Source organism: Delphinapterus leucas, chromosome 2 (genome assembly GCF_059928025.1).
Source record: "Delphinapterus leucas isolate spDelLeu-1000000601 "Yukka" chromosome 2, BTC_Dleu_Yukka2, whole genome shotgun sequence".
In the NCBI taxonomy this organism is placed as follows: domain Eukaryota; kingdom Metazoa; phylum Chordata; class Mammalia; order Artiodactyla; family Monodontidae; genus Delphinapterus; species Delphinapterus leucas.
The window spans coordinates 81,466,579-81,689,996 of record NC_143130.1 but is presented as its reverse complement, the minus strand read 5'-3'; the positions used below and the strand labels follow the sequence as shown (position 1 = coordinate 81,689,996).

The 223,418-nt window shown below is 39.0% G+C and overlaps 1 protein-coding gene across 2 annotated transcripts; it reads right to left on the bottom strand.

The window, feature by feature from the left end:
* Positions 1 to 56,861: 56,861 nt before the first annotated feature.
* On the bottom strand, positions 56,862 to 217,391 carry NEDD4 (NEDD4 E3 ubiquitin protein ligase). 2 transcript variants are annotated; one of them, XM_022579560.3, is made up of 29 exons: positions 217,072 to 217,391; positions 203,311 to 203,384; positions 195,694 to 195,772; positions 195,553 to 195,591; positions 171,420 to 171,473; positions 109,438 to 109,488; positions 107,695 to 107,756; positions 105,180 to 105,279; positions 100,104 to 100,270; positions 98,081 to 98,198; positions 97,822 to 97,989; positions 94,277 to 94,342; positions 91,296 to 91,415; positions 89,866 to 90,069; positions 88,592 to 88,672; positions 88,311 to 88,365; positions 88,156 to 88,214; positions 87,056 to 87,121; positions 82,852 to 83,081; positions 81,988 to 82,109; positions 81,826 to 81,896; positions 74,134 to 74,229; positions 73,699 to 73,772; positions 73,356 to 73,416; positions 71,126 to 71,185; positions 70,933 to 71,040; positions 70,181 to 70,277; positions 62,318 to 62,390; positions 56,862 to 61,635 (listed from the first exon to the last, which is right to left on the bottom strand). In XM_022579560.3, exons 1-29 carry the CDS (start codon positions 217,297 to 217,299, stop codon positions 61,533 to 61,535), a joined length of 2,886 nt encoding a protein of 961 aa, XP_022435268.2. In that variant the 5' UTR covers positions 217,300 to 217,391; the 3' UTR covers positions 56,862 to 61,532. The 2 variants fall into 2 exon arrangements, with proteins under 2 accessions (XP_022435268.2, XP_022435271.2); XM_022579563.3 differs by lacking the exons at positions 171,420 to 171,473; positions 195,553 to 195,591; positions 195,694 to 195,772; positions 203,311 to 203,384; positions 217,072 to 217,391 and adding an exon at positions 158,302 to 163,535.
* Positions 217,392 to 223,418: the final 6,027 nt, after the last annotated feature.

Here is a 223,418-nt window from a genome sequence, read left to right as displayed (position 1 = left end):
ACGCTGGGAGGGGGCCCAGTGGCGGCCGGGTCGCGGCCCCGGGGGGAGGGGGCGGGCCCCGCCGGACAATGCACCTGGGGGTCAAGCCCCGGCTGAGGGTCTCCGGCCCGCTTCCCCACCCCCTCTGGCTCCCCTCCCCCCCCCCCGCCGTCGAGGACAGAGCCACAAAGGCCGAGCCTCCTGGCCCGGCCTGGCCTGCCCCCGGACCCCTCTTCCCCCCCCCCACCCCGCCCCAGACCACTCCCCTCCACCCCCGGGCCTGTTTAGGATTCGGGGAAGGAGGAGGCGGGGTGAGGGAGGGATAGTGTTGAGAGACGTGAAAAGGCCGGAGACTTCTCCCCTGATGGCCCCTGCCCATCCCCCTCCTTCGCTCACACGCCGAGGCCCTGTGGAGGGAAAACTATTTCCCACTTCGGAGATTTGTCAGCTACACTGGAGGCATCTCCGGGAGATAAGCCCCGACATTTGGAGACGGTTTCTGTCCTCCCTGCCCCCGTGAGATGCAGCCCTGGCTTAAAAACATCTCTGAAGAGTGCCCTGAAATGAACAATTACCGTTTGGGGAGACGTTTTGTTATCTCTTTCTCAACCTAAAGTTCTTTAATTCGTGAGAGCTGTGCACATAAAAGGCCCTGTGCTGAGAGTTGAGGCCAGATGAGATTTCTAGGTTCTCCGAGCTGGGTCTAGGGGACTAGGCGTTGATACTACCTGGTTAGAAGTTAAACTGACTAGGAAAGACACAAATGTGAATTTGTTCACATCTCTTAAAATTAATTAAGGATAACAAGAGGAGTTAAAAGGTACATTAAAAATGTAATCAGACTGCTAAACATGTGTGGATCATGGAGAACATTTACATGTGGATTAGCGTTTCCTAACCCAAAACTAAATCTATGGCCATGATGAGGGCACAGGCTAAAAGCTAACCTTCATGAAAGCAGCTGACAGAAATCTAGCTTTTGTCACTAGGACATCAACACACTCGCTGCCTTTAGCATGTTCCAAAAATCCTACTTATGAGAAAAAAAAAAAAAAAAAGGAGGAGGAATCAACAGTTTTAGTACATCTGCTGGGAGTAACCTTCCCCGGAAGCTTACTATAATAGGGATCAGTCTACTTAACAATTTCAACTTAACTGCATGTAATACCCTGGGCTCTATTGCTTCCAAAAGCTGACTTATAATTAACATGAATTTCAAGTATTTCTAAGCAGCGGAGTAAAGGTTCATGGAAAGGAGAAATGTTTAGAGGTAATAAAACATTTGCAGGGATGTTTTAAAAATCTGATAAATCAGAAATACACAAAGTGATATTCTTAACTGTGTGCCTACTAAACTAGATTTTTTTTATTGTATGACAGTCTTCTCCCTCTTAACTCCCCCTTCTCCCAGTTCCCTTTCAATTGATCCTAAGTGCTTATATTTCCTGGATAAGAATTGCTAATAAGATGCTTTTATGCTCTCCTTTTTGAGTAAATCAGAAGAATAAAGGCTGGGGGGGGGAGAGATAAGCTAAAAAGCAAGGGAAGAACTTCTTTTAAACTGCCACTTTGCCTTTTCTTTAACATTTCAATTAATCATAGGAGCCTTTGATTCTTTTAAGATGGCTTTGGACCTTGACTTGTATTGGGGAAGAACATAGCATTGCATCTAATGTGAAAATAATATAATATATATGATATATATGATACATATATATAGTGTGATGAGATTAAACTTTTCTGATATATTTACTGTCCCATGTTGGGCAGCAATAAACTTCCCCTGATGATGTAGTTATACCATATTATATAAAATTTACAGTATACCCTAGGTCACTTATTAGTAAGTAGTAACTAGAAACCAGAATCCATGGCTTCTGATTTGTTGCCCTTTCCACTGTATAATACTTTATGTCTTTAAATTTAAACTTCTTTATTTCTTTCCTTTTTTCCTTCTTTCTCCTTCCTTCCTTCTTTCCATCCTTCCTCTCTTCCTCTCCCCCTCCATCCCTCCCTCCCTTCCCTCCTATTCCTGTCGGCTTCAGAATTTATAGCATACTTCTTTAAATAACACAGTACATGTCTTCTTGGACAGTTACACTTTCTTTCATGTATAATACTTGTCTTATGTCAGGTAGTAGGCTGCATAAGCTACCTAAGGACTTGTTACCTAGTTCTCCAATGCCCCACAGATTCCACTGCAGTGCCTTGCGTATAGTAAGTAACACTGCAATGGCTAAGAGCACAGTTTTTTTGTTGTTGTTGTTGTTTTTTAAACTTGTACCTTTTAAGTCTCTTTTATTTATTTTTGCTGTGTTGGGTCTCTGTTTCTGTGTGAGGGCTTTCTCTAGTTGCGGCAAGCGGGGGCCACTCTTCATCGCGGTGCGCAGGCCTCTCACTGTCGCGGCCTCTCGTTGCAGAGCACAAGCTCCAGACGCGCAGGCTCAGTAGTTGTGGCTCACAGGCCTAGTTGCTCCGCGGCACGTGGGATCTTCCCGGACCAGGGCTCGAACCCGTGTCCCCTGCATTGGCAGGCCGATTCTCAACCACTGCACCACCAGGGAAGCCCAAGAGCATAGTTTTGAGTGTCTGACAGACTAGAGTTCCAATTTCAGTCTTATGTAGACAAGTTAGTTATGCTCTCAAACCTCATCTGTTTAATGGGAATAGGTATAATACCAATGGGGCACTGTGATAGAATGCATGGAAAGTACCTGGTGCATAGCTCTATAAATAATTGCTATTATTATTTTGTGAGTAAATATTCCCGCTAGTGCCAAATCTGTGTCCTTTTAGAGTGGGTTTAATTTTGCAATACTCAGGTTTTTAAGAGTCAAATCTGATTAATTTTTTTGGTGATTACACTGATGGTGACAATAATGACTTACTGGAATAGTTCCTAAGCTGGTCCTGAAAGAGGTAAGAAAAGTCTAGGTGTTTAACCTCCCAAAGTTACCCCCTTGAAGGAAAAAATCTCATTGATATAAACAACTACCTAAGCCCTATTTTGCTTAGGGCTATTCTATATTCTAAAACAAGGACAATTATGTTCAAGCCAAAAAGGGTAGAGCCTATATAGTTAAAAGAGAACTGAAATCTGATGATGGTAGGTTAAAAAAAGAAAAAAAAAAGGAATCAGTTTTCTCTAAATAAATTCAAGACTCCTAGCCTTCGGAGGGAAAAATGACATAACTTCTCCCACCAAATTATGGAGCTGTACAAAATGATCTTACAGCCCTCTGGCCTCTAAACATTATCTGGTTCTATGGAATCATAGGACCATTTGTATATGCTTATGAAGCATAGAGAATGAGAACACGCAGCAAAAGTCTGAGTTGTTCAATTTTATTTTTCTGGAGTTGAGCTCCTACTATGTTGGTTAGGTGGCCAGGCCCTGGATGAGGATCACATGCTATGATCTTCATGTGATTTAAGAAATCACTCACTAGGGACTTCCCTGGTGGTGGGCTCAGTGGTTAAGAATCCACCTGCCAATGTAGGGGACAAGGGTTCGAGCCCTGGTCCAGGAAGATCCCACATGCTGTGGAGCAGCTAGGCCCGTGTGCCACAACTACTGAAGTCCACGCACCTAGAGCCCGTGCTCCGCAACAAGAGAAACCACCGCAATGAGAAGCCCGCACACCGCAACAAAGAGTAGCCCCTGCTCACCGCAACTAGAGAAAGCCCGCAAGCAGCAACAAAGACCCGATGCAGCCAAAAATAAATAAAATAATTAATTAATTAAAACAAGAAAAGAAATCACTCACTGATGAGCTTAATATTTGCCATCAGAAACATTCTGAAATGGATTATTTTAAAAGTGGTGGTAACTCTTCATGGGACTGAAAAATGGTGTGGCTGCTATGGAAAACAGTGTGGCGGTTCCTCAAAAAATTAAAACAGAACTACAATACGATCCAGCAATCCCACTCTAGGTATACATCTAAAATAATTGAAAATAGGATCTTGAAGAGATATTTGCACACCCATGTTCATTGCAACATTATTCATATAGCCAAGATGTGGAAGCAATCTAAATGTTCATCAATGGATGAATGGATAAAGGAAAAAATATATATGTATCACAACACGTATGATGAAATATTATTCAGCCCTAAAAAAGAATGAAGTCCTGTCATATTCCAGAACATGGATGAACCTGGAGGGAGTTATGCTAAGTGAAGTTAATTCAATTGCTAAAAGATAAATAATGCATGATTCCACTAATATGAGGTATCTAAGGTAATCAAATTCATAGAAACAGAAAATAGAATGGTGGTTGCCAGGGGCTGGAGGGAGGAGAAAATGGGGAGTTGAGGTTCCATGATTATGGAGTTTGTTACACAATGTGAAAAAGTTCTAGAAATCTGTTGTACAATAATGTGCATATAGTTAATACTGTATTGCACACTTAAAACTGTCAAGTAAATTCACATTGTGTGTTCTCTTTTTTTTTAACCACAGTTTTTAAAAAGCAGGTTGTAAATGTATAGTAAAGGCAGTGATGATAACAACAAAGCAGAAGCCCATGTTTGCTAAGAATATATAGAGCATATATATATTCTACATTTATTACTATTGGCTTGGTTAAAAAATGCAGTGGACACATTTATCTTAATTTGCATGTAACACGATGCATAACTAATATGTTGCATGATAGAATTTTTTTCCAGTCCTGGTAGTTGTTCTGGAAGGTGGAAATTCAGAAGAGAGGTCCTGGGGGACTCTTCAAGTGAGGATTTGTTACTAGTACACAATTTACAAGGAAACTGAAGAGAGTCGGGAAAGGGGAGCCAGAAGTAACTCATCGGCCACCAGAACTGAATGGGCCATTCCAGGGCAGGAAGAAGGAGGTGATCAAGTGTTTGCAGCAGAAGCGAACACAGGACATTTAGAACTGAGGCCATGAGCACTGGGCAACCCCTTGGATACACACCAACAATGGGAAGAGTCCTGAGGAACTGCTGAGAGCTAGCCAAGCCACATTCATTCACTCAGCAAAGTACTGAGCATCCAGTGTGTTATAGACAGTGATAGATATTGCAGATACAGTTATCAGAAAATGACACAGATACTGAATTTTGTGATAAGTCTGCAATGTTCATGATAATTTGAGAATGGAATTTAAGGAGCAATTCACACTCCTACAGAGGAATGAAATGGGAAGGGAGGGAGCATGCTACCAAGAAGTATGAAGGGTCTCAGATTTTACCCTGCTTGCAAGCTAACAAATTTTCCTGCCACCATTTCGTGGATGCTGGTGGAAGACACAACACTCCTGTGTCAGAGATGAAGGGCAGTATATTACACATAGCAATAACAGTAGCCAGAATACCAGCAATTTTGCATCAGTTCCCTAAGCCTCAAATTCCACAGAGCAGCACAAAGAGGACCAGATGTCACCTGCCCAGTGGGTTGTATTACAGGAGAGGAGCCCTAAGCTTTAGGAACCCAAAGCTTTTATAATGGGTAGTAGGCATGCCTGTCCTTTGCTCCAGAGGGAGACACTATCTCTGTCTTCCATGGCTATTTGCTATACAAACATCCTTGAAGAGATAGTCCAGCACAAAGTACAGCTTGTGTCTCTCTTTCAAGATGTGCAGAAATGCAAGAGAACCATGAAGAACTGTCTCCTAATACATGCTTGACTGTGGAGCTGATATCTGCAGTGAATCTTGAGGGTGAGTGGAAGTTTTCTAGTTCGACTGGGTTGGGGCGAGCCTTCCAGATAGAACGGTATGAATATGGCACTGAAGTACAAAAGATCAAGGTATATTCAGGATACTGACCTGTAGCTCTAGGTCAGTACAGCTGGAGTACAGGCCACATTGGAGAGTGGAGGGAAAAGAGGCAGGACCATGTCAAAAGAGGCCTCATGCCATGCTAAGGAGCTTGAACTTTGTCCAGGGGGCCATAATTTCCCAAAAAGCTGCCCTTTGGACAAGTGGCCTGTGGTGCACTGTCTTCTGTGTGCCCTGTGCCAGGTGCTCTAGCAATTTTATCTCACTCAATCCTCACAACCAGATAGGCTAGGTATAATATTACTGTCCTCATTTTACAGATGAGCAGAGGCTCAGAGAGGCTAAGTAGCTTAGTGGGCTTCACACAGCAGATACATGACAAAAGCATGATTCTCCTCCAAGTCTACTTGACTCAGAGTCCTTGTTCTTAGAGCTCGGAGTGTCCTGTGAAAAGTAGAAGGGAGAGAGGAGTAATAGCTGGAGGTTGATGGTTAGAACTACAGACAGATCTAACAAGGTCCTTTTTACTAGCCAAGATTTCTGTCCATATTTCTTAAGCTCTGAAATAACACAACTCACTGGTTCTTGCTGGCACACTCCCTTCACCTATCGCAGTCTACCTGAGACCACCTTTTTTTTCTGCTTTACTTGGACCAGTAAACCTTAGACAACTGGTACAGCTGGACTGTGTGATAGGCGAGAAACATCTCCCTTGTTTATCAAATAGCATGGAATTTAACTGAGATAAACATAAACTCGTACTTTTTGGTTAATTTAATTGCACATGATGGACAGGAGTCAGGGCTGCTCATGGGAAAACTGACTTATCTGCAGTTTGTGAGAAAATGACCTGCAGATATTAATCACAACTGAGACGATGATGTGTGTGTTTGCAGTCGTGCTCATGCAAACCTGTGTTGTGTTCGTAGATGCGTACTGTCCAGGACAAGGAAGGTTTAGTCTCATTATATGTCACTTTGGTCCTACTAGGTCTAGCATATTATAATCATCTTTGAATTCCACATTTTAAGAGTCAAGACCTAGAAGGCAGGCAGTGAATAACCAAGAGGGTAAATGTTTGGAGGCCAAAGTAATAGCCATAGCAATAGCTAATCCGTTCTACAGAGGTTAAAAAACTTGGCTTGGAGAGATTAAAAAACTTACTCAGGGTCTCACAACAAGTCAGTGACAATGCAAAATTCAAAGATGGGCTTGTCTCATCCATGCTTTATTGCTTTGTGTGTGTCTGTTTCCTTAGCCATACCAAGAGTGGCTTTATCATTGGATTCATATTTGTCTTTGATCATATTCAAAAATCTATAGTAGACAAGATTTAATGTCAACTGAACTTTTATTTCAGGGGTTTTACTGCAATGCGTCTAAGAAATAACAAGCAAAATATGCACGTGCATGAACACATGGCAGTGGGATGCCTAGTATAACTTCTGGCACCTGAAAGTTAATCATTCCCTCCTCTTCAGCAAGGAGCTTATCTTCATGTAAGAGTTCTATGTCCAGCTCTGCTTGATACAACTTCAGGGGAAGAAAGAAAAACAATCAGAAAATGAAAGGTTTGAGGATGCTGAAAGGAAGTGTAGTGAAGATCTGTGAAGTGAGATCTGTAAAGGAAGAGGTGAAAAAAAGGTTTAGACCAAAGAAGTAAAAGTTGGGGAATAAATTCGCAGCATAATTGTGGGATTTAGAAATTCCACATCTTCCAGCCAGGCCTGCTGCAGGTCTCCTAAACCACTAAAGAGGTGCGTGTTCTTACTCATGCTCTGTTTGGTGGATGAGAAAGAGAGAAAAGTGGTGCTGGTGGGAAGGAACACTGTGTACTAAGATATTGGCCCCAACACCTTCATGCTTCATTAGAGGCACGCCAGGGGTCTAAAGGGACTTCAGCACTCCATTTCTAGACACACCCATGCTAAGCTTTTATTTAGTACATTCATAAATCTTTTATGACTGTCCTCAAATAGTGCACCATGCCTCAACACCTTTACATAGCACCTAGCAAAGTGCTTTGCACACAGTGGACCAGGGGGTCCCCAAATTTTCCAAGTGAGGAATAAACTGCTTTTCACTTTGTCTCCTGATAAGTGGAATGGTGCTGATAGTCTCTAGTCAGCGGCTGGTATGTTCGTGGTGGGGCTGATGTGGAAGTAGGGAAAGGAATGTAGTTCACAATTAAAAGCTTCTGAATTGTGTCCACCCCACCCTAACTCACCTGGCCAGTGTTTCAAGCCTCAAGCTTCGAGAAACACCAAGCTCTCTCTACTCCCTGACAGGGGAAATGTTGATGACCCACATAAAGAGAGAGATATAGTGGCAACTTCTAGCCCATCATTTAATGAGTTACACTTTATGAACCAAAAATTTTCTTGAGCACCCCCTCAAAGACCTCTATCAATTGGTAAGTATTTAATGTCACATTGAAAACGCATTTTGTATCAATGGGAAATTTCAAGCCCATCACTCTATACTGGTTTGCTGTTACTCCTTCTCCTATCTACCATAAATAATAGTACTAGCGGTATTTAGTAATTTCTGTTTACTGTCTGCTGTGTGGCTGTATCTAAATGGTTCACCAGCTCTATCTAGGAGCTCATAAACCTGTAGACCCTTGACACTAAGCACACATTCTTTCAGCTAACAAAGGTGCAGATATATTTCTCTAGTTTGCAGATTGTATGGCTATCACTGGCAAGGGATAGATGCTATGTGAAGGTGACTGGGGAGAATAGTTTTAATAATTGTAATTGTAGACATAGAATCTTTAAAGTTAGTATAAGATTTTTAAAGATTTTTGAATCCCTGCAAGGTGTTTTCTAGACCTCTTGTCTATAAGAGTTAGAGAAGAAAAGGTAGATAAATGCAGGAACATATATAACCATACAAATAGATTATAATTTGTTTGCTTTGGCTAGCATTTTTCAGAAAATTTATATTCTGCAAGTTCAAATTTCTTATTAAAATAACTATGACTGATGACTTAACAGGTTAGCAGTTGCCTTATATTTATTTATTTTTAAAATAGTCTACCAATAAAGATTAACTTAATCATGTAGAGCAACTTTCTCTTGTAGCATTTTTTTTTTTTTTTGCGGTATGCGGGCCTCTCACTGCTGTGGCCTCTCCCGTTGTGGAGCACAGGCTCCGGACGCGCAGGCTCAGCGGCCATGGCTCACGGGCCCAGCTGCTCCGCGGCATGTGGGATCTTCCCAGACCGGGACACGAACCCATGTCCCCTGCATCAGCAGGCAGGCTCCCAACCGTTGCGCCACCAGGGAAGCTCTCTTGTAGCATTTTTAGTGATAACATAACTGTGAACGAAGACTGAAAAGTCTGATATGTTTTCATTTTCCAAAATGAATATGTATGATTATATATTTTGGGAGTGGTAGGTATGACTTACTACAAGCACTGACAAAAATTGATTCCCCTTAATTATGAATGTTTCAGGAATTAGAAGAGATTTTAATTTTAAAGCTTGACTCCTAAAGTTTCACTTAGGCTTGATGCCCGCTAAGCAATCATATTCCCATTTATACCAGTCAAATCCCACTTATCACTGAATGGCAGCAGCCAATGTGGAGTGGTACCCTGGCTACCTGCTTTCAGTTCAAAGCTCTCGTACTAGTGGAGTGTTAAATTTTTAAAAGATTTCGCAGTGGCCTCTTCACAGCCTTTGAGGGTGCAAGAAATCCTTTTCTGAGTCCCATAAAGGTTGTTTTGTTTTATCACCTTAAATGGAGGGAAGGGGAGAGGAGCTGCCCTCTTTTTGTCCATCTCTACTTGAAGAATCTGACTCAGCTCAGGGGAGTCCTGATTAAAATCTCACTGTGTGTTTTCTAACGCTGCCCCATTTTCTAATAGGGTGGAGGGAAGCAGAGGAAGGAAGAACAGGGGAAAAAGGAGGACTTCCCTGGCTACCCCATGTAAGGGAAAACCCCATTCTCCCCCACTGTCATTCTCTGTTCCTAGCACAGCATTAATGCATGTATTTTTTTCGTGCTGTATTTATTTCCTCTCTCTCCCACTAGAGGACTTTATCTCGCTTACAGCAAGCTGAAGATTTTCTGGCATAAAGTGGACACGATATCTATTCGGTGAATGGATTAGTGCATTTTGTAGACATAATCATTTCATCTGTTGATAGTTTAATATTAATGTCAGGAGAATGTTAATTGTTTGAAATAGACTTTTCTCTGATTTGAAATCCTATCATGTCAATATAAAAGAAATGCTCTTTTTGAGGAATTTCTTACAGGCAACTATCTTAATCAGTATTTGGTTTAATTGGGCAAACACATACTCAGGCACTCTGTTGGAGGCTGAGAAAATCAAGATGAAATGACACAGCCCCAACCCTCATTGAACTCACATCATAACTGTGGAGACAGACGTATAAACAAATGATAAGGCTCCGTGATATGTGCTGTAACGGTGCTGGGGGGACTGGGCTGGGGAGGAATGTGCTTAAGTGGCGGAGAGGATAATCCAAGACAGGATAAAAGTTAAAAGTTATCAAACTAACACATGAACATAAAGAATCATGATGAGAACAAGCAGTTCTGTGTACCCCTCCCCATCCCCCAGTCAGAGCCTCCATCTCCCTCCTCCAGTCTGGGCTCATGACTCTATCAGCTGCTGTATAGCTCTTGTCCTGGGACTTTCCTATCTAATTCTCCAGAGTTGGAGTTGTGTTTCCTGGATCCCATGTCTTCTTTCTTGCTTATTCCTTTATTTTGCTAAAGTATATCCTGTAGTAGATCTCCACGAAAGGGTGCTTGGGAGGTATTATTTGAGTCCTTGAATACCTGAAAATGCTTTGTTTCACTCTCATGCTTGATTGACAGTGTGGCAAGATACAGAATTCTCAACTGAAAATCATCATTCTTCAAAATTTTAAAGACAGTCACTGTCTTCTGGCATTATTTTGTGTTGAAGAGTCCTTTAAATTATTGTGATTCCTAATTCTTTGAATATGGCTTGATTTTTCCCTCTGGATGTTTTTAGGATTATCTCTTTATCCAAGGTGCTCTGAAATTTCATCATGGGACTTGGTGTGGATTTTTTTTTTAATTGAAGTATAGTTGATTTACAATATTGTATTAGTTTCAGGTGTACAACAAAGTGATTCAGTTACATATATATACATATATATTCTTTTTCAGATTCTCTTCCATTATAGGTTATTACAAGATATTGAATATAATTAGTTCCTGGTGCTATACAGTAAATCCTTGTTGTCTATTTTATATGTAGTAGTGTGTATCTGTTAATCCCATAGTCCTAATTTATTCCCCCTTTCCCCTTTGGTAACTGTAAGTTTGTTTTCTATGTCTGTGAGCCTGCTTCTGTTTTATAAATAAGTTCATTTGTATTATTTTTTCAGATTCCACAAATAAGTGATGTCGTATAATATTTGTCTTTCTCTCACTGGTTTATTTCATTTAGTATGATAATCTCTAGGTCCATCATGTTGCTGCAAATGGCAATAGTTCATTCTTTTTTATGGCTGAGTAATATTCCATTGTTTATATATACCACATCTTCTTTATCCATTCACCTATCAATGGACATTTAGGTTACTTCCATGTCTTGGCTATTGTAAATAGTGCAGCTATGAACAGTGGGGTGCATGTATCTTTTTGAATTAGAGTTTTTGTCTTTTCCAAATATATACTCAGGAGTAGAATTTCTAGGTCATATGATAACTCTATTTTTAGTTTCTTAAGGAAACTCCATACTGTTTTCCATAGTGGCTATACCAGTTTACATTCGGTGTGCGTTATTTTTCATCTGTCGTTCCAAAAACTAGTGGGGTCTTTCTGTGTTGCAAATCTCTCAAGAGAAAAAAACAATTTTACTAACTTTTATCAGCTTGTAAGATTCTCTGATTGTGACTAAAAAAATTAGAGAGAAAACTGTGTTTTGAACAGTTATTTTCAGTTTTGACTAACTTAAAATTTTTGTAATATGAAAGAAATTTCAAGAGTGTTTTTTCTAAAAAGTAAAACAAATACCATATAATAATGCCTTCCATTTATATAATTTCTATAGTTTACCAAATGTTTTCACAAACTTGATCTCATACAATATTTACCAGCTATTCTGTAGTATTTTTTAAAAGCTTCATCACAAAACAGTGAATAAAAACTTATTTGACATTTTCTTTTTCCTATTTCTTAAAGAAATGATGGGTAGAAGTCTGATTTTCTTCAATCAGGGATCAGTTTAGCATTTTCTTTGCTCTAGATAAATTAAAAGAACAGGTTAATGAAAAATGTCTGTCTGTTGAAGAATGTAAAAAGTGAGATAAATAAATTAGATGTGGAAATGGAAAATCCAAAGAGAGAAAAAAGACAAAGAATGAGTAATCTTTGAGAGGAAACAGGATAATGTTTTAGAAGACATAGAAATTAAAACAAAATGTTATACTTTATGTTCTAAGGTGATAAACAGGTCTAACTTCATGGGTTTGTAAGGTCCCAACTTGCTGAGAGAGGATTAAGCAATGAATTCTCCACTTTCGATGCCAGTCTCTGATTTCACCACCAAATAAATACCTTTTTGTCTCCCATCCACTCTGAGAATAGAAATATATTTCTTGCCTCACTCTTAGGTTTAAGACTACCATCCATGGTTTTCTAAGTTATTATGTGAACACTCATAAGAGCAAAACAAAAATTCAAACTTTTATTAGACTTATGTCTCTTTCACGAAATTGTTTTTGCCTAATGGTTGTTTTTGTGTTTGTTCATTTTAGTTCAACAGAAATCCAAGTCTTAGACTACACTGGCCAAAAAAAAAAAAAAATGTTCATGTTAACTACTAAACTTCATCTGATTTGAAATGAAATTAACTATATACGTGAAGTTCTTTTCAAATTTTCATTTTTATTTTTATAGTCATTGTAGTTATCAAGAGTGAATTCTCTAATCTTGAATCTGACCACTTGATTTCAAATTTTTTTCCTTCAGATATTGAGCAAGTTGTTTAATCCCCTGAACTACAGTTTCCCTGCTTGTGATAGGTGGATAATAATTAGTACCTATATCACAGAGTTGTTACAAAGACTAAATGAGATAATACATATAAACAGCTTGGCAGAGTGCCTGGCACACAGCAAATAAATGCTCAATAAATGTTAACCATATTATATTTGCATACATAATGTGCAACTGAGCTCCACGTTCAGTCAGGCATTTAATACTCCAAAAGAGCTCAGATTTTGTTCTCAATGAACATAATGAGGATTCTTGTCTTATAAAGAGTCAGAAAAATATCTGATGCAAGCCTTCCTCCCTGTGAACTATTGGAATCAACGCACAGGTATACAATTCCATGTCTATAATGACCAGGAAGCTTCAAATCCACCTGGCCTAACAAATAGGGTTACTCACTGATTTGTAGGGTATACTTATATATGCATCTCTTCTAGATACTGATGTTGCATATAACAGTCACCTTAGGTTATAAGAATTTGACTCTAAAATAATTTGTTAGATATTTGTAGCAACTGCTACCAGACAGGAAGGTGCTTCATATAAGGAAGGTGTTGAGCAATTTATGATATGAATTGATCAAGTTTTGTTTCTGCATACCATTTTGGTAGGCCCATGTTTTATGTATAATAAAGAACAACAGCTGCTGTAAAACTCCACAGTTTAACACAATAAAAGTTTATTTCACGCTAAGCTATGTCCAGTGTAAATATTCCTGGTTAGTGGATGAAGATCCACGTGGTCATTCAGGGACCCAGGATCCTTTCATCCTGTGGACCCACCATCAGATAGGGCTTCAAAATCCTCTGCTGAGGACTCTACATCTGGACAGCAGACTGAGAAGGAGAGAGAGTAGAGGACTGTGCAGAAGGTATTTATGGGCCAGTTTTGGAAGTATGGTACATCATTGCAGCCCATTTTTCCATTGGCCAGAACTCAACCCCATGACCAAATCTTTCTAACTGGGGGTGGGTGGGGAGATGTAGTGTAGATGGTTTCCCAGTAGTAAATGAAATGGGTTTTAATGAACATATAGTCTCTGCCATAGCCCAGTTCAGAAAGAAAGCCAACAAATACCCTGGGAAGCTATCAGAGAGTAAGAAGTCAACAAGACATCATGGTCTGGTCAGAGAAAAAGTTTTGGTATCTGCAAACAGGAAAAATGGTTATCAGGGGCAGTATGCTTACCTGCCGGGTGACATGGTTACGTTCCTTAACCTTTCTGAACCTGAGCTGTCTTGGTCAGTAAAATAGGGATAGTAGTAGTATTTATCTTTTAGGGTTGCAAGGATTAGTAAGAGAATGTATGTACAATTCCTGGAACATAATAAACACTCAACAAATGTTAGCTATCATTATTATAAAAATGTTAGCTATCATTATTACTACTATTAGGACATTTTTAAGTACCAGGAAAAAAATTGCTACATAGTTAAAATGTATTTTTGTTCTCTTTCCTTTGCTCCTTTTGCAGCCAGAACCTAGTGCCATCCAATCTCTTTCCCTTCTGCTTATCAAATAACAATTGCCTCATGTCTATTAGTTTTATTTACTTTTTTTTTTTTTTTGCGGTACGCGGGCCTCTCACTGCTGTGGTCTCTCCCGTTGCGGAGCACAGGCTCCGTATTTACTTTTTGATTTAACAACAGAATGATCCAAGAGAACAAGGCAAAAGTGACCATGTCTTTAATGACCCAGCTAAAGAAGTCACACACCATTACTTCTGCCATATTGTATTTGGCATGTAGACTAACCCTGACATACTGTAAGATGGTACTACACAAAGACTTGAATATACAGAAACAAGAATAATTGGGAGTTCATCTTGCAAGGTGGCTATCCATCGCCTGACTTCCTGGCCTCCAGGGTTTCCTTTCTCTCTCACATGCATAATACGTTCACCACCATCCAAGGCCCCCCAAAGTCTCATCCCATTGGTAAAGGGCAGCACCCTTAAGTTTCTTAGGAGCCCATTTTTTTTAAACTGAAAGGTTCTCTGAGGCACCATCCTGAATTTTTATGAGGTCTTAACAAAGGATTCTACAGCGAACTTCATCTTTGTATATACCATATTTTCCTGCAAATGCCTTGGATTTTATTTTCCTCTGGAAACTCGTTTTCTTAATTTTAGTATCATGTGCCATCATCTGGAAAGGCTGGGCATTTTCAAACCCAATAATTCCTGGGATCTTTCTGGTGAACAGTCCTTTCTTTGCCTTCTCTCTTCTCTCACATTTTACCTGAAGTAGCAAAGGGAAACCAGAGGCACCTGCATCCCTTAGTCTGGAAACCTCTTTAGCTAGAGCACCTAGTTCCTAGATACATTTATTACTTTCCTGTTACCGCAGGCAACAGCATTGCTAAAATTTCTGCCGCTGCATAACAAGGATCACCTTTCCTCCAGCTTCTAATAACAATTTCCTAACTTGCCTGTAAGACCTCAGTGTCAGCTTTCTCAAAGGCCACCAGGCTTCAACAGACAGTCTCTTCAGAGCCCTTTAGTCTTTTACTAACGCTCTCCTTAAAGTCCTTAAAAGTTCTTCCCATTGTCTGGCTCCAAATTTCTCTCACATTTTAAGTTTTTTATTTTGTCAGCAGCCCACTTTGAGGCATCAACATCTGTATTGGTTATCTATTGGTGCGTAACAAATTACCCGCCCCCCCAATTTAGTGTCTGAAAATAACAGTAAACATTTTTTGTCCTTAGATTTTTGTCAATGTATTATTTTTGGATGGCTGTTGTAACAAATTCCCACAAACACAGTGGCTTAAAACAACAGATTTATTATCTTACAGCTCTGTGGGTCAGAAGTCTGACACAGGTCTCCCTGGGCTAACATCAGGGTGTCAGCTGGGTTGCCTTCCTTTCTGGAGGCTCTAGCAGGAATCTTGTTTCTTGCTCTTTCCAGCTTCTAGAGATGGCCATGTTCCTGTTCTCATGCCCCTTTCTGAATTTGGAAGGCACCTTACATGAATTGGAAGACTAGCCAGAGAGAATCTTGCGATGGTAAATCCCTTGAGTAATAAGATATCTTTACAGTAACTATAGGGAACTTGAAGGCTGGGGACTAGTTATAACTTTTGATTGCTCTCCTGCCTTGAATAAAATTGAAACTTGAGTAAAACTGAAACCGTGTTGCATACAGTACCTGCAGTCTTTTAAACTGTCTAATTGCACATGGAGACCCCTCACTCTAAACAAGCTGTCCTTGATCTTTCAACATTTGATAATGTGATGAGAATAATTGATGATTGTTTACTTAGGCCCCCATTCTTTTTCTCTAAGCATCTCTATGCATCAGAGAGACTGTTGACAATTCCTCCAAAGACAAGATTTATTTGGACCCCTAAAATTTAAGTTTTCAGCGCTCTCTCCATCTTGAATAGCAGCATGAACATACATAGAAACATACACTATGTTTGTTCTCTGAGTATCGCTATGAAATGTACTCAACTTTCCAAACTGTGTATTAATGTAGACTCTCTAGAGAATTCTGTGTTAGTGACAATTACTGCAGCATCCTGTGTTAGCGAAAAAGGTTTCAAATTAGACAGCCTGAATTTCCTGATAGAAACCAAAGAGACTTTGGGGGTAATATGTGAATTGAAAGGAAAGAATCTGCCAGTTTCTGGCCAAGATGTGACCCCTGTAAAGACATATTTGTTAGTTGTGAGTGACAGAGGTTACAGAGCCAGCCAGGACCATTTCTAAAGTGTTAAGCTGACCTTGGGTAACAAGGTCACGAGGTCAGTTGGGGTCAGAATTGGTCAAGGAGAACTCTTTGCCTTTTGTGGAGAGCTTTTAAAAGGCTTCACCTTTCTGTCCCTCCCTCCGTTCTTTCTAGTCTCTCCCTGCTTGGCCATTTTCTAAAAACCAGCATGATTTGGAAACTGACTCACTGGCTGACCTCCCCAGCCTAGGGGCACATGGACAACCAGATGCTGGCATTCAAATCTCTTCCCGTTTAGCAGGGTAGCCAAAGCCATGGAGACTGGACAGGGGTGATCTCCCATCCCTCATGCTATTGATATAAAAATCATTTTATATCTTGGCATTATTTCCCTTTGGCTTCTCTGAGTTGATGAGTTTAAATCTGTCTTTGATGGTCTTGAGCAAGTCATTCAACCATTTGGGGACTCATTTTTTTCTCATCAACAATATGAGAAGGCTGGACTGTAAGATATATTCTTTTTTTTTTAATATTTATTTTTTGGCTGCTTCGGGTCTTAGTTGAGGCACGTGGGATCTTTCATTGCAGCGCGTGGGCTCTTCGTTGCAGTGCGCAGGCTCCTCTCTAGAGCGTGCAGGCTCATTAGTTGTGGTACCCATGCTCTCTAGTTGTGGCACACGGTCTCCAGACAGCGTGGGCTCTGTAGTTTGCAGCACGCAGGCTCTCTAGTTGAGGCTCACGGGCTCAGTAGTTGTGGCGTGTGGGATCCTAATTCCCCGACAAGGGATCATTCCCTGCATTGCAAGATGAATTCTTAATCACTGGACCACCAAGGAAGTCCCTGCATGATATATTCTTGCTTTTTGTTTGTTATTCTTGCTTTTATTTTGTTAGTCAGGATAGTTAAAATGCCTATGCTTTTTTTGTTCCTGATAAATAAAGAATTAAAGACAGGCCACATTCTGTTTTCCATAATCTCTCTCTAGGAATGAAGACATTGGATTACTCTTGTTCTTGCAAACTATTCTTTATGTATAATTGTTTGTATTCTAGAAGGTGGAGTAAGACATTTTGAGCACCTTTCCCAAGTGCTAACCTTTTGTCTTCAGCCCCAAACTACTTAAGGACTTTAATATAAGCTTCTAAGACTTTGCACACAAGATACGCTCAGCATATGGTTGTATTCGGTTTCTCTGGCATCTAACTCGTCCATTGCTTATGTTGTACTTTGGACAACGATTTCTTACTAAAAGAACTTTGTCTTTTCCCCTGGTGAACATTTTAAAGCACATTTGGACAGACATCTTTCAAAGAGAAATTCATGGACTTGCTCACTACAACTTAACTGACACAGGGACGTTTCCTGCTCATTAACCTCTCTCCATCAATTTCAAAAGGAAATCAGCAAGACCTCACCACGAGTCCTCTCTACCTCTGCACTTCTTTTCCTTTCTTTCAAAAATCTTCTGGAATTTAGGTCCGACTTTTGGGCATTTTCCAGGCTTCCAGTCGCAGTGATCTCAGCTCCCTGAAACCACAGTTGCCCCAGCATCAGGGTCCCCCCAGAGAAGGCGGTTCCAAAGGTTAGAAGTCCAGAGCCTCCCCCTCACCCAACACGCACACCCCCTGGTGTTTGCCTGTTGAGGACTCGGGCAGGACCAGGGCAGTTCTGGCTGCCAGATGTTCATCTAGTTCCTTCCGCCTCCATTTTTGGAGAAAATGACCAGGGGAAGAGGAAATGATTGTGTTAATGATCATGGCCTCACAAAAATCTAGTGTATATGCTGGAGGAACAGAATACAGGAAGGGAAGGCCTGGAACACCTGATGGAGAAACTTGGGTTTGTTTCTCTCCGATTCAATTCAAAAAAATATTTATTTATATGATTAAAAATCTGTAATGTGAACAACGGGGATGCGTAGGACACACACGTAATATAAGACATGGGCCCACAATCTAGTGAAAGTGGAAGAAAAATATGTGCATGTAGAACTTAAATACAACCACATAAAGACACAGAAGCAATGCTCACGGGGATAGCAAAGAGAAAGGGAGTCATTCTGACGGGAAGACTTCCTGAAGGCTTCATGTAGGAGGCAGCGTGTTAGCCTGGTCTTGAAGAATGGGTATGATTTAATGCACAGGTGTGGCTAGGGTGACCAAGGTCAGGGTGGATATTCCAGGGGAGGAAAGAGAAAACAGCTTGAATGAAATCCTAGAGGAGGAAGGAAATGGTGAGAGGCATACAGGTAGGAATGAGTCAGTTGGTTCCTGAACCATTAAATATTAGTGTGAAATTGTATTGAGGAAAAGAAATATGAAATTATAATAGCTGGATGAAGATCAGGAAGAAAATTTAAAGACAAGATCACTTCAGAGGCTTGGTTTAAAATTATTTTTGTTAAAAAAAAGAAATAAAATTGTTTTCATTAAGAAAACAATATGTACATGACCAAAAAAACCCCACCTTGGATGATACAGAACATCTTGGAAAAAAATCCTAGTTATTTAGACACTATTAGGATTAGAGTAGAAGTGGGAAGACAATACTCCCATATGGGATAATAATTTTTATATTTAGGATTATTGTAAGGATAAAGAAGAGAATTTAGGTTAAAAGCTTAGTATTATGCCAAATCCCTAAATGGGGATTTGTCCCCTGTGGACCCTTACTCCAGCCTTGTGCTCTAAGCTCTGCCAACTTCTTCAACAGTAGGAAACCACTGCTGTTTCCCTATCAATTTCCTACCCCTGTCTCTAGGCCCCAGGCCAATGCCAGCCGCTTCCTCAAGGCTTTGCCCTCCCGCCAGCCAGAACGCAGGAGTGTTTCCTCCGTGCACTCACAGTATGTTGCTTGTACTTTGAGTCTGCACATGTTTGGATGTCTGTCCCCACCACTGGACTCCTTTGGGTGCCTTGCAATCAGTGGCTGCCCAAGAAGCATTTATTGAAATAAATTATACAGAGTGAGTTTAAAATTTACTTTAAATTTTTTAGGTGGGTGTTGGGGATATCCCCCAAACCCCAGGTGTGTAAAAAAAAAAAAGTAAATTTACTTTTCTATGAGTCCTGTTCCCTCAGGGTGACAGAAATTTAGGGGGACTCTCCCACTTTCCCTTAGGTCTGGGTATAAGCCCTGGAGGGCTCATACACAGCCATCTTGTACTCAGTCTCCCTTCTATACAACTCAGAGCTGAGTTGTCTCTTGTTCCTGACTCTTCTCTGCCTCTGACGCTCAAGGGAACTCGTTCTACCACCCTGGTGCCAGCTGCTCAGATACTCACACAACCATATACACTCTGAGCTGTGCTGCCTCTGGGGTCTTCCAAGGACAAGGGGACGGGTGTCCTCTGCTTTCAGCCTGCCCAAACCCATCTGCGCTTTTCCTCTGCATTTCCCACCGACACACCCCAGGCCAAGTTAGAAGAGGCAGGCAGGGCACAGGCCTCCTTTCTCAGGGAGCTACTTGCTAATGATTTTTTTTTGGAGAGGTGGCAGCCTGAGCTTTATTTATTTATTTATATTTTAGCATCTTTTTTGGAGTATAATTGCTTTACAATGGTGTGTTAGTTTCTGCTGTATAACAAAGTGAATCAGCTCTATGTACACATATATCCCCACAGCCCCTCCCTCTTGCGTCTCCCTCCCACCCTCCCTATCCCACCCCTCTAGGTGGTCACGAAAGCACTGAGCTGATCTCCCTGGGCTATGCAGCTGCTTCCCACTCCTGCTAATGATTTTTATCACTGTCTGTCTTCCAAGCCAGCTCTGGTGCATGCATCAGGACTTCTGTTGCTGTTGTTGTTTTCTGTGTTCTGAGGGTCCGTCCAAGGCCTGAACTTTTAAGTGTCAAAAGCTTTTCCTCCACAGACTGAGGCACTGAATATCCTCTGGTCTAGCTGCCTGATTAAGGGAAGAGTAAGGGCGTAATGGGAAATAGTGGGGTGTAGGAATATTAAACATTTCAACTACAAAGCCATCTGGCCATGTGGGGCTCCTGGCAGAGAAAAGAGAAGTGGAAATGCAGATTTGGGAATCAAAAATGTAGAGTGGTGATAACAGAAGCTGAGAATGAATCCATTTTCTCCATATGTGTCTAAGGGAGAAAGAGAAATCAGTCAAGTCATTTTTTGAATTAAGCACTGTGCTAACTACCCCAAGGGATAGACCCGGAAGCTTGCAATTTACCTATAAGAACCTTCCACATTGTGGCCCCAGGCTCCCTCTGCAGCCTCCTTTCTTACCACTGCCTCCCTTGCTTCTCAGCTCTACGCCTCTGCCAGGATATCCCTGAGGCTGCAATGCCTGTGAGGCTCTCTTCCTCCTCTTCCCCAGGCTGCAGACTTATTCTTTAAGGAGATCAAATGCCTTCTCTTGAAAGCTTTCCTGCTGTCTGCAGCACTCTTCTCCTGGAGCTCTCTCTCCGGACCTGCTTTGTACCAGCAACCAGTGACCTGTAAAATAGCTGAGGGCAGGCTCTGACTCTATCCTCAGCACCTAGCATAGTGCTTGGCACGTGGTGGATACTCAGTAAATAGGTGCTGACTGAATGGGGGAATTACTTATACGTTCAAAGCTGTAAGTGACACAGCAATAATGATGTCTGAGCAGCCAACAGTAGTAATAGCCCCCATCTGTTGTATATTCCAGATACTGCTTTCAGCACTTTACCTTTACAGCCTTATTTCATTCGAGCCACAACCCTGTGAAATAAGCACCACTTTTATTTCCATTTACAGATGAAGATGCTCAGAACCAGAGAGGTCACGTTACCTGCTTGGGGTTCCTTGCCCAACCCTAAGAACAGTTAGTTGCTAGTCTCGGGCAGGCTTCTTAATTCCTCTGCACTCCAGTCTCCTCAGACGTGAATGAGAGCATTAGATGCTGTGATCTGCAAGATCACCTACAGTTTGGAAAATCTGTGACTTAATAGGGATAGGATTAAAATGCAAGGCATGTAAATGGTGGAACAGTGACAGATGCCTTGCCCTTGATGCGGACTTGTGCCAGTGAGGTTCTGCTAAGGATGCACCCCCTAAGATGGTCTCAGGGCCCACATCTTCCTGTACACAGGCCAGGCCAGCCATGGTGGCTCAGAGAAGAGGTGGGGCCCTCTGAGATGGCAAAGCGCAGAAGCTCGCCAGGTCTAGGCAGGGTAAGGGGTGAAGAAACGAATCAGCGGAGGTAGACTCCATCTCTGTCTCCTTTTGTCCCCTTAATGTACATACATCCAGTTAGTGAGTCTCATCCATCCTACCTGCCATACGGCTTGTGTCTCTCTCCTCCTTCCCACTACCTCCATCTAGTCTGGGTTTTAAGAACTTCTTTGATTTGCTTCAGTGACCTCCCTGTCTCTCTTCTTTCTAGTTCATCTTACACCAAGCTGTCAAATTTATTATATTCATCACAGTCTGGTCCCACAACTGCAGGCCATCCCCCACCCCTTTCGGTCCCTTCCCATTCTTTATCCTTCACGTTCTGGTCCCAAACTCTCCACATTCTCATTTCCATCCATGGAAAAAGAATGTACAGGACCACCCCTCACCCCACCTGTGTCTGTTGAAACCCTCTTAGACCCAGTTCACTGTCATTTGCTTTCCTAAAGCTTTCCTGAATACTCACAAGCTGAATTTCCCATAGCACTTGCTGATGCCTCTGCTTTAGCGGAAGATCTCAACCAAATTTGTATTTAACATTATTTTTGTAAATCTGCTTTCAACTGGTCGTGAGTCCCAGGAAAGGAGGAATCCCCTGTTTTCACATTTCTCACCGAGGCTGGCACCCACTTTTCACCTAGTGGGCACTTGGTAGCTATTGATCATGTGAAAGAATGTAGAAATGTCTAGGCTGTGTTCATCGGCGTTGAACAACAGGAGCCAACACTGTGTATGTTAAACTAAGAACAAGAATGGAGAGGGTCTGTTTTGCTGAAAGCCAGACGTGCTGGGTAAAAGGAAACTGGCCGTTGTTCCTGCAGAATTTTATGCTCCTGGGCTTCTACTCCAATTACTTGTGTTTCTATGTATCCTCCTGTCTATCTCTTCAACTTTGGGGGCAAGGGTTTGCCCTGTGACCTCAGTTCTCTGACGGATTTAAGAAGAGTTATTGATTTTCAGTTTGTTCAGCATTCTTTTTTGTGTGGACGGGAAAGATGACTCCTTACACGTGGGACAGGAGACCGGGAAGGCTCTGTGGGGTCTATTTTGCAATAGGAAAGAATCGGAAGATAGGTTCATTTGTGTCATATTTTAGATTCTACATGTAAGTGATATCATATGGTATTTGCCTTTCTCTTTCTGACTTACTTCACTTGGTATTATAATCTCTAGTTGCATCCATGTTGCTGCAAATGGCATTATTTCGTTCTTTTTTATGGCTGAGTAGTATTCCATTGTATATATGTACCACACAAATGAACCTATATACGAAACAGACTCACAGACATAGAGAACAAACTTGTGGTTGCCAAGGGGATGGGGGTTGGGGGAGGGATGGAGTGGGAGTCTGGGGTTAGCAGATGTAAGCTCTAATATATATAGAATGGATAAACGACAAGATCCTACTCTATATCACAGGAAACTATATTCAATATCCTGTGATAAACCATAATGGAAAAGAATATTTAAAAAAAGAATGTATATATATATATATGTATAACTGAATCACTTTGCTGCACAGCAGAAATTAACAGAGCATTGTAAATCAACTATACTTCAATAAAAAAATGAAAAAAAAAAAGACTAAGATGAAAGGAAGGAAAGGATTCAGGACATCTCTGGGTGCTTGTGCAGTGGAGTCCTGCTACTGACGTGACTTAGCCTCAACAAGGCCGAGGATCCCTTGCCTCTCTCTTCCATACCTCCAGTTCTAGGGAGGGACCCAAGGGGGGATGAGCATCCCTGGATTAATCAGCTATGGCCAAGGTCACTGGGTCACACGGTATGGATGTGGCCTCTGGGGCCCGCCCTGTGGGGCGGGGCCACTCCTCAGAGAAGGAGGAATCTTTGTGAGCTATGCAGAATCATAAGTAGCATCCACCTCACAGCCAGAGGGCCCTGCAGAAAGGGGAAAGAATAAATTAACCTCTAGAGTAGGCAAATGTTGCGTAAGAGAAGAGCTATTACTGACCAATCTCCAAAAGTTGGAGAATGAAAACGAGTCTTTGTTTTAAAAAAAAAAAAGAAAAATGTTGCTCTCATTCTTAGTAACTCAGCCTACCGTGTTTTGTAGGCTGGAGAGGTAAAGGCTGGAGGGAGCAAAAGTATACACAACAGAGAAGTTGATCTTAAACCCACTGCTGATTTGGACGATATAACTGAAGAATCAGTTGTAATGGAAAGAGAAAATAGGGTGACTGTTGGAAGGAGGCTGTAATTTCCAGGGATTGTTCTCTTTTCATGTTGGTGGAAACGTGAGGGTGTGATTGAAGTTAAGTCAGTCACTAGGATGGGAGGCGGAAGGAGGGGGGTCAAGTAAGAAGGGGTGGGGGATGGCATGGAGGGGCACATGCCTGGGGCTGGGGCATGGCTCTGGCCATCAATGGTAGCTTCTGAAAGCAGATCCACAGCTGGCGGGATTTCATGGCGTAAAGAAAGAATCAGGGCTAGAGCTGGGGTGGTGGTTATCATGTGTTCAAGCAGAGGAAAGACATTGCCCTCCCTTTGGGACCACAGGGAAGATAGAGTTTGACTGCAAAGGCAGGCAGCATGGAGCCCAGAAGGCTGGGGCAGGGCTGATCCCATACTAGCAGCCTAACACTTTAATCTGTTCTCTCTTCCCTGATGAGTATTGTGCCTGTATTAGTTTCCCAGGGTTGCTGTAAGGAAGTATCACAAACAACAGAAATTCATTGCCTCACAATTCTGGAGGCTAGAAACCTGAAATCAAGGTGTTGGCAGGGTCGGTTCCTTCTAATGGCTCTGAGGGAGAGTCTGTTCCACGTCTCTCTCCTGGCTTCTGGTGGTTTGCTGACAGTCTTTGGTGTTCCTGGCTTGTAGGTGCATCACACCACTCTCTGCTTTCACCTTCACATGGTGTTTTCCCTCTGCCTTCACATGGCTGTCTTCTTATAAGGACACTAATAATGGATTAGGGGTCCTTCCTACTCTAGTATGACAGCATCCTAATTGCTTACATTTGCAACTACTCTATTTCCATATAAGGTCATATCCTGAGTTATCGGGTTACATTCTGAGTCATGTATTTGCTTTGGGCGGGGGGGACACCATTCAACCAATTACAGTTTCCTCCTTATAAACCAGCAGGCTGGGGCTCAGAGAAGCTAAATGCATTGCCGTGGTCATCCAGCTTACGAGAGTCAGTCAGAATTGAAACCCAGGTCTAACTCCAAGACTGAGATGCTCTCATCTTCTCTGTGAACTGAGGGTTGATGAAGAGAAAATGGAAAGTTCAGCTGAGAGAAGGTTAGCAGCAGTCAGTGTGGGCATTGAGCTTCAGAAGTTGTGGGAGGGCTATTGGCAAGTGGCCAGGGCTCAGTCGAGCTGGGGGACATAAAATTCTTGTGGCGGGTCTGCACAGTTAAATGTCACTTGGTACATTTTAATATCTCACCATATTTATACACCTTGGGATGGGAATGGCAGTTTTGGGAGTTGAGAAGTCCTGCTCCAACTTCTGGGGAAAAGCTATTTTTAGAGCAGAAGGTGAGAAAAGAAAGATAATGACAATCACAATAACTAGTATCTCCACAGTGCTTTACAGTTTATATAGGATGATCCTGTGCAGTACCTATGGCCATTCTTAATTTACTGATGAGGAAAGTGAGGCACAGGAAAGTAATTACATGGCTTCCCGAAGACCTCCTAGACGGTGTGGGAGGAGTGGCCAGTGTTCTATCCTGTTCTCTTTCGACAGAATCCCCTCAGATGTCTTTTTCACAGATGATAGCTGAAGCAGAGACATCACCAAGAGAGCACAGGGTGGAGAAAAAAGAGAAGAGGGAGAAAGCCTGGTCCACCAAGACCGTGTTTTGACATCACGGAAGAGACAAAGGCAGAAGTGGATTCGCCCAGGACAGAATCACAGAATCAAGGGAGAAAAAAAATGTGATAAACAGCATCAGAGACTGGGGGAAGGTCAAGAGAATGAAGACAGAGCAAATGTCGTAGGATTTGGAAATGAGTAGTTCACTGGTGACCTCTTCAAGGTTTCAGGAGAGCAGTGGGAGGAAGCTGGAGTGCAGGGGCTGGGGGTGAGGAAGGAGGATGCTGAGTGGCTCCATTTTTCATTCAGAAAGTTTGGCAGGGCAAGGGAGGAGAGAACAGGCTCGTAGCTGGAGGGCCCAGCAGGGCCCAGCAAAGGTTTTTCCAGGGGGGAGGCAGGGGGACCTGTACATGTCTGGAATACATCTGATTTCAAGGCTGGCCTCTGTTTCCAGATGTGCCGCAGTCCATGAGGAATACAATAATGTCTCCATCTGTTAGCCGAGCCATAGTCCTTCTGCTCCTACAAAGGCTTCCATGTTTACTAACATATGTTATTCATTTCATTGCATTGTAGTGGACAGTATATTGCCTAACGCTTGTCAGAGGAGTCCCTGCCCTGGATTTATATCTACATCACCATTCAGTACCATTTATTGCAGACTGACCAAGGGCTGTGGTGAAAGACAAAAATGGCGGAGGCCTCGGCGGCCGGGGCCAGCGCGGCCAACGCGGTTGCTGTGCACTGGTTTTTCTGACACTTTTGCAAGGGCGAGGTCAGCCCCAAACTACCGGAATACATGTGTCCCAGTTGTGAATCAGGCTTTATTGAAGAAGTGACAGATGATTCCAGGTTTTTAGGTGGTGGCAGAAGCACATCAACACATTTTTCAGAGGGGACACGGGTTCGATCCCTGGTCCGGGAAGATCCCACATGCCGAGGGGCAACTAAGCCTGTGCGCCACAACTACTGAGCCTGCGCTCTATAGAGCCCGTGTGCCACAATTACTGAAGCCCAGGCGTCTAGAGCCCATGCTCTGCAACACCATTCAGCACCATTTATTGCAGAGTGACAAAGGTTTGAAGTGAGACAGACCTGGGTGTGAACACTGGCTCTGCCAGCCAGGCAGCCTTGGACCAGTTCCTGTCCCTTAACCTCAGTTTCCCCATCTGGAAGTCAGGGGTCGAATCTATTACGGAGTGTTGTCAGTAGCATGAAATGAGCCACTTCGTGCACAGTACTGAACACAATGCCTGGAACATAAACACTCAGGCCATGGCAAGTATCAGGACACCTGGGTGAAGCAGTAAAAGCAACACTACTACTGTCTGGTCTGGGGGCATTTGTTTTTACTTTTTGCACCTCCAAGCTGTCCAGCAATCATACACAGTCCCCTTTTACCAGGGTCGTCTTTTTAATTTTATTTTTTATAAATTTATTTATGTTTTTATTTTTGGCTGTGTTGGGTCTTCGTTGCTGCACAGTCTTTCTCTAGTTGCGGCAAGCGGGGGCTACTCCTCGCTGCGGTGCGCGGGCTCCTCACTGCGGTGGCTTCTCCCGTAGCGGAGCACGGGCTCTAGGCGCGCGGGCTTCAGCAGTTGCGGCACGAGGGCTCAGCAGTTGTGGCCCGCGGGCTCTAGAGCGCAGGCTCAGTAGTTGTAGCACATGGGCTTAGTTGCTTCGCGGCATGTGGGATCTTCCCCGACCAGGGCTTGAACCCATGTCCCCTGCATTGGCAGGCGGATTCCTAACCACTGCGCCACCAGGGAAGCCCCAGGATCGTCTTTACAACAGAGTCTAACGATGCTCAGTTGGCTCCACTCCACACCAGAACAGACCCCTCCCCCACTCATTCCTCCACTATCAGGTCAGCCTGTGTGTGTGGGAAAAGAGATCTGAGTCCTTTTCAAACTGATCTGAGATGAAGGGGGGAGGGGAAGGGAAGAGGAGAGAAAGAAGGACACCAAATGAAACTCTTTGATCGAAAAAAATGCCCCCCCAGCACGCGCGCGCGCACACACACACACACACACACACACACGCATTTGGTTTCTCTCTGTCCAGTCTGTGTCCACAAGCCTTCCTTTCTGAGGCCTTGGAGACAAAGATAAGAGCATTCCTGAGGGTTTCTACTCTTATACATAATAAAAATTGTAAAATCCAATTGAACCCTCACAGCTCCTTCTTAGCCTATAACATTTTGGATGGATCAGGTACTTGGAAAAATGACAGAATTGTAAGAAATGTTTTACCTTTCAGAAAAGCTCTCTGTCGGGGGGGAATTGATGGGGTGAGGGGTGGAGAGATGAAGCCAGGGCAAAGCTGCTGAATAGCTGCAGGCCAGACTGCCCCAGAAACCCAGACAAATATAAACAAATATCCAATGCCCCTTGCGATTTTCTTTCAAGTTTTCTCGGCTCTTCACAAATACCACTTCTCCTTTGATCAAAGTTTCTTCTGAAGACCTAGAGAGAAAGACGGAACAGGCTTCCTGCCGCTCTCGCCCCATTTTATCTCATTGAGACCCACTGCTGATTAGGAGAAGGCCACTTGGCCGGGGAGTCCACACTTCTCCGCTCCTGGAATGTGCTTGCTACAGTACTCCCCGCTGTCACGGGAAGAGGGATTGCCTCTCTGGAGTGTGAAGATAAACAGATTTCTCTGTCTGCAACGCTTGTTCCCAACACCACCTACCCACCCACTGGAAGGACCCTTCTGGCCATCCCCCTGCTTTAAAAACAACCCCAAATATGACTGCTCTGCAGAGGTCACATGTTCTTATCATCTCAGGATCGCTGGGGAGGAGGGGGGGGTTAGCTCAACTCCGGCTTTTAGGAGGCGGCAATGCCAAGACAAACTGGTTTAAAAATAGGTGGGGAATAGGTGGGGGTTTCCCTGGTGGCACAGTGGTTGAGAATCTGCCTGCCAATGCAGGGGACACGGGTTCGATGCCTGGTCTGGGAGGATCCCACATGCCATGGAGCAACTGGGCCCGTGAGCCACAACTACTGAGCCTGCGCGTCTGGAGCCTGTGCTCCGCAACAAGAGAGGCCGCGATAGTGAGAGGCCCGCGCACGGCGATGAAGAGCGGCCCCCCTCGCTGCCACTAGAGAAAGCCCACGCACAGAAACGAAGACCCAACACAGCCAAAAATAAATAAGTAAATAAATTTATATAAAAAAAATAGGTGAACAAATAGAGAAACGGGGAACTGAGGGTTATTAACACGCAGTGGTTCTCTGATTTTACAGTTGCCACCTGAGAACAGTTGATCGAATTTCTTTCCAGGGACTTGTATGGATATTGTCAGTATGTCTCCGGGAACTCCTGTTCCTGTCCTCTTTAAGCTGGCTGTGGGGACTTCCCTGGTGGCGCAGTGGTTAAGAATCCACCTTCCAATGCAGGGGACAGGGGTTCGATCCCTGGTTGGGGAACTAAGATCCCACGTGCTGCGGAGCAACTAAGCCTGCACGCTGTGGAGCCCGCGCCTCTGGAGCCCAGGCACCACAACTAGAGAGAAGCCCACATGCCACAATGAAAGATGCCGCATGCCGCAACTAAGACCCGACGCAGCCCAATAAACAACTAAATAAATATTACGCTGGCTGCGCACACAGTTCTTCACAGCAGCCACCTCCTCCTCCACCAGAGGATGAATGTCTCTGAAGCCCCAGTGCATCTTGTTTATTTGCTGTCTGTAATTCAGTAGTGGGGGTGGGAGTGGAGAGCGATTACTTCTGGAAGGGATGCAAGTAGTCATGCAACTATACAGTTATAATAGTCAGTACAAAACCCAACGTGTGAGTATTCCCATCAGTGAGTAATTGGGGGAGGTGGAGTAGGTAGGGAGCAGTTTGGTCAGCAGAAGCCATGGATGGGCCTGCTCTCTAAACTCTTCTTCCTTTTCAGGGCAAAAGCAATAGGCTTTGTTGTCAGGACAGTGACAGTTACCTACTGGCATGACTTGTAAGCCTGGATTTAGCTTTTTAACGTGAAGGCCCCACATAAATCAAAGAAATAAACAGTGTCCCCTAATGGATTCACACATGCAACTCTCATGTCGGGTGTAGGAATGAAACTCAGAAAAGCACAGCCCCCCGGGCCAGGTAGGAATGTTAAACCATGACCTCTCAGAATAGCCAATTGGGTCAATAATCCCCCAGCAGCAGGTAACAAAAGGCTGCTTGATGAGTTGCAGACAGGGCTCCCCGCCAGAGGCCCCTAATGGTCAGAAGTACGTTCCCTGGTGTCTTTGTGCTTTTGTCCCAGAAAAACCTTTCCAGGCCCTGTGGGTTCCCTTCTGGCGCCAGCTCTCCAGGCAGGTGAGGGAGGGAGGGAGGGAGGAAGGGAGGGAGAGAAGAAGGGCTTTCCTCTCCCATTGCAGCAGGAAAGAGGCTGCAGGGAGGAAACAGGAGGAGCAGGGGAAGAAGGTGGGTCTGACTCTATCCTTGGAGCTGGGTCTCTGGGCCATGGGGGAATGGCTGTCTCCGAGGAAGAGGGAGATTTAGTACCCTCAACTCAGCTCCCCAGGGCAGGAAGGATAGTGGGCTTTGGGGGGCCTGGGACCCCTTCTCCTTGGGCTCCTAAGAAAGGGGCAGCTTTCTGTCAGATCTCAGGCAGGAGAGGAGAGTGCCCACCCAGGAGCCAAAGTTGTAGGCGTGAAAGCTCAGTGCTGGCATCCACATGTGTGTCTCCTCTCCTTCCCACCAGCTTTTCCACATCCCGCATCCCACTTGTACCCATCCTTGAATTCTCAGCTTGAATTCACCTCCTTTCTGAGGCACCTATGTGAAGCTGCTCCCTCCCACTTGCCCTTTTCTACTTTAATCTCAACCCCTTGCTATGCTTAGTCGGATTTGTGATCTGTCTGTATACTTGTCTCCTCTAGACCTGAGGGCCCCTGGGGTTGGGAGGATGTCTATCTGGCTGGCCTGTGTGCTACGTATTCAGCCAGCGTGAGGGAAGGGAGAAATGAACGGATCACACCCAGGACATCTCTCCAAAGTGCCCCTTCCATTGTTCCAAAATGCTTCCCTCCTTTTCAGCTAACATTCACAGAGGGTCTTCTAGGCATCTGGTGCCTTAGTGAAGCACACAGGGAATAAATGCTACCAAGTATAATGCTCACCAAGGGCTAGTCTCTCTGCTAAGCACTTTTTATTGACTTGTCTAGACCTCACGACTCTGTGAAACGAGCATCATTATTATAATCCCCATTTTCCAGAGAAGGAAACTGAGTTTATGTGACTTGCCTGAGATCACAGAGCTAGTAGGTGGCAGAGGCAGGACTAGGACCCTGGGAGTCCCTCTGCAGAGCCCACACCCCGGTTATACTGTCAATCACTCTATAGCAGGCAGTGGGGGCTCCTCCATAAAGGGTGTGTTCAGAGGCTTGAGGGGCTCCAGTGGATGCACTACTAGACCAGCAAGGAAATTTTAGGTAAAAATATACCCATCTGCTTGGAAAGGCTGGTTCCCACCTCTGTTTAGTAGGCAATAGTCAGAATGGCAAATAACCTGAGTAGCCCCCTTCAGAAGCCCCCTCCCCTCAGACTTTACTATTGAGAAAAAGGCAAAGTTTATGACAATTCGCATTAAGATTTAAAAGGCGAATGGCTTAATATACCCTCTTAACTTCTAGAAAGGAGCTTGTTGACACAAAAGAGCCTCTGAAGAACTTCAGCAGGCTGTGGGATGAGAGACAGCTGCCTGGGGCTATACAGATAGGCATCTGCAGACTCCGGCTGCAGTTACAGGAGAACCAGAGGGCGGGGGTGGGTGACAGAGGGCTTTTCTCCCCGGGCCCTCAGACCATCCTGCAATTTGTCACAAAGGGGACCCAGTCCACAGATGCTCCCTTCCCAATGGGGCTCCCTAACAGGGTCTGACCTTTTATACTTTCTGCAAAGTATTCACCTTTATTATTCAGTAGCATCCCCACGAACAACCCTATGATTGGATAAATATGAAAAAAGACAGGAGCATCTTCTCCTCTCAGAAAATTGTGCTACCAAATGGATGGCTGTAGGAGCGATCAGGTATTACCCTTGGGGTGAGGGTGGGAGTAGACACTGCAGGCTGGGCAGCATGAGGAAGAACTCTGGATGGATAGGTGGGCTAGTGTATGGAGGATCTTAACAGTCAGGGAAGTTTAAATGCTCTGCTGAGTCTTCGAAAAACTTTGGAAGTTTTTGAACTAAGGAATGTATATTCAGTTATTCATTCAATTTAACAAAACTGTGGTCACAGGTATCAGCATGATTCCTGCCCTGTGTGATCTCTTAGACTGGTCAAGGAGACAGGCGTATAAGCAAATAGCTGCAATCCAGCTGGACCAGTGTGCTAGCAGAGGAGTGTCTATTAGCTGCGCGAGCACAGGATGGAGGGCTCGCTCTGGGGGAGGGGCTGGCCTGGATCCTCCAGGAAGTCTTCCTGGAGAAAGAGACATCTGAACTAGGTCTTAAGAGATGAAGAGGTGTCCGTAGGTAGAGACTGAACTATAAGTGTAGAAGTAGCTGATGGTGGAGGGCCAGGAAAAGGCATTCAAGGCAGAAGGAAAAGCATTAGGTCTAGATGTGGGCAATAGCCCACTATCATTAAGGAAATCCAGTCTGTTGAGGTTATGATATGGGGTATTCTGGGGAGAGAGAGTAGAGAAAGATGATGGTGAGAAAGAAAAAGAGGTTAGAAAGGCTACTGGGAGCCTGACGGTGAAGGGCCTTGCTGTCCACATCAGGGTTTGAAGCTAGTCCCAGACTTTCTCCCATGGCTTTCAATGGAAACCAGTGCCCCTCAGGCTGGTAGAACATCTAACAGGTTGAAGAGGTCCTATGGTCTAAATGCTTAAGGAATCCCTGGGTTAGACAAAGTTAAGGTTTTTGTTTAAATCACTTCCTGAATTTTCAGTCTAATATATATAAATTTTTTGAATATATACATATTTTTTAAGGCAATTTTTTTTTTTTTGGCTGTTTTGGGTGTTCGTTGCTGTGCGCGGGCTTTCTCTAGTTGCAGCGAGTGGGGGCTACTCTTTGTTGCAGTGCGCGGGCTTCTCATTGCAGTGGCTTCTCTTGTTGTGGAGCGCGGGCTCTAGGCACGTGGGCTTCAGTAGTTGTGGCGTATGGGCTTAGTTGCTCTGTGGCATGTGGGATCTTCCCGGACCAGGGCTCGAACCCGTGTCCCCTGCAATGACAGGTGGATTCTTAACCACTGTGCCACCAGGGAAGCCTCCAGAGTCTAACATATTCTGAGAGGTTTTTTGTTTTTGTTTTTAGTGTGAAACATAGTGTTTTATCATATAGGTTAAAAGCATTTGTAAGATTTGATAAATCTTTACTGAGTAGTTTATAAGGTGCTCCAGAGAAAGAGAACCAATAGGATTTGCATGTGTGTATGTGTATGTATGTACAGATAGGTAGGTAGGTAGGTAGGTAGATAGATAATGATAGAGATTGATTGAGATTGAAGGAACTGGGGCTGCTAAATTTGAAATTTGCAGAGCTAGTCAGCAGGCTAGAAATTCTGACAGGAGTTGATGTTGAAGTCTTGAGCCTGGAGGCAGAATTCTTTTCCTCTTCAGGGGTACTCAGTCTTTTTTCTTAAGGCCTTAAACTGATTCGATGAGGCCCACCCGTATTATGGAGGGTAATTTGCTTTACTCAGAGTCTACTGGTTTAAACATTAATTTCATCTTAAAAAAGAAAACTTCACAGCCATATCTAGACTGGTGTTTGAGCTAGCAACTGGACACTATAGCCTGGCCACGTTGATATATAAAACTGACCAGCATAAGTACCCATTAGGCACTAAGTATTGCTCTGGACAGTGGGGACACAGCAGTGAACTAAAGAGAGGAGGTCCCTGAGCCCCGTGAAGCCTGTGTTCTTCTAAAAGTCTGAATGTCATTTCCAGGGTGAGTTGGGGGTGGGAGGGGCAGGCAGAGGAGGAGCTGGGGAGGTCGGGGTCTGGGAAGCCAGAGAAGAGACACGTGATAGCATGAAGGTATGAGGTGATGATGTTAAGACTGGAGTGACAGCGGTGTGCCTGCAGTGGAAGGCACTAATTGGAGGCGGAATGAATAGTAATTAGTATTTGGGGATGGACACTGACTCTTCATTTTACAGAGAAGAAAACTCAGGTCTGGAGAGGTGATATGACAAGTTCAAGAGCTTGTGACATATGGTGACATTCTTTTTCTGTAAGTGTATTTATTTATTTATGGCTGCGTTGGGTCTTCGCTGCAGTGTGTGGGCTTCTCATTGTGGTGGCTTCTCTTGATGTGAAGCACAGGCTCTAGGCACGTGGGCTTCAGTAGTTGTGGCACGCGGGCTCTAGAGCACAGGCTCAGTAGTTACGGCGCAAGGGTTTAGTTGTTCTGCAGCATGAGGGACCTTCCCGGACCAGGGCTCGAACCCGTGTCCCCTGCATTGGCAGGCGGATTCTTAACCACTGCGCCACCAGGGAAGCCCTGTGGTGACATCCTCGATATGAAGCATATTCAACAGGTTTGCACTGACATCCTGGTGTACCCTGAATCACAGGTATGGACCAAATTTTAATCAGTGTGAATTCTTTTATATATATATAACTGAGGATGCCCTATTTGGCTATAACTGAACACAGCCTATTGTGAAAAATCAGATCAATATCTGGTCAAATGATGGAATGTAGAATAAAGTACCCTTAACTTGAAGATGGTGAGATTAAAGGTCAAGTTACCTAGTTACCGGAATGTGTGAGAACTTCGCCTCAGATAAGCCTAGAGTAGACCCCAAACAAATCAGATTATAAATGAGTATAACCATGCGGGTTTGTTTTTCTGATGACACAGCACCATCGCAGGAGCAGGGGGAGTAGAGACTCCAGGGAAGAGTAGAGACAGCCAGCAGTGAAACGCCACCCTCAACGGGCAGTGAGTGTTTCACATCAGCCAAGAGCAGCCCAGAAAGGTCACCCTTGCTTCCTCCTGAGCGTACCTGTGGCTCTAACTTTATTACAATTAGCGTTTATTCTGATTACATTTTGGAAATATTTCTGTGGGAAGACAACACCATGACATTTAGACATTTAAAAAAATACTAGAGACTGGACTGAACTCCTCCTAGGCCAGATCTGGCACCTACCAGATCAGAGAGACCATGTGTTCCTGGGCCACCAGCCAGCCAGATACAGGTCTTGCTGACCCAGAGCTCTCACTCTTAACCATTCTACCACAGTGGAAACACCTGGGCTTTAAAGACCCACAGCTCACAGGCTGGAATTAATGCTAGGACATATCTATCTCATACTGTGGAAAATTGAATGGAGTCGTCAAAAGAGTTCAGCATAATTCCAACCTCTTCTAGAAACTACCCCTCATCACTGCAATTCAGAGATTCTCCTCCCAGCCCCCTTTTAGTCCTATAACACACAGCTAGCATGTAGTTGCTACTTAATATTATTTCAGTACATGTTTGTTCCTTACATGTTGTTCACTGCATTTTTTCCTGCATTTTAGAATTGCTATTTAACATTTCACATGTATAGCTTGTTGTTCCAATTAGATTGTAAGCTAGGTCTCTGCTCTCAGGGTTATTCTCTATCTTATCCTTCCCACTGTACCCAGGCCAGGGCCAGTTCATAACAGGGCTTTACTCAGTCTAACATGAGTGAAAGGTTTGTTATACAACTCTCCACGAGCAGTGTCTCTGTAGTCTCTCAAGGTCTCCTTCTCTTCTTCCCACTATTAGTTTTTTCCATTGGGCCATTTGTATAACCCGATGCTATAGGCTGAGCAAGATGGGAGGATGAGATAAAGTCCAGTTCCTGCCCTCAGAGGGTGTACCCAGAGCAGGTGACACAGGTGTGCTTATAATAAACCCTAACAAAATAGAAAGAGTTCCATTAGAGAAGCACAGATAAAGCTTAGTACCGCATGTCAGAGGAGGGGGAGATTGCTTCCAGCTGTTGAGATCAGGGAAGATGGGTTCCGGGATGTTCACTGTCTTATGCTACTCACCCCCGTCAAAGATAGGTGACCTCGGAAGACTTCAAAGGATACTGCTAACCAAGTAGATAACTAAGAAACTGGAGAGCCTAGCCTTGTCTGTGTTCTTTGGAGTACCTTTGCATTTGCTTTATGCTGCAAAGTGGAATCTGTTTTAAAGACTTACATGGACTAGGGAGAGCTCAGAGAGAAGAGGATGAAGAGAGAAGCCCCAATTTGGGTAATCATGTCAGAGGTGACTTTGGAAAGAGAAGTTTTAGAAGAGTGGCGAGAGAAGCAGCTGGATTGCAAGGTTACAAGGTGGGAATGTAGAATGAAGAAATGGAGACATTCAGTCATTCGTTTAGCAAATATCTGAGTGCCAGGTACTACATTAGACAGTGGGATTCAGGAATATGCAAAACAGTCATGTCTCTACTTTATGGAACTAGCAGCTTATGGGTCCTCTTTCAAGAAGACTGGGAAGATGTTATATGTCAATTGCACAGAGAAGTAGGAGGGTAGCACCACAAAGCAGTGGAGAAAAAGTTTGTTTGGCTTTGTTGTTGTGTTGGTATTAAGATGAAGGAGATCTGCATATGGTCTCAGGCTGAGGGGAGATAGAGATGGACTTTGGAAATGCCAGGGGAGGGGGATAGCTGAGACGGCAAAATCCCAGAGGAGGTGCGTATAATATGCTGAACCTAGGCCAGCACTGTGTCAAGCACATCTTGTAAATGATCTCACTGGATCCTTACGATAACCCTATAAGGCAGCTATTGTTGGAGATGAGGAAACTGAGGTGCAAGGTCACATATCAAGTAGATAGATACAGAGATGCGAAGCCAGGTCCAACTGCAAAAGCCAGGCTCTCTAGAGAATTACACTGCTTTGAGGGAATGCGGCCAAGACGACTTTCAGTTGAGCCTAAAACTCACTTCAGCTGGTCTACACTACAATGTTTTATAGTCCTCTGGGCCAATGTTTTCTTGAATATTTTGCCAAGTTTTGAACAGTACAGCCTGGGGGAGGGGGATCGTCTTCCTCCACTTCAGGCTACTCTGAGTCCACCTGCAATAATGTGCTGGTGCATGGGCTTCCCTGGTGGCGCAGTGGTTGAGAGTCCACCTGCCGATGCAGGGGATACGGGTTCATGCCCCAGTCTGGGAAGATCCCACATGCCGCAGAGCGGCTGGGCCCGTGAGCCATGGCCTCTGAGCCTGCGCGTCCGGAGCCTGTGCTCCGCAACGGGAGAGGCCACAACAGTGAGAGGCCCGCGTACAGCAAAAAAATAAAAAAATAATAATGTGCTGGTGCAGATCCAACCCTGATACCAAGGCTGACTGCTCCCTCCTTGTCTCAGGCCCCACAGTGAATCATCCTTGGAGCTACTGTTGCTTCCTTTGGCAAACCCCCGGCACTCATTTCCCCAGCCTACTCCTCTAGGTTCCAGCAGTCACTCTCTCCCCACCCAGCCCAGTTCAGGCTCTAACTCAAAACAGTGCTTAGCATATAATATGCGCTATAGAAATGATTGACAAATAGCATTTTGCATTTCTATAGCAATCAACTTACATGGAGTATCAAAACGGCACAGGGGTTGATCAGACAAACCTAGATTTCAACTCCCCTCTCAGTACCTAGAAGCAGCGTGACTCAGAACAAATTACTCTTTCTCTCTGAATCTGTTTCCTCATCTAGGAAATGGGATGGCAAAACCTTCTTCCTACACTGTAGTGAGGACTAAATGAGAGAATTTATATCATGTGTTAAATGTCTCCCTCACAGTGTGTTTCCTTCTCACCCCAAACGCAATTTAATAGAGCACCACCCCTCACAAGAGCCTGTAGCGTTGGCCCCCTTATCCTTGTTCGACACCCTGGGAAAGTCTCAAAAAAGGAAATAGGACCTAAAGCATCATTCAGTTTGCCAGAAATCTGACTGGGTATTCTTCTCAAAATAGAAAAATCCCTACCTTTTATACACTGTCACATAAGGCATTTGCACACCAGAAGTGTGACTTTAAGAGAAAGAAACTGCCTTCTGCAAGGGCCCCCATGCTATTGATGACATTTTTAAAAGCTGCTGCAAAATCCTCTAATAGAGTTCATTTGTTGGCGGTGTCATGAGACGCTGATCTTAGAGTAGGACTCATTCATTAGACCAGGAGAAAGCCAAAACCTCAACAGGGAAGTTCTCTTTCCGTAAGCAACGACAGATGAAACCAGAATAATGTTCTCACCCACAAGCCACCTGCTCCACTCTGCAGATGGTACGGGGCGGCAAGAGCGGAAGGGGATGTTCGGGGATGTAGCAACCCCTGTCTTCCCAGTCCAGTGAAAGACAAGCCCCCGCCAAAGTCTGCATGACACTGGACACTGCACAACCATCGTTATGACATCACCTGTCCCATTCCGCCTCTCAAACCTTGAAAGACTTTCAGTCTTTCAGGACATGGGTTTTTTAATGTAAATTTGAAAGACACACACAAAACGGTTGGTTAACAGTGAAGAAAAATGATTTGCTTAACAAGATCTACACCCCCATCCCTGAGACTTGACAATGTGTGATGTGATTTCTCAAGCAACCTAAAATAATCAGTTTAGCTCTAATAGAAGAGGATTAATGTCCAAAATATACAAACAGCTCATGCAACTCAGTATCAAAAAAACAGACAACCCAATCAAAAAATGGGCAGAAGACCTAAACAGAGATTTCTCCAAAGAAGACATACAGATGGCCAAGAAGCACATTAAAGGATGCTCGACATCACTAATTATTAGAGAAATGCAAATCAAATCTACAGTGAGGTTATCACCTCACACCAGTTAGAATGGGCATCATCAGAAAATCTACAAACAATAAATGCTGGAGGGGGTGTGGAGAAAAGGGAACCGTCTTGCACTGTTGGTGGGAATGTAAATTAGTACAGCCACTATGGAGAACAGTATGGAGGTTCCTCAAAAAACTAAAAATAGAGCTACTATATGATCCAGCAATCCCACTGCTGGTCATATATCTAGAGAAAACCATAATTTGAAAAGATACACGCACCCCAGTGTTCACTGCAGTACTATTTACAATAGCCAAGGCGTGGAAGCAACCTAAACGTCCAACAGAAGAATAAAGAAGATGTGGTGCATATATACAATGGAATATTACTCAGCCATAAAAAAGAATAAAATAATTCCACTTGCAGCAACATGGATGGACCTAGAGATTATCATACTAAGTGAAGTCAGAGACAGACAAATATCATATATCACTTACATGTGCATGCTAAAAAAAAAATGACCCAATGCACTTATTTACAAAACAAACTGATTCATAGACTTTGAAAACAAACTTATGGTTACCAAAGGAGTAAGGGGGAGGGAGGGATAAATTAGGAGTATGGAATTAACATATACACACTACTATATATAAAAGAGATAATCAACAAGGACCTACTGTATAGCACAGGGAACTCTATTCAATATTCTGTAATAACCTATATGGGAAAAGAATCTGAAAAAGAATGGATATATGTAAAACTGAATCACTTTGCTGTACACTTAAAACTAACAACATTGTAAATCAACTATATTCCAATGTAAAATAAAAATTAAATTAAATTTAAAAAAAAGAACAGAGAGACACTTGTTCTGCCTACACCACTTCCTTTGCCATAAATGAGGAATCATGTCTTTTTTGAATGACAAAAGAATCTTGCATAGGGTCTGAAAGTAATTTTTTCCTCTTCGAAATGGAGGCATCCTAAATGATCAGCTGAGGCTGGTACCCCAGAGAAGAAAGATTTGACAACTTAACATTCACAAGGTCAAAACCAGTCCACATGATAATTTGATTTAGTCCATTAATATTCCAGCCTGACAACCAAGTACTTGTTTAGGGCTCACAAGTGTATGGGAGATAGGGCCAGCTCGAAGCAAAGACCAGATAATATGTTTATATCTTCTACGTTCTAAAGCTTAAAATTATGTACTTCTTAAGAGAGAAAAGGCAGAGTAATCTTTTTTTAAAAATTTTTATTGGAGTATAATTGCTTTACAATATTGTGTTAGTTTATACTGTACAGCAAAGTGAATCAGCTATACGTATACATATATCCCCTCTTTTTTGGATTTCCTTCTCATTTAGGTCACCACAGAGCACTGAGTTCCCTGTGCTGTACAGGAGGTTCTCATTAGTTATCTATTTTATACATATTATCAATAGTGTATACATGTCAATCCCAATCTCCCAATTCATTCAACCCCCACCCTCCCCCTTTGGTATCCATACATTTGTTCTCTACGTCTGTGTCTCTACTTCTGCTTTGTAAATAAGATTGTCTATACCAATTTTTTCAGATTCCACATATATGCATTAATATACAATATTTGTTTTTCTCTTTCTGACTTACCTCACTCTGTATGACAGTCTCTAGGTCCAACCATGTCTCTACAAATGACCCAATTTCTTTCCTATTTATGGCTGAGTAATATTCCATTGTATATATGTACCACATCTTCTTTATCCATTCCTCTGTTGATGGACATTTAGGTTGCTTCCATGTCCTGGCTATTGTAAACAGTGCTACAATGAAGAGGATAATCTATTTGAACATTAACTATTTATGGGGACTTCCCTGGTGGTCCAGTGGGTAAGACTCTGTGTTCCCGATGCCAGGGGCCCGGCTTTGAACCCTGGTCGGGGAACTAAATCCTGCATGCTTGCCACAACTGAGAGTCTGCATGCTGTAACTAAAAGATCCCACATGCTGCAATGGTGACCCAGCACAGCCAAAATAAATAAATAAATAAATATTTAACTATTCATGATAATTAATCTTTCTTTTTCTCTCCCCCTCCCCCTTCCACCCTTCTCTTTCCTTCTTTCCTCCCTCTTCTGTTTAACACTTGAGAAAAGTCAAAGAGTGGAAGAGAGTTAGGGAATTTCCATCTTCAATTCACTTAACAAACCCAGGACGGACCTTGGGTAAACTTAAGACTTCGGCCCTATTGGCCTTCAGCTCTTTTCCTGACCCGCTTAGTCTCCACAACGCTGATCCTGCTCACAGGAACCCAAGGTGGCTAGGAAACCACATTTTCTGGGCCTCTCCAGCCTAGCCACTGCCGGAGAGCAAAGGCTGCAAAGTTGTATCTGCGATCGCCTACATGGCAGTGGGGCAACTGCCAGCATCAGCGGCCATCGATGCTCCCGGAATAGCATGCAAATGGCTGACTGTGGGTGCAATGCCACAGCACACGCTCCCTGGGATCTGCAGTTTTGATTCTGAGCAAGGGGAAAGGCCACAGTGGGGAAGTTGGCCCTGCCACGTTTCTCTCTTTACCCCTTTTGTAAATACTGAGGACTGGCCGTAGGAAGATGATTTTGATTTGCTGGAAGCAAGCGGAAGAGTGGGAGATCCAGTCACACCATCAGCACCGTGGTTTTAAAAGTGAGTGTAGAGGCGGCTGCTAAAGCAAGCGCCTTCTCAGGCTCCTTTTTCAAAGCGGAGTGGAGATTACCAAACAAATGGTCAGACTCACCTGTGGTGGAAACATGAGTGAGTGGCGCCCCCTCCTGGCAGAGACGCCCTCCAGGCCGAGGCTGGGAAAGCGCAGCAGCCATTTTGTTTGGGCACACCAGAAAGTTCAACGCTGGAAGGAATGACAGGGCTTGTTCCGGCCCAACCTGCCCTCGTTGTAGAGGAGAGGAAACCCAGGTCTGCAAAAGTGACCTCACAAAATCAGGGGCGGAGCTGAGACACGAAATGAACCACATCTGTTGAATCCTTAACAAGGGCTGAGCGCTATGCAAAGCACAGGACATCCCCATAAGAAGTCTGTGAAGACGATCTCTTCTCTCCCATGTTCCAGGTAAGAAAAGTGAGGGCAAGAAAGACTTGGGATGGCGAATAAGTGACCCAGATCCCCGCTACCTTTCTGATACTTCCCAGCTGCCTTTCAGACACGTGGACATCACAGGCGACAGAGAGTAAGCCCGGGCTCCAGCGTATCTGGAAAAAATGCTGCTACTGAACTATGCATCTGGCCCTTTCACCGGCCCTGAGAGCCTGGATGGAAACAGGCCAGTTCCCTGGAGAGGGAGGGGGTGCTGGGAGCCCTGGAATCTCCAGGAAGCAAGTGGTTCCCGAGAAGTCAGTCAGTAAGCAACACTCATCATATACCCTGTTCTCTCCGTTAGCTTTTTCATAAATGTCAGACCAGCTTCTTATTTGGAAAATATGGTTCCTCTGTGGAACACAGTAGACACTCAACAGATACTTGCTAAATGAATTGTTCCAAAAGGGAATTTGGAGACCATCTCCCCATGCAGTGCTGTAACTCTCCTTCTCTCCCCTCACCCAATATTCACTGTTCAACACCCCCGACACGCACACGTGCACGCACACGCACACACCCCGCTCCAATTCCTTACTCAGCTTGAATGTCTCCAGGAAACTCACTATTTTAAGAGGTGGCCAATTTTCAGTAAGTGCTTATCATTAAAATTATTCCTGTTGTTCAGTCCTGTTTGTCATCTAACAGTTGCACTACTGGTCCTAATTCTGACCTCTTGGGCACCATAGGACCTATTCTCTCAAGTTTCCACTGTTCCTCTCTTTCAGGTTAAATATCCTTGGTTTCTTTCATGGTTTCTCAACAAGGCTTCCCTTCTCTGGTCACACTGCATCCCTAGAACTCCACCCTGCCTCTGGGCAGATCAGCTGCTGAACAGCAAGGCTTATTTTTCTTGTTTAGGCCCAGGAACAGCCAGGCCCAGAACTCCTACCTCTGCACTCATGTGAGAAAAACCAACCTGTAAAGCCAGCTCTCTGTTGCTTGCAACCAAACGCTTTCCTAATTGATATAAGTACGTGCTTTGTACCCGGCTCTGTGCTGGCTATTATACTATGCCATCTCCCATCATCGGGAAAATTCACTAACCGTTTCCACCTCAGTGTCCTCATCTGTAAAATGAGGGATCTGGACCCTGTTATCTCTGTGGTCCTGTCCTATCTGATGTCAGCTCCATTGGCCTCACCACCAGTGGTCCTCAGCTCCTACACTGGACTCTAAAAAGAGTGATGGCATTTTTCTTCAGTGATTTACAGTCACAACTGTATTTAATTTGCATTTTAATATTTTCCTTCCTGGAAATATTTTTCATAATTGCTCTTTTGGAGGAGGGAGGGAGGGAGGGAGGGAGGCAAGGAGGGAGGGAGGGAGGGAGAGAAAATGGTTTTGCAGAATCTGTTCCTGATGAGTTGGAGAATCCTTAATACTCCAAATCCTCTCTCTCCTCCTCCCCCTTTGTCATCCATTCCTCAGGCCAGTGCAGGAACAAGCGTCCCCAAACACCAGCCTCCATCACTTGGTGCAGAGAGCATTGGAAGGTGTGTGATGTGGGCTGTTGTCCACTGGCCACCGAGCCCCAGGGGGAAGGACCACACAGAGCGTTGGACGGCTGATGAGCCTAATACAGTGTTGGCTACTAACTACTGCCAGAACTTCTATAGGCCTCTGTGTGTCCATCTGTATGGGGGGGCGTGCGGTGGTAATGATACCTGTCTAGCCTGCCCTGTGTGGATGCTCTGAGGGGGTTAATGATGATTTTTTTTTTTTAATGTTCCAACAGTGCACTTTAAAAAAAAATTATTTATTTGGTTGCGCTGGGTCTTAGTTGCAGCTCACCAGCTCCTTAGTTGTGGCACATGGGCTCCTTAGTTGTGGCACATGGGCTCCTTAGTTGTGGCATGTGACCTCTTAGTAGCGGCATGCATGTGGGATCTAGTTCCCTGACCAGGGATTGAACCGGCCCCCTGCATTGGGAGCACAGAGTCTTAACCACTGCACCACCAGGGAAGTCCCTAATGACGATTTTTGAACACTGAAGAGGCTGCTTATGTCAGGATCACTTTTAAGATTATGACAGCTACTCTTTCCATATGATGATAATTTTTATGACTAGGATAATTATCATTATTTGTTCTGATTCAGACCTATGAGATGTGGCACGTTGTCTTTACCTAAATATGTCCATGTGTGTCGAACATACATTTATTTGTACAATGACTACATTTATCAGACTGAAGAATCGAGGGTTTAGAGCGTCTAATTACTCTGGCACAAGAAGTATTTACTCTGTTCCTAAAGGACCTAATCCTGTTCCTAAAAGGGAAAAACACCCCTTTAAAGTAAGTGGCAGTTGCCTGGCTATGGCGATTAGAGACACCACGATTTGTGACTTTTACTTCTAACTCTCTGAAAACCAAGGGCAGGGTTCACGCTGAAGCTCTAATTTGAGCCCAGCTCCAGGGCTTGTGCTGCCCCTCTGTTGTCAAGTTTCCCTGTGGGCAATGGAGACAGGAACTACTCTAGTGGCCACCACCGCATGGGAATAATCATCACAAGAGAGAAGAGACAAAAATATTTTAATTGCCTTGTAACCTCTCCTTAGCTGTGAAACAAGGTGGCCTTTACAGCTGCCCCCCAGACAGACTAAACACGGGGCCAGAATTGTTTTGAATGGAAAGTCCAAGCATTTAAAAGGAGTGTTGCTCCGTAATCACCGCTGCTATTTATAGAGCTTGCCCGGCTCCACGGGCTTACGGCCACACAGAGAACATGTCTCGGTGACTGCCCTTACCAGCTGACCTTGCTGGGATTGGGGGTGATGTCCTAGAGGGACCTGCAGTTGGAAGAAGCCTGGGCTCTGTGATGCTGCAGTCACTCACACAAGGTTCCCCAGGAAGTGGACCAGGGCTTGAACCCAGGTGGGAGACTTGTGCTGCACCAAACCATGCAAGGAGGAAGGTGAGCAGACCAGTTGAGCCCTGCCATCTTTCCCCTGTCTCATACACACAACTCTTGGAAGCTGGAATCTCTTCCCTTGGAAAACATTATTTTAAAAAATTTAAAAACTTTAAAATGATAAGTTCTCTCCTAATGAAGTTGAGCAGCTCTAGAGTTGCCTGGATTTAGCATTTAGGGACTGCACAATGGACAGCTAGTTTCCTGCTCACTCACTTGCTGGTTGACAGGCCTCTCCCGTTCCCACAATTTCTTAACCCCTCATTCTTAAACAGGAACAGGAATCCAAGGATCACCAGACAGTTGGTTCAAATTACAACATGAATGAAAGAGCCAAACAAATAGAAAAATTGGCTCCAGAGGAAACAAAGGTAATTCGGGGAACAGAAGAGAACTTGAAAAAAAAATCTGTAAAAAAAAATCCTCAGAAGAATGTGAGAAGATACCATGCCTTTAAAGCAAGAACGGGATGCTATTTTAAAAGGAACAAATAAGAAAGAGGTCTTGGAAATTAAAATATGATTGCGGAAAGAGATATTCAGTAGAGATTTTGGAAATAAAGACAAGAAACTCTCCCAGAAAGTAAAATAAAGACAACACACAAAGACACAAGGACAATAAGATCGAAAAAAAAAAAAACCCCACCACCACCACAAAAAATCCCACAGAGACACTAAAAATGAGAGAAAAAGACAACCAATCAAGGAGATCCAAACTCTGTCTTAAGTTTCTGAAAGAACAAACCAAGAACATGGAGAGGAGATTATGAAAGGAAGAATATAAGAAAAATGTCTAAACCTGAATGATGTTACAATGTAAATGAGTGACATTGTAAATAGTCCACTGAGCGCCTGGTACAATAAACTTAAAAAATAGATTCATACCTAGATATAGTATGAAAGTTCACAATCCTGAGAATGAAGAAGATTCTAAGTGCTTCAAGGGAGAATAAAACAGAACATCAACAAAAGAACAAGAATCAGATGACAATATCAACAGTAGATGCAAGAAGACAGTGGAACAAAGATCTTAAAATTCTGAGGGAAAAAGATGATCAACTTTTATATACCTAACAAAGGGTGTATAAAACCATTTGAACCTTTTGAACACGAGGGTAAAGCCAAGGCGTTTGCAGACATGTAAGGACTCAAGAAATTTATTTCATGCAATCACTTTCTTAGGAATTTACTTTAAGGTATGCTCCCAAAAAAGAAGGGAGTTAACTGAGGTTAAAAATAAGACCTAGGAGATACTGGAGCCAGTCTAGGAGAGGCGTCAAGGGATTTAAAGAGATCTCTTGAGCAAGCGTTTCCAACCTGAGCAGGAAGCCAGAAATCTCCAAAAAGAGGTCTCTAGGGAAAATGGGCACTTAATACTTAAGTTATGAAGAGCTTGGAAATAATTGGGAACATGCTAAAGACAACTGATGGAACAAAAAAAAAGCTACTGAGAAATTCCAGGAAAAACAGAAAGCTGCACAAAAAGAACTTCAATTATAATACATACACTGTGTGACTCAGCAATGAGCACTAATTACCTGGTCATAATAATATAATTGTTGCTTACTAATTTTCAGCTGTTGGACTTAACCAACAGGCAGTTCAAGGAAGACTAAACTATGGTTTGAAAACAGAATGTAACCATTAGGGATCTTCAAAATAGAAAACTAAAAGTTAGATGAACTGGATTAGGAGAAAGAGAGGAAGCCAGCTGGAGGGAAAAGTAGGGGTGTTGATAGGAAGCCAAGAAGTGTTGTCGCTAGAAGATGGAAGAGAAAAAGGTATTGTTTTTATGCAAAGTTGTAAGTATGGCTGCCCTAGTCTGTCCGGCTGCTATAACAAAACACCACAGAATGAGTGGCTTATATACAGCAGAAATTTATTGCTCACAGTTCTGGAGGCTGGAAGTCTCAGATCAGGGTGCCATCCTGATCTGTTGAGAGCCCTCTTCCAGGTTCAGAGTTCTCCCTGTATCCTCACTTGGTAGAAAGGGCTAGGGAGCTCTGTTTTCATAAGAGCAAATCCCATTCATGAGGTCTCTACTCTCTTGACCTAATCACCTCCCAAAGGCCTCACCTACTAATACCATCGCCTTTGGTTAGGATTTCAACATGTGAATTTTGGGGGGACACACATTCAGACCATAGCAATGGGTCAAGAGAGAAATTGAAAATTGGAATACAACAATCCTGGGAGTTTATAACAGTAGGAGATAGAATAAATGAGCTGTATCACCTGTTATAGCAGGAAATAGGTAAAGTGTAAAACTGGTACATCGAGGAATAGAAGCAGAAACGTTTATACATATCATGGGAAATAACTAAAACTTTTGGGGTAGAACTGAGGATGAACATTTCAAACTACAGTATTATCTTTATATTTAGAAATAATTTTAAACTTAAAAGCTGCAGAAAATAGTACAAATATTTCTCATGTACTTTTAATACAGCCTCCCTTAGATGTTACCATTTTACATAACCACGGCACATGATCAAAACCAGGAGGTTAACATTGATACGATACGATTAACTAAAATATAGACTCTATCTGAATTGCACCAGTTTTTCCACTTTTGTCCTTTTTCTGTCCTAGGATCGCATCCAGGACCCCATCATTCATTTATTAGTCATGCACCCTTGGTCTCTGCCAATCTGTGACAGTTCCTCAGTCTTGCCTGGTCTTTCATGACTTTGACTCTTTTAAAGAGTTATTTTGCAGAGTGTTTGGCTGGGGTTTGCCTGATGTTTTCTCATTCGTATTAGATTGAAGCTATGCATTTGGCAAGAAGATCATGAGTGACACTGTGCCCTTCTCACTGCCTCGAATTGGGGGTACCTGATATCAACATGACTTATCCCTGGTGATGTTAACCTTGATCACCTGGTTAAGGTGATGTCTGCAAGGCTTCTCCAAAGTTACTATTTTCCCCTTGGTAACTGCTCTCTCCAGGGAGGTACTTTAAGACTATGCCAACATCCCGTTTCTCTTTAAACTTCAGCATCCATTAGTGTGGGTCTTGCCTGCAACAAGTATTACTGTGATGTTTGCCTAACCATGATTTTTAATTTCTCAGTCTTCCCACATTAATTCACTGGAATTCTTTTGTGAGGAAGAGTTGTCCCCCTCCACCATTGTACTTACTCAGTTATTTTTATCAGTATAGACTCATGGATATTTATTTTATTCTATGAGTTATAATGCAATACTATCATTTTCTTGCTCAATTTTTTCCACTCTCACTGTTGAGAGCTCCTTCACGTTGGCTTCTGGGTTCTTCTGAGGTCCCTTTATCAGGTTTTGAGAACTTATTTTCTGTAACTACAAGATGTTCCAGGCTCATCTTGTATTTCCCCTGCCCCAACGCTGGATTCAACTTTTTCTTTAAGGAACCCTGGTTCCTTTTACTGGAGAAGGATGGATCCATCTATCTTTATATATATTATAAACCAAGATTCATTAGAACTCCTCCAAATTTAACCCGCCACCATAGAGCCTCTTCTAGCCTTCTCCCGTTTTTGGTAACTTCCTTCTCACCTTGAGAAATGTGGCTTTCAATATCTATAATATATTTACTTATTTGTTCAATTCTGGTATATACCTACAGTCGTTTCAGAATTGCTAACCCATACCACTGTGAGAAACAAGTACAGGAACTGGAGTACAAAATTTGTGTATAGTTTGTCTTTAACCTTATAGTATTCGACCAAAATATTGTTCTGCAAAGTTCTTTAGGTTATTTCTTTTCTCCCTCACTCCCCTCAATGTAGTTATGTTATTTTCACCTCGGTCAGGTTCATTTCTTACTGCCTGTATGCCACATTGGGTTCGCCCACATCCTGGTTGATTTTAAATGTTTATTTTGGGGTGGTATGTGAAACATTACTACGGTTCTGAGTCAGAGCTTCAAAGAAAGGTCTATGCAGAGAAGTGCGCTCTCTTCACATCCCCATGACCCCAGTCCAGTTCTTCCCTTCTTTCATTTCCCACCTACACTCTGTAGGGAACTGTATTTCATGCAAAGTGCCATGAACTGAGTGGCTTAATACGATAGAAAGTTATCTTTTCAGTCCTGGAGGCTCCAAGTCCAAAATGGAGATGTTGGCAGGGCCGAGCTCCCTCTGAATACTTTTTGCTGCTTCTTAGCTTCGGGTGGTTTGCTGGCAGTCTTTGGTGCTCCTTAGCTCATAGATGCATCCCCCTTATCAATGCCTTCATCTTCACATGGTGTTTTCCCTTAGTCTCTCTCTTCACAGGGTCATCATCTTAGAAGGACACCAGTCATACTGGATTAGGGGCTCACCCTGCTCCAGCATGACCTCATCCTAACTAATTACAGCTGCAATGACCCTGTTTCCAAATAAGATCACATTCTGAGGTGCTGGGGGTTAGGACTTCAACAGACCTCTTCAGGAGTGGAGGGTAATGGTGTGGGGGGGAACCACAATTCAACTCATAATAGTAATCTATCTCTTGGTTTCTGGTTTCTCCTCATATTTTGTATGAAAGAACAAATACATGTATATTTTCCCTATAACTCTTTTTTCTCACATGTAGGATAACATACTAAGATGCTCTTTTGCATGTTATTTTCTTCACTTAACAGTGTAGCCTGGAAGTCATACCAATTTTATAGAGATCTTCTTCATTATTTTATAGAGGGCTTAGTATTCCATTTTCTAGATGAACCATAGCTTATTCAATCAATCTCCTTTGAATGAGCATTTAGATTTGTAATTACCAGCAATGCTGCAATGAGTAACCTTGTGCTTATATATTCTCACATTGTTGGAAGCGTATCTGCAGGATGTATTCCTAAAAGTGGTGTTGCTAGGTCAAACTGCTTTTGTAGTTTTGTTAGGTTATTTCCTAACTCTCTTTGCAGTTTGCATTTTCCACCAGCAATGTGTGAGAATGCCTGTTTACCCGATGGATCATCATACTTTTTAATTTTCGCCAATATGATGGATGAGAACTGTATCTCAGTGTTGCTTAATTTGCCTGAGTGAATTTGAACATTTTTTTCATATGTTTGAAGAATATCTCCCCCCATTTTTCTATTGGACTTTTGGTCATTTGTCCTTTTAAAAACGTCCTTATTGAGATAGAATTCATACACCACAGAATTCACCCCTTGCAAGTGTGCAATTCACTGGTTTTAGTATATTCACAGACTTCGGTAACCATCAACACGATCTAAGTTTAGAATATTTTTATCACCCCCAAAAGAAACCTGGTATCTACTCTTATTCTTCCCCACTCCCCAGCCCTAGGCATCCACTAACCAACTTTCTGTCCCTATGGATTTGCCTACTGTAGACATTTCATATAAATGGAATCATATAATAATGGTCTTTTGTGACTGCCTTCTTTCACTTAGCATAATGTCTTCAAGGTTTATCCATGTCGTATTCCATTGTATGAATATACCACATTTTGTTTATCCATTCATTACATGGTGGCCATTTGGGCTTTCCACTTTTTGGCTTTTGTGAATAGTGCCATTTATTAAAATGTCCATCTTCGCCCTATGATTTGAGATGCCATCTTTAATGTCTAACTTTCCATATGTTTCTTGGTCTATTTCTGGGCATTCTATTTTACTGGTCAATGTGTCTCTTCATGTGGCACTACTACACTTTTAATTACACAGGATTTATAGTATATTTTAATATTTGGTAGGGCTAGTCATCTCTAGTAGTTGTTATTTTTCAGGTGTTTTCCTGGGTATTTATGCATTTGTTTTTCCACGTGAACTTCATTATCAACTTGCCTAAACTGCAACTTGTCGGTATTGCATTAGCTTTTTCAATTAATTTAGGGAAAACGACATCTTTATAATGTTGTGTCGTCCTATGCAAAAACAGGAAATGTCTTTCCGTTTGTTTAAGAATACTTTTGTATCTGTCACGAGTGTTAAATTATATTTTAAAGTCACTGTTCAATTAATTTAGGGGCTGTACTGAGGTTTTAGGAATGTGATAATATGCAAAATAGAGACATGTCACATTCTACGCAGAAAAAAAGACCAGTATCTTAAATGCTAATATGACTCTCAGAGTAAGTGACATAATAAAAGCCTGTAGCCTGATCGACTAATGCCCTTGATGAAATTTTATCAATGTCAGCTGTGGAGGGAAGCTCTGGGCAGCCAGGAAATGCCAGAAATACAGGGTTATTTTCTTTCTTGGATCTTCCTCTCAGGGCTCTGCAGGGAGCCAGATTTTTCCCACCTAAACCATAAAATTTCTTGGGAAAGATAAACAGCATCTCCCTCTTGAAGAGGGGGAGGGGGGCTGATATAACCAATAGTCCATGATCTGAGACAAAAACTTTCCAAACGGAGTGGAGGAGAGAAAGAAAGTGTGTAAGGATTTATAAGCAGGACAGCAAAGCTCTCGTAATAGAATAATCAGGCACTGGATTGACTGCAGAGAATTTACACATATCCATCCACCCTTTCTACCCTCACGCACAAACATACCCACAGAGGACAGAGAATGACAGAAGAATTGATCAAGACACAGAACAAAGGTCTGAGACGGACAGAACAGAGACCCTGGCTCTGCCACCATAGCCAGGGAATTGTTAGCAAACCCTCTCTGTGAGAGAAGTGTCATGTTCTAAGCCCAAAGCACCTTGATACATTAGATTTCTAATCAGTGGTAATGTTTTACTATTTAGAAAATTTTGTCCATGGCTGACACTTGTTATTTTGAGAATGCTGTTCACTACAAGTCCCACTTTAAGAACCTGATAAGGTTCTCTGAAAAAAGGCAAAGCTCTCCCTGCCCATTAGGCCCTGACTCAGGGACAGACAGCCTGCATTTGGCTTCTCCACCCCCATCCTATCTGGAGGGAGGAGGGTGCCGGCTGGATGACTGACATGCCCGCCACAGCCCACCTGATGCTCAGGCCTAGTGAGATTCAGGTGAGCTCATTAGTCCTGGATACAAGGGTCTGAAGTTGTGCGAAGCCTGGGTCAGGGGACCACCCAATGCAGCCGACCTCACTTAACAGATCCAGGTCTGCTCCTAATTTACTCTGTGACCAAAGCAAACCCTTGCTGTGACTTATCTTTCTGATCTGTCAAGTGAGAACAATGACACGTGCCCTACCTACTTTACTGGCGTTGAATAAAAGGAGACAATGAATGTGAAGATGCATTAAAGAGAATTAAAAGTGCTGTCTGAAAGGAAGGGACTCCCTAGAGTGCTTCAGTGAACTCTGTGTTCCAGTACTTTTCAGTGTCCTAATTAGGGAGTGAGGGAACAAACAGATAACTTTCAGACATGTTTGTCATGGATGAAAAAAAATATCCATTCACTTAGTGGCCGAGTCACTATTCTAGCCACGGTTGTATGTATGTTAGATCATTTGAAAAGGGATGAGTAATCTGTGTTCCACAGCTGAAAAGACTTCCAGGCTCCCATAACCGGGCAAACAGACTTCGGAATGAGGCCATCCCCTCATGGCTGGCAGGGGACGCCGAGAACACGGAGGAAGAGGTTGAGTCAAAGGGAAAAAGTTATTGTCACTCTGGAAAAGATTCTGTAGACCCCTGGAGAAGGAGTATCTGTTATATTTAACTAGGAACCAATATAATCAAAGAAAGCCCCACATTTAGGTCTGTCCCTTTTGGTGTGAGCATTGTTCTCTGAGTTCATGCCCATGAATAGTAAGCATCGTTTGAGTGACTCAATACTTGGAAGTATTCTGCGGTGTAGAGATTCGTGAAATGCTTCTCCTACACAAAAGTCCCGAGCGCGATCTCAGGCAGAGGAAATAATTCAAGCAGTGGCCCTGCTGCGGCTGACGACGCGGCTGCCCACCCGGGGACCCCGCCCGGGCCGCTTCTCCCGGACTCAGATCGATTTCAGGTCAACAGCCCAGAAGGACACGGCCGGACTGTGAATATCGGCCTCTTCGGACCCCAGCCTCGCGTTTCAGGGCTTTTCCACCCCAAGCGAGGTGTCCCTTTTCCTAACCTCTATCACTACTGAACAGGCCTTACCTTAGTCACTTATACTTTACTACGAACACATTTGGGTTCAGGAAACATTTGTCCTTTGTATTAGAATTCAATCTTTTAAGTATGGAAGTGAAAGGTCTTATGTGCTATTAAAAGAATTTCAGCCATCAGCAAATAGGTGTGGGGAGGCTGGCGGAGGCACATCCAGTTGCCCTTGAATCTCACCCCTCCCGCAAGGGAGGCCAGTCCCGAGAGGGAACTCAGTGTACTTATTTGGGGTGCTTCGGGGTCACTTGCGACATGGGGCACAAGGGGAGAGGGGAGGGCTTTCTTCCTCCCTCCAGGGCCGCTGTCTTACCTGCTCTCCGTCCTGGAGCCGCCATGGCCTCTGCAGGTCGCCGCTGTGACCACACGCCGCTCACGGGTCCCTCCTCTCCTCCGGGCTCTCCTTCCTCTCCCCCGACACCTCCCCCACGTCTCGGAGCCCGTGCTCACAGCTGCTCCCTCCTCAGGGCTGCCTGGCCTGTTTCAGGTTCTCTCCCGCCCACGCTTCCCCCGGGGGGATTCCAGGTTGTTCCCCTCAGCAATGATACCCGCAGGTGCCGGGACTCCAGGGAAGAGGACTGGGCGGGGCCTCAGATGGAAGCGGGCAAAGTGAAATGGGGCCTGGCTCGGGGACAATTGGGAGCCCAGGTCAGCCACAGCAATCAGGCTCAGGTGCCCGCAATGAGCGCGGAGGTGGGAAGGTCAGCGCCAAGTGGAGAAAACTGTTGGCATTAAGTACAGGTCCTGGAATACCTAATAAAGAGCAAAGAAAAACCCAAAAGCTTGGTTTTGGCTGGAAACACACTACCAATTGTATTGTTTATAAACGTCCCCCAATCACCACTTGTTCTATTAAATACAAAATATAATAAAATTAACTTATCAGAAGTGATGTTTAATAATTTGGATCAGCTTTCTTAGTTGGCGGCCCATGTAATACGATCGCCTCATGGGCTCACAGCTATTTGCTGGTAATCTCCAAATCTTCATCCACCTTTAGATCCACAGCTGCCTATCAGAAGCCTCCCCTCTGATGTCACCCCGTGGAAAAGTTCACAGTCCTTTCTGTTCCGGCGGTGGCGGTGGCAACACCGGCACCCATCCAGGTGCCCCCATCTGGGTGTTGGGGTAGGTGTCAGCCCAGACTCCTGTCTTCGCCCCTATTGCTCCCCCCTGCCCACCAGCTGCACCTCTCTCCATATGACATCTCAACCCTGGCTTCAGACGCTACCATTTCTCACCTTCGTCCTTGGAACACTCTCCACATTAGCACCTGCCCCCAGACCTGCTACCCTTAAATAGGCAGAAAGAGCTTTCTAAAGTTCATACCAAAGCATTACACTTTTTGACATGTAACTCTTGAATAGCTTCCCCACTGTTGATCAGATTCCTTAGCATTGAACATAAGTCCTTTCATGATCAAACCCCTACTTTTCCCCCAGCCCAATATAACCTCTGTTATTTCACCGGCTGGGAGTAACTCATAATTATCTCTGGTGGGTCTCTTGTTTTACTTCACTCTTTCTTTTTCACGGGCCACACGCACTGCTGAAAATGAGAGGGCTGGTTCCAGTTCAAAGCCTTTCGCAGGTCTGAGCGCTCAGCCAGAAGTCCTGCATCTGTAGTCTATTAGCTCTCCTGATCGCATTTTGTTATTCTCCTTGCAGCAGAAAAAACAAACAGCTGTGTCTCCCACAGCCTCTGCCTTCCTCCCAACGTCAAAGAGGCTCTCCCCCAGGTGACCCCCTGTGACCCCGCGGAGTTCCTTCCTCTGCGGTGGCCTTACCCTCCCAGTTGTCCAGTCTCATCGCCACCCTCCTGTTTCTGGCAGTTTCTGATAAATCACCCCATTCCCCATCCCCCTCGCCCTGTTCTGTGATGATCTTCCAAGGTCCTAGATCCAGCGCTTCACACTGGATGCTGGTTGCCAGCGATTCCCACATGTTTGCTTCTGCCCACATTATATGACGTTCAACGTGGGACACCTTCAGCATCACTGTCTGGGGCAACCTCAGCTCTAAGGAGGAGGTTGCAGGTGTGATTTGGCTTATCTCCCCATAATCTGCATTAGATCTCTCCCAAGCCATCCCTAGCAAACAGAATCCGTGTGGAGACAGTGTCTTCACAGTGCAAAGATAGCTCCCCTTGCAACCAGACTGCCAACCTTAAGCTCCTGAAAGTCAAATCTGGAATCACCACAGACCGGCTATCTGCAATGTTGCTTAGTTTTTGACATTGGGCTCTCTTGGAGAAATTTCTTCCAAGACGCTGGAGTTGCCTGGAGGAAGCAAGCTAATTTTGCACCTTCCCAGGTTAGCCACTCACAGCTGCTTCTTCATTCCCTTTTGTGGTGTCTAAGCATGACCCAGGCCTATTGATTCCACTGCTGTACAATATGTAGCGCCAGCCCCCTGTGGCTATTTGAAATGTGGCCGTTCTGAACTGAGATGTGCTGGAAGCATAAAATACACACTGCATATTGAAGACTTAGTATCAGATAATGAAAAACATCATTAATAATTTTATATTAATTACATGTTGAAATGTTAATATTTTAGATATACTTCATTAAATACATTATTACTATTAAATTCATTTCTCTCTTTTTACTCTTTAAAATGTGCTACTAGAAAATTTAAAATTACATGTCACCTGCATTATATTTCTATTGGACAACGCTGGACTAGACCTTGGCTCAGTCTTAAATGTCTTAATATACCTTCCAAAGGCTTGCAGTATGTGCTATGTGTTCCTTCTTTCCCACCCCTAGCAATGCTTAAATGAGTAATTAGATGTTTTGATGATAACCCCCAAATTCCTATCCACATTGCCCCCAGATAGCAATGGGGGAAAGTATGTAAATTGACTCATAGGGGCAACCACAGATATTCAGAGTTCTGGTAGTAACTGAGTTAACAGAGCTTTCTTTTTTCCCTTCTCACACTTCTTTTGAAGATGTAGACAAGGATAAAACATTACTGAATTCCTTGTAGCTTAAAACCACACAACGTCAACATTTATCCACAAGCATTACAACATTACAACACATAGCAATACTGAAAAAGCAAAGCAAAGCTAGTTGGCTACTCCTTCATCATTGAGAATTTGGTCATCCCATTGGAGCTATTTCATTGTCTTCAAGTCTGGAAGTTTATCCTTGGGCTAATGCACAGTGACTGAGTATTAACCATGTCATTGATCTGGATCGTGTTTTCAAGTCTAGCATCCATGAAAATCCTGTTTGTTTAAACAGATTATCCTTAGCTTACTGTGCTCATTACCTCTTACTGACTGGAGAGAATATGCTTGAGTTTCTCATTTATAAAATATATGTTAAACAAAAACAGCTCTTAGGAAGGTATGGGGTTTGCCTTGATAGTAATTATTTTTCATAAGAGCACTTAAATCAGGATCTGAACAATGAATTGAGCATCCTCAACAGCCTACAGTTATGGCTTTAATCTCTGGTTACCTTCCCAAGGCGAACACTCTGCTCCAGAGTTGCGTGCTCGCTCAGGGCATCCAGAGGCCCTCCCCGCCCCTCCCCTTCTCTCTGGAGACTGAAAGCCAGCAAATGATCAGCAACTCCGGGCTGTGAATGGCTTTCTTTGCTTTCGGCTCTGTTTTGATTTGCACTCACATCATTATCCTGAACATAACTTCATGGGAAGGAATACCAATCCTTCAAACAAATAAAAAGAGCAGCGATGATCTAGTTCTCTTTTATATACTAAGGAAGCTTCTAAGGATGAATCTAATTTCAGGCCAATTCAACCTTGATGCCACTGAGAAAACCACAAACCTGAGTTGTGATTCGTGAATCCACCGGCGGATAGTACCATTCATTTATCAGGCTTTTCATTGGTAAAGAATGGAACCCTGAACCACGAACTATAAAATTAGATACATTTAAGTGTTTTTCAAGCCACATCTCCATAACCCTTTGCCACCTCTACTTTTAGGTTGTGTGGGAGGTGGAATTTCTACAAATGGTCCAAAAGCTCAAGGCCCAAATGCCTGCAATCCGTGACGCCCACGACTGTGTTATGCCTACAGCACAGTCGACTTCAAAAGGGGAGATGATAGAGGTGGGACTAATCAAGTGAGCCTTGGAAAGTGAGAATTTTCTCCACCTGGTGGCAGAGAGGACGGCAAAAGGAGGCATCAGGGAGGTTCTAAGCATGAAAAGGATTGCACACACCATTGCTGGCTTGAAGATGGAACAGCCAAGTGGTGAGAAATGTATGTGGCCTGTAGAAGGTTAGACTGGTCCCCAGATGACAGCCAGCAAGAAAATGGGGACCTCAGAACTCTAGCCACAAGGAACTGGATTCTGTCAACAACTGAAGAATCATTGAAGCAGCTAAGAGTTCGGTTGGTTGACACCTTGGTTTTGGCCTGTGAGGCCCTGAGTAGAGAAGCCAGCTGAGCCCATGTGGATTTCTTTTTTGTTAATTTTAAAATTAATTTTATTCAAGTATAGTTGATTTACAGTGTTCTGTTAATTACTGCTAAACAGCAAAGTGATTCAGTTATACATATATATACACTTTTTCATATTCTTTTCCATTATGATTCATCATAGGATACTGAATATAGTTCCCTGTGCTATACAGTAGGACCTTGTTTTTTTATCCATTCTATACACAATAGTTTGCCTCTGCTAATCCCAAACTCCCAATCCCTCCCTCCCCCACCTACCCCTTGGCAACCACAAGTCTGTTCTCTATGTCTGTGAGTCTGTTTCTGTTTCGTAGATAAGTCCATTTGTGTCATATTTTAGATTCCATGTGGAGTTAATGACTGACTGAACTGTGAGATGATAAATGGGTGTTGATTTGAGCTGCTAGCTTTGTGGTCATGTGTTATGCAGCAACAGAAAACGAATACACCTTGGTAATTTGCTGATTGGATCCTACAGCTTTCTTTTTTTTTGTTGTGGTTCATAATCCACTGAGTTTATATGCTGTGTGGCCTCAGGTGTATTACTTGTCCTTTTTGAGCCTATAAAACCTGCCTCACTGAGTTTTTATGAAGATTAAATGGGACCCACGTAAAGTGTTTACTGCAGACCCTGGTGCTCCGCAGGATCTCAGTCAAGCTCCTTCTCTGCATGTGTATTTTCACAGTTCCCATCATCCCCCTATACACAGAGCTTCCTGCATATTACTGCACAGGGCCAGGGACGCTGTAGGTGCTCAATACATGTGCACTGGGTCTATACACAAACAATACTCACATTGTATTTATGTGTTGGAGAATGAACATATTAAAAACGTATACAAAGAAGTCCCTGTTCTCAAGCTGCCCAAGTTTGTAGGCGAGAATTATGTACACAAAGCATAGCAATATACGATCCCATTCATGCTACTAGGTACCAACTGCTAGGCCACAGCACCCTTCCACTGCTCCAAGAGGAGGAGTGATTTTGCAAGTGGACATAAGCAGGTGCAGAGAAGTTTTCAGTGATTAAGGACTGGAGGGAGGCGTGGTTTGGGTGGAGGGCAGGGTGCCTGAGTGGGGTACGATGGAAGGTAGAACTCATGCATTAAGCTGGGGACAGACTGCATTTCATGCCAACGGGTTTGGGCTTCTTCCTTCTGGCTCTGGGGAGCTTTTCAGAGCGTTTTTGGCAGAGTAACCTGATCAGATTTGTACAGGAGAAAGGAAACACTGGTGTGGGATGGAGGGACTGCATAGGATGGACTGCAGATGAAGAGACTGGCAGAACCGAAACAGGCCGCTAATTTAGCGATATTCTTTAACGCTCAAGAAAAATACACACAAATCTACTGAAGCCCACTATGCACAGTGAGGTCCTGCGATTCTAACACTTAGTATAATATCCTTTATAAAAAGGAATGTGCCTGCCCTGATGGACAGCAAAGCAAGGACTTCCTGTACGGGGAGGCACGGTGCCGCCTAGCTACCGCCCGAGCTGGTGAGCTCTGGAAGGGTGGAAGCGGGGAAGGCAGGCGTCTGGACCCCATAGATTACAACTAGTCTGGATTTTGGCAGCAACAGGGCTGGAACAGCACCTTCCTAGGGCTGACTGGGGGTGAGGGTGTTGGATTCCCTTCTAACTGGGAAACTTCCAGGAGTTCAGAGGAAGGATGAAAAGATACTTACTTCTGAAGTAACACTTGGAATTCCTCTTCTCATAGAAACAATGTTATAAATAGGTTCCATGGCTGGTCTCTGGAATGAACAACAGCAAGTCTGAAATCCAGTCCATTTGTAACTTTATTATTATATTGCCTTCTGTATATTTTACTAACAACCAGATTTGGGGAACAGGACCTGTTTGTAAAATGGAGATTCTCTGTGGTTAAGAGTTTATAGTCATGCTAGGTAACCTGCTATCAATTCAAGGTTGTCTTGAAAATTCCATGTGTTGCTGCAGAGAACTAGATCAGGAGCTATTGGCTAAGGGTAATGGCTTGGAAACATTTCTATTTGAAAATGAATCACAGTTTCTGTTTTTACTAGAATAGAACTTTATTTGTGGCATCAAGATTTTAAAAAATGGTTTTATATTTTAAAGTATGCAATAAATTTTGATACATTAATCTTGATATCTTTTTCCCATATGAGAAGATTTTAAAAAACAATGTCAAGTGGCTTATAATCCAAACGAATTGTTTAACTTGATAATTCTCTGGAATAATTTCAGCATTATAAATAAAAAATGAAAAGAAGTAACCATTTAAATTAGGATGAAATGCATTTGTAGCACAATTTTATGCCTGTTAAAATTTGTTTGATTACAGAGAAAATAATAGGCTAAAATTATGTGCTTATAACTCTAAAAAAACCCGACGTCCTTGCTTTACATAAATGACCCTATTTACTTCCAGCCGTAGAATGCATTTGAGAAACTTTGCTCTCTGGGATGAGGGGCTGTGTTGCTTGATACAGGTTCCTTTTGGACCATCAGTGCACACCTGGGAGATAATGGTCTGTGGCTGGGGGCTGGTGGGAGTGTCTGGTCTCTTTAACACCCTGTTTTAGCTGAGTCACAGAATCATCCACGTGAATGAATCGGACGAAAAGCAAGCTTTATATTTTCTCAAGCTCTGATATCTGCTGTATTTCACAGAAGCGACAGTTAAACAATCATGTGGTAAAATCTTGTTTTAACAAAAATAGTTTTCACATTCAGTTCTACATAATGAGAACATTCCAAAATGCGTTGGCCCATATTAATATTACTTTGCTCATGTAGAGAAAATGAATTCTGATGGTAAGATCCATGTACAGATAAACATGCATATGTATATCTGTATATATTCAATATCAGAGATGTTCCTACTTTCTTGTCTGTCAGCAGTCATTTTATTTTTAAATGAAGAGATTTTTCTTTGGGAGTGTAGTTCGTGTTCACACCTGATTTGACAAAATCTGATGGTCAGCGCAAAGCACCTTCTGATCATATGATACTTTACAAAGCATCTTTCTGGAATTTACAATAATCTTACATGACAATGAGAGTGTGCATGATTATTTTCCTTTGACAGGTGAAGAACCAGGAGCCCGGAGAGGTGAAGTATGCTGCTTCAGTTTAAACATTTGGTAAGTGATAAAATTAGGGCTACACCTGGTGGTCTCCCCTGAATGCTAGTTAGCAAGGTGAAGATAAGACACAGGGTACATAGATCTGTGAATTACTCTCCCTAAGCTGAGCTGCTGATGTGCTGTTTGGAAAGTGGTTTTGCTTCTGTCACATGGGACATCCCTACCAGGTGCTGAATGGTACCCATTGTGTTAGACCCCAACAAACTTTAACCAAGAGCCAGATGCACTTTTTACAACTCTCAGAGTATGCATATATATATATATATATATATATATATATATATGTATGTATTTAAGAAGATTAATAACATGTATTTACAATTACCCCTAAATCACAAAGATACCATATTGAGAAATAGCTTTATCTTTTTGCAAGAGCATTTTCTATATAATCATTCCAATGTAGGTATAAAATATATAAATACAGTCTTGGCACACTTATCTTTGCAGGTGCACTGGGACACTTTCCCTTTTGCCTTATTCTGCTCACCCCGACTGACTTTTGATTGTTTGAAAATTCCTTTACACATCTCTAAATTCCTTGAGGATGGGGACTCAGCTAGATTTCTTTGAAGCTGACAACTCTCACCCCAGGGCCTAGACAGAGCTATGCACATCGCAGGCATTCAGTAAACCTTCACTGAATACATGCACAGGATTTTTATGTACCTCAGTTTGGTTAAAGTCGGAGTCTATCTGTGGCATTTTGCCTAAAGAGTTTTGGATTTATAGCAAAACATTTTCATAGTAAACAGGTTTTTAAAAAAGCATAAGAAATATGGTAATTTAATACAAATTATGCCTTATAACTATTCTTTGGTTATTTTTAACAAATTATTTGGTTTTTTGACTAAAGTGAAATACTAAAAATATAAAAATGCAACTGCAGAGATTAGCTTAATCTGTAAACATAATAAACCCTGTAAACATATATTTACTACATAATTGTGCAACTGTAAAGAATGACTAGTAAAGGCAAGTATTATACATTTAACTTAGTTCTTCAAGGCTTATTTAGGAATACTGCTTTGTCAAGCTTTAGTCTGAAGAAGGAATTCTCTTAACTAAACTAACACAGTAAAGAGTGATGACTCTACCAATGAGCCATAAGGATATACAGGCAAGAGGGAGGCGTTAATACCTTTAACCCTTTGCAAATCTGAATTTGCTTCACGTCTTATGAACCACCTTGCTTAGTAAAACCGCATATTAACAAAAGCCAAATGCTTTTTGAAATGAAGAAGTAAACAGCTTTTTGCAAGTGAATCAGTTGACTAAAAATATAGGTAACATACTTTCTAAGATTTTTCCAAAAATCTGGGCAGTAACGTGCAGTAGGCAGGTCTACAAAATAATAACTAGCTTCAGGCAGCACTGACTATATTGTAGTGTACTCAATATTAAAGTTTTCTCCCCCAATTTCAGTTTCCTTCTCAAAAAGCATCAAACTTTTCACACATGACACTTATCACAAATATTTCACAGTTATAATTTCAGTAGTTTAACAAACTGCCTGGCAAATACTGTAAAAGAGGTAAATGTCAAGGACAAAACTCACGATTTCAGGCACACAGGACTTATATACTAGAGGGTGAACTCAAGATAGAACAAAACAACTGCGTAAAAGCAACACCTTATATAAGTGAATGAAATAATGGAAAAGTTGTCATTTCTTCCAATTAGAAGAATTATTTCTTCTAATTCTTTGACATGATTTTCTCCAATATCTGGGAAGCATCAATAGCCAAGGGGTTAGTAGTTCCCTGGAAAATTTTAAGTCAAGATTTTGCTTACAAAAAAGCGGCAGTAAAACACCATAGATTGTTACTTGTAATCTAATCAACGCCATCAAAACCCTGAGTGTTCTCAATGGCCATCTGAAGTTTATCCCATAATTCTTCAAATGACTCATACGGTGGCAAGTCCAAGCGATTAAAGCTGAAAGAACAGAGAGGGGCTCGTTATTGCAGACACTGACAAAGTGAGTTCCCAGGGCAAACTATTCATGGTGCAGCTATGCGTGCTATGTTTCAACCACACGAAAAGACCTTTTCTCCTCAGGGGGAAGGAATGTTTAGGATTGGACTCTAGGTGTGGACTCTCCCCATGGATTCTTGGTGGTGACCTCTCACCTCCACCCTGATCTCCAAACGTCTGGGCTCCTGTCATTTGAACCTTCAAAATGGAATGTTCTAGTCCTTCTTGGGATGGATCATCATTCATGTGATGGAAGCAAGATATGGTCAACAGTTTACCTTTTTTTTTTGGCTGTACCGTGTGGCATCTGGGATCTTAGTTCCCTGACCAGGGATCGAACCCGTGCCCCCTACAGTGGAAGCACTGAATCTTAACCACTGGACCACCAGGGATGTCCCCAGGTCAAAAGTTTAGATGGGTCTCTCCAGTGTTCAGCTGCCTGGTCTTCGGGCCTGCCCAGTAAAGAATCAGCTGTTCCTGGGTTGGTGTGGCTGATTCCCGGCCCTCCTCCTCTCCTCTCCCCCCTCCCCCTCCATATCTGCCACCAACACAGCACAGAGGGGACTAGACCTTCCGTACCCAGACTGTAAGAGGACCTTCTGTCTCTGAGGACTTGTTCTCTAGGGTCAGAGAAACTGCTTACCACGTATGAGCTCTTGGCAGCTTCTCAGGGGTGCCCCACTGCTCAACTGTAAATGACTGTGGTCCGTTTGAGCCTACAAGGAAGAAGAGTTGCTTTGGTTTCAATTTGTCTTACAGGAATTTCTGGGCATTTCACAACTCACTTTTGCTAATGTAGAACTTAAACACACAGAGAACATCTAGTTGCTTTAAACTCAGAAGAAATAATGTTGTCCTGGGCCTGATGACTTTACTGTCCAGCCATGAAATGAGGTCTCCTCTTCTATCAGTGCATTTGGGACCACAGTATCCCTCTGCCCTGGGGCAGGGGGTGGGGATTGTGTGTCTGACGGGGCTTTGGCTGTTTCCTAGCCCTGCATTTCCATATACCCCCTCTGTCATAGGTACACAGAAAATGTGTGTTTTTGAGTCCCACTGAAAACAGCTTTTTCTGATTATTTTTTCTCCATTGCTTTATTTTCTTTGCAGTGAGATTATATAATGAAAGATGCAAAAATCACCTGAAATTCCACCATTAAATCTGAGTAAACATCCTATCATGAATCTTTTTGTGCATGTGCATCTATATAGGATTTTATGTGCACGGGATCATGTTATACATGCTACATTTTCCTCCTATTATGGACATTCTTAGAAACTTTTTTTTTCCTTTGGAGTTTTCGCTTAGCTCTTCCTTCTCCAATTCTCAAATTCCTCCAACCTCCCAGGTCATCAATGCTGACAACATGATGAGACACCTTCCATACTTCTCTGATGTCTTAGACTCATATCCAAATATGTGTGTGTGAGGATAATTGTCAGAAGCAGCACTAAAAATACCTAAATTTTCCATATTACTCTTTTCTCAAAAAGCATTGCTTTTCACACATCACCCATCACAATTATCCATACAGTTAAAATTTCAGTACTTTTGTCATTGTGTTTTCCATAGCATGGAATCATATTTCCTTTCCTCTTGATTCTCTCACCTAAACAATCCATCTGGAAAACTTCCTGTAAGTCAACCAATATCAATGTAACATACTTTTGCGTGGAAGTTCGCACTTGGCTTCCCGAGGCACCCCTTTCCCCTTCGCGAGTAAAGCCTGGGTACAGAATGTCACCATCCTTTGCCTGATCTCACCAAACAAGCCTTCTGACAGGTCTCCCATCATCTAGCTTTCTCCTGGCTTCAGTCCATCTTCTCCAGGATGACCTAGGATCTCGGTGCTCCGGCCAGGTGTCAGGCCTGAGCCTCTGAGGTGGGAGAGCTGAGTTCAGGACATTGGTCCACAAGAGACCTCCCAGCCCCTCGTAATATCAGTTGGTGAGAGCTCTCCCAGAGATCTCTATCTCAATGCTAAGACCCAGCTCCCCTGAACAACCAGCAAGCTACAGTGCTGGACACCCCATGCCAAACAACTAGCAACACAGGAACACAACCCCACCCATTACCAGAGAGGCTGCCTAAAATCATAATAAGTTCACAGACACCCCAAAACACACCACTGGATGTGGTCCTGCCCACCAGAAAGACAAGATCCAGCCTCAACCATCAGAACACAGGCACCAGTCCCCTCCACCAGGAAGCCTACACAACCCACTGAACCAACATACCCACTGATGTCAGACACCAAAAACAACGGGAACTATGAACCTGCAGCCTGTGAACCCCACACACAGTAAGTTAAGCAAAATGAGAAGACAGAGAAATACACAGCAGATGAAGGAGCAAGGTAAAAACCTAACAGACCAAACAAATGAAGAGGAAATAGGCATCTACCCGAAAAAGAATTCAGAGTAATGAAAGTAAAGATGATCCAAAATCTTGGGAATAGAACAGAGAAAATATAAGAAACGTTTAACAAGGACCTAGAAGAACTAAAGAGCAAACAAACAATTATGAACAACACAATAAATGAAATGAAAAATTCTCTAGAAGGAATCAATAGCAGAATAACTGAGGTAGAAGAAAGGATAAGTGACCTGGAAGATAAAATAGTGGAAATAACTACCGCAGAGCAGAATAAAGAAAAAAGAATGAAAAGAATTGAGGACAGTCTCAGAGACCTCTGGGACAACATTAAACGCACCAACATTTGAAATACAGGGGTCACAGAAGAAGAAGAGAAAAAGAAAGGGACTGAGAAAGTATTTGAAGAGATTATAGTTGAAAACATTGCTAATATGGGAAAGGAAGTACTCAGTCAAGTCCAGGAAGCGCAGAGAGTCCCATACAAGATAAATCCAAGGAGAAACACGCCAAGACACATATTAATCAAACTATTAAAACTTAAACACAAAGAAAACATATTAAAAGCAGCAAGGGAAAAGCAACAAATAATATACAGGGGAATCCCCATAAGGTTAACAGCTGATCCTTCAGCAGAAACTCTGCAAGCCAGAAGGGTGTGGCAGGACATATTTAAAGTGATGAAAGGGAAAAGCCTACAACCAAGATTACCCAGCAAGGATCTCATTCAGATTTGATGGAGGAATTAAAACCTTTACAGACAAGCAAAAGCTAAGAGAATTCAGCACTACAACAAATGCTAAAGGAACTTCTCTAGGCAGGAAACACAAGAGAAGGAAAAGACTACAATAACAAACCCAAAACAATTAAGAAAATGGTAATAGGAACATACATATCAATAATTCCCTTAAATGTAAATGGATTAAATGCTCCAACCAAAAGACAAAGACTGGCTGAATGGATACAAAAACAAGACCCGTATACATGCTGCCTACAAAAGACCCACTTCAGACCTATGGACATGTACAGACTGACAGTGAGGGGATGGAAAAAAAGATATTCCATGCAAATGGAAATAAAAAGAAAGCTGAAGTAGCAATTCTCATATCAGATAGAATAGACTTTAAAATAAAGACTATTACAAGAGACAAAGAAGGACACTACATAATGATCAAGGGATCAATCCAAGAAGAAATAATAACAATTGTAAATATTTATGCACCCAACATAGGAGCACCTCAATACATAGGGCAAATGCTAACAACCATAAAAGGGGAAATTGATAGTAACACAATAACAGTAGGGGACTTTAACACCCCACTTTCACCAATGGACAGATGATCCAAAATGAAAATAAATAAGGAAACACAAGCTTCAAATGACACATTAAACAAGATGGACTTAACTGATATTTATAGGACATTCCACCCCCAAACAACAGAATACACTTTCTTTTCAAGCACTCATGGAATATTCTTCAGGATAGATCATATCTTGGGTCACAAATCAAGCCTTGGTAAATTTAAGAAAATTGAAATTGTATCAAGTATCTTTTCCGACCACAACACTATAGGACTAGATATCAATTACAGGGAAAAAATGGTAAAAAATACAAATACATGGAGACTAATCAATACTCTACTAAATAACCAAGAGATCACTGAAGAAATAAAAAAATATCTATAAACAAATGACAATGAAAACACGACGACCCAAAACCTATGGGATGCCGCAAAAGCAGTTCTAACAGGGAAGTTTAGAGCAATACAATCCTACCTCAAGAAACAAGAAAAATCTCAAATAAACAACCTAACCTTACACCTAAAGCAGTTAGAGAAAGAAGAACAAAAAACCCCCCAAAGTTAGCAGAAGGAAAGAAATCATAAAGACCAGATCAGAAATAAATGAAATAGAAATGAAGGAAACAATAGCAAAGATCAATAAAACTAAAAGCTGGTTCTTTGAGAAGATAAACAAAATTGACACAGAATTAGAAATGAAAGAGGAGAAGTAACAACTGACACTGCAGAAATACAAAGGATCATGGGAGATTACAACAAGCAAGTATATGCCAATAAAATGGACAACCTGGAAGAAATTGACAAATTTTTAGAAAAGCACAACCTTTTGAGACTGAACCAGGAAGAAATAGAAACAGACCAATCACAAGCACTGAAATTGAAACTGTGATTAAAAATTTTCCAACAAACAAAAGCCCAGGACCAGAGGGCTTCACAGGTGAATTCTATCAAACATTTAGAGAAGAGCTAACACCCATCCTTCTCAAACTCTTACAAAAAATTGCAGAGGAACACTCCCAAACTCATTCTATGAGCCCACCGTCTCCCTGACACCAAGCCAGACAAAGATACTCAAAAAAAGAAAATTACAGACCAGTATCACTGATGAATATAGATGCAAAAATCCTCAACAAAATACTAGCAAACAGAATCCAACAACACATTAAAAGTTGATACACCATGATCAAGTGGGGTTTATCCCAGGGATGCAAGGACTTTTCCATACATGCAAATCAATCAGTGTGATACATCATAATAACAAATTGAAGGATAAAAACAATATGATCATCTCAATAGATGCAGAGAAAGCTTTTGACAAAATTCAACACCGATTTATGATAAAAACTCTCCAGAAAGTGGGCATACAGGGAACCTACCTCAACATAATAAAGGCCATATATGACAAACCTACAGCAAACATCATTCTAAATGGTGAAAAACTGAAAGCATTTCCTCTAAGATCAGGAACAAGACAAGGATGTCCACTCTTGCCACTATTATTTGACATAGTTTTGGAAGTCCTAGCCATGGCAGTCAGAGGAGAAAAAGAAATAAAAGGAATACAAATTGAAAAAGAAAAAGTGAAACTGTCACTATTTGCAGATGACATGATACTATACATAGAGAATCCTAAAGATGCCACCAGAAAACTACTAGAGCTAATCAATGAATTTGGTAAAGTTGCAGGATACAAAATTAATGCACAGAAATCTCCTGCATTCCTATACACTAATGATGAAAAATCTGAAAGAGAAATCAAGGAAACACTCCCATTTACCATTGCAACAAAAAGAATAAAATACCTAGGAATAAACCTACCTAAGGAGACAAAAGACCTGTATGCAGAAAACTATAAGACACTGATGAAAGAAATTAAAGATGATAAAAACAGATGGTGAGATATACCATGTTCTTGGATGGGAAGAGTCAACATTGTGAAAATGACTCTACTATCCAAAGCAATGTACAGATTCAGTGCAATCTCTATCAAACTACCAATGGAATTTTTCAGAGAACTAGAACAAAAAATTTCACAATCTGTATTGAAACACAAAAGACCCCGAATAGCCAAAGCAATCCTGAGAAAGAAAACAGAGCTGGAGGAATTAGGCTCCCTGACTTCAGACTATACTACAAAGCTACAGTAATCAAGACTGTATGGTACTGACACAAAAACAGAAATATAGATCAATGGAACAGGATAGAAAGTCCAGAGATAAACCCACACACATATGGTCACCTTATCTTTCATAAAGGAGGCAAGAGTATACAATGGAGAAAAGACAGCCACTTCAATAAGTGGTGCTGGGAAAACTGGACAGCTACATGTAAAAGAATGAAATTAGAACACTCCCTAACATCATACACAATAATAAACTCAAAATGGATTAAAGACCTAAATTTAAGGCCAGACACTATAAAACTCTTAGAGGATAACATAGGTAGAACACTCTATGACATAAATCACAGCAAGATCCTTTTTGACCCACCTCCTAGGGAAAGGGAAATAAAAACAAAAATAAACAAATGGGACCTAATGAAACTTAAAAGCTTTTGCACAGCAAAGGAAACCATAAACAAGATGAAAAGACAACCCTCAGAATGGGAGAAAATATTTGCAAATGAAGCAGCTGACAAAGGATTAATCTCCAAAATATACAAGCAGCTCATGTAGCTCAATATCAAAAAAACAAACAACCCAATCCAAAAATGGGCAGAAGACCTAAATAGACATTTCTCCAGAGAAGATATACAGGTTGCCAACAAACACATGAAAGGATGCTCAACATCACTAATCATTAGAGAAATGCAAATCAAAACTACAATGAGGTATCACCTCACACTGGTCAGAATGGCCATCATCAAAAAGTCTACAAACAATAAATGCTGGAGAGGGTGTGGAAAAAAGGGAACACTCCTGCACTGTTGGTGGGAATGTAACTTGATACAGCCACTATGGAGAACAGTATGGAAGTTCCTTAAAAATCTAAAAATAGAACTACCATGCGACCCAGCAATCCCACTACTGGGCATATACCCTGAGAAAACCATAATTCAAAAAGAGTCATGGGCTTCCCTGGTGGCGCAGTGGTTGAGAGTCCGCCTGCCGATGCAGGGGACACGGGTTTGTGCCCCGGTCCGGGAAGATTCCCACATGCCGCGGAGCGGCTGGGACCGTGAGCCATGGCCGCTGAGACTGCGCATCCGGAGCCTGTGCTCTGCAATGGGAGGCGCCACAGCAGTGAGGGGCCCGCGTACCGCAAAAACAAACAAACAAACAAAGAGTCATGTACCACAATGTTTACTGCAGCACTATTTACAATAGCCATGACATGGAAACAACCTAAGTGTCCATCGACAGATGAATGGATAAAGAAGATGTGGCACATATATACAATGGAATATTACTCAGCTATAAAAAGAAACGAAATTGATTTATTTGTAGTGAGGTGGATGGACCTAGAGTCTATCATACAGAGTGAAGTAAGTCAGAAAGAGGAAAACAAATACTGTATGCTAACACATATACATGGAATCTAAGAAAAAAAAAAGGTTCTGAAGAACCTAGGGGCAGGACGGGAATAAAAATGCAGACGTAGAGAATGGACTTGAGGACACGGGGAAGGAGAAGGGTAAGCTGGGACGAAGTGAGAGAGTGTCATGGACATATATACACTACCAAATGTAAAATAGATAGGTAGTGGAAAGCAGCCGCATAGCACAGGGAGATCAGCTCAGTGCTTTGTGACCACCTAGAGGGGTGGGATAGGGAGGGTGGGAGGGAGACACAAGAGGGAGGGGATATGGGGATATATGTATACGTATAGCTGATTCACTTTGTTATAAAGCAGAAACTAACACACCATTGTAAAGGAATTATACTCCAATAAAGATGTTAAAAAAAATGTACCATACTTTTTATTGGCTAGGTAATACTGCACTGCAATATTAACATTCTGAAGCAACTTCTACTTCTTTTGTAAACCCTTAAGAATTTGAATTTATAGTCTAACACTAATAACTCTGGACCTGTGTGTGGGATATCTCCCCCAAATTCCAAAAAATTCATTATATCAGTGGACGGCTGTAGGCCTGGGCTGCATAAAAGAGGGCACTGGATCTACAGATGGAAGGGGTGTTTGCCCTGCTTAACTGGATTTGTCTTTCCAATGAGCACATTGGTGAGCAGCAAAGCTCTTGTCTCAGCCTTCCTACTGGGAGTGGTTACTCTAGGTGGAGAAGTGGCAGCTGCTTGACAGGTTCTGCAAACAGATATAAATGAAGCTTAACAAGGAAACCAGGTTTACCAAGGAGGGGACAGTAGGGCTCCAATCTTGGCTCTACTTCCTCTGAAAGATTTGTTCTTCTTGGTATCTTTAAAAGCAGGTAAATGTCATTCCAATAAACAGAATATTTAACTTCATTTAGTCCGTTCTTTCCCCAAATGTATTCTACTATGATACTCTCTGTGTTTTGTTGTACGCTTATTAACACCCTGTGGAACTTTACATGCTGCCTGCCCCCTAAACCATCACACTACAGGCAATGCTTTTTCTGCAATGGAATGCAGGGTGGGAATCAAATTTAAAATTCAAGAACGGGAAGTAACTTGAGTCATTTCATGTTTGCAGTTTTTTCCTTTGCTCTCTGATTAGAAGGTGTACATATATTTTGACCTACTTTAGTGTATCGAATTATAATCATTTTAAAATCTTAATGTTTAAAATTAAGCTAAATATTTGTATAAATGATAGAAGCTTGAAGACTAGTCAGCCATGAAAAAGACAACTGCCATAAGCTCCATCTTTTAATGATCGATGGAAATCCTTACCATACAGTTCAGCAAATCCATTCATAGGCACACGGGATGTGCCAGTGACAAACTGAAGTAATCGTATTCTTTTTTCTGAGTCCATCATTAAAACAGCCTGCAAAAGATTAAAGCAGCACTTAGGGGCATCACTGGGAAAAAACGGTAACAAAGCTATCCTGAAAAATATGCTATCAGAATTTAGTTAGAGCATTAATGATCACATATGAAATGTGCATGTTTCTTTTAGTTCAAGTTGTGCTTGTGGGTGGTTCACGAAGTTCTTGAAACTTCATTTCCAAGGCTACACGGTAACTCTTTAGAATGGGATTATAGCCTAATAAAGTGACAACATTTCCTCTCAGATGTGACTCACGGCTTTTAAAAAATTGTTATTTACTGGTATTATTGAGTAGCATACGCATTTCTGTATAAGATGGAAAATCACATTCCAAGGAGCCATGTAGGAGTCCCAGAGAATACACTGCAGGTTATTACAAGTTCCCTTGAAGAGTCCCAACTTTAGTAAGGAATCAAGTGCTTATCTTAGCTGTCACTGCCGCTTACTACATTCTGCACATTTTACGTATCTAAAAATATGTATGGAGGTTGGAACCATATTCCAGAAGGTAAACGTGTACAGTACAAAATCAAAGATAATTTTGGCAGGGCTATATATATTTTTAGTCGTATCTCTGTGTGATCCACTAGTATAGTTAAATATGATTGAATCTACTGAAAAGTAATTTATGAAAATAGAAGCTTTCCATTACCTTCCAAAACCACTGGATGACTTGATGATTTACACTGTAGCCATTTTTGTACTTTGTGTGTTCTCTCCAGTCATTCACATCGACATCTCCCAAGCCACACATCAGAAGCTACGTAATAAGAAATGTCAAACTGTAGACATGAAAAATAATGGGAACAAAAGTCCTGTTTTAAGATATGAACTATATTTCTTACCTCTAGTTCATTTTCATCAAAAATTTTGATGAGATCCTGTGGTATCAGTTCAAAAAATCCCTAGTAGAAAGAATATATTTAAAATCCTGGTCAGTGGGGTCAATGGACAATCCCATACTTCGTCTTCTTCCACTATACATTCATGGGCTCTTAACTGATATTTCAGTGTTGGCAAGAAAGTATACATGTCTGTTCTCTCACTGATTCCTCAAAGTGGCTATTTTAAAACTTCCCCACAATTTTTAAGCCTCCTCCTCTTCCATGTCACCCCTTCTTTACAGCAGATAATTTCTACTTGAGAGAGAAAATAGAGGCAATTCTGCAGGATGGCAGATTGCAGGAGGCAATTCTGAAGGATTCCTCAACCTTCTGCATCCCCACATACCAATCAGCACCAACATCCACGAGGGCCTCCTCCCCACTGCTGTGGAGAGAGGGACCACTTCCTCTCTGTGCTTCATCTGCTTCCTCAAGGATGTCATCACTAAACCTTTATTAGCTCACTCTTGATGCATCTAAATTTGTTCAAGCCTTATCTACCTTAAAAACAAAACAAGAAAGCAAGCCCCTCTTTCTGCTTTCCACGCTCTGGACAGTGTTACTACGCATTTCCAAATCCCCTCGCTCACCCCCATCTATCCCTCAACCACTGCAATCTGACCTCTTCATCAATGCTTCCCTGAAGGTGTCCTGGAGAAACTCAAAGACAGCTTTGCAGCTACATCTACTACATGCTTTTTAGTTCCCTATCTTATTTGACTTCTCTGCACTACGATATTGTTGACAACACCTTTGTTCTTGAAACTCTGCTGTTGTTGATGGTTTTCCTCCTATGTCTGTCTGCCTTTGCTGATTTCTTTTGGTGTCTCCGTTTCTCCTGTCCGTTCCTTAAATGTTGGTGTTCCCACATCCTCACGTGTGGCCATCCACTCTCACCGTTCTTACTGTTCTTTTGAATTTTCCATCTTGTCTAGTCCACACCTCCACTACACACATGCAGAGGATCCCCAGATCTCTATCCTTTAAATCACCCTAAGCTATAGATCTCCCTTCCTGAGAGCCACTCACAGCTTTCTTCCCACTGTCCTTACCATTTCTCCCCGGGATTACTGCAGCACTTTCCAACTAGCCTCTGCGGCTCGTCTTGCCCTCTCTAGCTCATTACATACCACTTCCAGAATGATCTGACCAAAATGTATCAATACATTGAATCCTGGTGTTCTATTGTTAATAGCCTTTAATGCCACCTTCTTCCCTCACTGGACTTCAGAGAAAACTCCGAACAAACAGGGCCCCCATCATCTGGTTCTTCCCATCTCTCCAGGCTTAATTTCACCTCTTGCATCCTCTTATTCAGTACAGCAATGGCTTGTATTCTCTCTAACGTGTGCCCAGTCTGTCTTACTGCCACACTTCACAGGTGCTGCTCCCTCTGCTTAGAATTGCATTTCCTCTTCCTCTGTGGCTGGCCGATCCCTCGAGCCCTCCCCTCTCCTGCCTCCACCTCTCTCTGCTCTGGTTTCTACCTCTCTTCTCTGCTCACCTAGTACTGCAGGCTTCCCTCTGTCCATTTCCCCCTTTAGAGTCTCTGCTCCTTGACAGCAGGACCTATGTCTTTTTGCCTCTCGCATAGCACCAGACACAGTCAGTGCTCAATGTTGAATAAATGAAAAAGTATGTGATAAATATTTAACAGAAGACTTTTAGTTAGCTTAGGAAATGAATGCCCTGACAACAGCCTAAATGTCTATCAACTGGCAAGTTTAAGTAACTTATGAATTTAGAGTATGAATAAAAGGCAGCCACAAAGAAAGGTCGTTATATATCTTGACAGGTAAAGACCTCCAATAAGTATTTGATAAGAGAAGAAAGTGAGTCACAAACCAACATGTATGATGTGACCCCATTTAGGAAAAGAAACAAATAGTATATTCCACCATCCCTCTAGCACTCTTGTTCCTTTGTTCACCCAAGGTTACTTAAGGTGAGGGGAATGGGACTGGGAAAGCTGAGGGGGATTCATGTTAAGGAGGACTGTTTATTGCATGGATTTCTTGAATGATTGCGTTTTAACTCAACATCTATTCATTTAATATTTTGTCAGTATGAAAATGAATTTAAAATCGTTTTAAAAAGTCATATACTACTTTTTCTCTGACATGATAAGGCCCAATATTTAAAACTTACGGACTGTACTTTGAAGTTATCGAAGAGGAAACAAAATGAGTACCTCTTTAAAAGCAGCCATTTGCTTCTGGATTCGGTTTACAAATCGCCATTGTATTACAAGACTAAAAGAAACAAAACATTTCATCGTTTTCACAGGAAACAAGAAAAACTGTTAAGGTACATGTATTCTGGTTAGAAACAAAAAATAAAGACTAGCTAAGCCCAAGGCAAAAACATGAACATGAGTGAGTAATATGACATGGTTACAGAAAGAGAAAAAGAACATTGAGGCTCTGACTCTGGGGTAAGAGAAAGAAGGTACAAAGAGTCTTCCCAGAAAGAAGTATAAAATTATTTCCAATAATTTACTAAATAGAGTAAAATACTTACAACAAAATACTTACTAAATATATTCCTTTTTGTTCTTATTGGTGACGACTATTTCTGATCCGCCGTTTTTCAACTCATGTTGATGGGTCTAAAATTAAGCATGATACCTTGATATGTTATTTTAGTGAAAAAAATTAAGTATAAATATGATAGTTATACCAGAAACCTGGTGTTTTAAATTAAATCCATTCAAAAGCTAAGAAAACTTGAAATATTAGTTTTACTAAAATAAATATGGAATGAGTCAAATGTTAAAGAAGCAGAAATTCTTTCTGAGAGACAGCTTTCGTTACTGGAAAGTAAATTTAAAAATAGAGTGCAGAAATATGTTGAGTACATGCATTATTTAACATCTAAACTTAAGTTATAACATTTCACTTAAGTTATTAAACTTAAGTTCTAAAGTTCCACAATTTACGTACCATTTTAATTAATCAAAATTTACAAACCTGTCCAAAAAGTTCTTCATCTATGACAAACCTGAGGTCCAGTTCTGTTGGATCGTTTTCAAGAATCCATCTTAGTGAATTGTAATACTCGCTATCCTAAATGGGAAAGATTGCATATTTAAAATTTGTGTATAGAAAGAAGATACCTGAATCTGCAGAGAAAGTATGCTGAGGGTCTGAATAATTGGACAAAAGATGAAAAGGTCAGTTGGACATCTTTTACACACACACACAAGTATTACAAAGAGATGAATGACCAGTAAGTGTAAGTGCATATATCAATAGCGTGGTGCCTGCTTAAAAGTTTCGAAGTCTAACTCTGGAAGTAGTGGAGGTACAGATTTTATTATCCAGTTAAAGGGTTAGTTTTGACATGAATCCTAACTGCTGTGAATACTCAGGAGCACTCAACACCTGTTTCACATGGCCTGTAAGACTGTGTTTGAAGTGTTTAAGCAGCTCTGAGGAGGCCATTATTTATATCTGGCCCAAGTTGAAGAAAAATCTCAAATTAAATACAAAACTTCAGTTAACCAATGCCAGTAACTGTGCAATTTTATGATTTATGAAGAATTATACTGTTCACACAAATAATGTGTCACAAAAATGGGACTTGGTAACACAGACGAGGTCTCAGGATCCATGTGTTCACACACAGTGTGATGCGATTCAGCGTAGGTTACAAAGTTATAGTCAAGGATTTAATCCTTGGGTTTCTGTTTCTTTTATTAATTTTTATATTTTATTTATTTTTTTATACAGCAGGTTCTTATTAGTTATCCATTTTATACAGATTAGTGTATATATGTCAATCCCAATCTCCCAGTTCATCACACCACCACCCACCCCTCACTTTGCCCCCTTGGTGTCCATATGTTTGTTCTCTACACCTGTGTCTCAATTTCTGCCCTGCAAAAAATGGTTCATCTGTACCACTTTTTCTAGGTTCCACATATATGCGTTAATATACAATATTTGTTTTTCTCTTTCTGTCTTACTTCACTCTGTATGACAGTCTCGAGATCCATCCACGTCTCGACAAATTACCCAATTTCGTTCCTTTTTATAGCTGAGTAATATTCCATTGTATATATGTACCACATCTTCTTTATCCATTCATCTGTAGATGGGCATTTAGGTTGCTTCCATGACCTGGCTATTGTAAATAGTGCTGCAATGAACATTGGGGTGCATGTGTCTTTTTTTTTTTTTTATGGACCCAGGTTGCCACTTCAGGTGGTCAAAATAAGTCATCAACTTCTTGATTTCTTGCATAAGCCTTCTTTGGTGAGCATTTTTTTTTAATCCACTAGGGAATATAAGTATAATACATTTTTTAAAATTTAATTTTATTTTTTTATATAGCAGGTTCTTATTAGTTATCCATTTTATACACATCAGTGTATACATGTCAATCCCAATCTCCCAATTCATCCCACCATGCCGCCCCACCCCACCCCCCGCCCCGCCACTTTCTCCCCTTGGTGTCCATACGTTTGTTCTCTACATCTGTGTCTCAATTTCTGCCCTGCAAACTGGTTCATCTGTACCATTTTTCTAGGTTCCACATATATGCGTTAATATACGATATTTGTTTTTCTCTTTCTGACTTACTTCACTCTGTATGACAGTCTCTAGATTCATCCATGTCTCTACACATGACCCAATTTCATTCCTTTTTATGGATGAGTAATATTCCATTGTATATATGTACCACATCTTCTTTATCCATTCATCTGTAGATGGGCAATGAGGTTGCTTCCATGTCCTGGCTATTGTAAATTGTACTGCAATGAACATTGGGGTGCATGTGTCTTTTTGAATTATGGTTTTCTCTGGGTATATGCCCAGCAGTGGGATTGCTGGGTGATATGGTAATTCTATTTTTAGTTTTTTAAGGAACCTCCATACTGTTCTCCATACTGGCGGTATCTATTTACATTCCCACCAACAGTGCAAGAGGTTCCCTTTTCTCCACACCCTCTCCAGCATTTGTTGTTTGTAGATTTTCTGATGATGCCCATTCTAACTGGTGTGAGATGATACCTCATTGTAGTTTTGATTTGCATTTCTCTAATAATTAGAGAGGTTGAGCAGCTTTTCATGTGCTTCTTGGCCGTCTATATGTCTTCTATGGAGAAATGTCTATTTAGGTCTTCTGCCCATTTTTCATTGGATTGTTTGCTTTTTTAATATTGAGCTGCATGAGCTGTTTATATATTTTGGAGATTAATCCTTTGTCTGTTGATTCATTTGCAAACATTTTCTTCAATTCTGAGGGTTGTCTTTTCATCTTGTTTGCAGTTTCCTTTGCTTTGCAAAAGCTTTTAAGTTTCATTAGGTCCCATTTGTTTATTTTTGTTTTTATTTACATTACTCTAGGAGGTGGATCACAAAAGATCTTGCTGTGATTTATGTCAAAGAGCGTTCTTCCTATGTTTTCCTCTAAGAGTTTAATAGTGTCCAGTCTTACGTTTAGGTCTCGAATCCATTTTGAGTTTATTTTTGTGTATGGTGTTAGGGAGTGTTCTAATTTCATTCTTTTACATGTAGTTGTCCAGTTTTCCCAGCACCACTTATTGAAGAGACTGTCTTTTCTCCATTATATATCTTTTCCTCCTTTGTCAGAGATAGGTTGACCATAGTTGCTTGGTTTTATCTCTGGGCTTTCTATCCTGTTCCATTGATCTATATTTCTGTTTTTGTGCCAGTACCATACTGTCTTGATTACTGCAGCTCTGTAGTATAGTCTGAAGTCCAGGAGTCTGATTCCTCCAGCTCCGTTTCTTTCCCTCAACACTGCTTTGGCTATTTGGGGTCTTTTGTGGCTCCATACAAATTTTAAGGTTTTTTGTTCTAGTTCTGTAAAAAATGCCACTGGTAATTTGATAGGGATTGCATTGAATCTGTAGATTGCTTTGGGTAGTATAGTCATTTTCACAATATTAATTCTTCCAATCCAAAAACATGGTATATCTCTCCATCTGTTTGTATCATCCTTAATTTCTTTCAACAGTGTCTTATAGTTTTCTGCATACAGGTTTTTTGTCCCCTTAGGTAGGTTTATTCCTAGGTATTTTATTCTTTTTGTTGCAATGGTAAATGGAAGTGTTTCCTTAATTTCTCTTTCAGATTTTTCATCATTAGTGTATAGGGATGCAAGAGATTTCTGTGCATTAATCTTGTATCTTGCAATTTTACCAAATTCATTGATTACCTCTAGTAGTTTTCTGGTGGCCTCTTTAGGATTCCCTATGTATAGTATCATGTCATCTGCAAACAGTGACAGTTTCACTTCTTCTTTTCCAATTTGTATTCCTTTTATTTCTTTTTCTCCTCTGACTGCCGTGGCTAGGACTTCCAAAACTATGTCGAATAATAGAGGCAAGAGTGGACATCCTTGTCTTGTTTCTGATCTTAGAGGAAATGCTTTCAGTTTTTCACCATTTAGAATGATGTTTGCTGTAGGTTTGTCATATATGGCCTTTATTATGTTGAGGTAGGTTCCCTCTATGCCCACTTTCTGGGGAGTTTTTATCATAAATCGGTGTTGAATTTTGTCAAAAGCTTTTTCTGTATCTATTGAGATGATCATATGGTTTTTATCCTTCAATTTGTTAAAAGGGTGTATCACATTGACTGATTTGCGTATACTGAAGAATCCTTGCATCCCTGGGATAAATCCCACTTGATCATGGTGTATGATCCTTTTAATGTGTTGTTGGATTCTGTTTGCTAGTATTTTGTTGAGGATTTTTGCATCTATATTCATCAGTGATACTGGTCTGTAATTTTCTTTTTTTGAGTATCTTTGGTTTTAGTATCAGGGTGATGGTGGCCTCATAGAATGGGTTTGGGAGTGTTCCTTCTTCTGCAATTTTTTGTAAGAGTTTGAGAAGGATGGGTGTTAGCTCTTCTCTAAATGTTTGATAGTATTCACCTGTGAAGCCGTCTGGGCCTGAATTTTTTTTGTTGGAAGATTTTAAATCACAGTTTCAATTTTATTACTTGTGATTGGTCTGTTCATATTTTCTATTTCTTCCTGGTTCAGTCTTGGAAGGCTATACCTTTCTAAGAATTTGTCCATTTCTTCCAGGTTGTCCATTTTATTGGCATAGAGTTGCCTGTAGTAGTCTCTTAGGATGCTTTGTATTTCTGCAGTGCTGTTGTAACTTCTCTTTTTTCATTTCTTATTTTATTTACTTGAGTCCTCTGTCTCTTTTTCTTGATGAGTCTGGGTAATGGTTTATGTATTTTGTTTATCTTCTCAAAGAAGCAGCTTTTAGTTTTATTGATCTTTGCTATTGTGTTCTTTGTTTCTATTTCATTTATTTCTGCTCTGCTCTTTATGATTTGTTTCCTTCTGCAAATTTTGGGGTTTGTTTGTTCTTCTTTCTCTAGTTCCTTTAGGTGTAAGGTTAGATTGTTTATTTGAGATTTTTCTTGTTTCTTGAGGTAGGCTTGTATAGCTATAAACTTCCCTTTTAGAACTGCTTTTGATGCATCCCATAGGTTTTGGATCGTCGTGTTTTCGTTGTCATTTGTCTCTAGGTATTTTTTGATTGCCTCTTTGATTTCTTCAGTGATCTCTTGGTTATTTAGTAATGCACTGCTTAGGCTCCATGTGTTTGTGTTTTTTACATTTTTTCCCCTGTAATTGACTTGTAATCTGATAGCGTTGTGGTCAGAAAAGATGCTTGATATGATTTCAATTTTTTTGAATTTAATGAGGCTTGACTTGTGATCCAAGGTGTGATCTATCCTGGAGAATGTCCTGTGCACACTTGAGAAGAAAGTGTAATCTGCTGTTTTTGGATGGAATGTCCTATAAATATCCATTAAATCTATCTGGTCTATTGTGTCATTTAAAGCTTGTGTTTCCTTATTAATTTTATGTTTGGATGATCTGTCCATTGGTGTAAATGAGGTGTTAAAGTCCCCCACTATTATTGTGTTACTGTCGATTTCCTCTTTTATAGTAGTTGCCTTATGTACTGAGGTGTTAGCAGTTGCCTTATGTACTGAGGTGCTCCTGTGTTGGGTGCATATATAATTGTTATATCTTCTTCTTGGATTGATCCCTTGATCATTATGTAGTGCCCTTCCTTGTCTCTTGTAACATTCTTTGTTTTAAAGTCTACTTTATCTGATATGAGTATTGCTACTCCAGCTACTCCAGCTTTCTTTTGATTTCCATTTGCATGGAATATCTTTTTCCATCCCCTCACTTTCAGTCTGAATGTGTCCCTAGGTCTGAAGTGGGTCTCTTGTAGACAGCATATATATGGGTCTTGTTTTTGTATCCATTCAGCGAGCCTGTGTCTTTTGGCTGGAGCATTTAGTCCATTCACGTTTAAGGTAATTATCGATATGTATGTTCCTATTACCATTTTCTTAATTGTTGTGGGTTTGTTTTTGTAGGTCCTTTTTTGTCTTGTGTTCCCCACTTAGAGAAGTTCCTTTAGCATTTGTTGTAGAACTGGTTTGGTGGTGCTGAATTCTCTTAGCTTTTGCTTGTCTGTAAAGCTTTTTGGTTTCTCCATCGAATCTGACTGAGATTCTTGCTAGGGAAAGTAATCTTGGTTGTAGGTTCTTTCCTTTCATCACTTTAAGTGTATCATGCCACCCCCTCCTGGCTTGTAGAGTTTCTGCTGAGAAATCAGCTGTTAACCTTATGGGAGTTCCCTCGTATGTTATTTGTCATTTTTCCCTTGTTGCTTTCAATAGTTTCTCTGTGTCTTTAATTTTTGCCAGTTTGATTACTATGTGTCTCAGCGTGTTTCTCGTTGGGTTTATCCTGCCTGGGACTCTCTGTGCTTCCTGGACTTGGGTGGCTATTTCCTTCCCCATGTTAGGGAAGTTTTCGACTATAATCTCTTCAAATATTTTCTCAGGTCCTTTCTCTCTCTCTTCTCCTTCTGGGACCCCTGTAATGAGAATGTTGTTGTGTTTAATGTTGTCTCAGATGTCTCTTAGGCTGTCTTCATTTCTTTTCATTCTTTTTTCTTTATTCTGTTCTGCAGCACTGAATTCCAACATTCTGTCTTCCAGGTCACTTATCTGTTCTTCTCCCTCAGTTATTGTGCTATTGATTCCTTCTAGTGTTTTTTTCATTTCAGTTATTGTATGTTCATCTCTGTTTTGTTTGTTCTTTAATTTTTCTAGGTGTTTGTTAAACATTTCTTGCACCTTCTCATTCTTTGCCTCCATTCTTTTTCCCAGGTCCTGGATCATCTTCGCTATCATTATTCTGAATTCTTTTTCTGGAACGTTTCCTATCTCCACTTCATTTAGTTGTTTATCTGGGGTTTTATCTTGTTCCTCTATCTGGTACATAGCCCTCTGCCTTTCATCTTGTCTATCTTTCTGTGAATGTAGTTTTTGTTCCACAGGCTGCAGGATTGTAGTTCTTCTTGCTTCTTTTGTCTGCCCTCTGGTGGATGAGGCTATCTAAGAGGCTTGTCCAAGTTTCCTGATGGGAGGGACTGGTGGTGGGTAGAGCTGACTGTTGCTCTGGTGGGCAGAGCTCAGCAGAACTTTAATCTTCTTGTCTGCTGATGGGTGGGGCTGGGTTCCCTCCCTGTTGGTTGTTTGGCCTGAGGCAACCCAGCACTGGAGACTACTGGGCTCTTTGGTGGGGCTAATGGTGGACTCTGGGAGGGCTCACGCCAAGGAGTACTTCCCAGAACTTCTGCTGCCAGTGTCCTTGTCCTCACGGTGAGACACATCCACCCCCCCGCCTCTGCAGGAGACCCTCCAACACTAGCAGGTAGGTCTGGTTCAGTCTCCTATGGGGTCACTGCTCCTTCCCCTGGGTCCCGATGCACAAACTACTTTGTGTGTGTCCTCCAAGAGTGGAGTCTTTGTTTACCCCAGTCCTGTCAAAGTCCTGCAGTCAAATCCCACTAGCCTTCAAAGTGTGATTCTCCAGGAATTGCTCTTCCCTTTGCCGGACCCCCAGGGTGGGAAGCCTGACGTGGGGCTCAGAACCTTCACACCAGTGGGTCGACTTCTGTGGTATAAGTGTTCTCCAGTTTGTGAGTCACCCACCCAGCAGTTATGGGATTTGATTTTATTGTGATTGCGCCCCTCCTACCGTCTCATTGTGGCTTCTCCTTTGTCTTTGGATGTGGGGTATCTCTTTTGGTGAGTTCCAGTGTCTTCCTGTCGATGCTTGTTCAGCAGTTAGTTGTGATTCCGGTGCTCTCCTACAAGCCAACCTTTTTATCGGGTTTCTGTTTCTCTGTAGTAGCCTAATCTCAAGGCCTTGCTTTTGGACTGCCATTTTGAAAACATATGCCGTTCATCACAAATAATCACAATTCAAATACTGATGCAAGAGCTGCATAAAACTGATGTATAACATGTTGAAGTATTTAGAGAGACGTTTACTGATATATGCAACTTCCTTTGAAATGCATCAAAAAACGAGGATGGATTGATGGATGGGGGTGTGGACAAGTGAGTATAGATAAAAAGCCAATTGTGTAATCTGGGTGGTGGATACGCACATAGCCATTGTAAAATACTTTCAATTTCATTATATGTTAGAAAATTTTCATAATAAAATGTTGGGGAAAAATGTTCATTTGTATTTTGGCACATCTATTGATTTTTTTCATTATTAAAAGGTAAGCCTGTAAAATATTCATTTGCCTGTTCTATCATACTTTATAAGTGAAAAAGACATACCACTGATTCCATATCATGAAGTGTTATTGGCTTGTGCAGCATCATCTTGTAAAATGGGCGGATGAAAAAGCCTTGTAAAAAATCAAATATATTCAAAATGATTACCAAGTGAAAGAAATCAGATAATTACATTAAAAAAAAAGTTTTAGGCTTAATACTAACCATCCAACAGTTTGCCATGATAAACTGCCATCCCAGCTACCCGGCCAATAAACTTGAAGTAAGAGAGGTGATCTTCATTACACAATCCAGAGTTGGGATTTATCTGTAGGGTATAATTATCCCTGTAAAGATAACCACATTTGAATGTTCCTTTCTATATTTCATACAAAAATTTTAATATGACAAATAACTGTAAATCATCTCCCTCTTTTCAGAGTTGTTTACCTCTGTTAGAACCATGTTACACCATTGGATTTAATGGTTTTAAAAATAGTCATTTTGATCAAAAGGTGGAAACAATCCAAAATGTTATTGAAAGACAAATGGATAAACAAAATGTGGTAGATACACATAACAGGGTATTATATAGCCTTCAAAAAGAAGGAAATTCTACCACATGCTGCTACATGGATAAAACCTTGAAGACATTATGCTAATGAAGTCAGTTACAAAAAGACAAATACTGTATGATTCTACTTATATGAGGTACTGAGAATAGTCAAATTCAGAGAGACAGAAAGTAGAACGGTTAATGCCAGGGAATGGGGGAGATAGTGTTTAAAGGGTACGGAGTTTCAGTTTGGGATGATCAAAAAGTTCTGCAGCTGGATGGTGGTGATGGTTACACAACAATGAATGTATTGTACTTAATGCCACTGAACTATGTACTTAAAATGATAAAAATGGTAACTTTTATGTTATATATATTTCACCACAATTTAAAAAAGTTATTTCTGAAACAACATTAGTTACAGTCTCCCTTTTCTGACACATTGTGATGTACATTTTCCTTGCATCATAACATTCTGTTACTTTCAAAACAGTGATTTTCTTTCTGTATACAGTCATTGTAAAGGTACTTACGTAGCAGAATATTCAAACAACCCATAATAAGGGTTAAACATTTCCTTCGAAATCAGAAAGAACCATTCTCTGGCGACTCCTCCATAATCTAGTCCCTTTTCGCCATCAAACTCAATCCACAGTCTAGCCTTGAGGAAGTCTGCTCTCTTGACCCCCATAATTCTCCTGTAAGAGTCCTCAAGGACAGTTGCACGGCGAAGTTTCATTTCAAATTTGTTTGGAATGTCATTCTGAAAACCCAGAGAAGAGAGACGAATGGTTTAAATCCATTCAACAAGACGACACATTTCTCTCGTGAACGTTATAAAATTCATTGTATTCTATCTACCCTATGCCCAAGATCCTTTTTCAGGGAAAACAGGACTAGGTATATTGTCTGTATTTCCTCCACAGTATGAAAGCACTCATGCATTTTCTCTAGTCACTTAATTACACAGACTTCTGACTTTCACATCTGAAGAAGCAGCTACTGATGGTGGTAATAAGGCTCACGTGAAGGCACTTCATGAACAGTTCTTTCCATCTTAAGATCCAATGAAGAAGACCACTCCGTGACCTGCAGTCAGTCTAGCCACTGCCTGCTACTTGTGTGCCTGTTGGCTCAGGGTTCTTCCCTGCCCTCCAGTTTTCCTCCTTGGAGCCTGCCCACTTCACTCATTAACAGGTGCTACCATTTGCAGACTGTGCCCGTACTGTTCCCAGCATTTTAATGGGTTAACTCACTTGCTCCTCATAACAACACTATGAAGAAGCTACTATTATTGTCTCCATTTTATGGGTGAAGAAACTAAAGATACAAGTTAAGAAAGTCTTAGCTCCTGACTCTCTGTTCTTAGTGAATGAGCTCTGTTGCCTCACTCATCTTTTGTACATACTTTGCTTATATGACAAATGTAGATAACTATGCTTTTAGGCAGACCTTGTTGTAAATTACATAGAAATATATCTGAATATTTTATTCTTGAGTGCTTTGTGTGCAACGTTCAAGTGGAAACCATGAAAAGAAAACATACTATAAATATTCTGTAACTTCAAAAAGAGAGTTAGCTCTAAGGGAAAAAAAAATCAATTTCACTCTCATATTTAAGAAAAGTGGAAAGCCCTATAGAAACATAATAATACGAGCAGTTTATATAAGCGGTATAAGCATAACATAATCAGTTTCCTCTGCTGCTTGTGCCATTTAAAAAAGTGGTAAGATTGGAGAAAAGGAATTTTAGAATTTCAGGCACTAGGCAAACAGTGCAGGTAACTCAGCAAGCATTTACTGAAGGCCCGCTCTGGGCTAGGTCCATGCTAGGTAGGTATCGCAGGGGGGGCAGAGATGGGAGGAAAAGGGAATAAAAACATGGCATAAGATGTGGTCACTTTCTCAAGGAGTTTATAATTTGGTGTGTGTGTGAGAAACAAATGTAAATGTTACTAATTCTGAGATTTAAAAGAGTAGGAAAATTGCTAAAAATAGAAATAGAAGCAAAGCTCTTGTGGGCAAAAAGACTGAGTTATTAATTGCAAGTGAGACAATCAAGGAGGCTTCAAGAGGGCAAGGGAGAGGGCTTCCCTGGTGGCGCAGTGGTTGGCAGTCCGCCTGCTGATGCAGGAGGCACGGGTTCGTGCCCCGGTCCGGGAAGATCCCACATGCCGCGGAGTCGCTGGGCCCATGAGCCATGGCCGCTGAGCCTGTGCTCCGCAACGGGAGAGGCCACGGCAGTGAGAGGCCCGCGTACTGCAAAAAAAAAAAAAGAGGGGAAGGGAGACAGGGACTGAGCAACAGCATGCAGGAGGGGTCTAAGCCATCTGACAGCTGGACGGTACAGGAGGAGGGGAGGAGAGGAGGGATTAGAGTGCAAGAAGGTTTAGAAGCAGTGTGAGGCCACAGTGTAGACAGCGCGAAGGCTGACCAGGAAGAGCTGCTGAGCAGGAAGCCACAGGATCGGACTGGTGGGTTCTCAGAGGCTGATGGCGTCGAGTGTAAAGGGTGTTTTTAAGGAGAGACAAGAAACGTGCTGGTCAGTGAAAGACCCCTGAAACAGACGGTGTGAGAGAAGACGAATGGACCATGTGAGTGAGCAGTGGCAACGAAGAGAGGGCTGAAGGAGAAATTTCCACCTCTGAGCTGAGTGGTGGACCATGCATAGGTTTTAGAGTCAGGGGACACTGTGTTCAAGTCCGGCTTCACCTCACACATCTTTTCAAAGGCTTAATTTCCTCACCTATAAAACAGGGACGATAACAATGCTGACCCTCAGGGAGTTTCAGGACTTACTAGGATAACGCATTTCTTACGCTGACACAATACCAGGCATGCAGTGATCTCAGTAATGATCAGCCACCCTTATTCCTAACTAATGAGATGTTAAGGATGAGGCAGAAGAAAAGGTTAAAGACAGCTCAAAGCTTTGGAGCACTGATTTAGATATTTTCATCTCCATCTTGCTCTTTTGCTGTGATGTGTCCAGACAGGGATTTTATTTTTTAAATCCTGCTTGGGAAATGTTGTTAAACTGAGGATTCAGATTCTCAGCCTCTTTCTCAGGCTCTCCAGTCTCTCTTTCTGGAACAGCTTCATGCTTCTTAAGCTTTCTTTCATAATTTTAATCTTTTTATGTATCTTTGTTGCATTCTGGGTAATTTTTTCTCTTAATCACCAATCTGATAGGTCAGGTGGCTTAAGAGCATGGACTCTGGCGCTAGACCACTTGGTTTGTTTCTGGCTTTGCCACTAATAACCATGGAACTTGATCACATTGCCTTATTTCTCTGAGCCTCAGTTTCCTCAGATCTAAAATGTGACAATAATAGTCCCTTCCTTATAGAGTTATTGTAGAGATTACACGTAGATAATACATGTAACTTGTTAAGAAAAATGCCTGCTATGTAGTGAAAGCTCAATAAATATTACTGCTTTCATTATCGTTTTTGTGTTCTGTGACCTGTTGCCTCATCAACCATTAGATACTATAACATGCTTGTAAGTGTTCAGACTGGCAAATGGAGAAGCTAGTGCTTCTATTCCACCAGTACACTGTCATTAAGAATGAAAATATTTACCAGACAAGTAACTCAAAATAGACTTAAAATCCCAAATAATTTTAAGAAGTAGAAAACAAATTTCGAGTGATTTTAACATAAAATTATTATTGAAAATGAGTTTAAAACATTGATGACATTTTAGGGCTTTATTCAGCATAAAATATCTGCACTAAAAAACTATTATATTTCATTTTTTTGTTAAATTTAGGATGAGAAAATCTGTGGAAACAGACCCACCATCTTGAATCTGGAAAAGCAGGCTTCAGGCTTGGAAGGCAAGTAAGTGTAACCCAATATAGCCACCTAGTGGCAGTACTCCTAAACTGCAGGGCAAGGGGAAAAGCACGAGCAAATTAGAAAGGCATTAAAAAATGGTCATCACCTTCACAGATATAGAGAACAAATTAGTGGCTACCAGGGGGAGAGGGAAGGGGGAGGGGCAATACAGAGTTGGGGGGAAGGGTTATTATGGAGTTACATGAAATCGTGTGTGTGAAACCTTTGAAAACTAAAGCACTATGGAATTTAAAGAATCTTTCAATCAATTTTTTAAAATTACTAAAAAAAAATAGTCATCACCAACAGAAATGAAATAGATGGGCAGATGAGTTTAGTTCCAAACATAATGAATTTGTGGTGATGGAAAAGAGAGTAGTGAACATTTCTGATAAGCAGAAGGAGACAAGCAATAAGAGGACTGCTCCAACCACAGCTGTACTGTCAAATTATGCAGAGATATATTATATTTGAAGCTGTAAATAACGAATGACTAACACTGGAAAACAATAGTCAAAGCAGAAAAGGAATCCAGAGAGTCCTCCTACACAATTAAGTCCAGGCCTGGGGATAATCTCCTGAGCTACTCTTGCTTAGTTTCTACAAAACCCAAACCCCACAAACCCATGAGGGAACCAGGTTAGAGCTCTTTAAAAGCACACTTCTAATACTATTTTTCTATATTACAAGGTATATTGAAAAATAAAGACATAAAATAACTGTGGTCTCTAATCATATATTACAGGTACTCAAAAAATACACATCCTTTCCCTAAAAGAAACTATTCAAAGTTGTTAATATATAGAATAAATTCTGTTACTTTTTAAAATGCATTTCCCATGCTTTCAGTCTATACGACAATCATTCCTGAGAACTCGTTATAAGTATCACTAACCTGCTTCTTCAACTTTCTTCGGAAGAACTCATACTTTCTTTTGTAATCCCTGGAGTAGGGCACTGCCTTGAGTTGAAAATTTTGGAAAAATAAAGAAGGTTTAAGTTGTTTCATTCTGGAACAATTTAAAAAACTCCCCTCTGGGTACTTGATGAACATAAGTGAAAGGCATTAAAACAGAATATTTGAAAAGTTTAATTCAAAGAAAAACCATATATACAATTTAAAAAATTTTAATTTCTCTGTTTAAGATAAAATTGTATTCAGCAATTGCTATGGCTGTAATTTTCATCATGCAATACTCTTGAAATGCAACAGGCCAGAAACAGGAAATGTCTTCCAAGTAGAGAAATATTAGAAATGAACATTTCCATTTCTAAAGAGGCTTTCAAAGTGATTTCTTCATTAAAGGAGCAATTTGAAAAATATACTTTTTGTTTGAACTCTGAGGAGTTGCCTTTTTTATCCATTACTTTAAAAGACTAAACATGGAGTCAGAAGAGTAATCTACAAGAACTGTATCTTCAATTTTACTTATTTTTGTGAATTAGGAAACAGTTAAAATCTGAAAAACTGAAGTTGGAAAAAGAAGCTATATAAAAGAGGAAAATGATTTTCCTATCGTTAATCTGACTCACGAGTAGTGTTAACATCATACATGGTAATAATTGTACTTAAATGTGAGTACGTCTTATATACTGTTATTTACAACGATTTCAACCAAAAAGTTCAAGTCATGACCCTGAGTTGATAGGGTGCTCTCTGCTTCCTCACCAGATACACTCTTGGCTCCTTTGATCTCCTGAGGATTGCCAGCCTTCTTCTTCAGACAAGTACCAGCCTGAGCACGGCAGACCACTGCCTTAGTATTTGACTATCTGGCTCACTGGTTTCACAGGGCTGCCACGCAGAGTAAGGATAATGACTTTATATGCTCTTTTCAAATAACTGAGACCTGGTGTATGGGCGGTGGGGAGAGGGGAGATCTGCAAATGTGCTTTCCTCTCAACACCTTTAGTGCTATGTCCTTGATCAAACACCCTTGAAGAGACAGGTAAGCGGACAATCCCATCAGACGATCCTGATACAAAGAGACTTACTGGTCCAGTTATTGCTACATTCTGCAACCGAGGATCTTCCCATTGCGTTCTTTTTATATCTGAAGAAAGAGAGAAAAAAAGATGTTCTCCATCCTCATGTACAAAATTCGATACTGCAAAAGATAATGTAATGAAAATAATCACATTGCACATACTGTGATTTATGTAGAAGATTCTTCCATCGGTGTGAGTTCTTTCTTCCCATCCTGGCTATAATGAAGAATATATTTCAATTATGTTAGGAAACGGTTTTCGACGTATGGGCAGAGAAACAGATTTGGTTATATGGTTGATTTAATTTGCATATTCCATTCTTAGTAGAAGACATCAACACTTCAACAATAATATTAATTATAGTTGTTAAAGAACTACTGTATTCCAAAATACAAATGTTTGAGATAGCCAAGTTAGATGGGTAGCAGTTCTAGAAACTTACAGGTAAAGGCCCCAGGTCATTGGAGGAATCAAGTGATGTCTTTCCTCTCACATGAGCTGGAATTTTCAGTCTTGGATCTTCCTTTTTTGGTAGAGTAAATAAAGAAAACAATACACACACACACACTTTAAAATCACGAAAGTCAGTCTGTTACTATGTTTTCTAATATCAGTGGATATCACTTTTATTTCTTTTGCTTACTCTATGAAATAACAGGTTCTCGTCTAAAATCTATCACTCACAGGCTACAATATTCAGTTCTCAGATCTCAGAGGAGGATCAGTATTAACTCACTACCTCTTTCACAGAAACCATTTGGAGTATATTGCCCACTCTTTATGGACTGTGTCACTACTTAGGGCTCTTCTCTAAATAAAAACTGGTGTAAGAGTGGGACATAAAACTGGAGCACATGTTATTTCTGAGGCCCTGATCAGGCTTTTAGGCACCTAGCTGCTAAGGTGTTAATTTATTAATATTTTTGAAAGATAGGAAGGTAAGCACCAAAAGGTTATTAAAGGCAATTCAAATTGTTGAAAGAAAGAACAAAATTTAATTTATTTGGATTTACTGATGTATATTATAATTTTAATATTATTTTCTTAAATCATTTATTGTATAATTTTAGTTTTATTTAGGTATATTGGTGTTTTAAACAAATTTATTAATCAAAATCTCTTCATCTGCTGCTGATTTTCAGTAATTTTTCAGTTAGTGGTGAACCAACTGCTCAACAACTTTAAGCCTTATCTTAACATAAAAATACCTATTCTGCCTAGTCTCATAGGTTTTTTTGGGTACTATGAGATATGGATTCAAAAGTACTTTGGAACTATAAGCCTCATATAAAGGGAAAGGATTATGACTAAATATCTTCCTCAGTATTCAGGGCTAGTGAGCTAAAAACTGCAAACATGGTAATTCCCGGACTCCACACTTCCGCTGCAGGGGGCGTGGGTTCGATCCCTGGTTGGGGAACTAAGATCCCACAAGCTGCACAGTGTGACCAAAAAACCACACACCCACAAAGACAAACAAAAAAAACCCCAAAACTGCAAACAGGAAGTAAATGTATCTCCATGACAATCCCCCCAAATATTAAAAATAGGCATAAACATATTGAGTAGAAATAATCCTATTAAGATTTCAACCTATCTCTAAATGAGGACTAGGAAATGTAGGGTATATTAATGTATAATTAAAGATTATCAAGGACTACACATGAGAGACTATTATTGTTGTTATAAATTTAAACTGGAGAGCACTGAAGTTACCCAGGTGGTGGTTTTGGTGTTGTGGTCAATGAAGAAAGGCCTCCCGTTTGGTGCATGCCGGACTTCCCAGCCTTTGGGAAGGAATCCTTGCTCCACTTCAGATGGCTGGGTCACCTGCTGTGCTGCGTCACTCGTGGGGGCCTGTGGGTGAGGGCCTGCAGAAGAACCCTGGCTTGACGGTAGCTGACTGGTCTCCACTGTGGCCTAGCATGTTAATTCAATCGTGTTGCAGTGTTTATAGAGAACACACAAATAGCTGTGGTTAAAAAGGTAACTTAACCTGCAAACAGCACACACAATTATAAATAGGCCTAAAGATTGGAGGCTCATTTTTCCAATACAGTGTTTTGTCAAAGTTTGTTTTTAAAATAACTTATAATTTCTCAGCTGATTCTTGAGCAGTAAGAATGCTGGTTAACCGTCAGTCTGTTAGCCCTAGTTGCAAGGGAAGCTGCAGTGCCAAGTGGAGAAGGTTGTCTTTGCTCACCCAGAAGACTCATATAGAGTGGGAATTTCCCATACACACAAAGTGGGTTCAAATGCTGGGAAGACAAAATGAATGACAAACATATACTACAGAAATACATACCTGAAATGTAATATATTCATGTGATGAAATATAAGGCAGTAGTTAAAAGAAATACACTGGATTTATATATAAAACAACATGATAGGGTTTTAAAACAATGGTGAGCAAAATAATATTTAGAATTATATAATACATCTTTGCAAAACTTGACACATGGACATAAATAACATTTTGCATTGTTTAGCTCTCTATTGAGTACATAAAATAGGCAGGAAGAATCCCCAACAAGCTCACGATGGGAGTTCCCTCTGGGTAGTGGGGTCAAGTGCTTGGCTAAAAGGAATTTAGTTTTATCTGTAAGATGTTATTTTAAAAAAGAAAACGTCTAGAAACATATATGGTGATTTGTTAATGGCGGTAAATTCAGGGTGTTAAGAAAATCGGTATTTACTATCTTATTCTCTGTACTTTTCAGTTTTAAAAAATTTCTCAATAAGAGACATGGTGATAAGAGAAAATATTTTCCTAAATGCTTGCAAGGAAAGATTACAAAAGGCGCTCACTGTTGCCAAGGACAAAGTGTCATCATGACAAAGTTCTTTGATAGATACTAATCATCAAGATTATCTTTTAGCAAAATAATGATCTTAACGATTCAAATTACACAATTACCCAGTGGACCAGATCATTTACTTTGTCCTCCTATTCCCAATTGGACTTGTTTTACATAATAACAAGCGGTGATTCATGTATATTAGAGATCGGCCGGCAATGGCAGACAATTAGCACCAATATCAGAAAATAATTAGAAGCATCCAGCATATACTACAAAGTGACATAATAGCTTCCATAGCTTTCAAATTATGTAAGAAAACACATTAATGGATAGATTGCAGGGTACCTGTACAGTGGGCTTTATCCAGGTAGTAGTTCTGCAATTATGATCCACGTAATATGATCTTCCTCTTTCATCTTGTTTTTCTTCCCAACCTGGTGGTAATCCAGATGAAGTAGGCAAGAGCTAAGTGAAGAATAACAGAAGAATTAAATATTAATAAGAAAGAATCCTTTTTAAAAGGACCACATCCCTTTTGCACTGCTAGCTCTCTTCATTTATTTATTTATTTTTTGATGTGGACCATTTTTAGAGTCTTTATTGAATTTGTTACAATATTGCTTCTGTTTCATGTTTTGGTATATTGGCTGTGAGGCATGTGGGATCTTAGCTCCCCGACCAGAGATCGAGCCTGCACCCCTTGCATTGGAAGGCGTAGCCTTAACCACTGGACCGCCAGGGAAGTCCCCCTGCTAGCTCTCCTTAAAATGAATCATGTTTTAAATCATATTTTAAAGTGTACAGCATTTCACTTAAAAAAAACTCCAGTAGAACAGATAATAATGATGAGAATGATAACACTGAAAATCACGAGAGTAATAACCACCACCCACCAAGTGCTTTAACACAGATCATGCCATTTAACCTCCACACAAATCTTACTGAGATAATTAAGATTACTGGCCCATTTTACTTAAGGATGAAACTGAAGCTTAGAAAAGGGAAGCAATTACCTACCAGATAACATTGCTAGTATGCAGCTGAGATTTGAACCCAGGTAGTCCAACTACAGATATGATCACCCATATGTGCCAAGTCAAAAGTTACCCCTGCTTGCTTTCTGTGAGGGCTGGGGACATGCTGATTATTGTAGTGTATTACTAATGAACCAAAGAGGTCTAGTTTTCCAGGTTTACTTAAAATAGTCCAGGTCTGGCCTTCCTTTTGTCTTTTTTTTTTTTTTTCATGAGCTTTAATTTTTAAAATTTTTTTGGCCGTGCGGCAGGTGGGAATCTTAGCTCCCCGACCAGGGATCAAATCTGCGCCCCCTGCATTGGAAATGCGGAGTCTTAACCACTGGACCGCCAGGGAAGTACCCGTTTTGTCTTAGAGATTAGACTCTTCAAGGTTTCGCCTGGTTCCCTAATGTGTCCTACATATACAAACTATCACACTAGTCTGTTCACTAGATATACTGTTCCCTAGATGTACGGGGGTTAGATGTACATTGCTGACAGTTACGATGAGCTGTGAGTCTACAAAATAATGGAATTCAAATTTGCCCAACTTTCCAAATGTCCTACAGCTGGTGAGTAGATAAATGGGATGTAGTAGACACATCTACACAATGGAATATCATGAGCTACTGAGACATGTAACAACATGGATAAACCTCAGAAACATCACATGAAGTGAAAGAGGCCAGATACGTAAGACGGCCTGCTGTACAGTTCCACTTATATGAAATTTCTAGAAAAGGCAAAACTAGCAACAAAAGCAGATGAGTGTTCACCTGGGGCTGAGAGTAGGTATTAGGATTAAGAAAACTTTCTGTGGCGATGGGAGAATCTCAAACTTGACTGTGATCATATTTGCACAACTGCATAAATTTACTAAAACTCATTTATTTGTGTACTTAAAAATGGGTGGATTTTATGGCATGTAAATTATACCTTAAGAAAGCTGTAAACATGCAACCAAACAAAACAGACCTCTAATCAATGCATTGAGAAGAAAAAGGCACGGAAATCGCTTTTCCAGTACATAAAATGTAAATCATCTCTAGATTCTATGGCTCATCTGGTGTACTTAAAATAGTTTCTTGGATGAGTGCCTGTCAGTCAATCAGAAATTCACCAGTTTCAATGCATAGAGGAAATGATGAAGTGAGGCGGGAGAAATACCAGGGATCTCCTTAAGTGGCTCCAGGCGAGTGGAGGTGGCCAGACACGGGGTAGTAAGTGAGAGGAAGGCTGGGGAGGGTAGTCTTGCCGTGGCATCCACCCTCTTGCTGATGGTCAATGGTGACTGGACCAGCTGCGCAGGTGGGTACCCCTTCCTTCCTCAGCACAGGGTCCATGTCCCTCTCTTGATGCAGGGCCACCTTTTTAGATAGATGAGCCACTCCTAGGTCGAGGACTTCTGGGCCTGTGCATTTCTTTGCTGGAACTCCCGTGAAAGCAAAAACAATCCCCACTTTTCAAAATTAATATACAGACTGCCATTCAAAATCACAAATGGTTGGTGGGAAAAAAGTGAGGCGGCCAGTCCAAGTGGGGAACTGGAACACTCACAGACCCAGAATGGGGAGAGAATTAGGACATGGAAACAGGCTATTTGGAAGAAAGAGCCCAGACAGAAGGGAAGGTGGCTGGGGTGGGGTGGGGGGGTGTCTGTGGGTGGCTAAGAGGGAGGGGAGGCTGAAAGGGCCAGGAGCCTGGGTGTTTACATTTGCTTTGAAAAACAAGCGGGGACCATCTGAGGAAGAGACAAACTCAACGCAATGATGCCTGAGTCAGAAAGAGGATGGAGGCCATGACGTTGTTAGGTCTAAGCTCCAGTTCAGGTCATGGCGGGAGATGCTACTAAGGAAGCAGCGGACGGCTCCTCAGCGGGCTGATGAAGTCCATCCTGGCCGCCAAGTCTGCCGACACCAGGGCACACCTGCCTGAGGGACCGGCCCCTGACGCAGCTTCATGCACGGGGCGGAAACAGTCGCAAGATGCCACGGGCCAGGCACAGAGCAGAGGCCACTGGAGACCACAGTCTCGATCTGTACGCAACACCTCCAGCCCACACAGCGCTTCACCTGCCAAGCCCAGATGCTACCCACCAGCACATGGGGACTTGGCTTTCTCATGATGGGAGAGACAGGTCTCCAGGTTTTGTCTTTAAAGGGCCTACCCATCCCATTTCCCCTCCCTCAACCTCATCCTCCAGAGCCCAGATGCTGTGCTGGATCAAACGTTCATGTTCAGCGTTCCAAAAAAAAAAGTTGCTGTGTCTTATATTTTTATTGAGGACTGAGGGGAGAGGCTAAAACTCACCACAGGAAGTGTAGGCTGTTCCTCAAAAGTATAGGCTTGTAAGCTGCCTCTTCTGCTGGAATGATTCTTATAAAAGAAAAAAAAAAAAAACGATAATAACCTTAGGTCTCTGCTTTGTCTTTGAATGGCAGATAAGGTAGCAGGGTGGGTATGACGGGGCAGAAGAAAGAACACCCACCCCACCCACTCTCAGCCTCACTCAACACCACGCCACCCCCGCCGATGCCTTCCAACTTCCAGCTCACACTTGTCCCTCGAGTCCTAGACTGTCTCCTGGACACTTTCTCTTGAAGGTCTAACAGAGAACCCTTTATTGTGTCCAAAGCTGGATTCAGCTTTTCCCTGTCCACACCCACTCAAACCTGTTCCTTCGCAGGTATTCCTCGTCTCAGTGGGCAGCAAGGGAGGCCAGCAGCTGCCCTAGGCAGACATCGGTCAGCCCCCGATTTCTCCCCTTCCTGTCCCTTACAGCCGGGTCAGTTACCAGATCCTATGCATTCTATTTCTTCACTAGTTCTCAAATACATTTCCCTTACACTTTTTTTTAAATTTCAGGTTTTCATCCTTTATCACCTTGGCTATTACTGTGGCAACATCCTAACAGATGTGCTTGCTGCAAGTCTTATTTGCTTAAATCTACTCTCCATACCCCGTGCTGCAGCCAGAGAGCGTTCTGCAGCGCAGATTTCATCACATCATTCTCTCACTCCGAGCCCTTCGATGACTTAAATTCACTAGGATAAAATCTACAGCACAGAGCACGATGGTTAGTGAGCTTCCGGACCTGGCTCTTCCAGCTGGCTGCAGCCCTCCAATCTCACAACCCACCCTCTGGACATTCCAGATTACTTGTTTCCTGGAACTCGTATAATTTTTCTTTCCTTGTGCTTTTATATGCACGCTGTTGTTGCCATCTGAAATATTTTAGTTCTGTTACTTAATGACATTAAAATTTATAATATATGTATAAATTAAGTCAGAGGAGCCTCTGTAGGATTGTTTACAATAACAAAGAACTGTAAACAATCTAAAGTCCATCAAAGGAGACTGGAGAAATAGCTTAAGGGTTACTTGCACAAGGGAATGATGTTTGATTATTTTGTTGTTGTTGGTTTTAAAAAGAGCACACCTATATTTACTGAAATGGTCCAATGTCTATGATACGGTATGTAAAAAAAGTAAGTTACCAGAAAGTGTGCACAAGATGATCTCAGGTTAAAAAAATGATATACAAATATGTCTGTGCATGCATGTTTATGAATATGTAGAAAATGTTTAAAACTATATATGCCAAACCATTAATGGCAATTGAGGGAGCACACGTTAGAGGTAAAATGGAAGATTCAATTTTTACTTTATAGACTTCAGTACTGTTTCAATTTTTAACCATGACCATATAATACTTTAAAAATAATAAATTAATTTTTTTTGAATTAATATGCACATGGTATGAAATTCAAAAGGTACAAAAGATATATGCCCTGTTTACCCTGTTCCTCTCTTCAGAGCCGAGCAATGTTACCAGGTTTAGTTTAGTTTTCAAGAAATATGCTACACATATTTATGCTCTGTCATGTAACTAATTTTATAAATGGTAACGTACCAAAAATACTGTTCGGTACCTTGGTGTTTTCCACTGAACAATATCTCTTAGGGATTGTTCCATACAACATATACATTCAAAGATGCTTCATTCTTTTCAATGGCTGCATGGTATTTCATTGTATGGATGCCACCTTTTACTTTTTTCTTTTTTTTTTTTACCATCTTTATCGGAGTATAACTGCTCTACAATGGTGTGTTAGTTTCTGCTGTATAACAAAGTGAATCAGCTATACATATACACATATCCCCATATCTCCTCCCTCTTGAGTCTCCCTCCTACCCTCCCTATCCCACCCCTCTAGGTGGTCATAAAGCACCGAGCTGATCTCCCTGTTTTATAATTAAAAAAATAATAATAACAGGAAGAAAGGGAATAGGACCTTATGTGATTTATCACCAGCAAATCAATATAGCTTATCCTTTAAGTCTTTGACCTTTCCCACTCCTCTGACCAAAAAATAAAATGAAATGAATGGAAGATAGAATAGACGGATGGAAGAAAGGAGGGGAAGGGAGCAGGCAGGCAGACCTGCTCTTGGATATTCACACAGGCATTTACACAGAACTGTCTACATTGAAGCGTCTTAAGGGAGGTGCTAGAACAGAAGTCAGCAAACTTTCTCTGTTAAGGTCCAGATAGGAAATATTTTTTACGGGCCAAGCGGTCTCTGCTACAACTACTCAACTATGACGATCTAGTGTGACGATCTAGTGACGGTCTAGCAGCCATAGGCAATACTTAAACAGATAGGTGGGCTGTAGGCTGAAGATACTTTAACCAGCATATAACCTGCAGGCAGTCAGCCCTCCATATTTACTAACTGAATGAAAAGCAAGGAATTGCAACTGGAAATGACCACAGCATCCTCAGATGCCTCTTTGTCTTCCACTGAAAGGTCTCCCTTGATAAGGTTAGAAAGCTAGCCACAAGGACCTCGTCAGGGCAGTGTATGTTGGAGTACTTGCTTCTGGACCCCACAGACAGCAATTTTTCAAGCAGTTGCTGGAGTGAGAAGGTCATCTATCTTCTTGTTTAGTCAAAGTACATCAGCTCTTATTCACATGTGTGTTGGTGACATGTGTGGTATAGCTGAGAAGGAGAAAAGTAACCCTAAACACCCAGGACCCACCCTGGCACTCATCAGCATCATCCAGACAAAATCAACACTACTTTGTAATCACGCCTAAACACAGCAACATGTGAACACTGTCCAAGCCACAAAATACCAATTATCTCCCTATCCTGGCAGATAGAAGTGACTGCTGCTTTTTTGCTAAATATAGCTTTAGTCTCGTGACAGATAAGATTTGAGATACCCAATCACAGAATAATCTCTGTTTCCTGACAGCATCCAATGCAGGGCAAAGTCCTGCTTCCTTAAACCCTCCTCAAAATTGACTAACATGAGCCCCAATCCTTTAAGTCTTTCCTAACATACTGCTACTGAGACACTCGTGGTGTGTTTTCCCCTTGCTGAAATGAGTAATAAACCCAACTTGTTCAATTACAGGTGTGTTCCTGGCAGCCTTTGGCTGGAGGGCGCTGATTTATGTAATGGACATTTAGACTCCAATGACCATTTGGATTTTCCATGACTCTGCCTCATACTATTAGTGGGGATATTTGAAAACGGCCGTGCTGTAAAGTACCAAAGTCCCTAACACATTATTACGTGTAACTTAAGACAATTTTTTTCTCATCACAAGAAAAAAAAAAAACTTGTGAAGTGTTGGATAGTAACTAAACTTATTGTGGTTATAATTTTGCAACATATTTATAAAATCATTATGGTGTACATCTTAAACTAATACAATGTGTTATATCAACTGTATCTCAGTAAAACTGGAGGAAAAAAGATAACATTCAGTCTTTAGACACTGAATGGAATAATATATAATACAAAATCCTGAAGCTCCAACAACATCTAAGACCATCTTACTGAGCTGGATACTGGCTGGCCAGTGGCTGAATTTCCATAAACAGTGAGTCTGGCATTCAATTCTTCTGCAAGATTAGTCTGGACGTCCAAGTTATTTGATGGTGGAGATGAGGGGAAGGCCTGATGGATGTACATGGTGGCTTCATCTTCTCTTATAACTTCCCAGTTCTAAAATGAACAGAATAAGCTTAAGCCACACATACCTTAATCTACTGCTGTAACATATGTCTATCAACAAGAATGAGAAAATGATTTCTACCTCGGAAGACTCTCGGCTGTAAACACTTTCTGTTTCCTCAGATATCTGCCGCCTGGTGGTGAATGCACGCTGGGCTTGCAGTTGAATGTTACCATTCTCAGCATCTGTTAGGTTGTCCCTGTATTAGAAATGTAAAAGCCATCACCCACGTCTGAAGAGAGTTAAAGTGATAGTCAAAAATTCTGTTTTCGTTAAAAAAAAAAAACCTATATTAGATCAGAATTTATTGTTCTGGGCCAAAGGTTGCTTCAAAATGCATAGATTTAAGTCCTAGGCACAACGGTACCTGCAAGAGTACCTTATGGAGTTAAAGTTTTTGTGAAAATGTGTAATTCCTAATATTTTCATTCATCACTGTGCCTAGGATAATGTCTCCCATATATGGGCACTCAAAAAGTATTTGTTGAATGAATGAATACCTGAGAGTTTCATAAATAATTTCATTATATTATTACTTCACCATGTTCTTACAAGAGTAAAATCTAAAGTAGCTCCAGAAAGTTCATAAAACAGAAGCTTTAAGAGTTACATATACATCTTCATGAATCAGACAGTAACATTTTCCAGAACTGATCTTTAGCCAAGAGTAGATTTCCCATGTAGGAACGCAGAGGGCAGAAGGAAAGACAGTGTAAGGACACTATAATTAAAAACTTGATAGAGTACAGATTAAATGGTATCTATCTGCTTTTGATCATATACAGTAATGGACCGCTTCTGAAAAAGGACAGTAATAAAGGCGTGTCTGAATCTAGGAAAGGTATGGTTAATCAGACTGAACACCCACTCCCCGGTCATTTCTGAGTTATACTGTTCTAGCTAGTTGTGTTTAATATAGCCAGACCATAAGATCTAGAATTTTATATAGATATTTAATAACAAAATTATTGTTCATTTATTTAATGCCAGATAAGCCCAGGATAGTCAGAAGACCAGTTCTTACTGCACTGTTGCTGGAGAAAACATAGTGGTCCTAAGAGAATGCCTCACACTTTTTTCCTCCTAAATAGTTGATTTTTGCTGGCTGAAAACAACATCAACCACAGTGAAAAAAATGTGATTCTGCTCAAGTCAGGCTTGCCATAATACTGAGGTATACAACAGGAGGATGTTGCAGAAATTTATCGTGCTTTCAGTCTTGCAATCTGTACGCCATTCTACAGAGATCAATGCCTCTGTGACACGAAGAACTTGGATCATTAATTTGCTTTGGAAGGATGTGAGAAGGGAAAATATCTATGAAAGTGCTTGGACTATATCAGATACAAAATACCAAAGCCAAAAATTAGAACATTAAGGGACAAATAAGAAAAATTTTATGTCTGTGTCAAAAAGAAGAAAACTAAAGAAAGACTTCATAAGGTTATAAGGAAGGATAAGTGGAAGGATATTTGATAATAAACATGAATAATGGAAGAATTTATAAATGTTATTTACAAACATACAGTCTGATGATAATAAAAGAAAAATGTCACTGAGGAAACATAAATCAGAATACCTCAAAGGCCATTCTGTCCTTGATTTGGGTACATTGGGAAGTATGTATACATTGACCAGATTGGCAAATGGGTGTTTAACAAAAGACCTTATTATCGAGTCCTTTCAATTTTATAAATAATTTACACTTTAAAAATACCATACTGTAGAAATTAACATCTCATTATATTTTAGTAACAAACTACAAAAAAATCTCCAAGATTTTCTAAACTAGTCTCAAGAGAAAAACGTTTCTTTTGTGGTTATAATTAAAAACAGAAATAACTGGCAACTTATTAAAATAAAGAAGCAATTAGAAGGGTGGTATTTGTGACTCAAATACTTTTTAATACTATCAAATCATTTTTAAAAAGAAGCATCCATGATAGCATTTTTAAAGCCCTGGGCCATAAAAATCCTAGCATTCTTGCAGTTTTTGGATCCCCACACTATTATGAATCCATTTGAGCCATTTGAGCCATGACTTCAAAATGAAAACTAGTGGTCCAAAAGTATTCAGATTACAAACATGAAAGTCATCACATACTGAAGGGTTGGTCTTTTCCACTGTGTTCTTCTAGATTCATGGTTTACATAGTAGGTCCTTCCAAGAATATCCTGCCTCTCTTCCCATCCTGGAGGTAGAGGGGAAGGTTCTTGTTGCTGCTGCAAATGGCAAGCAGCATCTGGTTGGTCCAAAACCACCCAGCCAGGCTGAAAAACAGAAAGGTAACAATTAAGTGTGTGCTTAATTTTTTTAACCTTATAAATTATGCTAGAGGAAGTTTTAAAAGAGATTTAGCACACCCAGTTCCAGAAACTATGCAAAGACAGAATTAGCACATTGTCAACTTTTAAGACCATAATAGGAATATCTTATGATAATGAAGATTTTTTTTTTGCAAAATGATAACATTTAAATTTTGCTTGAAAAACATTTTTTTGGAAAAAATTTAAAACATGTCTAATAGGAGAAAAAGGACACAGAAAACTTTCAAATAAACAAACAGCACTGGAAGGCACTAAGAAATTGAAAAGCATAGTTTAACCTTACTCTATTCTCTAACTTATAAACAGGGATAATATCTTATTGGGCATTGTCTCTCCCACAGAGAAAGCACCTTGTTTATGGTGGAAATAAACAACTCTCTGAAACCTGAAAAAAAAAATCACTGGATGAAGGTCAAATATGTAGAGGCATGATAGGGAAGGGCAAATGATTTAGAAATAATTGAGTGATGGAAAAGCCATGATGATTCTCTGGTCTGACTTTTCTCTTTCTCCTCTGGACCATGGAAAGGCATTGTGGTCAGGTCATAAAACAGTCAAAGAAAGAAAGTTTTGTTTTGTTTTATTTATATGCTAGGAAGGCACTGGAAATTTCCTCTGAGACTAGCAAGGGGCAAACATACAAAAACCCTTAGCTAGGGTAGTTATAGAGTAAGGAATTATTTGAAAAGGATAGCGAGGGTTAGTGACATGCTTTCATACAAGAAACCTCATAACAGAAAAGGCAGTCAGTAAAAGGTTCTGCTAAACATCAACATGGTTAGGAAGCACAAATACACTAGTGATGAAAACTTAAAAATTCTCCTAAAGGGACACAAAAGAAGACCTGAATGAATGAAGAGACATAATGTGATCTTGGCTAGGAAGATTTAATCTCAGAAAGGTGTCAATTCTCCCCAAGTTAATTTATAAAGTTGCCAAGATTCCAATAGAACTACATTATGGATTTTTTTTGAAAATAACAAGGCAAGGCAATTTTCAAGTTCAAATAGAAATAAAAACAAGCAAGAATAATCAGCACAGTTCCAAAAAAGTAGAGTGAAGATTAACTTTATCAGATAAAACATACCACAAACCACAATAATGAATAGAATTGGAAAACTCAGAAAGAATCACATTTATAGGAATTTAGTATATGATAAAGACATTTCAAATTTGTGAGAAGATAGGCAAATTACTTAGAAAAAAAGAAAAAAAATATCTGGGTTTCTACCTCATACCTTATAACCAGAATGTTACAGATTAAGCAATATTTAAAATGTTAAAAAGTAAAACCAAAATGTATTAGAACAAACCTGGGGATATTAAAAAAATATATTCTAAGAGTGGAGGAGCCATTAAGTATGACATCAAACCTGGAAGGCATAAAAGAGATTGAGTGATTTGATTACAACCCCCCAAATACGTACATGGCAAAAACTACTAAATCGAAGTTAAAAAAAAAAAAGGCAAGCTGGGGAACATATTTGGTACCATAATAATAGGTAAAAAAATCATTTCCTTAATATATAGAGAGCCTTTTGTTCTAGACATTGGGGATCTAGCACTGGAGGACGGTGGTGTGCCAGTCAGTTGACGGCTTAGAAGATGGAAGAGAATGCTTCTATGTTGGAAGGTGGGTTCTGAAGAGGAAGGGTCAAGGAGAAGAGCTGGGAAGAAAAGAAATGTTTTCTGGGATAAAAGGATAGGGGTTTCTGCAGCAAGGTTGGTTTCTTCTGGCTAGCTCCAGTGGGAAGGTTAGAGACTGAGGCAGAAAGGAAGGTGAGGTGTAGGAGAGAGGAAGACAGACAGAATTATTCTGGGAAAAGGAATCTGGATTGGAAGTAAAACAGACTCCTTTTCTTTCTTAGCCTATTTTCTTCTTTATATCTTCTATGGGAACTGATATCTCGTTAATTTCTTTTCCTTCTTTTTATTGCCCAAACTCCATTCTCTCTCCCTTCCCTCTAATCCCTTACTTTTTCTCTCCATAAATGTTTACCTTCCTTCTCTCTCTCCTTTCCTTTCCTTTAAATGATCATGATATAGGATCTATATATCTAAAAATTTGTCTTGCACACATTAAATCACATTTTACTTCTCTGGTCTCAATTTCAAAAGTGTTAGAGTTGAACTTTTATATTTCACGCTCTTGAAAAAAAAGACATTAAAAAAATATGGTCACTGATTATTTTTCTGCAGATTAATAAAATTTATTAATAAAAGCGTTCTCGCTTCTGCTGTGAAGGATTATGAAAATATTCAGAGCTTGGAAAATGGTACCAAAAATATTTCTTTAAAATCTTCTTAAAGACTTCTCTTTTTTTTTTTTTTTGCTGTACGCGGGCCTCTCACTGCTGTGGCCTCTCCCGTTGGAGCACAGTCTCCGGACGCACAGGCTCAGCGGCCGTGGCTCACAGGCCCAGCCGCTCCGCGGCATGTGGGATCTTCTCGGACCGGGGCACGAACCCGTGTACCCTGCATCGGCAGGCAGACTCTCAACCACTGCGCCACCAGGGAAGCCCAAAGATTTCTCTCTTAAAGGTCTACTTATTGAATTTATGTTACCCAAGTAAACTTGTGAAGGGGGAAAAAAACTAAGTAAGGGCCTATTTTTTAAAAACCCGTTTCAGTTCCAAGAGGAAGTATAGTTACACATTTGAACACTGTTTAGAAAGAATGAGTTTTCATTTTCTGTCGAGAATGCCTCCCTATTAAACATGTATCAGCTAATATTCTTCACAAAATAATTTTCTAAGTATCAATGTATGTTACTTTATTACTAACCTCAAAGCTAATACGCAACTGCCCACAATTTAGCGGAGTCAAAGTCCAGAAAGAAAGCATTTAGAGGTACAACAAACATTATATTATACGGTAATTGTGTAAAATACATACAACTAAACCTAAAGTTACAAGGGGTGCAAAAATCAAATATTACACAATTATCTATTATAGCCACACTTTATTGTACTAGGGCATACACTGCCTAAGAGTGAGCCTCTTCTGAAAATTACAATTGTTTTCTTTAAATGGTAGGATTTTATATATTCAGTCACAAACTAAATGTCAAAGACAAGACTTCTCTGGTCATCAGCTACACAGAAGATAAATAAGCACAGATTCATGTGTTTGAATTCCTAGGGCCTTTCATAAATAAACTCCTACATGCTTACATCTACTGAAATTATAAGGTGCATTCTGAGGGAATTCAAACATTGAGACATGAGACCACAAAATGAAGTGAAGCAGCTCTACCCGCAGAAACTGAACTGTGAATAAGGTACCTGTGATACGTGCGTGTGGGCAAAACTTGGAGCAGGTTACCAAATAATGAAATGCTGTTAAAAATTTTTTAAGTTACTAAATAAAGAGTTTTCTTTCTTTACAGCAGACATCCTTCATTTCAAACAGAATTCCATCATTCAGGTTTCCCTGTGCACCAAAATGCCAGGTACAGAAAATTCTACTCAATAAATTTCTAAATTAAAAAAAAAAGACTGTTATATGACAAATCAGAGAAAAACTAAAATGAAAAACAAGGTAATCAAATAATGGAATTAGACTTAAGAGAGGATACCAAGTTCTCTGATTGCCAGAGTAAGGGCTAACTACAGTCTATGATTTAAAGAAAAGTAGTTCTTTCTTTCTGTTATTATGAATTCCCCAACAAAGTAAAGTCTCATTAGTGCATATAAAAAATTCCCAGAAAGCTTTGTTGCAAAAGCACTACTTGTCCTCGAACTTTCTTTCTCAAGACGTTTGGGTGTGTGATGCAGAGCCCAGCACTGGGGAAGGGTCCCTCAGCCTTACAGTTCTGGAGACTTCAGCAGACCTTGATCAAAGAGGCATGACTGTTGAGGAAGCCACACATACAAAACCCTCCAGAGCAGACTGAGGCCATCACACTGGGTGCTTTCAGTCAATGTGGTAGAATAAGGTGCTATCTTTTGATGATAAGGTTCCTTCAGTGGGAACCTCAAGGGGCAAATGTTTTTGTTCCCTTTTCAGATCATGAATTTTTGTGCTGGAAGAAACCTCAGAAGTCATCTGGTACAACCCTGTCACTCTGTAAAGGAAGAACCTGAGGTCCAGAGAAGGTCAGACACTCACATGGTCACTCAACTCACAAGCAGCAGAGCTTGCAACTAAGACTCCAGGCTCCAAATCCCTGTCCAATTCTATTCCAAGTACATACTCTCTGCCTCTTCTTCACGCACCCCAAAGGCAGGTGGTTCTGCCCAAATCCTTGACTGGACTTCCTCTTATTCTGTCATCCGTGAAGATGGTTAAATTCTTCTGGCCTCCCATAAATGTGGCTTTTTATTAGATGACTTATATTCTCTCCCTCTCTCTCTCTTTGTCTCCTCCTTTTCTATGAGCCCTCCTGCCCACTCCCACCCCAAGCATGATAGGAAAAGTAACAGGAATTATATTTCATAGAAGAGTTCCTAATTAGTAGAGCCTCCTCAAATATTCCACATATTTAACTTACAAATACTAAATTGTGTTCTTACTTTAATGGAGGGGGAACATGACATCGTTTTAGAAAACTCTGAAAAACTAGAAACAGTTAATGACTTAATTACAACAAATGCTTTCATTTATAAACATTACAACCTCTATTCCCTAACCCTTAAGAATGCCATCAGTAATGGCCACTCATTCTACAGAAATATCCTTAGCGGAAAGAAATGTTTAACAAATTCTTGGGTAAAATAAACAAATGTCCAGGGAAGTAATTTTTATTTCACACATTAACTTCATTTGAATAGTTATTTTTTCTTCGGAGTATAGTAAAATAAGAAATTAGATATTTTCTTTTTAGTTTAACCAAATATTTATAAAATCTCACCTCTAATTCCTCAGCCTGTTCTGTGTTATCTTCTGAGCCACTGGTTTTAGGTAAGTAAGTCATTTTTAATCTCAGATAACCTTTAACTCTTGATTTGTGACTGTAGAAAAGAAAATAATAATTCACAAAATTTTAATACTAAGAAGAAAAGCACTCATTTAATAAGAGTTTACTGAACATCTACTAGCTACTAGAGGAGATTCAAAGACAAGTTCCAGTGCAGAAGATATTTAAGAAAAGGAATAGATGGTGGAGAAAAAGGAACATCCATAAATAAATAATTGTTATGAGATAAATAAGGAACTATGGAAGTTTAAGTGAAAGATCAGAGAGAATTTGAAAGAGAAGTTGGCATTTGAGTTGGGGCTAGAAGACTGGGGAGGATTTTGATCTGTGGCAGTGAAGGGAAAGGCATATGAGTAGAGAAGAGAGCAAAAACAAGGAAATAGATGGGAAACCTGGGGTACAGTTAAGGAAATGGCAGTAGCTGAGATTGGCTGAATTACAGGATACATAAAGGGAGTGGAAATGGTCCAGCTGATGAGATCCATGTGAAATAAGAGAACGTTTAGATTTTATTTTGCATAGAATTTTGGGAATAGGGAAAGTCATCCTCAGAGATGTGCTTTAGGGATAATAATCTAGCCATGTTGTATAAGATGACAGAAAAGTGGAGAGCAAGGATGGATAACTGCCTGAAACCTAGTGTCTTTGACAGCTGTTTGAATCTGTCATACGTTAATTTACCTCACCTGTTTTCATATTGTATCTTGTATCACCTCTTTGAATAATGAGTTGTCTAAGTTAAGGGCTGCTGCCCAGTGTAGTAACATTTAAGGATTTTAAAACCTGTCTTTCTTAAGCTTCTAACTGAAGACCTAACTCTGTCTATTGCCCCCACCAAATCTAGCATTCTGTTTACTTAAGAAATCCTTGCTTGTCCTAGCTTTCTGTATAGCTTTTTGGGTATTTTTTTAAAATAGATTTCAGTTATGTAATATGACATAAAAGTCATAATCTTTTATCCTGTCTTCAAGAGATACTCCCCTACCCCACCTCACCGCCAATGCCTCCCTTAAGCTTTTTCCCAGGCCACTAACGTGACTCCTGTCTCCATAGTTAAGGAGGTGTGAACACTCTCACTTGTTATAAAAGATGGATACAGAAAACTTACTCAGATAATATTTTATAGGAGAGTTTCTCCACAATGATAGGTTTTATTATGTTTTTCCAACTAGATAATATGCCTGTGGGTTTGGGCTTAGTGATGCTCAAAAAAATCTAAGAATGTAGTTGGATAAAGCTCTTTCTGCACTTGCAGTAATACCCAGTGCAGACAGAAGATGTGTTTTGAAGATAAAGATACTGGAAAGCATTTGACAAATTTAAAAGCAGGTTACTAGAGCAACCAAATAAGAGAAGAAAGAAATATTTAGTTATTCTTGATAGAGAGATGTCACAGTCAGTCCAAAATTAAAGGAAGAAAAGAGACTTATATTGCAAGACTTCTAGAGAAATTAAATATGTGGTTTCTCTTATAGATGGTAAATATGAACACAGTCAGAAAGCACTGTCCCCTTTATTTTAATAATTTATATTACAATGAATACTTAAAAATTTTGATTAAAAATATAAAATATTTTAATCAAAAATTTTACTAAGTTCCCATACTATATTTTTCAATTGCATTTTCTAGTTTTAAAAACAAAACATATAATGTTGTTTTCACAGATTTCCTTCCTCTGCTTTACTCTGCCCTTTCTGACAGTAAAGCCACATACACATCTTCACTAGATTTTACTTGATTCTGTGGTTCAGAAGATCAAAAGGAGTTTTATTTACAGCTTAAACTTAAAAATTTTGACAAAAATAAAGTAATTCAGTTTAGGAAAATGGAATTATGAACAGGGTTGTAAATTATAGTCTTTGCTCATGTTATTTTCTCTAAATATTTGAGTTTTCTGAAATATCTTTTTTAAATGAAAGTATGCTAAATGTAGTTATATATCCCTGAAAATGGTTTTGTGCGTATCAAGTTGGATTTTTTTTTTGGCTGTGCTATACAGCTTGCAGGATCTTACTTCATGGACCAGGGACTGAACCAGGGCCATGGCAGTGAAAGTGCTGAGTCCCAACCACTGGATCACCAGGGAATTCCCTGGATGTTTTTTTTACATGAATTGATGTTTGTGATTTTTTAAAGCGCAGTATGGCAAAATTACATATACTGTAAGATATAAAATATATATAAACGAATGACAAATTTCATTCTCATAGTATGATAAATATAAGGGAGACAAGTCTTTCCCAAAGGGGTATGATCACTTTTTTGTATTTTCAGAATTTTTGCACTGTGCATATATTACTTTTTAATCAGAAATAGTAAAAAAGCTTTTAAAAACTAATATTTATATGTAGCTTATTTACAAAGGTTGAAACAATTTCCAAAGAGGCTACTGTAAGGTATAAAGAGATTAAAAAAAATTTCATATGTTATTATTTTATATTTACTGACCTTCTTGGGTGAAGAACAAAATCCTTAAATGTATATGGTCTCTCCATTCTTGGATTTTCTGTCTAGAATAAAACAGTGGGTTTTTAAGATACATCTGTAACACCAAAAATATATACTTTTCAAGAATATCCATTAACTATGACCTAAGGCATAATCGAAGTTAGAGGTGAGAAAAAAGTAGCTTTAGCTTATTAAACGGTAACAGTTGGTAATTTGACAGCACTTTCACTTTCCTGCACTGTAGGAATTGCACCTGGCATCACAACTCAGTATAAAACTAGCTGAGCAGGTGTGTCGTGAAGACAAAGGGAGGGTAAAAGTGGAAAAACAGTAGAGAATGGTTAGTATGCTTGCGCCCCGAAGAAATATGGAATATGTACAATGTCAGCAGGCTGGCGTGGTTAGACCATAGAGACAGTTCTAGGAGAACAAAAAAGTAAGCAGCTTGGAAAATAAGACTGGATTAAATTCATTATCAAAAGCTTGCAATGTCTAAAGACTACAGAGAGACAATAAACATCTGAAAAGACTGATAAAGAAGTATTACTTCTCTTTCTTATCAAGCTCAGCAGCCCTTTGTTTTTATTCTCCTTTACTTCTCTGCTGCACTTTGCATTGTTAACTACCCATTCAGCCGTGAAACTCTTAAATTCTCATGACATCATTTTACTTCGTTCTTTTCGGATTTCTCCTGGTCTGTCTTCTCTTTCTCCTCTGACAGACCCACACTGATGAACGTTCAATGTTTTAGCCTTCAATGCTCTCATCCCTCTCGTTTGGACAGCCCATTCTTCTCAGACATTCTGCGGTTACCTTAACAATGATAGCTCTCAATCCTTCCAGACCCTTTTCCCTACACCACTTATTTTATATCTCTGTCAGCTGCCCACTTTAAGCTTTCATTTTTCTTGTTTACTACTGATATGCAATATGGCCAAAAATAAATTTATCATATCTCAAAAAAAATGGCTTTCCTCCTATGTTTTTTACTTGAGATACCACCCTTATCTCGCAAGTTCAACTTGTATTATCTTTACTTTTTGCTTAATTTTATTTTTTTCAACTGGAGATCCATGTTAAAAACCTGATCCAGTAATGTTATGTTATGAAATGTTCCCTGCATCTGTCTGTTTTCTTCTGTTGCTATATGCTTGGTCCAGGTTCAGTTTCATGCCCATATTGTTGTAATTGATCTTAGTTTCTTTTTGTGAGACTAAGCTCTCCCCATTCTAGTTATTCAATACAATATTTCCAAAGTGATCTTCCTCAAACAATGCTTTCATGATGTCAACCAACTTCAGTGGCTCTCTATTTCTTACTGGGGTTCATGTAAGGGAATTTTTTTTTTTTTTTTTTTTTTGCGGTACGCAGGCCTCTCTCTCACTGCTGTGGCCTCTCCCATTGCGGAGCACAGGCTCTGGACGCGCAGGCTCAGCGGCCATGGCTCACGGGCCCAGCCGCTCCACGGCATGTGGGATCTTCCCGGGCCAGGGCACGAACCCGCATCCCCTGCATCGGCAGGCGGACTCAACCACTGCGCCACCAGGGAAGCCCACGTAAGGGAATTTTGAAAATAAAATGGAAAACTGAGATGAGTTTTCAGAAAGTAATATGCTCAAGAAATAATAGCAGTATACACTTCACAAATCAAATATTTACATTTACTATATTGTGTATCTGTAAGTATTTATTAAAATAAAAAGAATAAACATAAAAAGTAAAATCATGGACATCTATACTAACCGGTAATGGATAAAGAGGAACATCCACTTGACCTAGGAAATCATCTCTTGTCTACAAAAGAAAGAAGAAAAAATGACATTAGGAATATGCTTGATCTTTTTGGAAAACTTTGATGAGCTATTGTCATCATTCACAAAAATACATCGAAGTTTTTTGTTTGTTTGTTTAACCCTATGAAGTATCAATGAAAAAATCAATGGAAAATAAAAGGTAATATGTTACAACTTCTGGTAATGGCAGAATGGAGTATATTAGATTGCTCCTTCTGAAGATAATAACTATACACTCTGAAAATATATCAAAACAACTATTTGAAAGCACCACAGAGTGACCAAAAGTAAGCAGAAACTGGAAGTCAATCCTTGAAAGAATGAACTGTACTAGGTAGGATTCCTGTTCATATGGCTTTTCACCTGGTAGTACTCCACAGTTCATATGGTGGAATGATTGGAACTCAAAGAGAAATCTGAAATCTTACTCATTTGAGGAGTCCAAAGACTTACTTTGAAGTCAACAGTCTAACTGGAAAGTGAGGGGGACAACCCCTGAAAGGAAGAAGACACACGAGTCCCTTCAAATCTACGTATAAACTCTATCCAAATTCCTAGCTGATCCCTGAACTGCATATGTGAAAGGCAACAGCTGGAAGGCTGAAAGGACTCAGCATAGATTTCACAGTTGATGTTCACCTAAGGGGAGCTAGCATTTAGAGTTCAGCTAAGTTAATAACCTGCTAGAACAAAAATCAACACTCTTTAGGGAAAGATAACAAAACTCACTGTATCCATCATGTGCCACACACACTGTCCAATATACATTAAAAATTACTAAACATGCAAAGAAATAGAAAAATGTGACCCAGTAGCAAGAGAAAAGGTAATTAATAGAAACTGACCACAAGATAAGCCAGATCTTGGAATTAGCAGACAGGAAAGTGAAAGTAGCTATTATAAAGATGTTCAAGGACATAAAATGGAAAATAAGGTCATAATAAATGAATGGATGGGGAATCTCAGCAGTGAAATGGAAACTATAAAAGGGAATTAAATGTATATTTTGAAATATATATAGAACTGAAAAATAGAATAACTGAATTAAAGATCAGTGGATCTGCTTAACGTATGATTGAAAATAACTAGAGAAAAGTTCTGTGAACCTGAAGATATATCAAAAGAATTTGTATAATATGAAAAATAAAGAGGACTTGTGGTAAAATATCAAGCAGCATAATATATGTGTAAGTGAAGTTCCAGAAAGATAGGAGGGGAAGGAAGAGAAAAAAGAAAGAGAGAGAGAGAGAAGAGAGAAAAATATTTAAAGAATAAAATCACCACCTTCCCCAAATGTTAACATCTTACATAACCATAGCACAATGATCAAAACTAGGCAAAATATTTTTAGAGGAAATATTAACACTTTTATTTATTCATTCTTTTATTCTTAAACTTTTTTAATTGTTAAAAAAAAACCTATACACGTAACAGACAGTAAATATCTGTCACCCATAATCTTTATCAATTTAAAGTAAGCTTATGAAAACCTTGGCCCTGCAATCACAGTTCCCGAAGGGCACTAGAGTTAACTGTTAAGTAACTTCTCTGAGATTTTTTTTCCTGCATGCATCCACCCACATACTTAAATTTTTTAAAATTGAGGTATAATTGACATACAACATTACATTAGTTTCAGATGTACAACATAATGATTCAATATTTGGATATATTGCAAAATAATCACCATAATAAAACTAGTTAACATTGGGTACCTTACATGGTTACAGAATTTTTGTTTCCTGTGATGAGAACTTTTAAGATTTACTCTCTCAGCAACTTTCAAGTATGTTATACAGTATTATTAGCTGTAGTCACCAGGCTGTAATTATGTCCTCATGACTTATTTATTTTAAAACTGTAAGTTTGTATCTTTTGACCCCCTTCACTCATTTACCCCACTCCTCATCCCCTGCCTCTCTGACAACCACCAATCTGTTCTGTATGAGCTTGGTTTTTGTTTGTTTTGTTTTTAGATTCCACATATAAGTGACAGCATACATTATTTGTCTTTCTTTGATTTATTTCACTTAGCATAATGCCATCAAGGTCCATCCATGTTGTTGCAAATGGAAAGACTTCATTCTTGTTTTTATGGTTAATATTCCATTGTATGTGTATGTATATATACATATACATCTATTGATGGACACGTAGGTTGTTTCCATAGCTTGGCTATTGTAAATAATACTGCAATGAACGTGAGAGTGCATGTATCTTTTCAAGTTGGTGTTTTTGTTTTCTTTTGATAAATACCCCAAAGTGGAATTGCTGGATCATATGGTAGCTCTATTTTTAATTTTTTGAGGAATCTCCATACTGTTTTCCATAGTGGCTGCACCAACTTAGATTCCTACCAATAGTGCATAAGGGTTCCTTTTCTCTACATCCTTGCCAGCACTTGTTATTGACTTTTTGAAAATAGCCATTCTGACAGGTGTGATATGATAGCTCATTGTGCTTTTGATTTGCATTTTCCTTATTAGTCATAATGAACATCACTTCATGCGTCTGTTGGCCATCTGTATGTCTTCTTTGGAAGAATGTCTATTTATATCCTCTATCCATTTTTTAACTGGATTGTTTGGTTTTTTTTGCTATTGAGTTGTATAAAAAACCAGGAATAACATTAACTCATCTACGGACCTTACTCAAATTTCACCAACTGTCCTACTAATTTTGGTCCAGGGTTCATTTTAGGATCATACACTGCGTTTAATTGTCATGTCTCCTTAGTTTCTTTGAATCTGGAAAGTACCTCAGTCTCTTTGTCTTTCATAATATTGACATTTTAAAAGCATACTGGCTAATTATAGGATATCCCTCAGTTTGGGTTTGTGTATTATTTCTTCATGGCTGAATTTAGGTTATGCATTTTTTTGCAAGAATACTATAAAAGTGATGTTGGTGCGCTTCTCAATGCATCATATCAGCAGGCAATAAACCCTGAATCTTATATATTATGGACAGTTAAGGACCATTAAATATTTGAGTAAAGACTTTGACATGAGAAACAGAGACCTAATCCAAAAAAACAAACAGCAAGAAGGGAGTCAGATGAATAAGAATAAAGTCAGACTGCAGGAGAAATACTTGAGAAAATCTGTAATTAATATTCTCAGAGATAAGAGATAAACATCTATCAAACAGAATAGGAGGGTATAAAAAAAGCAATTAAAGAACAAGAAAGAACTCTTGGGAATTAAAAATATAACTGAAATGAAAAGTTTAAGATAGAATTAGGAAATAGAGTTAAAGAAATTTCTCAGAAAGTAGAACTAAAAGACAAAAGAATAGACTGTAGGATTCCCAAAATAAAGAAATTACAGGATAAATTTTAAAAGTCAACATTTAAGCAGTAGGCATTCCAGAAAGAAAAACAAAAAGGGAAGGAATTATCAAAGAAGCATTTTAAGAAACTTTCCCTAAACTCAAGAAAATGAATTTTGAGAGTGGAAGGCCTCACTGAGTTTTAGGTAAAATACCTGAAGAAAAGACCCACAGAGAGGCACAATACTGTGACATTTCGAAGCACCAGAGATAAAGAAATTCTAAGAGCTCTGAAAGGCAGAAAACAGATCATACCCCAAACTGAAAGACAAGAGAATAATGATTTCAAAATTGTGAGAGAAAAATATATCCTACATAGAATTCTAGACCCAGCCAAAATATCTTTTTCAATAATGAAGGCAGAATAAAGACGTTGGTGTTCTTCTAAGGTAATGGAGGATATATTTCACCAAAATGAGGGAGGACAACATGGTAAGGGAAGATGCAGGGAAGTCAAGGCAGGAGAGAAGAAAAGAGGATTCCCTAGAATTATGGGGAAGGGAACTGTCAGAATGACAGTACTGTAAGACCTACAAAACAACCAGTGCATACTGGAGCAGGAGGATGGAGAGTTATAAGAGGGATGCTTCCACAGGAATAGGAATAATCATAGCCAGCTAACAGGGTTTTGTGAGAATTAAATGAGATAATATACACAAAGTACATTGCATAATACCTAGCAAGCAATAAGTTTTCAATAAATGTTAGCTGTTATATTTGAAATGCTAGATTTTATAATGAAACCCCTGCTCCCTTTTCCCATGGACCAGTCTTTGGACAGGTCAAACAGGTACATACAATAAAAGGAGCATGGCTGCAGACTGAAGCCTAGCAAATTAGCTTAGTTTAGGGCCATATTCCTATTCCAGAACATGAGTTGATGGTAATTTTTTGAAATGGACAAGTTAGCTTTAATTATATCCTCAAGGCTATGCTGTGGCATGTTTATTTCTGTTTTATGGCAAGTAGATGTTATACTCCATAAATTTGATCTTTAAGAAGATAAATAACAAAGTAAAATACAACAAAATACAGTTAAATCTCAATCAAGATGACAGAGGGATAAATTATTTTGGTTAACTGAATTATCTAATTAACTTAGGTTTAGACTTAGCCAGATAAGGAAATAAAACACTTTTGAGGGGTTTAGTCTTACTGAATAGCCTTGCCCTCAGTAAACGGAATTCAGTGAACATCTATCTGTTTGATGATTCATGATCTTTCAGTGCTTCAAAAACATGGCTGTGGTCCATTATCACTAGAGGAACACAAGTAGAGAACAGGGTTTCTTAACTTGGGCATTATTGACAATATAAGCCAGGTAATTTTTTTGTTGTGGGGCTGCCCATGCACTGAAGGATGTTTAGCAGCATCCTAGGCCTCTACCCATTAGATGCCAGCAGTACTCCTCCACCAGTTGTAACAACGAAAAATATCTCCTGGCATTGCCAAATGTCCCCTGGGTGGCAAAATTGAGAACCACTGCTAAAGAATGTAGAAAACAGAATGTGTCAACCAATGAGTAAAAGACACCCCACTTTGAAAATAACAGCTTTACTCAGATATAATTCACATACTATACAATTCACCCACTTAAAGTGTACAATCAATTTTGGAACATTTTCAACACCCCCAAAAGAAAATCCATATCTATCAGCAGTCACTCCTCATTTCCCCCCTCTTTCCTTAGCCCTAGGCAACCACCAATCTACTTTATATCTCTATTGCTTTACTTACTCTGGACATTTCACATAAATGAAGTCATATAATATGTGGTCCTTTATGACCAGCTTCTTTCACTTATAAGAAACATTTTCAAGGTTCATTCATGTTGTAGCAAGTATCAGTACTTTATTCCTTGTTTTTACTGCTGAATATTATGTTATATGGATATACCATATTATTTATCCATTTATCTGTTGATTGACATCTGGGTTGTTCCCATTTTTTTGGCAATTATAAGTAAGGCTGCTATAAACATTCGAGTATAAGTTTTTGTACTGACACATGTTCTCATCTCTCTTGGGTATATACTTAGGAGTGGAATTTCTGGGCAATATGGTAACTCTGTTTAATCTTTTAAGGAACTGCAGACTTTCCAAAGTGGCTGCACCATTTTATATTCCCACCAACACTGTAAGAGGGTTTTAGTTTCTCGATATCCTTGCCAACACTTATTATTACCTATCTTTTTTATATAGCCCTCCTAGTGGGTGTGAAGTGATATCTCATTATGCTTTTGTTGGCCTTTCCCTGAGGCAATGATACTGAGCATCTTTTCATGTGTTTATTGTGCTCCTTATTTCTTAAAACCTTTTAACTTACAAATCTTTCCTAGAGATTCAGTCTCTATTACAGAGGCAGTGCCTGGTCACTGTGGGGCAGAAAGAAAACATCTTATCCCGTATTCCTTTTTCATTGATTGCACTGTGTGAACAAGAGCATAGAGCAAAAATTCCACATACTGAAACCTCCCTTGTCTCAAGTAATTCTGGTATATAAAAATGTATTTCAGAAAGTTCTTGTTACACACCTTCCTTCTTTAAAAGAAGTGATCTAAAATGAGCTTCTTAACGACTACTTTAAATTAAACGATCCCAAAGAACTATATTTCTCATATTAGAAGAATGAACAAATTTTCCAACCTAAAAATCTATATGCATGGTCTGAGGTGATACAGAATACAAAACTGGGAACTACCCTGGAAAGTCTGGGACATATGGTTACTATAAATAGAGGACAATTAGAGGTTCTTTTTTCCATTTACAAAGAAAAAGTAATAGTTTAAAATTCATTCCTAATGAAGGCAAGTCAGTCTGTGATGTTCAATAATGTTTCCCTAGCCAACCCAAACTCAACATCAGGCATTTCCTTGTAAGAATTAATTTCCTATATTTGAACTGCATACAGCTTCATAAAGCAAATTTGCATTTGGTAAAATATAAGTAATTGAAGAATGCCTGAAAATCTGAGAAAGAATTTAGAACAGAAGGTGATTTTAAACACGACCATTTAGGGCACAGTTTAGTCATTATATAGTACTTTTTCCAATATTCTAAAGATACGAATATCTGTTTCTTAAACCAATTTTTAGAATATTAAAAGAGAAAAATCCAAATTGCTGTTTTTGCAAAACTTCAATTAGAACTATACATGGCTCTAAGTTTAGCAGGACAAGCTGTTATTAACTTTGATAAGGCTGCACAGTGACTGAATGTTCTGCTTCAAAAGAACCCAATGTTGGACTTCCCTGGTGGCTCAGTGGTTAAGAATCCGCCTGCTAATGCAGCGGCACGGGTTCGAGCCCTGGTCCGGGAAGATCCCACAAACTGTGGAGCAACTAAGCCCGTGCACCACAACTACTGAGCCTGCGCTCTAGAGCCCATGAGACAAAACTCCTGAGCCCGCGCGGCACAACTACTGAAACCCGGGAGCCTAGAGCCCGTGCTCCTCAACAAGAGAAGCCACTGCAGTGAGAAGCCCGCGCACCGCAAGAAAGAGTAGCCCCCACTCGCGGCAAGTAAAGAAGGCCCACGGGCAGCAACGAAGACCTAGTGCAGCCAAAAATAAATAAATTTATAAAAAATAAATAAAATAAAAGAACCCAATGTTACAGAAAAATCAGAATTTTAAAAACAGGTATGTTAAAGTGTCATAGCTTTGAAGAATACTTGGCTTTAAAAAAAGTTTCCACTAAATCTGAGTTACAGATAATTTCCCAGGGTAAATCTACTGTATAGAGCAAAATATTAAAGGAATAATCACTTCCTCATAACCAGAGCCAAACAACAGAGCCAAAGTTTTCTGCTGTAATATCCAACTTTTCATTTCAATCACACATTCTAATCAGTAAAAATGAACTTTATACCTGGACATTAAATATAGCATAGTTTCAGTTTTCAGACTTAGCTATCAGCACTTTTCTAATCAAGATGATTTTTCAAGGTAATTTAAAAACAATAGTACCACATACACAGGATACAAAATTAAAAGAAAATAGATTCCTAGGCTCCATCTATCTAACTGTATACTCTGTCCTCCCAAGAGACTATAGCTGTTATTTTTTTGTGTTTGGTGTGTCTGAAACCATTCAGAGTTTTCTTTGATACACTCTTATGCATCTTGCTTTTTTTCTTGTCAATATCTCTAGGACCTTGTCCAATATCGGTCCACAAAGAGATGCTTTACCTATTTGATGGGGATATAGTATATGCCATTGTATGGAATGCTGAAATTTAATTAGTTCAGATATTTAGGTTGTTTCTAATCTTTTGCCCATTACAAGCAATGCCTCAATGAATAAAGTTGCATTTATCATTTTGTGTATATACCCGATAATTTTTATTATGTATAATAATAAATACTACACTAAACTAATCTGAACCAATCTGAAATGGAAGCAGATCTCAACGACTGACTGTATGTTACAGAAGGAAATAGTGTCCTGAGTAAGCCGAAAACCATATGTAAGTTTTCAAAGATAAGATCAAGATAAAAGATTCAAGATCAAGAAGTTTGCATTTAAATGAATATCTTGCTCAATAACTACTGTCTTCACACAGCTGCTTTCAAATTTTCTATGTGCAAATGTCATGATTCTTCTGTAGAGATCACTAACAGTCTAAAAAAAATTAACTGGGGCAGGCAGTTAAAAAGAAACAATAAATTCATAGCTATAAAAAGTTCAAGCCATGATTGATTATATTATTTAAGTTAAGTCAGCAGAGCAAGAGATATTTCAGAGATCATAAAAGATAAGAGTTAAAATCTCTGAAGCTGAGACACTAAAAGTGAAATTATCTAACCTCTTTGTATAAATAGGTAGAATTTAAACTCTCATTCTACTATTTATGTTAAGAGGATAAATGTTTTCTTGATTTAAACACATGAAAAGTAAATATTTTGACATAGAGGATATTAACACGTGAAGCTCTGAGAAAAATAAGCAGAACTTTTATGAATGGGCCCATTTATAGTATTTTTTTAAAAACAAGAAACCATATATTTCCTGCTTTCAAAATTTTATAAAAACTATTATTTTTAATGAACATCTTTCCTCTCAAAATCCATACTACATGGATTTATACCACATCCTAAATATTATAATTAAAAAGGATTATGAAAATGACTCTAACTTCAGCTTAACTATTTTCTAACACATGCAAATCTTACTAAGTAAAACTGCTTTTTCCTTAGCTTTTTACAGAGCTTCTACCTTCCTATTTACATACTGACTCACTCTATACTGTGACCTGCTTATTTTACACAGTTTTCTGGAAGTTCAAGATTTATTGATTCAATCTTTTTTAGTATGTTGCGGGGAAAATGGTGTTAGCTAAAAAAACAGTATACTCTGATCTATGCTATAAAATCACAGTGCTATGGAGACTGGATGTCTTTGCTTAAAGCAAACACTCACTGCCCCAAACTCGTGATTTGCTCTGCTTGCCAGCCTGTCTGGTAGATTTAACTATAACACACAAACTGTACTTGTTCTTCGACAATAGCTTCATACTGCTTGAAAATTTCAGTACATGAATTCTGCAGCCTTTACCAACTCTCACATTTTTAAAGAGATTTTAACCTAATAGATGGGGGTAGGAAGGGAGTCAGGAGAAATCACTGTCTAAATCAGTTTCACTTTGAATTCTCCTCCTCTGAATTTCAGTTTCTTTGGAGGTCTCTATTTTATAATCATCACACACTTGTGAAAGCTGAAGATTGACCTTGACATGTTCCTCTATCTTTACATCCTGTAAAGTGTAGTTTGTAATTTATTGTGAGGATTTTCAAATAGAAAACATTTTAAAAATACGGTACAGAAGGAATCTAAAGCAGGAGTAATGGGAATCAGGTTGTGTTATATCAAACATGCATAGGATTTTATTATTTTCAAAATTCAAATTTAATATACCCAACCGACTTTTATAAGCAATTTATATTGTACGTCCCTAAACTAGAGGACTATAGAAGGAGAGAAGAAAGTTTTGCATTTATTACAATTTTCCTCCCCCTGCAAAAAAAAGTGAGGGGCTCATCAATTTTTCCCATTGTTTTGAATTTGCATTTCTAAACAAAGGAAAATAATAAGAGGACTAAATATATAAAGTTATAACTAGGAAATACCCACAGCTAGACAACTGATAAAAGGGATAAAGATCTTTTCAGAGAGAAAATATATTCACTCTTGGTTAAAAATAGACACAGAGATTCACTCTTCTGAGCTCCAATAAATTATGATACTACTTTTTTCTCTCTAGGAATGTCTGCCAAACTACCAGGGAAAGAAAAAAGGGCAAACTTTTGAAAAGACGGAAGCTAATATTCTCTGGAGAACTGTACCTGTAGTCTAAATGAGAAACTAGCAGATGGCTGCCAGTGTTGAGAAAGATAGAGTGACTCTAATGCTAAGAAACCAGAGCTGTGTAAATCTCAGATACTTAATTTAAAAACAAGTTAAATGTGAGAAGGTGAACTAACATTATCACTTTAAAATGGATCAATGAAAGCTGTGGCAGTTGAGGAAGCAGCTGAGCTGTTTCTGCTCCCAACCTGACCTAGAGTTTCGAAAGCTTCAGGTTGAGTTAGTCCATTCGAGTGGTTTTCAAACTTCAGCGTGTGTCAGAATCACCTGGAGGGCTTTTTAAAGCCAGATCACTGCCCTTCCCCACCACCCACAGGTGATACTCAGGCAGCTGATCCAATAGTTACACCTAGAGAACCACATCTCTATTCAGTTCAATTTCTGGAGAAAACCAAGATGAGTAAACAATGATTGATAACAGCTGAAGATGAATGAGCAGGGCATCTAAATTTATCTGTTTTTATCCTATTTCCAAACAGGTTTGGTAATTTTAAGATAACACACAATGTAAATAGCACTTAAAGATAACACAGAACAGCAACCCTCTAAAAGAAGCAAAAGGAGTCAGGGGTCTATGTATTTGCATTTCTTTTCTGCTAATATGTACAAATAAAAACATCTTTTCTAATTATGAGAATCCTCTTTCAAAATCTTTGAAGGCTTGCTATTACATAAATATCATTTCCCAAGTGTGTTCTGAGGAATAATGGATCTGCTGGATACTAAAAGAGTTCAAAGGTGGTCACATAATTGGGAAGCATTTGGTTAAACAAAGTTCAAAAGTTTATTTCCTGTAGGATTTTAGGAACTTTACTATTATGCACTGTGACATCCCAAGAAATATAGCAAGTGGCATTATACAAATTTATTAGTCAATGGGATGGGTGTATATGAGGTATCTTACAAACTAGTGAGGAACACGCTGAAAAACATTGGTCCAGGGACTTCCCTGGCAGTCCAGTGGTTAAGACTCTGCACTTCCACTGCAGGGGGCACGGGTTTAATCCCTGGTGGGGGAAGTTCCACATGCTGTGAGGTGAGACCCAAAAAAAAAATCGGTCCAGAGGAAACAATATAAACTCCTTAGCATGGGATTCTAGGTCCTATACTTTTTTTTTTTAATGAAGATCATTTATTATAAAACCACTGACACTTTCCTTAAAAGGTTGAGCTTGCAATCACTTGAATGTGACAGAATTAAGAACAGTTGCCCCCACATTGATCCTCATCTGCATCTTTCATGTCACAAACAAAACTGGATGGACCCTTAGCCTCCTGACCTCCAGATTAGCACTCCCTCACGTAACGCCATCCCCGTGCTGAGGTCAGCCACAAGCACTCATCTGGATTAGGAATTCCAGACCCGCCCCAGCCTTAGATCCTCTATTTTGTCTTTCCAATCTACCTTGCAGCCTTATCTACTGATGTTAATACAAGACTCTCAATAGAGTTTCATGCCTGTACAGGCTGAACAAATCCAGTATTTTGCCCTCTCACACTCCCTTCGACTTCCTGGAAAATTTCTCTCTCTGCTTGTGTAAATCCTATCTCCTAATGAGGCCCAGTTCAATGCCATTTAAAAAAAAATTTTTTTTAACTTTATATTGGAGTATAGTTGATTAACAATGTTGTGTTAGTTTCAGGTGTACAGCGGAGTGATTCAGTTGTACATATACACGTATCTATTCTTTTTCAAATTCTTTTCCCATTTGGGTTATTACAGAATACTGAGCAGAGTTCTGTGCTGTACAGTAGGTCCTTGTTGGTTATATATTTTAAATATAGCAGTGTGTACATGTCAATTCCAAAAATCTTGATAAGACTAAATTGCTAATCTCCTCTGTAATTCTACTCTGTATCTTTTAACATCTGTATTATAGCTCCCTTCTACTCCAACTAGACCATACATTCTGTGGTCAACAAATGTTAGTGATTGGCTTCTACAGCCAGGCTCTGTACTAAGCGCGGAGAATGTTCCTGATGTCATGGAATGTACAGTCCTGCATCGTTGACAAACATGCACATATAATTAAAGCATGCGTAAAAATTGTAAAGGAAAAGTACAGAATTCTATGGATGTGTATATAGGAGAGGGATTAAGGAAAACTTTTATTCTTTGTTATATCCCAATGTGCATTGCCTTTATAGGTATTTAATACTTAGAGATAAATTCTAAATTATTAGATAGTTCTAAAAATGAAAATGGGCCAGACTTACTAGAAAATTATATCATCTTTATGTCAATTAATTCCTCCTTTGTAAAAAACTATTTAAAAACAAAAACAAAACTATTTAGACCCAAGGAAGTACTCTATGATGTGCAGAGAACTTACCAGGAAGAAAACAGTAATAGTTCTAGCATTATTAAACCAAATCGCAATGCGACAGGAAATGTGACAATACCAAAGTAAGATAGTACCAGATTTCCCTTGCTTGTTCGGGAAATAGACTCAAGTTCTGCTTGCCCAGTTCAAAAGGGTCAGTATATTGAACAGTGTTGGAGAAATAATCAAAAGGGTTACACGACCTGTTCCACTTCCAGCAATCTGACTAACTTCTTCAACCTGGACTTGAACTTAACTACCAATGTGATAACTTGGTAATGTCTGGGCTCTAGTCTGGTTTATTGATTCCCTGCCCATGTTTCTCACTGCTTTGACTATGGCTTATGTTCCTGGATCATTTACTGACTTTTCTGCCCCAGGGACTGAACTGTGTTTTCTTCCAGTTGTGAGAGGTTGTCTTCCTTATGAAGAGGTGGTGCAACCTCTTCCCTACACTTGTCCCCAGCCTTCCCCATCTGTTACTGACCTTTTTTCCCCTCTAGTGACCAGAAGCTACTCTCCCATCCTTGGCATATGGAATCCACCACTTGGAATATGCACAGCTGGTAAAGTTTGACAGACAGTATATTAGGCTTGAATCTCTATTACTCAAGTCCCACAAGAGTACAACCATGATCTCCAATGGCAAGTACCTTCAAATTAAAGAAATACATCCACGAGAGGTGAAATCCACAACTTACGTAGACTTAGATTCAGATAAAACTACCCCACTTAGTAGTTTAAATATAATCTAAGAATGTTTAAACAATGTTTAAAAGGAAGGTTAAAATAATTCCTAAGTTTTGCCATATGGTGCAGGGCCTACAATGCCTTGTACATGGTTAAGAAGTCATTATTTAGCTCATTGTTAGGTTAACTGCTCCAGCTTCCAATTTAATCATCCTTCAAGGTAACTGAATCTGAAATTTATAAGCCACTGAACTTCATGTTAAATATTTTTCTTCAGTGTACTAAACACCAGCTAGTACTTAGTGAGTCTGGAGAACATTGCTGACAATTCAAAATTTATCAAAGTTTTCGGTCTACAGATTAGGTCTTTTTTTTTTAATAAGCTGCTTTATTGTCTTTTTAATTAATTAATTAATTAATTAATTAGGCTGCTCTGGGTCTTATTTGAGGCACATGGGATCTTCGTTGCCACGTGTGGGATCTTCGCAGCATGCGAACTCTTAGTTGCAGCATGAGGGATCTAGTTCCCTGACCAGGGATCGAACCCCAGCCCTCTGCACTGGGAGCATGGAGTCTTAGTCATCTGACCACCAGGGAAGTCCCAGTCTACAGACTACTTCAATGAGGGGGTCCTCCTGCAGACTCCCCTGATTCATGGGCAAACAGCCTTGAAGTTACAATCATTTCAACTCTCCTTAAGTTCAAACCATTATATACATACATATATGTTATTTGACTGCCTTGCTAAGACTGGCCTACCAAAAGTTGGGACGATGGCTTCCATTTTTTTGTATTTCACAACAAAACACACTTAAAAAGCAAAATCTGCTCGTTGGTGTTTCAATAGCATTTTCCCTAATCAACAACAAATAGTATTAAGCACAAACAATGCACAGTGACTGGCAAATACTTTCAAAGATTTATTATCAGTAAAATGAGCACATTTGGACAAGACTTGAAGGGACTGGCCAAAGAATACGTCTCAACAAAAACAAAATAATTAATTATCAAACGACTCCCAAAAAGGTTTTCCTCTTCTTTTTCTTCTTCTTTTTCTAGGGAGGTGGGGTGGTAAACCTTGGTACAAGACTACTTATAGAGTGATAGGATGAAATGTTTTCTCTAACAGTTTTCACTTTTTGAAATGAATAATCCTTTCTAAGTTTTTTTTAAATTCAGAAGTAGAAACGGATTATTCTTATAATTTGATTACTAATTATCTGATAAAGTGTAACTTTAGCTGATCTATAAATAGTTTTTAAAGTTTCTCCCAGAATTGAAAGCTCATATAATGTTTATTGAAGAATATAATGTATCAGTGAAAACGGGGAGGGGGTAAGGATGTGGGTTACTGTTGTTTAAGAAAACAAGAACTCAATGGAGTTCTTTAAAACCAAATCTTTCGGGACTTCCCTGGTGGCGCAGTGATTAAGAATCTGCCTGCCAATGCAGGAGACATGGGTTCAAGCCCTAGTCTGGGAAAATCTCACATGCCATGGAGCAACTAAGCCTGCACACCACAAATACTGAGCCTGCGCTCTAGAGCCCGTGAGCCACAACTACTGAGCCCGTGTGCTACAACTACTGAAGCCCATGCGCCTAGAGCCTGTGCTCCACAACTAGAGAAGCCACTGCAACAAGAAGCGCGCACGTCGCAATGAAGAGTAGCCCCTGCTCGCTGCAACTAGAAAGCCCACATGCAGCAATGAAGACCCAATGAAGCCAAATAAAAATAAATAAATAAATAAATTTATAAAAAACAAACAAACAAACAAAACAACCAAATCTTTCTTGCTTAAACAGCAGGCAGGTACCAGTGCAGAAAAATAAGGCCACTGGGATGTGGTTCTGCTCCACCCACATCAGCTACCAAGCACTGTAGCTTTAGGCGCCTTCCTCAATACACTGGAGCACTGTCAAAGTTATAGGGGTATCAATGGCTTGCTGCTCAAAATGTAATGTTCCAGAGGGACCCTGGCCAACAGAACTTTCTGCAATAAGAGAAATATTCTATATCTATGCTGTCTAATGCAGTGGTCATTGATTACATGTGGGTATTGAATACTTGAAATGTGTCTAGTGCAAATGAGGTTCAGAATTTTAAATCTGATTTCATTTAAATTAATTTAAATATCACGAGCTATATGTAGTTACTGTATTGAACAGTGAAGTTCTAGAAAAATTTTCAGTAAAACAGTACTTTCTGGTTTTATGACTGATTTTTAGTTCTTGCTCTGGGATTAATAAGTATGCCCAGAGTTGACTGATTCCCCCACCACACTGTATTTGGAATTAGGACTCTTTTTTTTTTTTTAAATTAGGTTGGTTCATCATAGCTAAGGAAAGGTTGAGTTAAGCTTTTTAAGTACGCTCCTGAGAAAGAAGTCACCCTAAGAAAAGAAGGACAAACTGCAGTCCAGTGGGATGCAGTAGTACCCCAAAGTGACAATCCCCGAAAATATAGTAGCAATGATGACAGGACAAGCAAGCATTTGTTTAAGACTGTGTGGGAGCCATCCCTTGGAAACTCCAGCCATATTTAAGAATACTTCATAGCTGCCTGGGATCTTTTCTGGGCAGAAAAGAATGGGTAAGTCATGAAACTTGGGTTATAAACATTATTTTGTCTCCACTGGTACCCTTTGTCTGATGAAGCTTGGGAAGACTCAGGTTATATGTATTGAATAAAGAGATTTGACTGGCTTACATCAGTATAACATATTTCAGCAGTTTTATCACCTGTCTGATAAAATTTTAAAATGACAATCCTGGATGATATCCAAGTTAAGTTTAGAAAGTTAACAGTAATCCTAAGAGTCAAATACATACTATTTTAAGGGAAAGGGAAGAATAGCTATAAGACAGACACCAGATGGACAAAACTGAATTGCTTATATGAATCATTTAAAATTCAGTTTTAATGAATTTCCTAAAGAGAGTAACAAGATAAATGTGAAATTACAAGAGCTGAGTTACTTAGCTTTTACCTTATCGATAACTGCCAACCAAATATTTCAATATAAAGATAAATGGGAATCCTGCAGCCTGTGGAACAAAAACCACATTCACAGAAAGATAGACAAGATTAAAAGGCAGAGGACTATGTACCAGATGAAGGAACAAGATAAAACCCAGATAAATAACTAAATGAAGTGGAGATAGGCAACCTACCAGAAAAAGAATTCAGAATAATGACAGTGAAGATGATCCAGAACCTCGGAAAAAGAATGGAGGCAAAGAACGAGAAGCTGCAAGAAGTGTTTAAAAAAGATCTAGAAGAATTAAAGAACAAACAAACAGAGACGACCAATACGATAACTGAAATGAAAAATACACTAGAAGGAATCAATAGCAAAATAACTGAGGCAGAAGCATGGATAAGGGACCTGGAAGACAGAATGGTGGAATTCACTGCTGCGGAACAGAATAAAGAAAAAACAATGAAAAGAAATGAAGACAGCCTAAGAGATCTCTGGGACATCATTAAATGCAACAACACTCGCATTATAGGGGTCCCAGAATAAGAGAGAGAGAAAGGACCAAGAAAATATTTGAAGAGATTATAGTTGAAAACTTCCCTAACATGGGGAAGGAAATAGCCAACCAAGTCCAGGAAGCACAGTGACTCCCATACAGGATAAACCCAAGGAGAAACACGCCAAGACACATAGTAATCAAACTGGCAAAAATTAAAGACAAAGAAAAATTACTGACAACATCAAGGGAAAAATGACAAATAACATACATGTGAACTCCCATAAGGTTAACAGCTGATTTCTCAGCAGAAACTCTACAAGCCAGAAGGGAGTGGCATGATACACTTAAAGTGACGAAAGGGAAGAACCGACAATGAAGATTACTCTACCCAGCAAGGATCTCATTCATATTTGATGGAGAAATCAAAAGCTTTACAGACAAGCAAGAACTAAGAAAATTCAGCACCACAAAACCAGCTCTACAACAAATGCTAAAGGACCTTCTCTAAGTGGGAAACACAAGAGAAGAAAAAGAACTACAAAAACAAACCCAAAACAATTAAGAAAATGGTAATAGGAGCATACATATCGATAATTACCTTAAACGTGAATGGATTAAATGCTCCAACCAAAAGACACGGGCTTGCTGAATGGATACAAAAACAAGACCCATATATATGCTGTCTACAAGAGACCCACTTCAGACCTAGGGACACATTCAGACTGAAAGTGAGGGGATGGAAAAAGATATTCCATGAAAATGGAAACCAAAAGAAAGCTGGAATAGCAATACTCAATAAGATAAAACGGACTTTAAAATAAAGAATGTTACAAGAGACAAGGCAGGACACTATATAATGAGCAAGGGATCAATCCAAGAAGAAGACAAAAAATTATAAATATATATGCATCCAACATAGGAGCACCTCAACACATAAGGCAACTGCTAACAGCTATAAAAGAGGAAATCGACAGTAACACAATAATAGTGGGGGACTTTAACACCTCACTTACACCAATGGACAGATCATCCAAAATGAAAATAAATAAGGAAAAATAAGCTTTAAATAACACAATAGGCCAGATAGATTTCATTGATATTTATAGGACATTCCATCCAAAAACAGCAGATTACACTTTCTTCTCAAGTGCGTATGGAACATTCTCCAGGATAGATCACATCTTGGGTCACAAATCAAACCTCAGTAAATTCAAAAAAATTGAAATCATATCAAGCATCTTTTCTGACCACAACGCTAGGAGATTAGAAATCAATTACATGGGAGAAAACGTAAAAAACACAAACACATGGAGGCTAAACAATACGTTACTAAGTAACCAAGAGATCACTGAAGAAATTAAAGAGGAAATAAAAATATACCTAGAGACAAATGATAATGAAAACATGATGATCCAAAACCTATGGGATGCAGCAAAAGCAGTTCTAAGAGGGAAGTTTATAGCTATACAGGCCTGCCTCAAGAAAAAAAAAACTCAAATAAACACTCTAACCTTACACCTAAAGGAACTAGAGAAAGAAGAACAAACAAACCCCAAAATTTGCAGAAGGAAACAAATCATAAAGAGCAGAGCAGAAATAAATGGAATAGAAACAAAGAAAACAATAGCAAATATCAATAAAACTAAAAGCTGGTTCTTTGAGAAGATAAACAAACTTGATAAACCATTAGCCAGACTCATCAAGAAAAAGAGACAGAGGACTCAAGTCAATAAAATTAGAAATGAAAAAGGAGAAGTTACAACAGACACTGCAGAAATACAAAGCATCCTAAGAGACTAGTACAAACAACTCTACGCCAATAAAACGGACAACCTGGAAGAAATGAACAAATTCTTAGAAAGGTATAATCTTCCAAGACCGAACCAGGAAGAAAGAGAAAATATGAACAGACCAATCACAAGTAATGAAATTGGAATTGTGATTAAAAATCTTCCAACAAACAAAAGTCCAGGACCAGATGGCTTCACAGGTGAATTCTATCAAATATTTAGAGAAGAGCTAACACCCATCCTTCTCAAACTCTTCCAAAAAACTGCAGAGGAAGGAACACTCCCAAACTCATTCTATGAGGCCACCATCACCCTGATACCAAAATGAGACAAAGATACTACAAAAGAAGAAAATTACAGACCAATATCACTGATGAGTTAGATCCAAAAATGCTAAACAAAATACTAGCAAACAGAATCCAAGAACACATTAAAAGGAGCATACATTGTGATCAAGTGGGATTTATCCAAGGGATGCAAGGATTCTTCAATATACGCAAATCAATCAATGTGATACACCATATTAACAAACTGAAGGATAAAAACCATATGATCATCTCAATAGATGCAGAAAAAGCTTTCAACAAAATTCCAAACACATTCATGATAAAAACTCTCCACAAAGTGGGCATAGGGGAAACCTACCTCAACATAATAAAGGCCATATATGACAAACCTATAGCAAACATCATTCTCAATGGTGAAAAACTGAAAGCATTTCCTCTAAGATCAGGAACAAGACAAGTATGTCTACTCTCGCCACTATTATTCAACATAGTTTTGGAAGTCCTAGCCTCAGCAGTCAGAGAAGAAAAAGAAATAAAAGGAATACAAATTGGAAAAGAAGAAGTGAAACTGTCACTGTTTGCAGATGACATGATACTATACATAGGGAATCCTAAAGATGCCTACAGAAAACTACTAGAGCTAATCAATGAATTTGGTAAAGTTGCAGGATAAAAAATTAACGCACAGAAATCTCTTGCATTCCTAGACAATGATTAAAAATCTGAAAGAGAAATTAAGGAAACACTCCCATTTACCACTGCAACAAAAAGAATAAAATATCTAAGAATAAACCTACCTAGGGAGACAAAAGACCTGTATGCAGAAAACTATAAAACACTGATGAAAGAAGTTAAAGATGATACCAACAGATGGAGAGATATACCATGTTCTTGGATTGGAAGAATCAATATTGTGAAAATGACTATACTACCCAAAGTAATCTACAGATTCAATGCAATCCCTATCAAATTACCAATGGCATTTTTTATGGAACTAGAACAAAATATCTTAAAATTTGTATGGAGACACAAAAGACCCTGAATAGCCAAAGCAGTCTTGAGGGAAAAAAACCGAGCTGGAGGAATCAGACTCCCGGACTTCAGACTATACTACAGGGCTACAGTAATCAAGACAATATGGTACTGGCACAAAAACAGAAACATAGATCAATGGAACAAGATAGAAAGCCCAGAGATAAATCCATGCACCTATGGTCAACTAATCTATGACAAAGGAGGCAATGATATACAATGTAGAAAAGACAGTCTCTTCAACAAGTGGTGCTGGGAAAACTGGACAGCTACATGTAAAAGAATGAAATTAGAACACTCCCTAACACCATACATAAAAATAAACTCAAAATGGATTAGAGACCTAAATGTAAGACTGGACACTATAAAAGTCTTAGAGGAAAACATAGGAAGAACACTCTTTGACATAAATCACAGCAAGATCTTTTTTGATCCACCTCCTAGAGTAATGGAAATAAAAACAAAAATAAACAAATGGGACCTAATGAAACTTAAAAGCTTTGCACAGCAAAGGAAACTACAAACAAGATGAAAAGACAACCCTCAGAATTGAAGAAAATGTTTGCAAATGAATCAATGGACAACGGATTAATCTCCAAAATATATAAACAGCTCATGCAGCTCAATATTGAAAAAAACAATCCAATCAAAAAATGGTCAGAAGACCTACATAGACATTTCTCCAAGAAGACATACAGATGGCCAAGAAGCACATGAACAGCTGCTCAACATCACTAATTATTAGGGAAATGCAAATCAAAACTACAATGAGGTATCACCTCACACCAGTTAGAATGGGCATCATCAGAAAATCTACAAACAACAAATGCTGGAGAGGGTGTGGAGAAAAGGGAACCCTCTTGCACTGCTGGTGGGAATGTAAATAGATACCGCCAGTATGGAGAACAGTATGGAGGTTCCTTATAAAACTAAAAATAGTATTACCACATGGCCCAGCAATCCCACTGTTGGGCATATACTCAGAGTAAACCATAATTCAAAAAGACACATGCACCCCAATGTTCATTGCAGCACTATTTACAATAGCCAGGACATGAAAGCAACCTAAATGCCCATCAACAGACGAATAGATAAAGAAGATGTGGTACATATATACAATGGAATATTACTCAGCCATAAAAAGGAATGAAATTGAGTCATTTGTTGAGACGTGGATGGATCTAGAGCCTGTCATACAGAGTGAAGTAAGTCAGAAAGAGAAAAACAAATATCGTATATTAACACATATATATGGAACCTAGAAAAATAGTACAGATGAACCGGTTTGCAGGGCAGAAATTGAGACAGATGTAGAGAACAAACGTATGGACTCCAAGGGGGGAAGGCAGCGGTGGGTGGGGGTGGTAGTTTCATGAATTGCGAGATTGGGTTTGACATGTATACACTGATGTGTATAAAATGGATGACTAATAAGAACCTGCTGTATAAAAACATAAATAAAATAAAGTTCAAAAATTCAAAGAAAACCAAAAACAAAAAAAAATAAATTAAAAAAAAGATAAATGGGCACACTAGGATATGTTTCCTTTTTTAAAAGTAATCTTTTGTTGAAAACATTAAAAAATACAGATAACAGTTAGGAGATTATTTGATTCCTAAAGATCAATAATAAAATAAAAACCAAATTATAATGTGACTTTCACAAAATAAGATATTTATTTTAATGTCTTCAAATATTATAAGCTTATTTAAATGAAAACAATGTTATCAGTAAAAAACTGTGATATTTGAAAACAACTATTAATAGACAATCTGAGTAGGCCTATATCTACAAACTAAATCAGTAATTAATAACCTAAAAATACAGAAAGCACCAAGCCTGGATGGATATACTGGTGAATTCTACAAAACATTTAAAAAAGAAATTATACAGTTCTTTCAGAAGACAATTACACCAAACTCTTTCAGAAGACAGAAGTAAGGGAATACTTCCTAACTCGTCTATGATGCCAGCATTACCTTGATACCAAAGCTAGATGAAGACATTATATAAGAAAAGAAAACCACAGACCAATATCTCTCACGAACATAGATGTAAAAATCCTCAAAAAAGTATTAGCAAATTAAATCCAACCATGTATAAAAAGAATTATACACCACAACCAAGTGGTATTTAGTTCAGGTTTGCAAGTTATTTCAACATTCAAAATTAATTAATGTGATCTATCATATCAACAGGTTAAAGAAGAAAAATCACATGTTCATATCTAGGTGCAGGAAAAACATTTAACAAAAACCAACACCAATTCATGATAAAAACTAGGAACAGAGAGGAACTTTCTCAACTTGATAAGGAACATCTACAAAAAACCTACATCTAACATCATACTAACTGGTGAGAAACTAGATGCTTTACCACTATGACCAGGAACAAGTAAAGGGTATCCCTCTTCCCCACTCCTTTTCAACACTGTACTGAAGTCTTAGTTTATATAATAAGACAAGAAAAGGAAATAAAAGGTATATAGGTTGGGAAAGACGAAATAAAACTGTTCATTTGCAGATGACATGATCATCTTTGTAGACAATTTAAAAAAATGACCAAAAAACTCCTGGAACTAATGAGGAATTATAGCAAGGATACAAGGTTAATATAGAAAAGTCAATTGCTTTCCTATATACCAGTGAACAAGTAGAATTTGAAATAAAAAAACACAATACCATTTAGAATAGCACTCCCCAAAATGAAGTACTTAAGAGATAAACAAAATACATACAAGATCTATATGAGGAAAACTACAAAACTCTGATGAATGAATTTGAAGAAGAATTAAATACATGGAGAAATATTCTATGCTCATGGATAGGAAGACTCAATATCGTCAAGATATCAGTTCTTCCAAATTTGATTTATAAATTCACGGCAATCCCAGTCAAAATCCCAGCAAGTTATTTTGTGGATGTTGAAAACTGATTCTAAAGCTTACTATATGGAGACACAAATCACCCAGAATAGCCAACAAAATATTAAGGGACAAGAACGAAGTTGGAGGACTGACAGTACCTCGCTGTACAACTACAATATTCCAGTGTGCTAACGGTGAAAGAATAGACAAATAGAACAGTGGAACAGTATAGAGAGCCCGGAAATAGACCCATATAAATATGTGGGTTTTTTGACAAAGGAGCAAAGTCAATACAATGCAGAAAAGATAGTCTCTTCAACAAGTGGTGCTGAAACAACTGGACATTCACATGCAAAAAAATGAATCTAGACACAGACCTTACACCCCTCATAAAAATTAACTCAAAATGGTTCACAGACCTAAATGTAAAACTATATAACTCCTACAAGACAACATAGGAGAAAATTTAGATGGACTTGGGTATGGTGATGACTTTTTAAATATAATACCAATATATTATGATAAATATAATACCAAATATAATATTTCTTTCATGATCCATGAAAAAATAACTGATAAACTGGACTTCAATCAAATTAAAAAATTTCTACTCTGTGAAAGACACGGTCAAGAGAATGAAAGACAAGCCACAGACTGGGAGAAAATATTTGCAAAGGACACATTTGATAAAGGATTATTATCCAAAATATACAAAGAATGCTGAAAACTCAACAAGAGGAAAACAACACGATTAAAATATGGGCCAAAGACCTTAGCAGACACCTCACCACAGAGGATATACAGATGGCATACAAGCATATGAAAAGATACTCCAGGGCTTCCCTGGTGGCGCAGTGGTTGGGAGTCCGCCTGCCGATGCGGGGGACATGGGTTCGTGCCCTGGTCCGGGAAGATACCACATGCTGCGGAGTGGCTGGGGCCGTGAGCCATGGCTGCTGAGCCTGCGCGTCGGGAGCCTGTGCTCCGCAATGGGAGAGGCCGCAACAGTGAGAGGCCCGCGTACCGCAAAAAAAAAAAAAAAAAAAAAAAGCTACTCCATATCATATGTCATCAGGGAACCGCAAATTAAAACAACAGCAAGATACCATAGCACACATATAAGAATGGCCAAATCCAGAACACTGACAACACCAAATGCTGATAAGGATATGGAACAATAGGAACTCTCATTCATTGATGGTGGGATTGAAAAATTGTAGAGCTACTTCAGAAGACAGTTGGGCGGTTCTCACAAAATTAAACTTACTCTTATCATATGATCCAGCAATCACACTCCTTGGTATCTACCCAAAGGAATTGAAAGATTATGTTTGCACAAAAACCTGCACACAGATATTTACAGCAGCTTCATTCACAACTGCCAAAACCTGGAAACAACCAAGATGTCCTTCAGTGAATGTACAAATAAACTGAGGTACATCCAGACAATGTAATATTATTTAGCACTACAAAAAAAAAACCAGTTATCAAAAACCACGAACCAGTTATCAAGCTATGAAAAGAGATGCACAAAACTTAAATGAGTATTAGTAAGTGAAAGAAGCCCAACTAAAAAGGCTACATACTATATGATTTCAATTATAAGACATTCTGGAAAAGGCAAAACTATGGGGACAGCAGAAAGACCATGGTTGCCAGGGGTTACACGATGGACGGATGAAGATGCAAAGCACAGAGGACTTTTAGGGCAGTGAAACTACTCTGTATGACACTATAATTGTGGATACATGACATTATAAAATTGTACAAACCTACAGAATGAATACCACCAAGAATGAACCCTAAAGTAAACTATGGACTCTGGATGATAATGATATGTCAATGTAGATTTATTAATTGTAATGAATGTACCACTTTGGTGGGGGATATAGATAAAGGAGGAGGCTGCATAGGTCAGGGTAAGGAGTGTATAGGAAATCTCTGTACCTCTGCTCACTAATGCTGTGAAGCTAAAACTGCTCTAAAAAATGAAGTCTATTGAAAAAACAAACAAACACAAACCGTCTTTAGAGAGGTCTGGAATTGTTTAGTCTAAATGAACAAAAAGAATCTATCACTGAGACCCAACACCTTGCCCTCAGGCAATTGTACCTGACAGGGAATCCCCTGACCGGAGGCCACCCCTCAGGCATCTCCAGGACCAAGGAGAGAAGTCCCCCGACTGGTGGCCCGGCCCTCAGTTGACTCTGTGACAGGACAGCTGGCCGAGCCATGTGGCTGACAGGGTCTTGGTGCTCCGGCCGGGTGTCAGGCCTGAGCCACTGATGTGGGAGAGCCGACTTCAGGACACTGGACCACCAGAGACCTCCCGGCCACATGTAATATCAATCAGCAAGAGCTCTCCCAGAGATCTCCATCTCAAAGCTAAGACCCAGCTCCACCCAAAGGCCAGCAAGCTCCAGTGCTGGATGCCCCATGCCAAGCAACTAGTAAGACAGGAACACAATCCCACCCATTAGCAGAGAGGCTGCCTAAAATCATACTAAGTTCACAGACACCCCAAAACACACCACTGGATGCAGCCCTGCCCACCAGAAAGACAAGATCCAACCCCAGCCCCCAGAACACAGGCACCAGGCCCCTCCACCAGGAAGCCTACCAAAGCCATGGAACCAACCTTACCGACTGGGGGCAGACACCAAAAACAACGGGAACTACAAACCTGCAGCCAGTGAAAAGGAAACCCTGAACACAGCAAGTTAAGCAAAATGAGAAGGCACAGAAATATGCAGGAGATGAAAGAGCAAGGTAAAAACCCACCATACCAAACAAATGAAGAGGAAATAGGCAGTCTACCTGAAAAAGAATTCAGAGTAATGATTGTAAAGATGATCCAAAATCTTGGAAATAGAATAGAGAAAATAAAACAAAAGTTTAACAAGGACCTAGAAGAATTAAAGAACAAACAAACAATGAGCAACACAATAAATGAAATTAAAAATTAAAAATTCTAGAAGGAATCAGTAGCAGAATAACTGAGGCAGAAGAACGGATAAGTAACCTGGAAGGTAAAACAGTGGAAATAGCTACCACAGAGCAGAATAAAGAAAAAAGAATGAAAAGAATTGAGGACAGTCTCAGAGACCTCTGGGACAACATTAAACACAGCAACATTGAATTATAGGGGTCCCAGAAAAAGGACAACAAGAAAGTGTCTGTGAAAATATTTGAAGAGATTATAGTTGATAATTTCCATAACATGGGAAAGGAAATAATTAATCAAGTCCAGGAAGCACAGAGAGTCCCATACAGGTTAAACCCAAGGAGAACCAAGCCAAGACACATATTAATCAAACTATTAAAAATTAAACACAAAGAAAAATCATTAAAAGCAGCAAGGGAAAAGCAACAAATAACATACAAGGGTATCCCCATAAGGTTAACAGCTGATCTTTCAGCAGAAACTCTGCAAGCCAGAAGAGGCTGGCAGGGTATATTTCAAGTGATGAAAGGGAAAAGCCTACAACCAAGATTACTCTACCCAGCAAGGATCTCATTCAGATTTGATGGAGAAATTAAAACATATACAGACAAGCAAAAGTTAAGATAATTCAGGAGGAACCAAGATGGTGGAGTAGAAGGATGTGCTCTCACTCCCTCTTGCGAGAACACCAGAATCACAACTAGCTGCTGAACAAGCATCGACAGGAAGACACTGGAACTCACCAAAAAAGATACCCCACATCCAAAGACAAAGGAGAAGCCACAATGAGATGGTAGGAGGGGCGCAATCACAGTAAAATCAAATCCCATAACTGGTGGATGGGTGACTCACAGACTAGCAAACACTTATACCACAGAAGTCCACCCACTGGAGTGAAGGTTGTGAGCCCCACGTCAGGCTTCCCAACCTGGGGGTCCAGAAACAGGAGGAGGAATTCCTAGAGAATCAGACGTTGAAGTCTAGTGGGAATTGATTGCAGGACTTTGACAGGACTGGGGGAAACAGAGACTCCACCCTTGGAGGGAACACACAAAGCAGTGTGCACATCGGGACCCAGGGGAAGGAGCAGTGACCCCAGGGGAGACAGAACCAGACGTACCTGCTAGTGTTGGTCTCTACAGCTCTACAACAAATGCTAAAGGAACTTCTCAAAGTGGGAAACACAAGAGAAGAAAAGGACGTACAAAAACAAACCCAAAACAATTAAGAAAATGGTAATAGGAACATACATATTGATAATTACCTTAAACGTAAATGGATTAAATGCTCCAGCCAAAACACACAGGCTTGCTGAATGGATACAAAAACAAGACCCATATATATGCTGTCTACAAGAGACCCACTTCAGACCTAGGGACACATTCAGACTGAAAGTGAGGGGATGGAAAAAGATATTCCATGCAAATGGAAATCAAAGAAAGCTGGAGTAGCTATACTCATATCAGATAAAATAGACTTTAAAACAAAGAATGCTAAGAGACAAGGAAGGACACTACATAATGATCAAGGGATCAATCCAGGAAGAAGATATAACAATTATAAATATATATGCACCCAACACAGGAGCACCTCAATACATAAGGCAACTGCTAACAGCTATAAGAGAGGAAATCAACAGTAACACAGTAATAGTGGGGGACTTTAACACCTCACTTACACCAATGGACAGATCATCCAACATGAAAATAAATAAGGAAACAGAAACTTTAAATGACACAATAGACCAGATAGATTTCATTGATATTTATAGGACATTCCATCCAAAAACAGCAGATTACACTTTCTTCTCAAGTGCACATGGAACATTCTCCAGGATAGATCACATCTTGGGTCACAAATCAAACCTCAGTAAATTCAAAAAAATTGAAATCATATCAAGCACCTTTTCTGACCACAACACTAGGAGATTAGAAATGAATTAAGGGAATATAACGTAAAAAACACAAACACATGGAGGCTAAACAATACATTACTAAGTAACCAAGAGATCACTGAAGAAATCAAAGAGGAAATTAAAAAATACCTAGAGACAAATGACAGTGAAAACATGACGATCCAAAGCCTATGGGATGCAGCAAAAGCAGTTTTAAGAGGGAAGTTTATAGCTATACAGGCCTGCCTCAAGAAAAAAAACAACTCAAGTAAACAATCTAAACTTACAAATAAAGGAACTAGAGAAAGAAGAGCAAACAAAACCCAAAGTTAGAAGAAGGAATGAAATCATAAAGATCAGAGCAGAAATAAATGGAATAGAAACAAAGAAAACAATAGCAAAGTTCAATAAAAATAAAAGCTGCTTCATTGAGAAGATAAACAAAATTGATAAACCATTAGCAAGACTCATCAAGAAAAAGAGAGAGAGGACTCAAATCAATAAAATTGGAAATGAAAAAGGAGAATTTACAACAGACACTGTAGAAATACAAAGCATCCTAAGAGATTACTACAAGCAACTCTATGCCAATAAAATGGACAACCTGGAAAAATGGACAAATTCTTAGAAAGGTATAACCTTCCAAGACTGAACCAGGAAGGAACAGAAAATATGAACAGACCAATCACAAGTAATGAAATTGGAATTGTGATTAAAAATCTTCCAACAAACAAAAGTCCAGGACCACATGGCTTCACAGGTGAATTCTATCAAATATTTAGAGAAGAGCTAACACCCATCCTTCTCAAACTCTTCCAAAAAATTGCAGAGGAAGGAACACTCCCAAACTCATTCTATGAGGCCACCATCACCCTGATACCAAAACCAGACAAAAATACTACAAAAAAAGAAAATTACAGACCAATATCACTAATGAATATACATGCAAAAATCCTCAACAAAATACTAGCACACAAAATCCAAGAACACATTTAAAGCATCATACACTGTGATCAAGTGGGATTTATCCTAGGGATGCAAGGATTCTTCAATATACACAAATCAATCAATGTGATACACCATATTAACAAACTGAAGGAAAAAAACCATATGACCATCTTAATAGATGCAGAAAAAGCTTTCGACAAAATTCAACACCGATTTATGATAAAAACTCCAGAAAGTGGGCATAGAGGGAACCTACCTCAACATAATAAAGGCCATATATGACAAACCCACAGCCAACATCATTCTCAATGGTGAAAAACTGAAACCATATCCTCTAAAATCAGGAACAAGACAAGGTTGCCCACTCTCACTACTACTATTCAACATAGTTTTGGAACTTTTAGCCACAGCAATCAGAGAAGAAAAAGAAATAAAGGAATCCAAATCAGAAAAGAAGAAGTAAAGCTGTCACTGTTTGCAGATGACATGATACTATACATAGAGAAGCCTAAAGATGCAACCACAAAACTACTACAGGTAATCAATGAATTTGGTAAAGTAGCAGGACACAAAATTAATGCACAGAAATCTCTTGCATTCCTATACACTAATGATGAAAAAGCTGAAAGAGAAATCATAGAAATACTCCCATTTACCACTGCAACAAAAAGAATAAAATACCTAGGAATAAACCTACGTAGGGAGACAGAAGTCCTGTATGCAGAAAACTATAAGACACTGATGAAAGAAATTGATGATGATAGCAACAGATGGAGAGATATACCATGTTCTTGGATTGGAAGAATCAATACTGTGAAAATGACTATACTACCCAAAGCAATCTACAGATTCAATGCAATCCCTATCAAATTACCAATGGCATTTTTTACAGAACTAGAACAAATCATCTTAAAATTTGTATGGAGACACAAAAGACCCCGAATAGCCAAAGCAATCGTGAGGGAGAAAAACAGAACTGGAGGAATCATACTCCCTGACTTCAGACTATACTAAAAAGCTACAGTAATCAAGACAATATGGCACTGGCACAAAAACAGAAACATAGATCAATGGAACAAGATAGAAAGTCCAGAAATAAACCCGCGCACCTATGGTCAACTAATCTATCACAAATGAGGCAAAGGTATACAATGAAGAAAAGACAGTGTCTTCAATAAGTGGTGCTGGGAAAACTGGACAGCTACATGTAAAAGAATGAAATTAGAAAACTCCCTAACACCATACATAAAAATAAACTCAAAATGGATTCGAGACCTAAATGTAAGACCGGACACTATAAAAGTCTTAGAGGAAAACATAGGAAGAACACTCTTTGACATAAATCACAGAAAGATCTTTTTTGATCCACCTCCTAGAGTAATGGAAATAAAAACAAAAATAAACAAATGGGACCTAATGAAACTTCAAATCTTTTGCACAGCAATGCAAACTGTAAACAAGAGGAAAAGACAACCGTCAGAATGGGAGAAAATATTTGCAAATGAATCAACGGACAAAGGATTAATCTCCAAAATATGTAAACAGCTCATGCAGCTCAATATTAAAGAAACAAACAACCCAACCCAAAAATGGGCAGAAGACATAAATACACATTTCTCCAAAGAAGACATACAGATGGCCAAGAAGCACATGAACAGCTGCTCAACATCACTAATTATTAGAGAAATGCAAATCAAAACTACAATGAGGTATCACCTCACACCAGTTAGAGTGGGCATCATCAGAAAATCTACAAACAACAAATGCTACAGAGGGTGCAGAAAAAAGGGAACCCTCTTTCACTGTTGGTGGGAATGTAAGTTGATACAGCCACTATGGAGAACAGTATGGAGGTTCCTTAAAAAACTAAAAATAGAATTACCATATGATCTAGCAATCCCACTACTGGGCATATACCCAGAGAAAACCATAATTGAAAAAGACACATGCACCCCAATTTTCATTGCAGCACAATTTACAATAGCCCAGTCATGGAAGTAACCTAAATGCCCATTGACAGACAAATGGATAAAGAAGTTGTGGTACATAGATACAAAGGAATATTACTCAGCCATAAAAAGGAACGAAATTGAGTCATTTGTTGAGACGTGGATGGATCTAGAGACTGTCATGCAGTGTGAAGTAAGTCAGAAAGAGAAAAACAAATATCGTATATTAACGCATGTGTGTCCAACCCAGAAAAATGGTACAGATGAACTGGTTTGCAGGGCAGAAGTTGAGACACAGATGTAGAGAACAAACAAACGTATGGACGCCAAGGGGGGAAAACCGCGGTTGGGTGGGGATGGTGGTGTGCTGAATTGGGTGATTGGAATTGACATGTATACACAGATGTGTATAAAATTGATGATCAATAAGAACCTGCAGGATAAACAAACAAACAAAGAAACTAAAAACAACTAATACTAAACTTTCTTTTGGTTATTTGTATGGAAATATGTTAATATAAATGTTTCAGACATCACATGAAATTTCTAAAAATCTTATATGTTCTGGTATAATGTTATAAGTCATAATTCTAGTTATTACTTTAAAATGTATATCTCAGAAATAACTAAAAAAAAAAAAAAAAGAGAGAGAATTCAGCACCACCAAAGCATCCTTACAACAAATGCTAAAGGAACTTCTCTAGGTAGGAGACACAAGAAGATGAAAAGACCTACAAAAACAAACCCAAAACAAATAAGAAAATGGTAATAGAAACATACATATCGATAATTACCTTAAATGTAAATGGATTAAATCCTGCAAGAAAAAGACACAGACTGGCTAAATGGATACAAAAACAAGACCTGTATATATACGGTCTATAAGAGACCCACTTCAGGCCTAGGGACACATACAGACTGAAAAAGAGGGGACAGAAAAAGATATTCCATGCAAATGGAAACGAAAAGAAAGCTGGAAGTAACAATTCTCATATCAGACAGAACAGACTTTAAAATAAAGACTATTACAAGAGACAAAGAGGGACACTACATTAACTACATTAAATTAAATACAAAGAAAAAATCAAGAAAAAATCAAAATACAAGAAAAAATAAAAAAAATAACAGTTGTAAATATTTATGCACCCAACATAGGAGCACCTCAATACTTAAGGCAAATGCTAACAGCCATAAAAGGGGAAATTGACAGTAACACAATCATAGTAGGGAACTTTAACACCCCACTTTCACCAATGGACAGATGACCCAAAATAAAAATAAATAAGGAAACACAAGCTTTAAATGACACATTAAACAAGATGGACTTAACTGATAGGTATAGGACATTCTATCCAAAAACAACAGAATACACTTTCTTCTCCAGTGCTCATGGAACATCTCCAGGATAGATCATATCTTGGGTCACAAATGAAGCCCTGGTAAATTTAAGAAAATTGAAATTGTATCAAGTAACTTTTCTGAGCACAATGCTATGAGACTAGATATCAATTACAGGAAAAAAACTGTAAAAAATACAAACACATTGAGGGCTAAACAATACACTACTAAATAACCAAGAGATCACTGAAGAAATCAAAGAGGAAATCAAAAAATACCTAGAAACAAATGACAATGAAATCACGATGACCCAAAACCTATGGGATGCAGCAAAAGCAGTTCTAAGAGGGAAGTTTATAGCAATACAATACTTCCTCAAGAAACAAGAAAAATCTCAAATAAATAACCTAAACTTACATCTAAAGCAATTAGAGAAAGAAAAAAAAAACCCCCAAAGTTAGCAGAAGGAAAGAAATCATAAAGATCAGATCAGAAATAAGTGAAAAAGAAATAAAGGAAACGATAGCAAAGATCAATAAAACTAAAAGTTGGTTGTTTGAGATGATAAACAAAATTGATAAACCACTAGCCAGACTCATCAAGAAAAGAAGTGAGAACACTCAAATCAACAGAATTAGGAATGAAAAAGGAGAAGTAGCAACTGACACTGCAGAAATAGAAAGGATCATGAGAGATTACTACAAGCAACTATATGCCAATAAAATGGACAACCTGGAAGAAATGGAAAAATTATTAGAAAAGCAAAACCTTCTGAGAGTGAGCCAGGAAAAAACACAAAATATAAACAGACCGGTCACATGCACTGAAACTGAAACTGTGATTAAAAATCTTCCAACAAACAAAAGCCCAGGACCAGATGGCTTCACAGGTGAATTCTATCAAACATTTAGAGACGAGCTAACACCCATCTTTCTCAAACTCTTCCAAAATATAGCAGAGGGAGGAACACTCTCAAGCTCTTTCTATGAGGCCACCATCACCCTGATCCCAAAACTAAAAAAGGTGTCACAAAAAAAGAAAACTATAGGCCAATATCACTGATGAACATAGATGCCAAAATTCTCAACAAAATACTAGCAAACAGAATCCAACAACACATTAAAAGGATCATACACCATGATCAAGTGGGGTTTATTCCAGGAATGCAAGGATTCTTCAATATACACAAATCAATCAATGTGATACACCATATTAACAAACCGAAGGATAGAAACCATGATAATCTCAACAGATGCAGAAAAAGCTTTCAACAAAATTCAACAATGATTTATGATAAAAACTCCAGAAAGTAGGCATAGACAGAACTTACCTCAATATAATAAAGGCCATATATGACAAACCCACAGCCAACATCATTCTCAATGGTGAAAAACTGAAACCATATCCTCTAAAATCAGGAACAAGACAAGGTTGCCCACTCTCACCACTACTATTCAACATAGTTTTGGAACTTTTAGCCACAGCAATCAGAGAAGAAAAAGAAATAAAGGAATCCAAATCAGAAAAGAAGAAGTAAAGCTGTCACTGTTTGCAGGTGACATGATACTATACATAGAGAAGCCTAAAGATGCGACCACTAAACTACTACAGGTAATCAATGAATTTGGTAAAGTAGCAGGACACAAAATTAATGCACAGAAATATCTTGCATTCCTATACACTAATGATGAAAAATCTGAAAGAGAAATTAAGGAAATACTTCCATTTACCATTGCAACAAAAAGAATAAAATAGCTAGGAACAAACCTACCTAAGGAGACAAAAGACCTGTATGCAGAAAACTGTAGGACAATGATGAAAGAAATTAAAGATGACATAAACAGATGGAGAGATATACCATGTTCTTGGATGGGAAGAGTCAATATTGTGAAAATGGCTATACTACCCAAAGCAATCTACAGATTCAATGTAATCCCTATCAAACTACCAATGGCATTTTTCACAGAACTAGAACAAAAGAATTTCACAATCCGTATGGAAATATCAAAGACCCCGAATAGCCAAAGCAATCTTGAGAAAGATAAACGGAGCTGGAGGAATTAGGCTCCTTGACTTCAGACTATACTACAAAGCTACAGTAATCAAGACAGTATGGTACTGGCACAAAAACAGAAATATTGATCAATGGAACAGGACAGAAAGCCCAGAGATAAACCCACAGACTTACGGTCACCTTATCTTTGATAAAGGAGGCAAGAATATACAATGGAGAAAAGACAGCATCTTTAATAAGTGGTGGTGGGTAAACTGGACAGCTACATGTAAAAGAATGAAATTAGAACACTTCCTAACACCATACACAAAATTAAACTCACAGTGGATTAAAGACCTAAATGTAAAGCCAGACACTATCAAACTCTTAGAGGAAAACATAGGCAGTACACTCTATGACATAAATCATAGCAAGATCCTTTTTGACTCACCTCCTAGAGAAATGGAAATAAAAACAAAAATAAACAAATGGGACCTAATGAAACTTAAAAGCTTTTTCACAGCAAAGGTAACCATAAACAAGATGAAAAGAGAACCCTCAAAATGGGAGAAAATATTTGCAAACGAAGCAACTGACAAAGGATTAATCTCCAAAATATGCAAGCAGCTCATGTGGCTCAATATCAGAAAAACAAACAACCCAATCCAGAAATGGGCAGAAGACCTAAATAGACATTTCTCCAAAGAAGATATACAGATTGCCAACAAACACATGAAAGGATGCTCAACATCACTAATCATTAGAGAAATGCAAATCAAAACTACGAGATGTCAACTCACACCGTTCATAATGGCCATCATCAAAAAATCTACAAACAATAAATGCTGGAGAGAGTGTGGAGAAAAGGGAACTCTCTTGCACTGTTGCTGGGAATGTAAATTGATTCAGCCACTATGGAGAACAGTCTGGAGGTTCCTTAAAAAACTAAAACTAGAACAATTATATCACCCTGCAGTCCCACTACTGGGCATACACCCTTAGAAATCCATAATTCAAAAAGAGTCATGTACCACAATGTTTATTGCAGCACTATTTACAATAGCCAGGACATGGAAGCAACCTAGGTGTCCATCGACAGATGAATGGATAAAGAAGATGTGGCACATATATGCAATGGAACATTACTGGGCCATAAAAAGAAATGAAATTGAGTTATCTGTAGGGAGGTGGATGGACTTTGAGGCTGTCAGACAGAGTGAAGTAAGTCAGAAGGAGAAAAACAAATACCGTATGCTAACACATATATATGGAATCTAAAAAAAAAATGGTTCTGATGAATCAGGGGCAGGGCAGGAATAAAGATGCAGACATAGAGAATGGACTTCAGGACATGGGGAGGGGGAAGGGTAAGCTGGGACGAAGTGAGACAGTAGCACTGACATATATACAGTACCGAATGTAAAAGAGATAGCTAGTGGGAAGCAGCTACATAGCCCAGGGAGATCAGTTTGGTGCTTTGTGACCACCTAGAGGGGTGGGACAGGGAGGATGGGAGGGAGATGCAAGAGGGAGGGGATATGGGAATATATGTGTGTGTGTATATATATATATATATATATATATATATAGCTGATTTTCTTTGTTATACAGCAGAAACTAACACAACATTATAAAGCAATTATACTCCTATAAAGATGTTAAAAAAAAAGAATCTATCACCTTATGGCTAGAAGCTGACTCTATCAATGATATAAGATGAGTAAGGCTATCTCTTATGAGTCAATATTTTCAATGAGGGATAAAAAAAAATAGGGTCACCTTCTTTAGAACTACCAATTATTGCATAATAAGTGGCTTGTGGCCCACTTAGAGGACTTTCCAGATTCTAATGGTCTCCTCCTGTTAATTTTCTGTATAATTCTCATTTATTTCTGTCTTTATTTTGAATATCTTAGTCTTGATGTAGTTTTGTCCCCAAGAATATACATAATCGAAATTGAGTATAAGTGAAAAGAATTGTGCTTTACATTTTAATACGGCTTTGGAAAAACCATATTCAGTTGAAAAATGTATCATGATCTTTAATTTAGAGTCTTAGGAAGAAGTGCTTCCCTAGATTTCTAGTCTGTATTTAGTTGCAGAACACGGGATCTTAGTTGCCACATGTGGGATCTAGTTCCCTGACCCGGGATCGAACCCGGGCCCCCTGCATTGGGAGCGCTGAATCTTAGCCACTGGACCACCAGGGAAGTCCCTACATTACTTTTTAAAATGTTCTTTTCATGAATTTACTATTACTTAACTTTTAACCTGGATTCTTAGATTTATATATGATTCATATTGTACATATATAAAACAATTATTATTATGTTATGCACTGTGTCACTTTTTAGTGTACAGCACACCTTCATAAACTCTCACAACAATATTATAAGGCAGATAATAATAGCCACTTTTTACTGAGCACCAACTATTTGCCAAACAGATATCAAATTTCCAGTCCTCAAAATAACTTCACCAAGTTTCATACACTTCATGTTCCCTAAACAGGAAATTAAGACGCAGAGAAGCTTTAAGAGGAATTAATACAGCTAATTCACTATAGAGCACATTTTCACTCTACCGGGGAATGAGGAAGATAAGGTATCCCAGCTCATTGAAGATTTGTGGCGATTAAGGCGGAGGTAAGGTGTAGTTAGGTAATCAATTCTAAGTCCTAACTCTAACCTTACTTTTAGGTTCCAGAATACAGCCTCAATTACATCGATAACAAATGTATTATCAAAAAATGTCTGATTAAGGACACAGAAAATCCTATGCTAAATAATTGGCACGCTCAGCCCCAAAGTGAAATGAAGATCATAACATAGATGAAGAATTAGATAGACACGTTAAAGGAGAAGAATCCATCTTGAGTTATGTCAACACTAAAATGACCTAGATGACTTAGAAAGAGATCCAGTCAAAACAGTTTAGAACTATTGTTAATTTTGTTAAGTGTGATAATTGAATGGCACTCTTGTATATTTAAAAGGTCCTTCTCCATTACAGATACACTCTGAAGTATTTATGGGTAAAATTACATGTTGTATGGGATTTACTTAAAAAAACCTTACAGAAAAAAAGGAGGGGAGGATGTGGAAGCAACCTAAATGTCCATCAACAGAGGAATGAATAAAGAATATGTGGTACATATATACAATTACTCAGCCATAAAAAAGAACGAAATAATGCCATTTACAGTGACATGGATGGACCCAGAGATTGTCATACTGAGTTAAGTAAGTCAGACAGAGAAAGACAAATATCATATGATATCACTTACATGTGGACTCTAAAGAAATGGTACAAAGGAACCTATTTACAAAATAGAAATTGAGTCACAGATGTAGAAAACAAACTTGTGGTTACTGGGGGGAGGAATAAATTGGGAGATTGGGATTGACATACACACACTACTATATATAAAATAGATCACTAATAAGAACCTACTGTATAGCACAGGAACCTATTCAATATGCTGTAATGACCCATTATGTGGGAAAAGAATCTAAAAAAGAGTGGATATGTGGGTATGTCTAACTGACTAACTTTGCTATACAGCAGAAACTAACACAACATTGTAAATCAACTATACTCCAAAAAAAAATAATAATTAAAAAAAAAAGGATGGGAAAAGACGGATGACCTGATGGACAAAATGTTGGTAATTATTGAAATTGGGAATTCACTGGGGGCTCACACGGGGGGATCACTGCATTATTCTTTCTACTTTTGTGTGTGTTTGAAATTTTCCACAATAAAAAGTTTTAAAATATTAGGGAAGAAAAGACACAGCTTCCAACGATTTAGGTAGTTTATAATAGTTATTGAAGGAAAAGAACATAGTGAAACTCAAAGAGTTGCAGGAGGTAGAAACACACAGTATGTGATATTTGATCAATAAAATTAATCAGAAAGAAGAAAGTAGTTATAAGTGTTGGGTCACAAGTCAGAAGAATAGAAAAATAAAAGTTTCAGAGATAAACTGGTTCTCTAGAAATAGGCTTAAATAATCCCTGAACCTCACTTTCACTCAACAATGGCAAGCAAACAGGACTTGATCAGGACTTCTTCAGAGAGTAAAAGTTAGTAATCAGATTGCAGCCAGCCCAAGTGGAAACTTTCCTTTAGACAACTCTCTTTTTGTTCTGTATGATGCTATTTTTACTAAAATAACCTTCCCCAAGCAGCTTTATTTATCCTGTAGATTCCCCCTATTGTAGTGAAAAATGAATTCCTCTTGGTTAGAAATGTAGAAAAGGGCTTTAGAGTACATAACAGAGCTGAGTAAGTAAGTAAGTAATATGACATTTACTAGACTTACGATCCTGACTACATCATTTTAACTTTCTGAGCTTGTTCTCTTATTTCTAATGTGGAGATAATCACTATCTCAGAGAGTTTTTTGAAATGTGGTATATAACGTATGCTGACTGATTTAAACTTTTACAGATATCAGGTTAAGAGTTTAAAAAAGAATATATCAGGATTTTGCCCAAGTTAAAACAATCAGTGATGAGGTTTCAGGTTCTAGTGTGACAGTAAGCACCCAATGTTCTTCTCCATTAGGGGGTCATTTTGGTCTCCTCTTCCTTCTCCCCTGTACCCAAACACAGTTTTAACAGGTCTATCTTCTTTCTCAGAGGACAGGCACACACATTTACATTTAAATATATTGCCAAGAATGTAAAAGGTTGGGAGATGTGTTAAGGAAACTACAGATTCTTTTATAAAGGATGTTTAAATTTGGTCTTTCTACGAGCATCTTCACTTCTAGAATATACACAATGTATTTCAGACAACAGATATGAAAATCAGGCACCTTACTGACTATATTAATTAAATTATAATCAGTACCTTAAGAATTTGATTAAGTAAATATCACTTTTAAGGCATGGTTTACCTTGAACTAACTCAGTTTCAGAACCTATGAAAGAAATCACCTCCATTTCTAGTTTATCACTAACCAGGGCTATAAAACATAACTGGGCAATCGTTGCAAGTTTCTTCTCTGGAGAAACAAACTGACTTTTGAGAAAAGACCTCCAGATACTGACAGTTAGAAGTCTCCCTACAATGAAGTGTACCATTTGAAAAGCCCCACAGAATTACAGAGCCTCCAGATAACTTCATAGTGACTCACTCTCAAATAGGAATAGACAGCCAAGGTTCACCAGCCACCTGGAGGACAATGTCTAATAACAAAGAGGAACAAACAACAACAGCAAAACGGCCCACAGGAACCAGAGACAATGTAGGACCCATAACAAAACTTAAAAGAAAAAGCCTTAAGTAAAATATTCTCAGAGAGATAAGAGATTACACTTATAAAACAAGAATAAGAATAGGGAATCATCAAAAAACAAGATAGAGCTTGAGAAATTAAAATAACCACAATTTTAAAATTAAAGAGAAGAAAAAACTGAGGGAAATCTTCCAGAAAGTAGAATAAGGAGGCAAAGAAACAGAAAACAGGAGAGAAAAGTAAATTATAAGATCAATCTGGGAGGTGCAAACTTTGGCTAACAGGAATTCTGGGAAGAGAGAACACAGAGAAAAAGGCAGAAAGGAAATCTTCAAAGAAAAAAACACCTGATTTTTAAAACAGGCACATGTGTCATCTTGATAAAAATTTAAATTAGTTAAAAATTATAGAGACGATCACATAGCTCAGAGTTTAGGCGTTCACCTGCCTGAAGTAGGTATACGGACATTATTATATATTATTTTACTGTTCTCTGGTTCTTTTTTTAAATGGATAATGCTGTCTTCTCATCTAAATTAGAAACTCTTCAAAGCCAGGAATAATATTTGCCACTCGCAGCAGGCACATATTCTATTTCTGATAAATACTTGTTAAACTCATTTGCTTTGAAGATGACTTGAGTTTGCGTTAAGCTCTGTGACTCCTTAAGAGGGTTCAGTCTTTCAGTCTTGGTACAAAAGGTAAAGGTCATTCTTAGCTAAAACAGTTACTTGAAATTCCAGGAACAACACTGAGAAGCCAGCTCTTACATCAAGTCTGAAATGAAGTCATTTTATTAAACAATGATAAACTTAAAGCCAGTCAAATGGCCTTTGTTTAAATGCCCTTAAAACTTTTGGCCCATTCAATCTTCTTTTCAGAAAACCTGATCTGAGCCTCTACCCAGACACATACTTCTACGGTACTAGTTAGTGGAATATGTAGGCTATGAATCAGACTCCACTGTGGAAACTAATCCTTGAGTCACAATCATAATATTCCATTGGCATCCACCCCAGGGACAAGGTATTCATTAAAGAGTGCCACTCTTTCATGCAGAGGATGAAGCATCAAGAAGCTTCCACTAAAGGAGGCAAGAATATACAGTGGAGAAAAGACAGCCTCTTCAATAAGTGGTGCTGGGAAAACTGGACAGCTACATGTAAAAGTATGAGATTAGGACACTCCCTAACACCTAAACACAAAAATAAACTCAAAATGGATTAAAGACCTAAATGTAAGGCCAGACACTATCAAACTCTTAGAGGAAAATATAGGCAGAACACTCCATGACATAAATCACAGCAAGATCCTTTTTGACCCACCTCCTAGAGAAATGAAAATAAAAACAAAAATAAACAAATGGGACCTAGTGAAACTTAAAAGCTTTTGCACAGCAAAGGAAACCATAAACAAGACCAAAAGACAACCCGCAGAATGGGAGAAAATATTTGCAAATGAAGCAACTGACAAAGGATTAATCTCCAAAATTTATAAGCAGCTCATGCAGCTCAATAACAAAAAAACAAACAACCCAATCCAAAAGTGGGCAGAAGACCTAAATAGACACTTCTCCAAAGAAGATATACAGATTGCCAACAAACACATGAAAGAATGCTCAACATCACTAATCATTAGAGAAATGCAAATCAAAACTACAATGAGATATCATCTCACACCGGTCAGAATGGCGATCATCAAAAAATCTACAAACAATAAATGCTGGAGAGAGTGTGGAGAAAAGGGAACCCTCTTGCACTGTTGGTAGGAATGTAAATTGATACAGCCACTATGGAGAACAGTATGGAGGTTCCTTAGAAAACTAAAAATAGAACTACCATGCGACCCAGCAATCCCACTACTGGGCATATACCCTGAGAAAACCAGAATTCAAAAAGAGTCATGTACCAATACGTTCATTGCAGCCCTATTTACAATAGCCAGGACATGGAAGCAACCTAAGTGTCCATCAACAGATGAATGGATAAAGAAGATGTGGCACATATATACAATGGAATACTACTCAGCCATAAAAAGAAATGAAATTGATTTATTTATAGTGAGGTGGATGGACCTAGAGTCTGTCATACAGAGTGAAGTAAGTCAGAATGAGAAAAACAAATACCGTATGCTAACACATATATATGGAATCTAAGAAAAAAAAAAGGTAATGAAGAACCTAGGGGTAAGACGGGAATAAAGACACAGACCTACTAGAGAATGGACTTCAGGATATGGGGAGGGGGAAGGGTAATTTGGGACAAAGTGAGAGAGTGGCATGGACATATATACACTACCAAACGTAAAATAGATAGCTAGTGGGAAGCAGCCGCATAGCACAGGGAGATCAGTTCGGTGGTTTGTGACCACCTAGAGGGGTGGGATAGGGAGGGTGGGAGGGAGGAAGACGCAAGAGGGAAGAGATATGGGAACATATGTATATGTATAACTGATTTACTTTGTTATAAAGCAGAAAGTAACACACCATTGTAAAGCAATTATACTCCAATAAAGATGTTAAAAAAATAAAAATAAAATAAAAGCTAGCCAGGATCTGAAAAAAAAAAAGAAGCTTCCACTCATCATTACAGTCATCCCTCAAATATCCTAGTTTGGTTATCTGTGCAAGGCTGTGTGGTCACCCTCATCTAGATTCTAGTTGTCTCTACCCCATTCCAAAGGGTACCCTTGGCTTCACTCATTAATTTAATAAATACTTACTGAGTGTCTATTTTGAGCTAAGCACTGTTCTAGGTACTGAAGATATAGCGGTGAATAAGACAAAAAAGTCCCTGCTTTAGGGAATTTCATTCTAGTAAATTAGAGCCCAGAAAAGATTACCCATTTGCCTAATCCCTTCTCTAGAATTCAATCAATTCTGGAAAATTTATCAATACATTTGCCTGCCTGCCTGCCTGCCTATCTATCTCCCTATCTTTAACTTTTTTCTTGCTATGCTTCCTTTTTCTCATGGCTTACCTGAAATGTTTAATGTGTTATTAGGCTCCCTGAAGTTAGGCTAAGCCACAAGCAGCCATGAAGACCACAAAAACCCAGCTAACCGATAAAATGTCTTCAACTGCTCCAACGGAATACAGTTCCTAAGATTTTCATATAGTGATTTATGCTTGAGAATGGATATATACTTTTAAGTAGCATTACAAAGTTACACATAAAGGATTTTTAAACTTTCTCCCTATAGATCTATCAAGAGGATAGCTCATAAGTAAGCATTAATTATAGACGGTGTTTCATTTCATTACATAAGCCAATGTAAGATTCAAACATTCTCAGTAGTACCCTAAACAGGCACTGCTAGAGGAAAGTACATTGGAAAGACTGAAAGTGTTCACAAAGAGGAAGATAGAAGCTATTGCTTGAGTAAGCCAGAATAGTTAAGAAAAATACATTTCCATTGCATATTTTTCAAATCTCATGCTGAGAGGGGAAAAAGTTAATGTAGGCAACAATTTCAAAAACAACACAAACCAGAATTACAGCCATAATGAATTCAAGAGATTTCTTTAAGTAGAACTGCATGCCTTATAGACCAATATTTTTAACTTCTTAAATGAAACTAAAATGTAATCCTAGAAGATTTAATAGTCACAATTCTGCAAGAGTCATACTAAAGTTCTTTTGTGAGACAGGCAGACAATCTTGCTCTTGAATGTTTGTTGGTCCAAACAATCTCTTCTGCATCACATGGTCTCAATCAATAACTAGTCTAAATGTCCAAGAGGATTTAAAACTCCTTGCAAATTATTTTAGCCCTGGCCACAGCATACCTATGGTTCTTCTTTATGTAAAAGTGGAAGAGGGACTCACTGGATACTTCAACTATGAACTGTATTACTGTTCTCATTTTAAAAAATTGTCTTAAGCCTTGCTTCTCAAAGTGCGTTTGAGGAATTAGCAGCATTGGTATGACCTGGGAGCACGTTAGAAATACGGAACCCTGAGGCTCCACTCCAGACCTACTGAACCAAAATCTGCCTTTTAACAAGATCTCTAGGAGATGTACACACACATGAAAATTTGAAAATCAGTAGTCCAAATGACAACTTAATAAGCCATTGTCCAGTTGCAATCCTTAAAGCATTAGAAGGCAGCTTACCAACAAATATTTGAAAGAGGAAAAAAAAGGAAGTAGTCCTAGGAACTTCCCTGGCGGCGCAGTGGTTAAGAATTCGCTTGCCAATGCAGGGGACATGGGTTCAATCCCTGGTCCAGGAAGATCCCACATGCCATGGAGCAACTAAGCCCGTGCACCACAACTACTGAAGCTTGCGCACCTAGAGCCCGCAAGCCACAACTACTGGGCCTGTGCACCACAACTACTGAAGCCCACGTGCCCTAGAGTCCGTGTGCTGCAACTACTGAAGCCCGTGCGCTCTAGGGCTCATGTGCTGCAACTACTGAGCCCGTGTGCTGCAACTACTGAAGCCCACGCACCTAGAGCCCATGCTCCGCAACAAGAGAAGCCACCGCAATGAGAGGCCCGTGCACCGCAACGAAGGGTAGCCCCAGCTCGCCACAACTAGAGAAAGCCCGCACGCAGCAACAAAGACCCAACACAGCCAAAATAAATAAATAAAAAGAGCTATTTCATTAAAAAAAGGAAGTAGTTCTAGATAATATTATTTTAGCTATATCATAAAATGTTATACTCAGCTTTTGTAAGAGGGATGAAAGATAAAAATTAAGAATGTTTTAATGTAAACATTAAGAATGTTTCTGTACTTGATGAACATAAAGACATTGTCCATTGTACCACCAATATCCTTGATGTAAACTTCTTGCTTGGTAATATTTCGTCTATTAAGGTAAATCACAAAATGTTTCACAGTGTTATGGTTTTTATCTTAGATGTAATACATCTAAGTCAAGAGAAGGCATGATCACCACACCCCTCTGCCAAGATATCCTAGAACCCTGACTAGAAACATCATGGGATCTCTTGGTCAAGGTATTCTTTGTTATGACCCATCCATGAATTGGGCTACCAGGTATATAAACATGCTAGCTGCTTGCCCTTCCAAGTTCTCAGATCTGCTCTAGTTATATTTAAAAAGTTTTGTGAAATCTCAGCGAAGGTAAAATTGCTTTCCGACAACTGCTGCTATGTTGAGAGTCTCCCCCCAGATATCTCACTAAACCAGGGCACATCGGCTCACCTCTTGTTTACAGGCTATCTCTAAATGTTGGTCTTCACCTGACCATAGTCTTCCAGTCTCCCACTTGGCCAACAAAGAATACCGAACCACACACTTGAGCAAGACTTCAGGTATTTTGTGTATTTGTTGGCAAGATCATTGGATGCCCTTCTCAGCACTCATTCACTCCTGCTAACCACCCTCCTGACCTCAACACGTTGGCTGGCCACACCCAGGGACTCTGCCAAGCCCCTTCTGCCCATACAGCCTCCGGTCCTGGCTTCTCCTAGTTCATCCTGTTCCCTGCCACCCATAACATAAAGGGAGAGTGGATCTAGAAGGGCCAGGCCTCACCACAGGTAGCACACGGTGGGCTCCACATGCTGGAAGAAGCCGGTCACAGCAAGACAGAGGTGCCTCTTCTCCAAGTCCTTTCTAGGAAGAGGCCTTAAACCCTCACCTGTTTTCTACCTGGAAGCTCTATTTTTGTTTTGTCTTATTTTGGGTGGTAGGGAGGGGGAGAAGAACGTTAGGATAATGCTGCTCGCCAAGGGTTGTGACTACTCAGAGGTGGTTTCACGCTTTCCCTCCTAATTGTTTGTTCCCTTCATTTCATATTGCTCAGTCTCCATTTCAGTTTTCACTGCCGATGCTCACTTATTCTTTACTTCTAAGGTGAAAGAACAGAGAGCTACAGGCCTTTTCTCCTCCTAGAGAACAGGCTGCAATATCCTTGTGGACAGTTTGTCTTAACGCAATTATAACCACATAATACCATGTCTTCTATATAATAGCCATTAAATATATATCTTGCCTACACTAACTCATGACTATTTTTATGACATTGAGCAAACAAGCTATGCCTGCTGTTTTTGCTTCCTCACCTGTTTCATTCTTTCTTCAACCAGGCTTTTACACTATGCTCCTGAGCCTACTTTTACTAAAGCCACCAAGGACCTCTTACACTCAATGGATACCTAAATTCCATGGCACTGCATGCTGCTCACCTTGAACTTTCCCTTCCCTTGGCTTTCAGGCCTCCAAGCTCTCCTGGCCTCTCTGCTCCTCCGGTGGCTCTTTCTTGGACTCCTTTTTATCTCCTCTTCCACTGTTTCTCCAAAGGTGGTAGTTCCCAGAATTCTGATTTATCACTCCTCCCATCTCACTTTCATGCTTTTTTCAGTTCATCCTTACCTAAGTCTTTGACTAGACTCACGACTCCCAAGCTACATTTCCAGCTCCCACTTCTCTCCTGAGTCCTGAGCCTGTATCTCCAACTACCTTACTTGACAGCAGTACTACTAGGGCAGCTTCTCAGTACAGAAACTTAATGACGCATGGTTTTTTCTTTGCCCTCCCAATCTGGCCCCTTCTCCTGAATTCCCTATCTTAGTTCGTGATGTCACTATTCACCTGGCCATCCAAGTTAAGAAAACTTTAATTCACTTATAATCCATGGTGTCATAAGAAAGTATCATCTAAAAACATAAAAGTGAGCATGTCACACTCTCAAATAACGACTTCCATTGCCTGACTATTATCTGTTAGCAGGAGACACATTGCTTTCTTTCAGCATGAGGTGCTCCATGCAATGGGACTCCCACCCACTGCCAACGTATCATCTCCTCCCACATCCCTGGACTCCCTGTGCTAGAGTCACACTGCATCTTTCTCACTTTCTCATATACAGCTCTATTTTAGTACATCACACTTTAGACTGGAATTCTTTTTATCTACCAGTGTGTCTCTAACTAGGATGGGAGTTCCCCCAAGTAGAAACTGTGCTTCAGTATCTTTTATTCCCAGAACTTGAGTCAGTGACTGGCAAACAGTAGGCACTCAAACGTGTGCCAGATGAATGAATTAAAGACACAACTACAGAGAAATACAAAGTATTTCTGAAGCAAACAATTCACCTCCCTGAACCACCCTGAAATTAATATTTTAGTTCTTCAGTTCTAAGAAATGTACATATACATGCACACACCTCTCACCAGGTTTCTAAAACTGGTCATTAACATTGTTGCATTACAGTTTTAGGGTTAATACTTATAAACTATATTGATTTTTATAGGAAAGATTAAGTGTTCAAAATAAATTTAACCAAATGTCTCTAAATAGTCTGCTAAAGTTAATAAAATAAGGACTAAGAAAATAATGGAACACTAAAAATAGTAAATATTTAAAACAGTTGTTTTGGGAAGATCAGCTAAATATATTATTGAAATGTAAATTCTTGAGATTAGTTTTAAAGGCTTTGAAAGAATTAAAACATAGTTTTTAAAAGTTCTTCTACACTAGGCTTAAGCAATTTACCTACCTAGGATTAAATAACAGAAAATAAACAAAAACGTTTATAATAAAAAGAAAAATGTAAAGTCAAAATTTCTGATAAAAGCATGCATATACATGAAGTATGGAAGACATATACAAGCTTAGGCAAATGCTAAGGTATTTTAAATAATAGGGCAATGAAATTTCTGAGCATCCTAACAATACATGAAAATTTAAAAAAACAATAGATAGGGAAAAATAAAATAATAATACAGTAAACTAACTATTGCACAGATTTTAGAAATCTGAATGGTAATTTCTGTAACTGTATAAAAACCATCTTAGCTCCTTAACCTATCTCTTGATCGAGCTGACAATACACACAATGTTAAAATATCAAATATCTACTTTCAGATTAAAAGTCATTATAAAGCCTTTACAAAAGTAATATTGTCTCTCAAAAAATATATATAATATATGCCAGTTATTGTTATGCTCTTTGATGGCAATAAGTGAAATCAACATTATTATGTGGAATACAAAGTCTCATCTTCATCTCAAGTTGTAAACAACACAAAGAACCCCAGTCGCAGATACAGGTAAAAGTTCTTACTAAATTTAAAAAATTAGCCAGTAATGAGCTGTTGATTATAGAGAGCTAGAAACTGGATACTATTCTCCTAGAGACTGGTAGCTAAACACAGAAGAAAAGAATCTGTAGACCTCTCAGTGCTTTAGAAACCAGGGTCCCTGACCAAAGCAGTGATTTAATTTCATGGCTGCTGGGTACAGATAGCTGACATTACTAAATGCTACTCTAATATCAACTTGTTAAATGTGAATCCAGACTCAGCGTATCAGGATACTAACCCAGACTAACTGGAGTCATGGGAAATATTTTGGGAGCTGTTTATTTATAAATGAGTTACAATATACCACTATAATTAGATTAATATATAATTATTGATAAACACAGGATTATTTCTAAAACCCCATTATTGTTGTCACTGCTATGTTTAGAAAAAACAACATTACTATTTTTCCTCTTAAAACAAGCCCTTGATTTACCACTAAACAATTAGATCAATTTAGATCCAGTATGTGTTAAATGTAATGGTCCTATATTGTTTACAGTTCTTGTATAAACAGCTGTTTAATAAACATTAAAAGGAGGAACAATTTAAAGCTCTCCAGCAAATGACACACTTCCGAACTATTTTATAATCCAATAATCTATCAAAAAAAAAAATAGAATCTGCAGAAAGCTAGGCATTTGGCTGTCACAAAATAATATTTAAGTTAGTTTACCTAATTTTAAATAAAGCCAATAAAAGTGTATCTTTTAGCCACGCAAAAGGCAGTCACACTTTTTAAAAAAACATTAAAAATACCATTTTTTCAAAAGCATCAACAACAACAAACTATAATATTACCACAAAATCAACTATTTAAAGGATATTTCTAGAAATATTTCTAGGTTAATTTTTTCCTTTCAGGTTAATTATTTCATTAAATGTAAAATAAATTTACAAGGTACATGTCGTACAATTAGCAAACTATTAATGTATTTCTTCATAGTATCACTTAATTGCTTTTTTTTAGAAGACAAGACAACTGAATGGACTATATCTCCTAACAGCTGGTGTTTTAAAAGTTTTGTAAATGGAATTAATAATTCTAAAACATACATCAGAAATTGAAATGTGATCTTTATTCATCCTCAGTAAAGTAGCTGCTTATATTAACATCTGGGCATTGGATAACAAGAATTATATTTATCAGACTTCAAAAGAGAGAAAACAAACTAGCAATCACTTAATATTTTATTTGCCCAGAAGAGTTAAAAGAATCTTTAATATTGATTTTATTATACAAACACAGATAAACAGATACGTTTTTTTCCCCCAAACTATTATGTACTGTCATCTAAAATTGTTTTGGTCAGAAACATTTTTTTCATTTGCAGAAATCTGGCAAGATCTTTCAAATACAGAAATTTTAAAAATCTATTTAAGTTCAAAACACTTAAAATACTTTGGAAAGGCCAAATTACATTAAAAAACTGTTTTGGTTAAGATTCACTAGAGTTAAATTACTAATATAATAAAGCAAAATTACCAAAATAACAAATTAATTGGGTAATTAGAGAATTATGGAAAATACCTAGCAATTGAAACCAAATTTAAAAATACAAAATTTAGAATTCAATATTGTTGAGTGAGTTACATTTTAGAAGGCATACTTAACTGGTAGCTAAAGAAAAATACGGTGGAAACAAAATTCCTGTGGTTAAGGGTATATACAAATGCAGATAACATTTATTTTTCCTCTGTTTTAAACATTCAGCATAACAGTTTTTATCGATGATCAAATAAATATATGTATTTTAAAGAAACATTTTCTCTATGTTCATTTATAAGAAGATTTTCACATTTTTATGTAGACTTTTTACTGTTTAATACTTTGAGTGGCTTTCTATATTTTACTTTTTTTCACAGTGCTTAAGGAGGGGAGAATACAAAATGAGCATTTTTGAAAGTAGGAATAAAATACGGAGTTAGACATTAAAATACCATGCCACTTGAGGGCAAAACATATGAAGGCAAAATGTTATCAAATAAATTATTATTTTAGCTTGTTTTTATGCGACAGAAATGTTTTATGGCGTAAATCACTTTGGAAAGTTTTTTTAAATACATATTTTCTGCATTGATAAAATAACAAATAGAGTGAAAAACTACTGGGCATTTTTTCAGATTTACAAATATAAAGTTCATGACTACACAGTGCTTGCTAGCTAAGGACCAAGAAAATATATAAAGCTGCCAAGTTATAATAAATTTTAACCAAATATTTCATAGAGCCATTCTAGTATAAAATAACATTTACCAAGACCAAAGGAGACTTACCTTACAAGAATGCTGTAAAGAATTAGATAGTTCATTTGTGAAATCTCTGTTGCTGTCTCTTGTTAAATTATCAACTTTACCTTCATTTCTAGATGCAAACTTTATGAGTAATTGAGATGGTCCCCCCTTAGAACAACTGTGCTTAAGGCTGGATAAACAGGAAACATTTGGATAAGTTCCTCCCAATGAAACACTTCTTTGTAAAAGAGCATGGTTTTTGTTTATCTGTAAATGTGGTCTTTCCAACTGTCCATTGATATTTATTTGATAATCTACATTTTGGGAAGATGGTAAACATGCAGATGTCCTGTGCATAAGCTTAATATACTCTGAATCAGAATTAAGCTTAATTTCTGACATCTCTGGTCTACAATCACCATTTGCTGTTTCACAATCTAATGCAGTTGCTTTTTGTTGGGTGAAATGCACTGAAACGCAAGAATATCCTTCAGATGACTTTTCACAGACAGTCTGATTTGGACTATTATTTGCAATAACAATTTTCTTTTGTAATGAGCTGTGAAGAGGTCGTATGTCTCTTACTTCTCTGGGAGTACAGATTGTTTTAGATAACCGAAGTCCATTGACAGCTGTTGAAAGAAATCCCTTAGCACTACTGCCATCTTCATTGTGGGCAATTTCACTAGGAGAAATAATAAACTGGTGTGAGGTCTGATAGGATCCTTTGCTTGGAGGAGTACCTGTACTTGTTAGAGAAGTTGGTGGGGTATCTGAAGGACTCCTAGGAAAAATGACTAAGGATGAACAACGTTTTAGTGGAATTTTCAAGTTCCTGCTAACAGGCAATTTCATAATCTCTAGTCCACGATCCAGGTCATGCTGGACAAAGGGAACTGTACTTCTACTTCTCGAAAAAATTTCACATGGAGTAGTATTCCTGTTTGGCAAACTTCTATTGGAGATGCTGTCAGAAGATGAATTTCCACCAAAAAAGGTATCATCAGTTGGTGGAAAAGTATAACCACTGCTATCACTGATGATACTGTTGGTGTATGAACCTCCACTGGTGATACTTGTGCATGACCCATAATCACTACCGTTGCTGCTATAAGACCCATTCTCACTGGCTGAGAAGTGACTAAGGCTACCACTGCAAATGGCAGGACTGCTCAAGAGGTTACCATCATCCACAGCATTCAGTTCATTATCAACCACAGCACTGCCATCCTTCAAGACACAAGTAAATGAAGCATCATCACCAGCAGCTAAGACATTGCCAGACTGAAGACATCCACTGTACCTTGTTGGCTGTAGTGAAATCTGCAGACAGCTGCTCTTTTTATTAACATTTTCAGGTGAAGGAACAGATGATCCTTCCTGAGACTTAACGTTTTCCTTTATTAACGGAGGTAGTGTAGTCTGTCTGGGAGTCAGCTTCATTTGAACCACGTTAGACGTTGAAGTCCGTGTTGGTCTCGTGAAGCACATGGGAACACTGCTATCCGAATCATCTCCAGAGGTTTCTGACACAGGATAAGTATTGCTTCTTCTGGCTGCAAAGTGCAATCGTAAGCTTTGTGCCATTTGTTCTCATTTCCAAACATGTTAAGGGCTGAAAGTCATAACAAAGATCTCTGTCGGTAGACAGGCTAGAAGCAGCTGCACTGCATCGAAAGAAAAAATCATTTGTGGTGCCTAAAAGATCTCAGAAGTCGTAGTCTTTATCCTAAGTAAAACCTTAGAGACCAGATATCACAGAAAGAAAAAGATGGCCCATTCCCGAGACTGACGTTTACAAAATGTCTTGAATCGTCTGTAGTCAAAATGCCTTCACTTACAAAGCACTTGATTTCCAGCGACCTTTAAGCTGAGCTCAGCTGCAGCACACTGCCTCAAACACTGCCAACCTTGTTTCAATTATACCTTCTCCAATTTGCATGAATGAGTAACACAAGAACAACAATCTTCTAGCATTTCAAATTGAAACAGTATTTTTTCACTCCAGCTCTACTAAATGAACACTTAACTATGTGAATCACGGTGCCTATGCTTTCTCCAGCAGAGTTTGACCACTAATATTTTTACCCATAGGGATAGTATTACAGGAAGTTGGTAGGAATGAAACTCCATGTAATTGAGTATCAAATCAAGGATTGAATTTCCAAACAGCCAATTTAGTAAACATAGAAATCTAGTCAATTTAGTCAATTTAGTAAACATAGAAAGGAATATAGACTGTTAATATTTTTAAAATGAGTAAATTCAAACATGTATAAATTTGGAAATACCAAAACTTTGAGGTGAATTAAAACTTTAGCATTAAATCAAATAGATAAATATTTTAGCTTCCAAAACACTACGTACTTATAAATAGTGAAAGCTGAAGGATCGAAATACAAAATTAGCCTAGTAATACTACTGCAAAACTTGAGCATACGTCTGAGGAAAAAAAAGTTTGAGAGAAGCTGTCACCAAGCATTTTCTCCTGTAATTTTAAGGCTTTTCCAGCCAAGCAGTACAGTCTTTAAATGATGCCATTTATATTCTGACTATTAAAACTCTGCCAAGAAATAGCCTAAGCAAACATTCCATTAAAAATATATGCAGATTAGACAGAAAAACTATCCCCCAATATAGTTGGGGCACACAAGATATTTTATTCCACTGTCTCTGCAATTCATTCACTTTAGAGAGTGTTGTGGTAGGTAAAGAAGTCTAAAAAGCATTTAACACATCAAATAAACATATCTCAATGCCAATTCTGTTCTGAAAAACTCTAAGAGCTCTTTGCTGTCCCCTACTGGTGCACTGAAACAATTCATTTAGTTGTTCGATATCTGTGAAGAAGTATAAACCATGCTGCATATTTCTTGATATAAACAAAGTACATACTTGTTTACATTTTTGAGTACTAGGACTGCCCTAGAGGTGGAATTACTTACCCACTGCTGATAAAGCTCCTGCAGGAGAGAACAGTAGACTGTCCTTTTAGACGTTGTGATTTTGTATATGTATTTTTCTGCTGTGTATTTATTTAACTTTTACTTTATTTTCAGTTTACTAGGTAACAGAAGTTTAATATTTTAATTTCTCCCCTAAATGTCATAGACCAAGGTTGGTGTTCTATTTGAAAGAAACAAATTTATTTTTAAATAATACTCTAGGGTATATTTAAACCCCTTACCTGAATTTTACAGCTGGAACTCCAGTAATAAATATATACTGGCTCACTCATAGGAAAGTAAAAAGTAAAATAGTTCAGTTGTTTACACCACATGGTACTACACCCAAGTTGTATTTTTCTAAGTTTTTTTTTCTAAGTAAAAGCAAATATGTAAAACATCTACTTGCACTTTGTTTAAAAAAGAAAACTTAAGATAGATCTGTTCTCAATCACAATTTTCTAAACAGTGTTTTTAATCAATTAAGAGGACAAAATAGAAATATGGAATTTACTAAATTCTATTTCTGACTAGAATGAGATAGTACTATGTTTTAAAATGGGTACAATTATAAACTTAGTAATAAAATTATTATGCTATTTTGGTTTTGTATAATCTACTTTATGATTTTATAGACTTCAGTACATATTCCCTCATAATCTTGTTTCTTTAAGAAGCAAGAGTCCTAATCTTTTCACTATACCTTCAAATAACTACAGCAGCTTTCCTTCTTGAATTAAGTTAGGAATCTAATGACTCAAAAAATGGATCATTTCTAATAAGCTGATCAATGAGATTAAACTGCTCATGTCTGTGGCCTAAAACTTCCAGTTAATAAGCAAATATTCTTTGGTTGTTTTTTTTTAATTTTTAAATTTTATTTATTTTTTATACAGCAGGTTCTTATTAGTCATCAATTTTATATACATCAGTGTATACATGTCAATCCCAATCGCCCAATACATCACACCCCCCCCCACCGCTTTCCCCCCTAGGTGTCCATACGTTTGTTCTCTACATCTGTGTCTCAATTTCTGCCCTGCAAACCGGTCGATCTGTACCCTTTTTATAGGTTCCACATATGTGCGTTAATATATGATATTTGTTTTTCTCTTTCTGACTTACTTCACTCTGTATGACAGTCTCTAAATCCATCCACGTCTCTACAAAAGACCCAATTTCGTTCGTTTTTAAGGCTGAGTAATATTCCATTGTATATATGTATCATATCTTCTTTATCCATTCATCTGTATATGGGCATTTAGGTTGCTTCCATGACCTGGCTATTGTAAATAGTGCTGCAATGAACGTAGGGGTGCATGTATCTTTTTGAATTGTGGTTTTCTCTGGGTATATGCCCAGTAATGGGATTGCTGGGTCATATGGCAATTCTATTTTTAGTTTTTTAAGGAACCTCCATACTGTTCTCCATAGTGACTGTATCAGTTTAATTCCCACCAACAGTGCAAGAGGTTCCCTTTTCTCCACACCCCCTCCAGCATTTGTTGTTTGTAAATTTTCTGATGATGCCCATTATAACTGGTGTGAGGTGATACCTCATTGAAGTTTTGATTTGCATTTCTCTAATGATGAGTGATGTTGAGTAGCTGTTCATGTGCTTCTTGGCCATCTGTATGTCTTCTTTGGAGAAATGTCTATTTAGGTCTTTTGCCCATTTTTGGATTGGGCTGTTTGTTTTTTTAATATTGAGCTGCATGAGCTGTTTATATATTTTGGAGATTAATCCTTTGTCTGTTGATTCATTTGCAAATATTTTCTCCCATTCTAAGGGTTGTCTTTTTGTCTTATTTATGGTTTCCTTTGCTGTGCAAAAGCTTTGAAGTTTCATTAGGTCCCATTTGTTAATTTTTTTAAATTTCCATTACTCTAGGAGGTGGATCAAAAAATCTTGCTGTGATTTATGTCATAGAGTGTTCTGCCTATGTTTTCCTCTAAGAGTTCTATAGTGTCCAGTCTTACATTTAGGTCTCTAACCCATTTTGAGTTTATTTTTATGTATGGTGTTAGGGAGTGTTCTAATTTCATTCTTTTACATGTAGCTGTCCAGTTTTCCCAGCACCACTTGTTGAAGAGACTGTCTTTTCTCTATTGTATATCCTTGCCTCCTCTGTCATAGATTAGTTGACCATAGCTGCGTGCATTTACCTCTGGGCTTTCTATCTTATTCCATTGATCTATTTCTGGTTTTGTGCCAGTACCATATTGTCTTGATTACTGTAACTCTGTAGTATAGTCTGAAGTCAGGGAGTCTGATTCCTCCAGCTCGGTTTTTTTCCCTCAAGACTGCTTTGGCTCTTCGGGGTCTTTTGTGTCTCCATAGAAATTTTAAGATTTTTTGTTCTAGTTCAATAAGAAATGTCATTGGTAATTTGATAGGGATTACATTGAATCTGTAGATTGCTTTGGGTAGTATAGTCATTTTCACAATATTGATTCTTCCAATCCAAGAACATGGTATATCTCTCCATCTGTTGGTATCATCTTGAATTTCTTTCATCAGTGTCTTATAGTTTTCTGCATACAGGTATTTTGTCTCCCTAGGAAGGTTTATTCCTAGGTATTTCATTCTTTTTGTTGCAACGGTAAATGGGAGTGTTTCTTTAATTTCTCTTTCAGATTTTTCATCATTAGTGTATAGGAATGCAAGAGATTTCTGTGCATTTATTTTGTATCCTGCTAGCTTACTGAATTCATTGATCAGCTCTAGTAGTTTTCTGGTGGCATCTTTAGGATTCTCTATGTATAGTATCATGTCATCTGCAAACAGTGACAGTTTTACTTCTTCTTTCCCAATTTGTTTCCTTTTATTTCTTTTTCTTCTCTGATTGCTGTGGTTAGGACTTCCAAAACTATGTTGAATAACAGTGGTGAGAGTGGACATCCTTGTCTTGTTCCTGATCTTAGAGGAAATGCTTTCAGGTTTGCACCATTGAGAATGATGTTTGCTGTGGGTTTGTCGTATATGGCCTTTATTATGTTGAGGTAGGTTCCCTCTATGCCCACTTTCTGGAGAGTTTTTATCATAAATCGGTGTTGAATTTTGTCAAAAGCTTTTTCTGCATCTATTGAGATGATCATATGATTTTATTTCTTCAATTTGTTAATATGGTATATCACATTGATTGATTTGCATATATTGAAGAATCCTTGCATCCCTGGGTTAAATTCCACTTGATCATGGTGTATGATCCTTTTAATGTGTTCTTGGATTCTGTTTGCTAGTATTTTGTTGAGCACTTTTGCTTCTATATTAATCAGTGATATTGGTCTGTAATTTTCTTTTTTTGTAGTATCTTTGTCTCATTTTGGCATCATGGTGATGGTGGCCTCATAGAATGAGTTTGGGAGTGTTCCTTCCTCCACAATATTTTGGAAGAGTTTGAGAAGGATGGGTGTTAGCTCTTCTCTAAATGTTTGATAGAATTCAGCTGTGAACCCACCTGGTCCTGGACTTTTGTTTGTTGGAAGATTTTTAATCACGGTTTCAATTTCGTAACTTGTGATTGGTCTGTTCATATTTTCTATTTCTTCCTGGTTCAGTCTTGGAAGGTTATACCTTTCTAAGAATTTGTCCATTTCTTCCAGGTTGTCCATTTTATTGGCATAGAATTGCTGGTAATAGTCTCTTAGGATGCTTTGTATTTCTGCAGTGTCTGTTGTAATTTCTTTTTCATTTCTAATATTATTGATTTGAGTCCTGTCCCTGTTTTTCTTGATGAGTCTTGCTAATGGTTTATCAATTTTGTTTATCTTCTCAAAGAACCAGCTTTTAGTTTTATTGATCTTTGCTATTGTGTTCTTTGTTTCTATTTCATTTATTTCTGCTCTGATCTTTATTATTTCTTTCCTTCTGCTAACTTTGGGTTTTGTTTGCTCTTCTTTCTCTAGTTCCTTTAGGTGTAAGGCTAGATTGTTTATTTGAGATTTTTCTTGTTCCTTGAGGTAGGCTTGTATAGCTATAAACTTCCCTTTTAGAACTGCTTTTGCTGCATCCCATAGGTTTTGGATTGCTGTGTTTTCATTGTCATTTGTCTCTAAGTATTTTTTTATTTCCTCCTTGATTTCTTCAGTGATCTCTTGGTTATTTAGTAACGTATTGTTTAGCCTCCATGTGTTTGTGTTTTTTATGTTTTTTCTCCTGTAATTCATTTCTAATCTCCTAGCGTTGTGGTCAGAAAAGATGCTTGATATGATTTCAATTTTCTTAAATTTACTGAGGCTTTATTTGTGACCCAAGATGTGATCTATCCTGGAGAATGTTCCATGTGCACTTGAGAAGAAAGTGTAATCTGCTGTTTTTGGATGGTATGTCCTATAAATATCAATGAAATCTATCTGGTCTATTGTGTCATTTAAAGCTTCTGTTTCCTTATTTATTTTCATTTTGGATGATCTGTCCATTGGTGTAAGTGAGGTGTTAAAGTCCCCCACTATTATTGTGTTACTGTCGATTTCCTCTTTTATAGCTGTTAGCAGTTGCCTTATGTATTGAGGTGCTCATGTGTTGGGTGCATATATATTTATAATTGTTATATCTTCTTCTTGGATTGATCTCTTGATCATTATGTAGTGTCCTTCCTTGTCTCTTGTAACATTCTTTATTTTAAAGTCTATCTTATCTGAGATGAGTATTGCTACTCAGCTTTCTTTTGATTTCCATTTGCATGGAATATCTTTTTCCATCCCGTCACTCTCAATCTGTATGTGTCCCTAGGTCTGAAGTGGGTCTCTTGTAGACAGCATATAGATGGGTCTTGTTTTTGTATCCATTCAGCAAGCCTATGTCTTTTGGTTGGAGCATTTAATCCATTTATGTTTAAGGTAATTATCAATAGGTATGTTCCTATGACCATTTTCTTAATTGTTTTGGGTTTGTTTTTGTAGGTTCTTTTCTTCTCTTGTGTTTCCCACTTTGAGAAGTTCCTTTAGCATTTGTTGTAGAGCTGGTTTTGTGGTGCTGAATTCTCTTAGATTTTGCTTGTCTGTAAAGCTTTTGATTTCTCCATCGAATGTGAATGAGATCCTTGCTGGGTAGAATAATCTTGGTTGTAGGTTCTTCCCTTTCATCACTTTAAGTATATCATGCCACTCCCTTCTGGCTTGTAGAGTTTCTGCTGAGAAATCAGCTGTTAACCCTATGGGAATTCCCTTGTATGTTATTTGTCATTTTTCCCTTGTTGCTTTCAATAATTTGTCTTTAATTTTTGCCAATTTGATTACTATGTGTCTCGGTGTGTTTCTCCTTGGGTTTATGCTGTATGGGACTCGCTGTACTTCCTGGACTTAGGTGGCTATTTCCTTTCCCATGTTAGGGAAGTTTTTGACTATAATCTCTTCAAATATTTTCTCTGGTTCTTTCTCTCTCTCTTCTCCTTCTGGGACCCCTATAATGCGAATGTTGTTGTGTTTAATGTTGTCCCAGAGGTCTCTTAGGCTGTCTTCATTTCTTTTCATTCTTTTTTCTTTATTCTGTTTTGCAGCAGTGAATTCCACCATTCTGTCTTCCAGGTCACTTATCTGTTCTCCTGCCTCAGTTATTCTGGTATTGATTCCTTCTAGTGTATTTTTCATTTCAGTTATTGTACTGTTCATCTCTGTTTGTTTTTTCTTTAATTCTTCTAGGTCTTTTTTAAACATTTCTTGCATCTTCTCAATCTTCGCCTCCATTCTTTTTTCGAGGTCCTGGATCATCTTCAACATTATTATTCTGAATTCTTTTTCTGGAAGGTTGCCTATCTCCACTTCATTTAGTTGTTTTTCTGGGGTTTTATCTTGTTTCTTCTTCTGGTACATAGCCCTGTGCCTTTTCATCTTGTCTATCTTTCTGTGAATGTGGTTTTTGTTCCACAGGCTGCAGGATTGTAGTTCTTCTTGCTTCTGTGTCTGCCCTCTCCTCCTTTGGTTTTTAATATAAAATGAACCAGATAAATGTTTTATCTTTGGTAAGCTTCACTATAAGCATCAGTTTCATGTCCCCTAACTAGATTGTAAGCTTCCAGAGTGTGAGGACCGCAACTAAACATTTCTTCTGATCCTCTTGAGCTCATGCTGGGCACAATGCAAGCACTAAGTAGCACCAGGGAGGAGGTTTGATGGATCCAGCTACTACTTCTAAAGAAATATCAAAAAGTACTTCAGCTGGACAGGAAGGAAGGATGCTTGAAACATTTGCAAAGAGGGTTTCAGCCAAGGAAAAGTAAGAAAATCAAATGCACTTCCTAGCACTCTAGTCTGAGTTTAAATTCTCGGAAGGCTGAACAGTTTGCATTACTGGCTCTGGTCTGGGACTGCATAGGATCTGCACCAGTATTAGAGCAGTTATGTGTACAACCTGGAGAACCTGGGGTAGAATGTAGCCCTTCAGCCAAACAGATGCCAAGAGAGTAGCATCAATCCTAACTTCAAGGGGAGAAGAGCTGGAGAGTAGTGGCAGGCCTCACCTGGAAGAAGTCTATGCAAATCCTATAGAATTTCACATTCTAGAATGAAACAGATAATATCCTAGGATTAGACTGAAGCTCAGGGCCTCACATTCTGAGATACTTGGTTATTGATTATCTTCACAGAAAATAATGTGATTACCTACATGCTATGGACAGGCTCTGGATAATACTAATTGTTGACTAGAACTTTGAAGGCCAATATCCACTGTGATGGTTAATTGCATGTGTTGACTTGGCTAAGCTATTTTGCCCGGCTGATGGATCAAACACTGAACTAGATGTTGCCATGAAGCTATTTTTTAGATGTGATTAGCATTTAAGTCTGTAGATTTTGAGTAAAGCAGAATGCCCTCCATAATGTGGTGGCTCTCATCCAATCAGTTAAAGGCCTTAAGAGCAAAGACAGGTTTCTGGAAGCAGCAATTCTGCCTCAAGACTATAACACAGAAACCTGCCTTAGTTTCCACCTTGCTGCCCAGCACTGCAGATTTCAGATGCATTAACTCTTACCTGAATCTGCAACCTGCCAGCACCACCTCACAGATTTCAGACTTGCCAGCTTCCATTATCATGTAAAGCAATTCCTTAAAGTAAATCAATCCCCCCCACCTCATTATCTCTCACTCTCTCATTCTGTGTGTGTGTGTGTGTGTGTGTCCTATTGGTTCTGTTTCTCTGGAAAACCCTGACTAATACAACCACTGAACTTGAGAAGCACAGCACCTCTGCCTGGAATATGGAATACAGGCGTCTCCTAAAGTTTCAGAGGCTGTATGCGTGCAGAGATAGCTCTCGGGTAGTGACACAGAAGCACTAACTTTTGCACTGGTGGGTAGAATTCATTTAAAGGCACATCATTCTCAAATGTCCCATCACCATCAACATCACCATCACCACAACCATAACCAAACTATGACAGTTTTAATCCCCAGCTTCTTAAAACTGGCTGAAAAAATTTCACTTATATTGCAAATATTTTCCAGATGACTAGAAATTCTTTTTCCTTAAAAGTGTACCTGTGCTCTTCGCTGTACATTTCCAAAGAGAATCTGCTAGGAAAAGGATGCACTTCTAATTTAGTTGTGAATGCTACAGGAGAAGGATAAAATGACATTTACATCTACATTTACATAACAATCAAGCCTGTTATTCCTTCAGTGGCTATAGTTTCTATGACGTCTCAGGTGATCTGTACACTTCAATTACATGCTAGGACTGACAACAAATCAGAGCATTAGAATGATGAGCACCACCCTGTTCTAATTATTTCTTGTTCCCTTTTGCTAGTAAAGTGAGCTTCTTAAGAAAAACTACATTTCTAATGCATAGCAGAGTATCTAACACAGTAGATGCCTGAAATGGCATACTGTAGTTAACACACAAACTGTGATATCAGAGAGCCACAAACGCATGATTCCATGAACGTTAAATAACACTCTGTATTAATGATGAAAAATTTTCTGAGTGCTTTGATAACTACTATCTCACTTTATTTTCATAATATGTTTATCAGATAGGTAAGGCAAATACTGTTATTCCAATTTTTAAACATGATAAAATATTTTCAGAAGGATTAAATAATCTGTCTAGGGTTACAAGCTAATGTACCAAATCACAAGCCAGACTACAAGGACTTCTGACTCCTTGGTATGGGGATCTATATATCCTGTTAAGTGCATTATTTTTTTTTGTTTTCAGAAATATTCCATTGTTAATATCAGAAGCAATGCTTTTTTTCTTTCGACCTATCGTGACTCCCTGTATAGTACTCTATATGTGGTAAATGGTCAAGGAGTGTTAATGCACCAATCAGAGCATGATAAATATCAGTTTGGGCAATGAAGAGTCACACCATACTAAGATTATCAGCAAAAAAGACCAGATAACTATAAGCAGGGTGGAAAGCATAAACATGTCCTCCTTGCGGACAATATGCAAGTAACTCAAATAAAATAGTTCACCAGTTATGTACCCAAGAATCAGGAAGAAATTATCAGTGTCACTAACAACAGGAAAAATAACACATGACCCAGCAATTCAACCCCAAAATATGAACCTTGGAGATACACTCATACACGTATATCAGGAAACATAGCAAGAATGTTTATCAATTGGTTATAGCAAAAACCTGGAAACAACACTAATATCTATTAAGGAGGATAAATACATAAATTATGGTATTACAGCATTTGCAGATGAAGGGAAAACTATGCATCTGTAAAATGTCTTATTACAGATCGACCTTACAAATATAACATTAAGCAAAAAGCATGTCACAGAGGAAAGTATTCAGAGTGCAACTACTCTAATAAAATCAAAAATATGAAAAAGGAAACTACTATGCTTTTAGGGATACATACATACATGATAAAAATTTTTAAATAAGAAAGATAAACACAATGTTCAGGACAGTGGCTACTACTTGCAGGGGAAGAAAAGGAGATGCTATTGGGGAGGAGTATGAGGGGTTTTGAAGATTTTGGTAATATTCTAGTTCTTAAGTTGAGTAATAAGTGTACAGATATTTATCTTATTATTTAAAATAAAGATTTACATTAAACGTATTTTTTGTATGTCTATTTCATGATTAAAAAAACACCAATACTAAATTTCACCTGGTCCTATCTAGAAGGAAAACAGATCTGTAGCGACAGAGGGAAAAAACAGAAGACATTCCCTATTCTATTAAAAGAAAAAGAAAAGGCAAAAATACAAACAGAAAACAAAAAGCTCTGTGACTAACCAAATCTGATAAGCAAATCATCAACATCTGTCATTCAGCCTTACAAAATTACATTGCCAGCTACTGCTGAAGTCTCCCTTGGCTGCAAAAAAGTACCTTTGCCTGTTATGATACTAACTAATGATTTCAGCTGCAATATCTTCAGTTACTAGTATAGTTATCACTTCTTGACAGAAAAAAAAAAAGTGTTGTGTAGTCCAACACTAAAAATAGATTCCTTGAAAAATCCAGTTTCTGTGTTAGCTACAAAATGAATAAAACTGTTTAATTTCTTTTTTGGTGCTTCTGTTTGGTAACTGATAAGCTTTGAATATATAACACTGTTCTTACACCTTCATATTCAAATCTTACCCGTGTAAAATGTAAAGGTAAGATGCTAAAAAGAAGGTTTGAAATAAAGTTCCAAAGAGACAAATTAGGAAAAGGATAGGATTTCAAGACAGTCTTTAAGAAATCAGGAATCAGAACTATCCTTTTATAAAAATAAAATCAGGTTATATTTGCTTTTTGTCCCTCTAAGGGCTGGCAATCCTTCAGAGGACTTTACTTCATCGGTGTAGAGAGGATAGCTTTCCTTTGTAGAATAGTGGGGATAAGGGAGAGGATGGGATGTCATAACTGGACACAGGTAACCCCAAGAAATCCACTGGAGTGAGGAGGGGAAGGCTCCTGAGCCTGGGACTACCGACCAGGGTACAAGGATGAGTGTGAAGGAAGGCCAGACAAAGAGGCTGACTTTCCTGCATCTCCTGCCATGTCAGGCCTTGAGGAAGACCGTGAATCTGCTGAGAACTGACAATCATAAGAGGTGCCTGGGAGAATAGAAGGGTAGAGAGTAGCACCAGGAAAGAGGGAAAAAAAAATTCTATCTGTCCACCATTTTGCCCAGAGTCTCCATAACCATCCCAAGAGCATCCCTCACCTCACAGATCCCCAGCCCACTTTTCCTTGCTGCTCTACTGAAATATACCCTTGCTTCACATTTTACACTCGTACAATAGAACTCACCAATCGATTTTCATCAAACACTTCAAAAAGAAGCCGGTGCTGCTGAGGGTGAACCTAAGTAAGAAAAAAACAACCTTTCTTTAAAAACAAGTGAACATCGGAACTATACTCAATATCTTGTAATAACCTATAATGGAAAAGAATCTGAAAAATTATATGTGTGTGTACTTTGCTGTATACCAAAAACTAACACAACATTGTAAATCAACTATACTTTTAATTAAAAAAAGTGAACATCAACCCACAAACACTGAGAAATAAATGTTTGAAAATGTTACCATTTCCTAATTCCTGTTACTTACAATATATTTTAAATTACACAAGATACTTAATATATACAAAGCTCAGACCAGTCACAAGTCACCCATTTTCTAGTAATTTTTCCATAATGACAAAGTGGATTTGGTTGCTTATTTTTCCTTTTTTTCTAAAATAGAATAAAAGAAAGTAAGATAAAATTTCTTTTTTTTTTGGCCACACAGTTTATGGGATTTTAGTTCCCCGACCAGGGATAGAACCCACACCCTCCACAGTGAGAGCCTGGAGTCCTAACCACTAGACCTCCAAGAAATTCCTGAAAGTGAGATAAAATTTCAAAAAATTACATATCTACAAGCACTTAAAAATACAGATTAGATTTTAACTTATTATCAATTTTATGTACTCACTTTTTATTTATCAGGTTAGAAATACCCAAAGTGGATGCTGATTTTATGGAGACTAGTGTTCTGAATCCTTTTAGTACTGACTTGATAAAACCAATCTTGTTTATACTATATAAAGTACATAAGCAGTCAAAAAGTATACACTGAGTTTTCACTTACTGTTTATATCTTATAGCACGAGTAAAATTAACATGCAGTAATTTATTTTTCAAAGCTAATGCTTTTATCTTTGCTGAAATGTTTCAATATCAAGTTAATATCTACTAAATATCAAACACAAAGAAAATCTTTAATAATTTGTTATACCAGAGGTTAAGATGATGTATGAAACATTCTCACATTTAAGTTGATATTTTCTCTATGATAAATATATTACATTAAACACTGAGATATTTTAAAACTTTGGTTTACATGTCAAAAGTATCGACAGCCTTCAGAAAAAAGTCCTATATGTGTGACAAAGATATAGAGATACCTAACCCAATGTCCACTCTCCCTTATGTTCTTCTGAGAACATAGTCCTAATTTTACCTGCAACAAGTGCCCGGGGTCACCACACTGCACAACTCTTGGGGATAGGGGCATTAATTTTTTTTTCATTGAAGTATAACATAAATTCAGTAAAGTATAAAGTTTACTAACCTTAAATATACAGCTTGATGACTTTTCATACATGTTTACTGTGTCATCATCACCGAGATCAAAATATGGAACACTCCATTCTATTTTATGTATTGTTTTCTATATGAACAGTGCCCTCTGGACTTGTTCAACACTGAGACTCTCAATAAGACTCTCTAAAAAAAGTTCCCTTGGGCCTCCCTGGTGGCGCAGTGGTTGAGAGTCCGCCTGCCGATGTAGGGAACATGGGTTCGTGCCCCAGTCAGGGAGGATCCCACATGCCGCTGAGCGGCTGGGCCCGTGAACCATGGCTGCTGAGCCTGCGCGTCTGAAGCCTGTGCTCCGCAACGGGAGCGGCCACAACAGTGAGAGGCCCGCGCACCGCAAAAAAAAAAAAAAAGAGAAAGTTCTCTTGCACCCGGGGGGCGACCAAAAAGGCCAACCTACCAGCGGTCACTGGGTGGGACTTCTGGAAGAGCTCTTTATTTCTTTCTTTATTTAAAGATTGACTATGCTTTTTTTTTTAAAAAAAATTTTATTTGTTTGTTTATTTATTATTGCCTGCGTTATGGCTTTATTGCTGCACGCAGGCTCTCTCAAGTTGCAGCGAGCAGGGGCTACTCTTCGTTGCGGTCCGCGGGCTTCTCATTGCGGTGACTTCTCTTGTTGCAGAGCATGGGCTCTAGGTGCGTGGGCTTCAGTAGTTGTGGCACATGGTCTCAGTAGTTGTGGCTCGCGGGCTCTAGAGCACAGGCTCAGACATTGTGGTGCACAGGCTTCGCTGTTGTGCGGCATGTGGGATCTTCCCGGACCACGGCTCAAACCCGTGTCCCCTGCACTGGCAGGCAGATTCTTAACCACTGCACCACCAGGGAAGTTCCTGGGAGAGCTCTTTAAATGGGGCTGACTCAGCTGGGAGAGATGTCGCTTTTGCCCTTTGTACTTCTTTTTCCTGTGTGGAACTTGGTTAGGACAGCTGGCACCCCTACAGTCATATTGTAACCATGGGGCAACTATGAGGACAGAAGCCCCAATTAAGGGCTATATATGCCACAGGAATAGAAGAAACAGTGTTAAGACAATAATCTCTTCTAGGAGGATATAGAGGAAATTTTGGGGAGGAGATGACGCTTGAGCTAAGACTTGAAAGATGGGAAGAATTTGAATAAGAAAATATAGATAATATTCACAGCAAGGAGATCGCAGGAGGAAAGGCATGGGGGCAGAATGAGCATGCTGTAAGGAGATCAACTGATAAGAACATTTTTGTGTTAGAAAGTGGTAAGAAAAATTTGGTTAGTCAGTGTAGAGCCAGACTGAGGGCACTGATATCCAGGAAAGGAATTAAGACTTGATTGGTATGGAAGAAAATTAAGCTTTTAAATGAAAAACTGATACGATGTAGATCATATGTAAATATTATTTTGTCAGTGATACATAAAATAAATTGGACTAGAGAGAGACCCTGGAGTCCACAGAGACTGTGGCTCTAGTAACTCAGGTATGAAGTGATGAGAGCTTTGCCTGTGATGGTCCCAGAGAGACTAGGGAGGGAGACAAGAACATGAAAAATATTTTGAGGGAAAAAATAAAAAGTCTCAATGTCTAACAAAATACCTGGCAGACAATGTAGATGTTCAATGAATATTGCTAAGAAAATAGATATATGTGACTTGAATAGGCCTCTGCTGTCCTGGTTCAGACTATAATTAATAGCTTCCTAACAGGATGCTCTACCTCAACTATCTTACCTTTTAAATCTACCTTTTCTATTACAACTGGAGTGACCTACCTAAAAGATAGCTTAGGCCATCTTTACTGCCCTTCTCAAAAGCTGTTCCCAGTGGCCTAAAGAATAATATTCAAATGCCTGAGCATGGAATGATGCTTCCTGATCTGAGTCCCATTTGCCTTTCCAGCTTTGTGTCCTGTAACTGTCCCCTGCCAACACAAATACACATACACCCTATGCTCTAATCACACTAGAAACAGTCTAATCACTGCTTACTGCGCTTTCTGATCTGTACTTCTGTACATGCTAAGGTCTCTCCATGCGCAACACCTTCTCAGCTCGACACGTCCAAAATCTATCCCTTGTTCAAGCCTCAGCTCAAACGTCAACTCCGCCCTGAAATCTTACCTCCCGTCACTCCCCCTCCTCCGTTTCCAGTTATTAAAAAACTGACTACATTCTTCCATTTATGAAGTTAATAATATGTAATAGCTCTCTACTGAATTATAAAAACACCATAAAAGACTTGGTTACTTGTTTTTTGAGGGGGGTTATATCAAAGGCACACCCTAAGTGCAAGAATACAATTTAAAACATGTGGTGAGAATTCTAATTCAAAATGGCAGCCTGAACACAAATATTAACCCTCTCCCTCCTGAGATCCTGTTTTCATAATAGCAAAGGAGTTTGTAAAAGGTATTAAAGCATCACAGCAAAGATCATATGCACATGCAAGGGCCACCAGCAGGCAAGCAATTTCCATACCTCCCTAGTAGGGAGATGAAGTGGGGATGAAAGCAGGCTTCTGAAGAAACTGAAAACTATTAAGAGAACAGAATGTTGAAGCAAAGAGGTCAATGGCCCAAATGAGAGAATATTCCTATAGCACCTAAACCTCTAGTAAACACATGCACACACAGACACACACACATTATTAAAGAGTTTCTCTTTGTGTCTGATTTCAGGTAGAGGTTCAACAATAATGCAACCAGCAGCTGTTTTGTTTTTTTTTAACATCTTTATTGGAGTATAATTGCTTTACAATGGTGTGTTAGTTTCTGCTTTATAACAAAGTGAGTCAGCTATACGTACACAGGTATCCCTATATCCCCTCCCTCTGCGTCTCCCTCCCACCCTCCCTATCCCACCCCTCTAGGTGGTCACAAAGCACTGAGCTGATCTCCCTGTCCTATGTGGCTGCTTCCCACTATCTATCTATTTAACAGTTGGTAGTGTATATATGTCCATGCCACTCTCTCACTTTGTCACAGCTTACCCTCCCCCCTCCCCATGTCCTCAAGTCCATTCTCTACATCTGCATCTTTATTCCTGTCCTGCCCCTAGGTTCTTCAGAACCATTTATTTTCTTTTTGTAGATTCTATATATATGTGTTAGCATACAGTATTTCTTTTTCTCTTTCTGACTTCACTCTGTTTGACAGACTCTAGGTCCATCCACCTCACTACAAATAACTCAATTTCATTTTATGGCTGAGTAATATTCCATTGTATATATGTGCCACATCTTCTTTATCCATTCATCTGTTGATGGACACTTAGGTTGCTTCCATGTCCTGGCTATTGTAAATAGTGCTGCAGTGAACAAAGTGGTACATGATTCTTTTTGAATTATGGTTTTCTCAGGGTATATGCCCAGTAGTGAGATTACTGGGTCATATGGTAGTTCTATTTATAGTTTTTTAAGGAACCTCCATACTGTTCTCCCTAGTGCCTGTATCAATTTACATTCCTACCAACAGTGCAAGAGTGTTCCCTTTTCTCCACACCCTCTCCAGCATGTATTGTTTGTAGATTTTTTGATGATGGCCATTCTGAATGGTGTGAGGTGATACCTCATTGTAGTTTTGATTTGCATTTCTCTAATGATTAGTGATGTTGGGCATACTTTCATGTGTTTGTTGGCAATCTGTATATCTTCTCTGGAGAAATGTCTCTTTAGGTCTTCTGCCCATTTTTGGATTGGATTGTTTGCTTTTTTGATATTGAGCTGCATGAGATGCTTGTATATTTTGGAGGTTAATCCTTTGTCAGTTGCTTCATTTGCAAATATTTTCTCCCATTCTGAGGGTTGTCTTTTCATCTTGTTTATGGTTACCTTTGCTGTGAAAAAGCTTTTAAGTTTCATTAGGTCCCATTTGTTTATTTTTGTTTTTATTTCCATTTCTCTAGGAGGTGGATCAAAAAGGATCTTGCTGTGATTTATGTACAGAGTGTTCTGCCTATGTTTTCCTCTAAGAGTTTTATCCTGTCTGGCATTGCATTTAGGTCTTTAATCCATTTTGAGTTTACTTTTGTACACAGTGTTAGGGAGTATTCTAATTTCATCCTTTTACACATAGCTGTCCAGTTTTCCCAGCACCACTTATTGAAGAGACTGTCTTTTCTCCACTGTATATTCTTGCCTTCTTTATCAAAGATAAGGTGACCATATGTTTGTGGGTTTATCTTTGGGCTTTCTGTCCTGTTCCATTGATCGATATTTCTGTTTTTGTGCCAATACCATACTGTCTTGATTACTGTAGCTTTGTAGTATAGTCTGAAGTCAGGGAGCTTGATTCCTCCAGCTCTGTTTTTCTGTCTCAAGACTGCTTTAGCTATTCGGGGTCTTTTGTGTTTCCATACAAATTGTGAATTTTTTTGTTCCAGTTCTGTGAAAAATGCCATTGGTAGCTTGATAGGGATTGCATAGAATCTGTACATTGCTTTGGGTAGTAGAGCCATTTTCACAATGTTGATTTTTCCAATACAAGAACATGGTATATCTCTCCATCTGTTTGTATCACCTTTAATTTATTTCATCTGTGTCTTATAGTTTTCTACATACAGGTCTTTTGTCTCCTTAGGTAGGTTTATTCCTAGCTATTTTATTCTTTTTGCTGCAATGGTAAATGGGAGTGTTTCCTTAATTTCTCTTCCATATTTTTCATTGTTAGTGTACAGGAATGCAAGAAATTTCTGTGCATTAATTTTGTATCCTGCTACTTTACCAAATTCATTGATTAGCTCTAGTAGTTTTCTGGTGGCATCTTTAGGATTCTCTATGTATAGTATCATGTCATCTGCAAACAGTGACTGCAAACAGTTACTTCTTTTCCGATTTGGATTCCATTTACTTTGTTTTTTCTTCTCTGATTGCTGTGGCTAAAACTTCCAGAACTATGTTGAGTAATAGTGTGAGAGTGGGCATCCTTGTCTTGTTCCTGATCTTAATGGAAATGGATTCAGTTTTTCACCATTGAGAACGATGTTGGCTGTGGGTTTGTCAAATATGGCCTTTATTATGTTGAGGAAAGTTCCCTCTATGTCTACTTTCTGCTGGTTTTTTTTTTTATCATAAATGGTGTTGAATTTTGTTGAAAGCTTTTTCTGCATCTATTGAGATGATAATATGGTTTTTATCCTTCAGCTTGTTGATATGATGTATCACATTGATTGATTTGCAAACATTGAAGAATCCTTGCATTCCTGGGGTAAACCCCACTTGATCATGGTGTATGATCCTTTAATGTGCTGTTGAAATCTGTTTGCTAGTATTTTGTTGAGGATTTTTGCATCTATGTTCATCAGTGATATTGGCCTGTAGTTTTTTTGTGACATCTTTGTCTGGTTTTGGTATCAGGGTCATGGTGGTCTTGTAGAATGAGTTGGCGAGTGTTCCTCCCTCTGCTATATTTTGGAAGAGCTTGAGTAGGATGGGTGTTAGCTCTTCTCTAAATGTTTGATAGAATTCACCTGGGAAGCCATCTGGTTTTGGGCTTTTGTTTGTTGGAAGATTTTAAATCACAGTTTCAATTTCAGTGCTTGTGATTGGTCTGTGTATATTTTCTATTTCTTCCTGGTTCAGTCTCAGAACGTTGTGCTTTTCTAAGAATTTGTCCATTTCTTCCAGGTTGTTCATTTTATTGCAATACAGTTGCTTGTAGTAATCTCTCATGATCCTTTGTATTTCTGCAGTGTCAGTTGTTACTTCTCCCTTTTCATTTCTAATTCTATTGATTTGAGTGTTCTCCCTTCTTTTCTTGATGACTCTGGCTAATGGTTTATCAATTTCGTTTATCTTCTCAAAGAACCAACTTTTAGTTTTATAGATCTTTGCTATCATTTCCTTCATTTCTTTTTCATTTATTTCTGATCTGATCTTTATGATTTCTTTCCTTCTGCTAACTTTGGGGTATTTTGGTTCTTCTTTGTCTAATTGCTTTAGGTGTAAGTTTAGATTGTTTATTTCAGATTTTTCTTGTTCCTTGAGGTTGTACTGTATTGCTATAATCTTCCCTCTTAGAACTGCCTTTGCTGCACCCCATAGGTTTTGGGTCATTGTGTTTTCACTGTCATTTGTTTCTAGGTATTTTTTGATTTCCTCTTTGATTTCTTCAGTGGTCTCTTGGTTATTTAGTAGTGTATTGTTTAGCCCCCAATGTGTTTGTATTTTTTACATTTTTTTTCCTGTAATTGATATCTAGTCTTACAGCGTTGTGGTTGGAAAAGAAACTTGATCCAATTTCAAATTTCTCAAATTTACCAAGGCTTGATTTGTGACCCAAGATATGATCTATCATGGAGAATGTTCCATGAGCACTTGAGAAGAAAGTGTATTCTGTTGTTTTTGGATGGAATGTCCTACAAATATCGATTAAGTCCATCTTGTTTAATGTATCATTTAAAGCTTGTGTTCCCTTACTTATTTTCAATTTGGATCATCTGTACATTGGTGAAAGTGGGGTGTTAAAGTCCCATACTATGATTATGTTACTGTCAATTTCCCCTTTTATGGTTGTTAGCATTTGCCTTATGTATTGAGGTGCTCCTTTGTTGGGTGCATAAATATTTACAATTGTTGTATCTTCTTCTTGAATTGATCCCTTGATCATTATGTAGTGTTCTTCTTTGTCTCTTGTAATAGTCTTTATTTTAAAGTCTATTTCAAAGTCTATTTTGTCTGATATGAGAATTGCTACTCCAGCCTTCTTTTGATTTCCATTTGCGTGGAATATCTTTTTCCATCTCCTCACTTTCAGTCTCACTTTTCAGTCCCTAAGTCTGAAGTGGGTCTCTTGTAGACAGCATATATATGGGTCTTGTTTTTGTATCCATTCAGCCAGTCTATGTTTTTTGGTTGGAGCATTTAATCCATTTACATTTAAGGTAATTATTGATATGTATGTTGTTATTACTGTTTTCTTAATTGTTTTGGGTTTGTTTTTGTAGGTCTTTTCCTTCTCTTGTGTTTATTGCCTAGAGCAGTTCCTTTAGCATTTGCTGTAAAGCTAATTTGGTGGTGCTGAATTCTCTTAGCTTTTGCTTGTCTGTAAAGGTTTTAATTTCTCTGTTGAATCTAAATGAGACCCTTGCTGGGTAGAGTAATCTTGGTTGTAGGTTTTTCCCTTTCATCACTTTAAATATGTCCTGCCAGTCCCTTCTGGCTTGCAGAGTTTCTGCTGAAAGATCAGCTGTTAACCTTATGGGGATTCCCTTGTATGTTATTTGCTGCTTTTCCCTTGCTGCTTTTAATGATTTTTCTTTGTATTTAATTTTTGATAGTTTGATTAATATGTGTCTTGGCATGTTTCTCCTTGGATTTATCCTGTATGGGACTCTCTTTGCTTCGTGTACTTGATTGACTATTTCCTTTTCCATAGTTGGGAAGTTTTCAACTACAATCTCTTCAAATATTTTCTCAGTCCCTTTCTTTTTCTCTTCTTCTTCTGGGACCCCATACTTCAAATGTTGGTGCATTTAATGTTGTCCCAGAGGTCTCTGAGACTGTCTTCAATTCTTTTCATTCTTTTTTCTTTATTCTACTCTGCTGCCGTTATTTCCACTATTTTATCTTCCAGGTCACTTATCCATTATTCTGCCTCAGTTATTCTGCTATTGATTCCTTCTAGAGAATTCCTAATTTCATTTATTGTGTTGCTCATCATTGTTTGTTTGCTCTTTAGTTCTTCTAGGTCCCTGTTAAACGTTTCTTGTGTTTTCTCCATTCTATTTCCAAGATTTTGGATCATCTTTACTATTATTACTCTGAATTCTTTTTCAGGTAAACTGCCTACGTCCTCTTCATTTGTTTGGTCTGGTGGGTTTTTACCTTGCTCCTTCATCTGCTGTGTATTTCTCTGTCTTCTCATTTCGCTTAACTTACTGTGTTTGGGGTCTCCTTTTCGCAGGATTCAGGTTTATAGTTCCCATTGTTTTTCATGTCTGCCCCCAGTGGGTAAGTTTGGTTCAGTGTGTTGTGCAGGCTTCCTGGTGGAGGGACTAGTGCCTGTGTTCTGGTGAATGAGGCTGGATCTTGTCTTTCTGGTGGTTAGGACTGCATCCGGTGGTGTGTTTTGGGGTGTCTGTGAACTTACTATGACTTTAGGCAGCCTCCCTGCTAATGTGTGGGGTTGTGTTCCTGTCTTGCTCGTTGTTTGGCATGGGGTGTCCAGCACTGGAGCTTGCTCATTGTTGAGTGGAGCTGGGTCTCAGCGTTGAGATGGAGATCTCTGGGAGAGCTCTCGTTGATTGATATTACGTGGGGCCAGGAGGTCTCTGGTGGTCCAATGTCCTGAAGTTGGCTCTCCCACCTCAGTGGCTCAGGCCTGACACCCGGCCGGAGCAACAAGATCCTGTCAGTCGCACAGCTCATCACAACTCCACAGCTGAGGGCAAGGGATTTCTCTCAGCTCCAGGTTGCAGTACTCCAGGGAAGTGTTCAGATTGGCTTGCCTCCCATAGACATCCAGAGCAGTCTGTACAAAGCCACAGAGCATCTCATGTCTCACTCTCTGATCCTCCTTGCTCTATCGATTTTGGAGCTGTTGCCCCCATTTTAATCATGAGGCTTTAGAGCTCTGTAGCCGATGCTATTAGAGCTCAGCCTGTCATCCCATGGATCCCTTCAACATTTCTGTGCACACCTGCTCCCCAAGCACGTGCTCTCTCAACAGCAGCAACTGCATCTTCTTCAACCATCAGTTTTAATATATAAAATATAAATAACTAACAATGTAACATGTAATTGTTGAATGTTTAGGCTTTTCATATATAGAAGCAATAGATATAAGCAGAGATCACAGATGTAGAAACAGAAAAACTGTCCCCAAAGAAAGGAGATACTTAAGAAACACCTTTAAAAACTGTAAGGTATATCCTTAGAAAAATTTGGGAAAGTCTTGCATCCATAAAGCTAAAATAGGGCACTATAAAAAGAGGCAAGGAGTGGGTTGCAACTAAAAATAACTGCTGAATTCAAATATAAGCAATTTTAGGTAAATTTGCAGAAATATCCCAAAATGTAGAGCAAAAAGCTAAGCTGAAGGAAAATATGAGAGAAAATAAAAAGAGGATTTTCTGAACAGATTCAGTGAAAGAATTAAGCCCTAATGTCCTAAAACAGAGGTTACAGCTTATGGACCAAAGCCAGCTAGGCACTTGCTTGCTTTTTTTTTTTTTTTAACAGCCCATAAGATAATAATTTTTTTTACATTTTAAAATGGTTACCTTTTAAATGGCTATATAAGTATCTACACAGTAGCCTCAATTTTTGTCTCCTGCCTGTGTGACACCTAAAATATTTACTATCTGGCCCTTTATGAAAAAGTTTACTGACTCCTGTCCTAAGACATTTAATGTATGTTATCTATTGATTTATCTCATATATCTAGGATGGTACTCAGTAAGACCATCCTCGGAACATGTGAGGAAACTATCACTCAAATCATTTTCTGTGTTCTGTGGTTCACATGAGGAATTCTGACTGAGAAAGATAAGAATCAGTCTAGGTAACCCTGCACCCAACTAGCTGGAATTGCCAAACAATAATACAAACAGAGGGAAGGAAATTATTAAAGAAATTATTCACACAAAAATTTTCAGAGCTGAAGGGAAATAGTAGTCTTTAAATTGAAAGCATTTAAATTGAAATGCTTAATTGAAATGAAGGCCCAATACAATGACACTGTACACACAAGGTACAATACTGTGAAATTTTAAAACACCAGGGTAAAGATAAATCATCACATTTTTCACAGCAAGAGAAGGATCACCTCCAAAGGAACAAGAAGCAGCCTTTTCAATACCAATACCATACTCAAAGTTGATAAAGCACTGTCTTCAAGTTTCTGAGGAAAAATGAGTTTCAACCTACACTCCTATGAGGGGCCAAACTACTGGCCAAACATAAGTTGGCAATCTACTACTCATCTATCATAGCTGGAAGCCAGTTTGGGACAGGGATGTGTGAGCTATTCAGCAGGATGGGAATAAGGACCAGCATGACAAACAGAAACAGTTAAAGAGGGGTTCCTTCTGGGAAGCAGGAATAGGAGGGGAGAGGTTGGGGCACCAGAGTCCATTGCTTTTCATTATAAGCCCCTTTATACTATCTCATTTTAAAGCTATGTGTGAATTCATTGATGAGATGATTGTTTTTTAATTTATTAAAAATAGGAGTAAAGCTATGGTCATAAAAATAGAGTTTACAGGGTCATATTTATAGGAAAGGTGTAAGAAGAAACAAAAATAAAAATATTGAGATAGGTTTTTTGAAAAATGTCTAAGTCTATAAATGCATAAAAGAATAGAGGAAAAAAACACTTTCCAGAGGAGTAACCAAATTCTCAAAGAAGGACAAAGGTATTGACAAATATCAATTTATTCTCTGGTATTCTTAAAGAACCTGAAGTAATGCTCCTGGAAATTATGCTGGTGGTTGCAGGAAAAAAAACCAACGCAGTCATACTTTTTAAAAAGCTTTATAAAGATATAATATATATACCATGTACCTGACCCACTGAAAATGCACCATTCAATGGTTTTTAGTATATTCACAGAGTATGCAACCACCCTCGCAATTCTGGAACATTTTCATCACCTCAAAAAGAAGCCCCATGCCCTTGAGCAGTCACTCCTGATTTCCCAACTTCCTCAGCCTCAGACAACCTCTAATATATTTTCTGTCTCTACAGATTTGCCTATTACAGACATTTAACATGAGGTGAATCTTACAATATGTGGTCTTTTGTAACTGGTTTCTTTTACTTTGCATAATGTGTCCGAGGTTCACCCATGTTGTAGCATGTATCAATACTTCATTCCTTTCTATAACTGAATAATATCCCACTGTATGTATATACCCCAGTTTGTTTATCCATTCATTTGTTGATGGACCTATGGGTTGTTTCTACTTTTTTTTTTTTTTTTTTTGCGGTACATAGGCCTCTCACTGTTGTGGCCTCTCCCGTCACGGAGCACAGGCTCCGGACGCGCAGGCTCAGCGGCCATGGCTCACGGGCCCAGCCGCTCCGCGGCATGTGGAATCTTCCCGGACCCGGGCACGAACCCGTGTCTCCTGCATTGGCAGGCGTACTCTCAACCACTGCACCACCAGGGAAGCCCTGTTTCTACTTTTTGACTATAATTAATAATGATGCTATGAGTATTCATGTACAGGTTTTTGTGCAGACATATGTGGTAAGTAGATTTTAAAATAAAAACTGTGTAAAAAGTAAAATGAACTAGATAAGTATTTTTACAAGCTTTAAGCGTTAAATAAATAGAAACTATCTTTGCATTTTTATCTACATATTTTATGTTTTTCTAATTTGTTTCTCTATACAGTTATTGCTAATCAACAAATATAAAAATGAATTATAGATACACAGCCATGGGGAAAAAAACCAAACAGTAAAAAAAAAAAAGATATTCAGTATAGTGAATTATAAATCTCTCACCCTTTCCCCACCCTCAGAGAAAATACTGTGAACAGTTTCTTGGACCTTCTAGCAGTATTTTTTGCAAATACCAGCATGTGAGAAAGTTGTTCTGTTTTTACACAAAAGGTGCATCATATATACAGTGTTTTGCACCTTTGTTCCTTCATTTAATATATTTTGAAACTTAACATCCTATCAATACATATACCTCTGTCTCTTTTTAAACAGCTGATGAGGATTTCATTATATGGCTACACCATACCTTACTTAGTGCTTTATTAATGGGGCACCCCAGCCTTCTTCCTAGCTAACAGAATTCTGATTTTATTCAAATAATGGATGATAATGTGTGTCAGGGATACAGGCAGCTACTCCCTACCCCGACCCCCCCCCCAGGAGCTGAATTCTGATTTCTCTAAGCCTCCCGGTAATTCCACTCTCTTTACTAATGATGGGGTTAGAAATACACATACAACATAATTCTGGTCCAAGAGACATGAATCAAAGTCTCCTAGGGAAACTTTCGGAAAAGGGTTCTTCACTTTTTAAAAGAGACATGTGAGGAAACATTCTCCCTTTTCTACCTCTGGACATCACCATGGGAGGCTATGTCATTAGGAACTGCTGGAAGCTTCTTGTGACCAAGGACAGAAAGGCAAGAGAATCCCAGAGAGGTTAGGATTACTTGAAGCTGAAAGCATCCTAAATGATACACTTCAGAAGGGCCTTCCCTAAATACCCTACATTGAGAGAATCCCCTCAAGTCTCTAATATCCCCTGATACTCACTCCATAGCACCCAGTGTTTTCCCTTGACAAGTCTCAGCACATTGGTAATTCTTTTGAGAAACTAGTTTATAGGGGTCCACAGCAGACAGTAAGCTTCGCTGAGGGTAGGGACTGTGGCCTCACATTAATAAGCATTAGCAAAGTGACTGGGAAAAAATATCACACCAATTTTTTGTGTGTGTGTGGAGGTGGAGGAGTATAAATACATGGATAAAAATACATAGGAAAAAATACCAGACTATCACACAATCAGTGGTGGCATTATGGAGATTAAATTATGGCTGATTTTTATTTCTCTTTCTAAAAATATCTGTGGTGTACAAGTTATGTTGCTTCTGTAACATAATACTAATATATTCATGAACATATACACATTTTGTAAATATAATATGATGAGTATGAATACTAAAGATATAAACTGAGCACCATGGGTGTACAGGGAATGAAGTGGGGCTGTCTTTTTTCAGATGCTCATACACTATGCTGATGCACTGATTATACAATGTGTACATTGCTCCTAATGTGTCAAACATTTTTCCTCCTGATAACTTGCCTCCCTTGGTCTCATATGAGCAACTATAAGTGTAGATTTTACTATAATTTTCTATTGAGCATTAACTTCAATTTGGAGTCTCCTCTATTTGTTAATCTACCAGTAACAGTTCTCCACAAAAGACTTTCTTTGAACTTCACGTTTTCTCAAAGATATAAAGGCTCCCTTCAACTTCTGGTCACAATTTCCATTTGGCTGAATGCCCAATAATCAACATTTTACTGTACTCTGTTATCTCAATAGACATTTTTATGTGAATACATTCAATGGAAAACATTTTGTGCTATGTATAATGATATAAATGACAAGAAGAAAATAGAGGACTGCACATAATTATGTCCTTTGTACAGCAAGTATTAAATCGCCATGTGTTTTCTATATCTAGCTGTGATGAATTAGCATTGATCCACAAAAATTTATCTAGTTACCCTTGGAATAAATTTGCAAATTTCTGATTAAAATAAATGCACGGCCTATGATCCCAGAATAGAGGAATACTGGCTAGAACATTTGGAAACAGTGAAATTATAGTAAAAGAAACAATGAGTAAAAGGCAGTAAAGTACTGAGCCAGGTTTATCATCTACAAATGGCCTTTTTTCTTATTTTTGTAGTAACATCTCTAACTCAAGAGTAGTACTGACTTTCAAGTATCCATTCTAATAAAAAATCAAGATGGTAAAAAATAATGGGAAGATTTTTAATTAGTTTTTAATTAAAATTTTTAAAAATTTAATTACAATTTTAATTCCTCTAATGGATAACCATATTATCTACTTCTACCCACACTTTGATATTCCTTTCATCCCCAATATTGTTCATTTGAGTTTTCTTTCTCCATTTTTTCCTCCTTTTTTAAATTAATTAATTACTGTATTTACTTTTGGGTGTGTCGGGTCTCCGCCGCTGCGCGTGGGCCTCCCCCCTCCCCAGCTGCAGCGAGCAGGGGCCACTCCTTCGTTGCAGTGTGCAAGCTCCTCACTGTGGCGGCCTCTCCCGCTGCGGAGCACGGGCTCTAGGCACGCAGGCTTCAGCAGTTGTGGCACGGGGGCTCAGTAGCTGTGGCTTATGGACTCTAGAGCGCAGTCTCAGTAGTTGTGGCACACGGGCTTAGTTGCTCCACGGCATGTGGGATCTTCCCGGACCAGGGCTCGAACCCATGTCCCCTATATTGACTGCAGGATTCTTAACCACTGCGCCACCAGGGAAGCCCTGAGTTTTCTTTCTCTCTTATTAGGGCTTGCTATGGTATAGCAATTTTATTAATTTTTTCAAAGAACCACCTTTAGTTTCATTTACTTTCTCTACTTTTTATCCATTTTCTATTTTATTGACTTCCATTCTTATTTCCTTCCCTCTACTTTTTTTTTGTTGTTGTTGTTCTACGCGGGCCTCTCACTGCTGTGGCCTCTCCCGTTGCAGAGTGCAGGCTCCGAATGCGCAGGCTCAGCGGCCATGGCTCACGGGCCCAGCCGCCCCGCGGGATGTGGGATCCTCCCGGACCGGGGCACGAACCCGCGTCCCCTGCATCGGCAGGTGGACTCTCAACCACTGCGCCACCAGGGAAGCCCTCCCTCTACTTTTTATTTTTTGGTTAAGGCAGAAACTTAGATCATCGATTTTAAATCCTTTTTCTTTTGTATATAAGCATATAAAGATGTAAATTTCCAAGCACTGAATTAGCTCATCCTATATTCTGATATGTTATGCTTTAATTATCAGTTAAAATGATTTCTAAATTTCCTATGATTTTCTTTTTGATCGTGGTTTATTTAAAATACGTTTAATTTCCAAATATTTATGGATTTTTGAGATATATTGACATATCCAGATATACATGTATAATATATATCCCAGATATACATTCCAGAATTCTATTTAAAGGTTGTTGTAATCAGAGAATATACTCTATAGAATCTCAAGCCTTTTAAACACATTCAGACTTGTTTTATGGCCCAATATATGGTCATCTTGGTGAATGTTCCGTGGGCATATAAAAAGAACGTATATTCTTCAGGTACAGGCATACTTTGTTTTATTGTGTTTCACAGATATTGCGTTTTTTACAAATTGAAGGTTTGTGGAAAACCTGTGTCAAGTGAGTTTACTGGTGCCATTTTTCCAACAGCACTTGCTCACTTCGTGTCGCTGTCACTAACAATTCTCGCAATATTTCAAAATTTCTCATTATTATTATGATACCATTGTCATGGTATCTGTGATCAGTGATCTCTGATGTTACTATTGCAAAATGATTATGACTCCCTGAAGGCTCAGATGATGGTTAGCATTTTTTAGCAATAAAAAATTATTTTTAAATTAAGATATGTATAGTTTTTTTAGACATAATGCTATTACACACTTAACAGACTACAGTATAGTGTAGACATAACTTTTATATGCACTGGGAAACCAAAAAAATTGTGTGACTCACTTTATTGTGGTGGTCTGGAACTGACTCCACAATATCTCTGAGGTATGCTGTATCAGATGTAGTGTTTTATACATGCCAAACAGGTTAAGTTGATTGATAGTGTTCTTCAAATCTTTTATGTACTTACTGGATTTTTGTTTTTTGGTCTAGTTGTTTTATCAATTATTGAGAGAGGTGTGACAAAATCTTTATTCTGGATTTATTTCTCTAGTTAGTTCTGTCAATTTTTTCTTCAAAATTTTGAAGTTCTTCTATCAGGTGTATTCATAGGACTATATGTCTTCTTGATGAATAAATGCTTTTATGATCATGAAATCTCCCTGGTAATACTCTTCATCCTGAAGTCTACTTCATTTAATAATAATACAGCCATATCAGGGTATTGTTTTGCTTGGCTTAGTGCTGGTATACCTTTTCCTGTACTTTTACTTTTAACCTGTCTGTGTCTCTATACTCAAAATGTGTCTCCTGTAAACAGCATATAGTTGAATATTACTTTTTTGTAATTATTGAGATGGTTTGCTTTATGGCTTGTTATCATCTATTTCTTTTCTATTTTTTTATTCCTCTTTTCTTCCCTTTCATCTTTTAAAAAAAATTAATCAAGTGTTTCTTGGTATGCCATTTTATTTCCTTTAATGGACCTCCACCTATTTCATTTTAATTTCTTAGTGACAGCTCTAAGGATTACAATACGCATCCTTAAATGTCACAATTATAAGAGAGTTGAGCCACTTTAATCACTTTCGGATCTCTTTCAAGAGAACCTGCATAGCTGATTGGCAGCCACAGCTAACCATGTACCTTTGAATCTACCCATTGGGTTTTCTTTGCTTTCTCTCAAAGACTGGGCACTCTTGCCCAACACAGGACTTCTCTAACAGACAACCTTTGCTGGGAAACTCTCCATCAGTCTGGGCGAGACTTTCTCAGAACTGTGCTGCAGTGTGAGACTCTTCCTACCCAGTCCTTTCGCCCCTCTCCTTGAGCAGGTGTTAAGCCTGCATCATGAGGAGAAGGCTCTTCCCATCTGTGTGTCTTCCCTGTCTGACCTTCACAGGTGCTTCCCCAATAAACCTCCTGTATATCTAATTCCATCTTGATGTCTGTTTCTTAGAGAGCCCAAACCAACACAGATGGTATGAGTAGTGGGGTGTTAGGACCAGCCCACACTCACTTGGCTGGCAAGGATCTCCCTATCCTTAGTATGTAGGACATATATAGTCACTGGCAGAAGATGGTGGTCCAATTCCTTGCCTGGCAAGGATCTCCCCATCCTTAGCAGAATGTGGGACATATATAGTCACTGGCAGAAGATGGTGGTCCAATTCCTAAAGACTTCTCCAGGGGTGTCCTAGGCAAATGTCCTGGTGGAGGGAGACACCCTTGCCAGTTTGATGTATAACGCACTTGAAAGGTAAGGGAAGAACAATACCTACAAGGACAATGAAGTTGTCTAGTTTTTACTACTGATGACTTACAGAGAGACAATGAGAAAATAAGGGCAGTTAACAAAAGCAAAAGGTTAAATCTGAGAGACAGAGGGTCTCTTTGGTAATGTATAAAGAGGCCTGCACCTCCTGAAGTGGAAAAGAGGACAAAACTGAGGAGCAGTGTCAGAGTTGACAGGCTTGCAGAGCTCAGAGACATTTAAATGCTCAGTCACTGTGGGTCTATTATGTTAATGTCAGGGCCCTAGCTGGGAAAACCTGGGATCCTGATGTGCAGGACAGGAGGATCTCGATGGACGCTCCTGAGGATTTTGGTTCCGCAGGTCCCTGAACCCTCAGAGCTTGCAGAGTAGGGTATCTCATCCCTCTGTAATAAGAGCTGGCACTTCCCACATGCAGGATGACATTGCAGAAGCTGGTCCCCACACTCTCTCCTCAGGAGTTGCCCCCACTTCTCCCCTGGTTATCAAGATAATAATCAGTGTTAAATCCCAGCTGGGCCTGATACAGAATGAAAGCGATTACATTTGGAAGAAGCTTCAAGAATTAAACAGCATGTCCTGGCACGAGCCAGAGGAATATCTCTGGGACTACGATTGATCAAAGGGGCAGAAACATAAGACTGCGTAAGCAGGAATTCATTGACATGGAGGCACCTTCTCAGGACAAGGGATTGAACATCCTGTCAAGGACCCCATGAGATGAGGCAAAGATGCTGCTAGAGTGGCTCCTAGAAGTTGCCCTGGCATATGGTAGGGGAAGGAATAAAAAGGCCAAGGGAAGTTGGAATGCTAGAATTAAAAGAAAAAAAAAATATATATATATAAAATATGAGGCCAAAATACCTACCAGATGCTTGTATTCCATGCGAGGGGAGGGAACCACAGTCATCAGGTGTGTGCTGGTAAGAGGGGCAGCAGCTTCACCCAGAAGTGCAGTAGTGGCTCTCGTCTGCATGCCAGGACTGATGGTGGGAGAGGTGGTCAAAGAGCTGGGCTCCTTAATAGCCATGCATGGGGACGAGCCTCCCCTTCTCCAGTAAGAGGCCGGACAGTGACATTTCACTGCTAGAACCAAGGGGGCTACAATTATTGTAATGACCAGCCACGTAAGAGGGGCACTGAAGCTGACTTGACCTGTAGGGTATAGAGCATGGCGCCCCTAAGGGGCAAAATAGGCAGGTGATCAACAAAAGTGCTGCTTAACATCTACAATTATAAGAAGGAAGAATGGAGAAGCAGTGGCTAAGGACAATTGTCCCGATTAAAAAAGAAAAGTCACAATCCCTCATCCAGTTCCCCAACCTGAGCCAATTTTCAGATCCACAGTACATTGACTGAAGAAGTAACCTAGTCCATAGGAGGAAGGACTCTGCATCACTGTAGGAAATGTATATTGTAATGATTCCTCTCTTCCTCCCCCAAAAGGACTATGGACACTTATTTGGGTGAGTGTACATTGCGGAGAAAGAATAATCAGACATATTGAGGACTGCTGGAAACAGAAACCCAAAGCGTCATTAGGTCTTCCATATTAAAGCAAGGACTTACAGAGAACAGAAAACAAATGGAGTCCTGTCTAACGTTCAGCTTATACCGAGTTCACTAGTTCTGTGGATCCACCCAGTAGTCATTTCCCTAGTTTTCAAGTGTACAATAGGGATTGATATAATGGAAGTTGGATCTCCTCACTACCACCACCACATTGAATCCGTGGCTTGTGGGATAGGAGTTATCATAGTGAGAAGGCCAAGTGGAAGCCTTTGAAACTGTCCTCCCTCTGGTGAAGATAGTAAATCTAAAACAATACTGACTAGATATGACAACAAAAGCACAAGGAACAAAAGAAAAGAGAAACTGAACATCATCAAAACTTAAAACTTTTGTGCTTCAAAGGATACCATCAATAAATTCAAAAGACAACCCACAGAATGAGAGAAAATTTTTGCAAATCATGTATCTGACAAGGAACTTGTATCTAGAAATATAAAGAACTATGACAACTCAATAACAAAAAGACAAATAACCCAATTATAAAATGGGCAAAGGATCTGACTAGACATTTCTCTAAAGAAAATATACAACTGGAAAATAAGCTCATGAAAAGATGCACAACATCATTAGCCATCAGGGAAATGCAGATCAAAACCACAATAAGATACCATTTCACACCCACTAGGAGGGCTGTGATAAAAAGTCAGATAATAACAAGTGTTGTCAAGGATGTGGAGAAGTGAGAACTCTCATATTCTGTTGGTGGGAATGTCAAACGGTAAAGCCACTTTGGAAAACATTTTGGCAGTTTCTCATTCGATGCAGCAATCCCACTCCTAGGTGTATATACTCCCCAAATGAAAATATATGTCCACACAAAAACTTGTATCCAAATGTTCATAGCACCCATTATTCATAATAGTTAAAAAGTGGAAACAACTCAGATGTCCAACTGATGCATGAATATAGCGTGGTTAACCATATAATGGAATATTATTTGGCAATAAAAAGAAATTAAGTACTGATACATGCTATAACATGGTTGAACCTTGAAAACATTACACTTAGTGAAAGAAGCCAGATACAAAGGACCACATATTATATGATATCATTTATACGAAATGTCCAAAATAGGCAAATCTCTTTAAGAGGCTGAAAGTAGATTGGAGGTTGCCTGGGAAGAGGGGCAGATCCTGGGGGGAAATGAGGAGTGACAGATGGTGGGTCTGGGGTTTATTTTTGGGGTGACGAAAATGTTCTAAAATTGATTTTGGTGATGGTTGAACAACTCTGTGAATATACTAAAAATCACTGAATTGTACACTTTGAGTGGGTGAATTGTATGTTATGTTAATTATATCTTAATAAAGCTGTTTAAAAAACAACAAAAATACTGCAGCATAGTGGGAATGTCATAGATTTGTACCACCGTTAAAGACCTAAAGGATATAAGAGTGGTTCCTATAATATGCTCATTTAATTCTCCAGTCTGGTCCCTACAGAAACCAGATAATAGCCTCAGTCACCTGCTGGTTCCTGGATACAAGGAGTCCAAGTGCCCTGGCAGCAGGTATAGACTGTGGTTCAATGTAACCCTTGATATGTCCCTCAGAAAGAGTGTGCTCCCTCTGGGGACTTGGACCTCTAACTCAGCAGAGCCCACAGTTCTAGGGACAGGAAGCACACAGTCCTCCAGTGGGTCTTTGGAAATGATGGTAAGTGGGGCCCCTCCTACTTCTATTCCTTTGTTCCCGGACCGTGTATTCTTTCCATTGTGAACACAGCCTCATATCAGGTCTTTGGTTTAAATGATTAAACTGGCACCCCATCTTTACGGAGTATTGCCTCCATACTGGTGCTTCAGTTGTGCCTTCAGTAGGCCATTCCAGTGCTCTATGAGGCTGCCTGCTTCTGGATGGCGTGGTAAACGCCGTGACCAACGGATCCCATGGTCATGGGCCCATTCCTGCACCTCCTTCTCTGTGAACTGGGTCCCCTGGAAGGATGAAATGTTGCATGGATTCCATCCCTATGAACACAAATTCTGTAAGCCCCCAGATAATTGTGCTGGCTGAGGTTCTGCAGACAGGAAAGGCAAACCCACATCCACAGGCAATTTGAGGAAAAATTACTGGCCCTTTCAGAATGGAAGGCGCCCAATTTAATAAACTTACCGCAGAATGGCTATGATCATGAGGGCGAATGGTCTGCAGTCTTAATTTTCTTATAAAGTCTTTGGTCTGGTTTTGGTATCAGAGTAATGCTGGCCTCATGAATACATTGGGAAATGTTCCTTCCTCTTCTAGTTTCAGTAAGACATTGCATAGAATTGGAATTATTTATTCATTAAATGCATGGTAGAATTCAACCAGTGGAACTACCTGGGCTCAAAGCCTTCTTCGTTGGATGGTTTTTAACTTCAAATGCAATCTCTTTAAGAGATAAACTTTTCAGGTAATTTATTTCCCATTAAAGTTTTGATGGGATATGTCTTTAAAGGAATTGGTCCATTTCATCTAAGTTATTGAATTTATGGGCACAGAATTGTTCATAATATCCCTTATTTTCCATTTAATGTTTGTTGGTTCTGTAATGATGCTACTTTCTAGTTTCTTCAGGTGGAACCTTAGATTAATGGTTCAAGATCTTTCTTCTTTTCTAATATAATTTAATGCTATATATTTTTCTCTAAGCATTGCTTTAGCTGCATCCTACAAATTTTGATTTTTTTTTTTTTTTTTACTGAAGTACAGTTGATTTACAATGCTGTGTTAGTTTCTGGTGTACAGCAAAGTGATTCAGATATATATATATATATATACATTTTTTCTTTTTCATATTCTTTTACATTATGGTTTATTACAGGATACTAAATATAGTTCTCTGTGCTATGTAGTAGGACCTTGTTCTTTATCTGTTTTATATATAGTAGTTTGTATCTGCTAATCCCAAACTCCTAATTTACCCCTTCTCCACCCTCTTTCCCCTTTGGTAACCATAAGTTTGTTTTCTGTGTCTTTGAATCTGTTTCTATTTCGTAAATAAGTTTGTTTGTGTCATATTTTAGATTCCACATATAAATGATACCATATGGTATTTGTCTTTCTCTTTCTGACTTACTTCACTTAGTACAATAATCTCTAGGTCCATCCATGTTGCTGCAAATGGCATTATTTCATTCTCTTTTATGGCTGAGTAGTATTCCATTGTGTATATATATGTATATAACATCTTCTTTATCCATTTGATGCTGTATTTTTATTTCATTCTATTAAAATATCTTCTAATTCCCCTTGACAATTCTTATTTGACTCATGGATTACTTAGAAGTGTGTTGTTTAACTTCCAAATATTTGGGGATTTTTCAGATATTTTTGTGTTACTAATTTGTACTTTAATTCCATTATAATCAGAGACCACACTTTGCATGATTTAAATTCTTTTAATATTGTTGACGTTTGGGTTTTGGCCCAGCATACTCAGTAAATATTCCATGTGCAATTTTAAAGACCATGTGTTCTGCTGCTGTTGGGTGGAAAGTCTATAAATGTCAATTAAATAAAACTGATTTGATCGTGTTGTTCAGGACTTCTTTATCTTTACTGAATTTTTTGTCTACTTATCCTACCAATTACTGAGAGAAGAGTATTTAGTTTTCCAAGTATAATTCTCGTATTTTTCCTCAGCTTAGAATACATTTATCACACTGTCATTCCTGAAGGATATTTTTGTTAGATATAGAATTTGGAGTTGACTATTCTTTTTTCTTTGCTACCTTAATTACACTGTTTCATCACAGTTTCTGATGAGAAATCCATAGTTATATGAATCATTGTTCCCATATACATGTCATTGTCAGTTTGAGGGCCCTCCTGGGAACCTGAAATAAGTGCTGACTGGAGTTTGCTCTTATGGGATAGTGAGGCGGGGTGAGGAGGAAGGCAAGAATGTGACTGGAGGGTGTATAAGAAGAAATGTATCCACTTGTTGGTAGGCCTTCATCATCTCTTGCCTGGATCAGTGTATTTAACAAAAGACTGGGGACCTCCCTGGTGGCGCAGTGGTTAAGAATCCGCCTGCCAATGCAGGGGACATGGGTTCGATCCCTGGTCCGGGAAGGTCCTACATGCTGTGGAGCAATTAAGCCCATGCACCACAACTACTGAGCCTGCATGCCATAACTACTGAAGCCCACGTGCCTAGAGCCCGTGCTTCACAACAAGAGAAGCCACCACAATGAGAAGCCTGTGCACTGCAACAAAGAGTAGCCCCCGCTCATCGCAACCAGAGAAAGCCTGTGTGCAGCAACAAACACCCAACACAGCCAAAAATAAATAAATAAATAAACAAATGACTGGAGAGACACAAATATTGCATCATCTTTAAAATCAAAATCTGCAAGATTCGAATAAGACTGTTCTCTAAATCAGAATTAAATTAGAATAAGATAATTCCAGGTTTACAATTATCCTTTACCTCTTCATTACCTTACATATGTTTTTCATAATAAGATAAATGGTTCCAGGGCCATGTCAAAATGGGGATACCTAGATTTAAGTCTTTTAAATTTTTACAAATTCTTATAAGATACATTTAAGAATACTGTAAGTGAGAACTTATCATTTTAACCTACTGAGAAAAATCTTTGTTGTTATAATGAAATAAAATGCATACTTACTCTGAATAATATTTCTTCATTCCATTTTGGATTCAAAGTCTAGAAGACAATAAACATATTATAACTAACTTTTTAGTATTTTGTCATATAAAAATAAAACAAAGTATATTTTTGAAAATTTTGAATACTGCTAAGTCTAACCTTTTTAATGGTTTTCGTTTGCACACTTGTAAAAACTCCATTCACTGGGTCATATAACGTCACTCTCACATAAGGATCACTGTTAAAATTTTTAAAAAAAAGTTAATTGTTGCTTATTCCCAAACTCAGGTTACTCGAACTATAAAAATCACAGAATTTTCCTTGTTAACAATTTCTACAATTACTTCCTACACTTAAAAGTAAGGGTTCCTTAGGCAGGGGTAAGTAATTATAGCAATCTTTGCATTTTGTTAAAAAGCTGAAATACCGTGTTAGTGAAATAGACAAAGAATTAGAAAGAAAACCTTTTAATCACAATTTAATGATTTCCAACCTCTTAAGATTTTTGAAATTTTGTTTTATCTTTATTATATGTCTTCCTCTTTTGGGTTAAGAAGGTTGATTCAATGATTCTCAAGAATAGCTTTGCAAGACCTCAGGTTGTTCCAAGTTATCTCATGGGTATAAACTCTTTTTACAAAATAAAGGCAAAGTGCTTCAGTTCAAAATAATTATATGACATGTAACCCCTTGTACAAAGAGACATGGAGAAGGAAAGCCTTGTGATATTTAGGTTTGCAAAGCAAAAGACTTTAGACATTTTACTTGTCCATGGTCAAATTTCTCCCATTTCTCTTGGGGATCCCAAGTACCCACCATTCTCCACCACAAACTCCCTCCTCCCATTTCCTTATACAACCTTACCTTTTACTTTAATTGACAAAAATCAAAGTCATTGTAATACTCCCAACATCCTGGTATTTATCAGAGCCCATCTTAGCCCTAATCTCAGTGATGCAGGTATTTTACCCAATCGCCCTTGTCCAGTTTCCTCCCACTTCCTCTGGAACCTTACGTCATCTATTTTGACTTCTCCCTTTTGTATCTCCAGCTTTTCTTTGACCTAGGTTTTTCCAGACATAGAAATGTTATTAAGCTCCCCCAACTCCTTGACTCTCCTTCCTGCCTCCAGCAAAGCAAACTAGATTTCTTTTCTTTCTGTCTCAAACTTTCCAAGAGAATAATCTGTAATAATAATAACAATTAACATTTATATAGCAATTACTCTGTGCCAGGCGCTGTTCTAAACAGTTTATATATATTAAATTTTGGAATCCTCATAACGACCTATAAGGTAGGTATGATTATTATCTCTATTTTACACAGAGAGGTAAGTCAACTCATCCCAGATCACACAGCTAGGAAGCGGAAAAGCCAAGAACTGAAACTCAAGCACCTGGCTCCAGAGGCCCTGCGCTTAACCGTGATGGCATACGACCTCCCTTTCTTCATTTCCTCAACTCCCAGTGCTCTTCACAGTCCTATAATCTGGTTTCCACCTCTTTCCTTCAGATCCATTCCTTGAAAAGTCACCAATCTTGCTAAAACAATAGACACTTTCTAGGCACTTATTTTACTGGTCCTCTGTAGGTTTGATAATACTAACCATTTCCTCTTTGAAACTCATCTCGTTTAGCTTTCATGACAAAAGTCCCTTCTGGTTCTCCCTTTTCTTCTCTCTACATATTTCCTTCACAGTCTCATCCATGGTTTTAACAACTAACTATATCCTCTCAAATATAAATATAAAACATAAATATAAATATATATTCCTGATCTCGCCACCCAGCTAGACATTTCCACCTGGAAAGTCCACAGACAATGTCTGTTCAAGAGTCTTGCCTATTTTTAATTGGCCATTTTACCATATTATTATTGAGTTGTAAGAGGTCTTTATACACTGTGAATTAAAGGCCTTTGTCAGATATATGTTTTGAAAACATTTTCTCCCAATCTGTGGCTTGCCTCTTCCCTTCCTTAACTGTGTCTTTCAAACAACAAAAGTTTTTAATTCTGATGAAGTCTGTTTCAACATTTTTCTTTCTAAATTTTAGGTTCATATCTTTTGAGTCCCATTCAAGAAATCTCTGTGTAATTCAGTAGAGCAAATATTTTCTCCTATGTCTTCTTCTAGAAGTTTATTAATTTTAGGTCTTATTAATTTTCTGTATTATGTGTGATAAGGAAAGAGCTTCATTTTGTTCCATATAGATAACCAGTTGTTCTAGTATCATGTACTTAAAAGACTATCCTTTCTGCTGAATTACCTTAATGCTTAAAACAACTGACCATGTACATGTATATGTGTATGTGTGTGGGGGTGTGTGTATACTTCTACACTCTTTATTCTAGTCCACTGAACAATATATCTGTTCTCATGCCAATGCTACTTTGTCTTGTTACCTATAGCTGTATAGAAAGTCTTGAAATTATGTAGCATAAGTTTTCCACCTATGTTCTTCTTTTTCAAAATTGTTTTGGCTATTCTATGTCTTTTGACTTTCCGTAACAATACTGGAATCAGCTTATCCATTTCTCCAAAAAAAAAACATGGCTGGGATTTTGATTGGGATTGAGCCAAATCTATTCAATTTGGAGAGAAATACAACTCTAACAATAATGAATCTTCCAATCCATGAATATGAAAATATTTATCCATTGATTTAGATCTTCAGTTTCACTCAGGAATGTTTTATAGTTTTCAGTGTACAGTGCTTGCAAATCTTTTGTTAAATTTATTTCTAAGTTTTAAATTTTTATATTATTGTAAACAGAGATTTTAAAAATTCATTTTCCAATTGTTAATTGATTGATAGGATATAACAATATGACTAATTTTGGTACACTGGCTTTGTATCTTGTGGCCTTATATTTTAGTTCTAGCAGCTTCTTTGAGATTCCTTAGGGTTTTCTATGTACATGATCAGACAGTCTACAAGTAAAAAGTTTCTTCCTTTTCAGTCTGCATTATTTTTATTTCTTTTCCTAGTCATATTACTTGGCTAGGACACCCAGTACAGTGTTGAACTGAATGTGAGAGCAGACAACGCTTCTTATTCCTGAGTTTAAGTTTAAGCATTCAGACTGTCATCACTGGGCATGATATTAGCTATTGTCTTTCTCACGGAAAACCTTAATCATGTCTACAACTCCCATCTATCGCTAGTTTGCTAAGACTTTGTATCATGATTGGGCACTGAATTTTGTCAGATGCTTTTCTTGTTTTTATTGAAATGATCATGTTTTTGTTTTATTCTATTAATATGGTATATTACATTGATTAATTTTCATATGTTAAACTAATTCTGCATTTTATTATTAGTTTGTTGAGAGTTTTTATCATAAAAGGGTGTTGAACGTTGACAAATGTACTTTCTACACCTATTGAAATGATCATGCATTTTTTTCCTTCTGTGCTATATTAATGTGATGATTTACAGTGGTTGACTTTTTTCAAATGTTGAACAAACCTTATATTCATAGGCAAAATCCCACCTGATCATATATTGCTATATATGGTTCAATATAGGGCTACTGAAGTTTTCTATTTCTTCTGTGATCAATTTTGGTAATTTCTACCTTTCAAAGATTTTGTCTACTTCATTTAAGTTGTGCATGATTCTTTATTGGCATGAAGTTGCGCACAGTGTTCCCTTTCTGTCTTTTTCATTTCCATAGGGTCTATAGCAATGCCTCTGCTTTTGTTCCATTATGGTAATTCGTGCCTTCTCTCTGTTTTGCTCTTGATTGGTCTAGCTTGAAGTTTAAAATTTTTATTGATCCCTTCAAGGAATGAGCTTTTCATTTCAATGATTTTTTCCTATCATTGTCCATTTTCTATTTCACTAATTTCTGCCCTTATCATTATTTTCTTCCTTCTACTTACTTTGGAATTAATTTGCCCTTCTTTTTCTGATTTCTTAATCTCAGAACTCAAGCCATTCATTTAGATCTTACTCCTTTACTAAGTTTAGATCTTACTCCTTTTCTAAGTTAAACATTTTAAAACTATAAATTTTCCTCTAATACTTTAGCTGCATCTCACAAATTTTGATGTTGCTATATTTTAATTTCATTCAGTTCAAAATGTTTTCTAATTTATCTTCTGATTCCTTCTTTGACTTATAAACAAAACAAAGTGTATTGTTTTATTTCCAAATATTTGGGATGTTATTGGTTTCTAACTTAATTCCACTGTTATCAGAGAACATCTCCATATGATTTAAATCTTTTCTAAATTCTTGAGATTTGTCCTGTGGTCTTACACATCGCCTAAATTGGTGAATGTACCATATGCCCTTGAAAATAATGTAAATTTTGCACTTGTTTGATTTACTGTTTTATTGCCCAGCATAATATGGCAGACAGACTCTAGGGTGGCTTCTTTTATCCCCACCTCCTAATGTTCATGCCTTTTGTGTTCCCCTCCTCGTAAATATGGGAAGGATTGTGTATTCTAACCAATAATTATATCAAAAGTGACAAAATGTATGTGGTTACATTACAAAAGATTGTAACCCATCTTGCTAGGAGACTTTCTCTCCTATGATAGCTTTGAAGAAGCAAGCTGCTATCCTGTGAGCTGTCATATGAAGGCCATGTGACAAGAAACTTAGGATGGCCTCTGGCTGACAGCCAGCAAAAAACTGAAGCCCTCAATCTGGCAGTCTGAAAGAATTGAATGCTGCCAACAACCACATGAGCTTGGAAGTGTATGCTTCCCCAAACAAGCCTCAGATGAAACCATAGCCCTGGCCAATGCCTGATTGCAGATTTTCAAGACCTTGAAGCAGAGGACCCAGTTAAACCATGCACAGACTCTGTGACCCACAGGAACTATGAAATCATAAATAATGTGTTCTTCTAAGCTGCTAAGTTTGAGGTAATTATAGTTGTGCAGCAATCGATAAATAATGTGAATATACCATGTACATTTGAAAAGAATGTGTATTTGGCGGTTGTTAGGAAGTGTTCTTTGCATCAAAGTTCATAATATTGTTCAACTTACTGTTTTTGTTGTTTTTTTTAATCTTGTTTTATTAACTGCTGAGAGAGAGCTAATGTTTCCAACTATGATTGTGGAATTTTTTTCTCTCTCCCTCTAATTCCGTCAACTTTTGCTTCATATATTTTCAAGTTCTCTTGGCAGCAACATACAACTTTATGATTCTTTTATCTTCTTGATGAATTTATTCTTATATTGTTGTGAAATATCTGGAAATAATTTTTGTGTTGAAATCTCTTTTATCAGATATTAAAATATACACTTCAGTCTTCACATGCTTGTTTGTATGGCTATGCATCCCTTCTCTTTCAACTTACTTGTGTCTTTTTATTTTAAGTGCATCATTTATAGACAGCATTTAGCTGGGTCTTCTTTTTCAATCCATTCTAATAATTTCTACCTCATATTCACCTTAGTCCATTAATGTTTAATGTAATTATTGTTACGATTAGATTTAGGTGTATCAAATTATTACTAGTTTTCTATTCTTCCCTCTCCCCTTTCTCTCTCTCTCTTTTTTGATCATTTGTTCTTTTCCTGGCCTTTTGTTTAACTATTTTATTTTTTCAAGAATTTCATTTTAAAATTTCTATTGCTTTTTAATCTATAATTCTTTACATTATTATTTTTTGTTTTTTTATTTTTATTTTTTTTGCGGTACGCGGGCCTCTCACTGCTGTGGCCTCTTTCGTCGCGGAGCACAGGCTCCAGACGCGCAGGCTCAGCAGCCATGGCTCATGGGCCTAGCTGCTCCGCAGCATGTGGGATCTTCCCGGACCGGGGCACGAACCTGTGTCCCCTGCATCGGCAGGCGGACTCTCAACCACTGCGCCACCAGGGAAGCCCTACACTATTTTTTAGTGATTTATCTAGGTATTACAATATACATGCTTACTTTTTATTCCACTTACACTTAATATAGTACACTCTACTAAAAAGGTTCATAGTGCATACCATCCCTGTCCTTTATGCCATAGTTGTTATATGTATTCCATCTATGAGACAATACAAAACAGTAAGTTGTGATATAAACAGGCATATGTTTTTTCTAAAAAATTATGATGAAAAGAGCACAAAGTCTTTCATATGTTTCTAGATATTTACCATTTCTGATGCTCTTCATTCCTTTCTGAGGACCTGAGTTTCCATCTGATATCTACCTCTTTAGCTGGGAGAATTTCCTTTAGCTTTTATCATAGTGCAGGTCTGCCAATGACAAAGTCTCACAGTTTTCTTTTATCGGAAAATGTTATTTTGTCATCATCCTGAAGAATATTTTCACTGAATATAGTAGAGAACTCTAGATTGACAGCTATTCTATTGTTCCATTTTCTTCTGGCCTCCATAGTTTCTGGTGAGAAGTCAGTACTCAACTGAATTATAGGTCCCTTGTATGTAATTTGTCATTTTCTGAGTTTCTTCTGTCAGAATTTTTCTTTATACTTTGTTTTCAACAGCTTGACTATTATGTGCCTCAGTATGTTCTTCTCAGTGTTTATCCTGCTTGGTGTTTTTTTGGTACTATAAACTTGTGTCATTCATCAAACTTGGAAAAAATTTGGCCATTATTTCTTCAAACAACATTTTGCCTCATTCTCTCTCCTCTATTTCTAGGACTCCAAGTACATGTATGTTAGACTGTTCAATATTATCTAACAAGTCCCTGACGCTCTGTTCATTTAGAAAAAATTTTAAATCTTTGTTTCTCTCTCATCTCCGGTTGGGAAATCATTTCTATTGATCTATCTTTAAGTTCAATTAATTTTTCCTCGTCATCTCCATTCTGCTGTTAATTTCATCCAAGAAGTTTAATTTCAAATATTATATTTTTCAGTTCTAGAATTTTCATTTTTTATGGTTTCTGTTTCATTCGCGAGATTTCCAATCTTTTGACTTATTGTGAGCATATTTTCTTTTCTCTACTGTGAATGTGTTTCGTTTTCCTGGCTTTTTATAAATTACATACCTTTGGATTATATCTTAGACATTATAAATGTTAAATTGTGGAGACTGTGGATACTGTACTTTCTCTTTGATGAGAATTTGTTTTTATCATGTAATTCATTATCTTACTTGGACAAGAACCACAAGCTCTGTTTCTTGGGCAGCAATCCTGATCTCTGTTCAGATCTTTTGTCCTCCAATGAGTTGTTTTGAATCTGCTATCATGTGTGTGATTCAGGGTCAGCCAAAAATGTCAGTGGACATAGTCTGGGAATTTCCTCTCTAGTTCTTTCCCTTCCAGAATCCCCACCATTGTCATGTTTTCTTCAGAGTAAGTCTTCTGATTTCCCAGGCTATGAATATTATAATTTTTCCATGTTCTGATTCCATGTGGCCTCAGACTAATTCATAAAATTGGAGACTCACTCAGTACAACTCCACACCTCCAAACATGGACTCTCCAATAGACTCTCTACCTGCTCTGTTCACTCTCCACTGCCTTTAACTTGCTGGATTTTATAATATGTTCAGAGTTTATGGTTGTTATCTGCAAAAGGATTTGTCTGTTAGAATTTTACTGATTCTCAGAAACAGAACTCAATAATGTATCTTATAACTACCACTCTCAGTTATACCTTTGCCTAAGTTCACAAACTCTGCAATTCAGATGTCAAGGAATTTAGTAAACCACCAACTAGAAACATTATTCTACCTCATACAACAGCTTACTAATAATATTACTCAATTTTTCATCTAACCAAAGTTTGGAAAAAAACTAATTAATAAATACAAAGTTTTAAAATTACAACCCAACTTCTTACACTTACCTAGCTCCCAAGATATCCTTTTTGGCAAGGCCTATTCCAGCTATAACCTTTACCCTCACAATTCGGGAAGTTTCCTAAAATACAAAAATTTATATTTTATTTTCATATATTTATAACTTACTCAAGACACATTATCTTTATATATATATATGTATGTGTGTGTGTGTATATATATATATATATATATAAAATAAGGTAACAGGATATTAAAATTAACGGGAAGAATATTTTTCAGGAATTAATTTGATTAAAAGCTATATAAAGGAAAATAAAAACTATATTGTTATTTGTAATGACTTGATTATCTACAAAGAAAAGCCAAAAAAGCTGGAGCCAAACTGTTATAATGACTAAGAATTTATCATTGCTTCCAAGAAAATCTAAAGACAAATTATTGGAACTGATATAGATTTATCATTGTTGCTAGGTACAGGATAACACAAAATTCAGAGTTCATAATCATTTGTAATAATTACTTAGGTAATTATTTTAAAAATCCCATTCAATAAAATATATATTAAATAAAACTATAATGTATTGATATTTTAATGTAGGAAACATTAAATTCCTTGGGTATCATAATAGTATTATGAGGTTTTATGTAAGAATGTCTTACTTTTTTTTTTTTTTTTTTTTTTTTGCAGTACACGGGCCTCTCACTGTTGTGGCCTCTCCCGTTGTGCAGCACAGGCTCCAGACGCGCAGGCTCAGTGGCCATGGCTCACGGGCCCAGCCGCCTCGTGGCATGTGGGATCTTCCCGGACCAGGGCACGAACCCGTGTCCCCTGCATCGGCAGGCGGACTCTCAACCACTGTGCCACCAGGGAAGCCCAAGAATGTCTTACTTTTAAGAGATACATATTGAAGTATTTAGGGACAAAGTAAGATAAAGCCTGAAACTTACTCTTAAATGGCTCAGCAAACAAAAAGTTGAACATGAGCGTATGTGTGTGTGTATGGAAATAAAAGGAATAAGCAAAATGTTACCAATTTATGGATCTAGCTGACAGGTAATCAAGTGTTCATTATACTATTCTTTTTATTGTCTCATAGATTTGAAATTTTTCAAATAAAAAGGTGGGTAAAAAAATACTATAAAACAGAATGCACATTTTAAAAATTTACAAGTAAGCAAAACTGTTAGATACATTCAAATAAAATTAATAAAAGTCAAAACCTTTATGGATAAAATTTGTAAATTATTGAAGAAAATAAGAAAAATATAAATAAATGAAGAAATTCACTGTGTTCATGGAAGTAAATATTTAATATTATCTGTTTTCTCCAAAGTAAATTATAAATTCAATACAATTTCAACTCCCCTCCTTGAATTATTTCATAGCTCTTAACAAATGATTCTAAAATTCACAGGGAAAAGTGAGAATGAGTAAAGAGGTAAACTATAGCATTTGATCACTATCTTATACTATATCTAAAACCAAATTGCAGATACATCAAATTCTAAAAGTGAAAAAGAAAACTTTAAAAATTTCATAAGATACTTTAGAATATTTCTGACATTGGAGTAGGAAAGGATTAAAAAAATACAAACTCTAATGGAAAAAATTGTTAGATTTGACACTAAAATTATGTTTATATATTTCATATGGAAAAAGATGCCATGAACAAAATGAAAAGACAAGGGGACACACAGGGTGGAAATATCTAAAATATATACACCATGGACAAATTATGATTATCCAGATTATATAAAGAACTCCTAAAAGCCATTAAGTGAAGTTTAAACAACATAATACAAGAAATCATAGAGAATGGCCAATAAACACATAAAAAGATCCTCAATTTCACCAGTAATAAAAGAGGCCTCTAGTGTAAGTGCTGCCAAAGCAAGCACAAGAGAGAACTCGAATACACTGTTGGTGGGGGTATAAACTGAAGAATAATTTTGAAGAGATATTTGGCAATATCTACTAAAAGTTCTAAATCAATATCCCAGAAATTGCACTTTTAGATATAACCCCTAGATAAACTCTCACTCATGTACACAAGGCCATAAGTACAACGTATTCACAGTAGCATTTATAAGATCAACAAATGTGAAATAAATGTTGCCCAACAGAGAGCAATCTAACTGATTTTATTGTAAAATTATTCCATCAGCCAGATGAATGGGAAGAAAATGTGGTATAAACACACACACACACACACACACACACACACAATGGAATACTACTCAGCCATAAAAAAGAATGAAAATTTGCCATTTGCAGCAACATGGGTGGACTTGCAGGGCATTATGCTAAGTGAAATAAGTCACACAGAGAAAGAAAAATACTGTTTGATATCACTTATATGTGGAATCTAAAAAATACAACAAACTACTGAATAAAACAAAAAAGAAGCAGACAGATATAGAGAACAAACTAGTGGTTACCAGTGGGGAGAGGCAATATAAGAGTGTGGGACACAAACTATTGGGTGTAAGATAGGCTCAAGGATGTACTGTACATCATGGGGAATATAGCCAATATTCTGTAATAACTAAATGGAAAGTAACCTTTCAAAACTGTATAAAAATTTTTAAAAATAATAAAATTATTCCATCAGCAAGTAGTAGGTCATACTCTTTTCTGAGGAGAGATCTGGGTGGGGGAAAATATACATATCATAGGGTATTTATTTCAATCTTCTTCCATTTCTAAATACTTAGACCCACCCTTATTCCTGGAGGTTTCATTGAATAAATATGATAACAGAAATATTCTATCAGCTTCAAAAATCAGATGACAAATTCAGATAATACAAAAATCCTTGACTAGAGATGCTAGATATTTTATAACTTTCCTCCATCACCAAATATAATTAAATATACAGCTGATCCTGCAAGTAAGAAGAGAAATCCTCAAGTATCAGAAATAAAGATAGAATTGAAAATCAGAGAGGAAAACATAAACTGAAATTTCAGTTTTCTGTGGGAATTGATTTCCAAAAATCTGAAGAGATTTACAGAACTACCATTTTTTTCTTGTAAGGTCATTGAATAATTAGGCCAATTAAAATATTCTATTGGCCCTACAGCTGAATTATCCTATACCAGTTGACTGGAAAGTGGCTATACTTTATAGTAGGACTGATTCTGAAAATCAGAAATCTTTTCTCTGATGACTTAATAAGTAAAATTTTTTTCAAGTGGTAAAGTATAATCAAAGGTGCCCTCAGCAAATAATCTTACCTTTTCTAAGTGCAGACAAGTGTTTATAATTTGTAAATGACCTTAATTGAGGAAAGAAATTATCATATACCTCTCTAAAAAAGTTAATCCATATTTGTGGAGCTCCTGACTTAAAATCATCCATGTTAGCCTCTACTGAAACTATCCCCCAGAAGTCTCTTGTTTTTAGCAAGCATTAACTAAAAACAATTCCAGGGGATGATAACTTGCAGTCACAGATACATTCAACTTTTAAACTTTATCCTTGCATCTCCCACCACAAAGATGAGAACTACTTACTTTAGATGCTGTGGTTAAATGATGTAAAGCTACAGTGATTTAAGATTCTTTCAGAAAATTAAATAAGAAATGCCGCTTATTTGCATATTTGCATTCATTTAACTTCATTTTAGAAATTTATGATAGAAAATTGTCCAAACAGCTCTCTTCAATCACATCCATAAGCAGAGATCACATCTCACATCATCTTTGAAAATGAAGAAGAACATATATGTTGCAACTAGAGACCAAACTCTTAAGTAATTTTAGAATCATGATATTAAAAGTATTATTAACAGAATTCTGGATAGTACCCAAATGAGTAAAAAAGAAACAAAAATGAAACATCTTTTTCTTAATCAAAAAAGAGACATTATCCTCAAGCAGATCAGGGCTCTTCACTAAAGCTGGAATCTTCCCCTTCCACTCACAAGACAGCTTTACTGACTTTTGAAAGCAAAATGGAAAGGTTGTAAATTGCAGGCAAAGATGTGTCATTTTCAGCCAAAAACAAAAACCAAGGAAGTTCATTAGCAGGAAACATTCACTGAAAGAAATTCTAGAGGATGTACTTCAGGCAGAAAAAAAGTTATCACAGATGGAAAGTCAGAGGGGCAGGAAGAAATGAAGAAATAACAAGCAAAGAAAATGTTAACTATATGAGGAAAAAAATTATAAAAAAATAGCAGTGTTAATGATGATAATGATGATGATGTGTGTATGCTCACACAGACATTTAGTGAGCTTCCATTCCACTTGGGATCCAATACAAAATCCTTAATAAACGGCCTTCAGGCCCTGCCTGACTGGGTTCTGCTCTCCTCTCCTCTACAGATTCACCTCCTGATACCATCCCTCTCTCTCCAACACTCTAGCCTTCTTTATGTTCCACTCCATTTCATCTTTTACACATGCAGTTCTATTTACCTAGAAGGCTTTTTTCCTCCACTGCCTGGCTAACTCCTATCCATCCTTAGTCTACTTCCTCAGCTTTTCCTCATACTCTCTCCCCTCCTCCATATAAGATTCTTTTCTTTCCTGTTATATATTTTTATCTTACACTCCTTTTCCTTCAAAACATTTATAAAACATTGATGTGTGATTACATATTTAATGGCCCTCTCTCCCTCTAGGCTGTAAATTCAGTGAAGTCTGCTGTCCATCGTTATAGCCTCATAGCCTGACTCAAACACCTTACATATAGTAAGAGTTCAACAAATATTTGTCAAGCAAATACAGAATTCAAGTACTTCATAGGTCCACCTAAAAGCTACAAGAAAAAAAAAAAAAGACAGAAGATCTGGAAGAACAGAGGAACAATTACAAGTTAATTTTGCACATGTTCCATTCATCATCTTGCTGAGAAAGAATCTCTTCTGTTAAATTCTTTTATTTGAGCAACTATGTGCAGTAGGACAGAGGAAAGACCATGTCTTTGTTACAAAAGAGTTCTGGGTTTCGATCCCAGATCTGCTACCTACTGAGATAAGTCCTTGAGCAAATCACAATCTCAGATTTCCTATCTGTAAAATGGGGAGAGCATTACCTAGTTTTGCAGGACTGTTATGACAATTACAGCCAAAGCATTGAGAACACAGAACCTGGAGCCCAGCATATAGCAAGCATTCAATTAAAGGCAGCTATGATTATATTTCAGTTGACTCTTTTACTCTGAAAGAGGATATCTTCATTAAGGCATCCATATGCACTAACATGATTGTTTGTTCACATTACTCTCTTCATTGCCCCAACATGGCTCACACGAGGGAAGCCAGACATTTGGGTCAGGCCAGGAGGTTATGTTGAGCTACAGACATAGTTATTCCATAAAAGTTTTATCAAACCCTTTTACCATTTGTCTGTGCTGTGCCTTCCTCCTGTCATTTATCTGCAGACCTCTTAGCCTTACATTCATTTATCCTCTTAAAACTTCAACAGGATTGAGATGGGAACCAGACTAAATAGAAGCTTCAAGAAGGAAGAGGTCAGTAACATCGATTCAGTAGAACAGTGGGTTTAGCAATTCAAATCAGCAATCTTACATGTCTCCAGGTGCTGTAGAATATTCTTAACAACAGACATAGCTAGGAGACAGGCAAATCAGCTGAATTAAATATCCTGCTCTACATTAAAAGGCTCATACACCATGATCAAGTGGGGTTTACCCCAGTAAGGCAAGGATTCTTCAGTATACAGAAATCAAACAATGTGATATACCATATTAACAAACTGAAGGATAAAAACCATATGATCATCTCAATAGATGAAGAAAAAGCTTTCAACAAAATTCAACACCATTTATGATAAAAAAAAAACTCTCCAGAAAGTAGGCATAGAGTGAATTTATCTCAATATAATAAAGGCCATATATGACAAATCCACAGCCAACATCATTCTCAAAGGTGAAAAGCTGAAACCATTTCCACTAAGATCAGGAACAAGACAAGGATGCCCACTCTCACCACTATTATTCAACACAGTTCTGGAAGTTTCAGCCACAGCAATCAGAGATGAAAAAGAAATAAAAGGAATCCAAATCGGAAAAGAAGTAAAACTGTCACTGTTTGCAGATGACATGATACTATACATAGAGAATCCTAAAGACGCTACCAGAAAACTACTAGAGCTAATCAATGAATTTGGTAAAGTAGCAGGATACAAAATTAATGCACAGAAATCTCCCGCATTCCTATACACTAATGATGAAAAATCTGAAAGAGAAATTAAGGAAATACTCCCATTTACCATTGCAACGAAAAGAATAAAATAGCTAGGAATAAACCTACCTAAGGAGACAAAAGACCTGTATGCAGAAAACTATAAGACACTGATGAAAGAAATTAAAGATGACACAAATAGATGGAGAGATATACCATGTTCTTGGATTGGAAGAATCAACATTGTGAAAATGACTATACTACCCAAAGCAATGTACAGATTCAATGCAATCCCTATCAAACTGCCAATGGCATTTTTCACAGAACTAGAACAAAAAATTTCACAATTTGTATGGAAACACAAAAGACCCAGAATAACCAAAGCAATTTTGAGAAAGAAATATGGAGCTGGAGGAATCAGGCTCCCTGACTTCAGACTATACTACAAAGCTACAGTAATCAAGACAGTATGGTACTGACACAAAAATAGAAATACAGATCAATGGAACAGGATAGAAATCCCAGAGATAAACCCACACACATATGATCACCTTATCTTTGATAAAGGAGGGAAGAATATACAATGGAGAAAAGACAGCCTCTTCAATATGTGGTGCTAGGAAAACTGTACAGCTACATGTAAAAGAATGAAATTAGAACACTCCCTAACACCATATACAAAAATAAACTCAAAAAAGGGCTTCCCTGGTGGCGCAGTGGTTGAGAGTCCGCCTGCCAATGCAGGGGACACGGGTTCGTGCCCCGGTCCGGGAAGATCCCACATGCCGCGGAGCGGCTGGGCCCGTGAGCCATGGCCGCTGAGCCTGCGCGTCTGGAGCCTGTGCTCCGCAATGGGAGAGGCCACAACAGTAAGAGGCCAGTGTACTGCAAAAAACAAACAAACAAACAAACTCAAAATGGATTAAAGACCTAAATGTAAGTCTAGATACTATAAACCTCTTACAGGAAAACATAGGCAGAACACTTCATGACATAAACCACAGCAAGATCCTTTTTGACCCACCTCCTAGAGAAATGGAAATAAAAACAAAAGTAAACAAATAGGACCTAATGAAACTTAAAAGCTTTTGCACAGCCAAGGAAAACATAAACAAGATGAAAAGAAAATCCTCAGAATGGGAGAAAAATTTGCAAATGAAACAACTGACAAAGGATTAATCTCCAAAATATACAAGCAGCTCATGCAGCTCAATATCAAAAAAAAAACCCAATCAAAAAATCTGCCATAAAAAGAAACGAAATTGAGTTATTTCTAGTGAGGTGGATGGACCTAGAGTCTATCATACAGAGTGAAGTCAGAAAGAGAAAAACAAATACCGTATGCTAACATATATATATGGAATTTAAAAAAAAAGGTTCTGGGCTTCCCTGGTGGCGCAGTGGTTGAGAGTCCACCTGCCGATGCAGGGGACGTGGGTTCGTGCCCCGGTCCGGGAAGATCCCACATGCCGAGGAGCGGCTGGGCCTGTGAGCCATGGCCGCTGAGCCTGCGCGTCCGGACCGCAACGGGAGAGGCCACAACAGTGAGAGGCCCGTGTACAGCAAAATAAATAAATAAAACAACAGAAAAAAAGGTTCTGAAGAACCTAGGGTCAGGACAGGAATAAAGATGCAGATGTAGAGAACGGACTTGAGGACACAGGGACGGGGAAGGGTAAGCTGGGATGAAGTGAGAGAGTGGCATGGACATATATACACTACCAAATGTAAAATAGATAGCTAGTGGGAAGCAGCCGCATAGCACAGGGAGATCAGTTCATGCTTTGTGACCACCTAGAGGGGTGGGATAGGGAGGTGGGAGGGAGGCTCTAGAGGGAGGGGATATGGTGATATATGTATACGTATAGCTGATTCACTGTTATAAAGCAGATACTAACGCAATTATACTCCAATAAAGATGTGAAAAAAAAATCCTGCTCTGAAAGATGTCAAAAACTTATGCCAGATGACCTGTAAGTGGCAGGGCCAGAATTACAACCTAGTCAAATTCCATTTTTTATACCCCTGCTCACCCTAAGCAATGTATTTAAAAGGTGCCTCTGAGATTCTATTCCTATATGACATATGAATTGCTAATAGTTAGCTGTTAAAAAAGACTGTAGTCCTTTTTCCTCTTCTCTTCCTGGTGCAGAGGAGTCCATGGCAGGCCTGAGGCAGAGTTTGGGGGAAGCAGGGAGTTTCATGGAGATGCACAGTCAGCATGCCCACCTGCATGGGGCACTGAGGCAAAGAGGGAGGTGTCATACAGAGAGGCTTCAGGAGCATGCCCACTGGCATGGGACTCAGAGGAGAGGAGGAGAGTGTTGCATAGACATACACAGCAGTACTCCCACTGGCACCCAAGGATGCAGGGAGCTGAAAGTGGGGTGCAGGAGTGCAGACAGAGGAGATACCTGCAAGACTGGGAAACTAGTTACACCGAAAACATAAGTAAATGGACTGAGCACATAAGTAAATGTATTGAGAATAATGAAACTCAGCATTTTCATTTTTAGAGGAGGTACTTATGACTAGAAAGAACCCTGAAGTACAATATTAGATTTGAATTGGAGACACTTATATGAATTATTTTTAGATATATGGATAGAGATTGATACAGAAATAGCTATAGATTTATGTGTTGACTTATATATGTATATATGTGTGGCACACACATACATTTCAGCTCTCTCTGCTGAGATGGCTGAAGAGCAATGGCATCCAGTAGCACTGAGCACAGTGAGCACACAGATCTTGGCTTCTAAAAACCATATCCTACTAAAAGTAATCAATGTTTCTAGGAGAAATGGCTGATCTCCGACAGTGCCGGGCCAGACAAAATACAAGAGGATCTTGGAACATCTTCGCCAAAAAAGTAATGAAGAGCTCAAAAGAATGATGTGGACTTGTCACAAGAACATAGGAACCTCCCTGCAAGGGCTTCCACTGGCCAAACTGAAATAATGTGAGCCATAAAAAATTTAAGGATAGAAATTAATTACAACCCATTGAATAGGGTGGGATTCTACAAGTCCATGCTGACACAAAAAAATAAATAAATGGATAAACAAATGGCCAAGAAAGGGAAGGCTCTTCTTAGCACAGAATGCCAATTAATAAAAATGGAAATAAAAAAATAGTGGCATTTGTTTCAGGTGGAAGTCATCATCGATGGGTAGTAAAACTAGTGGATGGAGATCTGATGAATGAGGGATAGGATACTAGCATAATCTCTGAATACGTCCCCACAAAATACCAATCAATTATAAAGGGAAAAACGGTGAAAATACCAAGAAGAAACCTGGCAGACGCCAAAATTACCAAGTGATCAAGGTTATCAACCACAGTCATGAGACAAGCCAAAATCATGTACCCCCGATACGATACACTGAGAAGAACACAGTATCATCTCTGTGATTCCTGCCCCAAAAGTGTGGCCTTGACATGATCATGAGGAAACAGTAAACAGATCCAGGTTGAGAAACATCAATAGGTTATACAGCCTGTACTCCTTACAACTGTTAAGGATAAGAAAGACTGAGGAACTGATACAAAGTACATGCAACATACACTCCTAGATGGGATCTTGGACCGTGAAGGAAGAAGAGAAATTATTAGAACACTGGTCAAAGATTGAATGGGATCTATGGATTGGATGGTAGTGTCGTAACACTGCTGACTTCCTGGCTTAGAGGGTTGGATGGCTGTTATGCAGAAAAGCATTCTTCTTTTAGGAAAATACACACTAGAGTATTTAGTGGTGATGGGGAATCGTGTCTGCAGATTGCCCTCAAATGGTTCCAAAAACACTAATGAAAATGGCAAAAAAAAAAAAAAAAGGGTTATGGAACAACTGTGGTGAAATATCAACAGTTGGAGAATCTGCTTTAGGAGGATTTGGAGTTCTTCGTACTGTACTTCCAACTTTTCTGTTGGCTTTAAATAACTAAAAAGCAAACTATTAAAAATAAACTATATTATATCTACTTCTTTGTTCCCATGGAAACCCACAAAAAATACTTTAGAATGATGCCGGAATTAAAAAGTTGCAAAAAAGCCATAATGGCAAAAACAACACATGAAAGATTGGGTTAGATAGTAACGCAGTTGCTGCTCACACTGTGCTTCTCCTTCTTTGTGTGCAGTGAATATAGGCTGGGAACTTTGTTCTCAGGCTCAGTACAATGCCAGGATAGGCAGGGTCTGCTTCTGCTCAGTGTTAGTGGGTCTAGAAGTGTCAGAATATGCACTTCTTTGTTACCCTGTTTCTTACGCATTGTCGCAGCTGTCAGCATGAGAGGCATCCATTCTTCTGTATGTGCAAACTCTACTCCCAAACTGGCGATGGAGACTCAACCCTTTCCTCTTTATTTCCTTCCTTCTTTTCCTTGTTTCAGTCAGGTTTCAGTTGTCGGAAACAGAAATTACTCTAGATATTTTAAGAAGAAAGATGCTCATACAGGGAATTAGGTGCTTCCAAAATTGTTAGAAGAGCTGGAGAGGCAGGCTGTAGGCTGTGTCTTCAGAGGACCCGAAAACACCTCGGAACTGGCCTACCCAGGAAGCTGCTACGTGTACCCAAGTCAGAAAGGTAGGTGATCAGGAGCCACCGCCAGATCTGTTGACTTTAAGAACATACCAAATCTAGACCGCTATTTCTGTAACTTCCTATCAATACCCACAAAACAAGTTACAGATACTGAAACACTTTTGTAGAAATACTCAATGTCTACATGACTACACTTGTCAGCAGAAAAAACCAAGGAAGCAAGAAGTTATGCCCCACTTCATTTTCACCTTCCCAGTCTCAAGTAGGTGCACCTCATTGGGAAACCTATTTCACAACCTCTTTCCAGAATGCTAAGTGCAAGAGAGTCTGGGAAACATGGTGTTTAGCTTTCCAGCCTCTGCATAACAGGGAAGTCCACTGAAATGAAGGGGAAAGGGATGCTGAATGGCAGGCCCCATATCTACCACACTCCTCACCACAGCTGAGCGGGAGTTATCCTCTACTGTTAATCCCAAGAGACTGTCAGAGCAAACTTGGTATAAATTATAGTATACTACTTGCTTAGTTTGTTATTCTTTAATGGCAAAATTCTATGCATGGAGCCAGGACCATCTCTTACTCAAAGACACACATGTGGAAGAAGAGCTAAAACCCACCCCAAAGTGAGAGAGAGATATAATGACCTAAATTTTGGCATTCTTCAGCACCAATATGCTCATACAGTGTGACTCAGCGGCTCTTCAGTATATACTGGTTAAATTACACTTCTCTCACTATCTTCTATCCCATTCCTATTCATTTTTCTTTGTTTCAGTTTCAAATTTAAAATAAGAATCATCTCTTTTTGCTGTCATATCAAACCTATCTTACTTATAATCACTAGTCTGTGAGTTTTAGAAAATGACATAGCTGCAGCGTTTTTCTTCCAAAAAAAGGAAGGGGGGGGTTGCTTTTCTAAGCCCACTTTTACTTTTGTGACAGACCAGAAAATAAAACGCAAGTGATAGGGATGAGATGGCGACCTCCACTAGAAAACAAGTGATTTTTGTCTTTCCCACTAGACTTTGAGCTTCTCACAAAACAGGCAGATGCTCTTTTTTCTGTGTACCTAGTGCCTAGCATACTGCATGATACAGAACAGATAGCTAAAAAACGTCTGTCGAATGAATAACCCAAATTACAATGGAAGAAGTAGAAGAGGACACTTCATCATCATGTCTCTTATCTGCCTATCTCACTCTCTTCCTCAACGTGGAAAAAGTGAACAGGGGAGTGGGAGGGAAATATGAGTCATGAGGCTGACAACCGGGACCCCCACCCTGTGAACAGAGTGAAACTGCCCAGAAGTACAAATCCTTCATCCAGTTCAGGAAAACCTCAGTTCAGAGGGCCCTTAGTCCCAGATGCTTACTGACCACCCAGCAACTGGCATGATTCAATTTATCTCAGCTGGGCAGAAGAGTGATGTGAGAAGCAGACAACTGAAAACAAATCTGTACAAAGAAAAGAGAGAGAGAAGATGCAAGATGCTATGATCAGTTGGTTCTGCTGGAAGAAGATGATATGAGAAGTCTGGAATAGCAGAGCCTACCTCTGAGTAGTAACAACAACAGGGAAAGAAAGTCCAAGGCCAGCCTGATTGGGTTGGAGGCCAGTTTGAGATTATCTGCATTGAACAACTTATTGTAGCAAGCAGGGAGATCGGACTGATAAGAAGAAAGCTATCATAGGTTCAACACTGCATTATTTTCCTCTGATCTCTTCTACAGAACAATAATGGAACATTAGCTAGAATATTATCTTCAGCCATATACTGACTGTCCTTCCTGAGGGACTGCTGAGCTGCCACCATTTGTCCACCATCACTTTGTTTCTCTTCTGGTAGCAATAACTAAGAAATTAACTGCATCACATAATCATTCTCAAAACGCTCGGAGATAACTTGCTTGCATCAGCAAGTTGCCCACTGTTTATAAACCAAGAACTTCCAAGAGAAATGTAAAAGACACTTTATAAAAGATGTTTTTTGAAGATACCAAGTTACTAAGAGAAGGTACTATTACAACACTCTTAGAAAATCTAAGCAATCAATCTAAATTAGGCTGAAGGATTTACAGTTAACTGGGTCTAACCCTGGTAACAGGTACATATAACAGTTTAGTCAATGAACAAGAATGCTTAAAATCTTTTCCCAAACTTAACTTGTCACTGTTAGACTAGATAGCCTTTCATTTCCCACCCATTCCCATTTTTGAGACAATCACCAATAACACAGGGAAGGCACATCTCACTTAAAATGTAACTACTCTTTACAAATAGCCTTATTTTTAATAAGCGTTAAGGCATAACCAGCCTAAGTTATTTAGCTGAAAAAGAGACAATTTTCAAATCACAGAATTTTGAGTGAACAGCTGTGGGAAATTCTTTTAAATATTTATACTTTTTGGCTTAATTTTTAAAACACCAGTGAAGACCAGTGAAACACAGCGTGAACTTTCCACACTTGACACTTGCTGCTAAATAGAAGGGGAAAAAAAAACCTATCTGCCTGCTTTCCCATCCCTGTCTCCTGGAAAGGGGTTTTAAAGGATTTCAAATTTAAAAGAAATAACCCAAACAGCTAATGACAATTCTCTTGTAAGTCTTCAGGTCAAAGTCCACAAAGTTAAGCCCAACGGGCCTCTCTGCCAGAGCAGGCTAATCAACAGCTGGGATGCTAAGCTCCAGGGAAATTCGCCCCGCCCCACCCCCGCCCGGAGCTCACGCACACTCGGCCGGGGGTGGCAGGAAGGGGCAGGCGGGGTGCTGCGCGTGCCCCCGCGCACTCACGCCGCTGGCTGCCTAGCCCCCCTCCTCATCACTTCCTGAAGGAAAATGACAAGGAAGGCGGCTGTTCCAGGGAAGAGCGGGGTGTAGAATCTACAGGCTCGCGAAGAAAATGCGGCTCCCTAACGCACCCCACCCCACCCGCCTGCGCGCGTCAGGCAGCCCCGGGAGTCCCCACGGCGCCCGGCGCGCTCCCGGAGCTCGCGCAGAGGGAGGAGGGCGCTGACAGCAGTCCCTCTGGCCGCCGCCGCCTCCTCCCGTTCGGCTGATGGGCAGCGCGATGGGAAGCTCGCCCCGCAGCCCCGCGACCCTCGCACCTCGTCCTCCGGGACTCCGAACACCTCCACCGCGCAAGCTGCCATTTCCGAATGGCTCCAGCAAACCGGACGCACTCGCCCCTGCCCAGAGAGTGGGAACTGTAGTGAGGAGGAGAGGGAGGAGAGGGAGGAGGCGGAGGAGGAGAGGGAGGAGGCGGGAGGAATTGGAGGAAGAGGGGGCGGTGTTCCCCTGGGCGCACAGCGACCCCAGCGGCCGGCCGGCGGCATGGCACGAGGAAGCAGGGCGGGGAGGGCCGGCCGCGCCTCTGCAGCGGCGCGCGTCGTGGGGCTCTGGGCGCGGGGACCGCGCGCGGTGGGAAAACGTGCGTGCTGGGGCTCGGGTGGGAGGAGCGCGCGCGGCGCGAGCGCGCCTTCCGTCCCCACGCCAGGAGGATAGTGGCTGACGCGGCCGCCTCTGGGAGCCAGGCAGCTCCAGGGCATTGCGCCGAGCCGGCAGTGGCGCCCGGAGGACGTCCGCCCTTCCCCGGGGAAACAAAGCTGCGGCTTTCCTCGGCAACGAGTCTCACTGAGATCCGCCCCAGAACTCGGCCTCTGACTAGCCACCTGGGATCAGGAGAGCTTAATATTATTCTCTCCACAAACTAAAAATCAGACCGCTTTTTTGTCGGTTAAGGCTGCTGATTCCAATAGAAGCTGGACCTTGAGACGCCCAGGCAAAGCCCAGCCTGAGCATGGTAGCAAACGGGGAGGCCTATAGGGATCGCATCAGTCTTGGACTCAGGATCTGAAATTCTCTCCTGTGATTTGTAAACACTGTACCAATCAATGTTTCCTGTCATATGGTCTGTCCATCTTTAAAGCCTACCAATAACGTCCAGCCTCCAGGCTTAATGCTCTAAATCTGCTTAGCTAAGTAAGCCTTGATCTGCAGCACCACTGGAAAGTAGCGAAGAAGGGGGAAAATAAACTAGGACCTCCTGTGCTATGGAATAATCATGCTTATTTTATAGTCATGTCTGATGGGGTTTATAGTTCCACAGTCACAGGAAGACTCTTACCAAACAAACCACCCAAAAACAGAATGGGGAAAATGATAAGCACTCATTGTCTAAGCCAGAATTAATATCTTGTCCTTTTCCTACAGTTGCAGAAATTTGCAAAACTCTAGAATCTCAAAATCTAATTTAAATTTTCCTTAAGGAATACAGAATAAACAATTTAAAATACCACTATTATTGGTTTGTTATATAAGATTCTGTTGTACTTTATGTTTGGCAGGATCCTTTTGTGTTATGTATGAAAATTCGATTACTAATACATCATCCAAATTTTATCATCTGTATTAGGCAGAAAGAAGTGGCAATTAAGTAAACATGAATGTAGAATTCCAGAAAGGTCAGGAATTGTTGGCTTAACTAAATTTAAAAAGCTATCATAGTATTAATGTCTTTGTTTTATAAACTGTCACATACTTGTGTTTTTTAGTAGGTTAGGAGTAAAATCTGAAAATATTTAGTATGCTCTTTTCTTTTGGAAATAATACTTTTCCCTAATCTCTTTCTGATACACATTTTAATATTTTAAGTAGGACATTCATGTCATTTCAGGGCATGGTTTCAAACAGATATAGAAATAGCTTCCATCCTCCTACTGAAATTTAATGAGTGGACGAGAAGGATACACACAACCTAAAACTGGTAATAAAATCAACCAGAAATCCCAGTGGTTTATAAAGTAAAGCATCAGCTCATATAGCCAATAGGCAATAGTGAAGATAATTCCAAATACCACTGATTTGACTCATGATTTCTTATTCTGTCTGAATCCAAAATCATAATAAGAATTAAGCAGGCAGTTAACTGACATATGATGAACTACAGTAATTATTATTTCCCAGCCAAAAGCTAGGAGAGGCCCTGTGCATCTGGTACCTGGAATTATAAGGAAGTTCAAATAGAGAAGGTGGTATTAGCTGGTGGTCCAATAATCACCACTACCATCAAGAAAGCTGTGTAGAATGAGAAACCCCTCTTCAATTGGACATGTCGCTCAATTGCATGGTATACTCATGCAGGCTTTTTGCCCACCTAGGCTGCCTTCAACTAAGTTCATGTTGATTTGACTTGAATAACTATGTATGTGTACAACCATGTAAGAGGCGTGTTTGAAGAATGTGATATTGTGCATAATAATTTGTTCCCAGCCTCACACCTCTGCTAGAGATTGCCCCCAAGTGAAAGGCTAGGCAATTCTAGCAACCTCCAGTGGCATCACCATGCTATTTCTTGTTCGTGAACCTGTTCTCCCTTCAAATCTCTTTTTACATGAGCCTTCAAACTGATAAAGGAGCAGTAAACAAATGAGAAATCAGTAAACCTCGTCAAGACCTCCTAATAGTCTATGTACCTAAACCTCTTTATCTCTGCCTAAAATATTAATTGTAATGCAGAAGTGGAAGTTGTTTTCATTTTATGAGTCTTTGGGATAAAAAATTCTGGTGTTAAATAACTGATCTCTCAAGGGTAACAATATGAAAGATACTTTAATGTTGGTTGTTAATTCTGTAAGGAATACCAAAAAAAAAGTCCTTTTTGAAAGTTATCCTTTAATTCTCTCTCCCATAATATCTGCTGGATGCCTGTCTTCTGATACTAGATGTTTGAGTTCTTTAAGTTTCACTTTTTCTTCCTCTTCTTCCACTCTAAACTCCCTGTACCTCATCCATTGCCATTGCCATTGCCATGGTTTAGGCTACAGTCTTTGCAGAGTCTATCTCAGACCCAGAGCTCAGTAGTGCAGGGAATGTTACTTTTAATATTACTATATAATGTTACTATGAATGTTACTATTTAATTCTGTAACAGAACTTAGTCCCCACCTCAAGTTTCCTGTCTGTCCAGTAGTAAAAAACCTAATCTTAATCAACTCAGTGCTCCTCCTCAACGCTCTTTCCTCTAAGGTTGATTCTAAGTTCTAGTAGGCTGTTGTGGTGCAACATCATCTTGGGGACGGAGGGCACGGCACGGTCTTCATCGTTCCACGCTGGCATTCGTAGATGCATCCTTGATCCCACTGGTCTCTAGTTGCGGTCTCCAGTTAGAATGACATTTGGCTGTTAGTAACCCAAACTAGTAGGATTTAAAAAATAGATATTGTATTGTTCTCTTCTATAAAAGTCTAGAGGTAGGCAGGCCAGGGTAAATATGGCTACTTTGCTCCACAAAAGACATCAGAAATCCAGGAACTTTACGGCTGGCTGCTTTGCCATTTGTGAGTGTGGCCCTTATCTTCATAGTCCAGAGAGAGGCTAAAGCTCCAACCATTACATCTATGTTGTAGGCAACAAGATAGAGGAAGGAATAAAGAAAGGAGTTCAGGTCTCATGCTCGATTTTTAAGAAAGGCTAATGGAGCCTTCTACTTAAACTCTTAAAACAGATATGAGGGCTTCCCTGGTGGCACAGTGGTTGAGAGTCGGCCTGCTGATGCAGGGGACACGGGTTCGTGCCCCGGTCCGGGAAGATCCCACACGCCGCGGAGCGGCTGGGCCCATGAGCCATGGCTGCGGAGCCTACGCTCCGCAACGGGAGAGGCCACAACAGTGAGAGGCCCACGTACCGCAAAAAAAAACAAAAAAAAAAACAAAAAAACCAAATCAGAGTCACATGGCTGTATCTAAATACAGGATAGGAAGAGACTTTTCTTTCTGGGAAGGCTTGTTGAGTTTCTGTTACTGGAGAGGAATGGATATAGGAAGGGAATTAGAAGTCTCTGCCCTAGCATCTTCACCCTGCAGCATCCTTGGAGAAATCAGCACTCTCATCTGTTTCTGGTATACAGGCCATTTTAGCTCAAAGACGAAGACCCCTTCAGGTCCTCTGACCTCTTTTACCTGCTCCTGGCCCTTCCTGGCTCCTGTGGTTGTTTCCACAGCCTGGGAACAACCCTTGTGGCTGCAGAGACATGGGGCCTATCTCCAGCCTATCTTTTGCCTTACTTCTACGGTACTGCTGCTGTTCCACTCTGGAATGAGGTAGGGGTTGTGGGCACTTCTGTAAAGCTTTCTGTGTAAGACTGTACCCAAGACACAGGTCACCTGCACTCTTGGATTCCAGGAATCTAACCTTTAAGGGAAAATCCAAGTGTGGGAAGGGAGTTCTCAGAGCCTCTTCTCAGAGATAGTCACCGTGTCTAGTACTGTCCAACAAAACTTGCTTCAGTGAAGGAAATCTTTTTATATCTACATTGCCAATATGGTTGCCACTAGCTTACGTGGCTATTCAGCACTTGAAATGTGGCTAGTGCAACTTTTTAATTATGTAAATTTAAATAGTCACTTGTGGTTAGTGACCTCTATATTAGACAACACAGGAACTGTGTCTAACATGTCCAAAATTATAGAAACATTTTAAACTAAATTTTGAGTACATACAAAAGATTATAAAAACAGGTAAGGTATAAAGAATAACAGTGAATTGGACACTAATATACTTATCACCTACTGTAAGAAAAAGAACATTACTAACAACTTTTTTCACCTCTTTCATGCTTTCCTATTCCATTTCCTTTTCTCCACTCACCAAAAGATAACTACTATTCTGAATTCTATGTTTACCATTTTCTTGTTTTTTTAATTATTTCATCAGATGTATGTATTACTCAATAATGCATTGTTCATTTTTGCTTCTTTATATGAATGCAATCATAAAGTGACTTGGATTCTTTTACCCACCATTCTATTTGTGAGATTGATTCACACTGATTTGTTTATGGTAGTTAATTTAATTTTACTGCTGTGTAATATTCCATTGGATGACTCTATCACAATTAATCATTCTTCTTCTGTTGGACATTGGGGTGTTTCCAGGTTTTGTTTTGAATTTGTAAAGACCTTTTATTATATGATTTAGCTGTTTCAAATGTTTACAGCACAATGTTTAGATAAATTACAGTGGCAGCTCTGAAATTTAATAATGGTTCAGAGTTTGTATCACTTGATATAAATGAAGCACCAGTGATATTACTAATCTTTTCCCAAAGGTGCATTACATTCAAATACAAAAATGTCAGTTTGTGATTATGGTGTTAAACGTCTGATCCCAGTATACTTTTTTTTATTTTAATGAAGTAAATTCTAAAAGTTTTTCCCCACTGAAACCCAAATACAGCACAGTGCTTCTTGCTTTAACTTTCTCTTCCATGCCATGTTAAGGAGTTTGAACTTTACACTTCAGCAATGAGAGTCAATGCTTCCCATTTTTTTTTCTTTTTTTTTGGATTATTTTCTATTGTTGTTTTGTTTAACTATTACAAATAATCCCACTATAAACAGTCTTGTTTATAAAGTCTTCTTATGGAACATTTTGTTATGCCAGAAAGTAATGAACGTTATGATGGGGACATGTCAAAAGGACACAGGAGCCCACTTGAAGAGGTTCCCACTGGCCAAATACAGACTAACTTGAGCACCGAAATAAAGTGATAGCAACAGATTATGATCCAGTGAATAAATCCAGTACTGTGAGATTATAATCTAATGAATAAATCCAGTACTATGAGTCCACACCGATGTAAATTCTAATAGATGGGTAAATTCAAAGTTTGGCAAGTGAGATTTTTACAGAGTTTGATGTTGTGTACATAAGGGAAAAAGCTGAAAGACACCACTGTAATTAAATGATCAAAGTGAACATCAGTAATGGAACAAATCGAAATGTCACAGCCTGATAGGATGCAATGAGAAGAACACAGTATGACTTCAGTGCTATTCCTGCCCAACCTGAATCTGATCATCAGTAAACATCTCACAAATCCAACTTAAGGGACATAATATAAAATAACTGGCTTGTAATCTTCAGAAATGTCAAGGACATGGATTTCAGAGAAATTTGAGGAACTATTCCAGAATGACAGAGATTAAAGAGATCGTATTAATCAGGGTTCTCCAGAGAAAGAGAACCAATAGGATATGTGTGTGTATGTTTATATATATAAACTTGTAAGGAATTGGCTCACATGATAATGGAAGTTGGCATATCCAAAATCTGAATTTGGGCCAGCAGCCTAGAGACCCAGGAGAGCCAATGGTGCATATGAAGTCCAAAAACTGTTTTCTGGAGAATTTCCTCTTGCTCAGGGGAGGTGAGTGTTTCTGTTCTATTCAGGCCCTCAGCTGATTGAATGAGGCCCACCAATATTATGGAGAGCAACCTGTTTCACCCAAAGTTTACCAATTTAAATGTTAATCTCATCCAAAAACACCCTCTAAGTTAATACATAAAATTAACCATCACAGAGACATGACAAATAAGGCAACTCATGATTCTGAACCCCACTGCTATAAAAGACAGTATTTGGACATTTGCTGAAACATGAATATATCTGAGG

What these genes read in the sequence shown, in the direction of transcription:
- NEDD4 (XM_022579563.3), bottom strand. Translation starts at nt 159,846, where the DNA reads ATGGCACAAAGCTTACGATTGCACTTTGCAGCCAGAAGAAGCAATACT. An exon ending in TTCATGATATGGAATCAGTG is followed by an intron (nt 74,230 to 81,825) that starts GTATGTCTTTTT and finishes TTTCCCATTTAG; the next exon opens with GATAGCGAGTATTACAATTC. An exon ending in TTGATGAAAATGAACTAGAG is followed by an intron (nt 71,041 to 71,125) that starts GTAAGAAATATA and finishes CTTATTACGTAG; the next exon opens with CTTCTGATGTGTGGCTTGGG.